The sequence below is a fragment of the Oenanthe melanoleuca genome, chromosome 27 (genome assembly GCF_029582105.1).
Source record: "Oenanthe melanoleuca isolate GR-GAL-2019-014 chromosome 27, OMel1.0, whole genome shotgun sequence".
In the NCBI taxonomy this organism is placed as follows: domain Eukaryota; kingdom Metazoa; phylum Chordata; class Aves; order Passeriformes; family Muscicapidae; genus Oenanthe; species Oenanthe melanoleuca.
Window position 1 is genome coordinate 3,260,798 of NC_079360.1, and position 270,193 is coordinate 3,530,990.

General features: G+C 54.4%; 22 protein-coding genes across 35 annotated transcripts in view; 15 read left to right on the forward strand and 7 right to left on the reverse strand.

Moving 5' to 3' along the window:
* The first annotated feature begins 44,054 nt into the window (after positions 1-44,054).
* On the forward strand, positions 44,055-47,828 carry C27H17orf113 (chromosome 27 C17orf113 homolog). The gene is made up of 2 exons (XM_056511837.1): positions 44,055-44,600; positions 45,539-47,828. Exons 1-2 carry the CDS (start codon positions 44,088-44,090, stop codon positions 47,069-47,071), a joined length of 2,046 nt encoding a protein of 681 aa, XP_056367812.1. The 5' UTR covers positions 44,055-44,087; the 3' UTR covers positions 47,072-47,828.
* Positions 47,829-51,782: 3,954 nt separating this feature from the next.
* On the forward strand, positions 51,783-64,506 carry ZNF385C (zinc finger protein 385C). The gene is made up of 7 exons (XM_056511876.1): positions 51,783-51,919; positions 56,986-57,096; positions 58,630-58,801; positions 59,273-59,602; positions 60,905-61,092; positions 61,222-61,320; positions 61,631-64,506. The coding sequence occupies exons 2-7, from the start codon at positions 56,986-56,988 to the stop codon at positions 61,853-61,855; spliced, it is 1,125 nt and encodes a 374-aa protein (XP_056367851.1). The 5' UTR covers positions 51,783-51,919; the 3' UTR covers positions 61,856-64,506.
* Positions 64,507-64,596: 90 nt separating this feature from the next.
* On the reverse strand, positions 64,597-66,758 carry NKIRAS2 (NFKB inhibitor interacting Ras like 2). The gene is made up of 3 exons (XM_056511896.1): positions 66,568-66,758; positions 66,133-66,374; positions 64,597-65,753 (listed from the first exon to the last, which is right to left on the reverse strand). Exons 1-3 carry the CDS (start codon positions 66,659-66,661, stop codon positions 65,514-65,516), a joined length of 576 nt encoding a protein of 191 aa, XP_056367871.1. The 5' UTR covers positions 66,662-66,758; the 3' UTR covers positions 64,597-65,513.
* An 87-nt stretch (positions 66,759-66,845) lies between these two features.
* Positions 66,846-88,331, forward strand: DNAJC7 (DnaJ heat shock protein family (Hsp40) member C7). Its single transcript, XM_056511847.1, has 14 exons — positions 66,846-67,075; positions 74,582-74,670; positions 74,914-75,038; positions 75,126-75,239; positions 75,523-75,597; positions 77,057-77,175; positions 78,607-78,760; positions 79,509-79,673; positions 80,705-80,796; positions 81,836-81,909; positions 82,227-82,373; positions 82,575-82,727; positions 83,299-83,361; positions 83,662-88,331. The coding sequence occupies exons 1-14, from the start codon at positions 66,846-66,848 to the stop codon at positions 83,697-83,699; spliced, it is 1,638 nt and encodes a 545-aa protein (XP_056367822.1). The 3' UTR covers positions 83,700-88,331.
* Positions 88,268-94,375, reverse strand: CNP (2',3'-cyclic nucleotide 3' phosphodiesterase). Of its 2 annotated transcripts, none has more exons than XM_056511866.1 (4): positions 94,293-94,375; positions 91,653-92,322; positions 90,962-91,104; positions 88,268-90,457 (listed from the first exon to the last, which is right to left on the reverse strand). In XM_056511866.1, exons 1-4 carry the CDS (start codon positions 94,293-94,295, stop codon positions 90,005-90,007), a joined length of 1,269 nt encoding a protein of 422 aa, XP_056367841.1. In that variant the 5' UTR covers positions 94,296-94,375; the 3' UTR covers positions 88,268-90,004. The 2 variants fall into 2 exon arrangements, with proteins under 2 accessions (XP_056367841.1, XP_056367842.1); XM_056511867.1 differs by lacking the exon at positions 94,293-94,375 and adding an exon at positions 92,778-92,892.
* A 236-nt stretch (positions 94,376-94,611) lies between these two features.
* Positions 94,612-104,657, reverse strand: ODAD4 (outer dynein arm docking complex subunit 4). The gene is made up of 12 exons (XM_056511851.1): positions 103,277-104,657; positions 102,791-102,922; positions 102,379-102,532; positions 100,095-100,156; positions 99,256-99,412; positions 98,245-98,469; positions 97,722-97,929; positions 96,206-96,292; positions 95,821-96,017; positions 95,583-95,683; positions 95,312-95,369; positions 94,612-94,865 (listed from the first exon to the last, which is right to left on the reverse strand). The coding sequence occupies exons 1-12, from the start codon at positions 103,382-103,384 to the stop codon at positions 94,789-94,791; spliced, it is 1,566 nt and encodes a 521-aa protein (XP_056367826.1). The 5' UTR covers positions 103,385-104,657; the 3' UTR covers positions 94,612-94,788.
* A 192-nt stretch (positions 104,658-104,849) lies between these two features.
* ACLY (ATP citrate lyase) lies at positions 104,850-129,371 on the forward strand. 4 transcript variants are annotated; one of them, XM_056511802.1, is made up of 29 exons: positions 104,857-104,973; positions 110,289-110,458; positions 111,776-111,898; positions 112,882-112,944; positions 113,217-113,407; positions 114,331-114,410; positions 114,869-114,999; positions 116,363-116,481; positions 117,021-117,157; positions 117,563-117,624; positions 117,781-117,898; positions 118,031-118,185; positions 118,891-118,981; positions 119,367-119,396; positions 121,129-121,270; positions 123,005-123,173; positions 123,621-123,725; positions 123,969-124,165; positions 124,308-124,389; positions 124,731-124,841; positions 125,363-125,490; positions 125,682-125,775; positions 126,017-126,171; positions 126,470-126,620; positions 127,098-127,241; positions 127,424-127,537; positions 128,027-128,109; positions 128,330-128,406; positions 128,574-129,371. In XM_056511802.1, the coding sequence occupies exons 2-29, from the start codon at positions 110,300-110,302 to the stop codon at positions 128,666-128,668; spliced, it is 3,306 nt and encodes a 1,101-aa protein (XP_056367777.1). In that variant the 5' UTR covers positions 104,857-104,973; positions 110,289-110,299; the 3' UTR covers positions 128,669-129,371. The 4 variants fall into 4 exon arrangements, with proteins under 4 accessions (XP_056367774.1, XP_056367777.1, XP_056367776.1 ...); XM_056511799.1 differs by lacking the exon at positions 119,367-119,396 and having other exon boundaries at positions 104,850-104,973; XM_056511801.1 differs by lacking the exon at positions 119,367-119,396 and having other exon boundaries at positions 104,867-104,973; positions 114,869-115,003; positions 116,367-116,481.
* Positions 129,372-130,493: 1,122 nt separating this feature from the next.
* Positions 130,494-136,651, forward strand: KLHL11 (kelch like family member 11). Its single transcript, XM_056511835.1, has 2 exons — positions 130,494-130,990; positions 131,174-136,651. The coding sequence occupies exons 1-2, from the start codon at positions 130,494-130,496 to the stop codon at positions 132,783-132,785; spliced, it is 2,109 nt and encodes a 702-aa protein (XP_056367810.1). The 3' UTR covers positions 132,786-136,651.
* A 65-nt stretch (positions 136,652-136,716) lies between these two features.
* KLHL10 (kelch like family member 10) lies at positions 136,717-140,859 on the reverse strand. 3 transcript variants are annotated; one of them, XM_056511843.1, is made up of 6 exons: positions 140,320-140,859; positions 139,415-139,602; positions 139,116-139,324; positions 138,404-139,021; positions 137,817-137,966; positions 136,717-137,319 (listed from the first exon to the last, which is right to left on the reverse strand). In XM_056511843.1, the coding sequence occupies exons 1-6, from the start codon at positions 140,463-140,465 to the stop codon at positions 136,948-136,950; spliced, it is 1,683 nt and encodes a 560-aa protein (XP_056367818.1). In that variant the 5' UTR covers positions 140,466-140,859; the 3' UTR covers positions 136,717-136,947. The 3 variants fall into 3 exon arrangements, with proteins under 3 accessions (XP_056367818.1, XP_056367819.1, XP_056367817.1); XM_056511844.1 differs by lacking the exon at positions 139,415-139,602 and having other exon boundaries at positions 139,116-139,362; XM_056511842.1 differs by having other exon boundaries at positions 139,116-139,602.
* Positions 140,860-141,246: 387 nt separating this feature from the next.
* NT5C3B (5'-nucleotidase, cytosolic IIIB) lies at positions 141,247-146,723 on the forward strand. Its single transcript, XM_056511881.1, has 9 exons — positions 141,247-141,924; positions 142,016-142,114; positions 142,579-142,648; positions 143,074-143,120; positions 143,568-143,653; positions 143,841-143,930; positions 144,960-145,122; positions 145,249-145,449; positions 145,683-146,723. The coding sequence occupies exons 1-9, from the start codon at positions 141,922-141,924 to the stop codon at positions 145,791-145,793; spliced, it is 870 nt and encodes a 289-aa protein (XP_056367856.1). The 5' UTR covers positions 141,247-141,921; the 3' UTR covers positions 145,794-146,723.
* Positions 146,724-147,029: 306 nt separating this feature from the next.
* On the reverse strand, positions 147,030-152,834 carry FKBP10 (FKBP prolyl isomerase 10). The gene is made up of 10 exons (XM_056511840.1): positions 152,394-152,834; positions 150,995-151,140; positions 150,482-150,671; positions 150,077-150,222; positions 149,779-149,968; positions 149,404-149,549; positions 149,108-149,297; positions 148,645-148,787; positions 148,331-148,494; positions 147,030-148,083 (listed from the first exon to the last, which is right to left on the reverse strand). Exons 1-10 carry the CDS (start codon positions 152,801-152,803, stop codon positions 147,898-147,900), a joined length of 1,911 nt encoding a protein of 636 aa, XP_056367815.1. The 5' UTR covers positions 152,804-152,834; the 3' UTR covers positions 147,030-147,897.
* A 1,157-nt stretch (positions 152,835-153,991) lies between these two features.
* On the forward strand, positions 153,992-158,015 carry P3H4 (prolyl 3-hydroxylase family member 4 (inactive)). Its single transcript, XM_056511860.1, has 8 exons — positions 153,992-154,535; positions 155,795-155,944; positions 156,049-156,220; positions 156,292-156,420; positions 156,518-156,663; positions 156,746-156,829; positions 157,006-157,147; positions 157,236-158,015. The coding sequence occupies exons 1-8, from the start codon at positions 154,029-154,031 to the stop codon at positions 157,244-157,246; spliced, it is 1,341 nt and encodes a 446-aa protein (XP_056367835.1). The 5' UTR covers positions 153,992-154,028; the 3' UTR covers positions 157,247-158,015.
* A 2,277-nt stretch (positions 158,016-160,292) lies between these two features.
* On the forward strand, positions 160,293-177,735 carry JUP (junction plakoglobin). Of its 6 annotated transcripts, none has more exons than XM_056511826.1 (15): positions 160,293-160,375; positions 169,348-169,580; positions 170,535-170,788; positions 170,910-171,148; positions 171,745-171,946; positions 172,355-172,499; positions 172,847-172,950; positions 173,806-174,144; positions 174,951-175,106; positions 175,222-175,341; positions 175,481-175,631; positions 175,738-175,859; positions 176,112-176,151; positions 176,478-176,645; positions 176,874-177,735. In XM_056511826.1, the coding sequence occupies exons 2-14, from the start codon at positions 169,355-169,357 to the stop codon at positions 176,621-176,623; spliced, it is 2,244 nt and encodes a 747-aa protein (XP_056367801.1). In that variant the 5' UTR covers positions 160,293-160,375; positions 169,348-169,354; the 3' UTR covers positions 176,624-176,645; positions 176,874-177,735. The 6 variants fall into 6 exon arrangements, with proteins under 6 accessions (XP_056367801.1, XP_056367802.1, XP_056367803.1 ...); XM_056511827.1 differs by having other exon boundaries at positions 160,323-160,410; XM_056511828.1 differs by lacking the exon at positions 160,293-160,375 and adding an exon at positions 160,510-160,667.
* On the forward strand, positions 177,727-190,414 carry HAP1 (huntingtin associated protein 1). Its single transcript, XM_056511804.1, is given in 18 exon segments — positions 177,727-180,205; positions 180,432-180,663; positions 181,115-181,243; positions 181,246-181,308; positions 185,423-185,499; positions 185,593-185,709; positions 185,810-185,910; positions 186,154-186,262; positions 186,398-186,476; positions 186,572-186,705; positions 186,782-186,856; positions 186,952-187,089; positions 187,165-187,232; positions 187,311-187,478; positions 187,641-187,957; positions 188,043-188,261; positions 188,697-188,799; positions 189,392-190,414. Coding segments are annotated over 18 exon segments (2,838 nt in total). The 5' UTR covers positions 177,727-179,920; the 3' UTR covers positions 189,816-190,414.
* A 147-nt stretch (positions 190,415-190,561) lies between these two features.
* On the reverse strand, positions 190,562-191,613 carry LOC130264015 (gastrin/cholecystokinin-like peptide). The gene is made up of 3 exons (XM_056511902.1): positions 191,563-191,613; positions 190,851-191,051; positions 190,562-190,766 (listed from the first exon to the last, which is right to left on the reverse strand). The coding sequence occupies exons 2-3, from the start codon at positions 191,047-191,049 to the stop codon at positions 190,642-190,644; spliced, it is 324 nt and encodes a 107-aa protein (XP_056367877.1). The 5' UTR covers positions 191,050-191,051; positions 191,563-191,613; the 3' UTR covers positions 190,562-190,641.
* Positions 191,614-195,594: 3,981 nt separating this feature from the next.
* On the reverse strand, positions 195,595-196,952 carry EIF1 (eukaryotic translation initiation factor 1). The gene is made up of 4 exons (XM_056511900.1): positions 196,671-196,952; positions 196,142-196,305; positions 195,950-196,051; positions 195,595-195,815 (listed from the first exon to the last, which is right to left on the reverse strand). Exons 1-4 carry the CDS (start codon positions 196,699-196,701, stop codon positions 195,771-195,773), a joined length of 342 nt encoding a protein of 113 aa, XP_056367875.1. The 5' UTR covers positions 196,702-196,952; the 3' UTR covers positions 195,595-195,770.
* On the forward strand, positions 196,241-199,624 carry LOC130263935 (cleavage and polyadenylation specificity factor subunit 6-like). The gene is made up of 4 exons (XM_056511777.1): positions 196,241-196,319; positions 196,484-196,541; positions 196,599-197,253; positions 199,180-199,624. Exons 1-4 carry the CDS (start codon positions 196,241-196,243, stop codon positions 199,213-199,215), a joined length of 828 nt encoding a protein of 275 aa, XP_056367752.1. The 3' UTR covers positions 199,216-199,624.
* A 14,826-nt stretch (positions 199,625-214,450) lies between these two features.
* LOC130263981 (keratin, type I cytoskeletal 14) lies at positions 214,451-227,834 on the forward strand. Of its 2 annotated transcripts, none has more exons than XM_056511855.1 (8): positions 214,451-215,008; positions 216,197-216,279; positions 216,797-216,953; positions 217,455-217,616; positions 217,703-217,828; positions 217,920-218,140; positions 218,589-218,626; positions 218,979-219,262. In XM_056511855.1, exons 1-8 carry the CDS (start codon positions 214,499-214,501, stop codon positions 219,074-219,076), a joined length of 1,395 nt encoding a protein of 464 aa, XP_056367830.1. In that variant the 5' UTR covers positions 214,451-214,498; the 3' UTR covers positions 219,077-219,262. The 2 variants fall into 2 exon arrangements, with proteins under 2 accessions (XP_056367830.1, XP_056367829.1); XM_056511854.1 differs by lacking the exons at positions 214,451-215,008; positions 216,197-216,279; positions 216,797-216,953; ... (3 more) ...; positions 218,589-218,626; positions 218,979-219,262 and adding exons at positions 223,424-223,998; positions 225,576-225,658; positions 225,924-226,080; ... (3 more) ...; positions 227,365-227,414; positions 227,579-227,834.
* A 6,061-nt stretch (positions 227,835-233,895) lies between these two features.
* Positions 233,896-237,234, forward strand: LOC130263993 (keratin, type I cytoskeletal 19-like). Its single transcript, XM_056511868.1, has 7 exons — positions 233,896-234,426; positions 234,784-234,866; positions 235,108-235,264; positions 235,345-235,506; positions 235,804-235,929; positions 236,025-236,251; positions 237,147-237,234. Exons 1-7 carry the CDS (start codon positions 233,896-233,898, stop codon positions 237,232-237,234), a joined length of 1,374 nt encoding a protein of 457 aa, XP_056367843.1.
* Positions 237,235-244,000: 6,766 nt separating this feature from the next.
* Positions 244,001-248,795, forward strand: LOC130263980 (keratin, type I cytoskeletal 19-like). Its single transcript, XM_056511853.1, has 8 exons — positions 244,001-244,570; positions 245,455-245,537; positions 245,867-246,023; positions 246,213-246,374; positions 246,804-246,929; positions 247,034-247,260; positions 247,576-247,721; positions 248,488-248,795. Exons 1-8 carry the CDS (start codon positions 244,001-244,003, stop codon positions 248,511-248,513), a joined length of 1,497 nt encoding a protein of 498 aa, XP_056367828.1. The 3' UTR covers positions 248,514-248,795.
* Positions 248,796-253,356: 4,561 nt separating this feature from the next.
* Positions 253,357-258,455, forward strand: LOC130263984 (keratin, type I cytoskeletal 13-like). The gene is made up of 8 exons (XM_056511857.1): positions 253,357-253,848; positions 254,765-254,847; positions 255,359-255,515; positions 255,938-256,099; positions 256,544-256,669; positions 256,825-257,051; positions 257,527-257,645; positions 258,175-258,455. Exons 1-8 carry the CDS (start codon positions 253,360-253,362, stop codon positions 258,198-258,200), a joined length of 1,389 nt encoding a protein of 462 aa, XP_056367832.1. The 5' UTR covers positions 253,357-253,359; the 3' UTR covers positions 258,201-258,455.
* A 7,508-nt stretch (positions 258,456-265,963) lies between these two features.
* LOC130263973 (keratin, type I cytoskeletal 10-like) overlaps positions 265,964-270,193 on the forward strand; it is a 5,701-nt gene continuing 1,471 nt past the window's right edge. For both annotated transcript variants that reach the window (XM_056511845.1, XM_056511846.1), the window contains exons 1-7: positions 265,964-266,614; positions 266,704-266,786; positions 267,411-267,567; positions 267,918-268,079; positions 268,353-268,478; positions 268,663-268,889; positions 269,702-269,997. In XM_056511845.1, the coding sequence (XP_056367820.1) occupies positions 266,036-266,614; positions 266,704-266,786; positions 267,411-267,567; positions 267,918-268,079; positions 268,353-268,478; positions 268,663-268,889; positions 269,702-269,997 (1,630 nt within the window). In that variant the 5' untranslated portion in view covers positions 265,964-266,035. The remainder of the gene's footprint in view (positions 266,615-266,703; positions 266,787-267,410; positions 267,568-267,917; positions 268,080-268,352; positions 268,479-268,662; positions 268,890-269,701; positions 269,998-270,193) is intronic.

Consider the following 270,193-nt stretch of genomic DNA (forward strand, 5'->3'; position numbering starts at 1 on the left):
GCAATATCTGAAAATTCCCAAACAAAATTTCATGCACTAAATCTTAGTGCTGCAATTCTGCTGAGACCTGGCTTTATAATTGGATCTGTCAGAAACCCGTCACACTTAATGTGCAGCTGCCAGCATGTGTGTGACTCCTCAGCGACTGGGCTGGCTCTGCTGGGCACTGGGAAATCTGGCCCTGGGATTTTCCAGCTTGAGGAAAGACCTAGTTCATACATAAACCTCTAACCCTGGGAAGAGGGCAGTGCAGGGCAGCCTTAGCTTTAACTCGAGGTGCCCCCTCTGTGCCAGGGATGAGGATGATGCTGGTGAGGCATGAGAGCCCAGCCTGTGTGTGTGTTCTTCACCTGAGTAATCAAACCCCTTATGCAGTGTTTGATTAAAGGCCACAAAACATATTATCTTTGATTCTTCCACTTTATTTTTGTTGCCTTCATTTGTCCCTTGGAGATGAGAGTTGCTCTGGTACTTATTAGTCACAAAGCCCCAACCTCGCGCTGCGTTCCTGCTATCTGAGAAATGAATTATTAATGGTGCATTAAACAGAGACTGGAAAGGGGCCCTGGGACACTGATAATCAGGAGCTAATTGAGGAAGAAATGAGATACTGCTCCCGTTGGAGAATGAGGGCTGTGCAGCTCTGCGATACCAAAGGTGACCCTGCTAAAATTCCTGGGCCAACTGTGCCCAGCTCAGCCCTCGCTGGTGGGTCATGTGTGCACCTGCCAAGGATATTCTCCCTGGCTGGGATGTTCTCCCTGGCTGGGATATTTTCCTTGGCTGGGATGTTCTCCCTGGCTGGGATGCTCTGCCCTGGCCAGGATGTTCTCTCTGACAGGGATGTTCTTCCTGATGGGGATGCTCTGTCTCAGGCATCACAAAGAAATCAGACAAATGCATTCATGGCCCTGGAAAGCTGCTGCATCCTAGATTTTGGAGGCATGAAGCAGATCTCAGGGCTGGCCAGGAGTGTGGGCACAGACAACTCTCTGTGTCCTCAGGGATGATATCCCATCTCAGTGGCTGCTGGGGATGCTGGATCCTGCCTGGACCTCATCTGCACTCCTTCACAAGTGACTGGGGCTGAACAATTCAAAAAATTTTATTTGTCCTCCCTTACTGTTTTTCCTGCCAGATTTCTCCTCTTCCACTCTGGCTGTATAAAAGGCTCACCCCAGCCCTGGCACCACTTGCCTCAGGGGTCCTGTGGGACATTGCCACAAGGTCTTGGGGGCTGGAGAACTGTCTGGGGGATTGTCACTGCCACTGGCCTCCCTGGCCGTGGGCTGCTGCTCTGACAATGTCAGGCTGACACGGGCCCAGAGTGTCCCATCACCTCCCCTCTTCAAGGCCCAGGGGAGGGTTGGGTTTAGGACTATCCTATTCCCCTCCCCACAGCCAGCCAAGGCTCCCTGCTCCAGCTCTGCTCCGACGTCATGCCGAAGCAGCCGCAGTTCACCCAGACTCCTTGCATAAATATTTATGCAGTGATGCAACACTTTTCTAAATATAAAGCTTTATCTGAAATTTCATTTAAACATTAAGTGTAGATAATTTATTTATAATTAATGTAGACATCAAGCCCCATCTCTGGAATGCCTGTGAGCTTTCATTTATAATTGGGAGGTAAGTCAGGAGCTAGAGGCTGGGCTCTTATCAGTTTCATTTTAATTTTCCTCCTACAGCAAATGAAGCTGGTGCAATTCATCTCTCATTAGGAGGAAGCACAAAACTCCACTAAAATAACAGTTTTATGGGGAACAGGTTGTAAACCCATCTCTGTTCCTCTTCTCACCTTTGATAATGTTACTGGGGCTCACAGATCCCTTCAAAGTGTTGCTCTTCCTTAAAAATAAGTCCATTAAAAATTAAAACCACTTTCCTATATAATAAAATGTACTCCCTGCAATTATGCAGAGGGAGCAGTTATCAGCCTTCCATAGATTTTAATTAAAATTTACAATAGGAAGGAAATAACAACGGCCATAAAATAACAGCAGCCTCTCCCCTAACAGTGAGTGATTGATGCCTCTCACTCAGGTGCCTCTCATGCCCAGTGCTGGTGAGAGATGCTGGGGCCACCAGGAACTGTGCTGGGGGTCCCTTTTGTACTCCTGCAGCTGTGGGGGAGTTCCTGCACTTGTGGGTGCACAAATGGGTGCTCAGCTCAGCTCTGACCCATTTGTGCTCTTGTTTCTGTACCCCAGTTAGAGAATGGGGATGTTCTGCAGTGCCCATGGAGTGGGGTCAAGGTTAGGGCTGGGGTTAGGGCTAGGATTAACATCACCCTGCTGATGTGGCTGTGCAGATCCTGGGGTGCAAACCACAGCCCAGCTCTGTCAGGCTGTGGGGCCACGGCTCCTCCCCATTAAATCCCTCGAGGCACGTGGGTCCCAGCTGGGCTCATCCAGCATCCCCGAGTCCTTCCTTGGGAAGCGTGCTCTGGCAGAGTGGAGCTGTGGAAGCTGTGCGTGCCTGGCCCAGATATTTTACAGAGAGCTCGTAGAGAGACCATCAAAGGCAGCTAAAAATAGCAGGTGCCCAGGATGGAATAGCAGGGGCTGCCGGTGGGAACGCGGCGCCTCCGTCACCTGCGAGCACCTGCTCATGTGGAAGGAGCTGCAGCACTGGGAAACCTTATTCCATGTTTACAACAGCTCTTAGAGTGCAAACCTTTGTTTTTTAGGACACCTTAGGCTCAGTCTGAATTCAAACACAGGTGTCTGTGGGGTCAATCCCCCGCGCCCACACTGGCTGTGGGGCTGAACTTCCCAGCTGGCCAGAGCTGGGTCACTGCTGATTGAGCTGATGAGAAACAGGTGAGAGCCAAGACTGAGGCTGGTGCAGCTGCACTCCCCCCATGTCAGCTTTTTTCTGTGGTGTCACATCCCAGCATCCCACAACACATGTCAGCAGTGTGTCATGGGAATCAAGGTGAATTGAACCACCTGGAGCCCAGCTGGGCCCTTACACCCAGGCTGTGGGCTGGGGATCAGTCCTGTCCTGTGCAGGCTGTGGGCAGGGGCACTGCAGCCTCACTCAGCTCCCCAGTGCTGCTGTTCCTTTAACCAGTTACTGCTGTTAAGTGTTCCACTCCTCATCACCTTCTCTGGGTCCTGGCTGTGAAGGCGCTAAACCCCCCCCGATCTGGCTCTGAAACGTTTATGAAATCTTTATGGGCTTTTGAAAAGATTTTAATTCCCTGACAGTGCTGCTTTCACTGGGAAAAAAAAAATAAATTATGACTCAATGAGCAATTACAGCTCAACAGCTGCTGAACGGCCACGGCAGCTGCCGGAGCAGCTTGGCACGGCTCAGTGCCGTGGCTGAGGAGCCAGAGAGCCTTCCTGGAAAGTGGTGCTGGGCCTGAGTCACCCCACAGCGACCTTCCTTGGCTGTGGGACCCTGGCTTGGCCCCTGAGCACAGCCCCTCCATCTCCCATGGCCCACAAGCCTGAGTTCTGCTGGAGCTGGTCCCTGCTGTGCAGTGCCAAGGAAGAGACAGCTCTAACTGCACCTGGAGAGCTGGGCACTGCAGACAGCTGGTGTTTTGGGACCCCAATGGGTGCTGCAGGAGGGATCCTCCTTCCCTGGGGTCCCTCTGGTTCCACATTTAGGATTGGCAATGTCTCAACAGGACAGCTTGTCACCCCTACCCATCACCTGTCTCACAGGAGAGGTGCCACCAGTGTCCCTGGGCAGTGCCAGCACCTCCCTGTGTGGGGGGATGTCACAGCTGCCAAAGGATGTACAACATTGGTGTAATTGTAAAAGTCCCTGTTTACTGAAAGCAGAGGTGCTGAGCTCCAGAAACGTGAAGGAGGAGGAAGCACTGCCCTGACAGTGCCCATTCCTTCCTGGCAGTGCCCATTCCCTCACAGCTCCCTCCCTCCTGGCAGTGCCTGATCCTGTCTCCTAAGAGAATAATTTCTGCTTCTTCAAGTGCACAAAGTTGCTGTACAGAACTGAGAATGGGGTTGAGAGAAACTTTGTGAGCAACTGCAGTGTGATGGAGGGGCTGGATGTACTGTGCCTTCTGCTGCTCTGTCCCATGGCACTTCAGGGTGCTGCAGCTGGAGATGACCTTCTCCTTGTTTAGAGTTTTGTCTTCACCTTTGGAGATATCTGCAGAAAACCAAAATGTTTGAGGGTGACCGTGGTATTGGCACAAACAGGATCTTGGGGAGTAGCAATGTGAAGGGCTGCCCCTGGAAGAGGGAAGCCAGATTTCCCATGGAGGAGAAGAAATGTGTCCGTGCTCCCCAGTGCTGGAATTCTGGGAGCTGTGGGTCAGGTAAGAGACCTCATCTCTGAGAGAGATAAGATCCCCATGCCTGGAAGCTGCTTCCCTGCACTGTGTTGGAGGCAGGATGAGGCTGAAAGGGTTAAAATAAATGGAAAAGGTGTGGAGGAGTCCCAGCTCTGCCTCTGCTCCTTGGAGAGGAAGGCTATACCATCATCACCAGGCTTCTGACAGCCAAGGTACTGTAAAGTTTGAGATCCATTAGAGTGCCTGTAATTATTTATAGGGAGGAACAAAAAAAACCATCCTACATTGTGAAAATCAGATGGCACAGCAAACAAATGCACCAGCTTTGGCAAAAGGGCTCTGAAAACCAAAGTGATTTATGATGAGCCAGGATGAGGCTCAGTGGTGCTGCACTGCTGCTCCTGGTGACCTCTGACAGCAGAGGGGAAAGGGACTCCTGGTGTGGACAGGTGGGATCTGCTGCTGCTGGGCCACCTGCTTGTGTTCCAGGATCTATAGACCTAGAATTAGGTCAGTCTGGGACTCCCTGCTCCTGGCTCCCCTTCCCTGGCTGCTGGTGGCCCTGGAGCCTCCTGCAGGGATGGGCACCTGGAGGGGTTTGGAGCAGCAAGTGCTCTGCCCCCACTTCTGCATCCTCCAACCTCTGCCAGCAGCAGCACCGGGCCAATCACACCTCTGCCCCTTGGCATCAATTCCGTGTTTTAGTGGAGGCAAAGCAGTGAGCAGGCAATTGCTCTGGGAGACAGGAGCCCCTGGATACCTGCTCCAGAGGAGAGGGCTCCTGGCCAGGGCAGTTCCCTCCCAAAGCTCAATTAGCAGTTTTGGGAAGTGCTTTGAGATCCTCTGCAAAGTGTCCTGGCGGAGGGCAAAATGTGATTATATAACGTGTCTAGACAGCGTATTCCTTGGGGCGGGCAGCAGGACGCTTTTATATCTCCTCTCCTGTGTCAGCACTGTGTGGCCCCGCTGAAAGGTTCTGGGAGCTGCTAAAATATTAACAATGATGACAGCGACAGGCCAGCTCAGACTTTTGCACTTAAATTGTTGATCTTAGCACAAGGCGGGAGCACGGCAGCAGAGGCGCCTTTGCCTGGCGGCACCTTGTGCTCCAGCTGCGATGGCTGAGGAGCAAACAGCATCTCCCGGCAAGCCCCCTCCCTCCATCCAGCCCCTGGCTCCGGTTCACCCTCTTGGTGGCACGGCCAAGGTTCTTGTCCCTCTCTGGTGGGCCTGGGGCCAGACCAGAGCTTTGCCATCGGCAGAACTGCAGCCCCCGGCGGTGCCACCTCCCTGGAGAGCCCGGCTGTCTGCTGCCAGCAGGGCGCGGGGCTGGAGACCCTCTGAGACCTGACCCGCCATTCTCCGGGGCGCTGCTCGCACACGGCATCTCAGTACCCAGAAATTCAGGTGCCCTCCCCATGGCCCCGCTGTGTCACCCTCCTTTGCGCTCCTCACACACACCTCACCGACCCCCCAAGTGCCCTGGAGAGCAGCTGTGCTCCCAGCGCCCCAGCCCGGGGCAGGCATAACCGAGGGTTGCGCGGCGGGAGGATGTCCCCAGCCCCTGGCGCCGCTGCGGGATGCAGCTGCGGGATGCAGCACCGGGATGCGCCGCCGCCGTTCCCCCTCCCACTCCGTGCGCCGAGGGGGGGTTGGACCGCGGCGGCGCGCGCGCTGCCTTCATCCTCCTTCCTCCTCCTCCTCCTCTTCCTCCTTCTCCTCCTTCTCCTCCTCCTCCTCCTCCTCCGAGAGCGCGCTCGCACGGCCGGGAGCGAGAAGCCGGCGGGAGGATGCTGCAGACGGCGGCGGAGCCGGGCGGCTGGGCAGGTAGGGCGGGCGGGGGCGGCCGGGCTGCCGGCAGCGGCGGCCGCGGGGCCGGGCTGCGGGCACGGGGAGTTTCAGGCTTAGGAAAGTTGTGGGAGGTGGGGGGGATGCGCTGGAGGGGCCCCGGGAATCGGGGTCTGGGCCGAATGTTCGCCCGGGGCTCGCTCCATCCAGCGGGGCAGGGGCGGCGGGGGCGGTGGAACCCCGGCCCCGCTGAGCACCCCGAGGGGTCAGGCTAGGAGGGAAACTTCTTGAGCGGAACTTTACCGAGGCGCAGCCCCTCTCCGGCGCGGGGCTGAGGTTCCCACGCCGAGCGGGACCCTCTGGGCGCCGGTAACCCCGGGGTGTCGCTCTGTGGGGTGCACGGCGTGGGACCCCCACGGGTGTGTGCTGGACTGCGGTCAGCGGCAGCGCCTGGCCGTGCGCGGCGTTGGCCCAGGTGTTGGCCCAGGTGCCGGGGTGCGCGGCCCGGCCGGGGCAGGGGGCGGTGGAGCGGCCCTTGGGCCCCTCTGGGCCCGGCTGTGCTGGTCGGTGGGCACAGCACACCCTGCGTGTGCCCTGCCTTGCCCGCAGGGTGCCTGGAGCTGCGTGCATCCACGCAGGGGTCGGGACTCGGAGAGCTGTGTTGGGAATGGAGGCTTTGGCTGCCTCCACGGGGACTCGGCTCTTACGGAAAAGGACCTTCAGAGAGCTGTACAAAAGCGCTTTCTGTTGGCTGTGTCTCCGGGTGGGAGCAGCGTTCTCCCCTCGTCCGGGAATGTGGAGGCAGAAGCAGGATCCGCACTCGGCAGATTGACCGCTCTCCCCTGGCCACTATCAGGAGACTTTGCTGTTAACTTGGAGCAGCAGTGAGTTATGGTGGAAGCTTTTAAGGAGTTTGCATGGGGGTGGGCAGGGCTGGGGCTTGCTGTGCCCCAGAGCGAACCCCACGGATCCCGGCACAGGGACGTGCCTGTGCCTGCCCCTGGCAGCGCCATGGCAGGGCGATCCTGCTGGATGGGCGTGTGGGAAAACAACATCTTGGCACAAGAGGCTGCAATTTGTTTTCAGGGCAACATTTGTAAGTGCTGCTTAAGCAGAGGAGACGGGTTTGTGTGAAGGTGAGGGGTCTAGAGCCTGGCATTGCACCCCTGGAGGCTCTAAGGGGCTTCCAGGCTGATTCCAGGCAGTGTGCAGGGATCAGCACCAGATCAGTGACACCTTGCTGCTGGAGTTGCCCCTGCGAGGGCTGGATGTGTCTGCGGGTCCCACAAAGTATGGCAGCTCCTCTGCCCCATGGGAACAATTTTAGGTGGAAATGTGAAGCAGGACCTGCCCCTGCCCTGCTCAGCACTGTGCACACATTGGCTTACCAATTACCTGGGGAGTGGAGATGTTTGTGAGCTGCTGTGTCTGCATGTGGGGCACAGTGCCTGAAAATAGCATCAATGGGCAGTGCCACCGTGTGTGCTGTGACAGCCTGGGGATAAATGAGGCTCTGTCCCGGCTGCCAGCCTGGCTGGGAGTTCCTTCAGCCACTGCCGTCCAAATCCACAACCACTGACTTTCTAAAAGTGACTGCAGGTGTTTTCCAATGGAGCATCCAGCCCAGTGGCTTGGCTGAATGGTGTTTGTCACTTGGGTGGAAGGGCTCTGTGGGGATGGAGGAGCTGTGTTGGTCCCTCAGTAGCTGCCAGTGTGATTCTGCAGAGCAGAAACTCTCCTGCCATATGCAGAGTTCAGGGCAGGGTGATGATACCCTGTGCTGTGGATTTTGTGCTTGTTCTGTGTCTGCCACGTGCAGAAAAAAGGCTGGTGTGACCCTGGCTGTGGCTGTGTCTGTGCATGCACCGAGCTGAGCTCTGCCTTAGCAGGGCTGTGACGTCATGCCAGGCTGAGCCTCCCCGCTGTGAGCCTTGTACACCCTGAGCATCCCTGAGCTGGCATCTCATCGTGCCTGGCTGGGGCTCTAGAGTGGCTGCTATCCCTGCCTGAGTGCTGCTCGACTCTGACAGAGCAGCAGCCTCTGTATGGAGAAATCAGAGGCTGGTTTAATAGTCCCAAGAGTAATAAATATTCTGGGGGGCTGGTGGCTCACTGGCCTCAGGGCTTGGACCCCAGTGCTGGACTGTGGAGGGCTGCATGTCCTGCCCATGGTAGGTGAGGGTTGGGGTCTGGCTGCTCAGCTGAGCAGATACCATCCTGCTGGAGTGTGCTCTGCCAGTGGGCTTGGAACAGCCATCCCATCCCATCCCATCCCATCCCATCCCATCCCATCCCATCCCATCCCATCCCATCCCATCCCATCCCATCCCATCCCATCCCCAGTGCCTGGCTGATGCTCTCTGCACTGTTTATGGGGGCTCATGTTCTGCCTAGCATTCCCAGCTGTCCCAGGACAGGGCTCCTGTCCGTGGGGCAATGGGGACAAGGACAGGGACAGGGCAGAGCTGCCCCAGCTCATTCTGCCTGCACCCTCCTGCTGTTCATCCCCATGGGCAGGAATGTGCAGAGGCTGGAGTGATGCTGTCCCCAGCAGAGTGGCACCAGGAGCTCACCTGGCTGTGGCCATCTACAGCCATTCCAACCCAAAAATACTCCTTGAGCATTGCCCCAGCATCCTCAGACACTGGCTGGTGGCTGGTAGAGGAACCATGGTCTTGGGGCTCTTATTTGTTTTTCTGGGGATCTTCCTCTTGTTTGGCTTTTATCTAATGTTTCTGGGGAGGTCAGTGTATTGCTATGGGTGCACAACACAAGTCTGCTGTTAACTGAGCACAGATGTTCCCAGTCCAGTACTGGATATGTCAGTCACACTGCTTTACACTGGTGAATTTCCAGGGCTAGAAGCAAACCTGCTGTGGAAACATGGGACAGTCCACAAAATGTGTCAGACTTACACATCAGAGGCAAAGATTCCCTTCCTGAGCCCTGCAGCCCTTCCAGCTGCTTCTCCTGTTCTCAGCTCGATCGGGACCAGAGTCTGAGTGTTCCAAAGCCAGAGCCCTCAGTTCTGCTTCTCTTTAATCATTTCTATGGATGATAAGAATGCAAAAATGTGCACCCAGAGCAGAATAATGAAGCCCACGAGGGTCTATTTGTCAATTTAGCAATGATATTGTGATGTACAAAGGCTGTTTCTTAGTGTGATGTTCTGAGATTGCCTCCAAAATAGCGCCATAATTTCTGTGTCAGAAAGCCCCTGTCAGGAATTATGTCTGTGCTCTCAAGGAAACCCAGGCTGCAGCTGCACTGTAACAACTGCTCCATTTCTCTTAGAAATACAACAATTTGCTTGCCAGTCATCAAAGGGAACCTGCAGATTTAGGAGCCATGAGCTGTTCTGTGGGCAGGGGATGCCCCAGGTCCCGTGGGAGGTTCCCTGGTGCTCCCTGAGGCAGGTGTTGGTATTCCAGAGGCACCAGGTGTGCCAGCCACGGCAGCAGGGCTGGCACAGGCACGCCAGGCTGTGGGCACAGCAGGAACTTTGCTACCCCAAGCACTCCTGAATTTACAGGGGCTGAAGGCACTCTCAGTGAGAATCCCTCACTGTCAGAGGGCCCTTTATGGTTGTTTTTTGATAAACCCCACCACTTTTCCCCCTGCAATGTAAGCAGCCTTTTCCCCAGGATGAATTCCTAGGGTGCCAGGGAGAGGGGCTGGAGCTGGTCTGGGGTCTGTGAGCCCTGCAGGGTGGGTCAGGCTGAGCCATGGGGGAGGGTTCTGGGGGAACCTGGCTCTGGCGAGGGCTCCGAGCCCTTGATACCGAACAAATCTGTGCTGCTTTGAAATGGGAACGTTCCTGAGTCGTGATTTTCCCTGGCCTAATTATGGAAATTTTTTAATTAGTTGATAAGAAAGATCACTGGGAAATTGCAAAGGAAACATTTTGAGGTGAAGCCCTGTGTGTGTGCCTGTGTCTGCCTGGAGTCAGGAGCTGCTCCAGCTGCTGGCCCTTGGTCCTGCAGCAGGGGCTGGGCTCAGGGTGCTGCGGGAGCTGGGCATCCCTGCTGGTTCTGGATTCCTCTGGCCAACAGGTTTGATCCTGGCAGCTCTGTGCCAGCTCTGCTCACTCCTCTACCTTGTGCTCAGCAGTCAGGGGATGAGCTGGGGCCTCTCTCTTGGAGTCAGGCTGATGCCACTCTGTTTCCAGTTTGAGTTTTTCTGATTCTGATATCTGCCCACTCTTGCTCTGCATCAGGAGGATGAAGGAACTGTTGAATGTGGGGTGGGTTTTGCCCATGTAAGATCAGAAGTGGTTCTCACCTTCCTATCACCTCCCAGTTCCCTGAGAGATCTGCTGCCTGGGAACTGGGAGAATTCTGCAGCCACTGGGGACATCTTTGTAAAATGACATGGCGAAGGGCTAAGAGCTTTTTGGAGGATATTATTCCCTTTATCTGTTGGAGCAGGAGAGACATGGAGCCAATGACTTGCCTCTTGCCAATTACAGCTTGGCTCTTGCAGATGCCGCTGCGATGCTGCCCTGGATGTCCAGAGGCTCGCTGGGCTCTGCCAGAACCAGAGATGCCAATGGCCACCACTGGTAGTGACTGGAAACCAGCAGAGCAGGACCCTAGCCTCCTGTTTTTTGGGGATGTGGGTAATTTCTGGCACATTTCTGGGGGCTTGGGGGATTTTCCCGAACTTTCTGTGCTACAGTGTGTGACTTGCTGCCCTCAGCCTCCTCAGCCTCGTGCCCTGTTTGTCTTGGTCGGGAGCGCCGCTGCTCTGCATTCGTTTGAAGGGCTGAAGGCACAGAGCCGGTCTGTGCGCCCGGCTAGAGCCTCTTCTGAGCAGCCTGAAATGCTTGTAGGAAAAAAAAAAACATAAAAATCCCAAACAAGGGGAGCTTGTTGTGGAGCCAGCAGGAGACTGGGAGTGGCACGGAGCGGCTGCTGGCCGGGCTGGGGGCGAGGGCTGAGCTCAGGCAGTGCCTCCCCCCGAGCAGGTTCCTCCTCCTCCCGCCCAGCGCTGGGTGAGTTTCGTCTCACGCAAGGCCAGAGCCTATAAATATCCCAACTCCAAATTTTCAAGAAGTATTAGGAACTCTCCAGGCTTATTTTTGAGGGCTGTTATGAAAGGGCTTTAGCAGATTAAAGCTCTCCCGGATTAATCTGTACTCGGGAAGGCAGAGGGTGCAGGAAGGGCAGTGCTGGCACCCCTGGTGTGTGATGCAGGGGGTTCACCAAGACTCTGGGCTCATCACTCCCCATCCTGCTGGGAGATGGGGGGACACTTCCACAGAGCCATGTCTCCAGTCCCCCACTTCTCCCAAGCTCCACTGAGCCCCCCAGACCCAGCCAACATCTGTAGGGCTGCAGGTTTGCACAGGTCAATGTCAAATTTATGTGCCCTCTGGTTTCCAGAGGAGGTAATTAGCCAACAGGTGTAATAACAATTTAATAAGTGTGTCACATAAGTGAGCCAGTTGTGGTGTAGAGCATGCTGTGCCTTTGGAGGAGTTTTCCAAGGACTGGGGATATGCCAGATGGGAAAATAGCAATTCCCTTGGCCGGGCTGAGATCTGTCCATCCTGGGTCTGTGCAGGAGCTCACTCCTGGCCAGGAGCTGCTGCAGAACTCGGGGAGGGACCTGGGACTGGCACTGCAGGGTTCACACCTGTGCCAGAATCTCACCTGCCTGGCCAGATGTGGAGGGAGGTGATGACTTGTGTGCTCCATTAACACTGGAAGACACAAAGCAGTGCACAGGGCAGGATGAGTGCTGACTGATGCTGACTTAGGCAGAGGATGAGTCAAAGGGATTTACAGACACCTGGCAGCCACCTGCACCTCCCAAGCTTGCCTGCTGCCAGCACTGCCACAGTGCCAGTGCTGCTCCCACGGGCATGGGGCTCTGGCCCAGGGAAGTGTCGAGGTGGGCCCTGGTGGCAGAAAATCAGCTCCGGCACCTGCTGGCTCTTGGCATCTGCTTGGTGCTGGGAAAGCTTTTCAGTTTGTCCTTGGGAACATTTCTCCTCCTAAAGACTTGGGCAAACCTCTGGCAAGAACATGGTGGTGTGTGACAATGAGATGCTGGCAGGTGGCAGGATGCCCCTGAGTGTCCTGGCAGCACCTCCCCCTGCCCACCCACTCCTGGCTGGCCAAGCAGCTTTTCCTTCTCCTGCCAGGGGTGGGAATCCCAACCCCTCTGCAGCCCCAGAAATAATGCAGGTAGAGCACGATGCAGGGTCTTGGAGGGTCAGGGTGGTGTGTCCCAGGCAGGGTCCCTATGAGTGTGTGACCCCATGGGGAGAGGCACTGTTTGGTGGTGCAGTACCTGCTGCATCACTAACAAACATCTGCCCCTCCAAATCCTCATTAGCACACGGTGAATGAAGCCTGTTTTGGTTGTGGGTGGAGCAAAGCGTGGCTGGTCCCGGGGAGCTCATGCAGATGGGTCTGTTGGAAGGTGGTGTCAGGTCTGGAGGGGCTGCAGAGGGTTGTGAATGGCCCTGCTGAGACAGCAGCTCTGCCCCCAGCACAGGAATCCTCATGTGGGCAGGGCAGGCAGGGTCACAAAGACGCCTCTGTGGAGGATTTGGCCTCTCCCTGCCTGCCCTGGCTCCAGCAGAGCTTTGATGGGTGTAAATCAGCAACAGAGAGCAGGAAACCCTGCAGAGCCCAGATCCAGCAGTGCAGGGGTCACCCTCTCATCACTGAGCCCCATCCTGCAGTGGGATCAGGCACTGGCTGCCCAGCACTGCTGGCTGTGCCCACTGCCAAGCTGAGTGCCAAAAATCCTGCCTTTCTTCACCTGCTGACAAGGGGCTGGAAAAGGGAGAATTCTTCAAAACATAAAACAAATAAAATTAGGTCTTCTGGTAAGGGATTAAATGGGGGCCCTCAGCTGTATTTATAGAAGGTTCAAAAGTAAATCTGTTCCCAGACTGAATAAATATTTTGCTCAGGCAGGCACGATCTTCAGTTCATCTGTCTTGCAAAGACTTGAGTGAGAGGGGAATTGATTTTCTCCAGCCTGAACAAGGCAAGCGCCTCTCAGACCCAGATAGAGAGTGAAGTCCCATTATCAGCTGAAATGGGGAAGCAGCTGGGAAATCATTAAAGAGAAAGCAAAGACAAAGCTGCTTTAGTGAGGTGACAATTTACTGTCCTCCGCTGTGGCTGAGCTGAAACTGCTTTGGGGTTGTGTCACTGTGACCCCATGAGGGAGTTTGGTGACCCTGGGTGACATTTGCCAGCCTCAGCAGCAGCTCCCCGTGGGAGATGGGAGTGGTGGCGGCTGGCACTGGTTGCGTTGGTCACGGTGGTTGTGTGACCGCACAGATCCATGCACAAGGGTGGCATGGGGGGACCTGTGAGTGGCTCAGCTCATCCCCCTGGATGGAGGGGGATCCGTCCATGTGTGGTGGCAGTGTCGAGGGCATTGACCTCATTCTCTCCTGCACGGATCACCTGGAGGTGCAGACACAGCCGGGTCAGCGCCGCCAGACACGGAGTCACCCAGCGCTGGACCTGCTCTCACATGTGGGGTTTCTGCACTCGTACGGCTGCTGTGGCTGTCTGTAAGGATGAGAGAGAATTGCTGGCACATCCCTGTCACTGTCCCAGCCTGCGGGAAGCAGCCATTCATTCACAAGATCCTGGGGCTGATGCAGGTGGTCAGGGCAGAGGTTCCTCTGGCAGCGCTCACCCCAGCGCTGGGTGTCCAGCACAATTCCAGCTCAAACAGCCTCTTAATTCAAGCCGGCATCTGGCGTTTGCAGACATCAGATACCGCCAAGACAAGAGCTCAGCGCTCAGCTCTGGATAAAGGCGGCTGCCGGGGCAGCGCCAGCGCGGCGTGAGCGGCCCAGCCAGCTCCCCTTGCCTTTTCCCAGGTCAGAAAGGAAACGATAAAAGGGACAATGAAGAACAAGCCCAAGCCCTTGGCAGTGTTTTTCAGCTTCTCCTCCCTGTTTTCCATGGCAGAACCACATCAGACAGATGCTTGCCTGCCAGAAAATTCCCAGCCCCAGGTGGGTGCCCGGAGCTGGGACTCTGAGGGAGCGGTGGCGGTGCCTGGCGAGAGTTTGCTGTGCGAGCTCTGTCCGCCCCGCGCTAAAAACAGGCACAAAATGAGCAAAATTATGCGCTGAGTCACTAATCGTTCACCCGCTGCTTTAGTCACCAGTGCTCCCACACCGGGGGACGTTTGCTGAGGGGGCACAAACCGAGCTGTCACCGCGTTAAATGTATGCGGCCGAAAGCAGGGGAGAGCTGCTGCTGCACGCACGGCTTCTGACACCCGACAGACCACTGGGCTCCGCGGGAGCTGCTCAATTAATGACAACTCCCTGATGAATCCATTGATTAATCGCGGCCGTGTGCTGCGGCGCCGGGGCGCGCTGCGAGCGGAGGTGGTGACAGCGGAGCAGCTGCTGCCCGTGTCCCATGACAGACGGGTCACTGTCCCGCTCTGTCCTCCCACGGGCATCGCTGAGGGGACACAAGCTGCTGTTCGGGGCTGCTGGTGGCACCGGGGGCTCTGTGCCTCAGTGTCCCGGGGCTCCCCAGCCTCCCCCACCCGGCACCGGGCTGTTTTAGCAACGGAACCCGCCGTGCCGGAGCCAAATGTGTGTGAAAGAGCCTGTCTCAGCACAGGGAAGAGCCATAAAGGGCCTATTTATGGAGCTGGCTCCTCACAATGTTTTCAGACACAGCCCTCGCATGTTTTCATAACAGCAACGCCTCCGCCTCTCGCCAGCTGCCAGCGGAGCGGAGCTGCCGCCGCTGTGCCCCGCACGGCCCGGGGAGCGGGGAGCCCTGGCCATGGGCTGGCGGCTGCGGGGCTTCCCGGGGGGATCCCGGCCCGCCGCAGTCCCGGGGCAGCTCGCAGGGCCGTGCCTTGGCTGCCTCTCCCACCCTGGCGCTGCGCCCACGCAGGGACACGCTGGGAGCCTTGGCACGGATGGGCACTTTGTGTGGCAGGACACGGAGTTGTCAGCAGCTCCTCTCTCTGCCCGGGCCGCCTCGCCACCGCCTTTCCCATTGCCTGGAATGCTCCTGGAGGAGCAGCAGCTCCCCGGCTCCATCCTGGGAATACCCTATGGAGGGACCAGGCTCTGCCCCAGCCGTGGCTCCGTGCTGCTCGCTGTGAGTCGATGTGAGCCAGCCCAGCTCTGTCTCCCCCTGTGCCAGGGACCCTCGGTGACAGCGTGGCACTGGTGGCAGTGTCATGCACGTGTGGGAGGCAGGTGAGCACAGAGAGGGAGCAGGAGCTGGGCTGTCTCCATGGCAGGGACACAAGTAACTTTTCATTAGTCCATTTCGGAATTCCTTTAAAACAGGAACGCTGACCCACCCGAGCTCATTAAATAACGTTAACAGTGCTGCCAAATAAATACTCCAGCTGCCACCTGTGCTGCCAGCCAACGCTCGCTGCCCTCTGCCCTTCTGGGGACAGAGGTTTCCCAGTCTAATTGGATACACGTGCTGCTCTCCTGACACCGATGACCTCCAGCACAGCACAGGATTCTCACACTGGGCTCCTGCTTCATCCCAGTGCTGCAGGAGCAAGGCAGTGAGTCCTGGGGCTGGCAGAGCTGGGAGCTGGGAGAGGAGTGGAGACACCAAACCGTGGAGAGAGGAGGGAATGAATCCAGGCCATGCTTGTCACTGAGCTGATTAAAACCAAGCTCTGAGACTTTTCTTCTGTCCTCTAGCCAGTGAGCAGTGTATAACTTCATTACTCCACATCCAGGAGACGCTGAGGGATGTGGGCAATTCATTATCATCTGTCCCATTTCATTTCCCTGCCTGTCAGCTCTGGCATCCTGGTGTTCACAGATGAGTCAGGGCTTCAAGATGTGAACTGAGGCTGAAGGCCAATGCTCCTGCAGCACGGTTCTGGACAGGACCCCTTGCACCTCCATCATTCTTGGGGACCCCTCAGCAGCACCTCTGGGGGCTCAGGGATTTTGTGCCACCCCTGGGTGTGGCACCACCATCACCAAGCTCAAGGCTTTAGGGGTTTGACTTCAGAGCTGCCACTGTCAGCAGAAACCTCAGGTGCTGGGTGTGCAGCATCATTCTGAGGAACCCCAGCCCTCCAGTGAGGGGAATGCAGAAGTGAGGGATGGTTTTGGACCTTGGTTTCTGACACCTCTCCTCTCGATGGCTCTGGTGCCATCAGTCTGTCCCCTATCAGACAGGTCCATCCTGCTGGCACTGCCAGCTGGTTCATGTCCCCCCAGGCTGCTCTGAGCAGCCACACCAGGGTGCTCCTCCCCAGCCCCAGTGGGTCCTGCTGGGTGCTTGCCTCAGATCCTGGTGACTAATTACTCTGCAAAGAGCATTTCTCACAAATTTCTTTCATAAGAAATGGTAACAAGGCTTTGATTTAGCTCTTCTTTTCCTTTCTTCCTGTTTTTTTCCTCACTGTCTCCCTTTCTACCCCAAAAGCAGAAGCCCCTTTGATCGTGTGGGTTCAGGCTCTGTAACAAGCATCTCTGTTTGTGTCGGGGAGTTGTCAGTGTGGTAACATGACAGCACAGTCTCCTTGTCGCTTCACACACAATGAATTATTCCTTCCACTCTTTCTTCACAACATCTCTGGGATAAATTACTGCTCCCAGATGGGCTTGTCACCCAGTGAAGCATCCTTAACCTCTGAGATGATCCCTGCCCAGCATGGAGTGCAGGCCACTGAGGCTCATCCAAGGCTGCAGCTAAACGTTGGAGTGGGGAATTGTCAGCCTAGCTTGAAAGCAAATTGCTTCGCCAATTTATTTTCTTTCTTGTGTATGAACATATTTTTCTTAAAGGGATGCTGTCACATTAAATATGGAGCTGCCAACTGCAGGCATTAAAAAATCATGGGTCGTCCCATTTTCCTTCCTCCCACTCTAAATTCTGAGAAAACAATAAATTCGGGGTTCTTTTTACTTGTCATCTGCCTTTCAGCTCGAGACGCTTCTGCAAACTTTTCCCAGCAGCTGGGAGGTTTTGGGAGCTTCAGCACCATGACAAGTGCCATGGAACTGGGGCAGATGGGGCTGGGGATGGGGTGGCCTCACAGCCACCTTGGGGTGTCCGGCTGCCCCTGGACCCTCTTCCCAGAGCTCTGGGCCAAGGACAGACCCAGAGCAATCCTGGGACAGTGCTCAGGAGCCTCCCCTCCCACCACAGCTGATGGGACTGAGCCATGTGCTTGCTGGTAAGGAAATCTTCCCCAAATCTGTCCGTGAAGGGCGTTCACTGTCAACAAGTTGCCTGGACCCTGTGTCACTTTGTCACTTCTCCTGTGACAGATGCAGAAAGTCCTTTTCAGCCTTTATGTTTCCAAGCCCTTTTTTAGGGGAGGTAATGAAAGTAGTTCTGTTATATTTTGACTAAGTGTGTTTCCATCCAGCCTTGCTGAGCTGGGGAAGGGAATCAGGTATTTGCCACACTGAACAACTTTATGGCAGCTTCTGGAACATGTGTCTGGTGGATCTGGAGTGGGAGCATGCCTGATCTGGTGTCAGATACCAGAAATCTCTCATATATAAGAGATCTGATTGAAAACAGGCTCCATACGGAGCTGGGCCAGTGATTTCTTTTTTTTCCTGCTGCAGTGAATCTCCCTCCCACAGCTGCAGGTAGGGATAAGTCTCATGCTACTCTTAAATTCTAAAGAAAAATCTCTTCTGAAGCTGCACTGTACTGCAGCCTCTCAGCTCAGCAGGGCTCAGCTGCCCCCAGCCCCACCACCAGAGCCTCCCCCAGCAGGGTGTTTGATAACATTGATTTTAATAAAGCTCTGGGCTTGTTTTGATGGACGGATCCGAAGCACTACATGGATTTAAACAGATCCCATTGCAAATATCTCTATCTGATACCCCTGGTGTGACCGGACTGCAAATGTCACTCGCTTAGCACTATCAAATATTTAATTTGTGTTGTAATAGAGGAGCCTTTGAGAGCTCCAGCTTAAACTGGAGCTCTCCTGTTAGCCAGCAGCTCTCCACAAACTCACTTAAAAGCCAATTTCTGCCCTGGAAAGCTCCTGACCCAGATGCAGGAGTGAGGGGAGCTGGGAGGGAAGACCATGCCCTCCTCTGCTGTGGGACCTGCTGGAGCCCTGCTCACCACTGTAAGTGCTCGTGGTGGGTGTCCTCACCTTTGCCACGGGAACACGAGGGTGGGGGAAGGGGATTGGCACTGCCACCACCATGGTGCTTGTGCTGATGCTTGTGGCACTGTGCCTCCAGTGGCACTGCTGCTGCTGCTGTCAGTGCCTGAAGTGGGGGTGGCAGCTCCCCAGGAGCTGGCCTGGATCTCATTCTGGATCCTGCACTTGTGGAAAATCTTCTCTGGGAACTTCCCTGTGGCAGCTTCAGTGAGCAGCGAGGGGAGCATGAGGTGCTGCCAGGGCTCAGACTCACCCTGAGCTCTCTGTCTTTTATTTCCCTGAGCTCTCTATATTCTATTTCCCAAGAGAACATAGTGGCTCTGTGAGATTTGGCTCTGCCCTAATCTTTGTGCTGACCACAAGAATCCTGAAGGATGCTCTGATCTTGTCAGAGGGGCCGGGGGTGCAGGGCCAGTGGGGTGATGAATCATGGAGCCTCAGTCCTTCCTCTTCCACTGCCCCCTGCACTGTGCTCACACCTACAGCTGAGCCCTGGCACAGAATGTCACACTCCCTGCCTCTGTTTGCTTTGCTGTTTTCCCTGCTGCTTTTAGAGCAGGTGGCACTGCCCAGGTTTTGCTTACTAGAGTGGAAGGGCACGTTCCCTGCCCTGCTGCAGAGCAGCAGCATTGTCCCCTCCATAGCTCTCCTTCAGCTGGGTTTCAGCTGTCCTCCCTGCCTGGGAGCAGGGCTGGGATCTGCTGATTCAGGGGACAGGCAGCCCTGCGGTGTTAATGATCTTGATGTGCAAAGGAGAGGACGGCGCAGTGGAACCGCGCTCCGTGAGATGCTCCCTGCCCTCCCGGCAGGCTGCAAGATGTCCCACTGCCCTTCACCTGTGGGAGCAGGGCTGAGGGGAGCCCTGGAGAGCATCTGAGGGTAAGAACCGGGCATTTGGGGGATTCAGAGCTGAGGGCTGTGGGTGGTCTGAGCCCTGTGTGTGCCCTGGTTCCCGTGCCAGGAGCCAGCCTGCAGCCCTTGAGGAGAGACAGCTCACACTAATCCTTGCTCTGACAACGGATGGTTTATGGACTGATCCTAAAATGCCTCGCTCTGGCATTAGCGGAGCATATGTCAGGGCTGGGGGGGCAGCTGGTTTGATGCAGTGTTATGAAATGCTGGAAGTGCTGCAGGCATGGCCAGACCCTTCCAAAACCTGCCTGGATCTGCTCAGCTCTCAGGCCAGGACATTGAAGCATCTCCTGATGCCATAGCAGGTCCCCTCCCTGTCCAGGACAGAGCCCCCTGTGCTCATCGCAGCGAGCCCAGCGTCCCTCCCATCCCTCCAGAAGCAGCCGGTGCCTCCTGATGAAGTTACCCAGGGAGAGCTGCCCCACCGCCCCGTCTCCCCTGTCACTGAGAGCTGCTGCCAGGTGCACCCGCCCGCTCTTGGCTGGAGGTGGCTCCCCCGGTGCCACCCCTGCCAGCTGGCGCCCGCTGCCCCGCGTGACGCTCCGGCCCCTCCGGGAACTTGCTGAGCCACGGGCACCACCTCGGACGTGCCGGCTCTCGGCCGGAGGCTGCTGATGAGCGCTGATTTAGTGGCGATCGAACCGCATCCCAAGTGCTCCTTGAAATGTGAGACGAGTGTCTGCAACTCTCCGGGCGTAGGGGCGGCTGCGGTGCCCCGAGGGCCGTGGCACAAGGGCAGCAGCCAAGGGCAGGGCTCGGCGCTGCCTTCACCAGCACCAGGTAGGAGCCTCCTGTGCCAGGCTGGGGCACCAGGTGCTGCCTCGGAGGGGCATTGCTGTGTCCTGAGCCCAGGTGGGTGGGCGGGCTGGAAATTGCCTGTGCCAGTGGTGAAGGGTCTGTGAGGATGGTGGGGCTGCTGCTACAGGGGGTCTGGGGCTCCCTGGTGGTTCTGGAGCTGGGGGCCCTGGTGCAAACATGCCTGGCAGGATCACAGAGCTGCTTGGTGGTGCAAACCCTCAGGTGATGGGGTGCAGTGATTTGAGTTGTGCTCGGGTGAGGTATTGTGGCAGCTCTGGCTTTCCTGAGGGTCCTTACCAAAGTGAACAGGGACCACAAAACTGGTCCTTACTCAGGGGGTTTGAGGGGATTTTATGACAACTGTTGGTGGCCACTTTCATACTAACACTTTTTTTTATTCCTGCTGCTTTTATTTACTGTTGTGTGTACTCAACTGGAGACAAGGAAGGTGGATTCAGTAGAATGTAATCTAGTAAACTCAAATAAGTTTTTTGGTTTTTTTCTTCAGTTTTCTTGCTCTCTTACCAATTTCACACACTTTCTGTTCAGGCAGTGTTTACTTGATCCCATATTGCTGAATGGAGAGATCCCCAGTTAGCTGTTGTCAGGTTCCCTCTGCTCTTTGGCAAAGGCAGTTTGACTTGGGGGGAGGTTCTGATCTATTGAGTTCAGGCCAAATAAAATTCCCACAGGACACAAACTGGTGCTGATGGCAGGAGGGTCCCTGCTGGTGTAGGGCACTAAGAGAACATCCCTGCACAGATGTTCAGGTTCCATGTGCATGGGAACCTCTGTCCAGGCTGGGATAACAGCACTCCCTGTGCCCGGGGTGGCCTTTATGGATCTGCCCCCAGGTTATTCACAATACAGGAAATGAGGGAAAGGACCTGGCCTGCATCAAACCTGCTCTCTCATCAGGATTTTGTAGCTTGGCCAGCACCTCACTGCCCCACTGATGTATCTCATGCCCAGCCAGCGACTTTTCTGGGATGGTGTGGGATGGTGTGGGATGGTGTGGGATGGTGTGGGATGGTGTGGGATGCTGTGGGATGCTGTGGGATGCTGTGGGGTGCTGTGGGATGCCGCTTCAGCACAATGGGTGGGCACACAGCCACTTCCAGTGACTGCAGCCTGTGCTGGAAGTTGTGGTTTCTGGAGTTTGCTTTGCAGTCAGGAGCTGAGTAAAGGATTGCCCAGCATGAGTCTCCTTCAAAAAACCAGCAGCCAAAGGGACATCCCCTGGGAGGCCAGCAGAGCCCTTGGCTCTGAGGGAAGGGCAGCAAGAAGTACAGGTGGCAGGGTGTCCTCAGGGTCCTGGGAGGTGTCACCGATGCTGATGAGCCAGGTCCAATCTGGGCAGTGGTGGGTGAGTGGCAGCTCATCTCCCCCATCCAGGAGAACTTTTGGGAAGACTACCCAAAAGTTTGCAACTGCTTGTGATCCTCCTGCATGGAGGAGACAAAAGTTTGACCTCATCGGTCCTGGGGTGGGATGGGTGGTGGAGCTGGGATGGGTGACCCTGTGCTCTGAGCTGGGTTTGGCTCAGAGCCCCTGGAGGTGTCACTTCACCTTGCCTTAGTTTTCCTCTGTTAAAGTTAGCAGCCCACCACCCCCCGGCCAACACTTAGCTGAAAAGGTGAAATCTGCCCCAAAGCAGCCATCAGACAGGGTGCCACCATCCTGCACACGTGCCATGACCTGTCCCAGCCACCCGGCTGGTGGCCCTGACACCTGAGAAGCAGAACAGGCGCAGAAGAAATTAAGTGAATGAGACAACAAGTGTGTGTGCAATTAGGACAGACCTTCAAACGCTGCCCCGGGAGCCGGCACAGGAGCTGCTGCCTAATCAGAGCAACAGCAGCGCCCGTTCTAAAGACGAGGGAGACTTTGGGGATACTTTGTCCACATAATGTTCCAATTTTAGCTCTGCGTCCTGGGATGTAATGGCATTAAAAATACCCGGGGAGGGGGAGGATGCCAAGGGCACCCGGCGACCTGCCTGGGCTGGCGTGTCCCCACCAGCGTGCCGCGTGTCCCGCTGCGTCCCTGAGGCCCCGGCTCAAATTCCTGCTGCTGATCGTCTCCCAGATCTGCTTTCCGGTTGCTCTGCTAATGGTTATCCAGGGAAAGGCCTCCAGCTTAGTTAACAGCTGGTGGGAAAATCTCCCGCTCCTTTTGGCTCAACGGGACTGTTGATGGAGACACTCGTGGCCACCTCCGGGGCGCGGGAAGGGGCCGAGACCCGCTGAGGAGAGGGGGGCTCACCCGGTGGGTGGGTGGGTGGGTGGCAGCGCACCCCGACCTGCGAGGGGAACGCTGTGCCTTCAGGCATCACCCGCTGTCCCCTGTCCCCATTGTCCCCCTGGTCCCCGGCCGGTACCCGCAGTTCTCTGCTCCCCCTGTCCCTCTCGTCGCTGCTATCCCCTTTCCCCGTTGTCCCCCTGTTCCCTCTGTCCCCTGTCCCCCTGTGCCCTCCATCCCCGCAGTTCCCTGTTCCCGCTGTCCCTCCCATCCCCGCCGTTCACCGTCCCCGCCCCATCCCTGTTCTCCCCCTGTCCCCGCAGTTCCCTGTTCCCCCGTCCCCTCATCCCCGCTGTCCCTCTGTCCCCCTGTCCCCGCCCCGTCCCCGCCGTTCCCCTGTTCCCTCTATCCCCCCCATCCCTGCCGTTCCCCGTCCCCCTGTCCCCGCCCGGTCCCCGCCGTTCCCCGTCCCCATCCCCGGTTCCGCCGCCGCGGGACCCACGCGCGGGACGGGCGCGGAGCGGCGGCGCCACCGCGGGGCCACGGCCGGGGCTGCAGCGAACCGAGAGCTCCCCGCTGGAACCGCCCGAGCCCTCGCTGGGTGCTGAGTGCTGGGGGGCGGCCACGCCGGCACGGCCCGGGGGGGTTTTGGACAGCCAAAGCCCCGGAGCGGTCCCTGCTGCCCGAGGGCGGCGAGTCCCGCACGGTCCCCGCGCAGCCGAGGATGCGGGGGACATCCCTGCAGGGCACCCTTGGGTCCCGCCTGGCCACCCACAGACACCCCGGCCCCTGCCCCGGCCCCTTGGCGTGCCGGCGGGTATTTGTGAGCCGCAGCTGCCAGCTCCGAGGTGGTAACTGGATCACAGGGCTCGGGTGACCTTTGCGCCTTCGAGGCTGCTCTGGATGTCCCGCCGATTCCCAGCTCGGGGTCGGGCAGCAGGAACGGTGTCCCTGCAAGGCAAAGGCCGCTGGAGGGCTGTCCCCAGATGGCCCCAGGCTCTCCATGGGCAGCTCCTCTCCGGGGTGTTGCTGTGCGGGTCTGGGGCTCCAGCTCCTGATGCGGGTTGGTCCCACAGAGTCCCGTGCTCAGGACAGGCACCTGCTGGTGGCAGACAGTGACAGTGACAGTGACAGTGACAGTCGTTCTCCTGCCGTGCTGGGCACGGGCTCTGGGACACCCTCACCGCACACAAGTCCTGTCAGCTGAATCTCTTGCCTGCAGAGACTTAGTTCCAACCTAACTCTTCCTTGGGCCAACCCACAGTGCTGCCCACGAGTGAACAGAGAGACTCGACCTGACACAAGGAGTGTCATCTAGAGCTGGAAACTTGGAAGAAGTGGGTTATTCTTTACTCCAGCACTAACCTCCTGGGAATGCTGCTGCTCGTGTCATCTTGCCCAAACGCTGTTGCAGTTGCTCAGGGCTCCCCCCAGATTCAGACACCACAGGCGTTGGGACCCGTGCTGGGCTCTCCTGCCTCACCTGGCGCCTGTTCCTGTCCCTCTGTCCTCACAGTGGGTCTGTCCTTCCTCCCGCAGGCATGAAGCGCCCCCTGAGCCCATCCCACAGCCCCGAGAGCGCAGTGCAGCTGGTGGAGGAGGCCAGCAGCCCCCCCAGCCAGCCCGAGCAGCGCATGAAGCGGGAGAAGAAGCACCAGTCGTTCACACTTTGCGAGGTCTGCAACATCCAGCTCAACTCGGCTGCACAGGCGCAGATCCACTACAACGGCAAGTCCCACCAGAAGCGCCTCAAGCAGCTAAACAAGGGGAAGATGCCAGCAGCCCAAGGTAGGAGCCCACCCAGCAGGTCAAGGGTGCCCAAAGGCTGCCCTTGCTCTGGCACAACTGCTCTGTTGGGCTCGTGGAAAGTTTGGAAATGCTGTATTTTGTCCTTGGCATCTGTGACTTGCTGGTCTACCCGGACTGCAGGGCTTCCTCCAGCTGTCACTGCCAGTCCTCAAGTGGTTTTGGGGACCAAGAGGTCACTCTGCAGTGGCAGAGGGGTGGACACGTGGGTTTGTCCATGTGCAAGTGTAGTTGCTGCTGCTCTGTCTTTGTGGGTGTCTTCTTGAGTTCTGCAGATGGTTTGTGCAGCAGGGACATGTGTGTCCAAGGCTGGAGTAGCTGTCAGTTGCTGGGCTGCTGGATGCTGCTTTCCAGGTGCCAACCTGACCATGTCCCTCCAGGCTCCTGCTGTGCACTTCTCCTGTGTTTGTGCTGAGTTTGATTCAAAATGCTGTTTAGATGTTGGTGCTGAGGCTCCTCACCTGTTGGCTGTGGCAGGGATGTTGGCACATGGCAGCAATGCTGTCACGTGCAGGTGCTGTGCTGCTGGGCAGGAGCTTGTGCAAGGGCAAGGACTCACTCGCCCTCTGTGCCATCTGCCAGCACTCACCTGGCCGGGCCCAGCTGGCTGCTGCAGATTTTATGCACAAAAGCAGGGAAGTGTGCCCAGAAATGTCACCCTGTCACCATGGCTGACCTGCTCCGCCTGAGCCTTTGGCTGTGAGGGTTTGTCATTAGCAGCAAACCAAGGGAATTGCACAGAATCACAGAATGCCTTGAGATGGAAGAGACCTTAAAGATTATATGGTTCCCTGCTCCTGCTCTTAGTAGAGACTGGGCAGGATGGAGCCATAAATTCCTAGCACGGCAATAGTCATCTGTGTGCCAAATCCTGCCCTGACTGGTGCTGGTTTTGTTTGGGTAAGGCCTGGGATATGCAAAGGAGCAGGTCTCTTCATCAACATTACTGACAGATGGAAATATTGCAGGCTATTTTAATGGGGATAGGCCTCATAAATTCCAGCCTGCAGCTTCCAGCTTCTCCCCTCAATCTGGTTGTGGCCTGATGGGAGGCTGTCCAGGGATGCATTTCCTACTGAGCCAAAGAATCTTGGAGCATTCCAGTCTGCTCTTTGTGCTTCTGCACCGTCCCTGACCTGTGCCATGTCGCAGCCCCAGGGCCCCACTGTTGTCTCCCCCACTCTCAGCTCTGCCAGGCAAGGCACAGTCACAGTGCTCCTGCGTGCTCAGGGCTCTGATCTGCTTATGTGGGGAAATTGCAGGCAGCAGCTGCTCCCTGTGCCTCCCTGTCCCTCCTGTTCCCGCTGGAGCTGACCTTTCCCTGCACTTTTGGTTAAAAATGTCACTTCCAGCGTTGTCACTGTGAGCCTTTCCCAGCCTCCTGAGGCGGCTGGGAGCTGACTGATGTGACTCCTGTGTCCCCTCTGCACCGGTCCTGCCACTGGCACTGAGGGTATTGGTGCCATATGTGTCCCCCTAAAACACAAAGGGGTCCAGCCCTATCTGCCTTCCCCCAGGGATCTGAGGAGAGTGCAGGAGGAGCTCCTGGCTGGGCTGCAGTGCATGGCCAGGAGGGCACAGGCAGGGCTGGCAGGATGATGGAGTGCTAGGGAAACCCTGCCCTGCCTCATCACACTCCTCTAGGAGCCCTTCACCAGCCAGACCTGCACCTTCAGGTGCTGAGAAAATGCATCTGCCTGCAGTCCTGGGAGCAGTGACCCTTCCTGGGCAGCTGCCTGCTCTGGGGCTGGGCTCAGCCCACAGGCAGGAACGGCTAACACGGGTCTCCAGTGGAGTGTCAGCACTGGGGGAGTCTTGGGAGGTTAAGGACAGTGGATTGAATGAAGTAATTGAGTTAGACAAAGATGGGATGTTCCTCTGGGCTAGAATCTCTCTCTCGTGCTGACATCTACAGCTACATCAAAGGGAGCTTCCCAGCCACCACTCAGTCTCCCCATTCCCCTCTGGCTCCTGGATCTGTTCTTCCTGCACAGGCTGTGATCGCTGGCATCTCGTGGAGCAAAGCTGCAGAGGAGCAAACATGCTAATCAGTGTCATTACAATTCATTAGCTCTGTACCAGAAAAGCCCCCAACTTAAAAACAAATTATTGCTTATTAGACGTTTCATTTTGTGAGATCCCAGGCCCTTGTTGTCCTGTATGGAATCGTGGTGAAGCTGTGATTGGGTACAGGGTGCCCACAGATGAAAGACGTTTTCGTGCCGCAGATGCCAGTGCTAATCCAACTGGGTCACGAGTGATTTAATTACTGCCTGTGATTTCCCAGGGAGCCCAAGCCATCTCAGTTTGCTCTCAGAGTCCTCGGGAAGCAAACCACAGCCTGGTGCTAAATGAGCACGAAGAGCTGAGCCACCCTGAAATGGGGACCAGTGGCTGCAGGGGAATGGACAGGGGGCTGCTGCTTGCCCTCATCCTGGGTCATCTCTGGATCACAGGACAGGCTGAGCTGGAGCATTTCAGGACTCACACCCTGATGCATTGCTCTCCCCAAAAAGTCCTTTCCACCAGGGTCTCAGAGAAGTCATGGGATGCAAAGAGCAGCTCTCACACGCTGCTACCAGAGCTTTGTCTCTGGGCTGTGCCACATCTCCCTGAAAGGCAGAGGGAAGCACTCTCCTCTGGAGCACGAGGCTCTGGTTTCCCAGGCAAATCTGAGCTGACAGCAGCTCACACCCCCTTGGCCAGGGTCTGTGGGAAGGACACACTGTTCAGGCATGTCCTGTGCCAGGAGGGTTCACACAGACCCTGAGCCCAACTCAAACCACTTTTCTTGGCTTTGGAGGCTGCTGAGCTGCTCCCCTAAACTGAATGCAGGGCCCCCAGAGCACCTGGAGGCAGCTGTGCCTGGGGCTGATTCGTGTCATAAGCTCTTCCTGCTCTCCAATACCCCATGGCACTGTGTACCCTGACCCTCCCCTGGCTGCCCAATGCTGACCCCCCCTTGGCAGCACAGCCCTGCAACAACAGTTCCATGCAAAGGGAAAGGTCCTGGTTTTCCCAATTATCCACTGAAATGTCTGCCCATGCGTGTTTGGGAGCAGAAAGGTTTGAGATGAGCAGAGAAATCGCTGTGACAGCTTCAGCATCGCTGGGCTGCAGCAGAGAGCGGGGCCCCCAGCAGGGGATGTAGGGACCCCAGGGGAGCCTGGGCTGCTCTGGGAATTGGGGGGCTGGCAGCTGCTGGTGGGATTATCTTGGGTTTCACAGGGATGCCAGATGAGCTCCTTGATTTTGGCAGCTGGCAGGGAACCCACTCCCCTTGAATGGCTCCTGCAGAGCTGGGGTCATGGTGCCTGAGGCTGGGCAGTGCTTGTTGCACTGACCAAGGAGTCTGGGGAGCCCTGCTGAGAGACAACTGCTGAAAACCATCCAGAGCAGCACCTGGGAAAGCTGTGCCTTGGGGTGGAGAGCAGCAGAGGGAGGGAACTGGTGGGTCTGACCCAGTCAGGGTGTGTGATCCCACTCCATGATGCTGCTCTGTGATCCTGGGCCATGCTCCTTCTCCATGACCTGCCCTGTCTGCTCTGGCAGCTCGTTGCTCTCTGCATTCCCTCCTCCTTCCCCCACTGCTCCCTGCTGTCACAGCCTTTCAGCTGTTCATTACCCAGCAAACTGGTGCCAATCTGTTTCAGCCATGTTCAGCAGGGCTTTGTCTGCAATAATCCCAAGGTATTGATTTAAATAATTTGCAAACATGTGGGATTAGGGTCTAATTGGGACTAATCGGGGTGCAGTGGTCATGTCACCACTAGGACAGAGCTGGGACATTCTCACATCTGCCCTTGATGGAGCTCCCTGCTGTGGTGCCTGCCAGGACCTGCTCCAGCAATGCCAGGGGAAAAGTTGTTCTTTTTTCCTTCCTCCTTACCTCCTGCAGCAGTTTGCTGCTCTTCTGCTTTTGGGACTTTTGGGACTTTTGGGACTTTTGGGACAAATTTGGCAGGTATCTGGCTGGCATGGGAGCCTCTTCACAGCATCCATCTCTAGGTACACTGGCAGCACATCAGGCTCTCCCAAACGTCCCATGCCCAGCCTAAGTGTTAAAGGGGATTTAACATTTGGCTGGGACTGACCCTGCACCTGCCAGGTGCTGATCAATACCTTGTGCCCAAGCAGCACCAAGGTTCAGATTTTAAGCTTCTGTGAATTTATGAAGGACAAACATACGGAGTCCTCCTGCTCCATTGGCCTCGGCTGCTCCCTTCAGCTGTGAGCAAAGATGAGCAAAAATAGCTTTTCAGATCAGATTTGAATAACCTGGAATCTCAGTGGGAGAAATATAATGCTTTTTTTCATGTCTTAAAGATGTTGGCTGGGATCAGGAATAATTTGAAGAATCTCAGTTGGGTAATTGAACATTTTCCTTCCCTCTGCTCACTCCCAGGCTTCTCCCTTCCCGTTGGGGCACAGGGATGGGGAGCAGGGATGTCCCTTGGGGCTCCTGGGGGCAGAGCTGGGAGGGCTGTGAAGGGGAGGGATTTACCCCTGCCACTGGGAGCTGGCAGAAAAGCCCTGTTTCACTAAATGCTTATTTTTAACAAAAAAACCCAAACTGTTTCTGTGGGAGACATTGACTTTGTGTGGGCCCATGAATCCAGAGAAAACTGCTCCCTTACTAAATCCTCAGAAAATACCCCACTAGTTTGCTGTCCCTCTGAAAAGCCCAGCTATTCAGCTTTCTGTGGATTAATAACTGTAGCATAATTAATCTCTGATCTTATTGAGTCAGTAACTTCAAATAGAAAATGAATTGATTAATGGTCAGCTTTGGCTGGGAGGTTTTTGTGGTGTGGAGCTTTCCCCACCAGGACTCTGACCTCTGGCTCTGCACCCCAGTTCTGGTCAAAGCTTCAGGGATATTTTTCCCTGACACATTTATTCTAAAAAGACCCTTAACATTTAAACCTTGGCCATAAAATGACACAGAGAAGCTACAGGGCTTTTCTTGTGCTGCTGGAGAATGAAGGAGGTGGGAGCATGGCAGGGGCTTGGGTGCTCAGATGGATGCTCCAGCTGCATCCATGGAAGGGCTTTGACTCAAGAAATATAGAGACCAAGTCAAAATATATCAAGTTCAGAATATATATATATATCAAATATCATCTTTGTGTGGGCTGGTGGGGCTGCCTGTGCCACGGGAGTGTCAGGGTGCCCCTGATGTGGGTCTGGAAGAGGCTCTGCTGTGCTGCTGGCAGTGGTGATTTTTCCCAAAATCAGTAGGAAACTGCCTGGTGTTGTTTTTAAGCCCTGCAGTTGTGAGCTGCTCCTCTTTAATCGCGGATTTTGCTGTCACTTTCTTCCAGTCGGTTTGCTGTCAAGTTGCCTCAATAGTGTTTCATGGCCACTCAGCTCAGGGCTGCAACACACGTGACATTAATTAGAAGTGGATTAAGAACATGTAGAAATGGAAAATTTCACAATTTCCCATGTAGCATCAGCTCAGCAGATTTGGAAACCTTGGATTTATTTTAAGAGGGGGGAAAATGGCCAAAGCAGCAAATAAAACTGTGAGCATGTCCCAACTTGTCAGCACCCACTGGTGCCTGGTGCTGAGAGAGCTCTGAGCATGAAGGGGCTTTTTCCAGAGCTCCAGCAGCAGCTCTGAGCAGGTGAGGTCCCCAGGATGGGGCTGATGTCCCCAGTGCTGGGGATGCCCCAGGGTCAGGCTCCTGGCTCTTGTGGCCACTGCATTGGATCCAAATGAATCCTGTTTGGAGGGCTTTGGGGGCTCTGTGTCCTTTACCCCCAAGCACTTGGGGCCTGCTTTGTCTCAAACACCCCCAGGGAGGGCTGAGCTCATGGGTGACTCAGCACCCCTGGGGGGCTCTGCTGTTCTCAGCCACTGTGCTGCTCTGACACGGGAGAGAGGCGAGAATCCCTCTGCATCCTGCTTCATCCCACTGCATCCCACTGCATCCCTCTGCATCTCACTGCATCCCACTGCTGCATCCCACTGCATACCACTGCATCCCACTGCATCCCACTGCATCTCACTGCGGCCCACTGCTGCATCCCTCTGCATCCCACTGCATCCCACTGCATCCCACTGCTGCATCCCTCTGCATCCCACTGCTGCATCCCACTGCATCCCTCTGCATCCCACTGCATCCCACTACATCCCGCTGCATCCCACTGCATCCCACTGCTGCATCCCTCTGCATCCCACTGCATCCCACTACATCCCACTGCATCCCACAGCTGCATCCCACTGCATCCCACTACATCCACTGCATCCCACTGCTGCATCCCTCTGCATCCCAGAGCTGCATCCAGAGCTGCATCCCACTGCATCCCTCTGCATCTCACTGCATCCCACTACATCCCACTGCATCCCACTGCTGCATCCCTCTGCATCCCACTGCTGCATCCCACTGCATCTTAATGCATCCCACTGCACCCCACAGCTTCATCCCACTACATCCCACAGCTGGATCCCACAGCTGCATCCCCCTGCATCCCACTGCATCCGGTGTCTCCCCGCTGCCAGCCCGGCTGTCGCTGGCGATTAGAGGCGCTGGCTGGAACCGCGCTGTGCGTGCGAGAGCTGCGCGGCCAAAGAGCGCCGGGACTGGACTGGGGGACTGGGGAGGGGTGGCAGCCACTGGCAAGTGACCTGTCCGCGTCTCAGGGATGGAAACGCTGCTCGTCCCCCCCGGCCTCCGTCCTGGGGCCCCTCTCCGTGCCCGCTGTGTCTGTGTGTGTGTGCTGCTCGCCCGGGGGCACGGGAGGAGCGAGCGTTCGGAGCCAGGAGGATGAGGAGGGAGGGAGGCAGGTCGGGGGGAGCTGGGGGAGGGCAGGGAGGGGGTTGTGGGTAGTGTAGAGCTGTCACTGTGATTTAGGGTCGGCTTCTTACACTGTTTTATGTTCCCAGACAGTAAGTCGTAAGCAATATAACATTTTTTTCTGAAGAGATGATCTCTCCTCGTCGTGCTTCTGCCTCTTTCCCGAAGTGAGCTCTCCTTTCCATAACCCCGCGGTGTCAGTGCGGGTGTGCAGAGGGAGAAAATGGGATTCTGCCTTTTGGAGCCATGTCCACAGTTTGGGATTGGGAGCAGGGATTCGGGGGCCTGCTCTCTGGTCGTGGTGCAGGCACTGCTGCTCACCTCAGATTCAGTTCCCTTCCTTTTTCATCGCTGCTTTTGGACAGCTTGCCCACAACACAGTTCCAGCTCACCTTTGGTATTTTCTGCAGCCACAGATTTATAAGGAATAGTTTCATTTATCTGGTTGTTGCCATGCCAGTTGAATTGTCTTTGTGTGGTGTGTGCTGTGGCACTGGAGAGTTTGCCCAAATGAGCTCCTTGGGCACCAGCAGCTCCTGAGGGGCCAAAGCTAAGCAGGACCCTGATGGGCAAGACCAGAGACAGCATCACCCCTGGCTAATTAAGCATCCAGAAGATTTTGGGTAGCTGTTTTCCATGTCAAACCCCAATTGACTCCATATGGGCCCTGTGGCCCCCCCAGGAATTCTGCACTGGGCTAGGGGGAACCAGAGTGTGGTGGCAAGGTAGAACCCTCTGCCCTGTCCCTTCCAGGAGGGCCCTCCTCAATTAGATGGAAAATCTTACACTCTCTCTGAAACTATTTCCAGGTGTCATTTCCACCCCTTTTCTTGATAATTAAATATTTTTAGGTCATGCAGTTTCTCCACCCTATTCACAGACCTGTCCTGGATGCCTCTGTAATTAGCCATCTCCCTGGGAAAGATGAAGGTGGGAGGCACCGGGCATCGCTCTGCTATTAAAGCCCTGCCCACCTTGGCTCAACCTTGGGGGTCAGAGCTGGGAGTGTGTGTCCCCCAGGGTCACCAACCCCTCCACTGACACATAGCTCCCAGATTTGCTCCTTTTAAATGCATAAAAGCAGAAATCTGCAAGAAAGATTAATTAAAAAATAGGGAATTAATAAAAAAAATTTATCTGGGTGGGTACTGTGAACTCAGCAGTTTGGCAAGTCTCTGTTTATCAGGGCATCACGGGGGGATTGTGAGCCACAAACCCCATTCTCTTTGTGTGGGAAGGCCCCCGGGGGAAGAGGATTCAGCACTTAAAATATGTTACCTTAATCCTGAGCAAACTCAGGAGCAGGAAAGGTCAGCGCCTGCCTTCCTGGCCCGGCAGGGATGAACTGCCGGCGGCTGCTTCAGCCGGAGCCTCCTGCTTCTGATGGGGCTCAAGTTACAGAGCAGAAGAAAGCTGATACACATCCTCCAGGTGTATCAGTCTTGATCCTATCTGGCGTCTTTCACCCCCAAATTATACCCTAAATCCTTGGTGAACAAAGTCAGCCAGAAAGGCTCTGGAAGGCTCAGCAGACTTGGGCAGGGGAGCAATTCTGGCTGGGCTTTTATCCCCGTCTCCCTCCTCCTTTATTGATGTATTCATTGCCCAGGTCTGGTCACTATTTGCCAGGTTGCCTCTGGAGTCTAAGATTGGGAAGAGCCAGTCCTGGACCTTCCTTAGTCAGCAAAGAATTTAGCACTCCTCAGTAGGGTTCAGAGTAATCCCTCCGCTGTGGCTCCTGGAGTCTCTTGTCACAAAGAACCCAGGGAAATGGTGACATTGGTGCCCCAACTCAGCCTGAGCACGCTCCCCTTCTCCCTGCCCTCCCTCATCCTTTAAGCCACAGGCAGGATTCGAGCAGACCTGCCCAAGCAAGCCCAGCTCCAGGCAGCTGCTGGCAAATGCTCCCTCCTCTTAAAGCATGTTTGGGATTTGCCTCTCCCGGGACGTGTGTGATGAGCTGCAGGCTGAGGCCATTTCACAAGAAACCCTCTGGTTCCATCCCCACACTCCTGGGATGCTCAGCCACCAGTGTCCTGCACGTGGATATCAACCTGTGTTGGAAAGTGGTGACCACCAAGGGCTGTGGCATCTGACCCCTGCTAGCTCTGGGTTTTTTTTAGTGCCTCCCACGGGATGGTGGAGCTAGTTGTTGTGGCCCCTGGGCACCCTTCTCAGCCACTCCAGGGTCGATGCTTCAGCAGCTTCATCCTACAGTGGAGGCTGTGGGGAGCTGCAACCATGGGCTTTGCTCCCTGGGATGTAGGGCAGCACCACTGGGAGGGGGATGTGGGTCTGGACCCGGTGGGAGGGTCTGTGCTGCTGCCCCATGCCAGCTCTGGGGTACATGGACAAATATAGCAAGTTATGCACCGGACGGACCCACACTGCAGAGCTGGGAAATTCCAGCGATCCGCTGGGCTGGGCAGGGAGGGCCGGAGGCGTTAATGACAGGGGCTGTAATCAGCACCTGCAATTAGCCTCCGCTCCAGCTGGCCTCAAAGGCTCGGCCACAAAGCGCAGCATCCCACAGCGCCGTTCCTCCCTCCCACCCTCCGTGCCACTCCAGCTCGAGCCCTTTCAGCCATGGCCGTGCCAGCCAGGACCTGCACGCTTGGCTGGGATAAAGGCAGCGTGAGCCGCAGCTGGGAGAGGATTTATTGAGGGAATGGCTGGGTAGAACTGAAGGGGCTGTTCAGGGATGGGGCGAGGGGAAATGGAGGATGGAGAGGGGGTCAGGGCTGTACATTGGTCCAGCCAGTCCTTGCCAGAGGGGCTGGAGGTCAGGAGATGCCAGAATTGCTCGCTGCTTGTGGTGATCCTTGGCCAAAGAAGAACAGCCCCCTCCTCCCAGTCTTTACATTTCCAGCTCCCTCTGCTCGACGCTCCTTGCAGTAACGCCAAACTGCTGATGACATTAAACAAATTAATATCGGGTTTAAATAGCCTGCGGGAGGCCGGGCCAGGCGTGCGGGGCCAGCTGTCAATCCCGGATTAGCGAGTGCCCCGGCTAAACTTACTGCTGCTGTTAACGACCCTGACAGCAACACCCTGCCCGGGGCTCTGCCAGTGCTGCCCCGCTGCCAGCTGAGCCGGGGTGAAGTCTGGGAGAAAGACCCATGGTGTGCCCCGGCCCAGCAGCAGCACCCAGAGGGGCCCTGATGGCTTCAGTGCTTTTCAGTGTACCAAAAATCTATAATTTACCCCAAAAATGCCTACTCTGGCTGTGGCACACAGGAAGGGACTTGGGCATCCCACGGTTTAACATGTTCATTTTGACTCTGCGGTTTCTGCCCAACTCTTTGCATTGTTTGACTTGAGAAAAATATTTAATTCCTTCCTTGTTCTTGTCTACCGTTCAGGGAGGCAGGGGAGGTGATTGTTTCCCCTTTTCACAAGCAGGTTTTTCATCATTTCCCTGTTTAAAGGGCAGCAATGTAAGCAAGCCATGAGCCTCGCCTCCTGAGAAAAAGCCAAAAATCAGCACAGGGAAGGTGCTGCCGTGAGGAGCCCAACTGCACAGTCTTTGCTGAAGGGAAGGGCAGCAGGCCCTGGGCTCATGAAAACCCCAATCATGGGGGGCTGCGATGAGCACCCCACCCGGGCCAGGCTCGTGTCCACTCGTGTCACCCCACAAGCTGATGATGTGTCTGGGTCAGACCCTGCGTGTTTCCAGCACTCGGGGCTGGGGCTGAACGGAGCAGGGACCCACGGCCGCGGTCACCAGGAGGGGACACGCGGTCCTCGCTGCCGCCGAGCCTTTCCCGGGGCGCGGGGTGGGCGCCTGCAGCTGAGCAAACCCGGGGTGGAGACCCTCGGGGGCATTTCACCCCAAAGCAGCCACCTGAGAGGACTCCCCGAGAGAGCAGCGGAGCTGTTGGGGGCTCCCTCCCCTCGCCCCAAGTTTCGGGGCTCGGGCAGCCCCGGCGCGGGGGCGGCTGTGCGGGGAGGGGGGAGCGCCCGGTCCCCCCGCCCATTTCCACGCTGATACCCGGCACCTCCGGCAGCTTCTCCCCCCGCGCTGCTGCGGGGCCGAGGCGGGGCCGGACGCGGGGCGAGGGGCGGTGGGAGCGGGGGTGCCCGGCCCTGCCCTGCCCGCAGCTCTGCCCGGCGAGCGGGAGGCACCAGCAGCGCCGAGCCGACGCAGCCGCATCCAAAATGCTTCTAGGTGGGTGAAACGCAACTTTCCCGCAGCCTCATCTCTCTCCCCGTCGCCCTCCATCGCTCTCCTCTCCATCTCTCCTTCATCCCCCGGCTCGCCGCTGGCGGAGCCGCTGCTCGGGGGTGCAGCGGGACCGGGGCAGCCGCGGGGGTTCGGTGGGGTTCGCGGGGAGGGGATCGGGAATCGCCTCGCTCCTGTCCCGGGGCTACTGCTCCCCGCAGAGCCCCGGCTTGAGCGCTCCCGTCTTCTGCCGGGTTCCTTCAGCTGGAGGAAAGGGCACTTTTCAGCTTCCGAGCTGTTCTTTATGGGCAGAAATACAACGAATTGGTTCTTATTTTGCCGGTAGCTCTGCGCGGACTGTGCGTGTGTGTGGGGGTCTTCTCCACTTTGTGATTTTGGCCACTAACTTAACTCTAGATAGTGAAACACTGAGGTGGGTTATTTACTGCCGGGAAAGAACCCCGGGAATAAGCGGTACTCAAGGAGTCCGGGCTCAGAGTGAGGGGCTGGGAATGGGCTCGGCATCAAACCCAACTATCGGTCGACCTGTGGGGTCCCCATCCTGTTTCCAGCAGCGCTCGGCACCCCAAATTATCCTCGTGAGCTTTTCTTGTTTCTAAGCAAATTATGTCGTTCCCATTTCTTATTGCCGTTCTGCCTGAAAACCCCGTTAAAGAGCTGCTCGTGTTATTTGCATCAGCTGAGGCTGTACCCTACACCCACAAAATGGTCCCTCCCCGCCCAGCACATAGGCAGCCTGTTCCCTCGGCTCCCAGCCTGCTAATCCTAATTACTTACGGGATTCAAGCTGAGTTTGACTCACTGCATCTTATTGATTTTTCCCAGGGTTGCAAAAAGAGGAGGGAAAAGGTTGTGTGCTGACAGGGCTGGATTTTGCCCTTGCTCTTTGTCTGGGTGTCAGCTCCAACTTGTGCTTCTGCTGCACCTGCGACACAAATGTCCGATGCTTTTTGTGTGATATGAGGCTGGGGGAGAGTGACCAGAGTGTCCTTGCCAGGGTGACCAGTGAGGGTGGCCAGTGGCCGGTGGTGGAGCTCTGTGGCTCCATGGCTCGAGAAGCGGAGCAGCAGCAGCAGCAAACAGAACGTGACGCTGTTCTTGGACCCGTTTTGTGTGGATTCAGGGCTGGTAGTTTTCATGGTTTTGTTATGATCAGCGTTAACTTTGTGGCAGGTGCTGGGGAGGGAGCGTGCCCTTGGCTGCTGGCAGCCATGGGTCTGGCACGTCCCTGTGGGCAGCGGTGCCGCTTCTCTCCGTGTGTGTCTGTGTGGATCTGTGCACATCCATGTAGGCATGGGCACGTCTGCAGTGCCATGCACTCGCCTTCCTCTGCTAATGTGTGGCTGGCGTGTTCTTGTGGGTGCCTGAGGGCAGCCAGACCAGGAACACGGATGTTGTTAGCCTGGCACATCAATCAGGTGCCCGTGTTGGGGTATCTGTCTCCCATGGATCAAGCTGGCCCCAGCTGTCCTCATGGATCAATTTAATCTTTCTAATAGTTTGAAACACAATATTTTCTCTGAAATGTCTTTCCCTGTCTCTCTGGAACGTGTAATGCTACTCGGGATATTTATCTGGAATACTCGTTAGGCAAAGCAGGCTTAAAAGACAAACAAAAATCCAACCCCAGAGCTCGCTTTTCACTCTGTGGCCTCAGATATGGAAGAAACGCTGAATAGCCCCTAATCTTCAATTTTTACCCTGCAGTGTCTTGGGCTTACTGATGATCCCCATGCCAGGACCATGTTGCTCCAGGTGGAAGAACGTGGTGATGGGATTGTGCTTTCATGGTGATTCCAGCCCTCTCTGTGCTGTAGGGGTGACAGTGTGGGGAGCCTGGCCCCATTGAGCTGCTGGGTTTGGCTTTAGGGTTCATTTGGCAGATGGAGGGACTGAGCTTTCCTTGTGGTTGCTTTGGGTGGATTTCTCTATAAATGCAGCAGTTGTTTTTATTACTGGGGCTTGCTCCAAGCAATGTCCTGGGGGACACATCTGTCCCCTGGTTTCAACCCTGAGCAATACTGGGGGGGGCATAGAGGGCTCTGACCTCCTCCAACAGCCTCAGCCTCCCCTTCAGAGTATTTTTAGACCAAGCTGTCATCTAATCTTGACCTCCAGGATGATGTGGGCTAGAAAATATCGCTACATTTCCAGCATCAAGCCAAGGATATCATTCACAAATCTCTTTAGTCCATTTTTAATTATGCCTCACCTTGCTGCAGTAATGAACCGCTAACAAGTATTTTGAGCAAATGCGAACTTTTTTTTTGAAGTTTCTCAATGCTGATGCTCCTGGCAGGTGCTGGCGGCACTGAGGCTTTGATGGTTTGTTTCAGCACCCACCTGATGTCCCTGAGCTTGTAATGACTGCAGGGGCTGGGGATTTAGCAGATTGCTTTTTTTTGCCTTTCCTGAGCGGGATGTTGGAAGGAGTGGGCTGGCTGCTCCCACTCTCCTCCAGAGTGATTATATTAGCATGGCCTGGGTAGGAGTGGCGGAAATTACAATGAAATACTAGAGGTAGGAAATAAAAATCTAATTAAAAAATAATGACAGATGTGTGTCATTTTCCAAACCCTAGGCATGACCATCCTGGCCATGGGGCAGCCGTGGTTGCAGGGGGGTTGTGTGCTTCAGCTGTCTGGGAGCTGTGCTCAGGGAATAATGCTGGGAGCAGAGAGCAGGCGAGGGGAGGTGAAGGGCTTTGGTCTCTCTAAACCTTGGGAGGGGAAATATGTGAGTGGATTGGGGTTTGAAAGCCCTCTTGGTCCCCCAGGACTTGACCTCCTGAAGTCTGAATTGGTGGGCGACCTTGGGGCAATTCCCCTTTTCCCCCAAGCAAAACTGGGACTGGCTGAAGCCCATGTGGTTTCACTGCTTAGGTGGGTTTAGGGGACAGCTGTGACACTGTCACATGCAGTGGTTTGGGTGACACCATGGTGGTCTGTGTGCAGTGCTCTGGCACTTCTGAGAGGGAACAGCCCAGCAGAGATGGCCACTGGCCAGAGCCTGGCTCTGCCACTGACCTACCAGGTGGCCTTGGCCACATCACTTATCCTCTCTGATCCTTCTCCTGGGTCTTCCTGGCTCTCTGGGGGCTCAGTGCCAGCCCAGCCCTGGCTGCGTGAGGGAGGCACCTTCCTTCAGGTGTTTCAATAATAGAAATCATTAATTTTCACTGCTAATGGAAGAAACGCTGCACTATGAAAAATGTGCGTTGGCTTGGAGGCAATTCAAAAGGCTGGTGGAGATGGGAGCCCCTAATTTGCTCCAAATTGGTTATTTCTCTGGAATGGTGAGAAAGCATCAATCTGAGGAGCTTTTCTTCCTTTTCACTTCTGTCAGCCGTTCTTTGCCTGTAATGAATTGGACTTGGCTGCAATTTTTACAATTTAAACAGTGTCCAGAATAGAGGCTGAACTGACTGGGGGCTCTGGTGCACTCTCCATCTCTCAGGAGGACTCTGGCCTCTCCCCCACCCCTCAGGGAGGGGTGGGCAGTGGAGCCCAGCTCAGGGTTCAGTGCTTGCCACCTCCCTTCTGCTGCCTCCAGTCGGGATGAGCCCACGTCCCCGTGGGAGCTGTGGCAGAGCCCAGTGGGGTCTTTGCTGGGCTGCAGCAGCCTGGCAGCACTGCTGGCTGTGACACAGGGGACATTGAGCTGATTGGGATCTCTGCTGGGGAAGGCATCCCTAAACACTGGTTTTTCACATCATTACCTGGCACATGGGGAGCGTTGGGAATTAAAATCCAAAGGGATTTGGGCTCAATGCTTATGGGCAAGTGAGGAAAAGATGCTGGGTAGAACAAGACTGATACCCAGATTTGCTCTTCAGCAGCTGTTTTTGATATCAGTGCTGTGGGGTGAAGTTCCCCATAGCTCCTGGGGAGCAAGATGCAGCCAAGCTGCCTCCCAAGGACCAGGTGCATGGACTGGAGAAAGCCCAGGGAGTGAGATCACCCTGTCCCTGCTCCTGCTCCTTGATAAAAGGGCTTTGCCCTTCTCAGCTGCTGCTCAGAGGAGCCTCAGCCCAGAGCTGGGGTCGCCGTCAGGGAGAGATGAGCATGCTCCCCCCCCCAACAGCCCAGCTCAGTAATCCTGTTGTGGCCATGTCCAGAGTTTGCAGGAATGTCATCTGAGTTTATTTCAAGGCTTGTTCCCTGCCAGCTGCAGTCACGCAGCTGAAGGTTGTGACAAAGCTGTGCAGGGGAGCGAGGCACGAGGCTGCATCCTGCAAGCTGGCAGGCGCTGTGGGGTGTGGGGGGGGGCCCATGTCAGCAGGCTGGGGGGCTTCTTCTCCAGCAGCACCCCATGGTTCCCTATCTATGGCCAAGCCCCTTCACAAGGACCTCAGCATGCTTGGGCCAGGGTCTTTGTGCCCACAGTGGCACTGGAAGGGCACTCCCAGCAGAGGAGGAGCAGCCCCCTCAGTACCCTGGGTTGTGCAGGACAGCTGGGACACAGCTGGGAAATACTGGGATCCCCCAGTGTGTGTCCCATCCCCTTCTCTGGGTGGGAGCACCTTCTCCTCCCTGTGTCCCTTCCAGGGTCTGCACATCCCTCAGGCCATGTCCTTGCCACATCCACCCGTCCAGGCACCAGCCCGGGGGCTGCAGGAGTATTTTTAATTTGGCTGAGCTGACACCGTGCCGGGTGCTCTCTCCCACATGAGACAGTGGCTCCTTGCAGCCTTCCCCCTCCGCCACACACGGCAGAGATTGAACTGAGCTGTCACCACCTTCGGGTGCGAGGGATGCAGCCGGGCAGCTCCCATGAGTCCTCCCTCCCCTGCATGCTCCCAGCTCATTTTGGGGGCTGTCACAGCTGGGCTTTTGGGTGCAGAGGGTGAGCAGGGTGCTGGGTCTTTCTTAGCCCATGCCCTGTGCTGGCCAGGGGCTGGTGGCACAGCAAGGTGGGTGGGCAGGAGAGCTGGGGCTGCACAGGGTCAGCAGCTCAGGGAGCACCAGCACCTCCGCTTCCCTGCGGGAAGAGTGTGCGTCATTTCCCAGAGCCTGACTGGCTTAGAGCAGGGATGGAAACAAAATCTCATAAATATCTTTGGACTCGGGGATTTAAATTTTTTTGGGGGTAATATCTTCTGTTCAGCTTATATATGCAGTAAGAAACCCTTGGGGAGCCCATCCATGGATGTGGGGCTGGAGTGCTGCAAGGGGTGCCAGGGATTGGCCGGGAGTATCCCAGAGGGAGCTGTGTACCTGGGGTCTGCTCTGGCTGCCGGAGGCGTGGGATGCCGATGGAAACTGGGACTCAGATGGAAACTGTGGCTCATGGCTGCCGCCGCCCTCGTGCCGCGGGGATGATGGATGTGCTGGTGCGCCGGGGCACCTGCCCACCCAGCTCCTCAGGCACGGCACAGTCGGGAAAAATAGCAACAATTGGCTCGAGCCAAGGCGGCTGCTGCTGCTGCACGGAGGTAAACAGGAGTATCTCCACTCCAGTTCCTTTAGGAAGGACGTCTGACATCCGGCTGCTGTGTGAGGGCACAGTGCTCAGCAGGGTCAGGGACATCCTGCAAATGCTGCCCAAAATTCGTGTTAAAGCTTGAGGCTTTCCAGCAGAAATGGGTTTTCAGGGGAGAAGGGTCAGTGGTTTCAGCCTTGCCCCTTGCATGGAGCAGGCAGAGCAAGCATGTTCACAACTGGAGGCCACTGGTCCTGTGGATCCCAGTGTAGGGGCTCCGTGGAGGGGTCCCCATGGGAAGTGGAGCTGGTTCCAGCTACTTCTGATTTGGGGTCGCTGACCTTTGTTGTCCTGCTCTGGATGCTGGGAACCAGGGAATGGGACCGGGGGATGCAGCAGGCTCCTGCCTAAAAACTAATTTAAAAGGCTCAATCCTCTTTTCTCGCTGCATTAGCACAAGAATAAATCGGGCTTGTTTTCACCCCAGGAACCGGCTCTGGTTTCACCCCCTCCAGCTCTCATTAACCCTGGGCTGAGGTGGCTCGGCAAGAATGTCCCCAGACCAGGAAGAGCCTCTTGCCCCGGGATATGTGGAGGAGCCTAAAGAGAGGAATTAACCGGGGGCCGCCAGACCCCCCTGGTGCGGAGCCAGCCGGAGCCAGGTACAAAGCAGCTCCTAATCCTGGTGAATTCCGGTGAGCCACATCATTCCTCATGGCCCAGCTCCAAGGTGCGAGCATCCTTCAGCCCCCAGGCACGGGATAAGTACTGGAAACAAGGAGCCAGGTTCCCAATAGGGGTCCCACGGGATTTCAGTGTTCTTATGGAGCCTTGTTTGGGGAAAGCAAAGGTGGCACAAAGTCCTCTTTTTGGAAGTAGTCAAGAGGGTCCAAATTTCTGCATTTATTGCTAAAATAAAGTTTTTGAGAGGTGAGGAACCCCTCTGCTTGTTAGGGAGCACTGTGGCAAGGGGCTGGGCTTCAGCCCCAGCCTTTCAGCTATGGACCAGGAGTGCAGGTAGGCAGGAACACCTTGTGGCATTCCCTAAAGGGCTTGGACTTGGGTCCTGCCAAAACTCTGTGTCCATGGCTGGGGGCTGCTCTACCCACGGCTGCTTGCAGAACACCTCCAAAACCCAGAGAAACACGCATCCTGGCTGGCTGCAAACACTCCTGCAGCTCACCCTGCTGGGATCTCTGCTGGGGGAGGCATCCCTAAAGGCTGGTTTTTCACATCATTACCTGGCACATGGGGAGCGTTGGGAATTAAAATCCAAAGGGATTTGGGCTCAATGCTTATGGACAAGGGAGGAAAAGATGCTGGGTAGAGCAAGACTGATACCTGTTTTTGATATCAGTGCTGTGGGGTGAAGTTCCCCATAGCTCCTGGGGAGCAAGATGCAGCCAAGCTGCCTCCCGAGGACCATGCTGCGTGTGCCCGGCTCTCAGCTAAGACACCAGGCTAGGGATCCCCGGGCACCTGAGGGAAGGATCCCGGCAGGTGGGCACAGGGCACGGTCCCCAGGGGCCTGAGCGCACGGCGCAGCCACCGCATCCACAGTCCCCGCAGCCCGGCCACGGCCCCGCGGCCTTCCCCATCCCGGCCGCCGCTAGTGGCCACTGCCGCCGTGAGCTGCCGGGAGCATCCGTGAGCAGACGGTGCTCGCAGCAAGATGGCTGCTCCGGTGCTCCGGTGAGCGCGGGCGGCCGCCGCAGGCTTTGTTCCCGCACCGGGGCCGCGGGGTGCGGGGGGTGCTGCCGCCTCCCGAGCACCCCGCTGCTTTTTGGTTTGTTTTTGGCTTTGCGTTGCTTGGCTGGGTTTTGTTGTTGTTTTTGATTTTTTTTTTTTTTTTTTTTTTTTTTAAATTTTAATTAGGTGATTTTTTTTTTTTTTTCCTATTTAAAATCTGGGAAGTTTGCAAGCCCCCCCACCCCAAAGCCTATGGCAGCTTTTCCATGGTACGTATGTAGGGGCGGGTGAGTGGGGTGGGCACGCTGGGCTGGGCGCTGGGGCTGCCCCGCTCACCCTGCGGGCACGGCAGCCAGGGATGATGCACCAGGGAAAGGCTCAGGGCAGCAGCTTGTCCTCCCACAAGTAAATCCTGATCCTGCCCAAACTTCCCGGCGGGGGGAGAAGCAGGCTGGTTGGGGGGAGCGGAGTGTGACCCCCATCCCGAGCTGCTGCTCTTGCCCGTGGGCAGCAGCAGCGAGGGGTGCTGGGCTGGTGCCACGGCACCACGGGTGCTGCGGGAATGGGTGCTCTGCTCCATGCCAACCTCCGCCCCGGCCTCGTGCATCCCACGCACTAATTGCTGCTCTTTTTTTTTTTTTTTTTTTTTTTTTTTTTTTTTTTTTTTTTGCCTTTCCAAGGCAGCAGCTTCTGCTGGAGCAAGTTAGGGGGCTGTGGGGATGGCTTGGGAGCGAGTGGGGTCAGTGACAGGGAAAGAGCACAGGAGTCCTCCCCTGGGGCCGTTGCAGCCAGAGCTGGGTGCCCACCCGGGGCAGGGGTGGATGGGGTCGCTGTACCAGTCACCCCAGGGTACCCCATGGGCAGTGCTGGCTCCGTGGGATGGGTGTTCACAGCGCTGGGAGTCTTGGCGGTGTTCTAACGCCTGATTTGTCAGGGTTCCATCCCCCTGCTCCCACAGTGCTGTGGCAATGGCTCTGGTTTGGGGCTTGTTCTTCAGAAGAACCCCAGGTTCCTCATGGGTGTCTCAGCAAGTCACGTGGATTGATGGTGTTCCCCAGTTTCCCTGCTGCTGAGTGTCCGTGTTTTCTTTTCCTCTGCATTTTGGTTCTCTCCTTCCCCATGCAGCGCTGGTCTCTTCCCTCTCCTCTTAACCAACACCTTTATCAAGGCTCAGTTTGGATTTTCAGTCCAGCTCATGGAGAAATGTGAGGATCAGACTGAGTGGGCCTGAATTGTAGGGAGAATGTCAAGTGAATGCTTGAAACCCTTCAAGTCCTGATTTGGTTACATGTTTAAGTGCTTTGCAGCCTCTAGCTCAGTAGATATTTGGGAGCCTGGCCTGGAGTGGATCCTGTGTGTCACCTCCTGAGGGGACACTGGGATGTCACTGAATGTGCAGCACATGGCTGTGCTGCCATGGGACCTGCCACTGCTTTGGCAATTCCCTGGAAGAAAGACAAGCAAGGCAGGACTGAGAGCTCACGTGTGCACGTGTGTCTGAGCTAGCTCCCAGAACATCACCCTTGTTCAGCTCCAGGGCCCTGGCACTCACTGCCAGCAGCAGGTGCTGCTCCTCCAGGGCTGAACTCTCTTTTTTGGGTGTTTCAGCCAGCGCTGAGCCTTCCTCACTTTCCCAGTGCCAGCAGAGTGGGGGGAAGCTGCTCCTGGGGAAAGTGTGTGGGTGTTCCTGTGGTGGTGGGACTGTATGTCTGTGTGCCAGGCCCACCAGTGACGCCAAGAGCTTCTGGTGATGCCAGTGAGGTGCTTGATGGGATTCCCCATGTGGTGCTGGGGCTATTGCACAGCCTAACCTGCCCCTAGCGCCATCATCACTGCTGCTGTCACCGTGCCACTGCTGCTGTGCCACCACAGCTGAGCCCTGGCTGAGCTTTGCAGGGCCCTAATCCCTTTCCCTTGTGTCTCTTTCATCTCCAGTCGGACCAGGAGAGTGGTAATTGGCCTTCTCACTAAATTAAATGTGCAGGCCGCTCCTCAAGGCACGGTGCGGTTCAACCGTAGTTGATTTCCCAGCCGCAGCAGTATGGTGCCTCCAGGGAAAAAGCCAGCTGGGGAGACTTCAAATTCCAATAAAAAGTGTAAACGCTATTTCAATGAGCACTGGAAGGAAGAATTTACCTGGCTGGAGTTTGACTATGAGAGGAAACTCATGTTTTGCATAGAGTGTCGGCAGGCACTGGTGAAGAACAAGCACGGTAAGGCGGAAAACGCCTTCACCGTGGGCACGGACAACTTCCAGCGGCACGCGCTGCTGCGGCACGTCACCTCGGGCGCGCACCGCCAGGCGCTGGCCGTGAACCGCGAGCAGCTGGCCTTCGAGAGCCGCGGCCACCCCGAGCTGCGCTCGCTCATCAAGGTGGAGGTGAACCCGGCCAAGGTGGCTGTCCTCACCACCGTCTACTGGATGGCCAAGGAGGACATCCCCGATGAGAAGTGCTCCTCCCTGCTCAGCTTCCAGAAGTTCAACCTGTGCCAGGCGCTGCTGGCGTCGGAGCACAGCGAGTATTACCACCCTGGCAGCGTCAGGGAGATGCAGGTGTGTATGTGGGGCCGGGGTGACACCTGGGTGACCGCTGGGATGGTGCCCGTGGCCACCGGCTGTGCAGGAGCTCCCCGAGCCTGCCAGGCTGCTTGGCAGGAGGAAAGCTCAGGAGTTCAATTAGCACACAATCTCTGTGGGTTTTGCCTTTTTTGCCCTAAACTGAGTGATCAGAAAGATCAAGTAGCCGGAGAGTTTAGAAAGGATTTTCTGAATTTTATGAACACTTCATGCCTGCTAAAATCAAATTAAATTTTTAGTGAGTCTTGGCCGTTTGCCAGGCTTTTCAGCTCTCTGCAGAGCCTTATTTTGCTGCAGATAGACTAAACCCACTAATTAGGTTTCCCAGCCTGTGGTGATCCTTGCAGCACTCACACACACAGAGGAAGTTTTCTCTCCAAACTGGGGAGTTTGCCTGAAATGGGGGGAATGTGAGTAAATGAGTAAAGACCAAAAAAATGTTGCCATTTTGCTGCTGCTCCTGCTGGGCCAGTGAAATGGAACTGCTGGAGCTGAATGAGGCAGGTGGGTTCCTGGTGTCCTGTCTCATTGCCAGCATAGGTGGGGGTTTGGGAATGGGATGTTGGCGTCTGAGGGGTCAGTGCTACTGGTGGTGCTAATGTCCTGCTGCATCTTTGGGGCTCTGGCCACAAGCTCAGGACAGGAACCCCCAAGCTCTCAGCAGCTTCCCATGGTGCTTGAGCTGCCAAACAGGAGCAGGAGGAGGAAGCTTATTAGGGAAAAAGAAAGTGATTTCCATCCTCTGTGTGTAACCAGTGTAAGGGCTTTTCCCTGGCTCGGGGCTCATGCACTGCAGGAGCCTGTGGGTGGGAGCTCACCCGCTCGCTGTGCCAAGTGCTGCTCATCTCCCACTGCCTCTGAATCTTATTTGTGTTTCTTTCTCCCTCCCCGCACCCCTCCTTCAACTGGCCCAGGCAGCCATTGCCAAAGTCCTCCACAATGAGGACAGGCACAGGATCAAAGCCTCGCCGTTCATTGGGCTGGTGGTGGACGAGACTGTGGACGTCCTGGAGCACCGCAGCCTCGCCATGTTCACCACCACTGTCTCCCCCTGCAACGGGCAGACCTCCACCACCTTCCTGGGCAGCTTCGAGCTGCCCGCCGGGGAGGCCTCCACCGTGGCAGGCAAGGTGGGTGAGGTGATGCGCTCCTTCGGCATCCCCACCATGAAGCTCACCTGGCTCAGCGCTGACAGTGCCTCGCCGGTGGCCGAGCGGCTGAGCGGGGTGGGCACGGCGCTGAGCTCGCTCTGCCCGCTCCTCACCGAGGTGCACTGCCTGTCCCACGGCACCTCCCTGCTGCTGGCCGAGAGCATCAGCACCATCGAGTACCTCCAGAAGTACGAGACCACCGTGGATGCCGTGTATAGGCTCTACTCCAGCTTCCAGGGGGAGGGCAATAGCCTGCAGGAGCTGCGGGTAGTGCTGGACCTCTGTGAGATAGACCTTGGGAGCCCCAAAGCCATCCACTGGACTTCTATCTTCCCAGCTGTAGAAGCCATCGACTCCTCATGGCCCACACTGGTGCTGCTGCTGGAGAGCGAGGCCGAGCGCTCACCCGTGGCCCGTGGCCTCTGCGAAGAGCTCAAGAAGTTCCAGTTTGTGGCCTTCACCAAGATCCTCCTGGATGTCCTCCCCATCTTCCAGAAGCTCAGTCGCTTCTTCCAGATCGAGGACTTTGACCTCTCCATCCTGAAGCCCATAGTCTCAGCCACAGCCACCACGCTGCAGGCCCAGCAGAGCACCAGCGGCCAGAACCTCCGGGAGTTCCTCAGCGAGATGGACAAGCACCTGCAGGACGGCCGGGAGGGCGAGAGCCGCCTCTACTACAAGGGTGTGGAGCTGGCCAACTGCTCCCAAGTGCACCTGAAACACTTTGAGCACCTGAAGGACAGCTACCTGGAGAGGGTGCGGGGCAACCTGCTGGACAGGTTCCCCAGCAGCGTCCTGGAGGCCATCAGCTCCTTCTCTGCCATCTTCAACCCCAAGTGCTACCCGCAGTCTCTGGAGGACATTGGCAGCTACGGGGTCAGCGAGCTGAATTTCCTGCTGCAGGTGTACTCACGGGTGGTGGTGAGCGAACGGGCCCTGAGCGACTTCCCGCTCTTCAAGCGCATCGTCTTCAGCCTCAGCCAGCTCTCCTTCAAGGACCTCTGCGTCAAGCTGGTCTACAGCAGCTCTGAGATGCACGAACTCTTCCCAGACTTCGCTGTGCTGGCAGCCATTGCCCTGGCCTTGCCGCTGGGCTCGGTCCTTGCCGAGAAGATGAGCCGGGGCCGGGAGCTGCTGAGGCGCGGCCGGCCGCGCCACGCGAAGGCCGAGGGGCTCTCTGACCTCATGAAGATCGCCATCGACGGGCCGGCCGTCAGCGAGTTTAACTTTGCACTGGCCATCGAGTACTACGAGAGCATGAGGGAGCCTGGGTTCATCGTGGCGCAGGTGAAGTGAGCGTGGTGCTGAGGCCGGGGCCTGCGGGCAGAGCCGGGCCTGCGGGCAGCTCAGCGCTGCCTTTCCACGTCACTGCTCGCTGCTGGGGCCGGGCAGCCACAGGGAGTTGTGGCCTGGGAAGAGAAAACAGGATCCTTTGCAAGCCGTGCAGGGGATGGTGACCTGCTCTGTGCTGGGAAGAGAAAACAGGATCCTTTACAAAGCCATGCTGGTCCCATGACCACCCCTCCCTCATGCCCCAAACCTCTGTTTGAATCTCCCAGAATTCAGAATCCTGAGATCCTAAACTGAGATGAGTTTTTTCCAAGGGTTTGTCATTTTTTTTTTTTTCTTCGGGAGATGAAGGCAAAGCTCTTGAGCTCAAATGTCACGTTGCCTTTGCACAGAGATACCCAGCAGCTTTTGCTTAATGCTCTGCAAAAAGATGGGATTTCTGTTATTCTGGAGCCTGGAGAATGAATGCAGAAAAGGCAGCACATCCTCCGAGCTCTGCGCCGACCCCAACATGCCTGGCGGTGTCGTGTTGGTGTTCCTTGCACACAGCACAGGGTATTTTTAGCTGTGGCATCAAGTCATGATCATTTCAAGAGCAAGAGGTTTAGGGAATGATATTGTAATGGCTGAGGAAATAGTAACTTTAAATGCATCATTGTGTACATATGTGTATGTGTGTATATATATAAATATACATATATAAATATCTATATTAAAAAGGTCTATCTTAATTTTTCTAAAGTTTAAAGTATCTAAAAGGACATTTTTTTTCCTTGCAAGGACAGAATAAATTATGAACAGGGGTCCAAAAATAATCAATAGCTAATTCTTGTTCTTTCCAAAATGTCCTCATGTCCCAGAGTTCCCTTTGCATCTTGAGCTGTTGGCAACCTGCAGTCTGGGAGAAAGTCCTTCAACATCTGCTTTGAGGACCAGCTAGAGGTGCTCAGCTCATATTTCTGCTCTGAGTTGTTGCTCTCTGTCCTGAGGTGAGCAGAGCTGTTGGTATCCACAGCAGCCAGGAGCTCAGCCCCTCTGCCCACAGATCTGGCAGTGCCAGCGGGGTTGGGGTGCTCCTGGTGTGTTCCAGTGTGACAGGGCTTTGCTGGTTTTAATTGAAGGGATGTTTCCTTCAGTCCAGACTGATTCTAATCAGCAATAAACCCAGTGCAGCAGCATGAAGCATTACCTCAGTTGAATCCTGAGGGCCGGGTCCTCTGCTGGAGCTGCCAAAAGCTGGAAATGGGAGGATGTTGCAGATCTGCTGCCCCACAGTCCAGGTCTGGTTGCTCTGGGAGTCCAATGCAGTGCAATCTGTTTGTTACTAGTCCATATCCCAGAGGTGCTGGGGCTGCACTGGTGCTGCCATCATGGTCCAGCGTTGTGACTGGTCCAGCTCTTCTTCTCTGGCCTTCAGCACTGGGGAGCCTCCTGGAAATGTGCTTGGCAGAGACAGAAACTTTAAAGCTCTGGGTAAGGATTTAGAGACACCATCAAAATTTGCTGAGAACATCTTCCAGGCAGGAGGGAGCCTCTGTGTGAATAAACAGCTCTGTCTCCATCTGGCCTGGGCAGACTCCGTGCCAGATGCTCTCTGAGGCAGTGGTGTCTGCGGAGATGAGTGCTTGGCAGACTCCTGTTGGTTTGAGAACCTGCAGCGTTGGCCCTGCCACCTTCAGAGGCAGCTTTGGGAGGTTCACACAGGCAGGTGTCAGAGCACAACAGGTACTCTGCTCTGCCTCACAGGGACCAGGAGAAAAACCTGTGCAGGTGTGTCTTCAGTGGCTGTGTAGAGTGAAGGGGTGGAGGACAGACTGGGGAGGAGAGCCAGACACAGTTTGGGTGAGTTTTGGCTTAATGTTTTGGCAGGGCTGAAAACTTTAAATTCCAAGGGATCCCTACAAAAGTCACTTGTCTGTGGGACAGGAGCTGGGCTGAGCTCCAGAAGGCTGGGAAGGGGCTGAGCCCCAGGTAGAGAATGCAGGCTCTGATGGCTCTGGCTGAGCCCCAAACAGGGGACATGCAGCACCACATCAGGGACATCGTGGCTTTGACATCTCCTGGTCAGGCCTGGACTGGACCTGTGGAACTGGTGGGGGGCACAGAGACAACCCCCCCAAACTGCAGCAGGTGCTCATGCCAGGAACGTGTGGCTCCTGTGCTTCTCTCCTTGCATCAGCCCCTTGGAATGCTCTGCAGAGCCTGGAGCACGTCCTGTCCCAGGAGGACCAGCAGTGCCAGGGCAACAGGATTTGCTGTGGAGGTGGGGGCTCCTCTGCCAAAATGGGGGGAGACAGAGCAGGGGCTGTGACAAAAAGCTGCACCACTGGGGCTCTGCTCACCAGCACAGCCCCACCTGCTGCTGGCTGTGCCCGTCACCTTGCCTAAGGTCATGTCATTCTATACAGACCTGGGACCCTGCCACTCTCCCAAAAGCAAATCCCCTTAACTGAGTGTCTAATTAATACCTAAAAATACTGCCCTCAGCTGCTGCTGGAATCTGCCCTGCAGCAAAGGTAAGACAGCATCCACAATGCCATGCCCCCCTAACCTTGGAAACGTGCCCCAAGAGCATCCTGTGGGTGCCCCAGCAGGGTGTTGTGACATGCTGGGGAGCTTCCCTAGGGTGGTCTCGGCCCTCTTCCTGCTCCTCAGGGTCTTGTTTGCTTCAGGGACAAAGCCAAGTGAGCACAGACCTGCGCATCTGCAAGGTCTCACAGGAGTTTCTGAGCTCTCTTTAACTGCCTGGTTTATCCCAGTCCAAAAGTGTGTTTAACCCACAAATTTGAGCACAAGGATGTGCCAAAGAGATTGACATACCTTCTCATATCTTCTCATTGGTGGCCGGTGCTGGGAGTCTGTGTCCCCCCTAGCACTCGTCCTGTGCCTGCCCAGTGCAGGAGCTGCTCCCCAGGCAGTGAGGCTTTCAGCCCAAAGCATGAGCTGAGCTGCAGCATCCCTTCTTGTAGTTTGATTTTAGGGATGAGGTGATTGCCCACCTCCTGTTCCTCCCATATATAAATAGGTGTGTGTGTATATATATATATATATTATATATGTATATTTTATGTTTTTAAGGCCAGTGCAGTCCGTGCAAATCTCACTGACTGTGGTGAGTGGAACCCTGTGTGATCCAGCCCCAAATGCCTTTGCTGCTCTCGCGTGGGGCCCCGGCTGCGTGTGCTGGGGGGTCCCAGGGCAGCTCCTCTGGCGCCAGCCCGGCCGTCTCAGATGATTTGATGTAGAAGAACTGTTTCACGCCTCAGAAGGTTGATTATGCACCCCTCACCCAATCCTGCTCGCTGCTGCTGTAATGTTATTTATTTATTTTTAAGCGGTTTCACAGATTTCCCTTCTGGGCGACTCTGGAATTAACTCGATCAGTGCATGCCTGATGAAGCAAACTGTAATTCCTCCCTGGAGTCAGGCCTGGCTTGGGGATGGCTCCGGTGCCGTGGCAGAGCCGCCGCGTGCGCTCGCCCAGAAAGAGGTCGTTGGTGCCCGTGGGGCTGGCGATGAGCACTGGCTGCTCAAATCCAGGGAATCTCTTGAACTCTGAATTTCAGATGTCTCAGATCCTGCACCAGCCGGGATCAGCACAGGGCGGGTGTGGAGCAGAGTGAGGAGCAGCACCAGCCTGGGGTCCCCATTCTGCATAGCTGGCATCAGGGTGTGGGGGCTGGAGGGGCATTCAGGCTTGGTGCTGGTGGAGTGTTCCTGCTGTGGAAGTGGGTACTGGCCACTGTCAGCCTCCCACAAGGGTGTTTTCAGGTCCAGAGGATTGTTGGGATGGGGTTATACTGTGCTGGGTCAAGGGATCCATGATGTTTTCGAGGGGAAAAAGAACCCAAACCTCAAAAAAAAATCCAAAGGAATGAGGAATATTGACCTTGTCCCTGCTGCAGGAAAAGGGATGAGGCTGTGGGTGGGTTGGAGGAGGTGTGAAGGCATGTGGGATGTGAATGGGCCCTTCTGGCTCACAGCACTCTGAAACAGTTTCTTGTTTATTGTATTTGGTTAGTTATTATTTTTATTTTAGCTTTTCCCCCTCCTTTCTCCCAGAGCTGGGCAGGGACTCCCTCTGCTAGAGGGAGGATGCTTTCCTGTGCTCATCATCTGTGATGAGTCTGAGTTGGGATGGGGAGCAGGCTGGAGACAGATCCCTCTGCTTGGCCTTCCCTCCCTCCTTCCCTCTATCCCACGGGTGTTTTCTGTTGAAACAGAACATTATTAATAACTCTAGGCTATTTTTAAGTCTCACGCTGGAGCGCGTGGTTGGTTTGCAGGGGACGGGGAGTGGCGGCTGTGCAGCAGGAGTGGGGGCAGCTCAGCCTCTGCCCCCAGTCCTTTGGCTGCTGCTGGCAGCCACAACCTCACCTGCCCTGGTGAGGAGCCCAGGTGGTGCTGGCGTGGGGGCCCCAGGGCTGTGTGGCTCCATGGCAGAGCCCAGGGAAGGGGCTCTCCCCTCTTCCCTGGGGAAGTTTGGACACCTTTTGAGGGTTCAGACTCCTGGGCGTGTCCATGCTCTGATGGTGGCTACATCCAGCTTCCAACTGGGGTGCTGATGTTGAGCCTGGAAGGCAAAGAGGTGCCCAAGGGCTGGGACCTTTCCCTGGGGGGGTTCTGTAGTCCATGGCAGATGTCCCTGTGTGCCATGTCTTGTGTGCCCTGTCACCAGTGCTAACATTGCTCTTTCCCTCTGCCTGCCCAGGTCCCTCCGGACACAGCAGCCCCCTCTTAGCATCATTGCCCATCCCTGGCCGGCCTCTTCATCCTCCCTTGGACATCAAGCACTTTCTGACCTTCAGGCTCAACGGGACTTCACCGCTCAACCTCTTCCCCAACTTCAACACGGTGAGTCCCCAGGGAGAATGGGCATCAGCTGCTGGACCCCTCCTCCCTGACAGCAGTGCCTCCTCATGGCATCACTCCCTGAACTCTACCAGGTAGTTTCTGGTTTAATTCCTGGGGTTTTTGGCTGCTGGACACCAGTTTAACATGCCCACTTTGCCCTTATCTCGGAGAGGTTCCTGCCCAGCCAGCACCTGTCAGTACCAGAATTAAAAACATGGTTCATTTTAACCAAGATCAATTGGATTTTGCCCCTGGAATCAATAGTAATAAAGTAGCTCTGGAGAGCAGTTCATTAGTTGAAAATTAAATAAGGAAAAGAAAAGAAAGAGAGAGAATGTACTACAGATATGAGGAATGTGGCTGCTGCTGTGGATGTTGGGGGAGTCAGAGTGCTGGGATCTTCTCCCACCCCCTGCCTGGGCTTCAGATCTCCGACCTTGGACCACCAGCCCAGGAGCCTGAGGTGAGCAATGACACAAATCTTTAGTGATGTTCCATTAGACAGTGAAACTGCCATGGATATGGCCAAGGACACATCACTGTGTCAGATGTGAAATGGTGTTTTCTCCATGCTGCACTGCTCCCTCAGGCTGGTCCCAGTCCCGTGGGGGTCTCTGTAACCCCGGGGTGATGCCTAGAATTGTTGTGGAGCAGGTTGTGCTCTGGGAAGGGCAGTGGGCCCAGGGGCTGCTCCCCGTCTCTGCCCCAGAGGCACTGCATGCTGGTGTTTGTGGTTAAGTCAATGCCCAATGTTTTCTGTCATGAACCTGGAAATGGGACTTTCCTGAGCCCCCTCCCTGCTTGCTGGCCTTTTGTGAGTGGCTTTGAGCTTAAACGTGCTTGGAAGGTGCAATTTATCGCTCAGATCCTCAAAGACAGTTCAGAAATTAAGCGCAGGATTCCAGCTGCTGTTGAATGGGATTCAGGCGTCTGAGTCCTTTAAGCTCTTTTGAAGCCCCAGCCCAGCCTCTCCCTGGGCTAATGAGCTGGAACACAGGGCAGGAGGGGTTTTGATGGCATTATAGTTCTTGTTTTTTGTCTGGGCTCTTTTTTTAGTCGCTGGAGTCAGGAGTGCACTTGACCCAAGGCCTGTTGTTTGCTCCTCTTGGCTCCCACCTGCCGCTGCCTCAGCGCGTGTTCACCCACGTTTGTTGCTTTTAAAAAAATTAGTGATTTGGAAAATGACTCTGGTACTTGCTGGAGCCATGCAGAGTTGCATGGCTGCTGTGCTCTGTGTGGGCTCCTGCCACAGAGGATGGGTCAGACACGGACAGAGGTGCCAGGGGAGGCTGTCCCAGCCACGTGGGGACCTGGAGTCAACCACTCTGAGCTCAGACCTGAGCCCGGTGTGTGCTGTTGGTCTAGGGGCAGGAGCTGCCCCTTTGGGGTGTGCCTGCATGGGAGATGTGGATGAATGAGGCTGATGAGGTTCAGGGCATGCCAGGCTGGTGGCTCTGGAGGAGCCAGAGCAGAGCTTCCGTCCCACAGGATGCAGGGCTGGAGCATCACTGCAGCCTGAGCCAGTCTGGCAGCTCTGGAGGAGCCTGAGCAGAGAGTCCATCCCACAGGATGTAGGGGTGGAACGTCCCTGCATCCTGAGCCAGGCTGCTCAGACTCCACTTGAGCCTCAGTGTGAGGAGACGGGCAGCAGTCAGGGTCTGCCCCTTGCTGAGGTCACTGCCCCGTTGGAGCTGCTCCACAGCAGGACCTGAGGGTTCCCCATTCATGCCTTGCATGGCTGGTGATGCTGTGAGGGCTCAGTGATGCCCTCAGAGCTGGAACTGTTTGCACTGCCCAGCAGAACACTCTGCACTCAGAGCAGGTCACAGGGCTCCCATGAACCCAGCAGATGTTTTACTCTGGAGCGAACAAAACCCTTCCAAGCTGCCTCCTGTCACTTAGAGCAACAACCGGTGATAAAACCCCTAAGAGCACTGCGGGCACGTTCCTTGCTCCAAAGGCCCTTCCCTCAGCTCGGGATGTTGCAAATCCCCAGGACCCAGCAGCGCCTCGTAAAACCCCGTCAGCAGACACGATCTGAACGGATGCTGCATCCCTGTGAATTCCTGCTCCTGACCTCAGCGGCCGCAGGGAGCTCGGCGCAAGGGTCGCTATTTATATCGGCAGGAACATCCAGGGATAAATAAAGTAATGTGAGTCAATAGGAATTGACTATAAAGCTGGGATCTTTATTCCCCAAGACTGTGGTGCCCAAAGCCACCTCTGTTGCTGGCTCCATTCTTCTGGAAACCGCCAGGAAGAGCCTCAATCCCTGGCTGCAGGCACCGGTATGTACGGCTGCAGCACAGCCAGCCCCGCGGGAGCTGCGGGGGCTTTTCCATATCCCAGAGAGCTGCGAGGGCATGCGCTGGGGAGGAGATAGAGGGATGTTTGTGTTCGCTTTCAGGAGAAGCACAAGGGCTCTCAGGTGACACCAGGCTTCAGACGTGCTCAGTGCAGGATGGAGCTGGGCTGGTGTAGCTGCTGGAGCTAGGATGGGTCTGGCTTCAGGCTGCTATTGAGGGCTGGATAGCTCCAGGAGCCCCCCGAGGCAGAATTCAGCTTCTCAGCTAGCCAGGAATGAGATCCCAGAAGTCGTTGTAGAAGTTCTGAAGGCAGCTTTATTTCTTCGAAGGGCTCTACCAGCAAAATCCGGATACATAGCATAGCATAGCAAGGGGTTTTTACAGGGTTTAGGAGGACTGAAATTCTAACCATTAAAATCATAAGTTGAGAACTATCTAATTACTTTGAGATTCTAGGTGAGAAAAGATCAATCATTTAGTAAAGTTAAAGACCAATAGAAATCCTAAATGATAACAGGGGTTTCAGTAGAGGGGTGACATTTCTCTAACATGAGTCATCCTAAGAAAAAGTTTCGTTGTCTTAGGGTATGAGATCCCAGGGGCCCTTTTCAGGGACAGTTGTATCATCCACAGGCTGGGTTTCTGGCAAAGCACCTGAGATCATGTGTGCTTCCATGGGGGTGGGCAGCTGGAAGCTTGAGACAGTGCTGGTGTTCGCTTTGGGACAGCAGGAGCAGCAATAGCCACCAGTGCCTTGGCTGGGATGGCTGGGGCTGGGGTGAGCAGCCAGGTCTGAGTGTGCTGGCCAGCCCAGCCCCTGGGATCTCATGAGTCCTGTGCCTGCCCAGAGCATTGCAGGTGCACTGTGGATACAACTCATTGCTGTGCCACAGAGTCGAGCAGGGTGGACTTGGAAAAAGCACAGGAGGTAGAAAGACCCAGGTTGGTGCCAGCAGCCTGGTATAACCCTGGGAGGATGAGGAGACCCTGTGCTGGGGCTGTTCAGCACCACCACTGTGTAGCTGAGGCTCAGACATGGCCCTGGTGCCACTGGCTTCACTGGCATGTTCAGAATGAGGCCAAGACAGTCCTTGGCCTCATTTGTGTCCTTGTGCCAGTATCTCCCTCCCCTCTGCATCCTCCTCCGATCCCAACGTTGCTCATGCTGTGGTGCTCAGGGTGTGGATGAGCCCATGGGAGCTGGCAGTGCTCTGTAGGTGCCAGTGTTGTTTGGTGGGAGCTGGTGGTGCTTGGTAGGAGCAACAAGCTGGAACCTGGTGGCTGACACTGCTGGAAAGGTTGGAGCCATTTTTCTTTCCTGAATAGAAAGGTGGGTGTTTCTCTGGAAAACAAGTGCTGGCCCAGCAGCCCAGCAGCGTGGGGGTGCTGCCAGCAGCACATTGCAATGTTTGTTGTCAGGCATGGAGCAGCATCTTGGCCATCTGTAGCTTCCTCCAGGTCTCTGCCGAACCCCAAATGCCTCTTCATTTATATGCCAGATAAGTGAGTAAAATTTCATAGCAAACAGGCACTTCATTAATCACCTGCTTTTACCATTCTGCTCACTCCTGGAAAGGAATTTAGGGTCTTGATAATGGTGCTGTTGTCCAGGCATGTGCCTCGAAGACTGATGCACCTGTCTCGGCAGTGAAATAGCTTTGCAGAGAAATACGATCGCTGAAAACCCCGGGCTCTCCTGACAGCAGGACTCAGATAAGATAATCTCCCTGTGCCACAGGCTAGGGAACAATACTTGCATTATAGATTGGAGCCACGCTCAGACAAAGAGGTTATTCTTATGTTTTCTTCCTTAATAAATGCATTTTGTTAAAAACAATTATGGCTTTTGGAAGCAGTTTGGTGCTTGGGCTGTGGAATGAGGCCGAGCCCTGAGGCAAGACAGAAGGGCCAGGGCCTGGCACCGGCCACATGCTTGGCCCACCACAGCCCTGGGCGGGCTGGTGGACACGCGTGGCTCCTGGCAGGTCATCGAAGAGGTTCTGTGTGTGCCCAGCCCAGTGACCGAGTTGTCATTGCTGGGTTTGAGCAGGTGAAAAGCACATCTGGGCAGCAGTGGGGCAGCCCAGAGGGGCTTTCATGGGCACTGTATCTTGGGTGAGCTGTGTCTGTGGCAGCAAGCACTGGTGTCCCTCCTGCCCTGGCACCCATGTGGGTGTCAGTGTCCTATGGGCTGGCACACATGGCCCTGCTCATGCCTTTGGCATTGAATGGGGACATTCCAACTCTCTGCTGAAGGGCACATGGAGAATGAATGGCCAGATGTTTGTTTTGGCCACCTCTGTCCCCCATTTTGGTGATTTCTGCTCCTGCTGAAGTCAAGGGTAGCCGGTGAGGTTCAAACAGAAACTGGTAGTTTGCCACCTGCGATACAAGTGTCTGCGTGGGAGGAGAGGGGACTTGGGCACACAGTGGGGCAGACAGGGTCTCATCCCTTCTGCCAGACCACAGCCAACATTCAGACCTTGTGGATTTGATGGATTCAGGAATGGTTTGAGCAGGACAGGAGCCAGTGTTGACACAGCACCTTGCCATGTGCAGGGGAGCCTCCATGGCCGCAGGGCTCCTTGGCAGATGCAGCCCCCTGCTCCTTCCAGCCACCCTGTGTGAGCTCTGTGGTGTTGGCAGTGGCTTCTTGGGAGTGTGGCAGGTGTGGGGGTCACCAGGACATGGTGCCATGCCAGGGCAGCCATCAGGACATAGCAGCCAGCCAGCCTGTGCCCTCCCTCCCTCCCCTTGCAGATGGACCCGGTGCAGAAGGCAGTGATCAGCCACACCTTCGGCGTGCCGGCCCCGCTCAAGAAGAAGCAGTTCATCTCCTGCAACATCTGCCACCTGCGCTTCAACTCTGCTGTAAGTGGGGCCTCAGGTGGGGCTGGGAGTGAGCAGGGGCACAGTGCCAGCCCCTCATCACTAATGATGGGCCAGTCCCATCCACCAGAGCTGCTGGTGCTCACTGTCCTGCAGCACAGGGGCTGTGGCTACCAGAGCTGCTCTTGCCTCCCTGGGCTGCCTGCAGAGGAGCCATCCCATCCTGGCCATGCTGGATCTGCAGTGCCTGGGGCTGATGCTGCTCTGTCAGCAAAACTCCCTGGTTCTGGGCTTCATGATTCTGCTCCATGGCCAAGCAGCTCAGAAAAAGCATTGTTTCCCTGTTTCAGGCTGCCTTCTGGCTAGAGGTGCTGTGCCAGGAGAGTCAGTCCCACTATGGGCACCCTGTGCCCATGTGAGCACCCCATGCCACTGTTCCTGCTCTGCCCATGTCCCTCCAGGTCCCCCTGGCTGGCCCAGACCCTCACAGCTCGTGGGTGTTCCAGCATGGAGCCTGTGACCTACTTCAGCTGCACCCAACCCCATTCCAGCCCTGTTACCCAGGGCGAGTTTATTGTTTCTGCTAATGAGGCACCACGCTTGGACTGGCCCTTTGCTTTCCCACGTACCAGCCCCAACCCCAGCCCCGTTCCCAGCCCTTGGAAAGCTGCAGGGGGAGGGAAGGGAAGGGATGGGATAGGATGCTTCTCCCTGCTGAGCCCGGGAATCCTCAGCTGGCCCCCAGGAATGCTGTGCAAATTAATCTGTCCTACTCAGGGGTACAGTGTCTAATTAATACTGGGGTTCCTCTCCATAAATTGCCAAATGGGGGCTGTTTTGGGGGACAATGCAGCATTGTCCCTGTTGGGAGGACACCAGTGTTTGGGGGATTTTTTTTGGTGGCCATTTTTATCAGTTTGGTGCAGACATGAATCCATCAGAGTTGTGCTTCATTATCAAGTGTTCATGGAGAGAAAGGAGCTGGGGACGTGAACCATGTGTTGGACACCCCTTAGGATACAGTGGGTGATGTGTCCTCCCCACCAAAGAACCTCTTTATTTCATTTTTACAGCAACAATTCGTTGTACATTTCTGGAGTCATAAATTTTGCCTGAAAGCTGCTTTTAGAAATGACTTGGTGCATTTAATCAGAACAGGGTCCTTATCTCGCCAAGCAAGCAATGTGGTGATGTCTTAGAGAGTGATACCTTGGCCCCAATATGTTGGTGTCAGAGCAGGCTGGGGAGAGGAGGGAAATGGCTCTGTGCTACAGCTCACTGCAAACAGTCCCTCTGTGCTAGACCTCATTGCAAACACCCATCTGTGCTACATCTCACTGCCAACACCCCTGTGTGCTGCACCTCACTGCAAACACCCCCATGTGCTACATCCCACTCCAAACACCCCTTTGCAGTGGTCCTGCCACTGGGATGGATGCCACCAGGTAAGGTGGCTGCACTAGAAACATGCCTGAGTGGCCACATCCTGGGTGTGACCCCGTCACCTGCCCTCCCCATGTCCGTCTGTCTGTCTGGGCACAGCAGTGACTCGGCCACCCCGGTGTCTCCCCCCAGAACCAGGCAGAAGCCCACTACAAGGGCCACAAGCACGCGAGGAGGCTGAAGGCCATCGAGGCCATGAAGAACAAGCAGAAGGTGGTGGGGGCTGCAGCGGGGACCCCTGGCCAGGACAGCACAGCCGACCTGGCCCCCAGCCCTGTGGGCAGTGGGGAGCTGGGCAGCACAGGTACGAGGAGGGGGTGTGGGCTGAGGAGGCTGTGGTCGGTGTGGCAGATGTGCTACCGGTTTATAAACGAGCTCCTGTGCCTTTGAAGGAGCAGGGGGTGTTTTCCCTGTGATTTAGTGTCTCTGGGAGGTGTTTTGTATGGATGCAGGAGAGAAAGCGATGTCTCACACATCCCCAGGGCTGTGCCACATGCAGGGAGGGGCTGGTGGGAGGCGGGGCAGCACCGAGGCTCGCCCGGGGTTTTGTGCTGAGCCCAGCTTCCATGCACTGCAGATAACAGCTGGAATAGGAGAGACCTGGGGAAGAGCCGCCCTTGGCAGGGATATGCATGCAGACATTTTCTGAGATGGTCTTGGGGAAGACTGGGCTGCTCCCTGAAATCCAGAAAAACCTGTTCAGGCACAGATAACTTTCTTTTTCTGCCCATTTCTTTCTCTTTTCCCCTTCCCCCTTTCCTTCCCCTCCCACCAGCTGATGCCAGTAGCCCACAGGAGTCGGAGGGTGAGGGCAGCAGCCTGGGGCTGGTGCCCAGCACCGAGGAGCCACCTGTGGAGCTGCCAGGCAGTGTGGCCCCGCTGGGCTCCCCACCAGCCTCCGAGCTGTCAGAGGGCACCTCGGATGCCACCAGCGTGGCCTCCTCGTCCGCCCAGGCAGCTGAGGCACAGGCAGCTGAGTCGGGCAGCAGCGTCAGCTCGGCCCCTGAGAGTGAGAAAGAGGGGAAAAAGAGCAAACAGCACCTGTATTGTCCCACCTGCAAAGTGACTGTCAACTCTCTGTCCCAGCTGGAGGCTCACAACACTGGTAAGGACATTATCAGGGGACAGGGGGACAGGTCCCTTGCCACTTCATCAGGGCTCTGAGCAAAGCCCAGCCATGCCCCATAACCAAGCACCCTTGCAATGAAGTAGCAAGCCCTAATGAGTGTTGCTGTAATGTAAAAATATTCATTAAAATGACCTGCACAGATAAGCCATGGGGCTTTACCTGGGCTGCAGCTTCTAGGGTGACCTCTCACAAGGTCAAACACTCTTATTGTTCATGTCTCAATTAAGGACATTTCCGAACACTTTTAATAAAGTGATTGAGGCTGTTTTATTTTCTATTTAGCTTGAAGCTGATAGCCAAGGCTTCTTCCAAACCTGGAATAATATTTCCCAAAGCAGCTTGGTGGTTTGGGCTTGTGGCCCTGTGGAGAACGGGCCCTGCAGCTCCAGCTCCTGGCTCACCCGTTTCTCTAGAGGATGCTTTCGTTGGGCACCCCAACTTTAAATGGAAGGTCCTTTTTTCCCCCAGCTCATCAAGTATTGGGAACCAATTCCTCCCACCCCACTGCCTGCTAGGGCAGCAGCAGCTGCAGTGTGCAAGGTTGGCTCAGGACACTGCTGCGGCTTAGCTGCAGACGTGTCCTTTTGCTTTTGTCAGCTCCAGTTACAAATTCAGGGGCTGATTTGGGGAAAAAGAACAAACAAACAAACAAACGTTTGCAGGCTGGCACTGCTCCGTGGCTGTCACACAGCTCCTTGCTTCACGCCTTAAAAAATAGAATGAATTAGCAGGGGCTTAAGTTACTTGCTCCCCATGCACCCTCGCCATCCCGGCGCTGGCAGGGACAGGACGGAGCGCCCTGTCCCCAGGTGTGTAGGGATCTTGGGTTCCTCCTTCTGCACCTGCTGTGACCCTGCTGAGCTATTCCTGGCTCCACAGCCAGCTCTGCTCTGACCTTGGGCATGGCTCAGATGCTGCAGCACGGCGGGCGACGCGTGCCCAGCTCCGCAGACTGTGCTAACGCCCGGGGACAGGCGACAGGCTCCAGCACACACTCAAAATAGCAGCTCCTCCAAAGCTGGCACATGGAGGGGGGGGTCTCTGGGAAGATAAGCATCTCTGCTCTGCCTGCGACATGCTGTTTGGCAGGGTCTGGGAATGGGCTGCACAGCACTGGCAAAAATCCGGGCTCCCAGGCAGCTCCCGGTCCCCTCTGACTGCAAGTGCTGCTGGGCACAGGTTGGTGGGGCTCCCCTGGTGCTCTGGAGGGCTCTGTTCCGGCTGCTGTGGAACTGGCCCGAGGCTGGGCTGGGTTTGCTGAGTATCCCCTCTTGCCAGGCGCCAAGCACAAGTCAATGCTGGAAGGTCACGGTACCCAACTGCGGCGAGGCCGGGGCAAGCTGCTCTCCCGGGCAGGGCACAAGTCCAAGCGGATTGGGAACAAGGGCAGCATCAACATCCAGAACAAGGCGTTTCACTGCCAAGTGTGTGAGATCTACGTGAACTCCGAGACTCAGCTCAAGCAGGTGACAATGCCCTGGGAGTGCCTGGGCACTGGGTGTGGGACTCGGTGTGTGGGTCCCTGCAGGGTGATGGGTGTCCCCAGAGAGCTGAGCTGGACAGGCTCCCAGTGATCCAGCTGTTTTCCTTCCCAGCACATGAGCAGCCGGAGGCACAAAGACAGGCTGGCAGGGAAGCCACCCAAGCCCAAGTACAGTCCCTACAACAAGCTGCAGAAGAATGCTGCCCTTGCAGTGAGTATTCTCAAGGTACCTGTCTCCCTGCACAGCACTCGCTGGGTTCGCTCGCAAAGCCTCGCTCACCTCAGCCATCCTTTCAGTGAGTTATGGGAGCTGCTTCTCTTAAACCTTGGTTTCCATCACCACAGCTCAGCGTCTCCCCTCAGGGAGGGAGAGCTGTGGTGGTGGATTTTGAGTCTATTCCTGTGAAAGCCAGCATGGGGATAACTTGGAAGTGCTTTGGCAGCAGCCTTCACAATGGTAGCATTTGTGATTCCTCCACCTGTTCTGCAGCCTCACCGTGTCTCCCCCTCTCTCCCTGCAGTCCAAGCTGGCTTTGCAGAAGCACCTCACCAAAACCCTGGCAACTCGTTTCCTGCCGAGCCCACTCACCGCCGCCGCTGTCTGCGCCATGCCTGGACCCCTCGCCCTGCGACCAGCAGCTGCCACCACCCTCTTCCAAGCCCCAATCCTCGGACCAGCCCTTTTCCGAACACCGCCGGCCCATGTCCGCCCCACGCCGGGTCCCATTGTCTTCGCACCCTACTAGAGCTGCTGGCCCACCGAGGGTCTGTCCACTGCGGCTGGGCTGGGCTGCGGGGGCTGCGCGCTGGGGGCAGCGCTCCTGGTACCTGCTCTCCTGGCTGGTGGGAAAATGTAGTCGTAGACATCAATCCCAGCTTCTCCTTTGCTTGGAGAGGGCTCCCACTGGAGAGAGGTGCCCCGACAGAGCCCAGCCAGCCCCGCCGCACATCCCCACTGCTCCCCCAGCCTGTGCTGGCCCCATGCTGAGCAGATGAGCCCAGGCAGTGCACAGAAGAGGACAGTGTCCAAATCAGCAGGACTGTCTCATGGCCAGTCTGCCTGTACTTGGCCTGCTTCTTCATTGCCCTCCCAGTTACCAGACTGGAAGGAGAAGAGCTGTCTGGTCCCTGGAAGAAGCAGCATCCCTCTGGTCCCTGCCAGCCCAGTGGGAAGGGAACTGCGAGGGGAATCTCAGCCCAGCTCTTACTGGGAGAAACAACCCCAGCACAAGTGGGAAGCTGGCAGTTTCTCTCTCAGCCTGGGCTGGCAGTGCCCTTGCCAGCCCTGCACCTGCCTGTGCTGGCAGGGGGTTTCTGTGCCACCCACCAGCTCCCTGCCCCCACAACTCCCTACGTCCCACCAGCCAAAGAGCCCCTGCAGTGGCAGGCACCGGCCACACCGACTGTATCCTCACTCCAAGAGCAATAGCTGACCCCAGGGCCGGTGCCTCCTCCCTCCAAAGCACACAGGCCCTGCCCTGGCCCCAGAAGCACACGATGGGCATGTGGCCAAGCAGGGCCCCACTCATGCTCAGCAAGGCCAGGAGCACCAGGCTGTCTGGTGCTGGCTCCCCGAGGAGGTGATCCTGTGCTTGGCACCTGTCCTTGTCTCTGTCCCACCGCGGGGACAGCCCTGCCCCTACCTCCTGGGAGATGCTGTGAGGCTGAGTGAATGTCCCTAAAGCACTTTCAGTTCTCCAGTGAAAGGCAATGCTGCTGCTCACCTGCTGTGCCCGGCCCTCCAAAACCACCCCAGTTAGGAGCTTCCAGGAAGTTACTGATGATTCAAACAAAGGTGTCCTCAGCAGCCTGGACAATCAGGTGGCAGTTGCACCCACAGACTGCGGAATGCTGGGCTCTGGAGGGACCTGAGGCCGTAGCTCTGCGTTTCACTGTGCTCAGACAGCCCAACCATGACCTGTCTGGGACTGTCACTGTGGCACTCTAGGTGCCCAGCACGCTGGTGTACATAGAGAGAGTTGCATCCCAAATGGACCTTTCGCTGGAGGAACACCCCACCCCGATCTATGCAATCCAGGGGGGCAGCTCACCCGCCGCATTGGCCGCCTGCGATTCCCTTTGGTGCTGACGCATCCATGCAGTCGGAGCAGTGGTGGGAGCAGAAGAACCAACGTGACACTGAGCTCTGTCCCATCCCCAGCTCAGGGTGCTGGTTCAAACCTCTGCTGTGATTCCCATTCCCTCCCTTAGGAAGAGGCAGGTTGGTGTGCACCTGGGAATCCACACGCACAAGCACACATATCTGACGTCTTGGCCATAATCAGCGCCTGGATTTCAGAAGGATTTGCCCAGCGTGCTCTGCCAATGCTCAGGATGGGTCCTGGCATGGGGAGGTGAATGGGAAACAGCCAATGGGTGACCCAGATGGCTGAAACATATCTGCTTCCCAGGGCTGGAGCCTTGGCAAGGGCAGGAAAGCTGCAGGAGGGAGCACACACCTGCAGGGCAGCACCAACCGTGGAGCCACCACTGCACTCCTGCCACAGAGGCAGGAGAGTGAAGGAGCCTCTGGGTATGAATTCATCTGCTCAGGGCATCCCTTCCCTAGAGAAGGAGGAGAGTGGAGAGACGGCACCAGGAGAGGACTGAGCAGCTGTGCATAGAGACAATGGAAAGTCTTGCAGCAGTGCTGGGATACGTGGCTTGAAGCACAGCTGAGGGAAGGAAGGCTCCCTGCAGAAACGGCTTTGCCAGGAATATGGAGATAGTCCCACAGCCCAGGGGACACATAGGGACCCCACATCCCAGGGGACAGAAGCCCGTGCTGGTGAGGCCCCAGGGGACAGGAGGGATACTGTCCCCACTCCCCAGTGCCAAGCAGCCCATGGCCAGTGCATGGCCAGCCACCCCTGCCCGTCTCACTGTGCCCTTCCCAGGCCCTTGGGGTCACCCCCAGTCCAGCCACTGCAGCAGGACAATGGGTCCCCTCCTGTGCCATGAGCCCCTGGTGCCCTGCCCAGCCCCTCAGAAGCATGGGGAGCCAGGAGCTTGCAGAGCCACGTGGCACCAGTGGGCCTGTTCCCCTCCATTGTTCCAAAAAGCCTGTGCTGGAGCCATGGCTGCTCCTTGCCCCTCACCAGTGGAGTCCTGATGCACTCCTGTTCTTGGCACTTTAACCCTGTGAAAGCCATTCCTTCTAGTAACAATAATACTGCAACGAGCTGCGTAAGAACCCCTCGTTATGGCATCCCCCAAATCCCCTCCTGCTCTCCAAAGCATTTACTGCCTTTGACTTAGCACATGCTGTACTAGGAGTAGGGATAGTCCATAGCGCTCGGTAACGTGTGCCCCTCTGTAAATAACCTTGGAGTGATGTGAAGTTTGATTCAAAAAACCAGAAAAAAAAATAACAAACCCAAAATGGAATATCCAGACTCTAGGGACTTGGCCAGTACCCTCCTGTAATGTTCATTGTATATTTTTTTGATGTACTATAACTGTTGGGAAAATAAAAAAAAGGAAAATATTTTGATAACCGAATCTCATCGCTTTATTGTGTTACTCAGTAAATAAAAGGAACAAGTATAAACATATTGGGGCTTTCATCAGTTCTTTTCCTACATCCAGACCACCTAAAGGGAACGAATGCTGCTGGGCAGGACTGGGACACCTGTGCCTTGTCTTATGGTGGTTCTAAAAGGAGGCAGCATTGTGTCAGGTGGCCAGTGAGAGCTGCCACAGCCCAAAGCATCTGGGGTGTGCAGGGTAAGTACAGTCCCAGCTCCTCCAAGGATCTAGGTATGCAGGTGAAGCACAACCCTATCTCCTCGAAGCTCATGGCTGAGTCTGCACTCAGGAAGAGGAGGGCTAGAATGGTGGATTTGGACACCTTGCCCTCAGGAACAGCACCTGCCCTGCTCTAGGCATTCCCTGGGGCAGCATGCCAGGATATTCCAGTGCATAAAGGAGCAGTGGATACTGCCAGGGTAAGGGACAGTTTGCCAGGGAGCAGCACAGAGCCAGCTGGAGCAGGGCAAGGAGAGCTGCTTGGCTGGAGACAAACAGGCTCTGCCCACATGTTATGAGGAAATAGAAAAATAGGGAGTTGTTCCCTCCAGATGTGGATCTGATCCCCACATTCCAGCTGTGCCTCTGTTCCACTCTCCCAGCCTGCACCTGAGAGCAGAGGAGATCACTGAGTGAATCCTGACCTTCCTGTAGCACCTCTGACAACTGCAGGGGCTAGGCAGGGAGAGGAGTGGCTCCTGTCCCACTGCCTCTGTCATCTGCCAGGACCATCCCTAGCCCTGGGATGATTGTTCCTCCTGCCACCTGCTTCCCACAGGCTCCATGACAGCAACCAGGACTCATCAGGAGGTGTGTGAGAGGGAAGCAGGAAGGTGAGGAAGAGGAGGTGGCAATGGAAGGGAAGGGGAAGCAGGCTCAGCCATCCATGGATCCGCTGCCCTTGTTCTTGCGGCTCAGGGGAAAGGCAGACTTGCTCTGTGGCTGTGTCATCTTGCTGGCCAGGTAGATGAAGGGCTCGATCAGCGTGCGCCGGTCAGCCACAGACACCTCCCACAGCTTCACCTTCTCGCCCTTGGCCCAGTGCTGGGCTGCATCGTGGTCCACCCGGCGCTGCTCCTGCAGGTCACACTTGTTGCCCAAAACCACAATGGTGACCTGTTCCAAAAGGGTGAGAAGGGTCCCTGACGACCAGCCACAGAGCTGCAGGGCTGGCTGGCTCTGCCACAGAGACCCTCAGTGGTGGGCCTGGCCCTGCCACTGATTTCCCATCCATGTCAAGGCCTTTTGAAACCAAATTACCTCAGTGCTCCCTTCCCCTCCTACTGGGGTCTGTGTGTCTCAAACCAGCCCAAAGAAAGGAGCTTTTGAGCACTTGTATGCTCAGAGAGAATCCCAGGAGACACCCTGTTGCTGTTGAGAGTCCCACAGATCAGGGACCCATCAGTATCTTGTGACAGGCTGGACAAATCAAAGGTGAGAACCTGCCCCAGGGGAGCAGATCCCACTCTACAATCTCTTCTCACGGGGGACTCACCTCCTTCTTGTCCTTGGACTTGTCGATCTCCTTCTTGAGCAGCTCAACACGCTTGAAGGACTCCTTGCTGTCGGTGCTGTAGACCAGCACGTAGCCGTCGGTGCAGGAGAAGCAGTGCTTGGGCAGCTCCAGCCCGTCCCGCAGCCCCCGCGTGTCGTAGAAGCGCACCTGCTCCCGCACGCCCCGGTCCGTCTCGATGGAGCCCACGTAAATGTCCTCCTGGGTCTCGATCATCTCCGAGCCTGACAGGGAGGGCAGGGCACAATGGGAACCCTGCAGGGGCCCAGCTCTGGCACAGCTCGGGGAGTTGTGCCCTCCCCACCCACCGCTGCTGTGTCTGAGGTGACCAAACAGGGACAGCCCTGCCCAGGGCTATCCCCAGAGCCAGCACTGCCCAGGGCCGGACCGGCCCGCTACACCCGGCGCCGCACTCACCGACCACATGGTTCCCGTATAGCAGCTGCTCCAGGATGGAGGTTTTGCCGACCGAGGCCTGCCCGCACACCACCACCTTGCAGCTCTTGCCCATCCCGCCTCACCGGGGCGGCGGCGACCGAGCCTCACCGGCAGCGGCCAGAGGGGCGCGGCGGCACCACAGCGCCCCCCTGTGTGCGGGCGGACCGTGCGCCCTGCGGCGGATGGGGCGTGGTCCGGATAAGCCCCGCCCACCCGCCGGTCAAGTCCCGTCCGCCTCCCGGTACCGGCCCCGCCCGATGCCGCGGCCGGGCCCCTCCGCGGGCGCCCCCTGCCGGCCGGGCTCCGCCCCGTCCCCCCGGCGGAGGGCCCGCCCGTTCCGGCTCTCGCCCCTCCCCGCCCCGCCTCGGTCCGGCCCAGCCCCGCGCGGTAAGATGGCGGCGGCGGCGGCGGCCGAGGCCGAGTGCGATGTGGTCATGGCGGCGCCTGACGGACCCGGCGAAACCGACAGCGACGATGAGGCGCGCAGGTAGAGCGGCGGCCCGGGCGGGGAGAGGGCGGCCCCCGTCCCTGCCGGTGGGCGGGCCGCGGCCCGGCGAGCCTGCGGGTGCCGCAGGGCCGCGGTGCAGGGCGGCCGCCGGCGCTCGGCAGGGCCGGGAGCGGCCCGGGGGCTCCGGCCGGTCCTTGCCCGGGCTCCGCAGCGGCTCCGGCGGGCGGTGACAGCCGGGCCTGCATCGGCGGCGCCGGGAGCTGCTGGGTTGGCGATGCGGTGCCGGTGTGTGTCCCGGTGAGCTCCCGCGGCCTCCGTGTGCACCGGGATTAGAGCATCCACCCGTCCGCGGGTGTCCCAGAAATACAGTTCGCACCCTGAGACCCGAGGCCGCGCACCCTCACCGGTGTGGGGGGAGCGCGCCCTCCCCCTCGCTGGGCAGGGAAGGATTAAACTCGTGGGAAGAGGAGGCTCCAAACTCCTAAACCCTTTGCTGCTTCATCACCCCGTTCCCCTGGTTCCTGGTCTGTTTGAAGCCTGCCCGCTGTGGGTTGCACTCTGTGCTGCCTTGCTGTGGATAACGGGATAAACGCCTTGCTCCAGGAATGCTCCATCCTCCAGGAGCTCCTGGTTTGTGTGTTCCCTGCTCTGGGGCAGCTGCCAGTGTCACCTGAGGCAGAGCAAGGTGGGATCCCCACCTTTCCCACATGTTTTCCCCCCAGGAGTGAATGAGCTGAAGTGCTGCTGGCAGAGAAGTGGGAAGGTCCCTGTCCAGGGAGCTCCACTGTTTTTCCATAGTGGCAGGTGCTGGGTTCATCTCCCAGGGAGCTGGAAGGGAAGAACTGTTCCTGTAGGAGCTGAGGTATTTATTTGCCCTGGGAGGTGATTCAATGGAATGAAGAAGAGGAAACAAAACTGAAAGCAACCTCTGAGGAATGGTGGTTTCAGACTCCCATTGATGGCTGAAGGGATTCTGTGGAATTGAGGGCTGAGGAGCAGCTCCCTGGGGAGGTCCTGCTGAGCAGGAAGGGAAAAGCTGCTGAAGAGGCACTTGGGGCTCACAGAGCACTGGGATCGCCCAGCCTGTGAGGCTGGGACAGGCCTGTGTGGGCACATCGCTCCTGCCCTCTGGGCAAGCGAAATGTGCTGTTTGAAATGGTAAAAATTCACAGAGGTAAACCCTGGCTGAAGGCACAGGTGTCTGCAGGTAGTGACCTGAAGCTCCTTTCTTCATTCCTGAGGTTCTGCCTTTCGCCACTTTCATTAGGTACCTTCACAATGTTTCCTTTTGGTGTTCTTTTGGGAATGTTGCACTTTTCCCTTGCTAAAATGGACCCATATGGGCAGGAGCTGATTCCTTGGCGTTGCTCTGGAGGAGCCAGCCCTGCACACCCCAATTTCTTTGCAGCTCTCTGCATTTACTTCTTCCCTACCCCAGCCCTGCCTGTTTTGCTGCAGGAGCTCAGTTGCTCTGGTGGAAATCAGAGCAATAACTGCTGTATTGGGGAGTGGAGTTGGAGCTTCAGAAAGTGTCAGGTGTTTGTGAAACATCCCAGGCCTGATAAGAGCTGGGTGAGCTCTGCATGGGACACACTGATTTGGTGCAGCCTTTGGAATGTGTCTGTCCTCCCTTCCATAAAAATCAGCAAAAATAAGGGAAAAACCTTTTCAGAATCTTTATGATAACTCTGCAATGAGGGTTCCATGTTCTGTTGTTTGCATTTAGGGATTACAGTGTGGCAGAATATGGGTACTTTGTTCAAGGACTCACCTTTGTCCAAATGCACAGTTCTGTTCTCTGTGGCTTAATAAAGCTGTAAAGTTAGAAAACAAGCAAAAGGGGAGATCTGCATTTCAGAATGGCTGTAACTAATGCCCTGAAGCAGCTGCAGACATGCCAGAGGGCTCCCAGGATGTCCAGGGCACAGCAGTGGAGTGTGCTCACAGGATAATTATTGTCTGCTGCTGCCTCATGGATTGTTGGGGTCCTGGCAGAAAGTGTTGATGTAATTGTGTTAATTTTATCCCTTGGTGCACCAGTACAGAGCAGCTGATGAGCAGGCTGGGCCACCCCTGAAAACTGGCTTGTTTCTTTATTAGTTTCAAGGGTTTCTCTCCCATGGGAACAGCTTTTCCCTGCTCCCAGCTGCTTTGTGAGCTTGGGCCCCTGGAGCTTTGCCAGGGAGAATTTCCTTGTCATCTTCCTGGCACCTCTGAGTTCTGGCTCCTGTGCATGCTCCAGGCTGGATCTTTCTGCTCCTTCTTCAGCACTGGAGCATGTGGAAACCTCTTAAAAACAAATACCTCCACCTCTTGGGAAGACTGTTAGGAGATTGCAGAGCCCCTGCTGCAGGCCTGGGATGTGTTGGGGCATCCACATTTCCCACAGCAAAGTGACAAGCACAGAGTAGCCTACAAAAAGTCCTGGAGGTTCTGACTCTGGCCAGGCTGTGGGTCACTGGCCAGGTCTGCAGGTGTTACCTGGAGGTTTTCAGGTGTTGGTGAGCTCCAAGAAGCTTTTCCAGTGCATGAAGTGAGGCTCCTGCAGAATAGATATCATTTCTCTCCAGCTTTAGGGGCAGCACTGGCAGGAGGGGGTGAGTCACCTGAGGGGCAGCAAGTCATTCTGGGATAACCTGGAGAAGGCTCTGCTATTCCTGTTCTGCCTGTAAATGGGCACTTGGGTTTCCCAGGTGATAAACCAGCCCATTTTACTCATCAGGAATTATGTTATGATCTTATGGTCATACCAGAAGCAGCAGAAAGTGCTCGTGTAGTTGTTTGCACAGAGTATTTGAATATCTAACTCAGGCAGTTGCTTTTTCCAGTAACAAAAGGTGATCCATACCTACAGTTTCAGCCTGTTTCCTTAACATGAAATGTGCTTTTTTGAGGTGAATCATAATGTAGATGTAGTCATTTTCCCATGGAATTCTTAAGCTGGCTGGCTTCCTTCATTCAAAAGGAATTGCTTCCTTCAAAAAAAGCAGTCTCAGGCTGATTCTAGACCCTTCCATGGGTTTTCACAAAAGTTATGCTGTGGCCCTGCCAGGCGTGATGGGGCCATTGCTGGGAATTAGGTTAATTCTGAGCTCTGGGAATTACATAACAGCACAATTAAAGCTGGGGCTCTGCTGCTGTTCTCACTGCTGCAGGGAAGGTTTGGGTCAGTTCTTGGATTTCTTGTGGCATATTTTGGTTCTCGTGGATCTTTTGGTCTTCTGAGTTTGCCATCAGGTATGAGGAATGTTCTGAGGGTTTGAGCATCTTCTGGGTTCAGGTTCAGCTCTGCTCTTGGAGAGGCTCAGGGCAGCCCTTTGTTACATTTCCATGGGTGAGTTTTTCACCCATCTGTGTAGGTGTTTGTGTGTCCAGACTTGGATTTCCCGACCTGGGGACTGCATTGAGTCCCTGCCATGGTGTGTGTGCTGCCCACGGAGCAAACCCTCTGGGAGTGCGATGGGGGGAGCTGATGTGCCAGGAAACAGCTCTGCTCTGCCCTCAGTGTGCCAGCACTGCCCAGCAGGGCACAGGGAGTGTGTGTGACACTGCTCTGCCCTCAGTGTGCCAGCACTGCCCAGCAGGGCACAGGGAGTGTGTGTGACACTGCTCTGCCCTCAGTGTGCCAGCACTGCCCAGCAGGGCACAGGGAGTGTGTGTGACACTGCTCTGCCCTCAGTGTGCCAGCACTGCCCAGTGTGTGACCACTGTCCTGGGGAGTCTGTCCCACTGCCCAGACACCCTCTGGGGGAACCTAATCCTCCCTCACCCACTCCAGCCATTTCCTGGGGTCATCAGAGACAAGAGCTCAGTGCTTGCCCCTCTGCAGCCCCTCATGAGGAAGTTGTAAATATATATTCCTTTATGCATAAATCCTCACTCAGTGTCAAGCCTCACCTGAGGACAGGTCTCTAGAGTGCACCCTGTGTATCTTTCTGGCACATGGAGTATTTTGTTTCTCTTCCAAGTCCTGAAAGAAGGGAGAGGAGGATATTCTATGTCCAGGGGCGAGCATGATGGCTAATTTTAAGCTCTAGACATCTGCCTGCTGTGAACTGAATTGAGATCACCCAACTTATTTTACCCCAGTGGCTGAGTCACATCTGACAGCTGAGAATCTGGGTGGGATTTCACCCCCAAAAATGCCTGATAAATGCACCATATCCTATTAAAGAAAAAGTCTCTACAAAAGCTGCACAAAATAGTCAGGTGTGTTTCTTTTGTCAGAGCATAACAGGAAAGGTTGCTTGGTCAGGACAGGATTTTGGAGCCTTCTTTAAATCCTGGCTATTTTAGGGTTTTGCCATTTCAAAACGAAGGCAGGCAGTGAAGTGGGAATGAGGGTCAGGAGAGCTGGGAAATAGTGACTCTGCCACCTGCTTAGGTGTTGGATTTCTGTCTCCTCCCTGCCCAGGGGCTGTGCCAGCACATCTGGAGCAGAACTGCTGGGTTACAGATCCCTGAAGGTTCCCATGACAGAAAATCAGGTGTCTGCGGGAGTCTCATTGGGAGCTGGAGTGGGAGGTGGAAGCCACGATCGGCGCTGGAGCGGGGGCAGCGTGTGGAAGCTCTGAGGAGGAGGCAGGAGTTGTTAGGCAAGCGTGGGATTGTGTCACTGTGCACAGGATGGCTTCTCCCAGAGCTGCTGTGCTGGGGACGAGCAGGGGCTGAGCTTTTGCAGGGCAGCAGGAGAAGGAGCCTTGTGCTGGTTCCTCTCTCCCCAGGCAGGCAGCGAGCTGCATCCTCAGAGCTTGAGTGTGCCAGAGAGTGTCCACGCACGCAGCTGCTTGTCTTCCTTGGTCTCAGAACATGTTCAGATTGGATATCAGGTGGAATTTCTTCACAGAAAGTTGTCAGGCATTGCCCAGGGAGCAGTTGGAGTACCCATCCCTGGAGATGTTCAAGGAATGACTGGACATGACACTCAGTGCTCCGCTCTGGTTGATGAGGTGGTGATCAGTCACAATTTAGGCTCAAAGATCTCAGAGGCTTTTTCCAACCCAAATGATTCTGTGGTGGCAGGTTCTCTGGGGTGACTGGGACCAAAGTACTTCAAGTTTTATAGATGCTGAGAAATACCATAAAAGAGAGAAAAATAATTGCATTGCTCACAAGGAGAGTCACTCCCACCAGCCCCTCCTGTGCCATGGTGCATGTGAGTGATGAAAGACAAGCTTCTTACCCAGCTCCTTGGTGCAGCTCTTCTTCGTTTCTGTGTCCAGCATGGAGCAGCCCTGCAAAGACACTAACCCTGTCACAAAGACACCCATTCAACCAGGGGCATATTTTTAGCAAAGCACGATTCTTCTTCAGTGTCAAAAGTAGCAAGTGGGGAGCGCAGGCCCCAGCAGCGCAGGAGGCAGAATGAGCTCATTCAGTCCGCAGCATCTGTTGGGGTGAAACAATCCCCAGTGAGATCAGGGGCTGCAGTTCTCCTTGTTGGAGCCAGAGCCGTGGTAAACAAGGGCTGTGTGCTCTGTATGTCATCAGGGCACAGCAGGGCAGAGCTGCTTCTGTCCTGGTGCTTGAGCTCCAGCCCAGCCTGACAGCTCCAGCAGGTCCTTTGCCATCGTGCTGTGGAGGTGATTTGCTTTCACAATTTTCATCTTAAGCCTTAGGCCATGTGAGCAGTAGAAATACCTGTGCTCTCCTTTCTGCCGGTTTCACCCGAGGCACTCTGACTTGTTGATACATTGATCTGTATTAAAAGGCTTAAAAGGGAAACAGACCAATAAAAAGGAGTAGAAAACAGTAATCATTGTGTGGGGGTGTTTCTCTGGCATCTCAAAGTGTGGGTGCTTTCTGAAAATTGGTTTTGCCAGGGTTATGTTTTCTTTCTCCCATTTTCCCAGCTCTTCCCAGCAGTTTGTGGCAGATGGGATGCTCTGGCATCCAGCCTTTAGCTGTGTCTATTAGATGGTAATTCCTCATGACAGGACAGGTAAAATGACAAAAAGACTTGTGACTCTGCTCACTGTACTGGACAGTTTGTGGTGGTGGCTCAGGCGAGTTCTGCCATTAAAGCTGTTCACCCATTTCTAAAGAAGACCGTACAACAGAGACCTGAGGGAAGGAACTTTCACAGGATCTGTGATTTTCTTTTCTCTTTGTGATTACAGAAACAAGAGAACAGTGAAACTCTACTGCCCGGGTTCCAAAAGTGCAGAAGTGCTGAGTAGTTTTTTCACTATATTTATGTATTTGATCTATAATATTCAAAAAAGTTGGTTGTCTTTGGAAACATTTTAATCATGCAATCTTTGCATCCTGATGCTTGTGATACGGATCCATCCCACAGGCGTGTCTTTGCTGCACATCAGTGTAGGTGGGAGGGTGCAGAGCTCCTGGGACTCTGGTGGGTGCTGGCTCCTGAGGAAAAGCCAGGCTGCAGCACCTGCCTCAGGTGTGATGCTGGGAGGGCTGTGGTGGAGGAGAGATGGCAGTTTCCCATCTCCAGTGCATGAGTTCATAATTTTCTGGAGCAGGGGTGGGAGGAGCTGACCCTGACCCAGGAGCTTGGGGGGCAGTGGGTGTGTGCTACCCCTGCTCTGACACAGTTCTTACCCATCTCATCTCATCCCAGGGTTTAACTCCTGCAGAGCTGTGGCAGTGTAGCCCGCAGCAACACTTAAAACTGAAAGTGAAGAGCACACTTCCCAGCTCCCAGTGTCCATTGTTCTGCCAGCTGGGAAATCTGCAATGGCTCAGTGAAAACAACCCCTGCATGAGGTGGTTGTGTGGGAAGGGCCAATGGCAGCCTGAGTAAGGCTGAAAACATGGGAACTTGTTCCAACACAATTCCCTTTGTTCTCTCCCAGGTCAGGCTGCTGAGCACTGCTTGCATTTGCTGTTCCATCACTGTGATGTGTTCTCTCTCCTGCCCTGTGCAGGTGAAAGGCTGAAGGGAGATGAGGGAAGAGAAGGGGCTTGGTTTCCCTCAGGGGAAGCTTTGCTTTCGAGAGTTTAAGGGAAGCTGCTTTAAACCATATGTTGTGTGTTTTTAAATGTCCCAAACTGTCTCTGCAAATGCTTGCTCTTGAGTGTGAGGACTATTTCTAGACCTGTTGCCAAGGCAGTGCCTTGCAGTTCTGTTGCAGGTTTGTGTCCATATTTCTTTTTGATTTAACTGTCTTTTGAATGTGGAAATTTGTTCTTGGCTCTGGTTTGTAACTATGTGGGACTCCTGAAAGAGCCAGCACTGTCTCTTTTGTTCTGAGGTGCAGCACCTTGCAGGAAGGGGCTGTTGGATGAACTCCATATCAGGGATTTCTGCTGGACTCTCTGAGGGGGCTCAAAGGTAGTTTTAAGCTTCTATTGAATCCCTGTAAAATTTGGCCTGGAAATATCCCTGGGTATCCCATGTACAGCACTGGAGTATCTGGGAGCCAGCAGGAAATGGGATATACTGAGATCTCATGAGAATCAGCTTAAATTTGGAGCATTAAACAGTTATACAGAGGTTGCTTGGGGATCAAATGCTCATCATGGTCACTGTCTATCTGGTGCTCAGTCCTTCTGAAAATGTGGTGTTTTGCTTCCTTTCAGAGAAGCTGAAGCATTCAAGGAGCAGGGAAACGCATACTATGCCAAGAAAGATTACAACGAAGCATTCAACTACTACACAAAAGCCATAGGTGAGAACAGCTGATAATATCAATCTTTGCTGAATACCATGTCTAAAATTGGAGCAGGTTGCTGATTTCAAACTCTCCACTGGGGTTTCTGACAGCACATGCTGAGTTAAAACCTCTTGCCTGCTTTAATTACCTTGGGAAATGTCACCAGATCGATAATGCCAGTCAGGGCCAATGTTCTTAAGTGCCACAAGTTGTGCAGCTGCTGCTTTATGCTGATAGTGAGTCTTTCATTGTCTCCAGATACCTGTCCCAATAATGCCAGTTATTATGGGAACAGAGCTGCCACACTCATGATGTTGGGGAAGTTCCGAGAAGCGCTGGAGGATGCTCAGCAGTCAGTCAGGTTGGACGACAGCTTTGTACGGGTACGTGGAGAACTTCAGGCTCCTCATTCAGTGCCTTATCTGCACCTGTTACAGCTCTTGCAACTCCCTTTTTGCCTGTGTTCCCAGGGCCATCTCCGGGAAGGGAAGTGCCACCTTTCCCTAGGGAATGCCATGGCTGCCAGCCGCTGCTTTCAACGAGTTTTAGAACTGGATCATAAGAATACCCAGGCACAGCAGGAGGTAAGAGGATCTTCAGATGTAACTATCCCCAGATGCTCAGGAGAGGAGAAATGGAGTGTAGTGTCTCTCTTTCACAGGGTACATTTTCCTGGACTCCCAGTTCAGTGATTTTATTTCGAATTTATTTTAATGCTGGCAAAAGTATTTATGTCATCTGCATTATTGGTCCATTGTCTGCAGTAGTTTTGGCTCTGACATTCAGGAATTGGCTGCTCTCAAATGCTGCTTGGTGGCATTTCAGAGCAGAGACTGTCCTGCAGCACTTGTGTGATCTGTCTTTCAGCTGAAGAATGCTGCGACTGTACTTGAGTATGAAAAAATAGCTGAAGTGGATTTTGAGAAACGGGATTTCAGGAAGGTGAGATTAACTTGTTTGGTGTGGTCTTATATAAGAACTGGTGTGTTTGACATGGCCCAGGCAGGTGTGTGGCTGATTTCCTTGCTGGCTGTTTGGGAGGTGCTGTGCCACCACTGTTTTAGCAGGGCTGGCTGGTGAATTGTGTCAGCTCTGAAAGTGGCAGAGCTCCTGCTCCCTGTGCACTGACCCAGTGACAAGTGAGGAGGTGACTGGCTCAGGCCAACCCTCTGTCACTGTTTGCTTTGCAGGGTGAGTGGAGTCATGATTGAGCTGTTTGAGACAGATTTTGTCAGCAACAGCATTTCATCGTGCTTTGCTCCTGAAATACATATCCAGGATTCTTTTTTCTCAGCTCTTTGAAAGAGGAAAAAAAAACCCGCAGGTTATATGTGCCAGCAAGGGTCGTACAAGGAGGAATGCAGATCTGCATGGGGCATTCTCCTTACAGTTTCCAAATCTTTCTTCCCAAGGATTGTAACAGGATGCAGATGGTACTGACATGATAGAACAAGAAATGACAGCATGAAATCTGAAAGGCACCAAGCACTTCTCATGCAATTGTTTCTGTGCATTAGATGCTTGTAAGGCTCAGATTTGTCCCAGAAAAGAGGTTGTCCAGTACATTGAGCTCAGGCTAAGCTCAGGATTTTGCAAGGGTAGATCCCAGCTTTGTATCAGTTGTTTCTGAGGAGCAAATGGGATTTGTGATCAATCTGAATTTCCTGTGTAGGAATTGCCTGTATTGCACATCATGGGCATCTGCATCTGTCCCTCACTTCCCCAGTCCCACTTCGCTGAGGAAGCTGAAAACGTGATCTTTGTTTCTGGAGAGCTGCTCCTGCCTCACCCAGGAGCCCTTGGCTCTGGAGCACAGTGCTTCCCACAGCAGGGCTCCGTGATGTCACGGGCTGAGGAGCAGATGAACCTTGGGGAACAATGCTCCGTTCTTGCACAGATGTCCCCACCAGAGTGCAGGGATGGAAAAGACCCATTAGCTCACCCTGCCCATGGCTTTCAGGCCAGTGGAAGATCAGCCCTTGCACTGTACTTTTTTGTGTTTTGTTCAGTCTGAACTGTCTCAATCTATTGAATTTCTGTCCCTCCCACATGTCTTTATATGAAGGAAACAGGGGCAGGATTGTCCTTCTTGGCCCTTTCTTTAGGACTTACAGTTTAGAAGAGTTAAAGGGATGGACCTCCTACAGGTGTCCCTTGAGTCTTGTGTAGTGCTCTGTTGCAGTAATCCAGCAGATGCCTCAGACTTTGGCACACAAATCCCTTTGAAAGGCACAGCCTGCATATGAGGAAAATTTTCCAATGAAATGTGTCTCCAGCAGCAGTGGAGGTGGGTGTCTCCACACTCGCCTTCCTGGTCAAACACAAATCTCAGGCATGAGGCAGCTGTTCAGACCAGGCCCTTGGCTCTCTGCTGTGCTCACTGTGGTTTCTCCCACCCCAGGTTGTGTTTTGCATGGATCGTGCTTTGGAGTTTGCTCCTGCGTGTCACCGGTTCAAAATCCTCAAGGCTGAGTGTTTGGCGCTGCTGGGCCGGTACCCCGAGGCACAGTCTGTGGCCAGGTGAGTGTCTGAGGGAATGTAAAATACAAACATTCCTCAGTGCATGTTGTGCTGAGGAGGGAGTGTGTGAATTTATCCCCATTAATCTTCCTGGGAAGCTGCATGCAGACCCCATTCACAACCATCCATCCTGCTTGAGGAGGCTTCTGTCCTTTTGGCTTCTCTGAACCACAGACTTGATAAAATAAATGGGTATCTCAGTGGAGGAGGGTGCTTGTGGAGGTCAGAAGGAAATGGGAATAGGGAAAATTTCCTTTCTTGCTGTGTGTTAGCCTGGAGAAAAGGAGACTCAGGGGTGACCTTATCACTCTTACAGCTCCCTGAAAGGTGGTTGTAGCCATCTGGGGGTTGGTCTCTTTCTCCAGGCAGCACTGACAGAACAAGGGGGCACAATCTCAAGCTGTGTCGAGGGAAAATTAGGTTGGATATTGGGAAAAAGTTTTTCATGGAAAGAGTGATAAAGCACTGGAATGATCTGCCTGGGGAGGTGCTGGAGTCACCATCCCTGGATAAAAAAAGCCTGGATGTGGCACTTGGTTGTGAGGTTATGACCTTCCAGTGCTCTAGGTACCAACTTCATCAGGTTATTTTTAAAATAAGTGAAGCAGATAATAGTTACTAAAAGGTTATTTATTGCAGAAGCACATCAGTCTCAAAAGGTGCAGTCACAGACATTAAAGTCTATGCTAGGTTTTAATTTAGAGTCTCAAGGAGAAGCAGAAGCTGCTCCCGGAGGTCCTGGTGGGGCTGATGCTGCTGCAGCAGCTCCTGTCTTCTTCTTGGGTGTTGATGGCAAACAAAAGCAAAAGCAATGGCAGAGAACGCAGAAAAGGTGATGGAAAAAAGCACCAACTCTTCCTAATACATACTCTTATAAAGAATCTTTTCAACAAGCTAAGACACAAACTTGGACCACCACTTCTTAGCTTATTAGAATTCTAGTTTCTTAACATGCTAGGTTACTTATAGACTATGTATATGACTTTATTCTATTTGAAAAAAGTAAGCAATATTCTTACTATAGCTCTATTATGTCTAAGCACCATCTACAACTACAGTCTTGGAGCATCCACTGAAAATATGAGCTTGTTTTTCATCTTTCACTAGAACTTGCACTTCTACTTTAGTATTTAAACCTCTTACTTACTGAAAGCATTAGAGCTCATACTAAAACTTACTAACTGACTTACTTATCTTAAACTTACACCTCTACCTTATGTGTGAGTGGCTTAATATACTTCAATCTATCCAAAGGCTTTAATTCAATCCTTGCACTCTTGATTCCTCCCTGAAGGATTCAGAGAATCCCCCAACTCACTGACTCCAACACTTGCTGCCATGATCTAGTTGAGGTGTTGGGGCATGGTTTGGACTCAGTGATGTTGGAGGTCTCTTCCAGCCTGTGACTGTGGTTGTGGTTCTGTGTTGCAGTGATATCCTGCGGATGGACTCGACCAACGCCGACGCTCTGTACGTGCGTGGGCTGTGCCTGTACTACGAGGACTGCATTGAGAAGGCTGTGCAGTTCTTTGTGCAGGCCCTCAGGATGGCCCCTGACCATGAGAAGGCCTGTCTTGCCTGCCGGGTAAGTGGTGGAGATGGGGCTGTAAAATCAGGATTTGGGTTTTTTAAACCCAACACCTAGTTTGGTTCTGCTGGATCCATCCCTTCTCTCTCCCTCACCATTGCTTTTCTCAGATCTCCAGGAGCAGGCAGTGGGTTCATCCCTTCCCAAAGACAACCAGTTGCTGCCTCAGATAAACCCAAGCTCCTAAAAACTGTTTCTCAGCAGATTGTGATACTTTGAAGCAGCCTCCCCTTCACTCTTCTGTTCTCTGGTCAGATAGAGGAGCAATAATACCAGATGAATTGGTTCTAAAAGAACTCCTGACTTTCAGGTCCAATATCCAGTCCGACACCCTGATTTAACACTGTTCCTTCATGTTTCTCCTTCCTTGGTGTTGGTTCTGAGTTTAAAGTTGGTTCTTTGACCAACTTTAAATCTGTTCATGCACTCTCAAAAAGTGAGCTCCCAGTCCTTTTATTTTAATCCATAAATTTACTGCACTGTCATATTCTCATCTTAAAAGTTAGGCAACCTTTTTCCTATAGAGAAAGCCTGGAGCTGGCACTGGCTGTTCCTTAGTGCTTCTCTTGGAGGAAAGGCAAAGTGCTTCCAGATCATTTCAGCTGCTGGAGCAAGGCTGTGGCTTGTATCCTGCAGCAGTGTCTGAAACCGGATTAGAACTGTTGTGTCTGAGGATTTTTGTTTGGCAAAACAAGGTGCTTGGTCCTGCTGACCTATGTCCTTACCCAGGTGTGTTTCCTTTCAGAATGCCAAAGCACTTAAAGCAAAGAAGGAAGACGGGAATAAAGCATTCAAGAAAGGCAACTACAAACTAGCATATGAACTGTACACAGAGGCACTAGCAATAGACCCAAATAATATCAAAACAAATGCCAAACTCTACTGCAACAGGGGGACGGTTAATTCAAAGGTAAGAGATGATCACCTGGCAGGTGTTTGTCACCATACCCCTCACCATGGCAGGGAGAAACTGCAGCTCAGTTATTCTGGAAAGGACAGGCCCCCCTGGCTGCTGGGCAGCTGCATCTCTGAGGCCATGGGCAGTGTTTCAGGGTTTTGTGTTTGCACAACACTTGGATCAGTTCCCAACAGCCAGCAGTCGACTCCTGCAGAAACAGAACTCAAATACTTGGGCTACACAGAGTGGGAGGGAGAGGAGGGACATGCCTTATCTTAGTCAGCAAAAAGCACCCCTGTCTGTGTTTGTTTCCTTCCCAGGAATAAGCAGATTTCTTATTCTTCTTGTAAATCATGTCTTGCTTTGTGTTTTTATGTGTAAAAAAAAAAAAAAAAAAAAAAAAAAAAAAAAAAAAAAAAAAAGAAAAAACAACCCTAATTTAAAGCCCCATGACACTTCTTCAGCTTTGCTGTTGTATTTTAGTCCTGCACTATACAGAGAAACAGCCAGTCACGTGATAGTGTTCCCAGTTCCCACCCTGTGTCCTCTGGGCATTTTTTTCCTCAGCTGTCCCAATGTTGATGCTGCTTCCCTAGACACCCCCACCTGGTCAAGAGACACAGGCTCTTCCCAAAACCTGGGAAGTGGGATGAGCTGGAGGCCACATAAGAGATGTCTTACATGCTTGTGTCTGAAAACAAACAATGCTTTTTCTAAAAAATATTTTTTTAAAATATTTTTAGGTTTAGCTTCCTGCCCAGGAATTAGCTTGGACAAAGAATTGGGTTTGTTATCAGGAAGACCCTTAGTTTTGAGTGCATTTCTTACACAGAAGCACCACATAGCTCTGTCGTGTCACTGGCCAAGCTTCTGAATTTTTGTCCCAGATGACAAAAGCTCAATGTTTGGGGGAAATTGGAAAAAAATTCCTAGACAGAGACACAGAGATTTTCCCAGATTCTTCACACCTTTCATTTGCCAGAAGTCATGGTGCAGAATTTGTTCTCTGCATGGGGTTCACTCACTTGTGTGTGATGTTGTAGCTTAGGAAACTTGACGAAGCAATCGAGGACTGCACGAAGGCAGTGCAGCTGGATGACACATACATCAAAGCCTACCTGAGGAGGGCACAGTGGTGAGTACACCTTGGCACTGGGCACCTGAGTGTCCTCCTGGCAGCTCTGAGGGACAGGGTCACAAATCTGGAGCTTAACTGAATAGAAGGGGTGGGGCCCTGAATTTATTCCTCTTCCTTGTGCTGCTGAGGAGATGGGGTAGCTCTCCGTGGCCTCTCCTGCCTGCCTGGATCTGGCACTGCCAATTGATGGTGTATTTATAGAATCATTTGGGTTGGAAAAGACCTCTAAAATCATTGGTGCCAGCCTTTGACCAAATAGACCAGAGCACTGAGTACCACATCCAGTTGTTCCTTGAACATCTTCTGGAATGGTGACTCCACCAGCCCCCTAAGCAGCCAGTTTCAATGCCTGGCCACCATTTCAGTGGAGAAATTCTTCCTCACATCTGATCTCAGCAGAATTTAGGGAGGATTTGTTCTAAAACTTGAATCAGCTTACTGTGTTTATAGACACTGACTGTCCTTATAGATGTTCTGTCCCAGAGAGGCCTTCTCCCTCTATATCTGCAATTGCAAATTTACATTACCTTTTTCAGATCTTGAAAAATACCTCCAAGATCAATCTTTTCCAGCCTCCCATCTCTGTAATTGCTAAGCTGCAGTGAGTAGGTAATGTGTGAGGCTGAGGGGCAGCAGACAGAAGTGTCCCTTGGAGGTGCCAGGGTTGTCACTCCTGACCAGCACTGCCAGTGTGAAGCCTGTGCCAGCTCTGACCCTGCACCAACTCCCTGGAGCTCAGGCTGGCTGGGATCAGTTCCTGCAGCTGCATATTGGAATTCTCAGGTCGTTAAAGCAGAACTTGTGCTGCCAAAGGAGTTTGCAGCATCCCCTTGGAGCCCAGAGTGCAGGTTCCTGTGCCAGGGTTTCCCTCAAGTGTCAGGGCTCCCAGCTGTAGCCCTGTGTGGGCTCCTCTGAGTTCTGATCTGCTGCAGTCCAGAGCACTTCTCTTAATCCACATCCACCCAGACAGCCTGTACTGAGCCCCTTTTGATGTTCCTGTGAGGGACCCCTTGGCCACCAGTGTTTCTTTCCACAGTTACATGGACACAGAACAGTATGAAGATGCTGTAAGAGACTATGAGAAGGTTTATCAGACAGAGAAAACAAAAGGTGAGCACAAGGGCACTCTGTGTGCACAGGTTTCCCTGAACTGAATTTTTTTGTTGTCCTTTTTTCCCCCCACAATATGCTGTGATTTGCAGCCTAATACCCCAGCAGGACAATATGGAGAAGCCCTCAGAAGCACTGGAGATCCCTGTCTCGGGTCTGATTTCTCTCCCAACACTGAATAATTCAGTCTGAGGCAGTGCACTGGGTTCAGAATGTCTGGTTTTGGTTCTTCTTTTGACTGTCCCCTTGCTTTTTGAGTGGCCTGAAGTGGAAGGGACAGAGTAACTCCTCTCCTCTGGTGTTGTGCTTCTTTCCAGAACACAAGCAGCTCCTAAAGAATGCACAGGTAGAACTGAAAAAGAGCAAACGGAAAGACTACTACAAAATCCTGGGGGTGAACAAAAACGCCTCTGAAGATGAGATCAAGAAAGCTTACAGGAAACGAGCACTAATGCACCATCCAGGTACCCACAGCACCCTTCTGTGCCCTGTGCAGCCATCACTGGGGCAGAAATGCACGTGGAAGAGGGAATTTCTGGGAATAGCAGCTCTGACCCCACAGATCTGGAGCATGTTCTGGCAGAGGAGCTTGGGCATGTTTAACATTCTCCATTTGCACTAGAACTTAAAAACTTTTTCCTTCCTGCTTGTTTGTGTATCCCCAGACCGACACAGTGGAGCAAGTGCAGAAGTACAGAAGGAGGAAGAGAAGAAATTTAAGGAGGTTGGTGAAGCCTTTACCATCCTGTCAGATCCCAAGAAGAAGGCTCGCTATGACAGTGGGCAGGATTTGGAAGAGGATGGATTAAACATGGGAGGTCAGTGTTCTTTACAGTACAATACTCTGCCATGGCAGCCTTTAACAAGATCAGACCCTTCAGAGTCTGTCTTATCCCCTAGAGCAAGCCTCCTGTTGGGAGTGGTTGCATGGATTGAGTTGGTTTGGTCCCTGCCAGCGTTGGGATGGCAGGGCTGCACTGAGTGTCTCTGGTTGGGAACAGGCTGGGACACTGGTGGGTGTTGTCCTTGGCTCTCTTGTGAGGAGTAGCTGCCATTAGGCAGAAATCTGTCACAGGATGTGTTAAACTATAATTGAGAGTCCCTAAATGCTGCTTATCCAGATCCTCAGGCTGCCCTGTGGCAGGTTCTCTCTGGGAGAGCTGCTTTACCTGTTTGTGATCACTGCATGGTCCCAGATGCTGGAAGCCAGCTCAGGCTGGCCAAAATTTCCTTTATATGTATTGGAAAAAATAGTATTTCTCTATAAGCTGTGCCCCTGCTCAGCCACTCTGAGACACTCTGGACCCTCAGTGAGCTGACAGTTCCTGAACTGTGGGAAATGTGGTGGCTGTTTCTCTGCAGCTCATGAATTCCTTCTCTTCCCTGTAGAATTTGATCCAAATAACATCTTCAAGGCCTTCTTCAGCGGGCCAGGGGGCTTCAGCTTCGAAGGTAGGTGAGGTGCTCTCCTCCAGCCTTGGAACTGTAAGTACACAGATCCCCTGGCAGGACAGCTGGGGCTCCCAGTGGATGTGCTGCTTGAGGAGAGCATTTGTTGTTGCACAGATTCAGTGTTCTGCTTGCACAGTGTCAGTTGGTGGCTGGTTCTGCTTCTTCTGGGTTCCAAAGCCACAAACCTGGGGGGCTGCCCATTCTGGAGCTGTGTGGCTCAGCCATCCCTGTGCTGCTTAGGATTGCACTAAACCCATTGGGATTTGAAAAGTCCTGATTATCTTCCATTTTCTTTTTCAGCTTCTGGGCCTGGAAATTTCTTTTTCCAGTTTGGCTAAGAAGCAAACAAACACAAATCAAACCACACATACCTGATCTGCTTCTTTTAACCTCGAATATGGACAGCCCCAGACTCCTCCTCCATCACGTCTCGTTGTCCTTAGAGCAGTTTCATTTCTGGGTTGGAGCCTCTGTTTGTGTGTTGTGTGTGTGAAGAGGAAACCAGCTCGGGAGGGGAAACCTTGTGAATTTTGTTTTACTGTTAACTTTATTAAAAAAAAAAAAAAAAAAAAATAAAGCTTTGAATCTCTTGGTCCCTCCATGCTGGCCCGTGCTTTCAGCTGCTTCTGCCCCTCAGCACAGAGGATTTCCTGGAGTCTTCCCAGAATCTCCACGTGTGAGAGGGAGAAGGAATTCCTGGTTTGTTCTGGTTGCTTCCAAAGCAGCATGTCCAGGGTTTGGAGTAACTTGTAGGTTATCTTAATCTTTTGGAAATACTGCCAAGGCTCAATCCAGTTTTGTACAATCCATCTCACCTGCAAGCCTGGCTTCTTGGCTCTTTTTATTTCCTTTTTTTTTCCATGATTCTCCCAGCAAGGCCCACTTGGGCATTAAACTTCTGTGATAATGTGTGAGCTTACAATTCTGTAACAGAAATGCTGCTTTAAAGAGCAGCTTATGTGAGAATTCCCTGTGATGCAGCTGGAATTAAGGGCTTTGTGTTCCCAAGATTGTCCTGTTTAAGGGAATATTGAATTTGCTCTGGGCTGAATTCCTTCACTGTACTTTTTTAAATTAATCCACTTGAATATTTTATATTTGTGCTAAACTTGATTTTGTTGAGCTTGATGTGTGATTTCCTGTTACTGATCCATGACAGGGGTGAGTCTTTCAAGGCCAGGTGGATTCCAGGCAGGGATCATGGGTGGTTTGGGATGTGCAGCAGCTGTGTGTTTAGTTAACCTGGTTGAGTGGTTTTCCCCTGGCAGTGATTTACTCCTCCAAAGCAGCAAGAAAATGCAAAGTCCAGCTCTGAACTGACAGTCTGTACTTTCTCTTGCACAGTGTCAGGACAGGAGCTGGAGGGATGGATGAGCTTCCAGCCTGGAGCCGTGTCCTGATGGGTTTGGTGTGGGGCATTGCCTGTTAGCAGTTTGATTTTCACCTCAAATGTGGTGTTACAGCAGGGTCTCAGCTGGGAGAGGGCTCTGCTTCTGGAATTCCCCCTTTTCTCTACAGCATGGACAGCACCTTTCTGTCCAGGTGCCATGTGAGCTCCTGTCTGTGGCAGGTTCTGGAGCTGGTTGTGCTCAGCCTGGGGTGTGAGGGGAGCAAGAGGCAGTGGGGCTGTGGCTGGGGGTCCTGGGCCGGTGCTCAGTGAGGGGCAGAGGGGCTGTGCTGGGCTCCTGGGCTGTCCCTGCCAGTGTGGGGCTGTTGGAAGCTGCAGTTAGCTCACAGAATGGGTGTTTGTGCTGAGAGATCCTCCCAGTGACTCTGTAACACCTGGTTTGCCTTCCCAGAGCAGAGCAAACACTGCAGGGAGCTCATTGCAGAGGTGATCACTCGTCTTTGTCTTCCTCCCTCCCGAGGGCATGGGTGCCCTTCAGCAGGACAGGGGCTGGAGCAGGGCTGGTGCTGTCCTGGTCCTGCTGTGGTGTTTGGTCAGGATTCTTGACAATCTGCTTTTGTAGAGGGAAAATTTAAGGGCTTCAATTTTAGCACTGCAGAATAGAGTATTTTACAGCTTGTTTGAAACTCAGCTTCCTAAGTGAACCAGTGCTGAGTAATACTTTCAAAACCCAACTGTCCCACGTTTATTCCGCCATCCTTCACACAGGTGTGAGGGATGGACCCAGCCAGGTGCACAGAGAGCAGCTGGGTCCTGGCACTTTTCAGGCTCTGAAATGGTGAACACGTGGGAACTGAAATACTGGTCTATGCACACTGATGCTTCCCCAGCTTTCCTGGCACTGTAAATCAGAGTTTACAAGGCCTGTTTAGTGGCAATTTTGGTTCCATGACATCTCGTCCTGTGTGTGTGTGTTGATGTCACTGTACAGTCTGGGCTGTTCTCAGTCTCCCATTGCTGAGCAGAGCCATGTTCTGTGTCTGTCAGTGGGTTTATTCTCATTTTCCCCTGCCCTAGGAAAGTGTGACCAGCTTCCTTCCTCCCTTCCTTCTCTCCAAGCTGAGTGAGCCCATTCCTTGGAGCACAGGAGTGGAATAGCTCTGTTTCTGGGAGAGAAAATGTATACAGCAGCTATTTATAACCTGTACATGAATGCATGATTTAATGTAGTTAAATATTCATATGGTGAGTGCCAAGACTTTCTACAGAGCGTTGTTACGTGAATCAAGGTGAAGGGAAATGATAGAACCATGGAATGGATTGGGCTGGAAGCCTTAAAAGGCTGTCAAGTCCAACCCCCTGCCATGGGCAGGGACACCTTCCACTAGCCCAGAGTGCCCCAGGCCCTGGTCAGTCCCTGATCCCCCCTGCACAGAGCAGGGCTCGGTGGCACCTCAGGGCAGCAGCAGTGTCCAATGGCACTGTGACCTCCACTCCTCCATGTCCCAGCATGGCTTGGGGAGACAAAACTCTGCTTCTTTCCAAAAAAAAAAGACTCAGCTGTGCATTGCTTGGTCCGTTGCCTCCACACATGGTGGTTCCAGGACATTATCCATGGATTGTGATTGGGTGTAGCTGCAGGGAAACTGAGTGCCAGTGCTCCAGGTGCTTGCAGCCTTCCTGCATGTCCTGCAGCTCCAGGGGGCCACCAGCCCCAGGGAGCCACTGCCTGCAGGGATTTGCTGCAGAAACCACAGTTGAGCATCTTCAAGTGATGCTGTGCCTGTGCTGTTTCTGGAAGGACAAAGAGCCCACGGAGCTGCAGGAGGAGGTGGTGTGGGGGCTGCCCAAGGCACGGTGGGATGGACACAGCTTTGGTGTCACTCTTAGCCTGGTAACTCCTGCCCAGGGCTGATGCTGTGAGAGCTGCTGCTACCAAGGACCTGGAAGGAGCAGAGCTGCCATGGCTGAGAGTCAGGCTGGTGTGTCAGGGTGTCTTCCACCAGCCAAGTTGGGAGTAGATGCTCTGAACAGCTTGAGAACTGGTGAGTGGCTGTCAGCCTCTCTGGGAAAGTTGTGAAGGGAAGTGTGGGAGGAGTGTGGCTGTGGGCAGAGCTGGCATGGGAGGGCTCTGCTGTAGGACTGCAGTTTTGGCAGGGAGGTCAGGACCTGTGTGGCTGTTAGGCTTTGCCTTGGATGTGGTTTTGTCTGGCCATGCTCATAGAATCATGGAATAGTTTGGGTTGGAAAGCTGAGATGTCTGTTCAGGAGGTTCTGGCCACCCTCTTACGGCTCCTCATTGCTTTGGCTGCACAGAAACGTACCTGGTTTGTTTTTGATCCTGGGAGTGTTCAGTGAGCAGGATCACCAGTGCTGCTAGCTGTTGTAAATGCAGAAATGCAAGTTGGAAAATGGGGGAGAGACAAATTGTTCAGGTACAAGAGTGTTATCTGTGGAACAGTGGGCCCCTCCACTGTCTGTGTCTGCTGAGATACAGGCTGGATGCTGCTGTGCTGCCGTGGTGTGTCTGACATGGGGGCTGCTGCCAGTCCCTGTCCAGCCACACTGGCCCTGGATCTGCAGCCATCAAACAGCCACAGGGTTGGGCCATGTGCTGCTTTGCCATTTCCAAATGACTTCCTCAGTTTCAGTAATAACTCCAGATATTCTCTTATTTCCAATGGATGGTTTTCATCCTGTTTAAATTTGTGCCTTGTCCTCTCCCCTCCTCTTCCCTAGGGAACAGGACAACTGTGCTGCACCCACCGTGTCCCTGGAGCAGTGCTAGTCCCTGGGTGGCTGTGGCAGGGTTGTGGCAGGAGTAGGTGGCAGTAGCTGGTGGCTGTCCCTGCCCTTGGCTCTGTGGGGCCACTCTGGGTCCCTGCATGACTGAGGGAGCCAATGTGAAATGCCTTGGCCTTCCTGGCCAGGCCCAGCCCTCCCCATTCCCACCATCATGGATGGGGTTATCCCTTCTTGGAGCAGTGCTGGGCATTTTCCCTTACCCAGATCCGAGCTTGGAGGAACAGCTCTGGTCTGTTGCTGGGTGCTGGGACACTGCACCTGAGCTGGAGCTCCAGGGGCCTCCAGCAGGACCAGCAGCCATCCCAGCCCTGTCCCCTCTGTCCCCAGTGGCTCGTGTGAACAGCATGTGGTGTGAGCCAGCATCCGAGGGGCCGTGGGGGGAGCAGCCAGAGCCCCACAGTGCCCGTGTGTCAGAACAGTCAGGACAAACCCAGGCACCGATGCGAAGCCACTGGGAGAGGAGCTTGTCCCTGCGCTGCCGTATTTATCTGAATTGGAATTCGGAATGTTTACCTCAGTGTACATAGCTCAACCTTTCCCTGGGAGGAAAGGGGAATTGCATGGAGCAATCGCTGTCCCATTGCTTTGCCAAACTCCTCATCCTCTCCCAGCCGGGCTCCGCATCGGTACCAACTGTCCCTCTTGGACCTTTCTAGGATGTGAATGGTAAAAATGTGAATATTTGTTGTTTACTTCCTTAGCAGAACTCCTGATGCTGTGTTTGTATGGGAAATCAGCCTGAGCAGACCCATATGCAATCGGTTTTACTTTATTATAAACTGTATATGATGTACAAACTAATAAAAACTCAAACGACGACAGTGTCACTGTTGTTCTTGAACAGGCAGATGGAGGAGATAATCCAGCTGTGTATTCCAGTGCTGGAGTGATCTGGGTGCTGGGGGTGTGGGCTCAGCTGGCCCCTGAGCAGGTGCTGGCAGACACCTTGTAGAGCTTTGGTGGAACAAACCCTTGAGGTTCTGCCAGGAGAGGCCCCAGCTGAGCGCTGGGCACTCGGCTGCTGCCAGTGTGGAAGCTTGGAGGGGTTTCTCCATGAAGGGTCACAGGTGCTCTGGGTGGGTTTATAGCTCACTATTTTATGTTATAATGAGAATTTATTCTTATCTTTTGCTTCTGAACAGCAGGAAGTATTTTGCTTTCGTGGCAGAGTGTTTGGTACCAGAAAAGCACCAAGGCTCTCCCTACTTTTGGCCTCAACAGTCAGAGGAGAAATGCTCCTTGCCCCAGCAACATTGGACTTGGGCTGAGCTGTGCCCAGCCCCAGCCCAGCCCACGCCTCAAACACAGTCAGTATTTACAGTGTTAGTGTGGGTTAATGTCACTCTGCTGCTCCCCTGAGCCAGAGCAGGAGGTCAAGCTGGGACTTGACCTGGGGCTGTTAGTGGAGCTTTGTGTTAAACAATGCCCAGGAGCCACTGCCCTGCTGGGCCAGGGCCTGGCAGAGCACAAACCCAAATTTCAATAAAACATTTAATGACAGAAGTGCTGGGTCAGTAACTTCCAGCCAGGGTTTAGGTTCGAGCAGATGTGAGTTACACAGTTACGGTGCCTCCGCTTCCTACACTACAGGGTTACTCCAGCCTAACTCTTAACATTCAAGTGCATTAGAGGAAGGGAGTAAAATCTTGCATGAAGTCCAGTTGTGTACTTCAGACATGATTTTAGTTTCTATCAAATAAGATGGAAAAGACATTAGTTCATCTCTTCCACTCCCTGCCAAGGCAGGATTGTTCCCTACAGGACAGGGGATGGTGCGTGGTCCAGCCCAGGTGGAGGGATGTGGCTGGAGCCACTTTGCAGGAATTGGCTTCTTGTCCTGGTGTTTCACTTGATTTCCCCTAAGTCCATGGTTGGTATCTTTAAATCACCTGGCACAGTGCCCTCCTGGCTGTCCCCAGAGCATCTCTGCTGTGAGGGACAGGAGCTGTGGGACTGGCCTTTGATTAGGGCTGCCAGGACCTGCTGCCCTCAGCAAGGTCTGTCCTTAGGAGCCAAACCCTTGGTAAGGACAGGACTCCTGACAGGAGTGCCCCACGCCTGGGCCTCGCTAGTTCTGACCCTGTTTGGCTGCCAGAAAGTCCCTGGGAGGGAGGGGAGGGACATCCTGCAGTTCCCCTGGCTTCAGACCAGCGACTGACAGGCTTAGGTCAGTGCCAGCAGGTAAAGATCGAACGATTGTGGTTCAGAGGGAAGCGATAAAAGCCCCAGAGTTGATCTTTCTCCAAGGAAGAAAACAAGCAGGAAAACACCCCAGCTGGTTCCCTCCAAAACTCACACTGAAATCTGTGACAGTTTCAGTTATGAGTTGCTTGTTTTCTTCCTTTTCTGATAACTCCCCAGAGGCTTCACGCTGGGGTGGGCAGGAGGGTTGACTTTAGTAAAGGTAGAATTATTTCTCTTTACACTTTTAGGGTTACAGGAGTTATTTGCCTTTTAAAAACAAACCCAGGATCTGCCCTGCCTGTGCTCCTAGATGATGGTGCAGGAGCTAAAGGCAGAGCCCCTTTTGTTGGTACTCTGCGTTGGCACGAGTTTTCCCTTCCCATAGTATCCCGAGAATATCGCCCTCACATCAATCTTTTTAGACAGAACAAGCATCCACATACCATTATCAAAATACAGCAGTTTCCCTCCTCCAATTTCCCCCACTTGCTCCCCTTTGTTCCCCACTTTTTCCAGCTTCACAAACTCCAGCAGGTCGAGCCCGGTCTGGACGGCCTCGACGCCGTTGGCGCAGCCGAGGGTGATGTGGGCGCGGCTGCCCCGGGGCAGGGTGTCCGTGGGCAGGATCTTGTCGGCGTCCCCGGGCCAGAGCAGCAGCTGCTGCTCGCTCAGCTCGATGCGAGCCCCGACAGTCTTTGTGGTGATGAACAGCGCCGAGATGGAGAGGGTGAAGCCCTTGCCGTAGGAAGCCTTCACAGCCTGGAGAGGGACACACGCACAGGACAGTTAGTGCTCTGCTGGGGTCACTGTCCCCGTGCTTCTTGCTGTGACGTGGTCAAAATACCCAGAGCAAGGAGAAGGTCAGTGCCTGATGTCCCAGCTCTGTGGATTTGGAGCTGGTAACATCTTCGTCCTTCACAAATTTCAATATTTAACCTGATCTTATGCTCTCTGAAACAATCAATCTGGGAATCTAAATATCTCAATTCATCATCATTCAGCTCAAGCTGTCAGAGTTGGTGCTGGAAGTTGTGTGTGATCAGGAAAAATGTTTCCTATTTCCAAAAAAAATACTTCCAGTCACCATCTCCACAATTTGGAGTTTTCTCTGCACAGGCCACATGGATGTAGTTCCTGTCCTGTATTTGGCTTCTTGGGTCAGAGCAAAGCCCATCCCCAACCCTTTCCCAGGTTCATGAACACCCCTCTGGAGAGGGAGGGGACACGGGGGGTGTGGGGAGGAGGTGGGACCCCAGCACTCACTTCCTGCTGCGCATATTCCTCGGCTCCAGCTGCTTTTCCAAACTCAGTGTATTTCGTGGTGCAGTGCAGGACCCCAGGTGGCCTCTTCACAAAGTAGCTGGTGAGATCTATTTTTATTTTGGGATCTTCAGTAGCAGAAAGAACTGCAGGTATAGGTAAACAATGTCACTGTCACAAAGTGATCCCCCCAGTATCAACCCAAGAGCCCTGCTCCCTACCTCCACATCTCGTCTCTGTGACTGCTGGGGAGCACTGGGTGGGAAACCAAACCCCTCCCTCCTCCCAAGCTCACCCCAGATGGAGCCAGAGAACAGAAGCTCCTGTGCATCATCATGGCTCATGTTAAACCTGATGATGTGAGAGTCCCCTAAGGAATGGGATTGCTCAGCCTTTCCCATTTCTCTCTCTTTGCCTTTTCCCCATCCAACCCATTGGAGCCAGGGAACACCCAGGATCCCGTGTCCTGCTGCTGCCACCCAAGCTCAGTGCCCTGTGGGGCCAGAGCTAAACAGACTTGGGAAAAACTCTCTAATTTATTTTTACTTACAAAAGCAACTTTGTCAACTATGAGGATCAGGTTAGCAGCTTTAAAAAGCTTTTCTTGTTGACAGCTTTAGAAATTGACTTTAGAAGCTGATCCAACTTGTTAACATCAACAGGTAAGAACGTGGTAAGACAACATTATACATACAGTATTTGCTCTCCTTTTTGAAGGCTTTGAGACTCCCAAGCTCATCCAAGAATGCCTGGCCAGCCTTCCTCAGGATCTCCGAACTTCTTTTGCTCAAAAACCACCCAAAATACATGGGGAGGAATTCCTTCTCCAAGCTTGGCTTCATCTTCTTCAGCTCTTCCACAGACAGTTTCCATTGATTCTTGTCCTTTAGCTGGGGACAATCCAAGCGCCAGGGGGTTTTGGGCTCGGCGAAGATGACTTTGTAGCGATACTTGTCAGCAATGTCAAAGAGCTGCTCCAGCCGCTCCCGCTCGTGGTGAGTGTCATCCAAAACGATGACGCTGATCTCCCGTTTGCAATAGTCAACTAGATCCTCATCCACCTTGGAGTACTCTTCAGGAATGGAGCTTCTAATTAATGGTGTAATTTTATAGTGATCAACAGAGATGACCTTGCAGGCGTCTTTGTAGCGATCGTGGATGGCCTGGGCCAGGGTGGACTTCCCGCTGCCAGGCAGGCCCCGGAGGATGAAAAGGGTTTTGGATTCTTTGAGTGTGGAGATGGTGTCTTCATCATCCAGGAATGGGAAATGCAAACTCTCAGGTCTCTCTTTTGCTGATTGAGTAGACATTTTTCTAAATATTTTAGGCAGGAAAGTGTGACTCTTCTTGGAGAAGCCTCTGTTCTGAAATGGAAGGAGAAAACATTTTGCAGGGCAGGAACCCCAGAGACAACGTGGCCCTGCTGGGACCTTTAGTGTAAAGGATGGGGCACAGGGAGCATCTCCCCCATATTCCCTCACTTGGGTGCCCTGCTCAGCTGACACCTTCTCCCACAGCTGCCCTGGCTGGATGCACAGCAGGGATCCACTGCATCCCACCCACGGGCTGAAGGTTCAGCCCTGCTCCCCACTCTGGCCTCAGCAGCTGCAGTCCTGCCCCACTAGGAAGAGGTTTCTCGGGCAGCATGAGCTGCCACAAGGCCCCACCCAGGCAGATGTGTGGCACATTTATCTGAACGCTTGAACAAACCCCCGTGGCTGCCGGATGCGAGGGCAGCGACCCATGGAGGAGCCCAACGGGAACTGAAAGTCCCAGCAGGTTGAGAGCTGCCACACTCCTGTCCCTTCACCCGACTCACAAACTCTGTTCCTAGGGAAGAAGCTGTTTCCTAGAGCAGCCTGCAAGGATGATGTTGTCTCTGAGCTGCTCCGAGGATCAGCAGCTGAGCTCCTCGCAGGAGGGAATTTGGGCTCCTCTTGAAAAGAGCAACTGAGACCGCTTCCAGGAAAGCCAAGCCCCTCCCAGCAGGTGCTAGGCAGAACTCGAAAGTGAAACCTCGAGTGCTGCAGGAAACGAAACACTCGTGGTTGGCAGCAGTGAGCGGGAGATTCCGCTGGGAGCTGGCACGGCTCTATCTCCCCTCCTGCCAGCAGCTCCGGTAAGCAGAATCCCAGAATAATTCCCAGTAGGGCCTGGGAAAACACGGGACTGAAAAGAAACGAGGGATTTCTTCAGCTGTGTGAGTCCTCAATAGCATCAACGAGGCAGACACTGTTTGTTGGGTCAACACATGACCTTTCCACCCCCCCGCAGCTGCCTCTGGGCCAGCCCAGCCTGGGATCCACTGGACCTGCTGTAGCCAAAGACCATGGGAGTGATGCCCAAGAAGTGAGTTTTGCCTTTGATGCAAAAATTAAGAAGTTTTACATAAAATATAACTGTTCTGCCAGTGCCAGAAAAATGTTCTACTAGTTTGTAATTAAAAAAAAAAAAAAAACAACCACTTTTCAGATATTGATTTCCCCATCTCTTTATTCCAGAAGGTGTAGATGAGTTTTGGTTCCAAATGCCCTGGGAGCACTGCCAGGCACTGCCTGCCCTGGGCTCAGCTGAGACGGGCACAAACGGGTCCCTGAGAGCAGCAGCGACCTCCGGGCTCCCCAGCGACCCCCGTGCTGCCTTCCCCGCGGGCTGGGGGCTCAGGGTGTTCACACGGGAGGATGCCGGTGAGTTACCTGGAGCGCTGCTCCTTCTCGCAGCACAGGTGCGCTATTGCCAGGGGGTCACAGGGCCGGAGCCGGTGCTGCGGCGGCCCCGGGTCAGGCTGTGCCCGCACCGGGCTGTCCCGCGGGCGGGGACCGGGGCCGCTGTTCTGCCGCGGCAGCTGCCGGAGGGACTGAGGCGCTTTTCAGCCCCGTGAACAAAGGAACAATCGCGGCCCCCCCCCCGGGCCATTGTTCGCCGCCGTCTCGGGGACAAGGGGCGCCTTCACGGGCCGGGCCGGGCGGACAAAGGCTCCGCAGAGCCCGGGGGAGCGGGGTCTGGCCGGACAATCTCCCATTGAGCCGCCCCCACAAAGCTCCCGCTTGTCTCCTGCTCCCCACGGAACAGGGACTCGCGTGGAGGCAGCGATCGCTGCCCGTGCCCCGGCAGCCCCCAGGGTGTCCCGGGACCCCCGAGAGGAGCCAGGGACCCCCGGGCCGCGCTCGGGGTCCCCCAGACCAAGCGCCCACGTGTCGGCCACGCCGCCGGCGCCTCCGCTCTCCTGAGAATCTGAACGTTTGCCGGGCGGAGCGGCAGCGGCGGCCCCGGTCCCGATGCTAATCCCGGTACTAGTCCCGCTCCCAGTCCCCATCCCGCCTGTCCCGCTTACCATGGTGAGGGCAGCGGCTCCGGGGCGGCCGCCGGTGCGGAGCGGCGCGGCGGGGAAGCGGCTCTGGGGCGGGAGCGCCCGCGGCTGCTTTCATAGCCCCGGGACTCTCCCGCCCCCGAGGGCCGGGCCGAACCCTCCCCGGGCCGGCGGGGGGGCCCCGGGCTCAGCCCCGCCCGGCTGAGGAACAGCCGGTCCCGGGGATGCTGCCGGGACAGTCCCGTGGGCTGCCAGAGCGGGTACGGGGCGGGGGGAGGCAGCGCTCCGAGCACGGCGGCGGCTCCGACCAGCTCCTTCCCTGCTAGGGACACACCGCTCCACTGCTGGGTATGACGCTTGCTCAATATTTATTTCATCCTTCCCGCCTAGGCTCTACTTTTCCCCACTCCCCTCCTTTATTTCCTTCTCCATTTCCCCCCTCTTTAACGCTTCTGTCTGCTTATGTATTGTTCCCGTCTGCTTATGTACCGTTTCTGGCTTCCTCTTCTTGCTTTTCATCCTAATTCTCTGCCTGTTGTTCCTCTTTCTCCTTCTCTTCCTGCTTCCCAGGGGTGAATTTTTCACTGAAGGAGAGATCTGGGAAAGGAAAAGGAAACTTAAGCCAAGTCCTAGAACTCAGCAGCTGGGCACAAAAAAGGCCCCCGGGCTCCCTTACCCTCACCAGGAATCTCTCACTCACATCTAAGTCCAGGGACAGCAGGTGCTGGGCTGCACGGCCTGAGGGAGCAGCCCCGGGGGCTGCGGGCACAGCGCCCTGCCAGGACCCTCCCACCGAAGCCCCGGGGTGTGGGTGACACCGGGCCAGCCCGCAGGGGACACGCAGGGAGCGCTGCCACCTCCCATTAGAGCCGGGCACGGCCGGACCTGGGAATGCAGCTGAAGCAAAGCTGGACTTCCACCCCGATTCTAATTCAATACTTGCAAGGAAATGGTGCTGTGGGGGTTCTAAGGTGCTGCTGATGAGCAGAACAAGAAACTGGGTTTTTTTTCCCATTTCTGGGTGCAGAGGTGTGAACAAGTACCTTCTTGTGCGGTTTTTTCCAGCTCTGCAATGAAGCTTTTGCTCACACTGTCCAAGGCCTGAAAGGGATGAAGTTCTTAATAAAAGCACCAGAAATGCAGCTACATACCCAACATTTTCCTGTTTTCTTTTGCTCTCTGCTATCAATACCAAATCCCTTCCTACTGTAAAACTGCATTTCCATGGCATAACTGTCTGGAGTAGTCCAGCTGGGATTTCAGCTGCTCACAAAGGCTGCCCAGAGCTCCTCCTCCCCTCAGCAGCCCCCTTACCGCAATGATGCCATTTTGAGCAGCTTCACTGGGCACAAGCTTCGCCTTATCCAGAGCCCTTTCAAAATTCAGGATTGCAGACCGGTAGTCTTTCAATTTCACTGGAACAGACAAGGATATCAGCAAGAAGTAATCAAACCAGTCTTGATCTGAGCAGTTGCTTTGGCTGTTGAATCATAGAGATGTTTTCAGACCAGCTACTCTACCCTGAGAGCAGAACCTGTGGCCACATCTTTACCTTGTGCCTGTGCCACCAGCACGGTGGCGTGGAGCTGCCACTCCACATCTCCCTCTTCATCTGCTGACTGCAGGGACTGCTGCCCATATTTTTGGGCTTCTTCAGCTTTATCCAGCTCGAGGTAGCACCGCCCAATTTCATGGAACAGCCAGGCCTTCTCCAGGCTGGATTGGGCTAGTGGAATCTTCTCCTCCCAGCTTCAAGCAGAGTAAGACAGACACACTTTTACCAACCTTCACTGGGTACAGTTACAACTCAACCACTGATTTGACAGCGAAGGGTTCAGGTGGGAAAATGTCCCCAGGTCTGGCTGCAGTGAGAACACTGAAGAACCATGACCTGGGTCACTGCACCCCTGATGCCTTGGCTGCTGGGCTGTACATACGTGCTGATGGCCTGCTGGAACTTGCCAATTCGGGCGTACACGTGGCCGATGTTGTCCAGGGCCCGGGACTCGGCATCTGTCAGAGCGCTGGGACAGGGAGACAAACGGATTGTGGCACTGACATCCTCCTGTTCCTCACTCACTCTGGGTTTCTTCAGCCTCATGGTCCCTTTGGTGCTCCCCATGCCCTCAGAGAAGCGTTGGGAAGTAAAGGGCCCAGGTGAGGCTGAAAGTCATGAAATCAAGGTTAATTTTTTATTTTATCTACAGCTCTGGCTGACCTCATGAGACATAGGAGAAATGGTTTAGCTTTGCCTTTGATTACTATTAATTTCTGTGCAAATCCAGCAGCCCTTGGGAAAGTCTATTCACTTTTCTTTGCCTCTGTTTCCCTGTGTCCCTGACACTCATGGATGATTTCTATCTTTCAAAAAGGTGTCTGCAGTTTCCTGGCACCAGCCCTGATCCTGTGCTTGGACCGAGCTTTGCTCTATGCTACAGGCAGCTCCTTTTTAATAACAGACCCTGTGGGCTTTAATTTTTTTCTTAATTATCTTCATTCTCATCTTCAGAAGCTGCTTTGCCTTCCCTTACCTCGGAGATGGAAAAGCCTATGCGAGGAGCAGATAAATGCGATGGGAGTCATGGAAACACACCGGTTTGGGTGGGTCCAGCTCACACGATCTCGGGGTCATTAACACGAGTCGTTAATGAGTCATTAACGAGTCTCCAGCTGCAGCCGGCAGAGGGCGCGGCCCGCCCGTCACCGCCGGGTCCTGACGGCACCTTCGCCTTTAGAGGGGTCCCAAATCCGGCATCTCTTCCCGCCCCTCTCCCGCTAATTCCTGCCTTTACCCTTCTCAGGGGAGTGGGACCACCAGCAGAGAGGCAGCCTTTTCCTAAACCAACATTCGTTTCCAAAATTTGAAAACGAGAAACAACCACTCATTTTAATAGCTCAGTGCACTACTGCAAAACCTAAGTCCCAAATTGCTTCAAGCCACTGTTCCATGATTTCCACTGCACTTTGCAAACTCTTGCTAAATCTAAGACTACATTTTGCTCCACTGTGGTTCAGCTGGAAGAGCTGTGGGATGTGTCTGGTGCAGACAGGTAAGTGCACCTGGAAGGGACCTTTATTTCAAGCTATGCTTAATGGTCTCTATGAAAAGGAGTTTAAGACAAAACGTAGCAGAAAACCGGTGCAATTTCAAGCCCGATCTTCCTGAGAAGAAAGTGCCTACTCAAGATTTGAGTGCTGAGACTGGGACTTGTGTCCTTTTGCTTGGCTGCAGCAGAGGTTTTGATGTGCCCTGTGCTGTGGGTCCTTAAAAATCTGCTTCGGGCTCCTTATTTTGAAATAGTGAAGATAAAAAGTCACCACACACCCTAATACTTGGGCAGAATGTGTAACCCTGTTAAACTCCCCAGGTGAGAATTACATCACCTAATGCTAAAACACCCCCACAGAGGCACTTTCCCCTCTTTCCACCCACCTGAACTTCCCAGAACTTACTTCTGCCTGGCACAATCCAGATCCATCTTATGGCTGCACAAGGCTGCCTCCATCTGTCCCATTGCCAGCTGTGCATTCCCAATGCGGCTGTAGAGGTTTCCTATCAGCTCATTCTTGTTGGGAACTTCCTCCTCTGACCACGCTTGTATCTTTTTCAGCAGACGTTCAGCTTTCCTGCAGCTTTGTTCAGCAGAACCTCTGGCCAGAACTGGGGACAGGGAGCAGAGTTTGACACTGGGGTGTGACACAGAGACATTGACAAGTTGTGAATTCCCCACCCCTGGAAGTGTTCCAGACCAGGCTGGATGGGGCTTGGAGAAACCTGGGATAGTGGAAGGTGTCCCAGCCCATGGTGAGGGGGTGGAATGGGATGAACTTTAAGGTCCCTTCCAACTCAAACCATCTTGGCATTCTGTGATACTCGGGAAATGAGACCTGGTGAAGTGGCAAACCCTCAGACAAAGCCTGGCAATAGAGCTCCCCACAGCAGTGGGAGGCACTCAGCTTCCAGCCAGGAACCTACACATCTCAATATCCTCCATAGTCTTCTCGATGGATCTGCTAATTTCAGCAGGTTTTGGTTTCTTGTCGTGCTTGCGCTCCTGCCGCAGGACCTTGCGCTCGTGCACCCGCGCGTAAATCGGCTTCTGCTGCTGCCAGAAGTCCTGCCGGCGGTTCAGGTACGAGATGCCGTCCAAAACCAGGTCCATGACTTTGATCCCCTGCCTTGTGCTGCTCTGCATCAAGTCTGGAAATAAAATGAGGTAGATCTCAGGTGGGAATCAACAGATCTGAGCTGCAGTTCAGTGGGGAATTGATTTGGAGCGTTTTTTGTTTGGTTTTTTTCTGACACAGGCTGTCCTGGAAATGAAAGTGTCCCGTGCTCCTCAGAGCTGAGGTGATGGGGGAGTTAACAATAAACTCTGTTACCCATCCTGTGTGATTCAGTGAGCTGAGCTGGTGTTCCAGCCTCATATCTGCTGCATTCTCTGCTGATCAGAGCCAAGAAGGGGCCCAGTCAGTGGGGCCAGCTGTGCTCAGCACATGTCCTCTGGGACAGAACATCTGTATGGCACATCTGTATTGGCAGGGCACTTTGAACAGTGCTGTGGATCTGGTTGGCAGATGGAAACTGAGAGGGTTTTTACCTGCCTGCAAACCAGACCGCCCACATGTGTAATTAATGCTGGCAACATTGTAAAACCTGTGAGCAAACCAAATCTTAATCACTTCTCCATTTCTGTGGGAAAAAGAAACACGACTAAAGGAAAATCATCTTTGTGCCTCATTCTAAAATAAGATACTTCTCCAACTCCTGCATCTTGACCTTAACAGCATTTACAACAAACCCACAGAGGAGTCATAGCCCCATGAGCAGACACCTGCCTGTGTCCCCACCACTGTGAGCTCCATGTGCTATGTGAGCTCTGGTACAACTAACAAAGAGTCATAGGGATATAAAAGAGGAAAATAAATACAGAAGAATAAAAAAAGAGATGAAAGAAAAATAGAATCTGCTGAGAAGTAGAAACACCTTCATCCTTGAGCAACTTCTCCAGGTATGCCTTGTCAGCATAAAGCTCTCCCAGAAGCTGTTGCTCTGTTTTTGGACTTTTCTTCTTCATGTCTTTTTTATCCTTTTGATCCTTTGGTTTGTTTTGCTGTTTCTGGTTGTCTTTTTTGCTCTGCAGCTAGAAAAAAGCGAAAGGAGTTGGGGAAAATCAGTGGGGAACCCTGGAATGAGCAGAATTCTGTTTATACTCCATATAAGACAGCTTGTTTTTTAAATAAAAGCAGAAAGTCAGTGTCTCACCAGCTGCTTTGACCATGAGCAACTGAAATTCTGCAGCCAATTGTGCTCTCAGGGGACCACAAGGGTGTTACAAAAAGGGTAAGAACTAATTCTGGCATCTCAGAGGAACAAGACATTACTGCAATGGAGCACACAAAAGTGAAGCAATAAGGAAAGTGTCCATTGTCAAAACTGTGACCCTTAAACATCAGCTAAACCCAAAGTCAATATTGGAGATAACTGTACCCTCTTCAGCTTCTGAGCTGTTACTCATTAGCTTCAGATGAGTGACTGGCAACACCCCCAGATATGGGCTGGAGGAGAAATTCCAGGTTTTGCTCCTTCATGTTGGCTCTTCCTGCCCTTCTGCCTTTCTCCTTAAATTCTGGGTGGCTTGAGCCAGACCTGCATTAGAAGCAGGTGACACTCTCATGGCAGGCCAGTGTGTTTTAATGCTCAAGAGGCCCTTCAGCAGGCCCACTGCCCCCACAGCCATGTCCCTGTGGGGACTGTCACTCCTCTGGTGCCCATGTCAGCATTACAACTCTAGAAGCTTCTTCAGCAAGAGCCCCGTGCTGTACCTCTGCCTGCCTGCTCACAAAGCACAGCTCCTCCTTGCTCTCCAGCTTCAGTGAGGATGGATCTGCAGACACAGAGGAGTCTGTGTTAGTGCTGCACAGCTGCCATGCAGAGTGTTGTCAGTAAAATGCCCATAAAGGTGCCAAACCCAAAACACTCAATTTCAAACAAAGCTTTCCTAATTCTTTCCCATGGAATAGGGAGTGTTGGTGTGTTCTGGGAGCAGGGAATGCAGCTCATGCACCAGCTCCTCTTGGGATTTTAATTCACATGGCACTGGGGACTCCTGTTGCAATATTCCTACAGACAGGGTACATCCTGCATGGAAACTGAAGGACAAGGATGCAGGTTCTTCTGGGGGATCACAGCTGGACATAAAATGAAAGGTATTTTAAATGTTTGTGCACTGATTAGGGCAAAAAGCCCATTGTGTTCTCACTTGACCCCCAGTACCACCATCTGTCTGCGCCCTGGGAGGGAAGAGTGAGGAGCAGCTCATTGTTTGGTCTGAAGGAAGGACAGAGCTTCCAAGGCTGCTGCAGAATTCCCTTCAGCGCAGCCACAGGGCCCAGACCAGGAGCACAAACACAGGCAGGTCACAGGAGCAGGTGCTCCCATCCATGCAGGTGAAGCAGAGTCAGAGAAGCAGTTTGGGATGTACCCTGTTAATGTGTGTGCGTTTCCCAACTGTTCAAACATCCAGGTCCATGCTGACGTGTCTCTATGCTTCCCTGTATCTCAGAGCTATTGACTGATTTAAAATAAGAGTTTTATATCTTTTTAATCCATCCTTGTACCTGCAGCCCAGGGGGTCCAAAGTTGCCTAGAACTCTTGGCTCAGAATATTGAGCTGGGAAGATTTCAGCTGGAGCTGTGATGATATCTGAGCATTGTGCTAAGCTCAGGAAGCAGCAGGAATGGAGGAAAACAAGCTAGATCTGGAAACCTTCCCTGTTTTTTAAATAACTATCCCATATGAAAGTGCTGCAGGCTCTGGTGCCACTGGCACGTGTTCATCCCTGGCACTGGGGGAGGGCTGAAGTTTTGAAATTTTGGGAGAGGGAGGCCCTGGCCTACCTGGGAATCTGTGTAGGGTGTGAGTGGGGTGTGCCTGGTGCTGGGCAGGGACAGGCTCTGGGATCCACCAGAGCAGCTCCAACCCACCACACAGGTTTGGCAGCCCCAGAGGAGCCCTGCATGGGTGCTGCACTCACGTGTCAGAGGTGGCAGCCCAGGTGAGGTGTGTCTGTGCCCACAGTGGGACACGTCCTGTCTGTGCCTGCTGGCAGGGCTGAGAGAAAAACTAAGGGAAAAGGGATGAGTTTTCTGTTTGTTTTGAGGCCCATGAGGTCCTTGGCCTTTCCTGTCTCTACAGGACCTGCTTGGTGATGTGAGCCAGGAATGGTGAAAGCAGAGCTCGTTACAAGAGTCAACAGTTTCACTGCTCTTTTGCAATGAAAATTGGAGGAGAGTCAGGATTTCAGGAGGCCAGTCTGAGGTAGCATGGCACATTTCATTCCAAGCTTTGAATACAGGGAAAAAGGTCTCAAAATAAATTCTGTAAGTAGTGCTGGAGGTAGATCATAGAATCATGGAATCAATGGTTTAGACTGGAAGGGACTTTAGAGCTCATCCAGTTCTATCCCCTGGAATTCCTCCTCCCATGGGCAGGGACACCTTCCACTACCCCAGGCTGCTCCAAGCCCCATCCAACCTGGCCTTGGGCATTTCCAGGGACCCAAGGGCAGCCACAGCTTCTCTAGACAACTTGTGCCACGGCCTCTTCACCCTCACAGGGAAGAATTTCTTCCCCATATTCCATCCAACCCTGCCCTCTGGCAGTGGGAAGCCATTCCCCCTTGTCCTGGCACTCTGGACTCTTGTAAATAGTGTCTCCAACTTTCTTGTCAGCTCCCTCATGTACTGAGAGGCCACAAGCAAGTCACTGATGAGATGAGCTGCTCTGGTCTGTGTTCTCTGGAAAGCTTCCATGATGATTTTGGAAACAGGAGTGTCAGGATTTACCTACACAACTAAAGGGGTCAAACACTGTGTATGAAAAGACATTCAGAGGAGAAAGAAAGAACAAAAGAAAAAAAGAGCAGGGTTGGCTCTTTGTGGTGCTTCCTGGTGCTTCTGGATTTATCTTACACAAACAGCATGGACCCAGAAGGAGAGAGGCTCTGGTGTGGGGCTCTGGGGTCACTTGCAGAGCTGATTTGCCATCAGCTGTGCCCTGAACAGCATTGTCCAGGCTCATGGGGGCCAGAAAGTAGCACTTCTTACTCCCAATGCAGTTGACAATTGCCTCCTCAGCCTTGTTGATGCCCAGCTGGAACTTGTGCAGATCAGGGCGGAGCCTTCGGCCTCGGTGGTAAAACACCAGCGCGAACTCAAAGTCACCCATGGTGTACAGTGCCTCTGCCTTTTGGTAAAGCCCCTAAAACGACATTTGGGGGAAGAAATTAATAAAATGAGGGAAAAATTTGATGGATGTCAAGTAATTCCTGTCAGGCATATGTGAGAACACAGGGCTGTAACAACTTCCAAACCTGGAGGTGTCTGAGCACCTCAACAGCTCTGAGAGCCACAGAAATCTCAGGAGGGTTTGGAGTGAGCTCCTTCCTCACAGCTCTGCTCAGACCCTGCAGGGTCCCACAGATCCAGACCAGCCCCTCCTACCCCTTCAGCTGGTTACCTCATAGAACGTGTTGTCAATTTGGAGTGAGGCTTCAGCATCTTTCAAGGAGTTTTCTGTGTCTCCGAGTTTCAGAAAACACTTGGAGCGGGTGATAAGGCAGTGCTTGTCTCCTGCTCTCAGCTTCAGTGCCTGGAATCACAGACATGGACACGTCACCACACGTGGATATGTCACCTGTGCTGGCTCAACACCTCAAATACACAAGTGCGGGTATTTGATGCCACAGTCCCCACATGGATCCTGATGGTGGATGAGGATAAAACTACATGGACTTTGCTGAAGAGTCTTGTTTTTCACAGGTTCTCTGTGCTGCAGGCGCTGCCCTGTGCCTGAACTGCCCCATCTGGGTCACCCCTCGTGCCAAGACCTCCTGGGGACACCTCTCGTGCCTCTCCCTCTTGCTGCCTCTTTCCTCGCCTGAACCGAACCGCGTCCCGTGGCGGCGCCCCCCCGCGAGGCCCCTCCCGCCGTGGGCGCCCTCACGTCATTGAAGCAGCCCAGAGCCTTGTCGTGCTGGCCGCGCCGGCTCAGGGTTGTCCCCTCGGTCATGAGACTCCCGAAGGAGACGATGGGTAAGTCATCGTCCGCCATGGCTGCGCTGCGCCGCCGTTGCCAAGCAACCGTTACACGGTAACACGGTAACACCAACTTCCGGTAAGGTGTCCCGCCCCGGAAGTGGCGATCCTCTCCGGGCGGTGCGCACGCGCAGTGCGGGTGTTCCGGGTGGGCCCGGTGCTCGGTGCCGGCGGGTGCTCGCCGTGCCTCTGACCCAGCCCCGTGCGGTTCTGTTCTTCCACCCGCGCGGCCGCTCAGTACAGCAGCGGTGCCTCGGCGGCCGCCGAACCCCGGGCAGAACTGTGTTCCACACAGCCACCGCCTGCTGCAGTCGCTTATTCAGTGCTGGTTTGATGATCGCCGCTGGCCCCGGTACCGCTTTCAGCTCTGAGGGGTCTAATCCTGGCCAAATAAATGACGAACGGCAAACGCTGGTTCACTCCCATCAGCGCTCCAGTCCTGACTTTATTTTGGCGCTGGGTCAGAGCGTGCGCCAAGATCTGTGCTTGAAACACTTTGTTCCTGCCAAGTGACTCAGAGTGAGGGCGGGGGGAGCGCATGTGTCCCGCTCGGAGCCGGTGACATTTAATGTCACCACGAGGCAGATGAGCACGGCCAGGCTCCGGCCGCCGGGGCGGGAGGCGGCCTGCGGTCACGCCAGGCTGGGCAGACACGCACTGCCGAGCTCCGGAGTGGGCGGCCGGCCTGACACACCCCGTCTCCGGGGAGCCGGGCCGGGAGTTTCAGGCAGATTAAGCGTTCGGGAACTTTTTGCATGGAGATTTTCCCCTAGCTGGCACAGCAGGGTATAACAAGACGTCCCCAGCGGGGTGGGCAGCAACGCTGTGTTCGTGAGGGCTGTGCCCAGCCCGGTGACATTGTCTTGGGGGCACCACAGCCCCGGCCATCGCCTGCTCACCGCGCCGGGTGCTCCCTCAGCGCCGATGATGAGCGCGTTGCTCACAGGCTGGAAATACCAGGGAAAAAGTGAACGTGGGCTGGGTATCTCTCGGAAGCAGGAGAGCAGTGGCGGCTGCCTTGGGAGGCTGTGAGGAAACGGAGCAGCGGGATTCAGGATGCAGCGGGCTCGCCCCGTTGGCCGCGTCCCGGGGATCGCGCTCCAGCGGTGCCGCTCGCAGTGGCACCGGTGACCCGGCTCTGGCAACCCCGCCACTCCCCCGCGGGTACCACCGGGCACCGCCCGCCCCCGCAGTCACAACGCGCCCGCGGGAGGTTTCTTGGCATGTCCCGGGGAAGGAGCCCCCTTCCCGCCGCCGGTGTCGTTGGGCGGTGGGCCTGATGACGTCATTATGGCGGGTGACGTCAACGGCGGCGAGTCTGGCGTGGGGGTCACGGCCGCGGTCCCGCGGTGGGCGGGGCGACGGTGTAGGAACTACGACTCCCACAAGGCTACGCGGCCGCACCACACCGGCGGCGGCCAATGGGTGCGCGGCGGGCGCTCAGGCAACGCGCACGTGGCAGCCGCCGCAGCCAATGAGCGGCGGCGGCGGCCGTAGCCCGATGGGCCGGGAAGGCCGCGCTCCGTGAACAAAAGGCGGCGGCGGCGGCGTGAGCGGGGCCGGAGCGGCAGCGGAGCGGGGCGGGAGCGGCCGAGCGGGGCCCAGGTGAGTGCTGAGGCGGCTGCAGCGCCGCGCTCTGCCCGGCACGTGGCGGGGCCTCTGCCTACGGCGCCCACGCGTTTGGGGCGGGAGCCGCGCTGGTTGTGGCCGGCCGCGGCCCCGGTAGCTGGCGGTAGGGCGGGCGAGCCCCGGGAGCGGCCTGTGGGCTCGCCGGCAGGAGCAGCCGCCCGGTGTGGTCCGGAGCGGAGCCCCTCGCTCCCACAGGCACGGCCGCCTTGACCTTGCGGGGCGTCCCTGCCGCGGTGCCGGTCCCTGCCCGGCTCCCGGTGCCCGGGGCGGCTCTGGGGCACGGACAGTGTGCGGCCCTCACAGCGCAGGGATCACCAAGGGAAAGGGCTCCGGCTTTATACGTTTTTTACCCCTGGTCCAAGGGGGCCTTCGCCAGAGCACTGCCATAAGGAAAATCCTTTCGTGGCCATCCTGGAGGAGCAGCCCCGCGTCGGGATCACGCTGTTCCCGTACGGGCAGCAGCGTGCGCTGCCCGTGTGTCGATCCCTTCCCGGGACACTTGGCTGTGTTCCAGCTCTCCTGTTTGCTGCTTGCAAACATCTCCTGTTTGTCTTGCTGCTTTCGAAATTCTCATCCTGTTATACCGACTCTCCCTTCCCTCTGTTAAACAGTTTGTTCTCTGCAGGCTGAAAACTGGGGTGCACCTTGACTATCCTGTTTGTAGGTGTCTGTGCTCTTTCTGGTCCCTAACTGGGTTTGGAGCTGAGTGTCAGCTCTTCTCCAGTGATGTTACCTGAACCCTGTTGGGTGTCCTGCATGTGAGACTCTGCAGGTATCAGGGCTCTTCCCACGGCTCCAGTGCTGCCTGGAGTGGTTCCCAAACAAGAACAGCTACAGTTGGAAGTCCTGCCCAGCCGTGGTGGCCAGGGAGCCCTTTACTGCTGTACACTGTGCAAGTGATTTAAGGAATAAGCTTATTAAGGAGCCCCAAGGCTGTAGAAGAAGATGATCTTTAATGACAGGATTGCCAAATTTCCCCCTTGTGGCACTGGGTGCCCACCAGGCATGGGGAGCCTGTCTGCTGCTCTCAGTTAGCCACAGGTCCATGGTCCATGCTCTTCCCTGGCTGTCATGTTTTTCTCAGAGGTTCCATGTGTGCAGGGAGCCTCCCCCAGAGCTGGGCATGCAGCACCTGTTTGCATCACCCCACACAGCATTTCCCAACTGCAGCTGCAGGACCATGACCTCGCCTTGGCTGCGGCACTGAGCCCTCGCCATCCTCTGATGAAACACACGGGTTTGCCAGGTGGGAGCTGATGTAACTTTTCACGCTGCCATGGGCTGAAAATACTGGCTTAGCTTGAACTGTGTTAATAAATGACCTGGAATGGAGGGGAGAGGCTGCTTCATGGTGTGGGTTTGTTGACACAATTCTTGGGAGAGTGGGCGTCAAGTCCTCACTGGAGAGGGAGTCCTTTCCTCCCTCTCTGAAGGTGTGATTGGAGGATGGTACCAATCCAGATCTCAGAGAATTCCATGTGTGAGCACAAATTGGTGAAGCTGAGTTACATCTTTTCTTCGGTTAGAAGAGAAACAAACTAAATCAATGTCTGTAATACTTTTTCTCCCCTTGCAGAGCAGACTGTGTCACACTGAGCAGTGCCACATCATTGGTCTTCTGGGAGCCAGGGAGATTTTGTCTGAGTTCTTTGTCAGGAATGCCTCCCTGTTTCTCCCTCTGTGTTTCCTTTGGATCTGTTGCATGCACCCTTCAGCTGATTGCAGATATATTGGGGCAGGTGTATCACTTGTGTCACAGCAAACACAAAATCCAGCTTGAGGACTCTTGCCTGCCTTGCCACCATCCCACTGATTTTCTCGGTCAATACATTCAGGAATTTTTCCCCAAGCATCAACTTCTTTGCATATGTTTGACAGGTGATGTTTTGAGGGAATAAGTGCTGCTGAGCTCCTGAAAATATTATGTTATCCATGTCTCTTACTTGTTCTGGATTTGCTAGCAAGCCTGGAATCCAGCTGGTTTTAAGTTGGTGGGTATGGATGATGAAAGAACAGTCTCAGAGGTGTTGCAGGGAACCTGTTTGTTTTGCAGCCTCACTAAATGAACACAGATCATTCATGGAAATTTGTGGCACTTGTGCTGCTGACATTAATCTGCCCTTGTGTGTGGTGGGTGCAAGGTCTGGGGCCTGAAGTGCTGAGAAAATTGCAGATCAGTCTTGGCTAATGAATGCTGATCAGAGCAGCAGAAGAGAATGTTATCCTACAGCTTGTGTTTTGGGCAGAGAAAGGGATATTTTTCCTGTGTTTATTTTCAGAGGTGCAGCCACTGCTTTCCCCAGCACTGCAGGTGCTAAGCATGACTTAAAATAAAATTATTCTGGGGAGTTTGAACCTGTCTCATTCCTGGGAAGCTGGGGACATTCAGCCCCTCTGCCTCTGTAGTGACATGAGGCTGTGCCCCTGCTTGGTGTCAGCAGAACAGATGCAGTGAGTTAATGGACCTGCTCTGGTCGGGTCTCCCTGGTTGTCAAGGGACCTGCACGAGCACACACAGCCAGGAATTGCTGATGCCCTATGGATTATTTTCCTGCTGATCTCTTAGTTTAACAGTTCAGCAGACTGAAGCAATTGCTTTGTGCTCCCTGTCCCACGAGAAAGGCAGTGGAAAAACTGAGTGAGGGGTGTGATTAAAGACTTGATAATGTTTAGGAAACGTGAAACTTGGGCAGATAAGGTCAGAACAGCCTCATTCCTGCTGTTCTGTTGCCATGACACAAGGATCTTATTTTTCATCTACTGCTATTGTAAGAATTCTGTAGTTTTCTTTCTTTACCCCAGTAGTGTTACTGCAAAGATGAGGTGATGAAGTTGTGAGGGAAATCAGGGAGCAGCAGAATGGAGCAGCATAAAAAAGACCAGAAATGGTTCTGAGAGAGGAACAGCTCTGCTTTGTGTCCCTCAGGTTTAAGGAATCCCTTATATGTCACTTGTTCCCACTGAGGCTTTTTTATGGGACTGTTCTTAATAAGACCTGGGTCCAGTGTCCTGCAATTGCAGAGGATTCATTGGCATAACCAGCATCAGCCTGAATGGTTTAATTTGTGATTGTGCACTGAAGTTCTGCAGTGCTGTTCAGAGGCTCTGTGACACCTTGGAGAATTGACAAATATTTAGGTTTCTTAAAGAAATATGTTTGCCATTTTCTTTTACCCATCTGCTTCTGCTGCAGTGAGATGTGACACAGTTTCTCTGGGACAGGCCCTGAGCAGATTGTGGAGTTGATGGATTTCGAAGGGGTTTGAAGCATGAATATTACAGCTCCCTCCCAGGCAGAACAAATGGTGGCTGCAGGTATTGTGGGAGCTGAGCTTGCTCTCAGAAATAGCTCTGCTTTCCAGTGGAAAGTTTTGGGCTCTGCAGTACAGATGAGTTGTGTGTGTGGGGCTGGGCAGTGGTGTGGTGGCTGCAGAATCATTCTGGGCTGTGGGTTTGGGGTTTGGTGTCCTCTGGCTGCTCACAAGAGCTCCTCTCTTGTAGGGCACCTTGGCTTTGGCACTGGGCTATAAACTAACAGGGGCTGTTTCAGCAGACACTTAGGGTCAAGTGTTCCTAGTGACAGGAGTGGGGGTTGAGTCTGATGAAAGATGGGATGCTGCAGAAACATTGCCTGGCCCTCTTTTGAAATGAGATTAAATTAGAAGCTGTGTTTAGGTTTTACATCAGAACTCTTTGAAAGTGGCCCTGCTGTTCTTTGTCTTTTGCCTTTGCTGTAGCTTTGCCTTTGTGATTTTTATCCCTGGAATTGCATTTGAAAAGATGGCAGTAGCATTTTTTGACTGCTGGTCCTTAAGTGTAGTTTTCAGCTTTCTGTAACAGCACTTAGTCTGACCTGTTTTGGTTTTGGAAGCTCAGGGAATGCAACCTGCCTCTTATTATGGAGTGGGAGCTGGGATGGACCTGCCTCCATCCTTCTGCTATAGGGAGAAAAGTACTTTATTTCTAATTATGGCTAGTTAATTGCTGCCTAGTCTGTGTTTGCTTATAGGGTGAATAGCCCAGCTGATTACTAATGGTTATCATCCAGAGGGCAGCACAAGAAATAACTGGAATTTGTTAGCTGCTTCCCTCTGTGGGTCTGAAGTGGGGTATGTGTGTTGTGAGCACAGGTATCTTACTGAGCCATTCCAGTACTTGGCTGTCCCAGTGCTTAGATGGAATCTGAACTCCTTTTTTTTGTGTTGGTTTTGCACCTCTGCTTTGCAACTCTTCCAGAATACATCCCAAGGGTGCTTTTGCTTCCTGCCACACTGGCTGTGCTTGGAGAACAGTGACATGACCCCAGTCACTCAAAATGCAAGAGGAGCTGCTGTTTGAGCCTCCCTGTCAGCAGTCTGACCCTCCAGACACACCAAACCTGCTGGCTGATCACTCAGTTCTGATGTGTGACACATGCAGACAGGGTCACTGGGATGAAATATTCTTTTAAATAAGCATTTATGGCAGTTAAAAATAAATGTACTTTTGGCACCTATGACTTTTTTGCTGCATATCAAAAAGAATAGTTACACTCTTGAGGTCAGAAGTCATTTGCCTACATCACTTTGGAATATACTTGAAAAAAGAAGACAACCATTTGTAGGGAAGGGACTGAATTAGGAAGTTTTCTTAAAAAAAAGCCAACCCAAAACAAAAATTGTCTAACTTTAGTCTTTGTTGTCTTGAGCATCTTATTCTGTGAGATGTAAAGCACTTTCCAAGAAACCTGGTTTTGAAACAATAAAAAACAATAATGTAAGCCTATTCTAGTTTTGGTAATCCTGGCAGTGTTTTCTTTTCCCCTTAGAAAAGGGGTGGGGATTGCTGATGTGCCCAGAGTCAGGCTTGACTGGGAATATGGGATGCCATAGAGAAGTGGGTGGGAGGGAGGGGATCCCTCCCTGGAAATGCAGCAGAAGAAGGGGTAGGTAGGTTACACCAGGAGCAGTCCTGGGGTGCTGTGACATTGGAGAGAGCTGAGCACTGCCCTGGATGTGAGGGATCCTCCAAGCTGTGGCTTTGGGAGAGGCTTGGTGGAGGCTGGGACAAGCTGCAGGGGTTCTGCCTTTCCCTGCAGCCAAGGCTGGATGAAAACAGTGTGCATGGCAGGGGAGCAGCGTGGAGGTTTTAAGCATCATGAGTAGTTCTTGCTCATCAGGAGTTTTATGATTTTATGTAACGAGGAGACTTTGGTTTGCTTTGGGTTTGTGTTGAGCTGAGTGATGTGGAGTTCTTGGCCAGAGCAGGGCTCTGTTCCTGATGGACTTTTTTGGTTTTTTTTCCCCATCCAGACTAGGCAGCCATGTCAGCCAAAGCCATCTCTGAGCAGACTGGGAAGGAGTTCTTGTACAAGTACATCTGCACCTCCTCTGCCATCCAGAACCGCTTCAAGTATGCGCGGGTCACCCCGGCCACGGACTGGGCACGGCTCACCCAGGACCACCCGTGGCTCCTGAGCGAGGTAAGGGCAGGATCTGCCTTCCTGGGGCACTTCAGCACTGCTCCAGGTCCTCCTGAAGGACCAGTTGCTGCTGCTGCTGTGCCACAGTCACTCCCAGCCCTGATGAAGGAGCTAGCCTTGCTTCAAGGCTCAGTATTGCCTCATGGGGGGCTGATTATTCCTTTAGAACTGTGAAACACAGGAGCAGAGATAGCTGTGAACCAGTTGCTCATAACTGCAAAGAGGATAAAGGAGGTTGATTCAGGCAGAGATGTCAGTCCCTGTTCTCAAGGCCTTGCTCTCTGAAATCAGGGAGTGCTCTCTCTGTGTCTGGGCTTAATGTCATGTTGGGACACTGCTTAGTTTTCTTGAATCTAAGCAAAATGTCAGGGAAAACTTTCTTTTTTAAATTTTCCAGTGCAAAATCATTTATCTCTGTATCTCATATCCTCACACTTTCTGTAGAGAAAACATAGCCAGAGCTCTTTTTATTAGCTGTCCAAGCTGGCTGCTTTCCAGTGGTTAATTATATTAAGTCATTGGCTGGAGAACATGAATGTCTCATAGTCCTTGACTTGACTGACTGATAGAAGCCCTGCACTAATTAGATGTTCCATGCTCAAGTGCCTGAATGAGCTGCAGGAAGAGACCAGCAGTGCTTCTAAAAGCCTTGCAAGAAGGCAGAAGGGAGCAAGGACACTCTTGGGCCTTTAAGGCAGGTTCTGTAAGGCTGGAAAGGGCTTCAGGGTCCATGCTCAGTGTCCTGTACTGCAGCACAGTGTGTTCTGGCTCTTAAGTAACTGAAATTCCAGGATGTATCAGTGGTACAGAAGAATGACACCCAGTTCTAGTTTGGTATTTTAAAAGATATTTGCAAGCTAGAGGTGTGTGTAACCCAGGTGCAGCTACCCATGGGTATCTTATAAAGAGCCACAGTCAGTTGGCTGAAATGTGCATGACCTGGCCCTAGCCAGTCTCATACACAAAGTGTAGTGCTTTTTTTTAATGTATTTTTGTGAGCAACTGTCTGTATGTGTCATGGCTTTTATTGGTTTTTTTTTCATCAAAAAAAGTTAGAACAAGCTGCCACCTCAGCCTCTGATGTCTGCTCACAGCTGAGTAGAAACGAGGTGGCTTTTCTCAAAGTACAGTGTAAAAAAGCCCAAACTTGCAGGCATGTTGTACCAGAGCTGGATTTGCCAAGATTAAAGGAATTTTGCAAGGACCTGTGCTGTGCAAAACTGATTTAAGTTTTCACTTCCCTATCTGCAGAGAACCACTCTACCAGAGTCACTTTCTAATGCTTATTCCTTTAAATCTCTTGTCCAACCTTTGTAGCGTTTGGTGGTGAAGCCAGATCAGCTCATTAAGAGACGTGGGAAGCTGGGGCTGGTTGGGATTAACCTGACTCTGGATCAGGTGAAGGCTTGGCTCAAGCAGCGCCTGGGCCAGGAAACCACGGTGAGTGCTTTGCTTTTGTTCCCAGGACACTACAGGAGCTGTAGAATCACTGCTCCTCTGCAGCCAGCCCCTGTGTTTTGGCTGATGATTGAGTGTTACTTCAGGCTCTTATTTTAACTCAGTGCTGCTGTGTAATATTTATTTTCCTGGGAGTGACAGTGCAGTGCTAATGATAATGAAGTGCCTGCCATCCCTGCTGCTGTGTGTTGGGAGCTGATGGAGTTGTGCTGCCTCAAGGAATTTATGCCTTTGGCTCTGCTGGGATTGATTTGCTGCTGGCTGTGGCTCTGAGCTGGTGCAGCAAGAATTGGGAAGCAGCAGGAGCAGCATTGTGAGTGCTGCCCATTGGGAAAACAATGGGTGTGGAAATTACTCTTTTAGCACTACCCACCAACCATATCTAAAGCAAGGACTGAGCCACAGACTGGGGACCACTGGTGTCCTCAGGAGCAGGGAGTATCCCCCAGTGTCTCTTGAGCCTGGAAACATGGGCTTGGATAACAGGAAAGTGCCTACACAGAACAGTTCTTGCACCCATAAGAAGAGGCTGAAGGATTCTCTTGCTTTTCTCTGCTCCCTGATACCATTTCAGGGTGAACACTACTCTGCTCCTGCCACAAGCTCAAGAGTTCCTCACTTCTGCATTTTCCACTACTCCAAGAGCAGCTCAAGCCCTTGTGTCTCAGTGTGCTGAGCAGGGCCCAGTGACAGTGCTGTCTCTGAGAGGAGAGGAGCTGACCTGGTGTAATTCTGATACCCCTCAGTCCTGCTAGGAGTGGGAAAGGTGACCGACTCTTGTAACCAGATATCCTGGGGTGACAGTGCTGAATGCTGTGCTGGAGAGGGAGAAGTGGTTCCCCAGGAGGCACAGTGGAGAGGGAGCAATTTTAGAGCAGTGCTGATTAATTCTCAAAGCTTTCCTTATTCTGCCACAAATGTGCTGGACAATTGGTTATGGGTGTTTATCTTGTTTTCTTCCCCAGATTGCTAATGCTAAGGGAATCCTGAAGAACTTTCTGATTGAGCCCTTCGTCCCTCACAAACAGGTTAGTACACCATCAAAGCAGGCTTTTAAATCTCTCTGGACTTGCATGCTTAGCTGGATTGGTACAGTGGAGAAGGCAGAAGTTTGGGGGTGTGCTGGTGAGCTGACAGTGCTGCACAGCCCTGGACAGTGTCAGGGCCACTCTAGCACTGCTGCTCCTTGGGAAGCTCAACATTGGGCTCAGCTGCCCCAGTCCCAGCACTGGCACAAAAGCCTCTCCAGGGTCTTCTCTGGGTGTCACTGATAAATGCTTGTCTTTGCTCTGTGGTGCAGGAGGAAGAGTTCTATGTGTGCATCTATGCTGCCCGTGAGGGAGACTATGTGCTCTTCCACCACGAAGGGGGTGTGGATGTGGGAGATGTGGATGCCAAAGCTCAGAAGCTGCTCGTGGCAGTGGATGAGAAGATCAGTGAATCTGATGTGAAGAAGCATCTCCTGCAGCATGCTCCAGCTAACAAGAAGGAGTAAGTAGGGTTGCAGTTCTGGGTAGGACCAGCCATGCAGCTGCTGCTCTCTTTTCTCTCAGTGCCACATCTCTCTATTTTCTTCACCCTGAAAGTCACTCCCCTGCCTTTCTTGCTTCTCTCCAGAATATGCCATGCATCCTGAATCCAAGCTCTCTGACCTTATCTCAGCTGCCTGTAAAACCCAAAAATAAGGATTCCTAGTGCTGAGCCTTTACTTGACAGCAGCACTTGTCAGCCTGCTTAAGTTCAACCTGAGACTGGAGACATGTACTGAATTCTGATCCTTTGTGCCAGCATAGAAGTTCCTTTTGTTTAGTGAAATGAGGATAAGAAGTGGCTGTGACTGAGAGCTTCCCTCTCCCTTTCTCTGGCCTGATCTCCAAAGTTATTCTCCTGTTCTTCCTTCTGCAGGCTTATCTGTAGATCTCAAGGCTTCTGCATCTCCCTCAATTAGATGCCCATAGCTAGTTAGCCTGATATGAGTCATGATTTTTCCAAACATAGCATAATCCTTGCTGACATTGTGCAGTACTGAAGGATGAAGGAGCCTGTCACTCCACCAGTCCACTGCAGCCTCCTCCCCATCACTGCTAACAAAGCTCAGATCTGACAAAGATGGGTATCAGCAGGGAGGCAGCTATGTGCTTCTGTCTTGTGGGGGGAGATAAATCAGACTGCACAGCTCTGACAGTTGTGAGCAAGTGTGTCCTCAGCAGAGTTTGGTGGAGGGTAATTAAGATGAGTCATCAAGGTCTTCCTTCCCTTGAGTCATCCATCACCCAGAGAAGATGAATAAGAAAGAAAGAAATTGATGCCAAGTAGATTTACAGATTGCCACTAATACCAATGAACAGAGCAGACTGTACTTAGATTTGGCTGCTTTTGTTAACTTGTGTTACTTTTTTTTTTTTTTTTTACAGTATCTTGGCCAGCTTCATCTGTGGCCTGTTCAACCTTTATGAAGATCTGTATTTTACGTACCTTGAGATCAATCCATTAGGTAATGGATATTTTGGATATTTCTGGAAGCAGAACTTTCTGTTCTGAAATACTGAAATGTGTTCTTGATCCTTCCTTTGGTTCTGTAATTCATAACAGCACCAGGTGCCATGTGCAGAAGTACAAAGTGGCAGTGATATGTCTTTGAGTTGTTCATTCAGTGAATTAAAAATGAGGAAATGAAAAATTTCCTTGAAGGGGATGTTAAGGCAGAATTGAAGAATGTAAAAATTGCAGTGTTAGAGCAAAAACAGCCCCTGAGACAGAGCCTGGACCATGGCCACAGTTACTGGTTAATTCCTCAGGGAACTTGCTGGGGCTGGTCAATACTGCCCAGTGCCAGGGGAAACAGCAGTCAGCCAGCTTTTGCAATGATGTCTGTGTGGTAGCAGATGTTGGAGTAAGTCTGTGATGTGTCTCTGTACAACCCAGAGCTAACTGTGATGTTTTTCACTGCAGTGGTGACTAAGGATGGTGTTTACATCCTTGATTTGGCTGCGAAGATTGACGCCACAGCTGACTACATCTGCAAAGTGAAGTGGGGGGATGTGGAGTTCCCCCCTCCTTTTGGCAGGGAGGCTTACCCTGAGGCAAGTGACAGCTGGAGTTCCTTCTTTGTGTCCTGAATTCATCATTGCCTGTATGCCCATGGCATTGCTGTTTCCAGTGGTTTTGCTGCTGTGTCTCAAGCCTTGGCAGTGCTGTCCATGATACCCTGTGCACAGGTAGCTGTAGTCCTAGGGCTGCTCAGATCCACACTCTGACTGCAGTTGCTTCCCAGCTCTGTTTGGTCAGTTCTTTTAATTCAGAATTTATTTGTTTTAATAGAGGCTGATATTTAACTTTCCTCAGCTCTGTGCCAGAACTCTGTGCCTGTGCAGAGCTTCCTTTTGTGGTTCCTGCCCACATTGTTCCCCTCAGCATCACTGTTTTTCTCTTGAGGCAGTGGTTACTGAGAGCCCTATGGGAGCTGATGTTCCCTCAGTGTTCAGTGACAGTTCTGAGAGCAGAGCAGCAGCTGTGTGCAAATGCTGCATCCAGGTGTGAATCCAGAGAAAATAATCACCATTTCTGAAACTTTGAAGTAAGAAGATGTTAATGCACCTGTTTTTCCAAAAAGTTAGGACAAGTTGAGGGCTGCAGGCAGCACTTTGTTGTGAAGCTAGTAGTGCCTGTTTCCTCCCCAAATTCCCTGGGTCTGTACTGCTGGATGCACAAGCACAGCTCCAGACACAGGTCCCAGCAGCTTCAGACGCTGTTGGAAGTAGAGCTCTCTCCTTAATTATTCTTTGACTTATTTCAGGAGTCTGTTCTTCTCTCTCCAAAAAGATTTCTGTCCTGACTTTTTCATTTTAGTGATTATAATTATGCTTCAGTTGGAAGATTTTTGTACTGTGGCCAGGAAATCCATTTAGCTGTTCCTTTCCATGTAGCTTGCTGGATGCCAACACTCAACTCAATTTGCTCTTAAAAGGATTAGTTCAGGTTTTGTCTCTGAATCATCCCTCTGAGTCCCTGGGAAGGTTGTTATGGCAGAGTCTTTGCTGGGAATGTTAATGAGCTCTGATGAAGTGCTGCTCAGCAGCCTGGCACACTGGGCTGCCAGGAGCACCACGTTGAGCCAAATTAGAGCTCTCAGTGATTATGTTCCTGGCTCCAGCACAGCCAGAGTGGTCACCATGGGTGAGATGATTTTTAGATTTCCTCAGGTCTCAGTCTCAGACAAAGCCAGAACAGATTTTACAGGTCTGTTCAGATTTTGTGACTGTGTGATGGAGGGATGGAGCTGGGTCTCTGTTCCTGACAAACCTGTGTCTGTGGCTCTGCTCTCGCTTAGCTGTAGGTGGTGAGGTGTGCTTGCTCTGTGTGTCCAAATGCACCCAGCACTATGAACCCTTGGCATGGAAAAGGCAGGTGCAGGAGGAGGCTGAGGTGGTGCTGCTCTCTCTGCAGGAAGCCTACATTGCTGACCTGGATGCCAAGAGTGGGGCCAGCCTGAAGCTTACCATCCTGAACCCCAAAGGCAGGATCTGGACCATGGTGGCTGGTGGTGGTGCTTCAGTGGTGTACAGGTAATTAAAGCAAGGATTTCAAGTGCTAGGGGAACATAATTGCTGAAGCCTCTGGGAAGCAGACTCTGCTAAAACCATTTTTCCTGTACTGTGACTGTTTAGGATCTCTTCGGAACGAACATGCTGTAAGATTTTTTTTCACAGGACTGTGGAACGTTGTTTAATTTTGGAAGGGTTAGGGTTAGATACAGTTTCTTGCAGAGATACAGTTCCTTTCATATTTACAAAGAAACAAGCTGGCTGTGGGCTGTTGAGGGTAATATGATTGTTGTAGTGGTCCCTGAGTTTGTACCTGGGGAGCATGACAAGATTAATTGTGGCTCACAAGAGTAGAGCAGCTTTTTCAGCAGACAGTGCTGTCTCTGTTAAGAGTCCCACTTCCCCAGGGATTTGGAACTTTAGGAACTTTATAGCAACTCAAATCTCTTAACTGTTTTTTTTTTTTGTTTTTTTTTGTTTTTTTTTGTTTTTTTTTGTTTTTTTTTTTTGTTTTTTTTGTTTTTTTTTTTGTTTTTTTTTGTTTTTTTTTTTATTGTTAGTGACACCATTTGTGACCTGGGGGGTGTGAATGAACTGGCAAACTATGGGGAGTACTCAGGAGCCCCGAGTGAGCAGCAGACCTATGACTATGCTAAAACCATCCTGTCCCTCATGACCCGAGAGAAGCACCCAGAAGGTAAGGGAGGTGTGCAATTCCAAAGCTGTGAAGCTGTGTCTGGCAGAAGAACCTGGACAAATCTGGGCTGTTACTATGCTTAGCCTTCCCTGGCAGAGCTTTCAATATACTGCTGCCTTCTGAAAGAATCAGAATTTCTGATTCCTGAATTTCTGTCAGCTCTTGCTTCAAAGAGAGGACTTGTCGTTTTCTATGGGGCCTGAGAGATCCTTATCAGGCATTCTTGCTTGGTACAAAGCTCTTATCTTCCAGGTTCTACTAAACTCAACTGCTTTAGGGGCTTTTTTTTCTACTAAACACAGCTGGTTACTCTGCAGCTTTGTTTCACTTTGTCCTTTATGGCTTCCTGATCTTGGCTTACTCAGCTCTTGAAATGGTTTTACTTACCTGTGTTTCTTCCCTCAGGGAAGATCCTGATTATTGGAGGCAGCATTGCAAATTTCACCAATGTAGCAGCCACCTTTAAAGTAAGTGACCAGTCTCAAACACCAGCAAACACAGTGGTCAGCCCCCAATTCCATGTTTGGCTGAGGCCCACAGTCTGTCTCTTCCAGGAGTTTGAGATGATGGGACAGAGTAAATCTCTGGCTACCTGCATCACCTGTCCTGTGTGTGTCTTTCAGGGCATTGTGAGAGCAATTAAGGATTACCAGGGCCCTCTGAAGGAGCATGAGGTGAGGATCTTTGTACGAAGGGGAGGCCCAAACTACCAGGAAGGGTTGCGTGTCATGGGAGAAGTCGGTAAGGACCGAGTTGTGTTCTTGCATCTTGTTTCTTCCACCTGCTTTCTGCCGAGCTTTCTCAAGGTTTAACACCTCACTTTGGTAGAGCTTTCCCCTGAGGGGGGCTGACTGCTCTTGTGTACTCCCCCAGGGAAGACCACGGGGATCCCCATCCACGTGTTCGGCACGGAGACGCACATGACGGCGATCGTGGGCATGGCCCTGGGCCACCGGCCCATCCCCAACCAGCCGCCCGCCGCAGCCCACACCGCCAACTTCCTGCTCAACGCCAGCGGCAGCCCCTCGGTGAGCCCCCTCCCCCGAGCAAGGGACAGCTGAGGAGCTCCTGAGGGCAGCTCCCCCTGCCCCAACAGCTGGAAATGCATTTGGGCCACTAGTGTGTTGTAATGTTGGGTCTGAGACAGACACCACCCTCTTGAGATTGGCATAAACCTCTTTAGTGATCTGAACCCTTCCTAAACAGAGGGTTTGAATTTCCTGGGGATACACATGTGGTTGATTGCTGTCTTAAGGCACTAATTTCCCTGGCCAATGATACATCTGCACTTAGGGTCCAATAGATGGGCTGGGATTCTCTGTATTTGTTCAAATCCATCTGACTGTCACTCACCCAGATGCCTGCCTGCTTACAGGCTGCTTGGGTTTCAGCCTGCAGCTTGCAACCAGCTGCAATATGCAATGTGACCACTATTTGTAGGAAGCTTTAGGAAAACATATGATTCTACTGGTGCAGTTTATCAGGAAAGGCCACCCCAGTGCCCATCTCACTTGTGCAGAAAATGTGGCCTCTCAAAGCTGACAATGTGGCTTTTGAACCTCCTGGGTCATTCAGTTTTCAGTCACTTGACTGAAATGGTCCTACCTGAAAACTCATTTTCTTTGGTTTTCTTTGTAGTAGTCCAGTGTAGCCAAAGTGAGGCCACCTCCCTCTCTGCTCCAGGCCATACCTGCAGCACTGTCCCTCACTGACTTGGCTTCTGAATCTTTCAGACTCCAGCACCAAGCAGAACTGCCTCCTTCTCTGAGTCCAAACCAGATGGTATTGCTCCAGCTAAGAAGGCAAAACCAACAGCACCTCTCGGTAAGTCCTGGGAGTGCTGCTGGCAATGCTCTGCTGTTCCCAAAGGCAGGATGAGCATGAGGCAATGCTTTTTTTGTGTGGATATAAAGGGAAGCAGTTTTGTGGTACCTGCCTATCTTTGTCTTGGGTGTAGTTAAGTGGTTTAGCAGCTCACTTGTGCCATGAGCTCATACGCAGCAGAGTCAGAGTTGCCCTGATTTGGGATGTTCAGGAACAGCACAGCAAGAGGAATTAGAGGGCTCCAGTCTGCTTGTTTTTTAACAAGAGCAAAGCCAAAAGCCCTATGCTGAGGAGAGAAGGATTGCACCTGCCTGTGTGCCTGGCCAGTGGGCTGGCAGCAGTCAGCTCTGTCATTCCATTGCATGAGTGAATCTCTCTTTAACAGATTCAGTCCCAGCCTCGAGACCTGGTTCAGGTAGGACCTGTGTGACCAGCTGAATGTGCCTGGCCTTGCTGGCAGCTGACTTTTTTTGGTTCTTTGTTTTGTTGCTGTTTTTTCTCTCCAAAAGTTTGCTGTGTTGTCTGGTCCTTTCCTCCTGCCCAGCATATTTAGCTGTCACCATGTGAACTTCTCATCTGGTTTTTCAAGTGCAGATCACATATGCCTCTGCTCAAATGCTTCCTATTTCTGGGGGAGAGAGGGACAGGTCTCAAACTTTTTTTTTTCTTCCCTTCCCCCCGCACAGCCATAACAGAGACCAGCCTGAGGCAAACTGTTCTGTTTGCTTCCCAAAAGGAGTCACTAATTGTGACCAGTAACTGGTATCTTGTTTCAAAGGGAAACAATGTAGTGCAGGGGCCTTGGTTATCAGATTTGGAAAGTACAGAAAAGTCACAGATTAACTAAATGTTGCTTTAACAGTCCAGCAAACTGTTAAAACTTGTGCTCAGTGAAGTTGTTTTGTAGGGACTTTTAAGACTCTAGTGGGCTCTGTGCTGTGTGAGAATAAACTGCTGAACTGGGGGCAAAGTAGAGCTTCAAGTTACCTCCCTTATCACGAGGAGGCACAGTAGAAGGGGAATTCCTGCATTGTTGCTGGTGTGCTCTCAGACAAATGCCATCACCTCTTTGAGACTGCATTTTGGTGTTCATGGGAGCACTCATGGTACCCCCTTGTAGGCACCTGCAAGATAAACGGATAAAACAGAATTTTTAGTTCCCTGATGACAAGTCATGTTGCAGTGAATCCAAACTGTCCGTCTGTAGGGCTGGAGAGCAAGGACTGATTTTTTTTTTTCTTTTTTTTTTTTTTTTTTTTTTTTTCCTTTTTTTTTTTTTTTTTTTTAATTGTTGAAGCCAGAGGAGCAGTGTCCTGTTTAATCCCTAATGCTGTTTACCTTTGATCCAGCTCCAGAAAGAACTCAAAGAACTCAGCAGTAGCCCCAGCTGGCATCAGCAGGTGGATCAGCTCTGAGTTTTCACAAGTTTTAAAATTAATTCTGCCTGGAGTCAGAAGGAGGGACTCAATGTTGTGCTGTGACAAGTGGTGTAAATAGACTTTAGACCAACAGTCCATCCTCACTGGCTGAACTGTTGCTTTTCCTGTGACTCTGTCCCCTGAAGCCAAGTTTTGGGAGCCATCAAGTTTGTGATGGATTCTGATCCTTAGAAAAAGAAAGAAAACTCGAGTATGTTGAGCCCCTTTATTTTCTTTGTCCCCCCCATTTCCTGCCTTTTTTAAATTTTATTTTTAATTTCCTGTCATTCTTCTATAGTGCCCTGACCAGCCTCCCAAAGTTCACCCAGACTGTGGGCTACATGCAAACAAATACATGAAATTCAAGATTCTCTTCAGTTGTGCATAAGAAAACTGGGAGAAATATGAAAGACCTGTGAGAAGAGAGGCAGAGGCAGTTTTTACTTTTCTCTTCTCCTATACTATCTGCCTCCTGTGATTCACTTGCCCATTTAGTGAACCCCAAAACCTGGCTGTTGTGTTCAGAATCCAGGGAAGGGGTTGCTGCTTCATCTACAGTTTCCTCCCTAATTTGAACAGTGTGGCTACTCCATCCTGCAAACTGCAGTTCAGCTGGGTTCAGTTTGAAGTGGGGGGAATACCCTCGTGCAGGAGCCTTTCAGCAGGCATTTGGCAGAGTTGCAGTGTGTGCAGTTTGAAGAGGGTTTGGTTTCCCCTCTCTCTGAGCAGGTAAAGCCACAGCGCTGTTCAGCCGCCACACCAAGGCCATCGTGTGGGGGATGCAGACCCGGGCAGTGCAGGGGATGCTGGACTTTGATTATATCTGCTCCCGGGATGAGCCCTCCGTGGCTGCCATGGTTTATCCCTTCACGTGAGTAGCCTGTGACTGCATGGCTTTTCCATTTCCCTCCAGCTCTTCTGTGACCTTCCTCCTCTCTCTGTGGTTCTTTATGGAGTTCTGCCCTCTCCATCCCTGCTGGAACACCTCCTCTGCTCCCTTCCACCCCTGGGTTGGCTTTGTAGGCTGCTTTCTTCAACCATTGATTTCAGGCTGAGCTGTTTTAACAGCCTAATATTCACCACAGAACTGAAGTTCCACTTCATGTGCTTTTTAAAAGATGCCCAAATTCTGTTCTTTACTCAGTGAGTAAGGCAGGTGTGACTACCTGGGCTTGCTTTCCAGCTTCCTGGCTCAGCAAAGGCAGGCAGGTATGTAAGGCTTCTTCCACTTGCCTGCTGTTGGCTGTGTGCTTGTCTGAGACACCTTGATTTGTGCCTGCAGCAGCAGGAATTACCCCTCCCAATATTATCCAGAATCATAGCAGCTCTGCTGACAAACCAAAGCAGGTATGTAGCCAAACAAAATTTAAAAAAAATCTCATTCATATTCCTTCCAATAGCAGCAGTGATTACTTAGCAGACAGGAAGCCTGTGGATCCTTCAGTGGGATAGAAAGTCCCCTTGTGGTGTTTACCCCCTTTTACTCATCCCAACAGGGATGAGAGGGTCTATTGGGTGTGCATGAGCTGTTTTGTTGTACCTCCTCGGTGTGGGGGTCTCCCTGTGGGACAGGGCAAGCAGGGAGAAGGGAAACAGCAGCTGTTGCTTCCAGTGCAGTGAGGTGGGAGCCCAGAGCCAGGCAGGAGCCTTGGTTCATTCCTGTGGTATTTACAGACATCCTGGAGAGCTTATGTCTAATCAACCTCTGTCCTGCAGAGAATTTCTCCTCTTGACAATTAAGACCTTGTACTGTTATTCCGCAGCTCTGATGGTAATTGCAGCTCTGTAATAACTTCTCAGCAAGTGCAAACCTTGGGTACTGAGTGCAGGCACACCAATGTCTGTAGATGAGTGGCAGCCTCTGGCAGTGCTGCACTTGATTAAGGAAGAAAAAGCAATAGGGATTGAAGTTTAAGGCTGCCTGTAATTACTGGATTCTGCTTGACCTTTTAGAGGGAGCCAGGCTGGCAAGACCTGGAATGTTCTGTCACGAACATTGGGAGCACAGCCAGTATTCACACACTTAAATGATTGCCCAGTCAGACTTCACTGCAGTTCCAGTCAGAACATCTACTGTGTATGAAACACCAACAATGAAACCTTGCCAGGTGCTTCCCCTCCCATGCCTGTGGATGGGCAGAGTCCCACTGCAGAGGGATTGGGAAGCTGACTGGCCCTTCCAGTGCCCTCCTGGCTGTTCATCACAGATCCTGGTTTCCTGTCCCCCAGTCCAGTGTTAGCACCAGCCCAGTGACACAGCTTTGCATGCCTCTCATTCATTACTCTTTCTGTGCCTCATTCTGTCTTCCAGCTTGGAGTAGAGTTAAGGCTCTGGTAACTTCACTGTGGGAGAGCTTATTCATCTTGCTGGATGCCTCTGTCCCCATTAGCCCGTCTCCTTCCATATGCTGCTCTGTCCTAATTCTCTGAAGAACCTTCTGCTGTCATATGGCCCCTCCCCAGACATGCTCACGTGCTCGTGAGTGTCTCAGTCAGTCCCAGGGGCTGAGAATGGGGTTTGTAAACTCCTCTGTCTGCATGCACTGTGTTCCTTGGCCTTTCCAGCAGCCTTAAAGTCAGGGCTTTTCCATCTTCTCTTCCACAGTGGTGACCACAGGCAGAAGTTCTACTGGGGCCACAAAGAAATCCTGATCCCAGTCTACAAGAACATGTCAGATGCCATGAGGAAGCACCCAGAGGTGGATGTTCTCATCAACTTTGCATCCCTGCGCTCTGCCTATGACAGCACTGTTGAAACCATGAATTATCCCCAGGTGAGTGCAGGATCCAGAAGAAGCCCAAATGAAGAAGGAAGACCCTGTCAGCAGGGTACTGGTATTTCTTAAACCATGATGGCATTAGCAAGTTGTCTTGGTCTTCTGACTTAGGGTTAGAATTGGGAGTTGTCTGCTTACAGAATGTAAGGAGGATGCTGGGGGTCCCTGGCAAATCCTAATGCTGGGTTTGCAATTTGTTTAAGAGGAACTTAGTACTTCTTGGTTAGCAGGAACTACTTCAGGCTGACTATAATACAGTGCTGCTCTGATGTGCAGGGGGTAGAAAATTCCCTGACCAGAACCTTGAGCCTGTTGTGAAGATCATGGCAGCCTGCAGATTCATGCATTGGGCCTTCCTGCATGAGAGTGCACAGAGTGACCTCCCAGGGGCCTGACAAGGGGCTGCTCTGTGGGGTACCAATGGTTTTGCTTCTCTTGCTGCAGATCCGCACCATTGCCATTATTGCCGAGGGCATTCCGGAGGCCCTGACACGGAAACTGATCAAGACAGCTGATAAAAAGGGAGTCACCATCATTGGGCCTGCAACTGTAAGTACTGATAGAGCTGTAAGCCTTCTTCTGTCTTTCTTAACCTTCAGATCTGCTTTCTCCAATTGATGAAGTGTATGCTGCAATCCACTTGCTTTAGACACAGGAGGTGCATACTGGTCTCTCATCTTAAAGTCTTTGCCATCCTCCCTTCTCTATACAAATGCTGGCAAGGCTGCCTTACATGTTCCTCAGTTTCATGATTTTTAAAGGGCTTTACACCTTTCCCTTATTCTCTCGTAGGTTGGTGGCATCAAGCCAGGTTGCTTTAAAATAGGCAACACAGGAGGCATGCTGGATAACATCCTGGCATCGAAGCTGTACCGCCCTGGCAGCGTGGCCTACGTGTCCCGCTCTGGAGGGATGTCCAACGAGCTCAACAACATCATCTCCCGCACCACTGACGGGGTCTACGAGGGGGTGGCCATTGGAGGAGACAGGTACGAGTTGGTATCTTCAGCAGGCACTGGTTTTCAAGAATTGTTGGTAATTTGGAGAAGGAAGAGCAGGTTGGGTGTTAATTTTTCGTTCAGAAAAGTATAGGAAATAAATTTCTACCACTTCTCCTGTATCTGCACACAGATATCCTGGTTCAACTTTTATGGATCATGTCCTGCGTTATCAGGATACTCCAGGAGTGAAGATGATTGTAGTACTGGGGGAGGTGAGTGACACCACTTCACTGTCTGAGTGAACACCTGTGTGTGGCTTTGGGAGCATCTGACCTGGTGGAAGAATGCTAAATAGCAGCTACTTCTACTTTTCTTGAATATTCCAAATTTTATTTCTTGCTGCTTTTGTTAAAAAAAAAAGACAAAATCTATTCCACAAGCAAGCATAGTCTTCCCTATTTTAAAAAAAGAAAAGAAAAATCAGGAGGTTTTGTTCTGATACTTCAGCCATTATTCTGTGAAAAAGGAGAAAAAACTCCCAGCAATGTTTCTGTGTGTCATGGTGCTGGTTTTATCAAACATGGAGCTGAGAACCATCTGTCTCTCCCTGCAGATTGGAGGCACAGAAGAGTACAAGATCTGCAGGGGCATTAAAGAAGGCCGGATCACCAAGCCAGTGGTGTGCTGGTGCATTGGTACCTGTGCCACCATGTTCTCCTCAGAGGTATGTGCAAAAATGGGGGAAACTGCCTAAATAAGGATATATCCACAACAGGAAGAAAAACACAACTTCATTCATTGTACCTAAACCTTCCAGAACTGGCAGTAGTAACTAAAATGTGCAAAAGTTCATAAATATAAATGATAGCTTCTGCTTCTATAGTTCTGTCACAGGAAATTTGCAGGGGATTCTGCTTACTTGTGAAGGGAGCCCAAAGATTCCAGGGAAAACAACGAATTCCAATAGCTGCTGTTTCTGGGGTGGGGATGGCAAAGATCTATGTTGAGCACCTCTGAAATGGGACAGTTTAGGGAGGCAGAACATGAATGAATGAGCCTGGAGGGATTCAAGATCAGAACATCCCTGTGATTGCCCTGCTGGCTCTGACTGCAACCAGGAGTTTTTGGTAGCCCAGAGGAGACAGATGTACAGCCACTGGTGTTCCCAGTCAGGGCTCTATTCTATTGCACTCTCTGCAGGTAACAGTCTGTATTCCTTAGTGCTCTCCCTTTTCCTGCTTGTAGGTGCAGTTTGGCCATGCAGGAGCTTGTGCCAACCAGGCCTCTGAAACTGCTGTAGCAAAGAACCAAGCCTTAAAGGAAGCTGGAGTGTTTGTTCCCCGGAGTTTCGATGAGTTGGGAGAAGTCATTCAGTAAGTCACACTCTCAGGGCACCTTCAGCAGTGGACAAAAGCTGTCAGGACACTGATTCTGGCCTGATAGGGAATATATTTCTGCTTAAGGAAAGCAGTTTGACTGGTTGTGAGGTTTTAAAGTCTAGGTTAGATCACCTTGCTTGGATCCTCTAGAAGGACCAAAGTTACAGAATGGATTTTCTCCCTAGGTCTGTGTACCAGGATCTTGTGGCCAAAAGAGTGATTGAACCAGCTGAGGAAGTGCCTCCTCCAACTGTGCCAATGGATTACTCCTGGGCAAGGGTGAGCTGTGCTGATTTACCAACTTTTGGGTTTCTTGGAATCACACGGGGCATTGGCTGTGATTCTGGGGTTATACCTTGTGCTTTGTAGTGTTACTTGAGCTGCTGCTGTGGTGGTTCTGGGCTGTGGAAGCTGCTCTGAGAGCAAGCCTAAGGCATTGCTGTTTGCCTGCTCTGCCCTGTGCTGCCCCTCCCTGCTGGTGTGGGTTGTTTAACATCCTGTCTTTACACTGCCATTCCAGGAGCTGGGACTGATTCGCAAACCTGCTTCCTTCATGACCAGCATCTGTGACGAGCGGGGACAGGAGCTGATCTATGCTGGGATGCCCATCACAGAGGTCTTCAAAGAGGAGATGGGAATTGGAGGGGTTCTAGGCCTGCTCTGGTTTCAGAGGAGGTGAGGCAGCTCTTGTGGAAATTTGCAGATCCTTATTAATAGATTTTTAAGAAAAAAGGTAACTCCAGGATTCACTGGAATGCCATCTCTGTTCCCTCCATGATACCATGTCAGCATTTTGGGTTGCATACAGTGTGAGAAAGTTTTCCATGAGTCTTGTGGTGCATTGAGGAAATTTCTGTATTCTAGTCGTGATTCACACTCTGACTACTTGTCACCTCAGCTGTGGGAAGACTGGGGGCTTTACAAACAGTTACATTTGTGTTCTGTCCCTGACTGATGTGGTGTCTGTGCCCAGGTTGCCCAGGTATGCCTGCCAGTTCATTGAGATGTGCCTGATGGTGACAGCAGACCACGGGCCAGCCGTGTCTGGAGCCCACAACACCATTGTCTGTGCAAGGGCTGGCAAAGATCTGGTTTCAAGCCTCACTTCAGGCCTTCTTACTATTGTGAGTACTTGATAGTCCGGAGGTTTAGCTTTGTTACTTATTACTCTTCTAGGTTTTATTACTACTGATTCTTTGGCTGCAGTCACAGACTGGTGGTGTCTGTCCACTAACACTTTGAATTTCAGCTCTGATAGTTTGGTGCTCCCTGTTTCAACTCTGGTCCATTTTTCCAGTAAGCCAGATTAGCCAGACTCATTTGAGTCTAAAAATATTTTGTAGCAGCCAAATTGCTGTCAGTGTTGACTCTTTGGTTGCCTGAACTCTTATCAGAGTTACTAAAACAGACACTGGATTGCATTTTCCACCACTTGTCTCTAGCAGAGATGCACTGGCTCCAAATTAGCATTTGTATGAGAGATAAGCAGCCCAACTCTGACATGAATGCCAGAAACCAGGAGGGTGGATGGGGAAGATAATCTTGGGTTTGTATCTTAATTGTGGAGTCCTTTGATGTAATTGCCTTTGTCCTGCACCCAGGGTGACCGGTTTGGGGGAGCACTTGATGCTGCAGCCAAAATGTTCAGCAAAGCTTTTGACAGTGGGATTATCCCCATGGAATTTGTGAATAAGATGAAGAAAGAAGGGAAGCTGATCATGGGCATTGGACACCGAGTGAAATCAGTAAGAAACTGCATTAGGACAAACTGGAGGGATTTTTAGGAATGGGTGGGGGTGAGCAAAAACAAGGGAAAGAACACTTTCAAGGCAAGTTTCAGAGGCAGCTATTGACTAAATTCTCCCAAATCTCAAAGAGTATCAGTAAGAGGCAATATTATTGACTGTGACATGCTCTGAACTTGCAGATAAACAACCCTGACATGAGAGTTCAGATTCTCAAGGACTACGTGAAGCAGCACTTCCCAGCCACTCCGCTGCTGGACTACGCGCTTGAAGTAGAAAAAATCACAACTTCCAAGGTGAAAGGCGCCAGCACTCAACTGCTCTGGGCTCTGCTTCTGGGGAGGGAAAGTGACTGGGGCTTAGCTGTATTTCCAGTGCACTGCTTCATAAATTGCTGCTGGGGATTGTGTCTGGGGTAGAGTTGAGGCTAAGTACAGCTGCAGCTTGGAAAGGCTGAAGGCATTTGGCTACCAGGAAAATGCTGAACGAGCCAAACCATCTGTGTGGCCACTGTCCACACTGGCACTGCTGGGGGTAAATCTGAGGCTGTTGGCACATGTGCTGGCCCATGACAGGCAACTCTGGGGGTTGACCCAAGGGACCCCTTGTTTGGGGCTGCTTTTCCAGCATTCCCATTAAGTGTAGCTCTTGCTCAGGCTGCTGAGCAGCTTCTGGGCTGGTGTGTCCCCAGCTGCAGGCAGCCCTCAAATCACCAGTGGAAGGTGCTAGATAAACACAATTTGCACCATTGACATCTCTCTTGGGATGTGTTTTATTTCCTACAGAAACCAAACCTTATCCTGAATGTAGATGGTTTTATTGGAGTGGCCTTTGTTGACGTGCTCAGGAATTGTGGCTCTTTCACACGGTGAGTCAGAGGGGCTGTTCTTGGATCATGATCCTATAAAGCTGCACTGCCAGCTCCTGAGGGGCAGAATCCCATGACACTGGGAAGGAAACATAGCCTGGCCTGGCTTTTGGGGGCAGAAAGCTGTCAGGGGAATATGTAGCTTCTGGCCTATCTTGAGATTGATTTCTTAAATAGATGATTACCAGGAGAGTAAAATTCATTTTCCTTTGTTTTGCAGGGAAGAAGCAGATGAATATATTGATATAGGAGCTCTCAATGGCATCTTTGTACTGGGCAGGAGTATGGGATTCATTGGTGAGTTTGCCACATCCTCCCTGGCCCCTTCCCTCCTCCTGGGGCTGTCCTGCCCCAGGAACAAACCTGAAACCCAGGAGGGATTCAATGCACTCCAGAAATCCAACTTGAGACCAAGACTAAGAGGAGGGACAGGGATTTTGTAACATAAGCCACTCCCCTTTCAGGACACTACCTGGACCAGAAGAGGTTGAAGCAGGGTCTGTACCGTCACCCCTGGGATGACATATCCTATGTCCTGCCAGAGCACATGACCATGTGAGGAGCTGGTGTTGCCTTGGAATGCACCAGGACAGAAACCTGTCCAGGAGACAGCCACAGTGGGACTGTGATGTGTAAAGATGATTATTGGGACAGAGATGTTGAGCTGCCTGGTCAGACTGTGCAAAGTGACTGTTTTATAAGGATAGAAACTTACTCTAATAAAACCAAAACTTGTGCTATTCCTTCTGTTACCTGCTGTATTTAATACTGTCTCACACTTATTTTTTCTATTCTTATTTGATTTTGTTTCCAGAAGTGATTTAGGGTTTGGGGGGTAGAGTTTGGCTCATAGGTATGCCTTACTGAACCTAGCTCTGGTAACAAGCTGTACCTTTCCCATGAGGGGAATGTGCCTGTCATTCCCATAAGCCATGATTTGGATTTTTTTGTTGTTTGTTGTTTTTCAATTTGTTTACCATATTCTTATCCTTGGTCTGACTGTACCTGAATCCTGGGACCACTGCTGATGTATAACCAATGTTACTCAAGCTGGTGTAGTAATTTGAAGTGTAAAGTTGTAACATACTGTGAAATCCCTGTACTCCAGTGTCTGTATTTATGCAAACAACCTCTCCTTTCCTCTGCTCTGTGCCCTGTCACTCATGTAATCTGCAGCTGCAAAAATATCTCAGTAATAATTTCAGTGTCCTCCTTGTCTGTGTATTGTAACCAAATGCAAATAAATACACATTACTAATTTATTCTTCTTCCTTGTGTGACTTCTGTAAGTTGTTCCCAAACAGTGTCTAAAGTGGATGTGTGACAAGTTGTCATTTACCAAAATAACAGCCATCAAAGCAATTACTCCTCAGGGTCTGTTTCAGGTGATTTAAAAGGGAAGAAGTAAAACTACATCGAGCCTTCACCTTGCCAGTTTCAGTGTAGGTCAAAAAAGCTAATATTTAGTCAAGTAGAGAATAAACCGAAGGATGCAAATGCTATGATTGATACAGCATTATACAAGAGTTAGGGAGCTGCACTGTGTCTATAGCAAGCATGAAATAACTATCTATAACTGTTATTTTAATTAAAGACACTGTGTATCAGGGAGAGAATTCCTAACTGCTCAGGTGCAGCCTGGGAGGGCACGGGGCAGTAGAAAATAATTAGGATTGCCTGAGGCTCTGGGTGAAGCGGGCCTGGGTCTGGTCCTTGACACCTGAGCACCGGGAGGACCGGGCACCCCACGGGAAGCAGAGGGGTCCCTGGGCCGAGGGGATGAGATCCGGGGGTGTCCCGGCCTGAGGGGAACAGGATATCTGGGGCTATCCCGGGCCGAGGGGATGGAGATCCGGCAGTGTCCTGCCCTGGCCGGAGGAGACGGGGGATCCGAGGGAGTCCCGGCCTGAGGGGAACGGGAGATCTGGGGGTGTCCCAGCTGAGGGGACGGGGGATAGGCAAGAGTCCCGGCCTGAGGGGACGCGGAGTCCCGGGAGGTCGCGGGGGCTCTAGGCCGAGGGGACGAGTGATCCAGAGGTGTCTGGGCCTGAGGGGATGGAGATGCAAGGATGTCCCGGCCTGAGGGGACCGGGGATCCGGGGGAGTCCCGGGGTGAGGGGATGCGGTGTCCCGGGAGGTCCCGGGAGTGTCCCGGCCTGAGAGAATGGAGATGCGGCTGTCCCGGCCTGAGGGGACGTGGTGTCCCGGGAGCTCCCCGGGGCTCCCTCCCTGAGGGGATGTGGATCCATGCGGGTCCCGAGTTAAGGGAGGCGAGCTCTCGGCGGGTCCCGCGCCGCACCGGCCGCCGCTCCCCTCACGGCGCCGCCATTGCCCCGCACCGCCGCTCTCGCTCCGCCAGGGGGCAGCGCCGCGCCCCGCGCGCCATGTCGGACAAGATGGCGGCGGCCGCGGCCTGTCCGCAGCCACAGCCGGGTCCCAGCCCCGGCCCCGGCCCCGGCCCCGGTCCCGGCCCGCCCGCGGCCGAGGCGGAGCGCGGGGGCCCGCGCGGCGGCGCGGCGGACGGGGAGGCTGAGGCGGAGGAGTTCGGGTGCCCGGCGCACTGCTCCGACCTGGCCTGGCGGCAGAACGAGCAGCGCCGCCATGGCCTGTACTGCGACATCACGCTGGCTTTCGGCGGCGCGGGCATGGCCCGCGAGTACCGGGCGCACCGGTCCGTCCTGGCCGCTGCCACCGAGTACTTCACGCCGCTGCTCTCGGGCGGGTTCGCGGAGTCGCGCTCGGGCCGCGTGGAGCTGCAGAAGTGGAGCTCGGAGGGCGGCCCCGACCCCGACACGGTGGAGGCCGTTATCGGTTTCATGTACACCGGCACCATCCGCGTGAGCCCCGGCAACGTCCATGAGGTGCTGGAGATGGCGGACAGGTAAGTGCGGCCGGGGCGGGGGCCGCGGCGTCAGAGCTGGTTTGGGTTGGCAATAGAAGTTCATATCGGTGCACACCCTGCCATGGACCGGGACACCTTCCACTATCGCATGTTGCTCCAAGCCCCATCCAGCCTGGCCCTGAACACCTCCAGGGATGTATAACTCCCTTGTTTGTCCTGCAGGTTTCTGCTGACACGGTTGAAAGACTTCTGTGGAGAGTTTCTGAAGAAGAAACTGAACCTCTCCAACTGTGTGGCGGTTCACAGCTTGGCCCACATGTATTCCCTGAATCAGCTGGCCCTCAAAGCGCAGGATATGATCAGGAGAAACTTCCACAAAGTCATCCAAGATGAGGAGTTCTACACTTTGCCATTTCACCTTGTCCGGGACTGGTTGTCAGACTCAGAGATCACGGTGGATTCTGAAGAAATCCTCTTTGAGACTGTTTTGAAGTGGGTTCAGAAAAATCCTGAAGAAAGAGAGAGGTACTTTGAAGATCTCTTTAAGCTGCTAAGATTGTCTCAGATGAAACCCACGTACCTGACTCGCCACGTCAAATCTGAGCGGCTGGTGCTGTGCAACGAGGCCTGTGTGAAGCTGGTGTCGGAGGCCGTGGAGAGCCATGCCCTGCGCTCTGAGAACCTGCAGTCTGGCAACCTGCAGCATTCCGCCTGTCCCGCCGCGCTGCTGCCGCGCTTTGGCCAGAACATGGACGTCATCATGGTCATCGGCGGCGTGTCCGAGGGCGGCGACTACCTGAGCGAGTGCGTGGGCTACTTCATCGATGAGGACAGGTGGGTCAACCTGCCTCACATCCACAACCACCTGGATGGACATGCTGTGGCCGTGACAGAGTCCTACGTGTATGTGGCTGGCTCCATGGAACCGGGGTTTGCCAAGACTGTGGAAAGGTACAATCCAAACAGAAATATCTGGGAGCAAGTTTCAAACCTAATCACCAGGAAGCATTCCTTTGGCCTTACTGAAGTGAAAGGCAACTTGTACAGTATTGGTGGACACGGCAATTTCAGTCCAGGCTTTAAAGATGTGGCCATTTATAATCCTGAGCAGGACAAATGGCTGAACCTGGAGTCGGCGCCAAAGATCCTGCGGGATGTCAAAGCTGTGTCCGTGGAGGACCGGTTTGTGTACGTGGCCGCCCGCACCCCGGTTGACAGCGACAGCGAGGACGGGCTGAGGGCTGTTATTATCAGATACGATGCTGAAACCAGGCAGTGGCAGGACGTGGAGTCCCTGCCCCTCATCGACAACTACTGCTCTTTCCAGATGTCTGTTGCCAACACCAACTTCTACCACACCGCATCGTGCTGCCCCAAGAGTTACCCCATAGACAATGAGGAGGCCAAGGGAAAGATCTCCAGCAGGGCCTCGGATGAAATCCTGGAATCCTTGCCCCCCGAGGTCCTGAGCATTGAAGGAGCAGCTATTTGTTACTACAAAGATGATGTGTTTATCATCGGGGGGTGGAAGAACAGCGATGACATTGACAAGCAGTACAGGAAGGAGGCCTATCGCTACTGCGCCGAGCGGAAGCGATGGATGCTCCTGCCCCCAATGCCACAGCCCCGCTGCAGGGCCACTGCCTGCCACGTGAGAATCCCCTTCAGGTGCCTGCAGGGAACACAGAGGTACCCCATGCCACAAAATCTCATGTGGCAAAAAGATAGAATAAGGCAAATGCAGGAAAGGCAGATGCAGGAAAGGCAGATGCAGGAGATGCACCGATACTCCCTGAGCTTACGGAGGATCCCACGCTCCCAGATCGAGTGCTAGTGTCTGCAGTATCACACCTGATGAGCCTAGGAAATAAACCTGTTTGTTAGGCTTGATGTGTCTTTGTAAGACATGAGGGTGTGGATTGGATTTGATGCGTAAAACCGGCATCTGTTGTATACTGGAAATTCAGAAGCTCAGAAGTTGAGGGTGGGTAGGGATTGAGACACTCCATGAATTTAACAGTATTCCTTAATGATGCCCAGGGAAAAGCTGTAGCCTGTATCGGGCTGTGAAATGTCTCCGGGAGCATTAAGCCTGTTACTTCACTCCTCAGATCTTTGGTTCCAAGGGTTTCTGTAGATTTAGTCTCTAACAGTTCTGCTTGGAAAATCAAAGATCTCTGTCTTAATAATTTAGTGGTTACATTTGTGTGTGCTTGAAAGCACCTGTTTCATTTGCACTTATCTCTTGACATTCCTTTGATTCTCTCCTCAGTGACTAAACTTCACAGGATTGGTGTTGGTGTACTTGGCTTTCCCAAGCTGGAGGCAAGTGCAATAGTTCTGTATGAAACAAAAGCACAATCTTTCTTTATGAATTTACTTCAGGATGTTTCTACGTGTATTAAATATTTTGTATTTGTGTATTATAGAGAGGCTGCAGAGTTTGTTTATAAATGGATGATTGGTTGGACACAAGACACTTGCTAAAAGAGAGCTTGGAGTAGTGGATTTTTTTTTTCAGGTGTATTTGCAGATTTGAGTCTGTCTCAAACTTAAGAACTTGGGTCAATAGCCTGAGTGAAGGAGTGACAACCAGCAATGAGGCACCCACCCACACTGGTTGTTGAGTTCTGTCAGAGTGGATCAGTGAGAGTGGGATTATTTCACGGGAATGTAGTGACACCTGAGCTACCTGTAGGTCTCTTCTCAGATGTTGCACATGTTTTAATTCTAGTAAAAAGTGATGGAAGAGTCCCTGCTGTTCCCAGCCTGTCTCTGACAATCAGAAGCCTTTGCCCTCCTGCTGTCCCAGGGGACTCCCAGCAGCTGTGCTGCAGCTCTGTGCCAAGCTGGCACGGGTGCTCCTGCAGGGGGGAGAGCTGGGCTTTCAGTCTCCAAGTATCTGAATTTCCCCACTTGTTGTGGGGGTGAGATTTAAGCTCATTTAAACACCTTGTGGTATTTTGAGGTCACTGTAGATGCAAGTGCCCAGATTGGCTCTGGACTGCTTCCTGCAGCACTCCCAGGGAACAGAAGGTGGGATAGTCCCTTTGGAGTATCCCTGCCTCTCAGTTACCTGTCCCACTGAGCACTCCTTCCCAGTCCAAGAAGGACCCTTTCATTTGACAACAGTTTCAGTGCATACTTCCTACCTCGTTTTCTCCCCATCCTTCCCTTTTGAATGTTCCAGGTTTTTCCATGCAGTGTAACTCAGGATCTTAGGGAAGGGAATGGGAGGAGTAACCTGGGTATTACAAAATTTATGTAGACAAACCTTTCTGGAAAATCTGTTACTGCTCTTGGTTCATTGATGATTTGCTGGTGGTTTTGATGTGGGTGACTTCTTTGCAAAGAGCTTTTAACCAGTTTGGGGTTTGTTTTGGGGTTCATTGTTTTGCTTCCTGAGCTGCTCATTCTCCTTTTCCAGTTCAACAGGCAGCCCAGATCATATCTGAAACTCGGGGTAAGTCTTTCCACCACTCAGTGTGTAAAGGTTTCTCTCATGTGTACGTCCTGTAATGCTCCACTTTATGGTTCATGGGCCACTTTGATATCAACAACTTGTCTGTGAGAGAGTCTCCAGCCTTAGTTAAAAAAACTACCACACTTGAAATTCTGAACAGTTTGTCTCTGTTTATTCCTCTGTTGTAACCATTTTGTATTTTCTTTGCCTGTTTGGTTCTTGGGGCAGGTGAAGTCTATGCTACTGGCTTCATGCAAGAGGAAATAGGTGAGTTTAAGGTGATGTTTGCAGGTGACTGTTCCCAAGCAGCTGCTGCAGGCTTGTAAGATGAGGATTGATCCGTGGAGTCTGACTCATGGACTCTTGCAGGTCTGGCTGGAGTAGGTGCAGAATTGCTGCTCCTGCAGCAGTTTGTGATAAAGTGTGCAAACTGAATCCATCAATGTAACAGCAATTTGTGGGAGCTGATTTTAAGATTCTTTCCCAGACTTTGCACCAAAGCAATGGAGAGGAGTTCATGTCCTCCACTCTGCTGAAGCAGCTGGAGGGATTTAACAAGTAGTTGGGGAGTGGTAGGTCACCACCACAGCTCTTTCCAAGCTCTTCTGTAATCTGTCATAAAATACAGAGAATTTGTAGGGAGAAACACCAAGATGGTTCTTTGAGTTGGAATAGGAGCTGAATATTTAATGCGTGGCACTGTGCAACAAAGAGGTGAGAACAAACATGGCAGTCTTGCTTTTTGTAAGCAGAATTGCTATTGCACTTCCCAGGAGGACTTTGGGCTGACGGACAAGCTGTGGCGTTACTAAAAGCACTCCAGTGAGAGGCAGTGTGAGCCCAGCCCCATCCCTGGCCAGGTAACCCGTGTGTGCCAGCTGCATGCCGTGTGTGCTGTGCTGTCCCTCCATGGGCTCTGGGGGGGCCTGGCAGCAGCACAGAGCCCCAGAGCTCTTCATGTTTGCTCTGCCAGTTCTGCAGTAGTTGTAAGCAGTTGGAGTTTTTTAGCCTTGAATCCCAGAGGACCAGTGGCATTTATATGGTCTGTGACTGATGGGTTGAATGATCCGTTGCATCACATGAGGTGGTGGGAGAATTGCATTCATGGCTCTGGCTGCAGTTCAGCCCACAATCCTGTGTATCCATAACAATTCCTTGTGCCCTTGACCACCATAGATTTGTTTATCAAATGATCCCATAAACAAAAGCCTGGGAATTCTTCCCGTGTGTTTCTAGAGGCTGGTCAGCTGCCAACAGGATCCCAGTGTGTGCTCAGTAAGGGTGAGAAGGCTGACTGCTGGCTCACTGAGGGAAAAGGACACTGGGGGCAGTTTTCCTCCTCCTTAGGACAATCAGCTCTACACCTGTCCTGATACCTGCCACCAAACATACATGGCTTTCTGCTCAAAGTACCAGTGGCACCTGCTGGTGGTCACTGTAGTAACTTCTAGGGGCCATACGTGTACAAAATAATTTAGAACTTCTTGGATACTCCATTAGTAGCCAGGGGCTGTGTATGTTTTTAATGACTCCCTTGCACACAGTGGGAGACCACTCCAGAGATGATGCAAACAGCCCAGTGTTACATGTGCTGTGAACAACTACCCAGCATTCTGCTTGACTATTGCAATGGTATTTCTATCCGTTACAGTAAATATTAAAATCCAAACTCTTGGCTCATCTTGTGTGTTGTGGAATGCCCTGGTGGCTAACAACAAACCCAGTACCAAGGAATTAGAACTTTTTATGTTGTTCTTAATACAGCCCCGTAACAGGATGTTATAACATCCAATGGGCTTTGAAAAGCAAGCATAAAGAAAGTTGTTTGTGGCTTGTATTTACAGTTCTGTCCAGCTTAGGCTGGGGAACAAGCCATCTCCCATTTGACAGTCCGGGTGGAATTTGATAAAACAGGTGCTCTTGAGGATCTAACCCTGTTACTAATATGAATGTAGAGTGTGGAACTAACGAGCTGTTTGATGATCATTAATAGTCAGATTCTCCTCGTGGGTCCATGTCACTGTGGGTTGCAGCAGCTCTGCTCTCTTGGCATATTAACAGAGGGACAGCAGTTTCCAGGGGAGCAGCACTCCTGTCCTTACCTGTGAGGTAAAGTAGTGTGTGTCATAGGCCCTTTGAAACAGATCCTGCTGTCCTGTTCTTGACCTTAAACACACTGTACTAAAGTTTATTGTAAGAGGTGAATTAATGAAAATAAACCTTTTATTTCTTTAGCATTTTGTTGTGCTTTTGATTTTTTAAGTTGATGTATAGGGTGTGGCTAATACATTGGGTAGTGCTGTTAAGTGAAAATTTGAAATCCTTATGATCCTTTTGGCCTGTTAAAATTGTTTGTATTTCAGAACAAGAGAACATACTCCCTTGCTGCCATGGCGACTTTATTACCTAAAGAGAACTATTTACACAGGCATCCAGTGATGGGATGCTCAGAAGACTTTATTAGATACGCAGAACTATTTACACAAGCATCCAGTGATGGCTGATCACAACACTCCTAGCTAAGGGGAACTATTTACAACGGCGAGCTCCGAGTTGAACTGGTGAACAAGATGTCCATGGAGGAGCTGTGCTGGTAGTAGTGTTGCCTGGCGATGTATTCCATGACGTTGGAGAGCCCTGGCACCACGCAGCAGCTGACGGCACTGCGGGTGATGCCCATGCTGTGGGCGTCGTACCACTCGTTGGTGTCCTCCTCGTAGCACTCGGTGGCAACGGTGGTGCTGAACCCATTAAAGCCCCCGACCACGAACAACAGGCCGTCCATCACCTCAATGCCAAAGTTGCTGCGTGGGTTTAGCATGGAGGGCACGGCGTGCCAGGCGTTGGTGATGGGGTTGTACGCTTCCACGCTCTGGAGCCGGCTGTTCCCATCAAACCCTCCAACCTGTGAATGCCAAAGGGACAGAGCTTGAAAGGGGCCTTTCCTCAGCCAGGTCCTGGCACTCACAGTGAGATGGGAACTGCTCCAGCCTCCATGGCTGCAGTCAGAGCGTGGAGAGCATCAGATCTCTGAACATGGCTCCCTGCTCTCTGAGGAGCTTTCCTAAGCACTTCATACAACTGTTAATTTTGACAGTTCTCCAGAGGTTGGATGCAGTCCATGGAGAGGATAAACAATGGATGAACAGGCCCAAGCCCCTGCTGTGTGCTGCTGATGCTCTTGGCATGGCAGAAATTATGTTCTTTGCTGCAGCTGCTTAAACATTGCCAAACACCATTTTCCTACTCAAAAGCGTGTGATGGGTGATAACATTCTTGGGAAGTGCATCAACCGTTCTGGCTCTGACTTCCCTAAACCTCATGTAAACACTTGGCCACCCTGGAGGTCTGGGAACTGCAGGCACCCAAAGGGCTGCAGTGCTGGGTGGTGTTGGCCCTTACCGCGTACACGTGGTTCCCGTACGCCATCACCCCAACTCCGCTCCTCCTGCTGCTCATTGGGGCGATCAGGGACCACTGGTTTGTGGTGGGGTCAAACGTTTCAGCTGAGCTGAGGCACTGATCGCCATCAAACCCACCACAGATGTACACCTGGGGACAGGAGAGGTGGGAAACTGTGAATGGGGTGGTTAGACCCTTGGTAAGGAAACATGTTGAAGAGAAAATGGATGGTGTAGCAGGATTTTGGGGGTGTTTTGTTTTAGAATGGGAATGGTCTTGTAGCAGCAGTGCAAAGAGTTGATGCCAACAAGATTTCAGCTCTTGATTTTCCAAGCTGCATGAAGCAGACAGGCCTGGTATTGCACCTATGGCTAGGAAGAGGGCTGTCAGACACCAGGTGGGCAGCACTTCTGGAAGAATTTTTGTACTCCTGGTCACATCTGTGCCACACCAGGCAGGCTGCTTTATATCTGTAGCTCCAGCATGTAATGAATTGTTATGAATTTAAGTGTTACTAATTTAGCAAGGATTTATGTGAACTTTCTTCATGCTGCAGCCCCAGCTGCTCTTAGTTGGGGTTAATTTACCTTTCCATTCAGCGTGGTTGCACTGGCGTCGCTCCTCTGCTCGTGCATGGGGGTGATCAGGGTCCACTGGTTGGTGTCTGGGTCATACCGCTCTGCTGTGTTGAGCCGCATGTACCCATCAAATCCTCCCATGGCATAGATGAAGTTGTCCACAACGGTGACGCTGACGTAGCAGCGCCGTGAGTGCATGGGTGCTACCTGCTGCCACGTCTTCTGGAGCGGATCGAACCGTTTGACGATGTTGAAATAATCTGTGCCATCGAATCCACCGATAACATAGACGTGGCCTTTCAAATAAGCCGAGCCATGATAGGCAACGGGGCTCTCTTGCTCCCAGGGGATGTTCAGCCACTTGTCAGTGCGGCCGTCGTAGGTCTCGATGGCGCTGGTGGCGCCGCCCCCGCTCCAGCCCCCGATGGCAAAGAGGATGGCGTAGGGCAGGCGCGGCCGGGTGAGGGGGTTGGCATTGACTGAGGAACTCTGGCCGTAGGAGTTCAGGTCGTAGATTTCTGACAGGGCACTGATGATGAGATCTTTGCAGTTGGCATTGTCTTTCACGTACTCGTGAGCTTTGACGTTGTTCATGAAGTAGTCGGATTGTAGGAGTGCCAGTCGAACCTGAAACATGCAAGGAGGAGGTTGGAGTACTACCACTGATGGTTTCCCCCTCGGTAGCCTTTGGGGACAGCTCCACAAGCTGCGCTGCACCCACCTTGCTGAGCAAGCAGGCGATGTGCTGCCTCCTGTTCTGCGGGTCATGAGTGATCCACCTCAGCACAGCCTCAAACACGGCTTCTTCTCGCCGCACGTTAAGCTCATCCTTCTCAATAATGTGCGCCAGCTCCTCGGCAGAGAGGTCTAGGAACTCCTCGGACACCTGGGACACCTCCTCGAAGTGATGCAGGATGTACACGCAGGCAGCTGCGCGCAGGTCGGGGCAGTGGTAATAGTCAGTGAGTCTGCAAATGCCAATGCAATTCTCAAAGCACAGCCTGGAACTGAGGAACTCACAGCACAGGCTGACGATGCCCATGACATTGAACTGATCTGCTGCAGCCAGCAAACTCTCAACGTTTTCCTCTGTGATCGGTACTGTCCCGGTGTAGGCGTAATTGATGATGAGACCCATCATTTCAGCTGAAATGCCAGGGATTTGATAGACCATCTTGTCTGCGCTGTCCCAGTTGGTAAACAGAGTCCTGAAAACATGGTGTTGCTGTGTTAAACCCTGCCCCTGGATCCCCTGTGCTCCCCTGCCTCCAGGGCACCAGCTTTGGCACTGGTAGGAGCCATTCTGGGAGGCCCCATGGTTTATTGATTAATGTTTTACTTGCTGGTTGTTTGAAAAAGGAGACACAGCCTCTGGAACATACCAGAGCTGGAGGCAGCAGGGCAGGCGGTTTCACCTGAGAGGAGCAGAGGGGCAGATCCCCCCATTGCCTGCTGCCCATGCTGTGGGGATGAGCCCAGGACAATGGGGGGTTTCTGGGAGCCAGTGCACACAGCCAGGGCATGTTCAGCCTCTCACCCACCAGCACCCCAAGTCCCTCTCCCCAGGGCTGCTCTCATTCATCCCCCAGCACAGATTGATACTGGGGTGGGGTTGCCTCAACCCAGGTGCAGGACCAACACTTGGTATTGAACCCCAGAGAGTCACAGGGTGTGGGGAAGGCAAAGCTGCCCTGTGGCAACTGGGCCAGGCTCCAGGCCTGTGCTGTGTCTGGGGCTCCTCCGACCCCACTGCCAAGAGCCACTGATATGTGGATTAACCCTGGTGTTCAGGGAGGTGTGAGGACTATGGGAAATCACTTGATGAGAGGCTCAGTGCAGGTGGAATTCCTGGAGAAGTGCTGAGGCAGGGTGACCTCAATCAGGGAATACTGTTGCCCCCATCCCCTTGTGTTTCGACTACTGACCTGAAGTAGATACTGCAGCAAGAGAGGATGAGCTTGTGTGCCTTGAATTCCACCCCATCTACACTGATGATCACATCACAGAATCTCCCTTCCAGGCGGAGTTCATTGGAGATGCTGCAACTCCTATCACTCATCTTCCTCTCCATGTTGGAGGATGAAGGTTTGGTAGGTGCCAAGCTATCCCCCACGTTGGAGCCAGAGGCAGTGGACCTTGCTGAGGTGTGTGGAGCACTCTGGTGTTGTCCCCAAACATCCAGCACTGAGCCCCCTTGCTGGTTCTTGGATTGTGCCCCATAATGACATCACAGTTGCAGGGGTGACCCAGGCCCAGCATTCTGTGGTTGCCCCCAGCCTTTGCTTCCCTACAGCCTGGGTTATGCTGTGTCCCAGACCAGCACTGTGCTGCTTGGAGCAAAACCAGCCATGTGATTGATCCCCTGGCAACTCTCCAGCAATATTTCACTGGGGTGTAACAGCCCCCAAACGTGAGCATGAACCACTGCTGAAGTGTCTTGTGCTGCCTGGCCCAGGAGGAAGCTGAGGTACAGTCCAGCTCATGTCAGTGCTGTCACACACGCTGTCCCTGCTGCTTCGTCACTAACCTTGTGCCAAAGGAGGTTTGGGCTGTATACTGGAAATGCTGGCAATTTTTTTTCCCAAATGGGCTGCCGAGGGGAGTAGTGGCGGATCCTCATCCCTGGAGGGGTTTAAAAGTCTTGTGGATGTGGCACTTAGGGACATTGGTTAGTGGTGGCCTTGGCAATGCTGGGGGATGGCTCTTTGAGGGCTTCTCCCCCCGCCAGTGTTCCGTGGCTCGGTACTCTCAGTGTGCCCGGGGCTGCGGAGTGGGCTAGCGACTTTTTTTTTCTTTTTTTTCTTTGGTTTTTTTTTTTTAAATATATCTTTCGGCTCGTCGCGAGGGAAACGCCATCGCCGGTCGGAGCTGCTGCGGACGCGGGGCGGAGCGCGGGAGGATTCACCGGCCGCAGCAACCACGGAACGCTCCCAGAGCCCGGCTCGGCCTCCTCAGCACGGCCCGGACCTTCCCGACCCCGGCCCGCCCCAGGAGCCCGACCCGGCCCGGGTCCCAGAGCACGGCCCAGCCCCTGGAGCCCGGCCCTGCCTCCCCTCAGCACGGCCTGGCCTCCCCAGAGCTCGGCCCTCCCCTCAGCTTGGCCCGGCCCGGCCCTGCCCTCAGCCCGGCCCGGCCCTGCCCTCAGCCCGGCCCTGTTTCTATTCCACTCAGCCCGGCCCTGCCCTCAGCCCGGCCCTGTTTCTATTCCACTCAGCCCGGCCCTCCCCTCAGCCCGGCCCTGTTTCCCCTCCCCTCAGCCCGGCCCTCCCCTCAGCCCGGCCCTGTTTCTATTCCCCTCAGCCCGGCCCTGCCCTCAGCCCGGCCCTGTTTCTATTCCCCTCAGCCCGGCCCTCCCCTCAGCCCGGCCATGCCTCCCCTCAGCCCGGCCCTGTTTCCCCTCCCCTCAGCCCGGCCCTGTTTCCCCTCCCCTCAGCCCGGCCCTGTTTCCCCTCCCCTCCCCTCAGCCCGGCCCGGCCCCGTTCCGGTCCCGCCCCGCGGCTGCGCGGCCGGGCCGGCGGAGCGGCGAGATGGTGAGCGGGGCTGCACGGACGGGCAGAGGGGCTGGAGGGTCTCGGTGCCCCCGGAGCTGGGGGCGGCACCGAGCGGGATCTCTGCCTGCAGGTGCCCGAGCTGGAGAAAGCTACGGTCCGGATCCGGCAGCCCGAGCGTGTGCGGGGCATCATCCGGTCTCTGCGGGAGCAGGGGGTGGCCAGACTGCAGGTACCGGTCCCGCTTTGGGGGGAACCGCCCGGTGCATCGGCCGTGCTCTGTCCTTCGCCCCTTCCTCATCCCCCGGCCCCGGCCCGGCTTCTCCCGGCCCTGCGGGCAGCGAGGGTGCAGCTGGAGGGGGAGAAGCCCCAGAGGAGAGGGAGCACGGGGCTGGTGGCTGCCTCTGGACGGACCTTTTGGCTCCCAGTTGTGAAGCATTAACTGTGCTCCAGTCCCCAAGCCCCGCTCCGCCCAGCAGGATGAAGCCATTCGGTGCTGATAAGAGCTCTGGGGTGGGAGGGTGAGGACATCGTCTGCCTCGCTGCTGCTAGGAGCGGCCACGTCGCTGCCGGTCTGTGCTCAGGGAAGGCTAGTGGTGCTGGGTGCCCGTTCTCACAGGCAGCACCTTGGGCTCACTCTGGCCAGTGCAGAATGCACTGGGTCACACGCAGATTTGGTTTTCTCCCCTCTTCCAGGTCATTTCTGACTTTGACATGACCCTGAGCAGGTTTGGTTGCAATGGCAGGCGCTGCCCCACGTCTCACAGTGAGTGCAAGGCGTTGTTTTTACTGTTGCTGGTTCTGTTTGGTTTCTGTTTGTGTTTGATGTGTTTCCTGTCATCCCCTGCCCTCCTCTGCCAAGCCTGGCTGCTCTGTCCTGCCCTCCCCCATGCAGGTCTGAGCCTCACTGCCTGGTGCCAGCTGCCCACTGCCCACTGCAGGAGCCAGGAGCCAGCTCCTGGGCTGGCTGCCTTCATCCCACTGCCCAGGGGCACCGAGGCTGCTGTCTGCCCAAGCCAGGCCCTGTCATCGGGGCTTGCTGCATTGGGACCCCACAGCGAGCGTGTGCTCAGATCACAGTGTCACCATGGCTTATATTGGGAAGAGCCAGCACTGAGATGCAGGGGAGTTGCTGTAGAAAGTCTGTTTATGATTCTGTGCTGCATCATTGGTGTTTTATTCTCTTTGCAGATATCCTTGATACCAGCCGTGTTATCAGCGAGGATGGCAAGAAGAAGGTGGGTGCTGTGTGTGAGGCACTGCCTTGGCTCGGTGGCTGTTGTACCTGTCACCTGCCAGGAGGTCACACTGGCTGGTGTGGCAGCTCTCCCAGCTGTGGTGGCTGCCAGGATGGAGTGAGAAAGTGTCCAGGCTGTGTTTCAGCCAGCAGTGACAGAGGAGACGTTAAAAAGGGAACTCGAATTTGCATGTGCAGCTGTGGGTGTTTCAGTTTGATAAGAGGAGGAAGCGAAGGGCTGTCTGTACCTGCAGCACTTGGAGTGAGGTGAGGGCCAGCCAGGCTGCTGAGAGTTCCGGGTATGCTCAGAGGGAAGCTGCTCAGTGACAAGGTTTTGGTTGTGTTTCAGAAGAGTAATCATTTGGAGAACTTCAGAAATGCCGGTTTTGTTTAGTCTGTTTAGACCTGATGTTTACTTTGTTCTTTTTCCCTCGGTGTGATACTCCAGCTGAAGGATCTGCTCCACTATTACTATCCCATTGAAATAGATCCCAACCGAACCCTGGAAGAGAAACGTCCCCTCATGGTGGAGTGGTGAGTGCTGTTTGTGGTGATCTTGACCTTGTCCTCACAACCTCTTGTCCCCGAGGACTACAGGACACAAGGCTTGAATCATCCCTGGGCTTGGCAGTGATCCCACAAGGTTTTGTTGTTGTTTCTGACTGGTGAGGGCCTCTGTCTGGGAGCTCTGTCACTGCTGCCTTTCCCACATCAAATACAGGTGGACCAAGGCTCATGAGCTGCTGGTGCAGCAGAAGATCCACAAGGATGACATAGCCCAGATCGTCAGAGAGTCAGAAGCCATGCTCAGGTACGGGCACAGGATGTGGTGTTGAGGATTGGGCACAGGGATGTGATGCTGAGGCACAGGCCTGGGGATGTGATACTGAGGTTTGGGCATGGAGATGTGATGCTGAGCTGCAGCTTGGCAGCCCACAGCCCTTCTCTCCTGCCCATGTAGCCAGGACTCTGTGCTGTCACCACCCTGCAGCGTGACCAGTGCCAGCCTTCCTTGCTGGCTTCCTGGGGCAGAGTTCTAAAGAAGTCAGAACATGAGCCACAGCCTGAGCTTGCTCCTTGGCTGCTCCCTTCCTGCTCTGAAACCACTACCCCTCTCTTAGGGCTTGCAAGGAGCAGCTGAGGGGCTGGTGCTGGGCACAGCTCCCCATTTGCAGGGCAGGATGCAGAGGCTACATGCAGCTCTCTACTTCCAGCAGAGCTGTGTTCCTTGCACTGGTACTGCCAAGCCTTATGCAGGCCCTTGGCTCAGCAGCAGATTTCACCCACAGCACAAAAATGTTGTGCTAGAACTTGCTGCTAAAGCTGGCTCTAAGGCTGGCTTGGGGAGCTGGGCTCTGCCAGATTGCTGCCAAGCACAGGGAGGAGATGGCTTTTCATGAGCCCAGGTTCCACTTGTGCATGGAATTGTGTCCTGGCAGACTGGGGCTGTCACAGGTTGTTCTGATCACCCTCCCAGCCAGTCTGACCAGATCTTGCACGTGGTTCCTGGCAGTGCCCTGTGTGTGGGCAGGCTGTTCCCTGTGCCCCTGCTGAGCAGCTGATGTGCTCAGGAGATGCCAAGCAAAAGACTGGAGTGCTCTGTGTTCCCACAAGCACCTGCCCAGCTGCTGCACCCAGAACTCGGGCTCTGCACAGGGAAGGCCATGGCAATGCTGTGCCACAGAGAGCTCGTGCTGTTGGCAGGGCTCACGTGTGTGTTTCTGTTTGGGAAGTGCTGGGCAGGAACAGGAGCTGGGCTGAGCGTGCTGCCAGCACAGGGCTCCAGGCTGCTACTGGGAGCTGATAACACAGCCCTGTGCAATGGACACTCCTGCTCTAGGGATGGCTTCAAGGAGTTCTTTGATCAGCTGCACAAGAACAATGTCCCCTTGTTCATCTTCTCTGCTGGTGTTGGTGATATCCTGGAAGAGATTATCCGTCAGGCCAACGTCTTCTACTCCAATGTCAACGTGGTGTCCAACTACATGGACTTCAATGATGATGTGAGTTCTTGCACTGCATCTGTGTGGTGAGGGGAGTGGTGTGGGGCTGGGACTGAGGACTGGGATGTGATTGACAGTGACACCATCAGGTTAAGAGCTGTCTGCCTGTCTGTCCTGTGTGCTCAGGGAGTCCTCACACACTTCAAGGGACCCCTCATCCACACCTACAACAAGAACAACAGCGTGCTGCAGGGCACAGGGTACTTCCAGCAGCTGAGCACAAGGACAAGCATCATCCTGCTGGGGGACTCCATGGGTGACCTGACGATGGCAGACGGTGTTCCCAGCGTGGAGAACATCCTCAAGATTGGCTTTCTCAATGACAAGGTGGGTGAGATGAGCAGTTTAGTGCTTTTCCTACCAGCCTTCACAGCGGGCTGCCCCAGTGATTTGGGCATGTAAGAGATTTGTATGAGCTCCTGTGGGGTGTGTGGAGGGACCTGGGAGTGTCTGCTGTGTCTGGGAAATGGTCAGGGTAGTTACTGACCCCCTTTTGGGTGGTGAGGGCTGTGGGTGGAGCATCCTCACCCTCAGCTGTTGGTTGTTCACGGTCCTGGCAGGTGGAGGAGCGGAGGGGGAAGTACCTGGATTCCTATGACATCGTGCTGGAGAGTGACGAGACGCTGGACGTGGTGAACGGGATCCTGCGCTACATCCTGGCTGAGACATGAGCTGGGGACAAGGTGTCCCAGCTGCAGCACACAGCAGGCACTGGGCAGGGAATGCCCCACCTGGGACAGAGCTGGAGGGGACTGCTGGTACTGGCTGGGCTCCATCCCAACCTCACTAATGCCCTCAGCCAGCCCTGGAGCAGGAGAGGTGAGATGGAGGAAGTTTCTCCTTTCCCTTTTCCCCAACTCTGCCTGGCTCTGCAGTTTCCCACCAGGAGTGACTCTATCCTGCTCAGACTTCATCCCACTGGTAATTCACTCTTGCCACCTCCTGAGGCCACAACAAACCATTCCATGTTTCAGACAGAGATGTTCTGCACTTGCTTCAGCAGCTGAGGGTGGAATGGAGATAGTTTACTGTGGGCTGAGGACAGACCTGGTTTAAATGTGTCACTGTGTTCCTGGCTAAGAAAACAAGTCTCTCTCTCGTCCTGTGTCCTGTGAGCTTCAAAGCTCCTGGGTTGACTCTGGTGCCAGTGCAGCTGCTGGGCTGGTGTGGCCCTGCTGGCCATCACATCACCCAGCCCCATATTCCCCATGTAAACCAGCAGCTCTCTGGCCTCATGTCTCAGCTCATCTGTCGTCCTTGCACCAGCACAGCTCTTATTGTGGAAAAAAAACTTTTTCCAGCCGTCCCTGAATGCCTCAGAGCTCAGCTGCTGCTGCTGCCCAAAGTCAGAAGTAAGTTTATCTGCCAGGGATCAGAGGAGGAGGGGTGGGGGTGGGGGAGAAGAGGCCAATGGCAGAATTTTGAGTTTTAAGCAATGTTTTACCTGACCATGTTTGTGTACTAAATTTCTGGGCTGATCCTGGTCTCTCAGAGCAGGAATAGGAAAAGACCATTTTATTGCTGTATATCCTGTGGTTATGAGGGACTTTGGGAAGAGCAGATTTGTTCTCTGCTTTGGAATAAAAACATAATTGGCTAAAGCTGGATCACAAGTGGTTTGTACCCAGCACCAAGGAGCTGGAGCTGCTGTGTTCCCTGGGCTGGCACTGGCAGCTGCCTCTGCTCCCCAGCTCCCCATCCCACCAGAGCCCCCCTGCCCTCACTGGGTGCTGGAGAGGAAGCCCTGGTGGCTTTGGTGGAGGGTCCCAGGTGGGAATTTTGGTTCCTCCTGCCAGACCCAGTGGATGCTGGAGCCTGGAATCCCCCTGGGCACTGTGGGTCCCTGTGCTGCTACCCCAACACACGGGAATGTTTCATGGCAAAATAACCAAATACAGTCAAACTCCTTGGAAACCTGAAGGAATTATTTATTTGGTGTGAGGCAGAGTTCCCGTTTGAGGGGTTTGCTCTGCTCTGCTGTGCTCCTGTGTTTCTTCTATCCCTGCTGAGGACAGACTGCAGAGGTTTTGGGAGCTGGCAGGTGCCAGAGCTGTGCTGGTCCCAGCAGGATGACCTGAGCACTCTAAGGCTGTGACCTGCATTTAGGCATTGAAACTAAATGGGTCTGATTTGTCTCAATCACTGGGGGCTGGGAGGTGAGGGGGGGGGACAATGCTGCTCCCTGAGGGCTGGAGGATGAGGGTTTGTTTCCCATCTCCCAGCTGATGAGGGGTTTGCCAGGTCCCACAGTTCCAGGGGGCCCAGACTTTTGGAACAGCAAAAGTATTGGGGTTTCACCCTGGTAACCTGAGCCCCCTTTTAGCCTCTTGTTCTAGGGAGGATGTCAGCAGGGGTAGAGCAGGGACCAGGACAAAAGCCTTCTCTTTCTTCTTGCTAAAGAATTTTAAGTGTACATATAAAAAACCCAATCCCCAACCCTAAACTACAAAATGCTGTGGTGGAGGTGAGAGGAAACCCCCTACATCCTGCCTGTCCCCCGAAGCAGCACAGACAGGTCAGGGGGCTGGAGCTGGCCCTGCAGTCACTGGTGGAGGATGAAGGGCTTTAGGGAGGGGACATCTTCTTGTCTGGGTTTATTAGCTGGGGGCTGAGTTTTCCTGCTCAGGAGAACACATCAAAATACCCTCAGTTAATAAAAATCAAAACCTGGCTCCCTGGAGGACTGGGGAGGAGCAGGGGCAGATTCCCATGGTGGGAGACCAGCCATGACATGGCAAGGACGAGTCCTGTCTCCAGAACAGCAGGGTCTGCTCCTCAGAGCTCCTCATGAATCTTCTCCTGGTCCTCATCTGACTTGAGCTTCAGCTCATCAGGAGTGATCTTCCCATCCTGGTTGCGGTCCTGGTTCCGGAACATGTCAGCAATGACTTTCTCCGGGTCAGAGCTGGGCATGAGGCGGCCTTTCCCCTCTGCCACCTGGGTCTTGATGAAGGTGGAGAACTGGAGAGGGAAGAGATGCTGTTGGCTCTGTGCAGCCAGCACTGGGCAGGGCAGGGAGACCACAGCAGGGACTGGAGCAGAGGCTGCTCTTGGTGACAGTGCCCACACCCAGCAGCAATGGTTTGGCTGGGCTGCTCTTCAGCTCTGCAGGCTCCCGTGTGCCCAGGGGCAGCAGTGGCCTTCAAGTGCTGCTGCCCAGGGTGTGCCCCCATTTTCTCCTGCACCCCACCATTTGGGACCCACTCACCTCTTCAGCAGGGATCCCCCCATCCTTGTCGAGGTCCATCTGCTCATAAAGGTTGGCTGGTGGCTCCCCGTGCCAGATGAAGAGATAGCCCTCAGGAACCCCCTCCTCCATGGAGATCAGCTCCACCTCGAAGCGGAGCACGGCGCTGCCAGGCACCCCCCGGGCTGGAAACACAGCAAAGGCTCCAGCACCACGGGGAGCAAGGCAAAGCCCCAGCCCTGAGCCCCACAGCCCTGGCAGGGAGAGGGGTGATGGAGCCCAGCAAGGCTGAACCACCCACTTTGCATTGCCCACATCAGCCACCAGTCCCCTACCTCCACTCTCCCCGTGGCCCAGGTGTGGGGGCACGATGAGCACCCGTCTCTCCCCTGCACACATGTCCAGGAGGCCACTGTTCAGCCCCTCGATCACCTTGTTGGCCCCCAGAGTTACCTCCTGGGGCTTCTCGTAGTCGTGGCTGCAGGAGACACAGAGGAAACAGTGCAGATGAGAAAACTCCCTCAGACCTAGTGGGCAGCCCTGAAATCCCAACCCTTCCATCCCACCATGAATCCCACATCCTCCATCCTGGTGTGCCATGAAGTTCCACACCCTCCATGCCACAGCCACATCCATCCCACTGTGTCCCTTGAACCCTCCTGCCTGCTGCCCCGTCCTGCTGCCCTGTGGCCGCTGCTCCAGCACTGCAGAGGGGATGGTCCCAGTGCCTGCCCACCCCCAGCTCAGTGCCAGCCAGGGTTTGGCCCCAGGAAGGACGGGAATGCTCGGGGCACGCACGAGGAGAAGAGCCGGGTGCCGTCCAGCAAGGAGCAGTTGTAGTGGTAGCGGACAAAGTCGCGGTCGCGGGTGGTGACGTTGCAGCCCTCGGGCCGGAACACGGTCTCAATCTCCACCGGGTCCGCAGGGTTGTGGAAGTCGATGACGTGGACGTCAAAGATAAGCACGGCTGAACCGGGAATTTTATCTCCTGGAAGAGGGGGATGAGGAGAGCTGCTGGAGCACTGCAGGGCCAGTGAAGCGTTTCCTTGCTTCTTCCCACACCCCCCGATGTGCCCGTCCCTCTGCACATTTACCTGCGCCGTTCTCCCCGTAAGCCAGGTGTGGGGGGATGACCACTCGCCGCTGCTCTCCCATGCAGACCCCCTGCAGCCCCTGATCCATGCCAGGGATGATGTAGCCCTTCCCAATGTAGGTGTTGTAGGTTTGATTGCGGGAGTAACTGCAGCAAGAGAACCCTCAGCACCATCAGTGTCCCTACACCCCAACCCACACCCCTTCTCCCAGCCTCTCCTGCACCCCCAGGAACCAAACCTTGCTCCAAGAGATGCAACAAACAGATATTGTCCTTTTTAGCCTATTTCATGCCCATTGTCCCTCTCCAGCCTTTCCTTCCAGCCGTGGGGCAGGAGAGGGCAGCAGGGGCTCTCCCCATGGCACCACTTCCACACCTGGAATCAAAGAGTGTCCCATCCATGAGTGTCCCGTTGTAGTGGTAGCGCACGAAGTCCCCGGTCACAGCCCGGCGTTTGCAGGTCTCTGGTACCTCCAGGTGCTCCAGAAAGACACCATCCTTGGGATTGTGGAAATCCACCAGCAGCACGCTGAACACCAGCGATGCCTGCGGTGGGATCACGGTCCCTGGGAGAGAGGACATGGGTCAGCCTGAAGGAGGGTCCTTCCACACCAGGGGCTCTGCTCAGAGCTGGGAGGGAAGGGGCTGGCACGACGGGGTGGTGCCTGGCTCACCATAGCCCTTCTCCCCATAGGCCAGGAACGGGGGGATGATGATGCTCCTCTTCTCCCCAGCACACATGCCCAGCAGCCCCTGGTCCATGCCCTTGATCAGCCACCCAGTGCCCACGTAGGTGTCATAGGTGCTGCCCTTGCTGTAGCTGGTGGTGGAGAATGAGGGTGGGGATGGCTCTGGGGCCACACCATCATCCCCAGCCAGAGCAGGGCTGTGCCAGAGGCTGGTTTGGGGGGGGTCATGGAGCTGCACCAGCCCTGCTGGTGAGCAGGGAGCGAGTACAGGGTGAGGCTGCTCCAACTCTGTGCCCAGCCTGGTGTCCTTGGGCCCCAGCCACCTCAGTGGCCCAGTATCAAGGCAGAGGGTGTATCCCAGCCACACAGGGTGCATCCCAGTGCCCATACCTGGAGTCAAAGGGGGTCCCATCCAGCAGTGTGCCGTTGTAGTGGTACCGCACAAAGTCTGAGTTCTCCACCGTGCGGTTGCAGCGCTCGGGTTTGGACAGGGTGGTGATCTGCAGCTTGTCGTTCTTGTTCCAGATGTCCAGCATGACAACATCGAAGTACAGAGTGGCATCTGGGGGGATCAGCCCCGCTAAAGGGGCAGCAGCAAGGACAGAGCACCTTAAGTGGGATCAACACTGAGCCCAGACCAGCCATGGGTTCTGTTCCCTGAAGCCTCCCCTGAACCCACCACCACTCAGGGCTGCTGGAGACCCATGCCAGGCCCTGGGCAAGCAGCACAGTCCAGCTGTGGGTCGTTCCCCTCATTCCCAGGGAAGCCTCACTTCAGCACCACTCACCCTGGCCATAGATTCACCCTTAGGCTGCATCTGCCAGGGGTCACTGGAGCCCTGTCCCTGCTAACCCCAGCCCTGGGGGTTTTCTCCCTCAGCCCCCCGTGCCAGGGCCCCTTACCCACGCCGATGCTGCCGTAGCCCAGGTGGGGCGGCACGATGAGGTGGCGCCGCTCGTTCACGCACATGCCCTGCAGCCCCCGGTCCATGCCCGTGATCAGCCGCCCAACGCCCACCACGCCGGCCACCGTGGCCCCTCGGTCATAGCTGGGGCAAAGGGACACACCCATCAGAGGTGAGAAAAAGGATGAAGCTCCCAAAGCTGCCAGTGCTGGTGGGGCAGAGCTGAAGGACAGGGCTGTCCCCTTCCATAGCTCTAAAACAGGATCTCAGTGGGCTCAATCCCATGCTGCTGGATGACAGCTGGCTCCTGGGGCACTGGTCAGGATTTCAGCCTGACCCTGCACCCCCAGAAGCCATCCACACCCTCTCAGATCTCACTCACTGAGCTGGGCTGGAGGCCGGCAGCTCTGGGGCTTCCTGCTGCTTCCAAATCATTTTGTATATGGCACACTGGAGTTTTACACAGTGATGAGGAAAGACAACGTCCCAGCCTCATTTTTAAACTGCAAATTTGGTTTTATTTTTAAACCTTAAAATACTCCAAGAAACTACCAGGGCAGCAGATGACCTCCTGGCAGAGAATTCTTTTAGCAGTGAGTGTCCCCAGGCTCCCACTACAGTTACTTGCTCCCCCATTGATCCTTACAAGAAAGATAAAACACATCCAACTCTGAAACCTTTGCTATCCAGAGCTCCAAAGAAAACCACCTGCCTGGAAAATTTTTACTGCTACATGGTGCTGGGGCTGAGACCCAGCAGAACTCCAGTTGTTTCTGTGTCCCCAGTTCTCCTCCCTGCTCATGGAGCTGCAAACCAGGGGCTGCTCCAACTCTGATTCCCAGCCAGCATGAGCAGAGCAGGGGATGCAGAGGCCAAGGAACACTGAGCCCAGCAGAGCAAAGCCTCTGGGATAATGAAGGGTTTCACCACTGCCACGTCTCAAAGTGCTTTAAGCATTTTCCTGCCTGTGCAGCACATGCAGATACGTGTTCCTGAGTGCAGAGCATGCTAATCAGGGCCAAACCCTGCCTGTGCCCTGGACGGGCTGTCCCACTGCTCTGTGGAGCTGAAGGGGGGTGCAGGCCCCCTGAAGGGCTGGCAGCTTCTGTGGGACCTGGTGGGGCAGAAAGGGGCTGGGTTGGGGGGCTCCATCTCAGGCTGACACGGGTCCAGGGCTCCCTGTGCTACCCCAAAACCCCTCCCTGGTTCAAACCCGGAGGGGTTGGGCGCTGTCCGCCACAGGCAGCTGCCTGCTCTGCCCCGGGGCTGGGGGACACATGCGGGGTCCCCAGAGCCCCCTCCCTGCCCCGGCATGCGGGCTGGGGGCTGGGGGCGGCATGCAGGGTCCCGCCGCAGCTGCCCCCCGCATGCAGCCGGCACAGAGCCGCGGGCGATACCTGGAGTCAAACTTTTTGCCATCTTTAAAGGTCCCATTGTAGTGGTAGCGAATGAAATCCCCCATCTGCGCCTCCCTCAGGCAGATTTTGGGAATATAGTATCTGTCTATCACCACGTCTTCTAAGGGGCCGGGGTCGCCCAGCGCCGGGGCCCCCAGGACGCCCAGGAGGAGGAGGAGGAGGAGGAGGAGGAGGCAGCGGCTGCCCGGGGCCACGGCCATGGCGCTGGGGCTGCGGCGGCGGAAGGGCCCGGCGGGGAAAGAGGAGGGCGGGGGGTTCAGGACGCCCCTTTCCTGCCTTCGCTTTCCCTTCCCTTCCCCTCCGCCCGCCCAGCCCGGCCCGCCTGGAATTTCTGTAGACGTGTCCGGGCCCCGCCGCGCTCCCCCCGCCGAGCGCTGACACCGCGGCATAGAGCGATCCCCGGCGGGAGGGAGGGGTTCTTCTTTTCCCCTCTTTTGTTTTTCCTCTTACTTTTTTCCCCTACTTTTTAAATTTCTCTTCTTCTCCTTTTCTTCTTTTTTTACTCTCCTCTTTTTTTTTTTTTTTTTCCCTCTCTTATTATTTACTCTCTCTTTTTTTATTTTTTTTTATTTTTTTATTTTTATTTTTTTTTCCTTCTTTTTCTTGGCCAATTCCTCTTCCGAAGGAAAAGCTGACGGAGGCATTGGGGAGCGGCTGTGTGGTTGCAGGCCCGGCCCGGCCCCAGGTCCTAGCGCTGCTGTGCCTCTTCCTCCTCCTCTTCTTCCCTCAGCCGCTGCCAGTTCATTGCACCCGGCCCACGATGCTGCTGCTCAGTCCCAGCAGTTTGGAATAAAAGGAATTAAGTGTTTTAATAAGCCGTCTGCTGCTGGCAGAACCTTTACTGAATGGCAATGATTAAAAATGTGAGATTCTCCCAGCAGTCCTTCCCAAACACAGCCTTAAACTCTCACGGAGGTGTTGCAAGAAACAGGTCCCGAGTGCCAGGTGGGAAACGCAACAGGCTGTGAACACAAACCCAAATCCCAGCCCAGCTCCTCTGAGGAGAACAGCTGCAGCAAAGCACCGTCAGCTCCCCCAGCTCAGCCCCGGGTGCTCTGCAGCCCCCAACAGACCACAGCGGGGCCGAGCACCTTCAGCACAGCTGGGAGCAGCCTGGGGAGGACGTGTGGCTCTCCCGAGGGAGCCAGGGCTGGTGACAGCACGGCCAGCAGCCTCTGCTCCGCAGGGAGAAACCTCAGCAGTGTCCTGGCTCCTGTAACATCCCTCAGTGCCACTGTCCAGCCAGCGACAAAGCGCTGGGTTTGGGCCGGGGCCAGTGCGGCCATGGCGAGGCCTGGCATGGGACAGCTCTGGGTCTGGGATCTGGCACAGCACAGGGCGTGTGGCCTCGGGCTTGGCACCGGCCGGCGGCGGGGACACCTCCGGGCGCCGCCGGCCCGCAGGCTGCGCCCGCGCACGGTGATGCTGGGGCGCCCCGCTCCGTGCGCGCCCCCGAGCGCCCCGCGCAGCCCTGCGCGCACCCCGCGGCGCCGGCGGAGCCGCACTAAGACCCTGCGCGCCCGCCGCGCACCGCCCACCCCGCGCCCGCCCCCTGCGCGGGGCCCGGCCAGCAGCGCTGCGCGGGGGCTGCGCGGGCGGACAGCGGCAGCGGCGATGGGCGGCGCGGTGCCGGTGCCGGTGCCGGTGCCGGTGGCGGCGGTGCTGCTGGCCGCGCTGGCGGCGGGGCTGTGCGCGGCGCAGTACGAGCAGTACAGCGTGCGCGGCTTCCCCGCGGCCGCGCTGGAGCCGCTGCAGCGCGCCTACGCGCGGGCGCTGGAGCAGTACGCGGACGCGCAATGGGCGGAGAGCGCTCAGGGGCTGGAGGCCAGCCTGCGGCTGCACAGGCTGCTGCGGGACAGCGAGGCGCATTGCCACCGCCGCTGCGCCGGGGAGCCGCCCGCGGGGGAGGATCCCGCCGAGGAGCCCCGCGCGGAGCGGGACCCCGCGTGGGAGTGGGAGCAGGAGCTGCGGCTCTTCGGGCGGCTGCTGCTCCGCGCCGGCTGCCTGCGCGCCTGCAAGCGGGAGCTGCCCGTGTTCCAGCTGCGCTACCCGCCGGCGCAGACCCTGCGCGATTTCCAGCGCCGCCAGCCCTACCAGTACCTGCACTACGCGCTCTTCAAGGTGAGGCGGTGCAAACGGCAGGGGAAGGGGTGGGTGGGGGGTCCTGCTCCTCTACTTCGCACCTCATCTTTCCCCTCCATCCTGCACGCCTCCACTCTGGGCACACCTCTTCCCGTGTCTCATCCTGTGCCACTCATCCTCCTCGACACCTCCATCCTGTGCCCCTATCCTGCACTGTCAGCCTGCACCCTCTGATCTGCCCACCCCGAACCACACTCCTGTCTGTCTCTGTGCCCCCTGAACTGCTCCACTCCATCCTGCACCCTGCTGTCAGGTGCTTTCCCTTTCCTTCACTCCCCATCTGGCAACCCCCACCAGCTCCTCCATCTTTCCCCTGAGCAGTGGCACGTCAGCATCATCTGGAACACATCAGGCAGGACAACTGGGGGGCCCCTGTGCTTGTGTCCCTCTACCCCACCTTGTGTTGCCCTGGTGCCCCAAGGTCTCCCTGGACAGGCAGAGCATTGCCTGGGGAGAGCTCACAGGGGCTGCCCCAGATGAGGGGCCTGAGCTGGAGGTCTAGTGCCTCTGCTTGTGATGGGACACGTGTCTGGATGCTCCATAAGAAAGAAGGAGTTGCTCAGCTTCACAGTGTAGACGTGGAGGGAGGTTTTGTGGAGGGAGGTTTCATAAGGCATCCCCCAGGAGTGCCCATGTGTTGGCCAGAGTGTCTCTGGCAGGGGAAGTCCTCTGGTCAGGGTCCTGGTCCCTGGCTGCCTGCCACTGCGGTGCTGTTTTAGCACTCAGCCCCACTCACCTGGCAGGGGCAAGGGACTGCCTGGCTTCATCCTTAATGCCTTTTCCTCTTGCTGCTCTGGCCCAAACCCATTTCATGGATGGGTCGTACACACCAACCTCCCTCCCTGCATCTCACTGCCCTGAAGCTGCAACCTGAGAGCCCATAAAGCAGCAGGGGCGGCAGCCAGGTCTGATGGCAGTGCTGGATCCACCTCACACCACGTGGATCACTCCTGGCTGGATGTGGGGGCCCATGAGGGGCTGAGTTGTCCCTGCACCCACCATGGGCACAGCCAGGAGGCTGGTGTGGCTGCAGTTACCTGCAATGTCCATGTTTCCAGATCCTGTCTGTTCACCACTGCCAGGAAGATTGTGCAGTGTGGGTTCAGGGTTCCCCACAAGGATCACCCCTCTGTCCTGCAGCCCAGGGGTCTGGCTGGGTACTGAGGCCCCCTTGGCCGCAGTGTTGGCTCAGGCTGCCTTGCAGCAGGTCTCTGCACTGGCTCCTTCTTCCTCCACAGTCAAATAAGATTGAGAAAGCAGTGTCTGCTGCCCACACCTTCCTGCAGAAAAACCCCAAGCATGAGATGACCTTGAGGTACCTGAACTACTACAGAACGATGCTGGATGTGGATGAATACCTGGTTGACCTGGAAGCTCAGCCCTATGAGGTACGGAGAGGATGGGGCTGGGGCAGGACAGGGCTCAAAGCATGCCTGGTCCTGCCAAGCCCCGAGGGAAGCAGCTCTCCCTCACTAAGCAGTGTCCTCGGCAGCCGATCTTCGTGCGGTCAGTGAAGCTGTACAACAGCGGGGATTTCCGGAGCAGCGCGGCCGACATGGAGCAGGCGCTGGCCGAGTACTACAAGGCGTACGAGGACTGTCTGGCCGGCTGCGAGGGCGCCTATGAGCTCCAGGAGTTCAAGGACTTCTACCCTGCCATTGCAGGTAGTGGAGGGCAGGGGGACAGCAGAGCTGGGGAGGTGATCAGGGGTGCAACACCCACCATCTCCCCCCAGACCACTTTGTGAGCGTGCTGCAATGCAAGGTGGACTGCGAGACCGAGCTCACCCCCAACGTGGGCGGCTACTTCGTGGAGAAGTTTGTGGCCACCATGTATCACTACCTGCAGTTTGCTTACTACAAATGTGAGTGCCGGTGGGAGCAGGGGAAGAGTGAGGCACCCTGGGGTGCTGTGGGGCCCGGGAGGGGTGTCACCCCCGCGTCACTGGCTGCTGCCCGCAGTGAACGATGTGCAGGACGCGGTGCGCAGCGTCTCCAGCTACATGCTCTTCGACCCGGGGGACACGGTGATGCAGCAGAACCTGGTGTACTACCGCTTCCACCGCCAGCGCTGGCGCCTGCGGGACCAGGACTTCGAGCCACGGCCGGTGAGGATCCCCAGCCCCTGGCCTGTGGCCCTGCACTGGCCAGAGAGGGGCTGACCCAGCCCCTCTCCCCTGCTGTGCCCAGGAAGCCGTGAGGTACCACAACCAGACGGTCACTCAGAAGAAGATGCTGGAATTCGCCCGGCAGTACCTGCAGGATGATGATGAGGTACCTGATGGGCCCGGTGCGGGATGCAGATGGTGCTTTTGGGGGTGCTGGGTGGTATGTGGGTGCTGCAGGGACCATCCTCAGGTGGGGGGTCTGACCCACCCCAACCAGCCCTGGAGCAGAGGCTGCAGATGAGGCTGCCCAGCCCCCCTGCCTCCTCCTGCCCTCCTGTGCAGATGGAGCTGGATGGTGGTGAGGGGTCAGAGGTGCTGGACCTGCCCTCTGATGGCGAGTTCGAGGGTGAAGGTGACTATGAGGAAGGCTTCTTCGCAGAGTGGTGGCAGGAACCCAAGACCAAAGGAGACAAAGACGACCAAGGTTCCTGATACCAGGGGTGGGGGCCATGCTGTAGCATAGGGGGGTCTGCTCCACACCCCTGGTACCACCAAACTCTTCTTGTTTGCAGAGATCCTATGATGAGCCAGGTGAAGGGGCACCCAGCACCAACTGAGCTGGATGGTGGTGGCTCTGTGATGCCATCTCAAGGACATCAGGCTTTGGGCTCCTCCCAGCCACCAGGAGAAACTCAGACTCATGGGGGTGGGCCAATCCTGCCTGGCATCCTGCAGCAGGGCTGCCTTTGAATGTCTGCTGCCCTGGCACAGCCCAATTCCCACCAGTGGAACACCAGCAGCCCTGAACCTCCCTGCCTGCCCAGGAGCCTGGGCCACCCCTGCCCCCAGTGCCCCAGGAGCCCTGACCAGCAGTGATGCCCCTCAGCACTGGGGTTTTCTGTGTCCCTCAGCTGCTCCCCAGGATCTGTGGATGATGCACCAGGATTGACCCGTATTGTCTTCAGGAGCTTGGGGGAGCTACCTCTACTTTGGGAGCAATGCATGATGCTGCTGGAGCTAGTCCTGCCCCTTCCTGAGGCTCCCTGAGGCTCCTGCTCCTGTTCCTGCAGCCTCCCAGGCAATCTGCCAGCTCCCAAAGCCTGGCTCCCCTCGGACTCCCTGACCTGGTGGTACAGGGGGCTCCTGGTGTGCCATGTCCCTGTGTCACCACAGGGCTGCAGGAGCCTGGTGAGGCTGTGGCACCCGTGCCCTGCCCGTGCCTTGAATTTTTGCCACACCAGCCCTCTCTAGCCTTAAGCTCCATTAATTTAAGATTTCCCCTCTTGCACAGTTGCTCTTTTTATATATTTACTGGTGCTGAACTTTTAATAAAATCCAGACTGGTCTTTTCATGGCTGCCTCCACCTTCCATGTGCTGCCACCATGGGATCCAGGAGCTCAGGTTGGGAGAGGCCCTGCTGTGGGAGAAGAAGGGATGACTTCAGGCCTGGATGTCCCCACAGGTAACCTTGAGGAGCTTTTGGACCCATAGAGGCCATGAGAGCAGCCTGGCTCCTGCGAGGCTCTGGATTTCCTGAGAGGGACTGCCATTGGCATCCATGACCCCCTCATTCTGCAGGGGAGGCTGTCAGGTGGGGTAGGGGGGACCTGCAGGTGGCCGGAGGGCAGCATGTCCTACCCCATATGGGTTTTTGGGGTGTGATATGCATGACCTGTGGTTGTTTTGGAGTGCAACACCGTGACACTGCTCCTTGGGGATGCATCGTCCTGCTCCTGGATGTGCACCCCCGGTGAAGGTCGGGGTTGCAGGGCGGGATGACCCTCCTGCCTGCATCAGGGCGTTTTGGGGCCCACTGGGGGTCGCCGTTGGTGCTGCCAAGCCCGTGCCAGTCCACACGGGCAGCGTGCGGCTCGCTCCTCCCTGCCCTGCTCCCGCTCCGCATGGAAATTGGCTACGAGGACTGAAACTGAGAGGCTGAATCACAGCGTTGGCCCCGGGGGAGGGAAGGGATGGGAATGGAAGGAAGGGGGTGGCAAGAGGCTGCCAGCACCCCACCCTGCCCTGCCTGGAACCCCTATTCACCGGGGCTTTTCCAGCTCTGCGGGGCACTGGGCGGGGGGCAGGAGCTGAACCCCCAGACCTGTGGGCACAGCTCGGGGCTCGGGGAGGCAGCGCTGGGAGGGAGCACCCACTGCACCCCTGCGCCGGGACAGGGCTGTCCGATCCCTTGGGAGGAGCGGGGTTTGTCACAGCCACCTCGGCAGGGGAGCGCCAGCCCGGTGGGGTGTGGCCCGCGGCACTCGAGAACTGATGAGCGGAAAGCACCGAGCCCAGCGCTGGCACCGCAGCCCAGGGGACAAAGGCCTGCGGATCTTCCCAACAGCTGGGCGAGGGTGGCACTGCGCCTCCGCCCTGCTCTGACACACACCTGGGCACCGTGTCCCCTCCCCAGCCCCACACGCAGGTGGAGAAGACAGCTCCTTGCTCCCACTGATCTACTGGCACCAGGCAAAGCCCCTTGCAGCGGTGCCCAGGGTCTCTTCCTGCTCCCACCTGCAGCCATGGATGTGCAGGTGCTGGCTGCATCCATCACCCCTGAGAGTGCCAGGCAGGAGCAGCAGCTCTGGGAGCGGTGGTGTGACCCCAGCAGTGGCTGTGGCCGTGAGCATGGCCACCATCCTATCCCCCAGGACACGGAGAGTCGAGCTGCAGGGAAGTGCCAGGGGTGCAGAGATACAGAGTGGTTGATTTGGGACATGAAGGTGGGATGCTGGGGGATGCAGGGGCAAGGCTGCGGGAAGCGATGGGCTACATGATGAATGCATTGTCGTGCTTCCCTTGACACCATCGACCTCGACTGAGAAAGGAGCGTGAACGAGATTTCTGGCTGACACCTCAGCTGTGCTGGGCCCTGCCATGTCGTGCCATACTCGCCAAGTGCCCATTTCCTTGTGCCAAGAGCTCTCTCGCTGTGCTCCGGATCTCCCGCTCAGCGCACAGCCATGAATTCCCTTTTTCTTGCAGGGGCGGTGAAACTCTGTCTCTCACCTCCTTTCGGAGCTGAGAATCCTCGCCTGGCAGCGCTCACAGCCAGACGTGCCAGGGAACCGTACAGGCAGCGGGGGTGCAGAATGCTCCCTCCTCATTCTCACCGGGGCAGAATCCCCCTTCTCCCCACACCTGGGGGTCCTGAGTGGGCCGGGACCAAATGGATGACTCGGGCACTGGGTGACGGCGGCTTCGCCCGGGACTCGGCGGCAGCGCCCGGCTGGACCGGTCTGGCGAGGACCGGCTTGACGCAGCTCCAGCAGCCCCGAGTCCTTCCCGATCGCCGCTTCCTGCCGCCCCCGCGGTCCTGCCCCGGGGGGTCCCCGCACGGCCCGGGGGTCCCCGCGCCCCCGGCCCTGCCCAGGGGCGGCTCCCGGCCCCACCTGGCCGCGCCCACTGACGTCACCCAGGTGGTCCCCTCGTGGTCGCGCCCTGGCAGTGCCGCCGCCGCGCCCCGCGCGCCCCGCCCCGCTGGCCAATCAGCTGCGGGCAGGGGGCGGGGCGGCCGCGCCCCCGCCAATGGGGAGCGGATAAACACGGCCGGCGGGGGCGGGGCCCGGCGGGAACAGGGATTGATTGGCGTGAGGAGTATCCAATAGCGATGGAGCGGCGCGGGGGCGGGGCCTGGGGCGGGCGGGGCGGCGCGCGGGGCGCTGCTCGCCTTTTGTTCGGGCAGGAGCGGGCGGGCGGCGGAGAGCGACGGTGAGCGGGGCCGGGGCACCGGGCGGGGAGGGACGGTGAGTGGGGCCGGGGAACCGGGCACGGGGAGCGGCGGTGAGCGGGACTGGCGCACTGGGCACGGGGAGCGCCGGTGAGCTGGGCGGGGCACTGGGCACGGGGAGCGGCGGTGAGTGGAGCCGAGTCAGCGAACATCGGGCATGGGGGAGCGGCGGTGAGCGGCAGTAGGCCGGCGGAACCGGGCAGGGATCGCTGCGGTGAGCGGGAACGGGTCCGGAGGACAGGGCTGGCGGAGATCGCGGCCGGGAGCCGTCCGGTGAGCAGAGTTGGGGCGGCCGGACCCGGGGCCAGGGCCGTGGCCGTCGGTCGTTCCGGGCTGGGCTGCACCGGACTCCGCCGTGCGGGGCTGGGGAGCGGCCGTGCTCGGGGCGGGGAGGATCTGGGTGTCCGGGCCGGGCAGCACCGGGCGTCCCGGCTCGGCCCCGCTGCCGCCGTCTGGGGCTCCGCGTGTGCTGCCCGTGAGCTCGGCCGGTCCTGCGCGGAACCAGTTGGGCGGGTCCCCGGGGCTTCCCCCATGGGCAGCCGGGCTGCCCCGGCCCCTTCCCAGTGCTGCGGGAGCCGGTTTGGGAGTCGCGGCTCCGCGCTCCTGTGCGGGGCGGCGGCTCTGTCCCCGGCCCCGCCCGGAGCTGCTGCTGGGCGGGCGAGGCCCTGGCACGGCGCTCGCCCGGTGCTGTGGGGATCTTGCGCAAACTGGGCTGCTCCGTGCCCAGAGTCACACCTGGGGACACCGCGTTCTGCTCTCGAGGCCACCTCGGATCGCTTCGACATCGCCGTCCCTGCCCGCGGGGCCGGGGCTGCACTTCGCCCACCGCCGGGTCTGTGAGGTCTGGGGGCTGAGGGGGATGCGGGTGACCTGACATCACCCAGACAGCGCCCCGCGGGTTAGGGGTGCTGGGCACCGTGCGGACAGCTGAGCCCCTGACAGCGGACATCCGCACCGGGAAACGGCGGGGGAGCGAAACTTGGCTGTTTGTCTGATGTTTGGAGGGGAGAGAGCGCTCTAATTGCGTTAGCTGAGTGATTAGCTTAATTAATCAGGTTTACAGCACAGATGAAAGGATAATGCTGAAATGTTGCTGGGAGTTGCCCTGAGAAGGCAAACGTTGGCTGTCATACGAGCAACGCGGGGAGACGTGTGCTGGGAGAGGAGCGTGAACGCTCAGGAGCTGCTGGGTACGGGACAGGGTGACCTGCGCCACCATTGTGCCTGAACGGGTGTGAGGGCATCAGCCTGCACCCTCTCCGGCCAGACTGGAACTCCTTGCACCCTCGGCTTCCCCGTAACGCTGTTGAGGTGCCTGGGTGAGTCCCATGTCTGGTTTGATGTTCCCTTGTCAGCTTTCCCATACCAGAAGGGTGGTGGGGGCTGGGGGCACCCCGTGACACAGTCGCTTCACCTCCTGCTCCAGCCCACGTCGTGCTGGTTTTGGCAGCTCTCGGCTCTGGTGTCCGTCTGCCATCGGCTGGTGGGGAGCCGGGGGCGCAGCGTCGCGCTGCCAGCTGCCGCGGGGCTGGGGCTGGGGCTGGAGCGGTGCCGGGGGCGTTTGCTCCGGGCTGGCAGCCGCATCCAGGGCAGGTGCAGTGTCCGCGGGGGCTGCTCCAGGCTCCGCTCCCGGAGTGTCCGGCCCAGCCGGAAGCAGCGATGAGAAAATTACAGGGGTCCATTTCTGTGTCCTTGTCGGTGTCGGAGCTGGCTGGAAGGGTGTAGGGAACCCACTGGAACTGTATTTGCACATCTGAAGCCTGATCGCTCATTGTTTTGGAGGATTTCCATGAAGTGTCATGAAAAACCCATTTTACTGCTAATTTGGCTTAAACAAGTTGTCCATCAGGACGGGGAGGCACAGAGCTCCTGGCAGCGTGGCTGAGGATCGTGCTCCCTCCTTGCACTGTGGCTGCTGTGACAGGAGCAGGGACAGACGCGGGTCCCCAGGGCTCAGGGCGCTGGGGGAAGGTGGGGCGGCCGTGCGGGGCCCTCCGTCAGACAATGGCGTTACAGTCTATTGTCTGGGCGATGTGCCGTGTCCTTGCCGGCTCCAGGAAGCGCGTTCATCCCCGGGGGGGGCTGGGGGGGACAAGCCGGGCTGCTGGGAGGGCTCTCCTGGGGCTGGGTGTGCGAGTAGTTTGTGCACCGTGCCCGGAGCCTCCGCGGGGGAATCGTGGCCGGGCTGCAGCCGGGGGCCTTGGGGAATGTCCCCTCTGCTCCTGCTGCCGTATTTCAGTGTATCATTCGGCGCTGCCCTAATCCCATTAACTCCCCGCTTTGTTTCCCCCACCTGAAATCCTTGCTCAGCCCTCGCAGCCGGGCAGGCACTGCGGTACAGCTGCACGGCTCAGCCCGTTCCTGGGAGGACGGCTTTTCTTCAAGACTGTGGTTTGGTGTGGGAGCGCTTGATGGGATTTGGCTTTTTATCACACTTCCAGATCTCCGGGATTTAAGACGGCGCTTTTGCCGGGCGCGCTGCCGCTCGCAGATGGCAGAGCCTGGGAGCGAAGCTGCCCTTGGCCCGGCTCCGCAGGGTGGGGGAGCACAGCCTCTGCACAGAGAACTTGCAGAACTCTAATTGCAGCATCTGTACCGACGCTTGTGCTAGTTTTGAAGGTTTAAATTAGAGTGGCTTCTAATTAAGAGAAGTTAAAAAGCAATGTAGTGTCTATTACAGCAGTACAAGCCTGCCTCCGAGTTCAGCTGGTGCTTCCCCACCTGGACAGGGTGTGTGGGCAGCCAGGGGTGGGGGTAGGTGGTCTCAGCCCCGTGGGGTGTCCCAGGAGGGTCTGTGTGAATGGAAACCGCTGGGGATGGCAGCTCGGGAGGACACCAGGGCTGCACTGGTGCCTTGAATCGCATTCTCTGCTCTGGGAGGGTTGGTTTTGCCCCTCTTTGCTCATGGACATACTTGACAAAGCAGTGGGATGTGAAGGTGCAGCTACTCCCACTCCAAAAAGGCTTAAAACTTGACCCCAGCACCACGTCTGTGCTTAAACAGGGCCGGCTTTGCAGCCACACCCGGTTTGTCGATGGCTGCGCGGGCTGGGGGGAGGTGAAGATGTTTCTATTTAAGCAGAGGTTTGAAATACCCTTCTAAATACACCATCCCCGATGGGTTCTGCCGCTGGGCCTGGAGGCATCCTGGCACGCCTGGGACTCTGGAATCGCTTTGGGAACCGGGCAGGAGCCTCGTGCCGCGGCTGCCGGGGCTTGTCGGGCAGCCCGCGACATCTGCGCTGCCTGTTCCCAGCGACTCCTCGGCCTCCTTCCCAGAGCCGGGCGGAGGCGGAATGCTCGGTGTTTTCCCAATATCCCACGCTTGGGTGATCATACCTGGGAGGTGTCCCCGCGGGAGGGGTGCCGGTGCCCTCGGGGGATGCCCCGGTGCTGGCGGGGGGCACACACCCCGTGGGTGGCTGCGCTGGGGTTCCGTGGGGCTTTTGGGGGTCGGTGGCTGGATGAAAAGCGTGATTCTGTGTGGGGGGAGAGACCTTTGGCTGCTGGCAGCGCCTGCCGTAATCGCGGTGACGCGCGGGCAGAGCCCTGGTGACAAATCATTAACTTGCTCCGACAGGCCGGGTGCTGACGGCTGTTGGTGATAATTTCTTGTGAAGCGTCTGAACTTTGCAGCTGTAATGCAACTGGATGGAGAAATTAAGCCGGGGCTCAGCACCTCTGTGCTGTCCTCACTGCCCCAGCTCCTCTGGGCAAACCCTGTGTCCTGGGCACCGTGGCTGGAGCTGGGAACAGCCAGCCAGGTCCAGAGCCTGCAATTACAGTGTTCTTAAAGAACAGCTTGTTCTTTATGCTCATTGAAACAAAATAATGATTTTTGATTTTTTTTTTTTTTTTTTTTTTTTAAATCCAGATGGAGTAATTGTGATTAATCTCACCATGCCAGTTCTCCTTTCCATGGACAAGTGGCAAATTCCCATCTTTCCTAGACATGATTCTAATGAGATCAGCAAACTGTGAGGAGGAGATGAGCCCATGTGGGTCCTCCTGATCCTGGTGCTGCTGCAGGTGGAGGTGTCTGTGCCAGCAACTAGGGGTGTGGGGAGGGGGATGCACTGCCAGAGACCCCACAGTGGGTCTTGGGCAGGTGAATGTCCCTGGGAAAGCCTTCCCTGGGCTGGGGGTCCTGCTGTGGGCCCTGCCCTTGCACAGGAGGAGGGGGTGGGTGTCATGCTCATTGCTGTGCATGCTCTTGCAGCGGGAGAGCACTTGATGGATAATACTGTGTCGGTTTGTGATGTGAAGTGCCAAAACATCGCAGCCTGGGCCTGGCATGTGCTGGAGCTGTCAGGAGCTGTTAATTCAGGTGCAGGCAAGGCATTTCAGGGACATGGTCTGGATTGACAGAGAGCATCAGCTGAGTGCAGCAGGTCGTGGCAGAGTTGCTGCATTCTGGGGCTGCTCTGATGCCAAGGTCTGGTGCTCAGGGGGATGCAGCACCCCCAGCAAAAGGAGCCAGGGCTTTGCATGATTCATTCAGCAGCTCAAATGTAACAGCATCATAGCAGCTAAAATATTGAAAAGGTTTAGAGCCCCCTCCAGTGAAAGAGCCCAGATCTGAAGCTCCTGCACCCCACTGCCTTTCTTGAGTGCCCCAAAGTTGTCAGAGCTGGCACAGCCGGGGCCATTCTGGACCTGGGTACATCCATACACAAAGGGCATGGGCTCCTTTGTGTGCAAGGCCAGGCCAGTGGTTTTGCCTGCTCTAACGAGAAGCTGATCCCCCGCCGCTGTCTCCTCCTCATTAAACTTCAAGCTGCTCTCGTTCCCCTTTGAATTCTTCCACTCATCTTCCCTGTAAAGCCCCATTGAAAGGGCTCCTGGTGCTGGGATCTGACTCAAACGCTTCCCATTGATGCTGGTGAGGTCTTGACAAGCTCCTTTCTCTGCCTACTCCTGCTGTGTGTTCCTGAGGATCCTCTTCAAAACCGCTGAAGCTTTTGTACAGCGGCTGCAGGGCTTCGTTAGCGGCTGCCCCAGCTCGTGAGCCTTTGGTGTCACTTCAGAGCACCTTGGGCAGGGCTTGTGGGTGTTGGGGGACTTCGAGGTGCAGCTCTCCAAGGTGTCACTGGGTGCCCTTGTCTGTGGGAAGGCTGTGCTGTGTCTGCTGGGGCCAGGGCAGTTGCTAATCCCTGGCTGCTCCAGGAAGGGGGGGGACCGGAGACGGCTTGTGTGTAGTGTAAGTGCTTCTAAAATAGAGTCTTTTCTTGTGCTGCATTTATTGAATTGCCTTAACTGCCTCTTCCCTTTCCTTAAAAGCCTCGGCGACTGTAATTGCATGCTCCAACCCCTGAGCTCAGCCCCTCACATGCTGCTGCTGCATGAGGAGCCCCCCCAGCACTGTTACCCTTCATCCTGGAGGATGTGAGTGAGGATGGGGCTCTGGCACCCACACTGCTCCATGGTGGGGTGAGGGCAGGCTGGACCTGCATGTGATGAGCTCAGGCTGCCCCTCACACCCACTGACCCTGAGACCCAGTGCCTGGTCTGGTGCAGCCCCTGCCTGGGGCTTCTGAGGGTGCCCTGTGCCCCACACCTGCACTCACTGGGGTAACCCCACGCTGGGGATCATGGCTGCTGCTCCCCAAAAAGCCCCTGAGCAGTAGATATTTCTGCATGAAGCAGCACTCACTGCTTTCCTGCTGCTGTTGTGGGCAGCTCAGCCCTGTCTGCCGGCTGTGTCCTGCCTGGCGAGGCTGAAGGCTTCACAGCAGCTGGTGAGAAGGGCTGGTCAGGCTTGGGGCTGTGTGTTTGCCAGAGACTTCCTGCACAGACGGTGTCCCGGGGGGCCGGTGCTGCCTGGACGCCGATCAAATGGCTCCTGGGGGCGGATGAGCTGCTGGCCAGTGCCCGACAGCCTGCGGGAGCTTCCTCTGCCTCCCTGGCCGAGGGAAGTGCTGGGAGAGGGATTAACCTTTTCCTGGCAGTGCCCTGCTTACTGACTGAACACCCTGCCTGTCCTGTACCCCGTGGTTGAAGCCCCTCGGGTGTCTTGGCCCCTTCCCCATTGAGGTGCAGGAGCAGGCTGGAGGTTATCCCCAAACCTGCAGTCCCCAACATCTGCCTCACTGTTTCCTGGGGGATTTCTCACTGCTCCCAGGAGCCAGTCCTGTTTCCCTGGGCTTATGTGGAGTGGGGCTCAGGAGTGGCCTGGTGGCAGCGTTCTGCCCTCACTGTTCTCCCCTTCCTGCTCTGCCAGCCTGGTGTGGGGGGGAGGTAGAGGCTGGGCTCTGCAGCAACCATCCTGCCCACAGGCCTGATGTGGGAGGGCTGGAGCTCACCCAGACATGCCCCCTGCTCATGGCTGACCCTTCAGTATGGATATTTTCACATGTGCCCCAAATAACACCCTGCATGAGGGTCCTTCCCTGCTACAGCACTTCCCTAGAAACATTGCCAGGAAATGGCTCCTGATGAGGTGAACCCAGGTGTCACCAGCATCCTGGTGTCCCTCTCCTGCTGATCTGCTGAGGAGGAGAGAGGACACCCGAGGACAGAGCCAAGCTGTGGAGGATGGGGGAGAAGCTTTTGTCAGTGTCTGCCCCTCACTGAGTGATGAGCAGGGCACGCTTGACACAGGGTTCAGAAAATGTCACTGCTCACCGTAGGAGCGTCTGGCATTTGCTCCGCTGGCTCTGTCACCTCGGGGGCTGTTGGCCTCGCTGGTCCCTGTGGTGATGAGCAAATGCTGTTGGGGGATGCTCAGGGGAAGGACAGGTGCCTGTGTCTTCTGTGGAGCTCCTGGCCCAATCACCAGAGCTGGTGTCTGAGCTTTTGATGTGCCTGGGTGCCGCGGTGCAGACGGAAGGGGTGGCTCATGCATAATGCAGGGCTCTGTACGGTGTCTGAGCCCAGCTCCTGGAGGTTTGGAAAATTAAGTGCCTGTCTGATGTCTGTAAATTGTGAAGCGGATGTCACTGCTCAACCATGGTGCAGCAGCATCAGCCCCTGCCAGATCTGTCTTGCTGCTGCCTGGGGTCCCTGATATTTTCTGCCTTTAGCTCTGCCCATCTTGTCCAGGGCAGTTTCCCAGTGTTTGCCTGGGGTGTTGGGGCTCTGCAGGTGAGCTGGGTGCCGGCTCACCCTGCTCCTGCACCATGGTGGTGTGCCCTGCCAGTGCCACAGAGGGCTCTCCCATTTCCACGCTTTGTAAGGCATGAACATTGTTTCTCTTGAGTTTCCCAACACAATTTGGAGTACTTGCACTCCCAAATACCAATGCAGCACCGCGGCACTCCCAGCTCCACGCTTGGGCTCTCACAGCCCGTCCCTGCAGCGGCGCGGGCCGGGGAGCAGAGCTGTCCCTGCTGTCGCCCCTGGCACCGTGTGTCACACACTGTCCTGCCCCACTGATCAGACGCCCCAGCTCCTGCCGCGTGGGAAGGCTCTGACTCCATTAGGGTCCCTCCGTTGCCTGACCACCGTGCATTATGCACAGCCCATTATAGCTGCTCTGAGTCTGCCAGTGCTGCTTGTCAGCTCAAAGAAATATTGGATTGGCATGAGCAGCGCCCTGCCGCGGCTCCGGGAAGGCGCCTGGGGCTGGGGCTGGGCGCGGGGGGATTGCGGGATGCTCCCAGCCGGGGGGACAAGCGTGGTGACTCCTGTTTCCTATCTGGATGAGGGCTTGGGATTCCTCCCTGTGCAGCTGGCGAGGCTCGGCGCTGCCTGGGAACAGCCGGCAGCGGTGGGGCGAGCCGCACCAAGCCCGTGCGCGCCGTGCCCCACGGAGCCGCGTCCCCGGCCACCTCCCGACGCCCTGACTCAGCTGGCGGGGGGCTCAGCTCCGGCTCCTCGCTGCCCCAGCACGGTGCTGGGGCCCGAAGCTGCCGCCCCAGCCCGGCTGGTCCCTGCGGGTCCCCGCGCTGTGCTGGCGGCTGGAGCGGAGCCAGCGGAGCGCGGCCGCCCCGCTCCAGCCCGGCGCAGGAATCGGGGCCGGTGCAGGCTGTAATTAGCAGTTTGCAAGTGGGTGCTGCTGCGCCCAGGTATGCCGGGCGGCAGCTGCTCCCTTCGCTGCTTATCGCCTCTGAAACTCTGACTCATTCCACTCCTGCGCCGGGAAGGGATAGAAATCCTGGGTGATGGGTCAGCGGAGGGCTGGGCGGGTGCTGTCTCCATCCCTCCCTCCTTGCCTCTAACCCTCCCTCCTCGCCTGCCTCCATCCCTCCCGGCAGTGCCGGGGGCCTGGATGCAGGGCTGGTGACTCACAGCCCTGAGTGAGCTCAGGCGTTAATCCATGAGCCATCCTCCCTCCCATTGTATCCCCAAATTAAAGACAAGGAAATCCCAGCCCTGCTCCCAGCAGCCTTGGCTGGTTTGTCCTGAGTGTTGGGATGTGCTGGGCTGCCCTGTCCCGGCACTGAGTGGGGAGGGCCCAGCCCCGGATCACACCGTGGGCGCCTGTGGTGCTGAGCACCGTGGGAGAGCTGAGCCAGTGGCTTTGCCTGCTTATTTTTAGGTGCTTTAGGTGTCCCAGAAAGTTTCTAAAAAGGTTCATTTTATGCTTGGAGCTCCAGCCATATGGAGCTCCTGGCGTGTCCCCAACTCTTTGCAGGTCCTGTCTCTGCAAAGGGTCTTTAAAAAGCTCATGGGCAGCTGGGGGACCCTGCAGCTTGTGGTGTCCCAGCGCGCCGGGCGGAGCCTGCCCACACCCTGGCCGTGGCAGTGGTGAGACACGGTGTTGTGAGCGCTGTGAGACGCAGCTTCATGTCTGAACACGAGCAGCAAAGTGCTGAGCTTTGGGTTCGTCATCCCGGTGCCGCCTTTCATCTCCGGTGGGGGAGGAGGGCAGATAGGGATCGGCTCCATCTGCTCTGGGCTGCGCAGGGGCCGGGTGCTGCACGGGGGGCTGCCGTGCCATTCAGGGACAGGAGGGTCCTGCAGCAACCTGGGCTCTCCTGGAGGTGTAACCTCTCCCCTCCCCGCCCCGCAGAGCAGCCATGGAGGTGATGAACATGATGGAGCAGCCGATCAAGGTGACGGAGTGGCAGCAGACCTACACCTACGACTCCGGAATCCACTCCGGCGTCAACACGCAGGTGCCCTCTGTCAGCAGCAAGTGCCTGGGGGATGATGACGAGGTGTATGGCAAGCAGTACACCATCAAGAAGACAACCACCACGAGTTACTGCCAGGGAGGGAACCAGGGCCAGAGCCAAGCGCAAGGTAAGGGGCTGTGGGGCCCGGCACATCCGCAGGCTCAGCTGCTCAGCTCCTGCCTTCCTCTTCCTCCCCCGCAGCCAGGCTGCTTCTGGGTACTCCTCCATGCTCGCTTCCACACCCTGGGAGTTGTTGCTGCTTAAAATATGCTCCCTCCTGTCCTCTTCCCAGTGCTGAGAGACTCTTGTGCGGGGGTGGCTCGTGGTCAGCCCGCGCTGGTGCTGAGCTGTGCACACATCCGAGCATGCCAGCGGGTTGGCTTGAGATGGGAACAGCTGATCCCAGCCCACGGATCTGCCACCTGCTCTACTGCCTGTCTGCCAGCTGGGAAACCTGTCCCAGTGTGGCTGCCAGAGCTGCCAGTGTGTGCCATAGCACCGTGCCACTGCCACAGCTTCTCCTGCTGAGGCGAGGATGACACGGAGCTGCAGCCTGGAGTGAAGGAGATGCTTCCTCCAGCTTTGTTCCCTCAAAAGGGGCTGGTTAGCTCTGCTTGCTTCTGCAGTTTCCTGTCAGCAATAGGCACTGGAAGGTTTATTTGCCAGCTCCTGCAGGGATCAGAGCCCCCCATGGAATGCTGTGTGGTCTGTGTGCTGCAGAGGTGGGGATCATGAGTGGCTACCACAGTATCAACCTCAGCATCCTCGATGGGGAAGGCCTCAGTGTTCTCCTTTTTTCCAGTGCCAGCTGGTCCCAAGTTGCAAATATCCTTAATTTTTTAATTAATGGGCCTTGTGTGACAACTGCCCCATCATGCTGCCTAATTGAGTGTTGTCTTATCTCTGTGCTGCCGGATCTGTTTACGCTTTGAAGCTCCAGCTCTGTGCGGAGTGTGCCGGGACTGCTGACGTGGCCAGTGTCGCTGTGCTAGGCTCTTGCTCATCTCGTTGGGATTGGGAAGCAGGGCTGGGAGCGCTCCTTGGAGAGAGCCTTACCCTGCCTCCCTGTCCACCCCTGCAGCGGACATGGAGGCTCAGCTGGCCATGACCCGTGCCCAGCGTGTCCGGGCCGCCATGTACCCCGAGACGGTGGAGGACCGCTCGCTTCTCATCACCACCCAGCTGGAGGGGCAGCAGACCAACGTGCAGCGCCTGGCAGAGCCCTCCCAGATGCTGAAGTCAGCCATTGTGCACCTTATCAACTACCAGGATGACGCCGAGCTGGCCACACGAGCCATCCCTGAGCTCACCAAGCTGCTCAACGATGAGGACCCGGTAAGGAGCAATGTTTGTATATGTCTCTGGGCTTTCAGCTGCTGCACAGATGGGGTCTCTCCCTGTGGGGCTCTGTGGCCATGTCTGTCTCCTTCCCCTTACACTGACTCCTGCCCTGCAGGTGGTTGTCAGCAAGGCAGCCATGATCGTCAACCAGCTCTCCAAGAAGGAGGCGTCGCGCCGCGCGCTGATGCAGTCGCCGCAGGTGGTGGCGGCCGTGGTGCGCACCATGCAGAGCACCAGCGACCTGGACACCGCCCGCTGCACCACCAGCATCCTGCACAACCTCTCGCACCACCGCGAGGGCCTGCTCTCCATCTTCAAGTCGGGCGGCATCCCGGCCCTCGTCAGGATGCTGAGGTGCACGGTGGTGGTGGGGGCTCCAGGGGGGATGGCAGGGGCTGGCAGCCCCTCCTGGGCTGGGGACAGAGGAAGGGAGGGCTTGTGCTGCCTCAGTGTGGGTCCTCCAGCTCACCAAAACAAGGAAGTGGGAGACTGTGAAGTTGTGGGGTTTGCTGTGTGTGGAGCCTGCATGGGGGCAGGAGGAGGGGAGCAGCTACCTCACCCACACTGCCCTGGCCTCAGAGATGGGGCTCAGGCTTTGAGGTGTCCCTTCCCTGGGACTCAGGTTTGAGGTGTCCCTTCCTGGGACTCAGGCTTCCAGGTGTCCCTTCCTGGGACTCAGGTTTGAGGTGCCCCTTCCCTGGGATTCAGGCTTTGAGGTGTCCCTTCCCCGGGACTCAGGTTTGAAGTGTCCCTTCCCTGGGATTCAGGCTTTGAGGTGCCCCTTCCCTGGGTCTCAGGCTTTAAGGTGCCCCTTCCATGGGATTCAGGCTTTGAGGTGTCCCTTCCCTGGGGCTGTGCTGGGTGCTGGGCTGGGGGCAGCCCTGGGTGCTGTCCTGCAGCCCAGTGAGTGCAGTGTGGTTCCTGCTCTGACATGGTGCCAATCCCCACAGCTCACCTGTCGAGTCGGTTCTGTTCTATGCCATCACCACCCTGCACAACCTGCTGCTGTACCAGGAGGGGGCCAAGATGGCCGTGCGCTTGGCTGATGGGCTGCAGAAGATGGTTCCTCTGCTCAACAAGAACAACCCCAAGTTCCTGGCCATCACTACTGACTGCCTCCAGCTTCTGGCTTATGGGAACCAGGAGAGCAAGGTGGGATGGGGATCCCAGACTGACAGAGTCCTGGGGAAGGCAGGAGGGGAGTGGGTGTTCAGCTTTGCACCTCACAGATGTGCAGGAGGCAGTGGAGACTCCAGCATCTCGTGCATCCCTAGTGATGTGACCAGAGCATTCCTGCATGCCAAGGGGTTAGAGCTCCTGCCTAGCTTGTGTCCTGGCATGAGCTGGGGAATCTGGAGAGGGGTTCCCAGCAGCCCAGGACTGCCGCACCCCAACCCTCCATTCTTCATGCCCCGTCCCTGGAAGTGTTCAAGATCAGGTTGGACAGGGCTTGGAGCCACTTTGTCTGGTGAAATGTGCTGCTGCCTGTGGTGGAGGGTGGAACTGGATTGTCCTTAAGGTCCCTTCCAACCCAAACCATTCTGGGACTCTGTCTTGCAGCTGATTATTTTGGCCAACGGAGGACCCCAGGCCCTGGTGCAGATCATGCGCAGCTACAACTATGAGAAGCTGCTCTGGACCACGAGCCGTGTGCTCAAGGTGCTGTCGGTGTGTCCCAGCAACAAACCTGCCATCGTTGAGGCTGGTAAGAGAGGCTGGGGCACAGCCACAGGAGGAGGGTGAATGCTGCTGTCAGGGTGATGTGGCTGAGGATGTCTGTGGGATGGGCAGAGGTCTGCACAGCCAGGTGAAGCCACCTGGATTCTGTTCTGAAGGCTACCTGGGGTTGTTCCTGGCACTGTGTGTGGGCAGGATCCATCCTGGCTGTCCGAGAGCTCTTTACACATCACATTTGGTCTCTGCTGAGCTATGAGGCTGCTCTGTGTGCAGGAGCATCAGACAATGCCCAGCCCATGCAGCCTGGCTCCTCCTCGAGCTGGGATGGCCAGGTATGCTCACAGGGTGCTCACAGAGTGTCACCCTTCCCTGCAGGTGGCATGCAGGCACTGGGCAAGCACCTGACCAGCTCCAGCCCCAGGCTGGTCCAGAACTGCCTGTGGACCCTGCGGAACCTTTCTGATGTGGCAACCAAACAGGTGAGCCTGCAGGACCCCTGTTGTGCTCCAGTGCCACGTTTGGGAGCTGTGCCCATGCTGGGTGGCTCATGCCAGGCTGAGTTCCCTGTTCCATGAGCTGCAGCAGCCTGTGTGCCTGGTGGGGTGAGGGGGTGCCCTGCTGTGCCCACCTTGCCCTGCATCCTGGGGCCTGTTGCCCTGCCCATGCCAGCTGGCTGCCAGCATTCCTGCGTGTCCCCAGTGCGGGGCTGAGGCCACCACGATCACTCAGCGGGTGCCAGTGGAGTTTGCTGTGGCTCAGGAGCCCTGTCAGCCTGTTCTGGGCTGGCTGCCTGCCCAGCTCCTGGGGGAGCTGCTGCCAAGGCTGCTGTGCCCCACAGCCGGTGCAGAGGTGACCCCAGCCCTGCTCTGGGTCTGCTCTCCCAGCCCTTTGCTGCCTCCTGATGAGCTTTCCCATCTGCTGGGGCCGCTCCATGCAGATTTGCTCTGATGCAGCCTGGAAACTATTTTGGCTGTCATGGAACCATCCCTGGCTCTGATGAGTGAAGGGTTGAAGGAGGATGTGGTCACAGTGCTTTAACTCCTTCCTGTCCTGCTGCTGGCTGCTGGCCAGGACTGGGGTCACTCCATCAGTGTGTGGCAGGGGCATCAGGAGTGTGATTGCAGCAGGAGACATTAAACTCTGAGTGAAACTGCACATGTTAGAGTGGCTGGGGCTCACTGTGAAGGAGAGCTCCAGCTGTGGGGAACAGAAAAAGAGCTGTGGGGGAGTCAGGAACACCCTGACCCTCCCATCACTGCCTGCTGGGCAGTGGGGCCAGATGTGGGGCTGGAATTTGGGTCTGACTATGTGTACTCCCGTCCCCGCTCCTGCAGGAGGGCCTGGATGGCGTCCTCAAGATCCTGGTGAACCAGCTGAGCTCCGACGACGTGAACGTGCTGACCTGCGCCACCGGCACCCTCTCCAACCTGACCTGCAACAACAGCAAGAACAAGACGCTGGTGACGCAGTCCAACGGGGTGGAGGCGCTGATCCACACCATCCTGCGGGCGGGGGACAAGGAGGACATCACGGAGCCGGCCGTGTGCGCCCTGCGGCACCTCACCAGCCGGCACCCCGAGGCCGAGATGGCGCAGAACTCGGTGCGCCTCAACTACGGCATCCCCGCCATCGTCAAGCTCCTCAACCAGCCCAACCAGTGGCCACTGGTGAAGGTAAGGGGCCAGAGGGGTGTTGGGGGGCAGGAGGAGGCCGGTGGGGCTGGAGTGAGCCTTCCCCTGCTGTTGTGTGGTGGGATGAGCTGCTGAGGGCTCAGCAGCCTGTGCTGTGCACAGAGGGATGGTGGCTGCTGCTGCCACAGCCCTGCTCCTGTTGGGTCACGTCCTGTAGCTAGGATGGGTCTGGCTTCAGGCTGCTATGGAGGTCTGGATACCTCCAGGAGTCCCCGAGGCAGAATTCAGCTTCTCAGCTAGCCAGGAATGAGATCCCGGGAGTTCCGAAAGCAGCTTTATTTCTTTGAAGAGTTCTACCAGCAAAATCCAGATGCATAACATAGCAAGGGGTTTTTATAGGGTTTAGGGGGATTGAGATTCTAACCAGTAAAATTATAAGTTGAGAACTATCCAATTACTTTGAGATTTTAGGTGAGAAAAGACCAGTCATCTAGTAAAGTTAAAGACCACTAGAAATCCTAAATGATTACAGGGATTTCTGTAGTGGGGGGAGCATTTCTCATGAGAAGTTTCATTGTCTCAGGGATGAGATCCGAGGGGTCCTTCTCAGGAACAGTTGTATCATCCACAATGTCCTTGACAGCAGCTGATAAAGGAGGTGGCTCGTGCCTGGTGCTCATTGGAATTGAAGCTCAGCTTGGGGAGAGGATGGATCCAGGGCAGGGGAAAGCTGAGTGGGATGGGGTGGGGCGGGTGGGGAGGGGTGCAGCCAGTGGGTCTCTAGGGGATCACAAGCTGTTCTCATCCACAGTTGAGACAAATCACTCCTCCCTCCTCCTCTCCTGCAGGCTACCATAGGCCTGATCCGCAACCTGGCCCTGTGTCCTGCCAACCACGCCCCGCTGCAGGAGGCTGCTGTCATCCCCCGCCTGGTGCAGCTGCTGGTCAAGGCTCACCAGGACGCCCAGCGACACGCGGCCGCCGGCACACAACAGCCCTACACAGTGAGCCTGCCCCTGTGCCCTGCTCCCAGCACAGCCTGGCACCCCAAACCCAGCCTGTCCCTGGGGCCGTGCCCCAGCGTGTCAGAGCCTTGGCTGAGCTCTTGTTCCCTGCCAGGATGGAGTGAAGATGGAAGAGATTGTGGAGGGTTGCACAGGGGCACTGCACATCCTGGCCCGGGACCCCATGAACCGCATGGAGATCTTCCGCCTCAACACCATCCCTCTCTTCGTGCAGGTCAGGGCTCTGGGGACACTGGGCCACCTCCTGCCCAGCCTGCATGGCCATGGGCTGGTGGCCCCATGCAGCAGGACGTGCCCAGAGCACAGGGGCTGCTTTCTGGCTGTTTCACATGGCTGCTGATGTCCCCTGACAGCTCCTGTACTCGCCGGTGGAGAACATCCAGCGCGTGGCAGCCGGCGTGCTGTGCGAGCTGGCCCAGGACAAGGAGGCAGCAGATGCCATCGATGCCGAGGGAGCCTCAGCTCCCCTGATGGAGCTGCTGCACTCCCGGAATGAGGGGACAGGTGAGTGCTGCTGTGCTGGGGACTCTCCTGGCACTGTCCCAGCAGGGCTTTTGGGGCTCTGATGCTGCGTGGCAGCAGGAGCTGAGGCTGCTGGCCGTCCCCACAGCCACCTACGCGGCCGCTGTGCTCTTCCGCATCTCGGAGGACAAGAATCCTGACTACAGGAAACGCGTCTCCGTGGAGCTCACCAACTCCCTCTTCAAGCATGACCCGGCAGCCTGGGAAGCGGTGAGCATCCCAACCACATCTGGGGGAAACCAGGCTGTCAGGGGAATGGCCCCATCCTGCTCCCAAAAGTGCTGCCAGCACCTCCAGCCAGAGCTCAGACAGGAGTGACTGTCAGACAGTGGGAAGTGGGAGGCAGATGGTCTGTGGTCTCAGCTCCTGGGCCATGGCACCACCTGGGACAGGGTTTGCCACCACATGGCCCCTGAGCATGGTGAACATGAATCCCTTCACGTGTTCCATCTTCTTCCCTAGGCTCAGAGCATGATCCCCATCAACGAGCCCTACTCAGATGGTGAGTATGGCACCAGCCCTCCTTGCAGGGTCCGTGTGGGCTGGGTTCTGAGGGAGCAGTTGCCTCATGTCACCGAGCCAGGCTGGTTTTAAAACTTTTTTCAGGTGTCTGTCAGTCAAGTGCCAGCCCAGTCTGCTGGGGATTGGGGGTGCACAGTGGGATGCTCAGCTCCCAGGGAGCACACACAGCTGGTGCTGTTGGGCTAGGGGATGGTGGGGCCTTTTTGCAGCACCACATGTCACCTGCTGCCCTGGGTGGGGGCACAAGGAGGTGGCTGAAATCTGGAGAAGTCACTGGCTGATGGTTGCCACATCCCTTCCCTGCAGAGCTGGACCCTGGTTACCGCCCCATGTACTCGGGTGACATCCCCCTGGACCCCATGGACATGCACATGGACATGGACGGGGACTACCCCATGGACGCCTACAGCGACGGCGTCCGAGCGCCCTTCGCTGACCACATGCTCGCCTAACCCACCCACAGCCCCACACCAGGTACCTGCCAGCACACCTGGGGAGGGGCCCAGCCCCGTGCCAGCACGGGTGGCCAGGGGAGACAGGGCTGGCTGATGGCAGCTGCTGTGCTGGGGGTCCCTGGTGCCACCACGGGGTCCCTGGTGCTGCCATGGATCAATATCCCCATCACCTGTTGGCTCAGGGGACCACTTTGGTCTCCTCCCAAATCCCCCCTCGGTGGATGATGGAAGTTCTCTGCCACTGCAGGTGTTCTCTCCATGCAGAAGAGGGTGGCCCCAGAGCTGAGCATTCGCGAGAAGGACTTGGGAGACAGAAGTGCCTGAGAAGACAAAACTTTTCCATTCCCACGAGAGGTTTTATTTTTCGATTTGTTTTCTTCGCTGTGGGTCTGTGGAGAAGGTCCTTCCTCCTGGGACTGCTTCGAGCACCTACTGCCACATCCAGCATCCAAGATACTGTTTCTGAAGCTTTAAAACACAAACCTTGCACCGTTAGTGATCTATCATTGGCAAAATAGTCTTTTCTATGAATATATATTTCTTTTTTATTTTTAATATGGTGCCAACGGCTTTTGCCGTCTTTAAGTTTGTGCTTTCTAACTTCCCCACGATTTGTTCTGCGTGTTAGTGTTCTAGGAGAGGAATCTGACATGGAAAAACCCTTTGCTTCCTGCGAACTCCAACAGAATCAGGCCAATCCAGAGTTTGCTGAAAGCAAAGGGTCCGTGTCCCAGGACCTTCGGGGTGTCTGAGGTTTAATTCTTTCCCATCAGCCGCTGGGAGCTGACTTCGTGTCCCTGTCCTGCCAGTCCCCATAGAGGAGTGACTCCAGCATTAGGAACTGTGTCCTTGTACCGATCTCTGTTGCACATTTTAACCCGTTTCCCTTCTCTTTGGTGAGTGGTGTGTTTCCGTCCCCTCCTCCCTTATCTAACACATTTTTTAAAAGAGGCTTTAGATCTGATGGTGGTTTAACACTCCGACTGGAAAGGGATGGACAGTTACTGGAGTGTGGGTCAGGAATGGAAGATTTTATTATTTCTGTAAGTTGTTTTTGTATAGACCAAAGCAAAGAATAAAATAACCCCTGCAACCCCGTGCTGCCCTGAGCCTGTTCTTCTGTCGGCTGGGGACGGTCCCTCGGGGCAGCCAGGGGAAGGCACAGCCATCGCCCTCTGTGAGCCCCTGGCAAGTCCCTCCATGGGGCAGAGGGATCCTGGGGGACTCATTCCCATACTTGGCACCTGCTTTGCCTGGATGTGGGCCCAGGCTGCCACAGAGCGTGGCTGGATACCAAGGTTCATGTGCCGTGCTCGGGACAGGAGCAAACGGGGACAAAGCAGCAGGAGCTGGTCTGGGAAGCAGGACTGGGGGGAACATCCTGCCTGAGCTCAGCGCCGTGGCTGCAGCCAACCCCAGTTCTCAGGGAAATGGATCTGCTTCCTGCCACAGCCCCTGCCAGCACAGCAACGAGCAAAACAGCAGCTGCTTTCCGGGCAGCCCCAGCAGAACCCGGTGCACTTCCCGAGGGCAGCGGGGCTGGGCTGCCTCATGGGGTGAGGCTGGGGGCCAGATAGCCCTCAGCCTGCTGCAGCTGCTGCCAGAGCAGGAGACAGCCGGTGACAGGCCTTGGCTCCAGCCCTGTGTGCCTGGGATGGGGTTTGGCTGTGCCGAGCCTGGACCTCACCTTGTGGCTCCCAGTCAGCCCTGCTGCGGGTTGCAGTGATGTTCCTGCTGTCAAATCTGTCCCCAAAGTGCGAGCACGGGCAGAGATATCCTAGAACATCTGTCCTAGGAAGTGTCAGGTCCTGGAGCCGTGGGCAGGAATGCGCCCCCCGCACATGTTGGGGCAGGAATGCACGTCCTGAGAACCCGAGTCCCACTGCAGCAGAGCTGCCAGGGGGCATGGCCAGGATTTTGGGGGGAAAGTGGAGCCAGAGGACTTGGACCAGAGCAACCGGAGGTGTTTGTGGGGTCCCCAGGGAGCGGCATCCCCGGGTGGGCTCCAGGAGCGGCGGGACGGACTGCGGGTCCCGGAGTCCTGGGCTGCGCTCCGCACCTGCCGGGCAGCGGCTCTCGCTGTCGGCGGGGCCGGGAGCGATGTCCGGGAGCAGCGCCCAGCGTGTGCGGATGTCCCGCCCCAGCACCGCCTGCTGCACCCGAACCCGGCACCTCCGCACTCCCGGGTGCTCCGAGCCTTGGCTCCCACCCCAGCTCCGGGCCGCTGTCCCCTGTGCGCTCTGCCTCCGGCTCTCACCGTCCCGCGTCCCCCAGGCTGCTTTCGGGCACCGCAAATCCCGGGCAGCTCCCGCGGGCGAGCCCCGGGCCGTGCCCAGCCTGTCCCCTCCGTTCCTCTGGGGTTGTCACAGCCCCGGGAGAATTTTCCTCATCTCTCTCCTTCTCACGGCGCTCGGCCGCTCCTCGGGAGGTGCCCGGGCAGGAGGTTCGGGCAGGGCAGGGAGCAGCAGGCGCGAGTCTGCACAGGTACTTGGGGCTGCCAGACCTTGCTCCTCCTGGCCCGTGTCCCACCGGTGCCCGGGACCACCGTGCTGCTCCCGCCCAGCTCCGTGGGGCAGGTCCCGGGGCTGGAGGGGGGCACTGGGGTCCGGGGTCAATGGAGGCAGCGGGCGATGGGAGCTGCTCGGCACGTGTCTGAACAAGGCTCCCCCGGGGAAAATGAATGTACGTGCAGGAGCTGGGCCAAAAGCAGGCGCAGGGCCCTGGCAAGCCCCGGCTGAGCTGACTCACCGGCAGGGCTCCCTCCCGGAGCAGCGGCAGCGCGGCACCTCCGCACGGTGGGTCCCGGTCCTTCCCTGGTCAGCAGAGGCTCTGAGGCCTTAGGGTGCTGTTTTCTGGGCGGTACGGTGCAGGATTGGACCCCGAGGTCTGGTGGTCCCAGTGGCACAGGGCTGGGGAAGGCTGAGGGTCTGCTTTGGGGTCTGCATGTTGCTTCGTGCCATCCCTGTAAGGCGGGGGGAGCAGGGTGGGCTGGTCTGGGTGCTGTGCATGTGGCAGCGACCCTGAGCACATGCCAGGAGAGAGGGAAGCAATGCCCTGGCATGAATCTGCAGCAGGGAACGAGGTGCCACAGCCCCACAGCCCCACAACTGTGGAGGTGGCACCAGGGGTGGACATGAGCAGAGGGGCAGCAATGCCAGCGGTGGCTGCAGCCCGAGCCAGAACCTTTGGAGGTGGCCAGAGAGAAGGGATATGCTGGGTTTATGGCCTGTCTCATGATGTGTTTATGGTTGGGATGGGGCAGATGCTGCCCAGCTTTGCCCTGCCCTGCTCGGCATGGCCGGTCCCTGCTCTGCATCCTGGTGCCGGCAGGGTGGAGGATCGCAGACGGACTTTGCTCTTCGAGGTGGAGCTCCCCGGGGCTCTCCCTGGCACCGCTGCCGTGTCTGCCCGCTGCCGGGGATTGACAGCTCCTTCCCTGTTCGCTCCAGAGGCAGCGACCCAGCAGGGACCCCGTGGGGGGCAGGATCCTGTCCGGTCCGGTTCGGCCCAGTCCTGTCCGGCCCTGGCGCTGCTTTGGTGCTGAGCCCCCCGCGTCACATAGCAGCCACCGCAGAGCAGGTACGCTGACCCCTCGCCTCTGCCTCTGCCCCATATTCAAGGGTGGAGCTGCGCTGGAATCTGTTCCCACAGCTCTCCTGTGCAGGGAGCAGGGACACCCGAGCCCTGGCTGTGCCGTCCGGCCCCAGGACTGGCAGAGGTTGCCCCCAGGATGCTGGGGGATATGGGGGTTCAGGATGTGTCCCTGATCCCTAGAGCATCACCTGAGCTCCTTCCCCCCAGGCAGGGGCCGGAGAAGGGACTGGTGCCCGCCAGCGCCGCTCCAGAGAGCCAGGGCAGACGGTGCCTCTTCCCATGGCAGCCAGTGCCCCACGTAACGCCAGCCAAACTGGACACCCCTGTCCCACGAGAGACCCCTGAGCCCAGCCCGGGCTCGCCTGTCACTGCCTGGCCCCACACCAGCCCAGAATCCCACCGGTCACACAGGGACACACACCGCGATGCCGCCACCATCACGGGTGGGTAGAGCTGAGGGTGCCAGCGGGTGCCCTGGGGGAGCTGGGGTGAGGGCCTGGGTCTACTTTGGGCTGTTCCCTCGTCCTGTCCCCATTCTGTGGCCGGAGATGAGCCGTTGTCCCGGCATCCTCCACCCCCCTCGGCATCCCACGCCCGCTGTCCCCAGCGCCGCTCGGCCGGGCAGAGCGTGGCCAGGAGATGGCAGCAGGACCCTGCTCGCAGACAGCGGGACCGTGAGGGGACAGGACAGAGCTGGGGAAGGGTCCCTGGGTGCCACCCTGCAGGGGACCGCCCATCCCTGCACTAGTGGCTCTGGGGACAGATCCAGCTGGTGGCACCAGCCCCAAACCCCTAGGGGACAGAATGGGCTGAGGGGTGCAGGACGTACTCCTGGAGCCCACTCCCCTCATATACCCCCCACCCCGCGCTGACAGCGTGTCCGTCTGCCCCCAGAGCTGTGCACCGAGAACGTGCCCGAGGTGGAGCTCATCAGCCTGCTGGGCGAGCAGCTGCCCCGCTACACGCTGCGGGCTGACACCGTGTTCGGCTATGACCACGGCGACTGGCTGCGAGCCCCCCCCCCGGCCCCCTGCAGCCCGTAGCCCCCCTGACCCCCCAGCAGATAGAGGAGACCCTGCAGTATTTCCGTGAGTTGTGAGCGTGGTGGGTGCACGCCCAGTGTCTGCGCGGGGTGGCGGCGGTGAGGACAGCCTGGGAGTTAATCACTGCTAATGGGATTGACGGGCAGGATTTCCTCACCCAGAACATCCCAGGCTAATTCTGGGAGCAGCTTCTTCTGAGCCAAGCCGATACTGGGAGAGAGCCCCCATCATTTCCTGGGACCCCCTGCATGTCTCTGCTCCCCTGGGCTGTGCTGTGGCTCACGGGTGGGACACTGGTGGGGCTGGCAGAAGGTGTGCCAGTGAATCCCAGGGCTGCTGCTCCCCCAAACGTGACAGCCCAGAGCAAGGCTCAGGGCCCCTGCTGCCAGTGAAGCCCCCGGAGCTGTGGGGATCCCAGGGGAAGGTCCCTGCAGCCCCATGGCCAGGCAGGGGCAATGCCCATGGCATTGTGGCGTGGTCTGTTCCTGGCACGAGGTCGGGGTTCAGCGGGGGGCACAGACGGATTAACTCTGCTTTGTTTCTGCCTCTGGCCTGCGTGTGCCTGGGACAGGATTAGAGCAAGGGGCTGGGGGATGGATGTGGGGCAGTGGGAGACAGATGGGGCTGAGGCCTCCTCCCACCTGCTCACTGCAGGCTGGGCTGGGGGTAAATCCTCACCATGCCTTGCCTGTGCTTGTAGCCTTCCCCTTCTGTGTTCATCAGCACTGCTCCCTGCAGTGACAGTACAAGGGATTGAGCCTCAAACCCTGTCTGTGCCATGGGGCAGGGAGCATGCAGCACCACAGGATCCCAGCACCCCAGCCCTGCTCCATGGGGCCAGTGGTTCCCAGTCCCTGGCTCCTGCAGGTCACAGATTCCCAGGCCTCCAGTGCCTCTGGCATGTGCTGGTGGTGCAGAGGGGGCCCATGGCGTCATTCCTTCACTCAAACCTTTAAGCTGCCGTCAGAAATAGCCCCCTGTAATCTGCTTGAGCAGGCACAGGGAACCTGCCCAGAGGAGCAAATCCTGGGGCAGGGGATTAGGAAGAAGAAGCTCCTGCCTGTCCATGCTGAGATGTGTGTTGGAGTCCTCAGGGTCCCTGGAGGGTGGGTGCCCAGCTGGTGGTGCTGGCCGTGTCCCAGACCTTACCAAGGGAAACACCAGGATTAGGGAAAGGCTGGGACTGAGGGCACCTGCTCCAGTCCTCACTCCAGAGGGGACTGGTGGTTAGGGCAGGATGTAGTTGGGATGCCAGTGGGTAGGAGTCAAGCAGGCAAAGGTGTGTGATGCTGAGGGGCAGCTTCATCTGCATCCATCCATTGATTATTTGGGTGCCAACAAGGAAGGGCATTGGGGCAGGTGAAGAGGACAGAGCACGCTGGCATTACCAGCATCACACCCATGCGGCCTGTGCTACGTGCCTGCCAGCTCCTCCATAATTCAGCATGCCATGATTTATTCAGTTTTCCTGCTTCTGCGCTGCTTCTGCACCAGTGTGGTTGTGGGGGTGAGAGGGTCAGCCAGGGAGTGTGGGGCATCCTGGGTGGGGCATGAAGGAGCCCATGCTTGCAGCCAGGGGTGGTGAATGGGGAGGTTGGAATGGGATGGAAAAGCCCTTTTCCTGATCAGGGACCTGGCAGGTCCCAGCACTGCAGTGGGCACTGAAGGTGCAAGGTGATGTGGGTGATGATGGAGGGTCCAGCCCTGGGGTGTCAGAAAAATATACCCTGACCCTCAAGGTGACTCCAGCCCTGCACGGTCATGGCTTTGTGTGAAGGGCCCAAAATCTCTTCCTGTCTTTTCCAAGGGGCAGAAGCTGCTTTCTGTGCATGACCCACAGCATCAACACTGCTGAGTTGCTGCTCAGGGACCCCAGTGTCCCCTCAGCAGTCATCACTACCCGTGGGGGCCTGTGTGCCAGGCTATGAGTTGGGACAAGAGGTGGGACACTGCCCCCAGGGCTGAGCAGGATTGTCCTGCTGCATTCCCCAACAAGGAGCCCGCTCCTAGAATGCCTGACGGCTATCGTGTCCCCGAGGACGTCCGGGAAAACGGGGGGAATGGGCACCCCCGGGCAGCCTCTGGCACCCCCCGACCCCGCATCGCCCCCGTTCTGCTCCGTCCGGCCCCGCCCCGGCCCCATCCCGGCCCCGCCGCCGGGGGATGCGCCGGGCAGGTGCGCGGGGATGGGGCGATCCTATAAATAGGGGCGGGAGCGGCCGCAGCGGCTCCGCTCAGCGCGGCGGGGCTGGGCTGGGCTGGGCACGGCTGGGTGGGCGCAGCGGCTGCGGTGGGCTCGGCACGATGGAGATCTGGAGCAGCCCCGCAGCCTACGATGAGTTGAACGGGAACGCGGAGCGCGGCGGCGGCGCGGACCCCATCGCCCGGGAGCTGGAGGAAGGTGAGGGGGGCCCGGGTGGTCCCTCCCCGGGGGTGGGGATGGGGAAGGGAATGTGGATGTGGATGTGGCTGCAGCAGCGCTGGGCTTCCCCCAAGGTTGTTCTGGAGCGGCGGGGGCCGGGGTCGGTCCGGAGCGGTCAGGGCCGGGGTCTTCCCTCGGGAGGTGCCGTCTGCTCCCCACCCGTGCGTTCCCTCAATCCCCGTCTCTCTCGCCGCTCTCTGGCTCGGGTTTTCCTCCCCCCGGTCCCTTGGGGACTCCCAGGGTCACCCCGACCCTAAGGAGAACTTTCCCCAGCCGGCAGTGGGGGGAGAGGGGCCCTGCCAGGTCTGCGTGTGCCCGTGGGGAAGGAAGGGCGTCCGTCCTGCCCTGGGAATGGGGTCCTCCCCTCCCGCACCCCCGCACCGGGCCCGCAGATGGATGTTTACGTGTTTGCCAGAGCTGCAGCCCCCGTCTCTCAGGGCCAGCCGCTCGCTCCAACCGTAGCGATGCTCATGCTCTAATTATTTCCAATTAATGACTCAAGGGCCTGACGAGGTGCAGTTGGGGACCCCCGCGGGGAGCGGGTCCTGTCGGGGTGCGGAGAGCGGGGTGAGGCTGGGGCTGGGGCTGGCCCTTCTTCCCGTGGACGTGTTTGGGGTACGTGCCCTCCGGGGCGTGCGGCAGCACCGGGGGCACTGAGGACTGGACGGGACCCGGGTGGCGAGTGGGGGCATTGCCATGACAACACACTCGCCATTACACAACCCCAGCTGGGGAGGCCTAATGGGATTTGTGTGGCTGAGCTTCCCCGTTAACCCACTTCGTCTGCACCACTGGGGGGTGGCTGTGACTGGGGACGCGGGTGGGGGCCCTGAGCGCAGCCAGCGCTGCTCTGCCAGGGGAAACTGAGGCACAAACCCTCGGGGCAGCAGAGCATCAGCAAGGGCACCGGGAGCGCTGCGTGCTGCGGGCAGGGAGCGGGGTACGGGCGGGTCCCGGGCTGGAAGCAGGGTCTGGGTGCGGGCAGGGCTCGGGGTTTGCGCCTGCTCGCGGCTCCCTCCGAGCGCACGGCTCCAGCGCCGCCCGCTGGGTGCGCGCCCGGCAGCGGCCGCACCGGGGGCACCGAGCTGCACCTCCTCTCCCTGCCGGAGAGCAGAGAGCAGCGCGGGGAGGCAGAGCTGCGGCTGGGGCCTGGCGCGGCGGTGGTGGGCAGCTGCCCGTTCCCGCAGCTCCTGCCCGCAGCTGCCGCTGCTGTTGTTGTGCTGTGCAGCTGCAGGGGCACCGGGTGGGTGCGGGCTGCGGCGTCCCCTCCCCCAGAGAGAAACTAGGGCAGGGGGGGATCTGGAGGAGGGGGCTGGGGACAGATTGAAGGGGACGCCGCCTGTGAGCCCGGCTCGGCATGGTGCCACCCACAGCTATTTATACTGGAGCTCCAGCCTGTTTTCTGCTGGAGATGTCACCTTCGATCCTGTCTCTGCTGCCCTTCCCCGTCCCCCCTTTCTGTCTGTGAGTCCTGCAGTGGGGCTGGCACTGAGGTCGTGGAGTCAGTGAAGGGGCCCAGCATTTTTCTTGCCACCCCAAGGTGCAGGCAGGGTTGGGAGTGAGGTGTGAGTCCCCTGTTTCCCATGATGCTGCCACAGCTGTGGGGATCCCTGCCTGGCACTGCATGAGGTGCCCCCCAGCAGACAAAGGACCCTTTTTGGCGACCAGCCTGGGCAGCCTTGGGGGGGTCAGTGCTCTCACAGTGTGGGGGGCTCACCTTCTGGCCCTCTCCCCCAGTCCTGTGTGCTGAGCGGGTGGTCAGGATCACGAAGACCTACCACGATATTGACGCTGTCACCAACCTGCTGGATGAGGTATGTTGGAGATCCCACCTGTATGAGGGCTGGTGGGACCCTGGGGACACGGGAGGGGATGAGTCCCAGCTGAGGCAGGGCTGCCCCTTGCAGAAAGAGCGGGACCTGGAGCTAGCAGCACGCATTGGGCAGTCCCTGTTGAAGCAGAACCGGAGCCTGACTGAGCGCAATGAGCTCCTGGAGGAGCAGCTGGAATTGGCCAAAGAGGAGGTAACAGCTCCTGGGCACAGGTCTGGGCCTTGGCCCTGTGTGTCCCTCTGAGGGCAGCTGTGGTCACCTGGGCCTGTCCTGAAGCGCTTTGTGTCTCCAGATCGCGCAGCTGCGCCATGAGGTCTCCATGCGGGATGAGCTTCTCCACTTCTTCACCAGCACCACGGAGGAGAGCGAGCCCACCACCACCCCCTCCACACCGTGAGTGGAGTCCCTGTCCTGCCTCTCTCCTGGGGCAGAACTGCTCTGGGAGCAGTTCCAGGAGCTATCACCATCCCTAGGGTAGCACTGGCCACACTCCCTTCCCTTCCTTGGTGGCGTGGGTCCAACCCCACAGAGCTGGGTCGCTGCAGATGCCTGGGAGCTGTGGGAGTGGGCAGGGGTCTGTGGGCAGCCCCATGCTGCCTGCACTGCAGGTGCTCAGGCCATCCCTGCTGTCCCCAGGCTGTGCAGGCACGAGTCCTCGCTGTCCTTGCAGCAGTACTTCCAGTACGACACCTTGCAGCAGAAACTCAAGTGCCTGGAGGAGGAGAACCAGAAGCTCCGTTCGGAGGTGAGCAGAGCCAGCTGGTGGATGCCCCTCAGTGCCCTCCTCTGCCTTGCTCTCTATGGGGGGACCCGAGCTGCCCCCTCAGGGAGACAGGAGGTCATACCTGTCATGCTCAGCCCCTCCAACCCTCTCCCCCAGGCCGACAACATCAACGCTGAGACCCATCAGAACGAGGACCATGAGGAGCAGCTGATGTTCGACTGTGTGGATCCGTTCTGTATGTAGGGCCCGGGGGTCTGCAGGTGCTGCCTGGCTGGGTGGGCTGAGGCTGGGGCCATTCCCCAGTGGTGACCAACCCCGGCCCTCCCGCAGCCGAAGCGAGCCAGCAAGTCGTTCACCTCCTGGAGGAGGAGCTGGATCACAGGGCAGAGGACATGGCACAGAAGCAGGAGGAGATCACCCAGCTGCTGGCGCAGGTCGCGGACCTGCAGCAGAAGTGTCGCACGGTGAGGGTCCCTGCCCGTGCCGGGGGGAGGGGGAGGCGGGCACAGCGCCCTGACCTGGCCGCTCCTGCCCCCGCAGTACTGCTCCGAGGTGGAGGAGCTGCAGCAGCACCTGGCCGCCGAGAAGGAGGCGAAGCAGCAGCTCCGGATGGAAGTGAGCCCGGGGGAAGCCGTGGGTGCCCGGGCTGGTGGGGGATCCCGCCCCGCTGCCCCCGGGGCCGTGCTCGAGCTGTGCCCGTGTTCTCGCAGCTGCGGGACCTGCAGGAGAAGTACGCGGAGTGCGGCGGGATGCTGCAGGAGGCGCAGGAGGAGGTGAAGAGCCTGCGGAGCCGCAGCCTGCCCAACAGCACCGTGAGCCGCTACAGCGCGGCCAGCCTGCTGCCCGTGGTGAGCGCGGGGCCCGGGCGCCAGCGTGGGGGTCCCGGCTCTCCCCTCTACTCACACTGCGGACCTGCTCCCCAGGACTCGCTGGCGGCTGAGATCAAGGGGATGATGAGGAAGAGGACGGACAGCTCCTCCTCGGACTACAAGTGAGTGCGGTTATCGGTGGTTCGTGCTGTGCCGTGGGACGGGGGTCCGGCTCAGCCGCACCTGCTTCCTGCCCGCAGGAGCTACCAGCGCGTCTTCGAGACGGTGAAGGCCGTGAAGCAGGCAGCCAAAGCCAAGTCTTGTTCCGAGTCTCCCCACCACGTTCCAGGCTCCAAGCAATTGTCTGCTGCCCACTCTGGGGGGGCCAGCACCCCGCACACCAGCTGCTCCGGCTCGGGGGATGCCCAGTGAGTGCTGGGGTGGCGGGGAACGGGGCCGGGCGGGAGGCGGCTGCTCCTGCCCAGGAGCTGGGGTGTGCTGGTGAGCTGCTAGGCACAGGGACAGGGAGGGCAGGGTCCGGCTGAGGTGCAGCGCAGGACTGCAGCCCCGGGCACCCTGACGCTGTGCAGGAGAGCCGAGGGGGCCAGCGAGGAGTCGCGGGCAGCCCCGGGCCGGCGGGACCTGGAGGCGGCGGTGCAGCGGCTGTCGGTGCGGCAGCAGAGCCACGTCTCGGAGGAGCGCTCCTTCTTCGAGGCCGAGCGGGAACGCAAGCTCTGGCGGCTGAGAGACGGGGCGGGCTCCAGCGGCTTCCTCACCCCCGAGGGCAGCACCGTCTCCACTGGGACCAGCTACTCGGCGGGCTCGGAGATCACTGCTGCCTCCAGCTTCTCCCTCGGCTCCCTCACCTACTTACCCGACAAACTGCAGATCGTGAAGCCGCTGGAAGGTGAGGGGGCAGACGGGGTGCAGAGCTGCAGGGGCTCTGAGGGTCCAACACCCCCACCTGAGCTCCCCTCGCTGTGTCCCCCCAGGCTCTGTGACACTCCACCACTGGCAGCAGCTGGCACAGCCCAACCTGGGCGGGATCCTGGTGCCCCGTCCCGGGGTGCTCACCAAAGACTTCAAGCAGCTGGACGTAGACCTGGAGGAGGTGTACAGCCTCAATGACCTGGAGGAGGATGATGTGGACGCCAGCTCCTTCCAGCTGCTCCCTACCTCTACACCCGCCAAAGCCAAGGAGCGCCCCAGGGGTGAGCGCGGGGTTTGGGCACGGAGGGGATGCAGCTCCCGGGATGCCCCTGTCCTATCTAGGCTGTCCCTCGCCTCCCCCAGTGCTCTCCCCTCTCGCAGCAGCCTGTCCTCGCTACCCGCCTGTCCCCACGGGGATGCTCCGCCTGCAGCTGCTCCAGGGCCATTCCCGGGCAGCGGCCCCGGCGGGACGAGCCCTCGCCATCACCCTGGCGAGCCCCGGCTGCGCCCCGGCTGCCTGGCGGGGGCCGGTCTGGGACAGGCGGCATCTCCTTGTCCCACCTGCGCTGGCTGCCCCCTCTGACAGGCACCAGACACAGACACTGCTGGAGCTGCGCTCCGTGCTTGGAGCTCCCAGCCCAGATTTGGCCGTCCCGCCCGCCCTCCGCCTGTCCTGCCCCCCTCCCCATTGACCCCTTGTCTCCTGTCCCTTCCAGTGTTCCTCTCTGTTAACAACCTTCCCCAGACCCCGTCTACCTTCACCATCACCACCTGCCACATCCTCCACCCCACCACTGCGATCACCACGGTGACATCCAGGTAAGGCGCGTGGCCCCCGCCACCCGCGCTGCCTGCACCGGCCCCGGCCCCGCTGTGCCCCCCCCCCGAGCTCTCTCCTCCTCCCCCCATGCCTGATGCTCTGATGCCAGCATAGAAATATCCCCAAATCTGGCTGTTGGGGTGTCTGTGTGCCCTGCTCCCCCTCCTCTGCACTGCGGCACCCTGATGGATGGAGAGCTTTCCTCGGGTGGGCTCGCCCAGGGCAGCAGCACCCCGGGCACGGAGCAGCGAGTGCTCCTGGCACTCTGGGGAACCGACACAGCTTTCCTCCCTCCACACTCGGGCAGCAGCCAGGAACTTTTCCCAGCCGGGTGCTGGGCTGTCCCTTCACTAATGAGCACCGGTGATTAGCCCTAATGAGCCCTCCCAAGGCTCGTTGGGGGTTGGTGTGAGCTGGAGTTCACGGTTAGAAAAAACCCTGGTGTCTGGAAATTGCTTGTGGAACACTGACTGTGTCCCAATCTCTCCTGACTGCTGAGCAGCCCACAGCACTCCTCTGTGAACTTCGGGGTACTTGAGCAGTTTGCAGCCCCCCAGCTGACCCCCACTTCTGCTCTCTCTTCCCCTCCAGTCTCTATCATGCCGTCGTGCCTTCTTGTGGGCCCTTTGAGGGGCTGAGCCTCAGCAGCCCCTCACCAGAACAGACTCCCCCCACACTGGCACTTGGCCCTGGACCCCCGGACACACCCACGGGACTCTCTGGGCTCTTCCTGGGGCGAAATTCCCACTTGGCACCAGGGACTGGAGCACGGTGGGCCCCCTCCCTCCTCTCGCAGACCCTCAGCACTCTGAGCCACAGCCCCACCCTGTGCCCAGTCAGGGTGGGCCCCCAGCCAGGAGCAGCATCTTCAGCTGGAACCTGGTGGAGAAGCTGCAGCGCCTGGGGCTGGACCAGGTGGTGGCCAGAGGGGAGAAGTCCTGTGCCCAGCCACGGCCTAGAGGGGCCTGGGGCACCCAGAAGTGACACTGCTGCAGAGCCCCCAGGCTCAGGGTGAGACACATCCTCTTCCTCACCCACCCATGGGGAAACAGAGACAGGACAAGCTTCAGCCTCAGCTCCTGGTGCTGCCCCAGGTCCTTCAGCGCTCCTGGCACCAGCATGGGGGCTTTGCCCTGGCTGCAAGGACAGAAGCCAGCACTGCTCCCCATGTATGGGGGGTACAGGGGGTGCTGGCTGACCCTGTCCCTGCTGGGGAGTATGGACCCTTCACAAGAGCCAGTTTCTGGCAATAAAAACTGTTCCTGCTTCTGCTGAGCCTGTCTGCGGAGCGAGGGGCAGCTTGGCCCGTTTGGGGCTGTCCAGATGCTGCAGCAAAGGGTGATGTTCAGTCTGGGCTCAGGTGTGTCCTGGGGCAACCTGCTGGGGCCAGGGGGAGACCCCTGCACCCTGGGCTGGGCCCCTGGCCAGCACCTGCACTGGACTGGCTTTTAAAGGGAATGGTGGTTTAACTCTTTCCTGCCCACTGAATAGCAATAGTAGCAGCACCCACAGTTTGGCATGTTTTGGGGGGTGCATCTGTTGCTCCCTCCAGCTGTGTTCCTCCCTCCAAGCTGTGCCCCAACCCCTGGCAAATAAATGTGAATTCACAGAGCAGTTTGTGTGTGCTGTGTCTGCTGCTGTGCTCTGTTTTTGCTGCCGGGCACAGTTTGCTCTCTGCCCTGCTTGTCCCTCTGGGGCTGGGGGCAAATCCCCTCTGCCCACCCTCCCAGGCTCTCCCCAGCACAGCCAGGAGTGCAGAGGTCATAGTGCCAGAGTTTTATTGTGGGAAAGGACATGCACTGAGTGTGTCAGTGCTCTGTGTGGCCAGTCCAGCCCAGCAGCTACACAGCACCAGCCTCGTCCTCAGCACTGCGGCGGCCAAAGTCCATCCAGTCGGGGTAGTAGTGGTCGTGCAGAGCCTCCATCCCCTCGTCCTCGTGCACAAAGGCCTTGTGCTTGTTCAGCTCTGCCAGGGCAAAGGCAGCACTCAGAGCTGGCACAGGGGCCAGGCTCTGCCCCCTGAGGGCTGCCCACCCTGAGCTCCCAGTACCTGTGAGGACGTGGGGCAGGAACTGGGACAGGAGGTGCTGCTGCTCCTGGGACAGGTACTGGGGCCAGTCCCTCCGGACCAGGCTGGGGGGGTGCTGGTGCTGCTGGGGGTCCCCCGTGGCCCCTGGGGCTGCTGGTCGGGACAGGCAGGTGGCCACTGCCAGGGCGAGGATGAGGCTGAGGCACAGAGTCACCTTCATGGCTGTGGAGAGATTGAGCAGGGGTGGGCAAGGGGGGGAGCTGTGCCCCCCAAACTGGGACATGCTCAGCCTGCAAGGGTAGCCTGGGCACCCAGGCCACGGCCAGTGCACAGTCTCTTCTGTCCCTCCCTTTGGGTCCCAAGTCCTTCCCCTCCATCCCTTCCACCTTCTCCCCAAATCTCCATCCCTCTCTCCTGGCTGGTCCCCAATTCCCCCAGAATCAAGAGTCAAGGCAGAGGGATCCATAAGGATCAAGTCCCACTCCTTGCTCTTTGCAAGGATGCAGAACACTAAAGCACATGGCTATGAGCATCATCAGCTCCTCCTTGAGCTCAAACTGCTGGGGAGCTGAGTTCTCATCCCCAGGCCATGGCCAGGCCCCAGATCTCCTCTGCTCCTCTTAGTGGTCTCTGAGTTGCTTTGTCCCTCCCATCTGCTCCTCAGGTTTATCTCCATCTCTCTCTCCCAGTTGGTCTCCAAGTGTGGACAGTGCCAGAGCCCTGTGAGACTCACCTGTGGGTTCTGAGGCTCAGCAGGGTGTCCAGGAGGGTCTCAGTGGGTGTCTCTCTCTCTCCAAGATCGCCCTAGCCCGGTCCTGCTTTTAAAGGCACTGCCGGGGCTGCCACACCCCGGGGCGGCTCCACACACATCCACCCACCCCGGGGGGGCCCTCGGGCATCTGTGCGCTCAGAGACACACAGACACACCCAGACACACAGAGAGAGCCACAGCCCCACAGCCATACCCATATCCATACACACACATACATGTGCACACGTGTCCATACACATTCCATACAAACTCACACAGGTGTGCTCATGGCTGGCTCCATGTGGACACACCTGAACACAAATCCAGCTGCAGCTCCAGGGCACTGTGCCTTGGCTGCACATTTGTACTGGACAGTGGAGCTCTGTGTGCAGCTGAACACGCTCATGTATTATTATATAACAGCAACTACTCAGTATCATACAGTATAATACACTGCAATGGTGTGTGTATATATATAAATACATCTATATATATAATACAGTATGAAATATAAGATTTTATACAGTATAAATATATATATATATATATAATGTGTACTTTTCTAATAGATAACATAGCTTATGCATCTATGTAAATACATCCAGGTATCCATATGTACACACGGGCACAGACTCACAGCTACAGGCATGGACACACGTGTGCATGTGTGTGTTTATATGGATGACTAGATGAGGTAATTGTACATCATGCAATGATGGAGGTGTGTGCAGTGGGATGGATGCATAAGGAATGCCATGACATCTCTCTCTCTATATGTATCCACCCATATATGCACATATATGGGTGGATACATATATGTATATATGTATATATGTATATATGTATATATGTATATATGTATATGTGTACATATGTACATATGTATATATGTATATATATATATAAAAGCACAGATATATGTATACAAACATATGAATGCTTACATAAATACACAAATATCTATTTATATGTACATGTCTACATATACATATACATATACATATACATATACATATACATATACATCTTGGACTCCATGATTTTTGGCAGTCTTCCCTAACCTAAATGATTCTGGGATTTTATATACATATATATGTGTATATTTGTACACATACATCTGTGTACACATTTGTACATATATATATGTATACATACATATCTACATTTATAAATAGCAATATATAAGCATATATCTGTATAAACACACACACACACATGTATTTATCTGTATACAGAAGTATGTGTGTGTACATATGTGTATTCTTACATGTGCACCTGTGTGTCTGCACACACACAGGGATGTACCCAGCCCTGACACCCAGGTGTGTGCACTCCTTTATAAGGTGAGTTATGCCAGGGCTCCCAAGGGCTCTGTGCCCCGGGGTTGGGGGCAGTGTCTGTGAGTGTGTGTGGGGTCCCTCCAGGACACAGGCCCTGGAGCAACCCATTCTGCAGCTCTGGGTCTGTCCCTGCACCCCGAGGAGCTTTGGGGTGCTGTGGAAGGAGTGGGCCCAGCTGCCAGAGCCCCCTGAAGATCCTTGTTTGCCACCACCCACCCCCGCTGGGTATTGACGGTTCCTGCTGCCTGTATTGACCCCCCATCAGTGCATTTGTCAGACCATTTGTCTCCCTCCTTCAGCAAACCCTGTGAACGACATCCTGGGCTGACGTGTCCCTGTCCCCTGTGCTCCCAAGGAGCCGTGTCTGCCTCCTCAAACACCCCAGAACAAATGGGCTTTGGATGGGGGCGGGCAGCGGCACACCCTGGCATCGACTGCTCACCGAGCTCACTGCACGAGGAACAAACAAATTGTTTTCCAATTTCTGCCTTTTAATGACTCAATCTGGACCAAATGAGCCGTCAGGGTGATGGGGACACGGCAGCTGCTCCCTCCAGGGCATCACCCTGACGCAGGTGTGTTACCAGGCTGGGGGCACGTGGGCTGGGCCCTTCTCCAGGTGGGCAAAGGCTGAGCTGGAGGATGGACCAAGCACCCCTCGCCCCTACCTAGCTGGGGCCAAATCTGTGGGCAGCCTGGCAAGTCCAGAGGGAAGAAATCTGGGCTGGACATGCTCTGATGCACGAGGGGCAGGGGAATTCTTGGTGCAGCAGAGCAGAGATTGGGCTTTGCCAGGTTGTGGGCACAAATGCACACCCTGTTGTGAATGCTGGTCTTGGCACTATCAGCACCTGCTCTTGATGTGCAGGGCTGGTCACCTGTCTGCCAGCACCTGCTCCCTGAGGTATGGGCAGGGCTGGAGGTCACTGAGGGACAGGCAGGGCTGGAGGTCACTCTGAGGTACAGGCAGGCCTGGAGGTCACTGAGGGACAGGCAGGGCTGGAGGTCACTCTGAGGCACAGGCAGGGCTGGAGGTCACTGAGGTACAGGCAGGCCTGGAGGTCACTGAGGCACAGGCAGGGCTGGAGGTCACTCTGAGGTACAGGCAGGGCTGGAGGTCACTGAGGCACAGGCAGAGATGGAGGTCACTGAGGGACAGGCAGGGCTGGAGGTCACTCTGAGGCACAGGCAGAGATGGAGGTCACTGAGGGACAGGCAGGGCTGGAGGTCACTGAGATACAGGCAGGCCTGGAGGTCATTCTGAGGTACACGAAGGGCTGGAGGTCACTGAGGGACAGGCAGGCCTGGAGGTCACTGAGGTACAGGCAGGGCTGGAAGTCACTGAGATACAGGCAGGGCTGGAGGTCACTGAGGTACAGGCAGGCCTGGAGGTCACTGCCTCCTTGGTGCACTCACTGCTGCTTTGTGTAATTGCAGCAATTTGGTTTCCAAGAGCAAAGTCTCCCAGAAAAGTGGCAGTGACCTCATTGCTCCTGAGCAGCACATCAGAGATGGGGGGCAGTGTGGCAGTGGATGAAGAGCTGGCACCTGCTCTGGGGACCTGCCAGCAGCACGAGCAGGTGACCAGGGTGGGAGCAGCCCCCCAGCACACCCAGGCCTTCCCTGCAGGATGAGCTGGGGGCAATGGGAGGGAAACCCAGGGATTCCCTGTGCACTCTTAGGCATTTCAGTGCACTTCACGCTGCTCTTGTGCCAGAAGCACCTGCCAGCCCCCAGAACAACTGCTGCCCTCAACCAGCACGTTTTACTGAGATTTCATTCTTGCTTGTTGAGCTCCAGCTCAGAGAATAAAGAGAGCACTCAGCCCTGACCCAGTGGCAGCGCCTCCCCCTCCTCCCCAGAGCAGCTTTCGGGAAGCAGAAGGGCTGACCCTGCCCACAGCACTTACAGGAATACAGTGAGCACAGGAGTTCGAGGGTCATGGAGCCCGGGCAGGGAATGACTCAGCACCCACCCACTCCTCGGCTTTCCCTCAGCTGCCGGCAGGAGCAGCAGAGACAGCAAAGAGAACTTCCTCTTCCTGCAGTGGGCCAGAGAGGGGGCAGCCCCCAGACCCCAAGGAGTCCCCAGGGCAGGGAATCCCTCAGGCCCTGAGCACCGAGGCTGCACCACTGCTGCCAAGAGAAGATGCTCTGGCCCCTGGGAGCGATGGAACCCACCACACACGGGCTTTTGGAAACCGGCTTTATTTCAATAACTTTAAATACATTACAATAAAACATCAGAAATTAAACCAAAGCCATGTTACTGCACAGCCACAAGGCTCTGCAGCTCCAGCTACAGGGATGCTCCTTGTTAGTCCAACATCGAGCCCTTGTCACAAGTTTAACCCATGGGGCAGCTCTGGCACCTCAGGGCTCGCAGGCACTGGCACCTGAACTGCAGCCATCGGCCTCCAGGTCACTCTTCTGTCACTCCTTCAAGCCAGGCTTCCCCAAATCCCTGTGCCTCCAGGAGCCAGCACTGCCAGGGGGACGGCGCCGTGTCCCAGGCAGGACACGACTCCCCTCTGCCAGGATGGAAGCACAGCTGGACCGGGGAGCCATCAGGACAGGCTGAGTCCCTGGGCTTAGCTGGGAACAGCTGCAACTTCTGGCTTCAGGCTGGATGGTGCCTGCGTTACCTCTGGGAAATGAGGGACAGCCAGACGAGATAGCATGGGCTCGTGTCAGTTTATTACATCACCAATTACAACAGTCCAGACTCAACAGTGGACCCAAGATCGTTACATTACACAAACCGGCTGGTTTTAAACTTATGACAAGGGACAGGTGGGAATTTCATGGTAAGGATATCTTCTTGCATAAAGCTCCAGTGGCCCACAGGCACTTAAAACCCGTGGACTTTCAGCTGGTCGTCTTTAGCCAGTCCAATCTGCAAGACAGAAAATGCATTCACAGCATGGAGTGATGCCTCTGTGCATCCAAACGCTGCCCACACCCAGGGACCCGTGTGCATGTAACAAACTCGAGTTTATTTCAGCGAGCAGCAGGCTGAAGGGGTCCTACCTCCACGAGGAACTGGCAGATGTTCTTGCGCTGGTCACCCTGCAACTGAATCACTTCTCCATACTCGGGGTGCTCAATTACAGTACCATTGCAGGCAAATTTCTGCAACAAACACAAAAACTCCCTTAGCACCACACAAACATCCCTGCTGGGCGTGGCTGCTGCCCCCACCCCCGAGCTCCGAAGCCCCACCTTCTTGAAGGCCTTCACCAGTTTCTTTTTATCGTAGTCATCCGCGATGCCCTGGACTGTAGTGAGGGTCTTCCTGCCGTTGCGCTGCTGGATCCTTATATGGATGTAGTCCTCAGTGCCGGCCGGGAGCAGGTCATCACCCTTACTTGCATCCGCAAAGGGGTCTGCGGGGAGCGCGGTCAGGCCCCGCCCCGCCAGTGTCCCATTGGCCGCAGCACCCGCCCATCACATACAGGACACTGCCCATTGGCCAATGCACCCGCCCGTCATATACAGAACACGCCCCACTGGCCACCGCCCTCCGTCCGTCACACTCTGGTCCCGCCCCCGCACGCCCACCAGTCGCGCGCAGGTCCCGCCCCTGCCCCCGCGCCATTGGCGGCCGCGCCTGCCCGTCACGGTTGGGCCCCGCCCCCGCCCCCCCCCCCCGCGGCTGACGCAACCGGGCCCGGAATAGCAACTGCGCCACGGGGCGGGGCCGGGGCGGGGCCCGCGCGCTCCCCCGGCCCCAGCGCACAAAGGGCCTCACCGAAGGGCTGGAGGTTCTGGATAGCGGACATACGATACGCTTCCCTTCCCTCGGCGGAGGCGGCGGCGGCGGCGACGGGGGCGGCTGTGGCGGCGGGAGCGGCTCTGGGCGGAGGATGCTCTCGCGGCGGCGGCTCGAGGCGCTGTCAGGGGGGCGGGACTGCCGCCGACGGCTTATATACCAGCCCTACGTGACGTCATCACGCAGTGCGAACGAGGGCGTTGATTGGCCGGCGCGCGGGGGCGTCAGGACGCATCGGGCGAACGCGGCCGCGCCCCGGCTGGCGCGGGGGGAGTGGTGCGCGTGCGCGGAAGGGGGGCCCGGCAGCGCGCGGGGCGGCGCGTGCGCAGTGCGGGGCTCGGCCGGGCCGGGACCCCCGGGACCCTCGGGACCCCCCGTTCCCCCTCTGGGTCTCCTCTGGCGCACCCGAGATCCCCAAAATCCTCCCGGGAAACCCAAAATCCCCCTGGGACACCCACCCTCCTCCCCGAGACCCACAAAATACCCCCATGAACCGCAGAATACTCCTCGGGACCCCTCAAACACCTCCGTGTGCCCTTGGGACTCCTCTCCAAACAACACGGTACGCCCCGAAACCCTGAGGGGGCTCAAATCCCTTCCAGCCCTCGCAGATTTTCTGGGACCCTCTAACCCTCTGTGAAACACCCTTGTTATGTTCCCCCCAAACCTCTACGGGACCCCCAGACTTCCCCGGGAGCCCCAAAACCCCCAAAACGCCTCCTCCACTTTCCCAAAATCTGCTTGGGGCCTTCTAACCCCCTGCAGCATCCCTTGGGACCCTCCAAGCGCTGATCCCGCTCCTGCCGGCCCCTCGCTGTCCGCCGTGGTGACCATCGCTCTGCAGGGCTGCAGAGCCCGGAGCAGTTTGCCCATTCCCAGCTCTGCATCCATCACATCCATCCAGCGCTGCCAGGGCTGAGCAGGGCGGCCTGGGGCTCCCCTGGGCACTCCAGGTGTTCTGCCTGGCCAGTGCTTCAGCTCCCGGTGTCAGGAACACGCAGCGACCCCGCGCCCAGCCTGGGGTGACACGGCTGTGCCCGGCCCAGGGTGGCCTTGCTGAGCCTGGCACAGCCTGGTCACCACCCTGGTCACCACCCTGGTCACCACCCTGGTCACCACCCTGTGACTGCAGCTCTCTGGACACTGACTGATCTTGGGTCCAGTCCTGCTGGAGCTGCAGCCTGTGAGCACTCAGAGCTCACTGTGGATGTGGGTTTGTTACTGGGGTTTGTCACTGGCTGTCCCCACGGGGTGCAGTGCTGAGAGAGGAGGGTGCTGCTCCCAGGCTGCTGGCAGGGAGATGCTCAGAGGACACAGTTCTGTGTGGGCCTGGGGCTCTGCTGCCAAAGGGAAGCGCTGAAGGCGTCACCAGAATCTGACAGGAAAGGAAGGTTTTTCTCTTTAAACGAGTGAAATGGATCCCCTGGCACTTACTGCACCTCAGCTCAGTTTGACAGGCCTTGGCAGACCTCAGCCTGTGCAGGGTGAGCTCAGTTCCTTTTGCTGTCTGTCCTGAGCACTGGCCCATCTCACCCTGGCTCCTGGAGGGTCCCAAAGGCCTGGCTGGGTCAGCACATCCCAGTAACCCCAGTCATGGTGCTTGGGAAGGAGCAGTCCCTGTCCTTTTGTAATGAGACACAAAGGAGTTCTTGGGAGTCAGCTCAGGAGGGCAGTGAGCCCAAAGGCTCCTGAACCAGGGTCAGTGGGAACTGGTGATCTCAGGTTTAATCCTGTTCCTGAGTCCCAATTTTAGGGTCTGGAGCCTGGCTTGCAGTGCTAGACTGCTAAACACAGACATCCCATGGTTTTCCCAGTGCTGCTGTGGATAAATCCCCCAAACTGGTGGGTTTATCTCCCTGCCATGGCTCAGCCAGCACGGGGCTGCTGGCACAGGAACATCACATCTGCTCAGAGACGTGCTAGGGGTGCTAAAAATACCCTGAGACACGAAGAACAGTAAATCTCTGACAATTAATGGGGTCAAAAGCCACACAGATCTCCACAGAGCATGGGCTCTCCTCTGGGAGCAGGTCAGAGCTGCACAGGGAGCAGGAGCAGCGCCCTGGGGAGGCCTGGGCCTGCTGGGTGAGGATCCTGGAAAATCTGGAGCTCCTCAGCTCCCTTTGGATCCCCTGCAGCCCCAGTTCCCTGGGCAGGTGCTCCTGCCCTGCTTTGGAGCCATCTCTGAGGGTTTGATGGGTTATTGGCAGCTGGGTGTGCTGCCATCTGCGGCTCTGGCAGATGGGTCTGATGTTGCATCATTCTTGGGGGTTTTATTTAAGATAAAGGCAAATGATTTCTCTTGTGCCGGGCAGAGGGAATTGTTTGCGTTGCTGTGTTTGTGTCTCTCTGGTGTTTCTGAAGCATCTGTCTCTTCTGTTTGTGACAGATCAGCTGGAGAACTGGCTGAAATTTTCATTAGAATTTGAATTTGCTCCATGGCCACCATGAACAAGCAGATGGTTCTTCTCTCTCTTTCTGTGTTCAGATTTTCCTGCTCTCCCAGAGAAGGAGCCGTCTCTAGCAGCCGCACGGTGGAGTAGCCAGACAGGAGAAGCAATTAGAGGTTTGCATTCCATATTTCTGCTGGAGGCATTTCCAAGTCCTCACTGCAGCCAAAGGGCTGCTCTTCATATTCAACACCAAACACTTGAGCAGAGCCATCAGTACCTTCAGTGTGGTGTCAGCTGTGGGCAGACAGGCCCTGCTGCTGAGCCAGGATACCCCAGAGTGTTAGTGTCACTTCTGATTTGCACAGTCCACACGACACATCCTGGTTGTTTCCTCACCACTGGGCCCCCAGAGCCTTTGGTCCAGCACCAGAAGAGTCGAGTGTGTGTCAGACACCAGAGTTTAACCCATCACTGGTGAGGACTGAGAGCTATCAGCTGTTAACATCTGATTTTTGCTGTGAGCAGGATTCAGAGCTGGCACCTGCAGTCGTGAGTGGTTTCACAGCTGAGCCCTCCTCCCCTCTGCCTGTGTCTGGGTGCTGGTCCCGACCTGTCCTGCCGGGGCAGGTGCCGCTCCCGGCTCCCCACGAGGTGGCAATGCCGGTCTCCTGCAGGAGCAGCTCCGAGCTCTCTCAGACAGCCCAGTCTGTCCCCGGGCTGTGCGGGGGCTCCGTGCAGCCCAGCCCCGGTGCAGGGCAGCTGCAGAGCCTGTTCAGGAGCAGCAGGAGGAGCAGGGGGAGCCCAGAGCCGCCTGTGCTGTCACTGCTCACTGGAGGGCACCGCAGTCACATCCTGGGGACCATTGTGCTCCTGAGCAGCGAGTGGCACTGGCGGCCCTGCGACAAGGAAACGGGCTGGTGGTGAGGACAGGGTCTGCCCAGCAGCGGTGCCCCGCCAGTCCCGGGGATCTCCTTTGTACCCCTGCGTGTGTGCAGAGAACAGACCCGGAGACCCAGCGTGGTGCAGCTCCCAGTGTGGGGGTCCTGCAGCAGCGGCCCTGGGGCTCCTGGGGTCTCTCGGTGGGTGACCAGCCAGTTCTCACTCCAGGTCTCTGTCCTTCCTGGGTCCTGCAAGGCCATTTCACCCCGTGCTCTGAGGTGGGGGCGGGTCTTGGTGCCATCCCCAGCCCACCTGAATGGAAGGAATCATCCTGGCATTCGGCTTTACTGCTGCTCCCGCAGCCCGGCAATGCCCTGCGGGCTGGGACATTCCTAGAAACCAGCTTTTCTCCTCCAACATCCTCCTGCAGCCTCTGTGTGACTGCACGGACAGGGATTCAGGATGAGCTGGATGTTTGATGGATATTTGATCCCATTAATCAGTGCGGGCAGCACTGACAGGCGTCAGCCCTGGTGATTAACCTGCTCCTGGAAAGAGCAGCAGGGTGAGCCCGGCTGTCACGGGGCCAGAGGCACTGCCGGGATTCCCAAATCCTACGTTCCCTTTCCTTAAACAACTATTCCTGGCATTCACATCCCAAATTTGCAGACCCCGGGGTGTTGCATGAACTGCCCGCTGCCCACCCACAGTCGGATGGGGTCTGGGATCCTGCGGATCAGCGGGATCCTGGGGGATGCTCGCTGTGGTCCCAGCTGTCGGATGGGGTCGGGATGCAGGGATGGGGTCGGGATGAGCTGTCAGATGCTCGGGCTGCAGGCACTGTTCATGGTGTGACATGCGTCCAGAGGGTCCCACACCTGCGGGACAGCAAGGGAAGCCGTGGGCACATCCTGATTCCTGCCAACCCTGCGACCTCCAGGCACAGACGTGGCCCCGGGTGTGTTACAGTCATTGAGTTTAAGGGTATTTATTCACCCTCCCTCGCACTGCTCAGCTCCCGCTTCCCCCGGCAGGGCCCCCACCCTCCGTCCCTCCCTCCTGTGACACCGCTGCTCTCCGCGAGGTGCCAGGAGAGCTCCAAGCAGCGGCTGAGCCCGCCCGTGCTGCTGGGCAGGGGAGCAGGAACAGACCTGGGGCAGGGGAGCGGGCAGGGACCCGGCTCAGCTCCCTGCCAGCCCCTGTGCAGGAGCGATGGAGCGACTCAGCTCTGTCCCTGGGGATTTCTCTCAGGGAGGGTTCTCCAGGATTTTGGAGATGCCATGGGTTTCCTGCAGAGAAGGGGTGTTGTGCCCCCCCACTGCAGCCCCGGCCAGTTCTTGTGTCATTCCCATGGGGATTCCCGTGGCCAAGTGTGGACATCACTCCGTGCTCACATTGCAGGGAATGTATCGAATAAACCTCCACCTTGCGGGGGTCACTGGGGTCCGAAAGCCCCAGCCCCCAGCTGGGACCTTGGCATCAGCCTGGAGCGAACCTGACCCGGCAGCAGGGATCACAAAGACAGGAAGGGTGGGAGCAGCCCAGGGCAGCAGCTCTGCTCTCCACCAGACACCTCAGAACCGCTGGGAGCCCCGGGAAACGCTGGCCCCTGCCTAGTGGCAGGTCCAGAGGGTTTTCTGCAGTGGAAGACCAGGCATCAAGGGCAGCTTGAGCAGCTGGCAGGATTTTCATTCCGTGTCCCGATGGATCAGGAGCTGCCGGCAGCAGGCGCAGCCAGGGCGGGGCTGACTCAGGCGCGGATCATCCCGCACGGCAGCGCTGCCCCACGCAGCCTGTCTGCACACGCCAGTGACGCTGCTCCTGCCAGGCACGTCCTGCTGTGCTGTAGTTTGTCACACCTGGGCCGTGGGACGCAGAAAGGGGCAAAGGTACCAGGCTCAGCTCCCACAGCTCCCTCCCTGCAGCACGGCTGGGCTGGCACACACAGCCAAGGAGCAGACTGGGACACGGGGTCCAGATGGAGACATAACTCACCTCCCACTGCTGCCCTGCACGGCTCCAGCCCCCCTCACACAGTCTCAGTGCCCCATACCTGGAAGTGTTCAAGGCCAGGTTGAATGGGGCTTAGAGCACCCTCATCTAGTGGAAGGTGGAACTGGATGAGTGAGGACACTGCTGAAGGCCTAGGCACATTTCAGCCAGGCTTTTTCTCAGGTTTCGAGTCCTTTTCTCAGGCCGTGAAACTTTCTTAGCTCCAGCCAGGATTTTTCTCAGGCTAGAGGCTTTTCTCTACTGTAAACACAAGAGAAAGAATAACAACAAAAGATAAACACCTGCTGGACCCGTGGGAAAGCCAGGGACAAGAGGTGTCTCTTTCTCTGACCAATGAACTGCCTGTATTGTGTTTTTCACAAACTGTCTTATTTAAAGCCATGGCTTCCTTCAATAAACTGCTCTTTCTTGCACCAAGTAAGAGAGTGCCTTGTTGCTGTGTCCTTACGCTGCTCTGTAACCCTTTTACAGCAAGAGATGAGCTTCAAGGGCTCTTCCAACCAAAACCCTTCTGGGATTCCATGCTTCTCTGATCCATCTGGGCAGGGCAATGTAGCTGTCCTGCCCCCTGCTTTCATCTTGCCCTTCCACTCTGCCTGAGCCAGGCAGTTCTCTCTGTTCTAGAGAGAATTCCCTGTTCCATGACAGAGAGAGAATTTGGGCCATGGAGAGACCCTGGGATGAACCTTTAATGGAATCTTGTGTGCCAGGCAGGACCTTCTGAGCTCAGCTCCTGGCATGTGCCAGCCCATCACCATTGGCAATGTCTTTGGACGCAGGATGGCTGCATCTGGGCCCTTTCCTGCCAGGGTGGTGCCCAGCAATGGGAATAACCTGCATGAAATGGGAAGCACAGTGAGACCCTCATCTCAGGTGCCCTGACACCCACCCTGTGCTGCTGATGCTGCCTGGCACAATGGGGATCCCAGCAGAGTCCCCTGTCCTGGCACAGCAAGGGCAGAGGGGACAAGGTCTTTCTGAGCAGCTCTCCATGTCCAGGTGCTCCGAGGCCCACGAGAGGAGCAGCCCCAGCCCATGGGAAGAGCAGCTCCTGCCCTCCCTGGAGGATCAGTGCCCACTGTGCTCTGCCCCTGTGCCCCTCTGCTGCAGCCAAGGGAGCTGCCAAACAGCTCAGGCATTTGATCCTGCCCTGGTGTGACAGAGGGTGGGCACCAGGCTGAATCCACCTCTTGCTGATTTGTGGGTAAGGGCCAGGCGATTTTTGGGTAACAGCAGCAGAAAAGATGAGCACAGGGCAGAGCTGTCCCCATTCTGCTGACTCGAGCAGAGAGAAGGGCAGGTCAGACCAAACACCTTGGTCAGCACCTGCCTCACTCCAGCTCGTATTTCACCAACGAGGCAAAACCTGTGCGGGGTGTGAGCACATCCCCACGCAGCTCCAGCCGCAGCCCGGCCCCTTCCCTGCCCCGCGGCCAGGCACACTCATCCCTGCCTACACCAACGCCCCGAGGGCCAAACACTGGCCGCGGGCCAGCGCTCCCTCCCTGCCAGCCCAGCCCCAGCTGCCCGTCCCGGCACGATGCTGGCACTGCAGGGATTTGCCTCTTACAAAACACTTGGCCCTGGCACTCCCTTGCCATGTCGGGAGTTGTAACTGGGGAATGGCCACACTCTGGGGTCCCAGTGCCCCCATTCCCAAAGCCCAGACAGGCACTGGGACAGGCTGGCCCGGGAAGGGCACAGGTTGCAGTGGCAGAGGACACTCGAGGGGACATCAGCTCGGGTTGGGGTTCATCATTGCGGTTCTCAAGGTCCTTCAGAGCCACAGCCCGTGTTTGCTGCCTTGTTGTGCAGCTGCCCGGTCCCCTGTGCCTGTTTGCACTCCTGGGGCTCCCCTGGCACCCCGAAGTTTCAATCCCAGAGCTGCCTGGTCACCTTATCTTGATAACCAACAAGTAGCAGGGGGACAGGGAAACCTCAGCAGGCACTGCCTTGGTGCTGCAGCTGTAAAACCACTCGGTGAGAGCCCCTTTTTCTGGTTATGGGATGTCAGGGACCCCTAAGCAGAGGCGTTTCCATGTAATAGCACTGCTCAGCTGCCCTGTTTGTGGCTTTCCTGCAACTCCCTGTCATGGAGCTTCTTGTGAAAACCAGGTCAAGATGGAGCCTTTCAGCCTGCTGCAGATTTTGCTGTGCTTGTGCCACAGGCTCAGTCCTGCACTTGCCAGGGGTAGAGCCACAGTGGCTGAACGAGCGTGGGGCAGGGAGGGCTGGCAGATCAAATGGATTTTGGGGCCACAGGGAAGCCCAGGGTTGGGGTGCCAGGGCAAATATTGCCCCTGAACCTCCCAACCCTATAGCAGGTTATTGCCAGGCTGGGCCAGGTGTTCAAACCCCGTAGGGTTGAGATCAGTGGTCACTGCCTGCCTCCCCAACTGTTCCCCTGCTCCAGGGCAGACTCTGGTTGCATTTCTCTTTTTTCCTTCACTCCTGCACCAGGAGCAGGAATTAAACTCCCCACCACAGCCTCCCCTTACTCAGGGGCTCTTTCTGAGCCTGTCAGCCTCGCTGGAAACAAACATGACAGAGGGACCAGGGGCTGCCCAGCGGCCCCGGGGCAGGAGACCCCAGGGCCGGGGGTGCCGGGCTGAGCTGCGGGCGCGTCCCCGGCGCTGTTTTGGCCGCCAGGGCCGCGTCCCTGCCGCGGCTTGTCCCCACGCCCAGCGCTGGGCTGTGATTAGCGAGGCGGGTCCTGCCCGCGCTCCCATCTCGCGTCAGCGCCGCCGCCCTCGCGGCCCTGCCAGGCGGTGCCCGCAGCCAGGTGTGCCCCAGCCAGGTGTGCCCCAGCCAGGTGTGCCCCAGCCAGGTGTGCCCCCCGCCGCCGCGCTGCCGAATAAGGAAACCGCCCGCGCCCTTCTGCTTGCAAAACACTTTGGACTTGGTGCTCTGCTGACGCTGTCTGTTCCCAGCAGCTCCCGGGATGTGCTGGAGGTGAAATGGCCCCTCCTCAGCTTGCTGAGAGCTCTGGGACCCTGCAAAGACGATGCTCTGAACCCCCACAGGGCTGGTGTCCTGTGCCCCAGTGTTAGCAGTGCAAGGGACACGGAGAGGGGACACAGCACAGACCCACAGTGTGAGCGTGGGGCAGCCCCGGCCACAGGGCTCACACCATGCATGGAGCTCGACTCTCAGGCCAGGACATGAAGGAGCTGCTGCTGCACCATTGCCACACCAGCCTGGCTGGGGTCACCCGTGTCCCTGGTGCTGCCAAAGAGCCAGAGAGCAGCACCAGGCCAGACCTGCACTGTGGTCAGGGCTCACATCCCTGCTGGAGCCGCTGCCCTGCAGCTGCAGCACAGCTGGGCCAGGGGCAGGAGAGCAGTTCAGCCTCGCAGAGATCCCACATGGGGTCACCAGCACAGGGTGGGAAACACAGCAGCAGCTGGAGGAGGAGCAGGAGGCTCTGGCAAAGCTGGGCCAGGAACTGGCTGCCTGTGTCTGTCCATGTTCATGGGTGAACAGAGAGATCTCGGGTCTTTCCCAACTGCTCAAGCATCTGGGATGGACAGAATGGGGATCAGCAGGTAATGTGATCCCTGTCTGTAATTCAGAATAGCTGTTTGCTGGCTGGGGGTGGCAGAAATGCCCTGAGCAGATATGGCCCCTCACCCAGTGAGTCTCATGTGTCCCCCGAGCCCCCCAGTTCCTCCCAATGCTCTGGATCAAAGCCCTGGCTCCCAGGCAGTCACTGGGGAGCTGTCCTCAGCCACAGCAAAGGCAAAGGGTCTGACAAGGCTCCAATTGAAGGCCTGACTGGCCACTCACATGGTTGCAGTCTCTTGGGGACACTGGTGCAACCTCCCCCCCAGCTTCCAGTCACCACAACCACATACTCTGACCCCCCCAGGGAAGGGTGGTCAGACCCCAGCCATGCTGGGCACTGAGCTGCACCAACCCCACAAGGAAAGAAGGCACCTGCACCCTGACCTGACAGAGCTCTGGGGACATCAGGAGAGGTTTTGGGGTCTCTGCAGAAAGGCAAAGCCAAAATGGGCCTGGCAGGAGCCCCCCCAGTCCCACTGGGCTCCCTGGGCAGGGCTGTGGCTGGGCCACGCAGATGGAAAGTTATTTCTCAGGAACTGGTTGATGGTGAAAGTTCTTTCCCAGGTGTGGCCCAAAAGGAATGTGAATCCTCTGAAGTCCTCATCTCCCCTGTAATTACTGTCAGACAAGTTTCAGCTTGGAGCTGGGCCGCCCCAGCCCCGGGCGTGGGAGCGAGGGGATGACGCACCGGCCTGTCCCTGCAGCGCTCGTGTCCCCTCCTGCCCCAGGAACGCAACCCGTGACTCACGGGGACCGCGGGGCAGCGGGGGGCGGCGGGGAGGGGAGCAGAGCTGGGTGGGTGCACAGCACCGGGATCATGCAGGTGTGGGGGCCTGTGCTCTCCAGCCTGGACATCCCGTGGGATGACTGAACAGCCAGACACTGCTCTCCTCCAGGGACACAGCCTTGTCTGTACGGGCATCCCAGCAGTGTCCCAGTCCCAGGGCCCCTCCCTGGCTCCGTGAGGGGTCTGACCACTGCTGGTCTGGTCTGTGGCCCCGGTGTCCCTCACCCTGGCCAACTCTACTGGCATCATCCCTTGGACATCATCCCTGGGCCAGTGGACATATTCCTGGCAGCTGTGGGCCAGCAGGTTCCAAAGGGTCTTGGCTCAGGGGGCTCTCAAAACTGAGGGCCATTGCACAGGACTGACAGGGTCCGACCCATCTCGGGAGAGCCTGTGGAGCTGGAGCTGGAGCAGGAGCAGGAGCTGGAGCAGTGCTCAGTGGCATCTCAGGGCCAGGGGCTCGGGGTGAGCCTGCTGGGGGCATCCCCAGGGAGAATCACTCGGGAAGGAGCCCTGCACAGTTCCCGCATGCCACGGATGCCACGGCCGGGCCCTCACCCTTGGGCTGTGCACCGGGGGGTCGGTCACAGGCACGGGGCGGGAGCAGGGCAGAGCCCGCACTGCCAAGGCCAGTGTTGCCCGGCAGTGCCCGGTGCCAGAGGGGCTCTGCCCGCAGCTGTGTGTGCGGAGCAGCCTCGGGTGCGCGTCAGAACCGCGCATGCCGTGCGAGCACAGAGTGCACACCTTCCACACCTGCTCACGCTCCTCTCCTCCCCTCTCCGCCCGGCTCTGCTGGCTCAGCACCCGCCCCGGCCGTGCGGCGGCTCCGAGCCCGGGCCCGCACCTGGAGCTGCCCGCCCGGCTGGGGCGCGGGGAGCAGGGATGCAGGCAGGGATCGGCTGCGCACAGGGCACCTGGGCACACCCCTGCACACCCATGTACCCTCGGCACATCCCTGCACACCCATGTACCCCCAGCACACCCCTGCACACCCATGTACCCCCAGCACACCCCTGCACGCCCCAGTACCCCCAGCGCACTCCAGCAGCCCTGCGCACCCCACAACTGCCCCACACTGCCGCCTCGTCCCCGTCCCCGTCCCCGTCCCCGTCCCCGTCCCCGTCCCCGTCCCCGTCCCCGTCCCCGTCCCTGCCCCGTCCCCGTCCCCGTCCCCGTCCCCGTCCCCGTCCCCGTCCCCGTCCCCGTCCCCGTCCCCGTCCCCGTCCCCGTCCCGCTCCGCCCGTCCTGCCGCGCCCGCCGCTGCCAGCAGGGGGCGCCCGTGCGCAGCGATCGCGCCCCCGGGCACCTCCCGGCGCTGCCGGCGCGTCCGGCCAGCTCCCCCCGGGACCCCCGGGCACCCCCCAATCCCACCGGGACCCCCGGGCACCCCCCAATCCCACCGGGACTCCCGAGACCCCCGGGTACCCCCCAGTCCCCCCGGGACCCTCTGGTACCACCCAATCCCACCGGGACCCTCGGGTACCCCCCCCAATTCCCCCGCTCCCACCGGGTATCCCCGATCCCAATGGGTCCCACCACGTACCTCCAGGACCCTCGAATTCTCCCCGTCTCCCAGACTCACTGAGTCCCCTCAAATCCCTTTGCTCTCCAGGGATCCCACCGAGCCCCTCTGCACCAGCCCACAGCTCAGAGCGGGATCCCAGCACCGTTCCCCAGGGCAGGTCCCAGCCCAGATGCCCAAGTGCAGTCTGATCACACCCGGGGCTCCCGCGGGGTGAGGGGCACCGGCATCACTGGGCATTGGGACCCCAAACACCACCAGGACACCGGGACTACTGAGCCACCAGGACATGGGAACCACTGGGACCATAGGTGCCACCAGGACACTGGGACATGGGAATTTCTGGGACCATTGGCACCACTGGGACCAGCGGGACACTGGGGCACGAGGACCACAGGGGCCATTGGCACCACCAGGGCTCCCCCCATGCGGTTCTGCCAGAGTCTCAGCCCAGCCCTGGTGGTGCAGAACTGCATCCAGGCACTGAGCAGGGTATGGAGCTGGTCCTGCAGCACTGGGCTGAGCCAGGGTTTGGATGAACAGAATAACAACAGAGGCGAAGCTGCTCCCGGAGCTCGGTGTGTAATTACTGTTACGTATTGGAGATTCCAGCGTGCTCCGGGCGAGAGCGGGGCCAGCGTGTGCCAAGCCCAGGCAAGCATCATCTCCTGCCAGGAGGAGATGATGGGCCTTGGCTCTGCACTCCCAACTCGTGTTCAGAAAATCATTAGTGTCATTAGAGCTCCGGGGTGGAGCAGTAGCCCGTGGCCAGGAGTGCCGTGGGTTTGGAGAGGGAATGGGGTCCCAGGAGGGGTTTTAGCAGCGCTGCAGGTGGGGCTCAGGTCCTTTGGGGGAGCCAGGGAGGGATGGGGCAGGTTTATTGCCAGGGGCCTCTGGTAGGCACTGACTGTTTCAGTCTTGTTAATGACTTCATAAAATTCCCTGCCAAGTACAGATTAATGAGCAGACAAGTCATTACCATCATGTGGGAAGTGACAGCACAGCTCGGTTACAGGGACTGCTCTGGGGTACATCTCCTGAGCACGAGGGCTGGGCAGTCCTTCTCCTCCCAACAGGTGGTCTCCTCCCTGTGGTGGTCTCTTGGGAGCACGGCCTCATTGTCCCCTCAAGTGCACAAGGTGACAAGGCCATGGTGCAGCCTCACAGGCAACACCTGCCACAACCATCAGCCCTGGAGGAGCAAGAGAGAGGGAGGCAGGAGGGATCCAGAACACTCAGCACATTCCACCTGAGAGGCCAGGCCACAGCCCTCTTCCAGAGGGGCTGAGACCAGAGCTGGGGTCCCACTGAGGAGAGGGGCTTCCCTGGGGACAGCTGGAAATCCCAGTCTGTGATCTTCCACTGCTCCTGCCCACCCTCCTGGTGATCAGGGCTGTGCATGGGGCATGGACAGGGCCTGGATGCAGGAGGCACTAATGCCAGCAGATGCTCCTGTGGAGGAGTCACAGGGCTGATGGAGTCACTGTCACCAGCAGCAGGTTTGTCACATCCCCCTGGGGACCTTTGGTGTGAGTGGCCTCACCCCAGAGTGAGGATTAAATCCTGATTCCCTTCTGTGAGCACAAGCACCCCCAGGCCAATGCTGGTACCTGCCTCACCCCACCCCAACGTCACAGGTGTCCCAGGCTGGGATTCCCATCCAAAGACCTTGCCTGGGGGTGCAGCGTGTGGGTGCAGGATCAATGTGGAGCCGCTGCTGTTGCCCACAGTCAGCAGAATGCTCGTGTGACTCCAGCTCTGCCATGCTCAGTGAGGGAGAGGAATGAGCAGACAGGGTGTGATCCCTATTGCCACACCGAAGAATGAGACATGAGAAAATGCAAGAGCTGCTACCTGGAAGACAGATGCTGAAAAACTAACGTGGGAAACTCCAAAGGTTGGAATTTGTCATGGAGATAGAGCTGAAGCAATTGCTGGTGGCTTGGGACTGTGGCTCTGCTCAAACATAAAAATATTCTTCTGTCTGGGTAAAACAAGCCCTGAGGTGTGTCCATCTGGTCACACCTCTGACTGCAGCTCAAGGTGGTTCACATGGTCCCAAGGAGCTTGGGAGCAGTTTGTCCCTTGGGCTTTGGACAAGGGAATCCCCAGATCTGGTCTGTGGTTCTGCACACTGCCACTTGCCTGAGCCCAGGCTGGACTGCATGAGTTAGGATGTCACTGGAGACAGCCCACAGGGAGCCAAGCTGCTCAGCACTGAGCTTGCTGCAATGAGTCCCTCCTCCCCAGGCAGAGGCAGGAGGGCTGAGCCAGCCCTTGGAGACAGCACTGGTGTGGTCACAGTTGGTTCAGTGTCCTCCTTGCTCAGATGTGCCAGCAGAGAGGCCGTGCCCAGCCTGGGGTGGGCTGGCAGTGCTCAGAGCTGTCACAGTGCCTGGTTCATGAGGATGAACTGCTGCAGTGGGACTGGGGGGAACAGCTTCAACAACTGTGGAGACCATCTCTGCCAGATGGGCCCATGATCCCTGAGTGCAGCACAGAGAGCCCCATTGCCCCACACTGCCTGGCCAGGTGGATGAGAGTGGGGTGATGGACTGGCTGTGTCAGCAGTGCTGATTCTGTGGGAATCACTCTGAGGGGATCTCCTTGGCACTTGTGCCAGAGTGGGTCTCTGCTGGGGAATAGCTTTGTGCCCCAGCATGGCCCTCACTGGTGAAGGTGGCTCATGAAATATCAGTGACACAGGGCTGGGACCTCACCTGATGTTCTTCAAACAACTCAGGACCTGGGACAAATGGAGGAACATCACCCTGTTCCACATTGACAGGACGAGAGGAGAGGAGAGGAGAGGAGAGGAGAGGAGAGGAGAGGAGAGGAGAGGAGAGGAGAGGAGAGGAGAGGAGAGGAGAGGAGAGGAGAGGAGAGGAGAGGAGAGGAGAGGAGAGGAGAGGAGAGGAGAGGAGAGGAGAGGAGAGGAGAGGAGAGGAGAGGAGAGGAGAGGAGAGGAGAGGAGAGGAGAGGAGAGGAGAGGGAGCTTGAAGTGGCCTTGATACGGGGCTGTCAATGGAAGGCCCCACTGGCACAGCAGTGTCTGGCATCACTGCTCCTGTTTGGAGCCTGGAGAGGGACAACATAGGACAATACAATCACTCCCCTTGTCCTTCCCATCTCCTGGCTGCTTGCACTGCTGCCTCCTCCCCTCTGCAGGAGCTGGCCCGGCTTGTGCTGTACATTTCTTAGTCTCTTGTGTGGCCAGGAGGGGATTAAATGGGGTGGTATCTCCCCTCCTTGCAGCTCGGGCAGCTGAGGTTTGGCTGGCTGGCTGATGGCAATGGGCCCTGGGCTGCCCAGAGGGAGTTTCCACTGCACACATAACCACTGTTTCCTTTCATGGTAATAGGATCTGGGATGGCTTTTTCCAGATAATATGGGGGGGCCGTCAGGACACGTCCTGGCACATGGTAAAGAAATCGACAGCTGAGATAGAAACAAAGACATCATATGTCACTCCACACCTTGATATATTTGTTACCTGTTCTGTGTTGTTCTTACAGAGCAAACCCTGCCATTCCTCACCACAGGAGACACCTTTCCCAGCCCTGCAACCCTCAGTGAGTTCCCACTGAGCTGGGAATTGCTGTGGAAGGCACTCAGGAGAAGCTGGCCCACAGGGGAAACGCAATGACTCCTAATTAGCTCTTATTCATGACATTAAAAGCACAATTAGGTGTAATTGTTTGAGGCAAAGGCAACACACTGACCGTGGCTGTTTCAGCCAGCCCTCCCCACTCTGGGCACTGTGTGTGCAGCGTGGTCACCCCAACAAGCATCATCCCCTCCCCTCCTGGGCAAACCAAGGAGCTCAGCTCTCTGCTCCCTGCTGCAGCACACGAGACAGAGATAGCATCTCTGGCGTGCTTCTTGCTGGAACAGACTCTGATAGCATCTCCCGAGCATTACCTGTGCTCTTTTTTCCTTTTATCTCAAGGGAATTTGTTGTGGGTGAGTGCTCCAGGAAAGCCTGGGAGATTGAATTCTTCTGGTACCATGAGATAGCTGAAGCAGTACTGCTCCTCTGTAGCCTGATGTCCCATCAGCAGCCAGAGCAGGGGAACTCTGTGCTGAGGGCTCCTGATGTCAGAGTGGGGCTGGTGTGGGATTGTTTTCAGGAGCTCAGTCAGGGGCCAAGGCAGCAGCTGACCAGCAAGAGCATGGTCAGAAAAGACCAGGGAAAAGCTGATATTGCAGGACAAACTCCAGATTGTCTGTGTGACATCTGTCACACATAGTAAAAGAACTGAGGTTGTGATAAAAGAGAAAGAAAAGCTGGAAGGTCAGCTGTCCCCTACCTGTGGGCTGTGGAAGGGCTTTGCCTGGTCTTAGGGCAGTTGTCACATTCAGGTTGACTTATAACTCAGCCTAAAATGTGAGGGTGGCCTGAGGGGGTCAGACCTCACAGCACAGGTGAGAGGCTCAGGGCCAACATGGGAATTGCCTGGAGCAGGAGGGTGTTTGCTGGAGCACACACAAGCAAAGTGAGATGTTTGCAAGAACCGGGAGCAGGGGTGGCCCGGGATGGCTCTGGAGCTCTCACACGATGGCTCTTGGGTAATCCTGTACCCCCCACTGCACAGGGAAACGGGCCAGGAACATCTGAGCTTTGTCCTGCCAGGTGTCCCAGGATGGTGCTGGAAGCTGAGCTCGCTCCTCTGCTCACTCTGCCCTTTGCCAGTGCTGGGTTGTGCCCAGATCCCCTCCTTCCTCAGCTCTCTGATGGATGGGGAACCTGTGCATTCCAAATTCCCAGTTTTTGCAGCTTGGGGAGTCCAAATTCCAAATCTGAAGCCCATGGGTGTGAGGCAGTGCTGCCCAGAGAGCAAAGCCCTCGAATGAGAGGATCCAGTCTCTCTTTTTAAGGTGTTTCCTTGGTCCTGCCCAGAAAGTCACCCCACGCTCCTGGAGCTGCTAAAGGGAGCGTGACTGCTGGGAAGTCCAGAGATCTAACAGGAGGAAGATAAAGCCTTGTTGTTATTGTGTCCTTCGGGGAACATGAAAGAAAGGAGGCACCATGAATTACTGAGGGTGAGGCTCTGGGAACATCTGAGCACCTCCAAACTCAGTTAGTGCATTATAATGTGAAAACAGCCGGAGGGGGCTGGGAAGGAAGGAGATCACAACGGGAGGGAAAACACAAAAGGGTTCCTAATCCCTATAACTCCTTCACTACCTCACAGGCACCTCTGCAAAAAGCAAAAATAACTTCTTTTATTGAGAATGCCGTGGCTGGAGCCTGGGCTGGGTGTGCGATTTTTCCACTGTGCAAAACAAGAGCTGGCATCACATCAGTGAAGGGCTTTTTTCCCAAGAAAGAAAACAGTGCAATGCCACATTTCCTGCTTCTTTGCTGCTTTTTTTCATGCCAATACCTGTCCAGTTAATGTTACTGTAATCGTTCTCCTCAGTCCTTGAGCAGCCCGGGGCAGGTGTGGCCAGCACTGTCCCTCCCCTCTGTGCTGGTGTGGTCAAACCCTCAGTGCTTGCAGGGTCCTCACCCCAGTGCTTGGCCCATCAGCACTTTTGACAGAGATGATGCTGGTCCTGCTGAGTTACCATTGGCATTGCTGTCTTCAGCTGCAAATCTGTAGGGAAAAGCCTATAGCACAAGCACTGATAAGGATTGATCACACTCTTCCTACTGATAAGGACTTATCCTGCTCTTCCCATTGATAAGGATTGATCCTTCTCTTCCGATCAGCAATTGCAGGTATCGTGACAGTGCCCTGGCTGTGGGTGTCTGATAGAGTTTCAGTCCCTCTCCTCTGATTTAGAATGTTTAAGCATTAAAGCCTGCCTCAGTGCTGAGAGAGCAGAGATTCTGGCACAGGATTTTTTAGCTTTATACATTTTTTAGAAATAACAGGCAGTTTCTGTGGGATTTGGGAAAGGTGATGGTGCAAAGCAGGTACTGCTGGGAAACATTACTCATCTACCCTTCAAACTAACTGAAACCCCACCACTGCAGGGACTTTCCAGTCTCTGTAGGAAGATTGAGCCCAGGCTGGTACATAAGCAGAAATTGCTGGAGTTTATCCTCTTTTGAGCTGTAAGATTTCTGCCAAATCCTGTATCAGTACACAAATCCTGCCAGGTCTGTGCTTGTCCTGTGATAAAGGTCCAGACGGGAAAGTTTCCATCTGGCTTTGGCTTGGCCCATGTGAAGATTATGGATGTGCAGAGCTCTCAAGTCAGCAGCTTTCCTTGGCTTTAGACTCTTTAAAAAGCAAATAAATAGATTTGTAGATTTTTGCAGTGATACTCGTGGGTGACTTGGCGGATGACAGAGGATTCACTTGTGTTATTTCATGAGGGAGCAGCGGGTGGAGCTGGAATGGACACTGGGGATGCCAAAACACAGCCCTGAGCAGGGAGCTGGAGCACGCCAGGTGCTGGGAATGGAAGAAGAGGAAGGTCCCATGTGAGCCATAGTGCTGCTGGTGGGATGTGACAAAAGATGTGAAATCAAGGAGAGGAAAATGATGATTCTGGAATTTGGCTCTGGCTGTCAGGGGTGTCGAAAGGCGCCGGCAACGCCTCCTGGCCGGGCTATAAAGGGCCCCGAGGCAGGGGAGCGAGCACTCGCTGCTGCTGCTGCTGCTGCGCTGCCTCTCTGTGCACCTCCAGCCTCAGCATGAGCACCACTGTCAGGCAATTCTCCTCCTCCACCTCGCTCAAGGGCTTCGGCAGCCTGGGGGGCGGCTCCAGCCGGCTCTCCTCCGCGCGGCTCGGGGCAGGAGGCTACAGGGCCCCCAGCGTGCACGGGGGCTCCGGCAGCTACTCCGTCTCCTCCCGCGTGGTCTCGGGGCTCGGCAGCGCCTTCGGGGGCAGCTACTGCAGCAGCGCAGGAGGGGCCCTGGGCGGGGGCTTTGGGGGCAGCTATGGGGCCGGCTTTGGGGCCGGCTTCGGGGCCGGCTTTGGAGGAGGCTTTGGGGGCGGCGATGGCATCCTGCCGGCCGGCGAGAAGGAGACCATGCAGAACCTCAACGACCGCCTGGCCACCTACCTGGACAAGGTGCGAGCCCTGGAGGAGGCCAACACCGAGCTGGAGGTGAAGATCAGGGAGTGGTACAAGAAGCAGGCGCCGGGTCCTGACCGTGACTACAGCCCCTACTACAGGACTATCGAGGAGCTCAGGAACAAGGTAGGATGCAGGGATTAACGCAGTGGGATGTTGTGTGTCAGAGTGGAAGCAGGAAACGGTGACTGTTACCTCTGTAATTAGTCAGCACTAATTATGTTGTAAAAAGTGTCCCAGTGGTTTGTGTGGAGTGCCCAGCTGGAAATTAGAGATGTCTCAATGTCAGCTTTTGGTTACATCCTCCTGAGTGGGACAAGTGGCAGCTTCCACTGGCAGGAACAGATCTAAGAGGATGTAAGAGAAACATGAAGAAAACAGACAAGTCTGCACTGATCATGTGCGTTCTTGGGAGTTAAAAATTAAGGTGCAGGGAAATTTGCAGCTGTGGGCGAACTGTGAAACACTGATGTCATGTTTGGAAACATTCAGGCAAAGAATTTGCAAACTTGTTTCAGCTCTTCCTGTTGAGGAGATTTAGATGATAAAGAGAAAAAGATGGAGCTGACCAGTAATTACTTTTATGCCTCTTTTGACAATTGCTGCCCCAGGGCTGGAATTGGCACAAAGCCCCCTGCCCAGGCAGCTGTGGGGGATTCCTCTCCATTTAATTTCAGTCCCAGCATACCATCTTGGAGGAAATGCTTGAGCTGACATTGTTCTATGTTACTTCCCATGTATGACTTGCCCCCAGCAATCCCAGAAGCTGTGGACAGCTGGAGCTGCAGGAGTGCTGGCAAAGGATACAAGGAGCTCATTTCTTCCCCCTCTTCTCCACAGAGTTCTCCTGAACTCTGACTTGAATCTCCTCCCAGCGTGGGTTATTTGCTCCTGCTTTGGTAATATGAAAATCAGAATCTGCAGGCACCTGCTCACTGCCTTTTGCTCCATTTCTGCTGCCAACAAATTAAATACATCCCAGAACAAGGTGTGCCAAGCACAGACACCCCACTGGTCCCTCTGACCTTTCCACAAACAGCATCTGCCCTGAGGATAGGAACAAAGGCCACCATCAGATCTCACCCATCTTATGTGGCCTCCCTCTGCCTTTTGAAACACTTTACTGATGGATTTTTTGATAGGGAGGTCATGGGGTAACCAGCCCTTTCCACAGTCAGTCTTAGCTGCATCTCACTTGTTCTGATTCCAGACACACTTGTGCTAAGGAAATGCCAAAATTCCCCAAAAGTGCTGTTCCTGTCTCAACACTCAGCCAGGAGGAATTCCTGATGCTCTTTATCTTTCTCTCCCCAGGTGTTGGTGGCCACAGTCGACAATTCCAACCTCCTGCTGCAGATTGACAATGCCAGGCTGACAGCAGATGACTTCAGGACCAAGTAAGACACATTTCCTGGAAAAAATGGAGCAAAGTGTGCAGGAAAGTTTGATGAAATGAGGAGAAAATCCCATCCAAACCCCAGAAAGGCAATGTGGAAGCAAAGCCTTCAAAACAAGGGTGTAATTTACAAAGCAGATGGTTATCTCAGTTTTACAGGCACCCAGGGATTGTGTTGTTTCCATCCAAACCCACTATTTTATTCCTGTTGCTTGTTTACCTCTGGCACAGCCTCTCCTGTGCAGACACCTTGCCCTGTGCCTCACTGTGCCCTTAACTCTGTTCAGCTCCAAAGAGCCCAGGGCCAGCACCAAGGCCTGGTGGTGTCAGGAGCAGGGTGATGCTATAGACTCAGGTGGACAATTTTATCAGTTTTTCCCCACGTTCCTCAGCATTTCCCCCTAGGAAAGTTGTCAGTGGGGCCATGGAGTATTGCCACAACGCCAACAGCAGTGTGGAGGCAGCAAACAGCAAAGGTGCTGAGTGGCAGGAGCTGTGCTGAGTGTGTGTGTCCCCAGGTTTGAGTCGGAGCAGGCTCTGCGCATGAGCGTGGAGTCCGACATCAACGGCCTGCGCCGCGTCCTGGACGAGCTGACCCTGTCCAGAGCCGACCTGGAGATGCAGATCGAGAACCTGAAGGAGGAGCTGGCTTATCTGAAGAAGAACCACGAGGAGGTGAGCACAGAGTTGGGCTCTCAGAAGGCCACCCTGGGGCCTGAAATTTCAGTTCTGGTCCAGCCTTTAAGGCTATGCTGAGTTCTGAACTGCTGGGCAGGAGTGAGAAGTGCTGGTGAGGCAGCAAGGGGAAACACTCTGGACAGCAGCACATCCTCCCTGGAGCCTGTGGAACTCCCATTTGCCACTTGCCACACCAGTAATATCCACTGTGGCTGTTAGAGGTTTATTAACAACCCTCACAGCTTCTGGCTGGGCAGGTTTGCTCCCTGAGAAATGAACCAGCTATAGGCTCTGCTTTATTCTCCGGGGCATTAAGTCCAGTGAGGATTTCTCAAGAATTTGAATTATTTTATTTGTGGTCATGGAGCAAATACCCCAATTTGCTCCCTTTAGATCAACCCCCAAATGCTCGCTTTCCTGAAGAACTCTGTCTCAAGAGTAACATTTGATATGCTGGTTCTTGGATCGCCTGAAGATGTGTTTCTGTTTTTGTGTCAGGAAATGACGGCCCTGCGCGGGCAGGTGGGTGGGGAGATCAGCGTGGAGATGGACGCTGCTCCCGGCATCGACCTCACCAAGATCCTGGCGGAGATGCGGGAGCAGTACGAGAGCCTGGCCGAGAAGAACCGCAGGGACGCCGAGCAGTGGTTCTTCAGCAAGGTGAGGAGCTGGCGGCGAGCGGCGGGGCCGGGCCCGGGGCTGAGCCGCTGCCGGGGCTCTGAGCGCACGGCTCTGCCTGCCTGCAGACGGAGGAGCTGAACCGGGAGGTGGCCATCAACACGGAGCAGCTGCAGAGCGGCAAGACGGAGATCACGGAGCTGCGGCGCACGATCCAGAGCCTGGAGATCGACCTGCAGTCGCAGCTCAGCACGGTACGAGGGCCGGGCTGCTGGCAGGGAGGGGCTGCGGGGCCGAGCCCACCCCGGGCGCCCCCCTGAGCCCAGCCCCGTGCCCGTCCCGCAGAAAGCGGCTCTGGAGGGCACCCTGGCCGACACCGAGGCGCGCTACGGCACGCAGCTGGCGCAGCTGCAGCTGCTGATCAGCGGCGTGGAGGAGCAGCTGGCCGAGCTGCGCTGTGACATGGAGCGCCAGAACCACGAGTACAGGGCGCTGCTGGACGTCAAGAGCCGCCTGGAGCAGGAGATCGCCACGTACCGCCGGCTGCTGGAGGGCGAGGACGCGCAGTGCGTGAGGGGCTCCGCTGGGAGCAGATGGGTCATAGCAAAGGATACAAAATGAACCACCTGCATGCCCTGGAGGGTTCTCTCTGCCCATGCCCTGACCCATTCCATGCAATAGGGTCTTCATTTTCAGTCCCACCTGTCCACAGGGTTGTAACAGCCCTGCAGCATCCTTGGGTTCCATCTCCCGTTCTTCCATGTCTGTGATCCTGGGCAGGGAGCAGGTGCTGCTTGTTGCAGCTGCAGTGGGTGCTGCACTGCTGTCTGAATCCCTGTGTCACACACCCGTCCTCACCAGTTCCTTCCTTCAGTTGGGACACTGCAGTTCTCAGAAGCATTTTAATCATGTGTCAGTACAAAAAGTAAAGCCAGGGTTTAAATAATGATTTTCTTCTGGGAGATTACTTACTTTTTCATTTCTCACCACCTTTTCCTTGTTCTCCTCCCATAGCATGTCTTCCCACTACATCTCGCAGCCTGTGAAAGAAGGTAAGAACAGATCTTGGCTGAAGTTCTGATCATATACAGCTCTCATACCCTCACCCACCTTCTTAGCACAGACTCCTTTTACTTTTCTAATAAAGTTAGTCTTTTATTATATCTCCAAAATTTGAACTGATAAATCAAATTTTACGATATAACAAATTAATATAACAAACATTATGATATACCAAAACACGTCAGAAATTATCCAAACAGACTGAATGTGTACAATTTAGCAGTGGGAATGTGGTGCTATATTGGGTTTCTGATTGTAGTAACAAATTTCTAAGACAAAGATCTTTAAGACACTTCCTCCTTGCTGCCCTGGAAATAACAATTCCTTCTTTCCCCATGGCAGGACCGGTCACCACCCGCCAGATCCGCACCATCTTTGAGGAGGTGCAGGATGGGAAGGTGATCTCCTCCCGGGAGCAGATCACCCAGGCTGCCCACTGAGGCACTGCCTGTTTTGCTGCCAACCTCGCCCAGCACAGCGAAGCAGATCCCAGCTGATGTGTTCTTGCCATATGGATCATCAAAAGCACCTTCTCCCACTATCACCCCCCTCCTTACCCTCTCTCACCCTTCTCTCAGCTCTGTGCCACACAAGCAAATCAAATAAAGCTTCTCTTGCAGTCCTGCAAACCAAGGTCTGGTCTCGATGCTCTTGGGCTGTCCCACCCCTGCAGCTGTGGGACAAAGCTCCTCCCTGGAAGGAGCAACATTCTCCATCCTTGGTACCCCGATGGTGGGGCCTGCACACTCACAGCTCTGTAACTGCTGAGACCTGGGGCCTTCAGGGGAGAGGGTGTGGGGGGGAGTCTAGAAAGGAGCTGATCCCACAGGTGGTGGGAGGTGACATCTGTGAGAATCTCTGCATTTCACAGGTTGGACAAAGTGCTGCTCCCCCACTGCAATGCCCAGCAGCAGCAGGGCTGAAGCTTTAACCCAGCGAGGCCAAGAAAATTAACAAAGCCCAAGTGATGCAGACAGGACCCTGCAAATGCCACGCCCCAGCTCTGCTCCAGCAGCTGCTCCCCATTCTGGATCCCAAACTTTGGGGTGAAACGGTCTGAGGCTGCAGGCAGGACAGGGATCCACAGGCTGCTGTCCCTCCAGACAGGCAAACTCAGCTCAGTTGGATTCCAGCTTCCAAAGGCGCCACTGAAGGGTGAAGAAAACAGTGCTGGGAAGAGGAGGGTATGGCCTGTGCAAGCAAAAGGATTAAAATTCTTCTGGGAGCTCTTGTAGCACTCCCCGGCTGCCGGTGGCTGCTCCTGACACAGCAGTTCCCACTGCGTTCCTGGAAAGCCAGTTCAGACACATTCTTGGCTACATTCTGACACTTTTATTACTTTGTAAATTCAACTTCTAACTCAATGAAATGAATCAGAGCAACGCGACTTAGTGAGAGTGAGAGCAGAGCCGCACAGCTTTATGACCCTTCTCCAGAAACCTGTCTGGAATTTAGGAGGAGATAAGAGAAAATTCTTTATTTTCCCCCAAACATTGGAATGATGCCTGCAGTGCATCATCTGCCCTGCAGCCAGGTTGGCAGGACTCCTCAGTTTTGAGGCCCCCATGGGCTGTGTCCCCCCTGCCCTTTCAGAGCAGACCCCCCTGACCCTCGTGGGGCTGCCCCGAGCACCCCCAGCATCCACCGAGCTGAGGAGACACGGTTCTGGTTTGAAGTTTAATGCTAATGATCAGTGAGCTCATCTGTAGGGTCGGGAGATGGATGATCCACGGGTCAGCAGCAGCACAATTCCCAGCCCAAGGCACTTCCAGCCCCAGCACCTCCAGGGTCCTGCAGACTGCATTCCTCCACTCCCACAGCCTTGAGGAGGGAGCCCGAGCAACCCAGGGACTCTCCCTGGGGGAATTCATGTCCCAGAGCTGGATAAAGACAGGGTTGAATCACTCAAGATCAGATGCCTGAGAAGGGTCGGGACAGACCCAGCTTGCACGGCCACACCCCATTCCAGGTCACCTCTTAGGGACCCTGCTGTCCCCAAGGGCGGTGCAGGGACCACCAACACCTCTCGCAGCTCCCCTGAGCCCCTGCCATGCCTTGCCCTTGCAACACCCAGCGCTGGGATGCTGAGGTGCCTTGCTGGAATTCACCCTTGCTTTATATTTTCCTCCTGTAAAAGGCTGGGCACACCTGTGTTCCTATAGAAACAACAAATAACACTTTGCTAATGAAATCCCTGGCTTTAATTACTCCTGCAACTGCACAGTGTGAGGGAGGTGTGGAAAACAGATGTGAATTTTCTCCTCCCTGGAGCATTAATAATTAGCCCTGACCTTAGGAAACCCCACTGAGGAGGGAGATGCAGGGGTGGCTCACACTGAGAGGCAGCAGCAGCTCGAGGCAGGTTTCAGAAAGTGGGAATTTAGTCCAGAAAGATGGTTTGACTTCTCAGGCAACACTGAATTCCTCTGACAGAAAAGACCACTTTAGAAACAGACATTAATGTGTGGTTTTCAGCTCCTTTTAGGGAATTTTCTATGACAATTTGATTACAGGGCAAACTTTATAAACATATAAAAAGAGGGAAGTGTTTTTATCCAGGTAGTATATATGTATGCTGATATACAATTTTGGAGCCAGAACTTCACCTCCATTTTCCCCCAGAGTAAGACTGAATCGTATGTTCAAACACCATTTTGCTACCATGAAGCTGCTGTTATGCTGTAGAACTGGAATTCTGATTTTGAAATATATTAAAAATGCACAGTGTGCACGTGCTCAGAAACAGAGGCAGGATCTGGTTTAATACTTCAAAGGGTGTGATAGAAACAACATGCAGTCCCTGTGGTTGTGTTCAATGGGAGGTCATGGAAATAACATCCTTGAGTGGTTAATTTAGTTTTCAGTCTTAATTAATGTTCATGATTTGAATTGCTGCCCTGTGGCATTACCAAAGTATCACAGATATTCTGGGCAACTGTGTTTTTACTACATAGCAGTTCAATGGCAAACAAAAGATGAAAGAAAAGGCAATTCCCGATACAGGAAGAGCCGTGAATCACCTGTGTGACACCTACGGCGATGCTGCGACAGTGACAGTGTGACACCTGGGCCACTCTGAGGGGCTTTGCCCAGGGCAAGGCTGAGTTTGGACTCTCCCAGGGGCTCGGTACCGGTTTTGTCTCTGACATTCCCCTTTCCCCACATCACCGCTGCAATCAGAGAGGACAAACCGCGGCATTGCCCGGGCGAAGGCGAGGAAGCGAAGATGGGGACGAAGCACATTCCTGCGAGTGACACGTCCCGGCCGCCCCCGCGCTGCTGCAGCTTTTCCATCCGCACCTGGGCAGCAGCAGCGGCGAGTGGGCGGCCCTGGCCCCGGGCCCGGCGCTCACACGACGTGAACACGCTGACTGCAAGAGACAGAGACAGCAGAGACCCTGATCCTCCAGCTCGGACTTGTCTGCATTCAGCGGCAAATGGGAAGACAGGGAACCACTTCTCCATAGCAGCCAACCCCTGATATTCCAAGGAACATCCCACTCCTGTACTGTCTCCAGCTTTCTGCAGATGGAGGGGAGGGAGCTGTGCCTTTTGAGCTCCTCAGCAATGTACCTTTGTTCTTCTTTCCATACCCTTTCTCCCCTCCTTTGGCAACTGATCTAAGGAAGAACTTGGCTGTTGGGAAGGGGCTGTTGGGGCCTGTCTGTGGAGACAGCCCAATAATCCACCGTGTGCACACATGAGCAATCCCTTCCCCTCCACACCCTCACCATGAGCCAGGCACTCTGGAATTGGTGGTTCTGCTGTGCTGAGGGTCAGCAGGAGAGGTGACAGCAGGGCCTTACCACAGCACTGCACTCAGTTCTGGACCCTTTTTGCTTGCCAGAGACAATCAGTCTCTCCTGAAGCTCCCTTTTTGTGGGGGCCATAAACTCCAAGCTCCCAGTGAAGCTGTCCTGCCTGGTCACAACTGACAGAATTGTCCATCACAGAAAACATCGCTGGCATCAGCTGCTGAGCTGTGCTCCTGCCAGCTTTGTGCTCCTGTTCACAGGGTTACACAGCAGGAGCTTTTTCCTTATGTCCTTCATTTCACTTTATGCTATCCACATTTACCCTGGAGATCTCATCATTTCTATGGTCCTTTTGGGATGGTTTGCTAGTGCTCATTCACAAAAACACAAACCATCCTATTACCTTTCCATGGTCCCCCACTCTTGGGTGGTCTCTGAAATGAAGCCTGCAGTTAGCCCTGGAGCACAAATTCCATTTTCATTGCTTTTTCACTACTGATCATCCCTCTCCCTGTGGAAAAAAGAGCAGACTTGTATTTCCAGGATTGGGAGCCAAGTTCCTTCCAGCACCATTGTACTCACGGGGCTTTGGAGGTGCATTCAGGGCTCACAACACAGCTGCTGTCCCTGCAGGTGTGTGTGTGCCCAAGCATGGACAGGAAACTGCATTTGGGACAAAAAGTCACAGTAAAAGAGATGCTGAGCTACTCCCTCAAATGCTGCCTGCACCGCTGTGTTTCAAAGCACACAGTGCAGAGGGAATTAAATCATAGCCCTGAGCAAGGAGCCTCCTCCTTTTTAATCACACCTGACAATTTGCTTGGAAACGGAAGAAGCTTAAAGACGCCCTTTGTAAGAGAAAAAGTTCTACTGGAATATGACAAAAAGCATGAATAGAACAAAGGCAAAAATGACGATTCTGGAAGTTGGCTCAGGTTTTATGAGTGATGAAAATCGTCGGGAATGCAAAGAAAAAAAAAAAAAAAAAAAGTGGCAACGCCTCCTGGCCGGGCTATAAAGGGCCCCGAGGCAGGGGAGCGAGCACTCGCTGCTGCTGCTGCTGCTGCGCTGCCTCTCTGTGCACCTCCAGCCTCAGCATGAGCACCACTGTCAGGCAATTCTCCTCCTCCACCTCGCTCAAGGGCTTCGGCAGCCTGGGGGGCGGCTCCAGCCGGCTCTCCTCCGCGCGGCTCGGGGCAGGAGGCTACAGGGCCCCCAGCGTGCACGGGGGCTCCGGCAGCTACTCCGTCTCCTCCCGCGTGGTCTCGGGGCTCGGCAGCGCCTTCGGGGGCAGCTACTGCAGCAGCGCAGGAGGGGCCCTGGGCGGGGGCTTTGGGGGCAGCTATGGGGCCGGCTTTGGGGCCGGCTTCGGGGCCGGCTTTGGAGGAGGCTTTGGGGGCGGCGATGGCATCCTGCCGGCCGGCGAGAAGGAGACCATGCAGAACCTCAACGACCGCCTGGCCACCTACCTGGACAAGGTGCGAGCCCTGGAGGAGGCCAACACCGAGCTGGAGGTGAAGATCAGGGAGTGGTACAAGAAGCAGGCGCCGGGTCCTGACCGTGACTACAGCCCCTACTACAGGACTATCGAGGAGCTCAGGAACAAGGTAGGATGCTGGGATTAACGTGACATCTTCATCAGAGTCACTTGTAAAGAGATGCCCTTGGTCATAACAGCTGGAGGGAAGAGGCTTATCAAATAGCAGGTAATTAGTCTGAAATGAAAACCAGAGCTTTGGAATAACAGTTACTATGAACAGCAGGTCACCAGGCACCAGAATGGGGTCTCTATTGACTGTTCCAGTGTTGGGAGAAAGATGGGGCAGGAAAGGAGTCAGTGATTCAGGTTACTTGATGCTACTTGCTGCCACACTGTCACCTCCTGCCTTTACTGCTTGTGCCCCATAGCTGCTCCCTGTTAGGCCACTGATGGAGCTCTCAGCAGGCAGGGACTTGTTATCTCCTGGCCCTGTTCACTGCTGAGTGATATGCAGATGGAGATGAGTGGTTCTCACAAATATCCTACATATCAGATTTTTTCCCCTACCCTTTAAGGAGGCTAAAGGTAGAGGTTAAAATACAAAGAAACTGTCCTATGGGATGGTTGTTCTTTGGGAGTTGCAGACACAGACACGAGTTCTGGTTGGAACACACTGGGCTGTGGTAGGTGCTGAAATCACTTGTGTGACCTTCTCTAAAACACAGCAGGTGAAATACTGGCCAAGGCAATTTCTTTGTTGTAAGCACCTCCCTGGATGAGTTAAAACAGAAGTCCTTTGGCCAAAACACCAGAATCTGCCCATCCCTCCCTGCCCTGCCATTGCTTGCCCCCCCAGCCCTTATCACTCATCCCAAGTGAGCTCAGGTTCACTGAGGGAATGAGGTGTGGGCTGGGGTGTTGAGCAATGACATACCTGGTCTGTGAGAGTGAATTCCCGGGAAATGGGGCAGGGTCAGCCCCTCGGGGGGAATTCACATTCCTAAAATTTCTTGGGCTTCACCCTAGGGGAAAGGGCTTGCCTTGATGCAGGAACGTCCTCTGCAGATTCCAGCATGTTGGAGTGCTCTGATAGAGCTGTCTCTGGATTTGAGTGATGAAGTGCTGAGTCTCACAGAAACCTTCTGCTCCTGATCCAGGGGAAGGCAGATCCTTCTCTCCCTCCTCAGCTGGGAAATGACCACATCAATATTCCTGGATTATTCCTTGGATATTTCCTGAAGCAGGAGAACTCAGAGCTCTTCATTAGCTTGTGGCTACAGAAATTCCTGCTCACTAAATGGCCAATCATTTTCATAATCTCAGAGCAAATACTTGCACCTCAGGTGTAATTATGAAAGCCAAATGAGGCAGGCACAAGGCACTCCTTCCTTCCTCAACCCTTTTTTCCTTCTTAGCTGGGCTGCTCCCATTCCCAAAGCCTGGAGTGCTGCCAGGTCTCAGTGTGGTGTGAGCACCTGGAGGTGTCACCTGGGCAGTGCCACGTGCCCATGGCACTGTTCCCAGGGGACTGAGTCTGTGCTGGTGGGAGATGGAAACAAGCACTATATTTCCCTCTTTGCAGAGCCCACAGGGAAGTCCAGCCCCAAAGGCAGGAGGCCCAGTGCTACTCCAGTCCTTCCATGGACGAGATCACTCAGAGTGTTTGAAATTACTTTTTAACTCCTTTACTTATTCCCCCATCAGATTCTTTCTGCGACTGTTGAAAATGCCAACATCGTCCTGCAGATCGACAATGCCAGGCTGGCAGCAGATGACTTCCGAACCAAGTGAGTCCAAGAGCTTTTGTGAAAAAAGGGGAAAAGCCTGGCTGTTCAAGTGCTTTTTTTCTGCACCTGGGGTTGCTCCACTGGAGTGGGACATTTTGGAATAGTTCATCTCTTCCTGGGCACAGCACTGCTATTTCTGCACTGTGAGAGCAGTGCACACACATGGAATTAAAGATTCTTGGCAAAAATACGCTGAGCTGGGGAAGGAAAAGACAAGAAAGATGTTGTATCAGGAGGGTGTATGGATCTGTGTGTGTGTCCCCAGGTTTGAGTCGGAGCAGGCTCTGCGCATGAGCGTGGAGTCCGACATCAACGGCCTGCGCCGCGTCCTGGACGAGCTGACCCTGTCCAGAGCCGACCTGGAGATGCAGATCGAGAACCTGAAGGAGGAGCTGGCTTATCTGAAGAAGAACCACGAGGAGGTGAGCACAGAGTTTGGCTCAAATTGGGACCTACAAACTTTCCTTGTGCACCAGAGAAGCAGTCAGGCCAACACACAGGAGTCTCTGCAATGAGGGCTGTCAGGAGACACTCGAGCAGGAAGGGGGAGAGAAATAATCCCTGTGGCAGGACCTCCTGGAGACCTGTGGGGCTCCTGTGCTGGTGCAAATAAGAAATTCCTCACCATGGGAAGATGCCATGTCACTCTAATGTGTTGTGTGTCTGTTTTTGTGTCAGGAAATGACGGCCCTGCGCGGGCAGGTGGGTGGGGAGATCAGCGTGGAGATGGACGCTGCTCCCGGCATCGACCTCACCAAGATCCTGGCGGAGATGCGGGAGCAGTACGAGAGCCTGGCCGAGAAGAACCGCAGGGACGCCGAGCAGTGGTTCTTCAGCAAGGTGAGGAGCTGGCGGCGAGCGGCGGGGCCGGGCCCGGGGCTGAGCCGCTGCCGGGGCTCTGAGCGCACGGCTCTGCCTGCCTGCAGACGGAGGAGCTGAACCGGGAGGTGGCCATCAACACGGAGCAGCTGCAGAGCGGCAAGACGGAGATCACGGAGCTGCGGCGCACGATCCAGAGCCTGGAGATCGACCTGCAGTCGCAGCTCAGCACGGTACGAGGGCCGGGCTGCTGGCAGGGAGGGGCTGCGGGGCCGAGCCCACCCCGGGCGCCCCCCTGAGCCCAGCCCCGTGCCCGTCCCGCAGAAAGCGGCTCTGGAGGGCACCCTGGCCGACACCGAGGCGCGCTACGGCACGCAGCTGGCGCAGCTGCAGCTGCTGATCAGCGGCGTGGAGGAGCAGCTGGCCGAGCTGCGCTGTGACATGGAGCGCCAGAACCACGAGTACAGGGCGCTGCTGGACGTCAAGAGCCGCCTGGAGCAGGAGATCGCCACGTACCGCCGGCTGCTGGAGGGCGAGGACGCGCAGTGCGTGAGGGGCTCCGCTGGGAGGGAGGCTGGGAGTAGATGGGTCATAGACATGAATGCCTCAGCCCAGTCACAGCTTTCAGGGCTGGTTTCTCTGTTCACACCAGCTGTGGATGCCCAGTGTTCTGTCCCTGGTGTCTGGCTCTAGTGGGCGCTGCGCTGGCTCCCTTTCCTTGCTGGAAAGGGCTGCGGTTCCTCTTCCCTCAGGAGAGGCCAAGTGGAGAAACACTTTTATGTCCATGAGCCTTCTCTGTTTTTCTCCTGCCTGAACACAGAGCCTGTGTAGCAGCAGAAACCAATGTTTGTCCCTAACATCTCTTTGGTTCTGTGCTTCTCTTGTAGCATCTCCTCCCAGTACTCCTCGGCCATGTCATCACACTCTGGCAGAGATGGTAAGAACCCACCTTTCCCCTCTGCCAGCAGAGCTGTTTAAAGCAGCATTTTCCACTCCCTTGTGGAATTTCCACCAGCTCTTGAAGAATGTGCAATATCAGATAATGGTTTAAGAAATGTCTCTCCTTCCTGCTGTGACTAATTGTCCCCCTTTCCTCTGCAGTCATGACATCGTCCCGCCAGGTGCGCACGATCGTGGAGGAGGTGCAGGACGGGAAGGTGGTCTCCTCCCGGGAGCAGGTGGCACTCACCACTCGCTAGGACAGCCCCTGGCTCAGGAGAGCAGAGAATTGAGCCAAGAAGTGCCTGAGGGCTGTGTCCCAGAATGCTCCTTCACCTGCTCCTCCTGCCTGTGTTGCCCTCATCCCATGCAGGTGTCTCTGGACACTTTTAATAAAGCTTTTTCTCCTTGCTCGTGCAACTGCAGACTTGTCTGTCACTGACACGTGATCCCTCAAAGCCTCCAGGTTCTATGTTCATGCCAGGGAAAGTCCTAAGAAACCACAAGAAGCCAGTGAGAGGAGGGGAATGGAGGGACAGGGGTTCCACCTGGAGGGACAAGGACAAACATAATTTGAGACAGCTTTTTCTAATGAACTCAGGGCTTGTAAATACATGGGACTGGCTAAGACATAAACTGAGGTTTGAGGTCATTGTGCCATGTGACTGACAATTAGAGCCAACAAGCTAAAGCTCAGTTCTCTAACTCTTGGGATCATAAGAAGTCACTTTCTCCTGTAAGCTGAACTTGGATGGCTTCAGCAGGACTGCTGCTGTCAGGTGTTCTCTCTGAGATATGAGCCCAGGGTCCTCCTGGCTGGCAAACCTCATCCCTACAGACCTGCTGTCTCTCTTGACTGTCTTTAAACCACACTGTCTGGCACAAAAACTTTTTTCAGGGCGATTCATGCTGCCCCAGGGCTGCCTTTAAAGGAACTAAAGTAACCATTGCTTAATCTGCACAGGGATGAGTAGCAATAATTTTTATCACAGCCGTGTGTAGCAGATCACTGCTAAAACCCTTCCTGAAACGCGCAGGCAGAAACGACGCCCGAGGCTGAGCTGCTGCTCAGGATTAGTGACACACTTGGGCAGCAGCAGTTCCTGCTCTGCCTGTGCCCACTCGCCTGCTGCAGTGACTGAGGCAGGGCCACAGAGGAGAGGAAATGGTTTTAGAGCCAAAAGCATGGTGGGATCACTTTGATCCAGTTTTATGCCTTCTAGTCCGTGGTAGCTGGGAGCCCTGTGCATTGGCTTGTGTTCACCCCACACCTCAAGGGTGCAGATGTGGGGCTCAGACCAAAGGGAGAGGGAGCAGTTTGTGTTAGATCAGCCTCCCTTATAACAATGGACACGAGGCTCCTGCAGCTGGGGCTCAGCTCGCCCATCCTTTGGGTGATCAGGGGTTCATTCATTCTCCCTCGCTCTCCCCATGGCATTAAGGTCCCACTGAGCTCTCCCCAGGGCTCTCCCTGGCCCCAGCAGGTTTGGAAAGAGCTGATGGTGTCACACTGGGCATGACAGGACAGGCAGAGGAGATCGAAGAAGTGGGGAACCTGCCAGGTGTTTCCAGAGAAGGGAGTGTGAGATGATATCACTCTGTATCATCATTCAGCAATTACAGAATAGGGCAGGAAACCAGACACAGCAGAGTGCAGAGTTCACCGACTCTATTGTGCTTCTCCCTTTGCTGGAATGACAGATATTCCTTGGAGAAAGTCTTCCAGGCCAACCAAACCAGAGCTATCTCAAAAATGAAAACCAGATCAAGGAAAAATGTACCTGAGCCTCAAGCTGTCTCAGACTCTCTGGCAGCAGGCAAAGCTGCAGGCTGGAAATCCTGAGCAAACTGCTCATGCACTTTTTAATTTTTTTTTTTTTTTTTTTTTTTTTTTTTTTTGCCATCAGAAGAGAGTTGTTTTAGTTTACTTGTAAATGGCTTTTTAAGTCTTGAACCATCTGCAGAATGCCCCAAGTGTATAAATACAGAAAAGCTTTCTGCAAACCACAAATATAACTGATTAAATATAAGTAGGAGGTTAAAAGAAGACATCACTCCAAGTTCTGCTGGCAGCACAGAGAGACATGGCCTCTTCTGCAGCCAAAAGGGCACAGGGGAGAGATTGACCCAGCAGAACACTCAGTCATCTCTGGTATCTGTCACTCCATGCTGAGATATTTACATCCCTCAGCAGGAACAGCCTGAGATGAAATCCTGAGGAGAACTGGGAGAACAGCTGGGAGAGCTGATGGAAGAGCCTGGTTTGTAATCAGTGGATTCAGTTCCCCTGGGAGGATCTTATCAGGGGATATTCATCAGCATATATTTGCATCAATGAAAAAGGCTTTAATTCTGCATAAGCTCAGTGTAACCCTGTTATCACAGGCAAGAGCAAAGTCCAAGCTCAGCACAAGTGATCTCTGTGACATTACAGTGCTCAGAACTATAAGGTAATATATTGCTTGTTATTTACTCTTTGCTGCACACATTTGTGTCTGTGAAACATGGAGAAATTGTCTCTCCAAGAGGAGGACAAACATTGGTTTTGAAGAGCATTTTTCAGACTTGCTGCAAGCTGCAAGCACAAGAAGAAAAACCTTGTTAGGATTCAGCTGGGAATTACAGAGGCAAGTCCTCAGTGAATGATGGTGAAACTTTATGGACAACAAAAAGAAAAATGAATGTCCTTGAAAGGTATTTCATGATGGAGACACAGAGAGAAATCTATGGGATATGCCTGTGTCAAGAGTAATATAAAATAACAAGAACGCTGACAATGAATAATGCTGAATTAAATGTCTTCTTTCCAATCTCTAAAGCCCCATGTGCTCCTCAGACAGTTGTTTTTACAATGCCCTCGAGAAGAAGGATAGTTGTTATTGTTGTTTCCATCCCACAAAGCATAAAATTGAGACTTGGAGCAGCTGAAGGATTTGCCTGGAGTGACTTGCAAAGCTGGGATCAGACCCTGGAGCAGCTGGTGTCACCAGCAAGATGGAGATCAGCATCAGTACAGCCAATAACAGGCTGACAGAAAGTGGCATGACAGGTACATCACCAGCCAGATAAGCAAATATTTTGTAAATATTTTGTAAATACTTTGTAAATTGAGAACACCAGGGTTTTCCATAGGTGTAACATGGAAATTCAGCTGACAGTGAGCAGAGAGGAGCTGGGGCTGCCTCTAGAGGAGCCTCTCCCTGGCCAGGCTGGAGGCTGCTGCCAGTGCCTGCTCCAGCTCCTCTCCTGGCCCTCCTGTGCCTGGGACTTTGGGGTTTGAGACTTTGTGTCTGAGTCATCGAGTCCCCAAGGAAGTCTCTTGGACGTGAAAACAGCTGGTGGTTCAGGGAGTATTTGTAGTAACGTGAAATGCTGGATCTCCTTCTTGGGGGCACATTAAACTTCATCTGCATTAGCCTAAGGAATAGTCTTAAGCCTTAAAAATACCCTGATAAGCCCAAAGGATTTCCCTCTAGGGAAATCTATTCTCATTTCCATTGCCCTGTTGAGTCTGATAATTCTGCTCTAGAGCACTCTTGTGAATAACTCAGCGTGTCCATGCTCTGGCCCCACCCCACAGCCCAGGATGCCGACAGAAACCTGATATATAATCCTTTCCTTTCTATTTTTTACAAAGCTCATTACGTGGGAGCAACACCTTTGCCTGGGGGAGGCTCTTCTGCTCATTTACTTGACACAGTAATTTTTCCTGGTCAGACCTGCGCTGCTGTTCCTGAAATGCCCGCAGGAGATCCTCGTGTGCCGTCGTTCCTCTGCTCCCCTGGCATTGCTCTGCTCCCCTGGCATTGCTCTGCTCTCTGTCATTCCTCTGCTCCCCTGGCATTGCTCTGCTCCCCTGGCATTGCTCTGCTCCCCTGGCATTGCTCTGCTCTCTGTCATTCCTCTGCTCCCCTGGCATTGCTCTGCTCCCCTGGCATTGCTCTGCTCCCCGGGCATTTCTCTGCTCTCTGTCATTCCTCTGCTCCCCTGGCATTTCTCTGCTCTCTGTCATTCCTCTGCTCCTCTTCCTCCCTCGGGGCTCAGCGTTGCCTGCGAGGAGCTCCCAGGTCAGCCCAGGACAGCTCATCAGAGATCGCCCCTGGCTGCCTGCAAGGATGTGGGGAGCAAATTTCCAGTCTGTAGACTCCAGCCAGGAAGTCAATCAAAGCTAATTCAGGAAAGAGCCTTCCATTAGGCATGGAGATTCTATCGTTAGCAGATCTCCTCATCACAAAGTGAAAATGGCTTTAATAAAATGAGGGTTGTGATTGCTGGCACAGCTTGAGGTTTGTTCTCATTTAAAGCAAGAGCTGGTTTTAAAAAAAAATCTTTGAATTTTGGAAAGGAAAAAAGCTGCCATAAAGAACACACAATTCCAGGAAAATAATGACTGAAATTACTGCTTTCCTTTACAAAAGCTGTAGAAATTCTAATCACCTTTGGTAAGGTCTGAAGTTCAGACAGAAAGAAGAAAAGAAGGAAACGAAGGAAAGGGAGGAAAAGAAGGAAAAGAAGGGAAAGAAGGAAAGGAAGGGAAAGAAGGGAAGGAAGGAAGGAAGGAAGGAAGGAAGGAAGGAAGGAAGGAAGGAAGGAAGGAAGGAAGGAAGGAAGGAAGGAAGGAAGGAAGGAAGAGAGAAAGAGAAAGAAAGAAAGAAAGAAAGAAAGAAAGAAAGAAAGAAAGAAAGAAAGAAAGAAAGAAGAAAGAAAGAAAGAAAGAAAGGAAAGAAAGAAAGATGGACATCCCTGCTTAGTTTGCAGTAATTGAAAAAAAGAAATCCTCTACTCATTGTGGGTGTTTTCCTCATTGAAAAAAATCACACAGTCCCAGGATGGGTTGGGTTGGGAGGGACCTTACAGACCATCTCATTCTACCCCCCTGCCATGGGCAGGGACACCTCCCTCTAGACCAGGTTGCTCCAAGCCCTATCCAACCTAGCATTGAAAAATTAAGGATCATATAAATCTTGATTAAATGAAATTAAATGTTTGTTCAGCAGTAATTTTTATAATTCTTTGGTAGCAAAAAGACCAGTTGTGACCAGGCTGCAGGTGGGCTCCAGGCAGCCCTGCCTGACCCTGGTCCCTGGCTCCAGGCAGGGCCTGGCCCCACTGTGGCACCAGAGCTTGGTGCCCTGGCTTGGCTTCCTGATGACAGCTCTAACAAAGGATGGGCACCCACAGAACCACCCCATGGTTCAGGAGTGCTGGATTTGCAGTGTCAAGATAAAATTGAGCTTAATGAACTTGCCCACATGGCAGAAGCAATATTTGTGAGCCAGGCTGCACCTGACACATTCTTTATGCCACGTGTCCAGGTGACCTGGATGCCAAACCCAAAGCTGAACCACACATGGGTGAGAGCCAGCCAATATTAGCATTGCTATATTAATGTTATTAATAAAATGAAAGATTCAGATGACAAAACATTTTAATTATTTCCCTTCTTCCTCAATTCAGCATTCCAGAATTAAAAAATTAGTTTAATAAACTTCTTAAAAGATCTTTTCTACTGTTCTTTGTAAAGAATACCTGACACCTAGATTGTATTGGAGAGTATTAATGATGCTGGTTGGAACTGGATCAGACCTCTGTAGGGTCATGCATCTCCTGAAATTCTCCACATTACTGTTTCAGAAATCTTATGAAACATCCTGTGTGGCAGTGAATATTCAATGAACTGCATGCTTGGTGTCCAGGAAATATCCTTTCATATTTTGGATAAGTATTTGACTGTTTTGTCTACCCTTGAAAGCAGCAAAACAACCCAGACCTCTGCAAGGGGATGTTTTGACAGATGCAGAATAAAGAGAAGGGATAAACCAGCCCTGGTACATTCCAGTGCAATATTCCTCTGTGCTCTCCTGGAGCATTTGAGGTCTAAAGAGCCAGACCAGGGGCTCACTCCACCCATGGCCACGTGGAATGGAACAGACCCTGGCTGCATGGCCCAGGGTGGTCTCCTGGCCCTGATCCCAGCTGAGTGAGGGGACAGCTGTGCTGCTGGTCACAAAGGGCTCCAACAGGCTCTGTCAGATAGGATGCCTTTCCCACAGCTTTCACTTTCCGGGTAGACTCGCCCACGCCAGGGATGGATAATTGCTGCGGTGTTTCATTCCCGGGGCACTCTTGGGTATCGTCGGGTTTTTGTGTCACTGCTGTTGAGCTGTCATCACAAGTCAGACCTGATGATTCAGGAAGTAACATTTTTGATGTAGTTTTGAAACACGCTTCTGTTAACCAAAGCATCTTTCTGTTGTGGGATTTCTGGAGACAAACGCCTTTGGGGAATTATTTCCGGCTGAAAAAAAAGAAAACACCTCCTAGCCAGGTCACAAGGAGGAAGAATAAACAGCCCTTCTCCAGTGGCACGATCCACAGGGACTGGTATAAATAGAGGACCAGGGGACAGAGGGCTGACAGTTGGATCCTGCAGAGACCTGAGCACTTGCCTTGGGCTCTGTTGGCTCCGCAGCCACACCATGAGCTGTGCTGTCAGACAGGTTGTCACCACCTGCACGCAGGGCAGGGGCAGCACGGGCAGCAATGCAGCTGGCACTGGCAGGAGGGTCTCCTCTGCCTCCTCAGGGAGACACGCTGCCTACGAGCTGGGTGCTGTGGTTGGCAGCTTCTCCGGGGGCAGCGTCAGCGAGGGGCTGCTGGGGAAGCAGCTGAGCGCCGGCAGCGCGGCTGGCGGCAGCTTCGGAGCCGCACAGAGAGCTTGTTCTGCCCTGGGATTCAGCGCTGGAGGCATCTGCACTCGAGGGCTTGCTGGCTTCCCCAGGGCTGGCGCTGGCTGTGGGGATGGGATCCTGTTTGCTAACAACGAGAAGGCGACCATGCAGAACCTCAACGACCGCCTGGCCTCGTACCTGGACAAGGTGCGGCTGCTGGAGGGGGACAATGCCGACCTGGAGTGCAAGATCAGGGAGTGGTACGCCAAGGTGGGGCCCATCTGTGAGCCACGGGACTACAGCTGCTACCACAAGGAAATCGAAGACCTTCAGAACCAGGTAAACCCTTGCTTGTCAAGAAGATTTTAATATTTCTTTGGGCTTTGCTTTCACATGTGCACAGAGCCCTGTCAAAGGGCAGAGGCAATGGCTCAGGAGGGGCAGCTGAAGCAGTGGTTTATATGAAATGATGGTCTGTGGGAGGGGGATTCTCCATTTACTGAGCACTGACACTTCAGCAAGGCTGGGTCCACCCAGCTGGCACGTGGGTTTCCCTGTTGTTATGCCATATAACTGATTAATAACACAAATATATGGAATAATTATAAAATACCCCAGGTAGGTGTTTCCACCAGGGTCTTCTGGAGGCAGAGGAAGCTGCCAGCCCACATATTCTTCTTACAATTTATTTTCCAGATCCTGTGTGCAGCCATGGAGACTAACAAAATCCTTCTGAACATTGATAACAACAGGATGACTGCTGATGACTTCAGAGTGAAGTGAGTACAATCCCCTGCTGGCCCATGGGAGAGCAGGTGAAGGGTGATGATGGGGAGATCCCAACCCTCTGCCTGAAACACTGCATAGTAAAACAGATCTCTGATACCACCGGCAATGTTCATAGCACTGCATGTCTGAAGCAGAAGAACTTGATCTTAAATTTTTTTCTCCCAACCTCAGCTGAAGGCCTTGCCCTGCTTTGCTGACATGCTGACCTTTGTTTTCTGCCTGTGGTTTAAGGTACGAGACCGAGTGTGGTCTCCGGCAGAACGTGGACGCCGACATCTGCAACCTGCGGCCCGTCCTGGACCAGCTGGCCAGCTGCAAGACCGACCTGCAGCTGCAGTGTGAGGCTCTGACAGAGGAGATGTGCTGCCTAAAGACCAACCACGAGGAGGTCAGCTCTCAGGGAATCAAGAAGGAAAGTCCCCCCGAATATGGATGGATATTACTGATACAGACACGTATTTCCTGCAGGAAATGAGCTGTCTGAGGAAGCAGGCGACAGGAGATGTGAGCGTGGAGGTCAATGCCTGCCCTGGCCCGGACCTGAGGAAGATCCTGGAGGATCTGCGGTGCCAGTACGAGACGCTGATGGAGCGCAACCGCAAAGAGACGGAGCAGTGGTACGCCTGCAAGGTACCACGGCCCACAGAGCTGCACCCAGCTCTGCCCCAGGGGGAGGGAAAATCAGGGATTAGGAAGGGAAAAATCAGGGATTAGGAAGTGTCCTCATAACAGCGTGTCACAGATGTGCTCAGCTCTCTCTAACTGTACTGCCCAATTTCTGTGTTCCACCCACGGCAGAGGGGCCACCTCATGGTGTCAGAATAAACTGGGTGCCAGCCTTGGACATGCTCAGGGCACTGCGGGGTGTGGGGAGGTCCTGGACACCCTGAGATGTGAGGAAAGGGCTGCTCTTTTCTGACCTTGCAGGTGGAGGAGGTGAATCTGGAGGTGGTCACAAGCAGCCAGGAGATCGAGTCGAGCAACAAGCAGGTCACGGAGCTGAGACGTCAGCTGCAGGCCCTGGAAATCAACGTGCAGGCCCAGCTCACCATGGTGGGTGATGCCACACGGGCTCCCAGATCCAGCTCTCGCAGCCAGGGCTGTGCCTGTGTCAAACCCAGGCACATGTGTGTTTGCTCTATTCCCAGAAAGAAAACCTGGAATCGTCTCTGACGGAGACCGAATGTCGCTACAACAAATACCTGGCAGAGCTGCAGAACCAGATCTCGTGCGTGGAGCAGCGGCTGGCGGAGATCCGGGCGGAGATGGAGTGCCAGAACCAGGAGTACAAGACCCTCCTGGACGTCAAGTGTCGCTTGGAGCAGGAGATCCAGACCTACCACTGCCTGCTGGAGGGCGGCCAGCACGACATCATGTATGCAAACAGAGCTGGGCACCCGAAAATCTCAGGGCTTTGCCTTACAGGGATATGAAAATTTCTGATCCTGGTAGGAAAAGCAACACTGTGGTGAGGAACCAGTGCTGACCTGTTATGAGACAGGGCTGATTAGAAAACCATGAGGCATCTGAGGATTTGTCTTTGATAAATGTCCAGGGACATTTGTCACCAAAGACCATTTTTGGGATAGGGAATGGGCTGGGAGAGCCCCCAGAGCTCTGTGTGCCCCTGCCACAGTTCAGCAGCTCTTTCAGGGCAATTTCTCCAGGAGCTGGGCAAAGTCATGTAACTGAGTTTTATTGGTTTTTCAGAATGAGACAGTATTAGGGACTAGCAGCTAAATTAACTGAAACAATGAATTATCTAAACATTTTCAGTTTCACACAACAATTTTAATTAAAGTTTTGGAAAATTTAATTTGTATGCAAAGCAGTTGGCTCTGCCCTGCCTTCCACTGAGTGAGGTTTTGAAACAGCCAGGCTGTTAATTCCAGACACGGCTGCACACAAACAAAACTGCCCTGAGCACCCACCTACTCCCTTTGTTGTGTTGGAAGAGGAGGCTTTGGAATGGTGGTGTCCTGACTCGAGCTCCCCTGGACTCTTCAGTCCTAAATTATTAATATGAAAAATCAGTTTTTGTTCCAAGGGCACTGTTAGTGCTTGCCCGGGGTAATCCTGAGTGTCAGATGGAAAAGCATCATCTGCCAAAAGAAGGAGGTGGACGGTGGCTGCAGCTGGACCCTCGGGGCTGGCAGGGGGAGCGGCGGCTGCGAGTGAAGAGAGGAGCTAAAGCCAGAGAGGAGGGCAGGGGGACATCTCCAGGGTGGCAATGCCGGGGGCTGGGTGTCCAGAGCTGCCTTTTTCCACAGAGGGTCGGCGGGAAGAGGAGTCGGTGCCACATCAGCCGGGAGGAGCGCGGGGCTGAAAGGCAGCCTGTGCCAGCCCTGCCTGCCCTGAGCCCCGGGGCTCCAGGTGAGGGGCTCCGGGGCTGGGACCATCAGCTGCTGCTGGAGTGCTGGGTGCCTGCTCAGCAGCAGGATGAGAGGTCTCCAGGCTTCTCCGGGTGATGAAGAGGGGCTGGAGGGGCTTTTCCCAGGAAAGAGGCTGGGCTGGAGTCAGGCACTCAGGATCACAGCTGGGACTGTTGGTGGTGGGGCACTGGGATGAACTGGGCTGTGGTGGGAAGCACTGAAAAGGGATGCAGCTATGGAATATTTATGTATAAACCTCTGTGCAGAAATTGTGTTTGACACTGGGGGGTGCCCAGCAGTAAATGTGTGCTTAAGCAAGACTTGCAGCATAACATGGGAATGAAGAACTGGCAGGGGAGTCAGTGACAAGTCTTTCAATAAGAATAAAATTTAGCAAAGGTGGGGAGAAGAGGGAAAGAAAAAGGTCAGTACAAAAGCAAAGGGGTGTAAGAGAAAGGCACAGGATGCAGCCACCCCTGAAAAAATTATTCTTCCCACTCTCCTTCAGGTCACTGCAGACCAGAGAGTCCCTGCCAGCCCCACTGCATATCTCCTGAGGAGCTCTCTGAAGAGAAAGTCTTTTGGAAAAACAAGGCAAAAATAACCTGGGACCTCTCAGTTGTGCTCCAGCAGCAGTCAGAGGGACTCTGCACGATGGCCCCTCCTGGCCACCCTGCTCTGATCCCACCACTGCCCCTCACTCAGGCTCCCCTGGGTTGTGGCCGTACTCTAACAGCGACCAAGGCTTGTCTCCAATAAAACTTTGTTCCTGCTGACACAGCCTTGGACCTGAGATATAATTTCTACAAGTAAATAAATATAAAAGTATTTAAAAAAATGTTTTATGACTCCACCTTCAGTCTCCATCCACACAGCAATCACTACAGGGACAAAGGAAAACAAGCCATGTTTCCATCAGTGCACCAGCTGAACTCAGAGGCTGAGGATGGGGATGGAGGGTGGAGGAGAAGGACCAGATATTTGAAGGAAGGGATATTTGCTACTAGAGGAGGAAGAATGAGCCAAGACATGAAACAGACGGTGGTGAGGAAAGAAACACCCAGAGAGGCTGTGCAGAGGGCAGGGAGGGAATCTCAAGGCTGTCTGACTGACAGTCTGCTACTGAGAGAGACCTTGGAAAGAAAAGGTAGTCTTCACTAAAGTAGGCATATGCTAATATAATATAATATAATATAATATAATATCACACAGGATTATGTAGTTCATGACACCTTTGAGTTATTATAGATACACACTAACAGGATAAAATCAAGACCAACAAGTTTTCTCAAATAATACCAAAGCAGGAATTTTGAAAGCCAGGCTCTGCTGGACTTTCCACACCCTTCTGGTGGAGGAAAACAATTCCCAGAGAAAACACTAAATAAAGAACCTCTAAATGAATTTGTAAAAAGGGCAAACAGGAAGAACCAGCTGGCAACATGTGGGAAGATAAAAGGCTGAGACAAATTAATATGTGGGAGAGAATTTTTTTAAAAGTGAGACACAATAAACAGACAAAAAAAAAAAGCTGCTGGTGTTTTATTAGCCCAGAGTAAGGAATGACAAACACATTTAGGAACAGGACTGCATTTTGCTGTGTGTGCAAGCCAGGGCTCAGGATCCAGCCTGTCCCTCCTCGCTGGCAGCAGCGTCCGAGCGATGGTTGGATGGGCTGGGAGTGGTGGCACAGCCCTTGCTGCTCGTTGTGGGGCTCTGACAGCCTTTCTCTGGTGAAATGTTGGATGGGGTTTCATGACTGACCTTAGACAGAGGCCTGACATGAAGGATTCCAACAATAAGGCTTTGGGGATACAGTGAGTCTGAATTAGTGCCTGTTTCTAAAGGGAGAAGCAGCTCAGACAATTCTGGAATGGTCTTTTGCTGGGCTCTGTCCAGGACACTTGTTAGCCCTGTGGAGTAATTGCTCTAATGAGGTCTTGGACAAGCTTTGTGTTACTTTCCCTGCTCAGTTCTGAATCTCCCATTCCTGCAGCACTAATTACACTCAGCATTTCATGGTGGTTAACCCACCCTGGTGCTGACACGGCATCTCTGAGGTCACTGCATGGCATCTGTGCAGAAAAACAATGTTGTATTTCTGTGTTTGCAACCTGCACAGTGATGGGAAATGGTGACAGCTGTAGAGACAGCACAGGAAAGGGAAGATAAATGAAATGGGGAGGACATGGTGCATGGAACAACAGAACAGGAGTGACCTGGTGCCTGAACAGCAGCTGAGGGGTTGTGCAGCTCATGGGAGCTCATTCTGTCCTCTTGTAACATGCAAATCTTGTAAAGCAAGAACAAATGAGTATCTCAAAGCAAGAGAGGCTTGGGCTGAAGGTACAGGATGGAGAGAGGAACCCAAGGATACAAAGAGCAAGGGTGGGTGTCCCAGAGAGAGGCAGGGGTGATATCAGCACTCAGGCTGTAAGCAGACAGTCAAATGCACTGTGACAGCTCCAGCAGATGTGTCTGTGTTGTAAGAGAACAGGAACAGGGGAATTACACCATCAGGAAAAATCCCTGAGGAATTAACACACCAGAGGTTTAAGGGATCAGTGAAGAAATGTGAAGAAAACAACTAGTTTTGTAAATTACTAATGCTGGAAATCAGCCACGAGTTCCAGACTGCACAGCACAGATAATTATCTCTGATTACAGGCACAGTGCATTAGGAAAAGCAGGCCATATTTCTGGTGTGATGCATAAACTGTAATTCCTCTGCAAAAGTCTCTTTTATAGGGTATGCAGGCAGGTACAGTCTAACACCCACAGTAACTATTTGTGGGGTTAAGATTTTTGTTCATTGGCTTGTGTAACATTTGTAAAGAGTTACAAGAGATGAGCAAACTGCTGCTGTAACCCAACAGGAGATTCCTCAGCTCAGTACATAGAATAATATAATTTAAACTGCCAGTATGAGCTACATATTGAAAGTGTAATGAAATTAAGAGACTTTTTAGAAAGCATGATATGAAGATCAAAGAAGACAGTCTGGGGAGTTCTGGCTGCCCTGCACCTTTGCCTGCCTGGCTCTGTTGCACCCCTGGACAGAGTCTGAGTGCAGGAAGCATCTGAACACTCCAGGCTGTCAGGCTGTGAGCTGATCCTGTGGCTCTGCAGCAGACACCACAGGCTGAAGCCTTGGTTTCCCTCCCATCCTGCACTGTGCTCAGCTCTCTGTGCAGAGTGGAATTGCTGCAGTTTCATCACCCTTCACTGTTCCCATCTGTCCTAAGAAATTCTCCAGGACTCTGCTCTGCTGTGATAACTTGCAGTGCCACCAGAGATGCATGTGCTGGAGGCCTGACTGCACTGTCAGCACCTGGCAGGTCCTGGAAGGATCTAACACTCTTCATCAACTGAACCAGGGGAGACTGAACCTCGGTGGGAAGAAACCTGGTTGTGTCCACCCCCATGTCCTGCTGAGCTTCTCCTTCAGCACTGCAAATGCTCAGAGTCTGCAGATGTGAACACTCAGCAAGAAAGAAGCTCAAGCGGAGTCCTCTCGGTCTCTGAGGCGTATTTAAGCCTGTGCTGTTACCAAACCCACTGTGGTAATTATTTCAGTTGCCCTACAGGATTTGGCTAAACATGGTGGTATAAACCAATGAGTCACAGCCAGGAAAAAGTCGTGGTCTGCATTTGAAGGATGGGAGTATGGCGCCTGGAGCCGGCTCAGTATCACATCAAAGCAGTGTTTAATAAGTGATGCCTAATGGCCATTATGCAAATTATTAATGGTAATTACAAGTGACAAGATAAAATCATATTCCAGTGTGGTTGCACAAACATCACTGAGGCAATGCTTATGAAAGCAAAGTTCTGTCGAACCAGACACACCTTTCTTGTAGTTGACACAAGAAAACATTATCAGCTTTGATAAGCAAAGTGAGGTGAGCATGTGGAGCCAGGCTGGGCACAGACAGCCACAGCTCTCACCAGACCAGACTGTCCTGCCCACAGCACCCCTTGGGAATGTGGCATCCTCCTGCCTCCTCCATCCCTGTGCACCAGTATTCACCCTAATCCCCTCTTCCTCCCCTTTCACTCTTTCTTCTCCTCCATCAAGCCCACAAGACTCAGCAGCACTGGCACTGCTGATTGTCCTGGCCAAGGGCCTGTGGTGGCTTCCTGCACCTGAAACCAACTGTTTCCTCCAGTCCTACACTGAGGTTGTAAATCCTTTTGGGACACGTTTATGTTTTAGACTTGCACAGTCCTTTCCCTGTGTTCTGCCCCAAGGCTGTGTCCCAAGGCTACAGGAACACAGTAATAACAAGAGTGGAGGTAAAGAAATCAGTTTAGTGGGGAAAAAGCCAGTACTGAAGGGAGCACAGCCTGTGTCTGTCTGTGTGCTGAGTCCTGGAGCCCTGACATGGCCATGAGGGGAGAGACAACACCACAGTTTGTTTTTAAGATACAACCAGGTTAGCCAGGGACTGGCTTCTGGGTGCATTTGCTGTATCAAACACATGTTCCATGTCCCATGTCCCAGTGAAATTGGCAGGAGCCCGGAAAAACTCCAAAGAATGCAACTGCATCCCAAATATGAGTTTTTTGGAAGAATTGTATGGTCATGTCTAATCTTCACTGGTAAATTGGGATTTGGGAGTCTATGGTGCATTTCACCAGGACGTGAGTGAAAGGTTGTACAGTGCTCCTGCTGTTTGTTTAGTGGAGCAAGACCTGTTCCTTCTTCCCATCACAGAACTGCTGAAGGAAGCTGGGGTGAGTGCACCATGCCCACCTGTAGAGAAATACCCAGAATCTGCAGTGTTTCCTCCTAAACCCAACAAACACTCTGCAAAAGAAAGAAAGGCACCCCCAACCCCATCTCTGCAGGCTGCTCTTGGGTAACTCCTGAAAACCTCCCCAGCAGAACCCAAGCTCCAAGCAAGCATTATATTAATTTTTGTTGGCTCCAACAGCCACACCCTGTCTTCAATTATATTCCTCAAAATGACGGATGAAAGCCAGATTTTCTCCCTCTCCTCCTTTTTGCTCATGATTTTCCCGACTGTGAGTCTAGTCTAGGCTGTGTGGGGAGCACAGGGGCTGTGTCTTGGGGGAGGATGGACTTGTATTTCAGGCACTGCAGTCTCAGTGAGGAATCTGAGCTCTGACAGACTTCAGCTCTGTCCTTAAGCAAGTTATTTCCCTGCACTACATGAATAATGAATATTCCTGGATGCCGCCAGCCTTGGGTAGGCGGCTTTTTATCATTTTTGATCTAAGTAAAGAAATAAATTATCCCACTGGAGAGTGGAAGGCTTTAACTCCTGCTGGTGTGAAGATGATCCTATCTAAATATGCTTGGGGACACTGTCCTACCATGGTGACAGCAGTCACCAACTTCCTACCAGTAAAGGTGGCTGAGAGCACGAGCGTTGGTTTTCTCTGCTCATCCTCCCAGAGGTGACGCTGCTCTCAGAGCTCCTTCAGTGTCACCCTCACTGTCAACAGGGATCTGTCACAACTGCTCCTGTACATATGGACATCCTCAAGTCAAAGGCTGCTTTGTGAGTAAGAGCTGCATGGAAATTCCACGCTGTAGGGAACAGAAGCTGTCGTCCCCCGGAGAGCAGAATATCCTCTCATTACAGAGTCGGCTGGAGAAGGACACTGGCACTGGTGGAGCCAGTTCTCTGAATTCTCCCTTAGCTGTTGCCTGCCTGGCTGGGAGGTTGTACTGCTCTGGCCAGCCAGGCTGATCTGACACCTGCTACTGCTGCGACAAACTCCATAAGAAATGCAGAAAGCTTTTGCCCTCCTTGTTCAGTGCACAGCACAATCTTCGTAATGCCAAAGACCTGTGGGGTCGCATCTGAGTCCAGGGATCTGGAGGTATCTCCTGTGGATACTCCCTTTCCTGTCATCTCTGTCTTTATCCGTCATCACCACAATCTGAGAAAGCATGGACAGCAATCAAAGCAACTGAAAAACAACTCCAGCAAGGTCCTTCATACACTGCAGTTGACACCAACCCGTGTGTCACTCATGCACAGGGGACACTGAACAGGCCTGAGCTTCACAGTGTGAGCAGCTTGACTTCTTGTGTTTGCATGACTAAAGAAATTTAAGCCATAAATAGGGAACTAAATCGATGGGGGATTTACCTCAGTGATTTTGGAAATCTCACAGTAAAGCAGGTATTAGAGTTGACCAACAGGTGACCAACATCCATATCACAGTGTCCCATGTCTGTTCTCTACTACAGTCACAACTGTTCACACTTTTCAGAAGTGAGAAATTCTATTAGTTTTCCATTTTTTGTTTCACTAGCTGTACCATAGCATGTGATATAAAAATGGTTATTGGACTAAGAATAAAATAAATACAAATTAATAAAAGATAAAAGGCACTTTGATGTTATAAATACCAATGTTTCTTCTTTGTACATAATCTAGGGCAACTTTTTTTCTTGACTTGTTGCAAAGTTTGCATCATACAAAAAGCTGATGACTCATAAAACACTATTTTACTTTTTGGAATAAGCTGCTGACATGTAAAGTATCTTCCTTGTGAACTGGGATTTCTAGAGGGAAACTGCCTATGGGCTATTTAATCTTGGCATAAACAGCCAGACTAGCCAGCCCCGTGGGAAGAAGAAACACCCCACAGGTGACACCCCCTCTGGAAGGTATAAATGGAGACCTGCAGCAGCCGGAGCCTGCAGTCGGACTCAGTATCACGCTCTGCATCTTGCTTTGGGCTGTGGGTTGGCGCTGCAGCTGGGCCTGGCCATGAGCTGTAGTATTAAGCAGACAACTGGCTCTCTCAGGGGCAGGACCAGCGGGGGCAGCTGTGTGGTTGGTGGTGGTGGTGGTGGCGGAGCGCGGATCTCCTCGGTCTCCTCTGGAAGATACACGAGCTGCGGGATAGGCGGGAGCCGAGGCTTTTCTGGGAGGAGCTACTGCGGTGGTGTGAATTACGGAGGAGGACTGAGCACCGGCAGCTTGGTCGGTGGCAACTACGGAGGCGGCTTAGGAGCCGCTGTCCTCGGAGGATGTCCAGGCATGGGGTTCAGTGGTGGCAGCGCTCGCTTTGGCGGTGGCATGGGAGGTGGCATGGGGATGGGTCTTGGTGGAGGTGGTTTTGCTGGTGATGGCATTCTTCTTTCTGGTGACGAGAAGGTCACCATGCAAAACCTGAACGACCGCCTGGCTTCTTACCTGGACAAGGTGAGGTGCCTGGAACAAGAGAATGCTGACCTGGAGTGCAGGATCAGGGAGTGGTACGCCAAGCAGGGCCCTTTTTGTGAGCCACGGGACTACAGCTGCTATTACAAAGAAATAGAAGATCTTCAGAACCAGGTAACATCCCCTCTCAGCTGCTTGCTCCCGTGCAAGGCTCTGTCTGGTGCTGGTTCATAACTCAGTCCATTATTAGGAGTAACAAATTGTTGTTGTAAAATACTTTTTGCAAACAGCTATTACAACATCTGCCTGTGGAAAGCCCAGAGCTCAGAGGTAAACTGGAGGGTTTGGGCTGTTTCTGTTGCTGTTATTCATCAGACATATTGAAAGGGGAAATGTTACCTCATGGAATGCATCTGGATGGGCTCAGTAGCCTTTTTGAATTTAGTTTGTGCCAAGATGGTCAAATAGATATATGGCAAGAAAAGAACTAAAAAATAAATAAATAATGGATCACATTAACTTGCCTGAATTTATATTATTGTCATCAGTCTTGCAGAATTCCAGTTAAACTTTATTTCCTTTTTCTTATTAGTTTACTCTTTCGTGTAGAATTCTTGTAATTAAAACTAAGAGAAAAGAGAACATTGCCATAACACATTTAGAATGGGCAACTTAAAATTCAAAAATCTAGGATGTCAATGCACCAAGAATAAAGGGAAAAGAATCCAGGAAAGGGACTGAATAAGATAGGCTTATCATTAGTTCTTGACATAAAACTTTAAATCTTATAATATTTGGATTTAAGAGGCTGAGGTGGATTGTAGTAGGTGCTGGACAGTAATTACACCTCCTAGACCTGAACCAGGAATTTTATCATTTTAATGTCTTCACTGCCCTTCCCTGAACATCCCTGTGCGTGCTGCGCCCCTCAGGCTCCCATCCCTAATACTAAAGATTTTAAAACAGAGAGGAAGAAAGAGGGTCTGGTTGCTCCAGGCAATGGGTGCCTTGAGCCCGAGGACATGGAGCAGACACCAGGAACAAATGTTCTTTTCCAGATTGTCTGTGCAACCATAGACAACAACAAGATCATTCTGAACATCGATAACAGCAGGATGACAGCCGACGACTTCCGAGTGAAGTGAGTACCCGGGGCTGTCCCCTCTCTGTCACTGCCTCAGGGCTCTCAGCCTCTCTCCTGTGACCAGGACAGGCTGGAGGTGTGCAGAAGAATTCTCTCATCCATTGCCTCTAGAGCTGCACTAATTAGGGGCAGTTCCAGGAGGGGAACTTTGGGATGCCAAGCTGGTTTCGAGTAGAGATGAAAGGGAGCAGAAGGGATCCTCAGACTGGGAGCAGTGAGGGCTCAGCCGAGCTGCTGTTCCAGCATGTGCTGTGTTTCAGAGGGGAAGGTTTGGATTTTCCTGTCAGACACTGACTGCTCTTTGTTTCTCACCTCTCCCCTCGCAGGTACGAGACGGAGCTGGCGCTGCGCCAGAGCGTGGAGGCCGACATCAACGGGCTGCGCCAGGTGCTGGACCAGCTGACGCTCTGCAGGTCTGACCTGGAGGCACAGCTGGAGTCGCTGCGGGAGGAGCTCTGCTGCCTGAAGAAGAACCATGAGGAGGTAGGTCCTGTACAAAGCATTCACTCCTGTGGGATCCAGCACCCTGGGGCAGTGGCTGATGGAGACCATCGTGTGACCCAGGAGATGTGAAGGTCCCTCAGAGAGGGACTCTGCTCCCTGTAAGGGAACTTGGCTCCCTCGGTTCTTTCCTTTGTTTTAAACCTGACCTGATCTGGCTGGTGTTTCTAGGAAATGTGCTGTCTGAGGAAGCAGTCGACAGGAGATGTGAGCGTGGAGGTCAATGCCTGCCCTGGCCCAGACCTCAGGAAGATCCTGGAGGAGATGAGGTGCCAGTATGAGACGCTGATTGAACGCAACCGCAAAGAAGTCGAGGATTGGTACGAGTGCAAGGTGAGGAAATTCCCACAGTTCTGACTTTCCCTGGCCAGCACCCAATAGTCCCACAGGGATTTGTTGCATGTAAAAACCTCACAAAAGGTTGTAAGAACATTTAGCATTGGTTCACACTGACCAAGTGACACCAGGTAGGGACACTGCCACCCTGTGTCCTTGTCATGGGCTGAAGGAAACGCTGCATGCTGGTGGGACATGAGGTACAAATTCTGTACAAAGCAGTAAGTGGTGAGAAGAACTGGAAGCAGCAGTATTAGAAGAGCAAGAGGAATTACCAGCCAGGTTTACACTACTGTTAAGATGAGAGTTTTCACCCAAACCTTTCTGATTTCATGTTTTTGCTAACTTCTTTAATCTTCCTTAATACTTGATCCAACTCATACTGCACATTCCCTGAAGCTCTTTATCCTGGATTGGTGATTTCAGATTGAGGAGGTGAATCGGGAGGTTATTACGAGTGGTCAGGAGGTGGAGACGTGCAACAACCAGGTGACTGAACTGAGACGCCAATTGCAAGCGCTGGAAATCGATCTCCAAGCTCAGCTCAGCCAGGTGGGTGATGAGCTGGTACAAACCTCATCCATCTCCCAGAAGTCAGAGCTAAATGCAGTGTTTCTGCTGCCTGTATTTGTCTTATGTCCCATGTCACTCCTCAGAGGGACAACCTGGAGTCCTCGCTGGCCGAGACAGAGTGTCGCTACAACAACCACCTTGCTGAGCTGCAGAGCCAGATCACCTGCGTGGAGCAGCAGCTGGCTGACCTGCGGGCAGAGATGGAGTGCCAGAACCAAGAGTACAAGATCCTGCTGGACGTCAAGTGCCGCCTGGAGCAGGAGATCCACACGTACCGCTGCCTGCTGGAGGGCGGCCAGCAGGACCTTATGTAAGTAGGCTTGAGATATACCAAAAATATAAAATAAAATACCCCTGGTCCTGGTGATTTCAATATAAGAGCAAAGTGAAGGACCTGCCAAGCTCCTTCTCCCTTACTGACCTGTTTAGGCTGCCTGGTGTTATGGTGGTGACCTGCTTCCTCCCCTGTGCCAATTGCTGTCACAAGGAGAACGGTCACTGCAACATTTTGCCAGTTTTCTGCTGAAAAGAGAAGCAGACTGAGAGCAGCAGGGATGTTGAAAATCTGTAACTCTAGTTTATCTGTCATTTCCCTCACTAAAATGTTCTTTTCTTGTCTCCTCAGTCAGCAAGGAGGAATTGGTCAGTCTTCGGGTCTAGGAGGAGGAGTTGCAAGAAGCAGTGGGATAGGAGGAGGAGGCATCATTAGGACAAGCCACACTTACACTTCATCTGCCCAGATCCCATCCTGTGCAGCTGCGGAGATCCAAGGTAAGAACTGTTCCACTCTCTGCATTTCCACAGTCTTCTCTGCTCTAATGCAACTCTGATGGGCTGGAAGAAAGATCTTCCCCACGTAGCTTACAGGTGCTACTTGAAAGTTTTATTGTGGGGCCCCTGGGAAATACAGGACAGGAGCCACAGAGGAGTGGCTGAGAGCTTTTGGGAGCTGGGACTCTGCTGGGATGCATGAGAATTGCCAAAGGGAAGAGGGACAGAAGGGAGAGGGGCAGACCCAGCAGGCAGGCAAGCCATGGAGAACGTGGAGAAAGGACTGACGTGAAATGTGGGACAAAGGAAAGAGCAGGAGAAAGAAAAGTACTCAGAAATCAGGTGGGCAAAATAAAAAGCAGGAATCATGGGAATACTGGCAGATAACTACTAGTCCTAATTCGTGGGAAAACTTCCAGCCAAACTGAAAAGGAAAGAAGGAAATATAATGGCAGTTGGTCCAGGAGAATGACACGAGCAGGGGCATTGATCTGGCACAGACCCCAGTGCCATTCCCTCAGCCTGATCACTGCTGGAGCAGTCTGCAGCTTCCACCTTTTGGCATTTTGATGCAGCCTGTGCTGCAGCCAGTGACAGATCCATCTGCCAGGCTGGCAGGAGCCATCAGATCTTCCCAGGAAGGGGCAGTATTTATCTGAAATTCTAATTGAATTGGCTTGTGAAACCATCACGTGTAGGGAATGACAGTGTGGGAAAGAATCTATTTTTGCTATAAACACAGTAATGTTTCCTTTGATCTCTCCAGTGCCTTGCCGAAGGATTTGTGATTAAGCAGAGAAACAAGAATATCCAAGAAGAGAAGCCTGAAGCAGAGCTATGGATGAGGAGAGAGAATATTTACTGCATGTGTCTGCAGAGAGCACGGAGCGTGCTCGTCTGCGTTGCTCAGCCGTGCCAAGCAATGTGTCAGAGGGATGAGCAGAGCATTGGGCCACATTCTGCTTTGTTTTGCTATTTGCTTTTCAGTCTGTGTTGCTGTGTGTGGCCCAGCACCACGACTTGCTGTAGTCAGCCAGGGCTATGATCACTTATGTACCTGCTGGTGAAAAATGTCTCTAATAAAACTTTGCTTCTGCCTGATGCAATCAAGAACCTGTGTCTGAAACTGAGTTCCTTTCCAACACCAGGTGCTGATCCATGAACAAGGGGCACCTAAACCAGTCAGGATCATCCTGCTCTGGGAACAAAGCTGCTTTGCCAGCAGGACAGAGTGGCCTTGCTGAGCTGGCAGGTCTTGTCCAGCTCCTCCCTGTTGTCACAGCCTGAGGGAGATGTTGCTCATTCCTGTGTGACACCTGCCCTGACCCCCATGGACAGGCAGGACAGGCAGAGGCCTGTGTCCTTCCCACACAGCATTGGGCTGAAAGACAGTTTTAGAAGATTTTTGAAAGTCAGTGGTGGAACATCTCTGCTCTCATGCTCCATCCCCCAGCATGGGGACTGTTGAGGATGAAATCTTGGTCTCCACAACTGATTCAATTTCTGCTGACATGGCTTATATTCAAACCTATCCCTTTTATGGGAATCTTCACACTTGGAAAAGGACTAGAGGCAAAGGGGTTATCTCCTCTCTTTTCACATAGTGACTGAGTCATTTACTGGTCATTCTCTGATTGCCAAGAGTTTCAACCTGAATGTCAAGAGTGGTTGAAAGATCATCTTTGTATTAAACAGACCTTGTCTGGGGAGCTGCAGAGGGTGGGAACTGAAAAAGTGCAGCTCAACAGAGAACAGAATGGAGAAAAAAGCCAGGTAGGGCCTTTGAACACCCAGAGCCACCCAGTTGCCACAGACAAAGCAGGTCAGTCCCTCCTTGGCCCTGATCAGAAGCTGTGTGCTGAGCTGGTTTTGTCCTGGTGCTGACCTGCCAGAGCAGCCGTGGGCCATGGTGAGCTGGCAGAGTCACTCTGGGTTTGCAGAACTGGCAGTTCAAAGTATTATGAGGGTGTTTTGAGTATTAAATTGTTTGTCCAGAAGGCCAAGCAGTGGTGGTTTTGACAGTGGTGTGGCTGTTACAGGGTCACATTCACCTTTGAGATGACCCAGTAAAGCAAAATTCCTGGTTATTCCTTTTCCATCAAAGGCTGGAGGCTATGGAACAGCCAGACTCAGGGCAGGAGGAGAACAGGTACAAAGACAAAACCATTTCAGGACTGGACATACAGTACAGAGTGGCACACTTTTCTATTGCCAGCTCTTTCATAGACACACTAGTTTCTCTGATGATACAGAAATAAACTTAACATGGTAGCAAGTGCCTGAAGAAGTTCGACCACTAAAGTCTCAGGGAGCAGGTGAAAGGTGCCCTTCTCCTGTTGTGAGAGGCCATAGAGAGAAGACATCTCAGAGATATTTCTTTATTTCATCTACCAGACTACTACTACAGACTACTAAGCTTAATAGTATCCATTCCTAGGACAAGACAAGATAATGCAGCACTTCAATACCTGCAATGACTCAGAGGAGTGGCCAAAGGTAGAAGTTTTTAAACCAAGACTAAACTTAGCCTTATTTAAAGTTCAGTTCTAGCCCTACAGGAAGTCCCAGACTTGATGCAGAATTATTTCAGTAGACATGTATGGCCAGTGCTTTACAAGAGATCAAAAGAGATGTAAATTGTGGCTATAGTGGCAAATTTCCTTGTGTTTGATTCCAGTGGATATCCCAGTTGTTCTCAGAGCTCTGGCTGAGAAGTTGAAAAGCAAATCTTTCCCTTTTCATTCCCATTGTCTCCTCCTGCCTTGTTCAGTGCAAAGACAGACAGTGAGACAACCACTGCTGCCCTTCTTGGCCTCAATCCTTCCCAATCTATGAGTCCTCACACTCTTGTTTCTAAAAATATAAAGACACTGCACTGAGACTCTTCCAGTTTCCAGTCTTCTGGAAACTCTTGGCTACCTTTGGTACATAAAAGCTTCCCAGTCTCTCCTGGCAGCCCCAGCTGATTCCCACCACTGTGGGCTGGTTCCTCCTCTTGCGAACTGCTACTGACATCTAGCTGCTCCTCCAGATTCTCTGGGCTCATATCAAAGACCTTCCCACCCTTCCCACCACGTCCAGCAGGTCCTAAGTGTGCACTTTCACAAAGGAGCTGTCCTGAATTCCTGAGAGGTGAAAGAGACCTAATGACATGGTCAGAAAGACTCTAATGGTCCAGAAATTATGAATGTGCCTCTGGAAAGCCCCTGAGGGGTACAGCCTCAGCTCCTGGGACACTGTGATGTTGTTTGTGGACCTACAAGCTGGGCTGAGTCTGGAAGGCAGCTTAGGAGAGGCAGGTTGTGATTAACAGTTCCCCAGCAGAAAACACCCTGGAAACACTTCATTTATTAAAGAGCTGCAAATTATGGAGCTGCAAATGTTGGAAGCTACATTTCCATAAGATTTCCCTACTTCTTTGTGCTGATGAGACAGACCCAGGAAGCTTATGAGTTCAAGTAACTGAATGAAAACATGAGGGAAAGCTTAATTTAATTTTTCAAGTTCTTGGAACAATTACTTAGTTTTGTCTTAATTTATCCAGGAAATCCTGGAGACAAAAAGGAAAAATAACAAGACAGAGGGAAGCTGTGGGCACAGGTGGTTGCTGCAGGCACACAGAGGTGAGAGGGGCAGAGGGGACCGAGGTGTCTCAGAGGAGCAGGAGCGTCCCCAGCTGCAGGCACCCTCCCCTCCCACGGAGTACAACTCATCCCGTGTTTCTGCCTGTGCTACACTGATGTGCCTGGGTGATAACTGTGGGGCTGGGGAAGGAATGTGTGCTCACTCAGGAGAGATGCTTGCTGAACACAGCTGTTGGGAAACTTCTGAGGAATCATCCACAGACCAGGCGAAGCTTCCAGCGACGCAGCTTGCAGCAGTTTCGGTTCGCTCCTGCCACCACACCCTGACTCCCAATTATGTTCTCCAGTCCTAGGAATGAAATCTGGTGATTCCTTCCTATACACAATAACTTTATTAGAGCTTTTACCTATTCTGAGCTTTGTTTCTGTGTGATTTGGGTCAGGGAGAAGCCCAGTGTGTCAGGCAGGTCTGGGTCCAGCTGCAGATTGGCCAGTGTTAAATCTTGGAGTAAATCACTTAGGGAAGCCTCTCCACACCACAATGATTCTGCCTTTCATGGCATGGATAAAGAACATCCAAGGAGGCAAAGAAAAGGGGAGACAACAGAATAAGAGCAATAAAATGATGAGTAATTCCATAAATACTGGGATAAGTCAGTCCTTAAGTAAATGGGATCATTTATCTGCCATAACAATAGCTGTTCCAGTCCACAATCCTGACACAGAGTGAGGATTTCAGCAAGAGTTTGAACTCACTTTTCCCTGGTGCAGGAGATTTAGAGAATTTCTTACAAGGAACTGTTGGGTTCAGAAAGCCATGGAATGCCTGTCCCTTGCTCCGTGGCCTCTGGAAAGGGGCTCCCTAGGGAGAAGGTCAGTGCTCTGCAGCCTCAGCAAACATAGCCTGAATTTTGATTACAAAAGTGTGAAAGGATTCTTACTTTGCATTTTCCTTGCTTAGTTAAATTTGGAAACATTACTGATAGAAAGCCTCTAGTTTGTATGAAATCCAGCTTCTCCAGCCCAGGTAGAACTGCACAGGGCAGACATTGCTTTGCAACTCTTTATCTCAGCAAGTCTTTATCTTTGCAGCTCTTTGTCTCAGCAACTCTGTCTTTATATGTCCCAGGACAGCAATCCCGAAGCCCTGATTAAAATGCAGCATGTATTGACAGAGAAATTGGCCATAAGATGTTTCCACTCCCAACCACTGTTTCAAAACTACCCTTTCCCAGCAACAATTACAATCCATAATGAGAAGTGCAGAAATTATCTTTCACTAAACAAGACGAAATATTTAAAGTGCTTTTACCTTCCTTTACACTCTCCACATAATAAAAGAAATCCTTTGTGAATTGCTGGAGAGCCACAATCATGTATGAAGAACCTTTCATCCATGTCCATTAAGAGATCCCTCCTTGGTCTCACTTGTCTCACAGCAGAGTGTTTCAGATTTATCATTTTGCCAGTGGAGAGATTTAAAGGTTAATCTCTGTGTCTCTGATCTTTCCAGAGTTCTTACATCATTCTTCATACATCATGCGGTGAGCAAACTTAGTAATTCTTCTTCCTTTTTCATCTTACATATTCCAGCCTCAGCACCTTGCATGAAAACTGCTTATTCAACTCAAAATAAAATGAAAATAAATTAATGAGAGATAAAGAGCTCTTTGATGCAATAACCTTTAATGATTTCTTCCTGGTATGTAATTTAGGACAGTGTTTTTCCTGGCTTAATGCTGTAAGTTTGCATCATAAACAAAAAGCTGATGATTCATAAAACATTATTGCTAATGTATTTTTGAAATTAGCAAGAGACATGTAAAGTATCTTCCTTGTCTACCAGGCTTCTTGAAAGGAAACTTCCCTTTGAGAAATTATTCTTGGCACCAATGGCTGGAGTAGCCAGCCTTATGGGAAGAAGCAGCAGAGGTGACACCCACTGTGGAAGGTATAAATAGGGATGGGTGGCCACGGCCAGCCTGCAGTCTGATTTCGTATCAAGCTGTGCATCTTGCTTTGGGCTCCTGCTTGCATTTCCAACCGCTGTCGCCATGAGTTGCAACATTAAGGAGACGATTACTGTGTCTAGCAAAGGCAGGAGCAGCGGTGGCAGCTGTATCATTGGTGGTGGTGGTGGAGCACGGATTTCTTCCTTTGGCATGGGCAGTGGCAGAGGTTTTTCTGGAAGGAGTTACTGCGGTGGAGTGAATTATGGAGGGGGACTGAGTGTTGGTAGCTTGGCTGGTGGGAGCTATGGAGGTGGCAACTGCTATGGCAATGGCCTGGGGTTCGGCCTCGGAGGCGGTGTGGTTGTTGGGGGTCTCGGTGGCGACTGCTTGCTTTCCTCCTGCGATGAGAAGGTCACCATGCAAAACCTCAATGACCGCCTGGCCTCCTACCTGGACAAGGTGAAGTGCCTGGAGAAGGAGAATGCTGAGCTGGAGTGCAGGATCAGAGAGTGGTACGCGACACAGGGCCTGTCCTGTGAGCCCCGCGACTACAGCTGCTACTACAAAGAGATTGAAGATCTCCAGAACCAGGTAACCCCCCTCGGGCTCCTCTGCCCCTTTAGGAAGATTACTGCTGAATTTCCGGGTTGTTCCTCCCCTTTTGAAAACTTACTGCTGAATTTATGTTTAGAACCTACTGCAGTTGTTGGAGGGAACTTTGGTGCCTGTGAATATCTATGCAAACAGAAATTTTGGCAAATTCCCCTATGACATTTCTGAGTGTGGGGACATATCAAGGATGGGTGCTGCAAGGTGGTATGGCTGGGAGAACACTGAAATAGGAAAAGGGTGCTTTGGTACATTGCATTTGACTATACTACTGTAAATGTAATATTACCAGTGTACTCTGAGGAAATGTAGTGGTGTCAGCCCCACAGGAAGAGCAAAGCAAACTATGGGACAACCAATAATATACATTTTGGATGCTTTATCAAATGAAACGTTATAAATCTCTTGGTGAGAAAAGCTGAGAATTGAAACTGATTGTCACAGTGACACAAACAGCCTGATATTAATAAGTTTACAATGAAAGTTATGGCTAATCCTAAGGCTTAAAGACACCTTCCTCCATGTTTCCTGAAGGTCCTTAAGTCTGAAGCCCAGAACATGTCAGCTTCAATGTTAGTTGAGATTTAGTATCATAAGGAAGGTTCTTTTGGTTTATTTTTTGAAGCATCTTTGGAACTTGTCTTCAGATCTTGAAACTGGAAAATCCCATCCCACAACTCTTTAATTCCCAGCTCTATGTGGTTGATCTCCTTTCTTCTGTAAATAAAGGAGGCAAAGCCACCTCCTTCAACTTCTCTGCTAAAGGGACAAGGTTACTTATGTAAGAAGGTAACAGAAAAAGGGAAATGTGAAGAGTTACTACCTAATTGTAAGGCAGAAAGACCTAAAGAGTAGAACAGGAGAGAGGAGACATCTCTCATGGTTTGCTGTTTTCCAGATTGTCTGCGCAACCATTGACAACAACAAGATCATCCTGGACATTGATAACAGCAGGATGGCTGCTGACGACTTCCGAGTGAAGTGAGTGTCCCTCTGTGAACCTGCTGCCTCCCCCTGCTCCTTCCCACCTCCCTGGCAGGCCCAGAGCATTAATTACAGAGGCTCCAGACACGTCTCCTCACACCACTGCGGTAGGGCAGGATGATGAAAGGCATTTTGCTCCTGGTCACCAGCCCTCCCTTAATTAATGTTCTTGGGTAAAGTGTTTAGCCATGGCGTTTGTGGTGAGGCTGGGGACGGGCACCTCAGGGAGTGGCCCATTTTCACCCCAGACCAGTGCAGCTGGGATCAACAAAGCAGAAATACAGCTGTATAAGTGATACCAAATGCACAGTGAGCAGGGAAAAAACCACAAGGAAGAAAAGCTTGCACACAACAGACATGAAGTAATGCAAAAATCCAAGGCACAGTGCATCCACCTTGGACAGCATAATGCAGGTGAAAGCATGGAGCTGGGGAAGGAGATCCTGGCACAAAGAGAACCCACGTGGGATGTGCCCATCCTGAATCTGTGCTTTCTGACACAACCCAGGTACGAGACGGAGCTGGCGCTGCGCCAGAGCGTGGAGGCCGACATCAACGGGCTGCGCCAGGTGCTGGACCAGCTGACGCTCTGCAGGTCTGACCTGGAGGCACAGCTGGAGTCGCTGCGGGAGGAGCTCTGCTGCCTGAAGAAGAACCATGAGGAGGTAGGTCCTGCCCAGGCCCTGTGAGCATCATGGCCCTGACAGAAAACTTTGTGACTGTGCTCGGAATTTAAAAGATTTCAGGCTAAGATTTCACTTTCAGGCCACAGCTTTCCCACCGAACTTTCAAGGCTCAGAGCACTCTGCCTCAGAAGGGAAGGGAGCTCTGGCAGGGGCAGTGCTGCTCCTGGGGCAGTGCTCATACTGGGAGTGCCAGAGCGGGGAAAGCTGCTGCTGGCTCTAGTGGATGAAGAAAGAAATTAGCCAACAGATTTGTTGGGAAAACACTTGCATCATCCCCCAGTGCCCTTCACAGCCACAGCAGGGAGGAAAGTCTCACAGGGAGGGCAGTTCTTAGCCAGAGCTCTGCTCTTCTGTGCTGCCTTCCAAAAGTCAGTATGATCTGATCTGGGATTTATTTCCAGGAGATGAGTTGCCTGAGGAAACAATCAACTGGAGATGTGAGTGTGGAGGTCAATGCCTGCCCGGGACCAGATCTCAGGCAGATCCTGGAGGATTTGAGGTGCCAGTATGAAACACTGATAGCGCGCAACCGCAAGGAAGTCGAGGATTGGTACGAGTGCAAGGTAAGCGACACACCTGCAAACCAAGACTGACACACACAGCCCCGGGCCCAGGAGCCTCTCAGAGACCAGACATGATCTCTGAAATAAGCAGTTCTCCTTTCCCAGTGAAGCCTGAGAGCAGCACTCATTATACCCAGTGTTCCACAGCAGCCACAGGCCTGTCTGACCAGTTTGTTACCATCTGGAACAGCAGCATTTGCCACAAGGCCTTGTGGTGTGTTGCTGGAACAGATATTCCACATTTGGATTAAAGGGATTTAATGGCCACGAGGTTAATGGAATTTGTAAAATGAACAAGTAGGGGAGCTGGTAGGGAACACCCTGTGCACAGAGAACCTGCCCTGCTCCCTGTGCTGAACACTCACCGTGTTCTGCTCCTGTAAAAGCAAGTCCAGCACACCCAGATATCCCCTGAAGCTCTTTATCCTGGATTGGTGGTTTCAGATTGAGGAGGTGAATCGGGAGGTTATTACAAGCGGTCAGGAGGTGGAAACGTGCAACAACCAGGTGACTGAACTGAGACGCCAATTGCAAACCCTGGAAATCGATCTCCAAGCTCAGCTCAGCCAGGTGGGTGAGGAGCTGACTCACAGCTCCAGCTGGTCACTGCTGGGATTCTTAGCATGAACAGCCAGAACCAACCAGCAGGATGGTGGTGAATGGCTCGTTCACTTTTGGATTAGAGTGTGTTAAATGGTTGTTGGTTTTTTTGCTTATCTTATCAGAGAAATAACTTGGAATCATCGCTGGCTGAAACTGAGTGCCAGTACAACACCCTTCTCGGCGAGCTACAGAACCAGATCACATGTGTGGAGCAGCAGTTGGCTGAAATAAGAGCAGAAATAGAGTGCCAGAACCAAGAGTACAAGACCCTACTGGACGTCAAGTGCCGCCTGGAGCAGGAGATCCAGACCTACCGGTGCTTGTTGGAAGGAGGACAGCAGGACCTCATGTAAGTACCTCTCTAGATCCACTAGAGAATAAGTGAAAATATCAAGGATCTGGATCACAGATTTGTATCCAACCTGATCTTCAGTCTTATCTCTGAGATTAAAAAGTTGTCTCATGAACAACTTCCTTGTGATGAACATTCCAATCAGAACTAAATGTCAGTCCTCAGGATCTGCAAAGCAGAGCACCAAATCTGTTAACTCCTGGTGACAACACTGTCACTCCTGGTGACAACACTGTCACTCCTGGCATTATGCCAGCATTGGTGACAGTCCCTTTTTTACAGTGAGATGGGTGAGAACTGCCCATGCCAATGGGGAGCACAAATGCAAAGCAATTCTGAAAGGGAAAGAAAATGTAATGTAAAATACTGTAACTCCTATAAAGGCCATAGTTTGAGACTGTCATGCAGTCAGTCAGCAGTGACATGTAAGTTCTAAAATACCCCATTTCTCACCCCAAATTTATCCCACTAGTCACGGAGGAGGAATTGGAACTGGTGGAGGGGTCATTAGGACGAGCCACACCTACACAACAACTACAGCTGCCCACTGCCAGCCCCAGGTGCCACCCTGCAAGACTGGAGACATACAAGGTAAGGGCAGTGCTTTCACAAAACCAAAACTGGCTTTGTTCATTTCCTTGTGCAGTAAGGCCAGGAGACAGCACATTCCTAGGACATGTCACAGGCATCCTCTCAGAGCCACTGTGCTACAGGGGGGATCTGTTACAGTGGTGGTGTCACTGAGAAATGGATTTAAAAAGAGCTTGTACTGAACATGGGGTAGAGGAAGCAAATGGGAGACAAAAAGGAGCAGTAGAATGCAGAGGAGAAGGCCAGAGAAATAAAGCACAATGGGAAGATCTGGAAGAAGAAGAAGTGAAGAAGACAACAGCCAAAGCTTAGTAAAGAGTCTGGAAAGAGCAAACCTATAACTTTACAAGTGAAAATTCCCATTAAAGCCAACTATTTAGGGAATTTCTGGAGCTACGTGGGTTGCTGCCAGCTGCACCAGCTTAGCAGTGCATTCCAGAAACAAGAGCACCACCAAGATCTGATTTCTGTTTTGTGAAGGATTTTACTTGTGTTCCCATCAAATAATGCTGCTGTGTTTTCTCTCCAGTGACCTGCAGGAGAATTTGTGATTAAGGAGAAACGGACTGGAAGGTGACAGGGAAACCCAAGAGAATCCGTGTTCACTGCACCCTCTGTGCAGAGGAAGTAGAAGTAACTCAGCGATGCTTGGCCACGTAGCTCAAGGGGGTGTCAGAGCCACCTCCTCTGTCCTGCTCTTCTGTTCTGCAATGCTGTAACCTCTAGAAGTTACCTGAGTTAGTCAGGTCACTTATGTACCTGCTGGTGAAAAATGTCTTTAATAAAACTTTGCTTCTGCCTGATGCAATCAAGAACCTGTCTGAAACTGAGTTCCTTTCCAACACCAGGTGCTGATCCATGAACAAGGGGCACCTAAACCAGTCAGGATCATCCTGTGTTACTGTGAAGGGTTAGGAGTGGCCAGAGGACACAGGAACATGGCACTCTCTTGCATGGTGCAAGAAAGAGAGAGTATTTACTGAAGAAAGTTACGGCTTTAAATAAAAGAGTTTGTGTAAAACAGAATATAAAAGATTTATTGGTAAGAGAAGGAAACACTTTTTGTTTTAGGCTTTTTCACGGATTTCACAGGTGTTTATTTTTTGTTATAATTCTTTCTCTTATGTTTACATTAGAGAAAGGGCTCTAGCTTGGGAAAACACCCTAGCTGATCCTGAGAAAGTTAGACTGGAAAAATCCTCAAGATTTTCCCTGGGCCTGTAACAGCCACAATCCTGCACTGGGAACAAAGCTGCTTTGCCAGCAGGAGAGAGTGGCCTCGCTGACCTGGCAGGTCTTGTCCAGCTCCTCCCTGTTGTCACAGCCTCAGGCAGTTGTTGCCCATTCCTGTGTGGATGGGAGGAGTCAGACAGGCCAGCAGAGCTGGAGCTCATCAGTGACAGAACAGACACAGAAATTTCCAAGGCTCAGGCAGGTGTGTATCCACACACAGGTACCCCTGAGCAGCCATCTCTGGTGCACATCTCCAGCTGCTCTCCAGATGTGTCAGGTGTTAAACTGGGAGATGTGCTGGTGTTTGGAGCATGATGTCTGTCACACATCTCAGCAGGTGTCTCCTGGCCCTGCCTGTCTCCCGGACTGTGCAGTGGGAGCACGTCTGAGTGCGTGGCAGAGCGGATCCATCTCCTCTGTGTCAAACCCCTGCCTGGGAGGGGGACCCTGCAGGGACAGTGCCCCTTCTCATGGGTGCTGCTGAAATGGCAAATGTTCTCAGCAGCCTCCTCTGCTCTCCAGACACCCACAGCTGTGCAGAGACACCCTCAGGACAGAAAGAGCTGATGTCCTGGAAGCAGATTTTGTACCTTATGTGACACAGTACAAAGATTTCTCACACACAAACAGGTGTCAAATATTTTGGACTCCTTTGTTGAGAAATTAAAAACTATTTGAAACATAAGGGCAAGCTTATTATCCTCAGTTCCGCTCCTGATTGTGCCACACGTGTGCAAAGAGCATTTCTGCGTCTGTTCTGGCTGCAATAAGCCGGGAGCCGGGAAGGAGCAAAGGGAGGGCGGAATTCTGGCTGTGAGGAAGCGGAGAAGGGACGAGAGTGATCCCTGGCGGCCGGGAGCAGGGATGCTCATCCCGCCAGCGGGGAGGAGCCGAGGGCTCCTGCCGGCAGCACTGCACCTTGTGCGGCCGGGCCGGGGTCTCCTCCTGCTCTTCCTGAACTCCAATTCCTCCCTGCAGCTGCCCAAATCCTTGAACAAAGCCCCGGAGCTGCTGCTCGCCCCTCCCGGCAGAACAGCGGGAATCAGATCCTCCGAGAGTGAGAGGCAGATGCTCATTGAAACTAAAACCCTGGGAATTTGGCATCTGACTTTTCACCTCTGCTCCATTGGCACTGCCCCTCTTGTGCCACAGAATGAAATAGAACCTGAAGCACTTGTGAAGATATTTACACTGGTTTGATTGTTTTTCCCAGAGGAAATAAAAATTTAAAATACCTATACTGGGTTGGTTTTATTTTATTTTGTTTTCCCCAGAGGACAGAGACATTGAACATGCCTGAGGACACAGGGCAAAACTGGCCAGTCTAAAAACTGAAGTTTGCCATTAGCACTGTATTTCTGTATTTAAAATCACATAAAAATTTAAGAGCAGCTGGAATAACTAGCAACCCTGACTGGCATGCAAATGCTGCTTGTGCTGAAGAACAAGGACATGGAGAAAGTGCCTGGGAAATGCTGGCACTTCCCAGCTCTCCCCATCAGGTGTCAGCTGTTCCCAGCTGGCACATCCAAAGGGAGCACTGACCTGGCAGTGTCCTGGCCCCCAGCCCTCTCCTGGCCCAGCCTGTCTGGTCCCTGCTCTGCCCCAGGTGTGCAAACACTGAGGCCAAGCTCTGAGACTCTGCTCAAAGTGGAGTTTACATTTTCCTAAGAGGCCCAGAGACACTGAGTTAATGGAGAGCCAATCCTGACTGTGGAAGTAGTTGCTGTTAGCCTATCCAACAGAAGTACAATAATATGTGATTAAAATTATATAAAAATGCAATTCAGTCCTGTCCGAGTTTCCTTTCTGCCACCAAGCCCCGCGACCCCGACACATTCTACGTTTCACCACACGGGATATTTGGAGATGCTTTGGATGAATGATCGCCGGCCCTGGGCTGCAGGCGCTCTCTAGAGGGCACTCGGCTCCCACCGAGCAGCAAAGGCAGCGCTGGGGGCTCGGCTCATCCCTCCCGGCAGAGGCAGCCGGGTGAGGCGGTGTCTGCGGGATGTGCTGGGGACATCCCAGTGCCACGGAGCACGGAACGCGCTACCAGCGCTGGTGTATAAATATACACACACACACACACACACACATATATATATATATATATACACAGACACACACACACATAGATATATGTATATATATATACACACATATATATACATATACATGTATATATACACATATATATACACACACACACACACACATATATATATATACATATATATATATACCTACACACCAGTCCTGCTCCAGCTCCGCCAGTATTTGATGGTCACACTCCTAGTGAGGTTGATGTGACCCGGCTCTGCATTCATTCCTCATTTTTCATTCCTCTGGGATGGTGCAGGTGTCCCCCTGCCCCCCAGCTCCCAGGTGTTCTCCGGTGTGGGGGTGCGTGGGATGGGCGCCAGGCTGAAACTCACTCACCAGTTTGCCAATACCTGTTTGTTTTCCAAACGGCACTGGGTATTTTGCATTGTGTTGTTAGGTGGGAGCACAGAGAAAGTCAGGGTCTCGTCAGGGGTTGTAAATGTGCTCTAATGACCTTTGCTAATGAGGGTCTTGTGATGGAGCAGCAGCTGAGACCCCAGAGACTCAGCTGGGCCAGGGGCTGTTTAGACCCCCAATGAAGCAGCTCCAAACCAAAGGGTTTGTGCTCTGAAAGTCTCCTACGGCTCTGACTCACCTAATTACTGCTCCTATCACAACCACCATCGCTCTGTTGGGTGGTGGAGCTTTTGAAGGTGCTCTTTAATGTTTCATCACTACTCGGCTCTGCAATAGGGAATGAGTAACAGATCAGGTAGCATGTAGGCAGGATTTCTGCTTTTCCTAAAGGAGGGATGTTTGCTGGACTGGACACTCCTGGCTGCTCTTCCCTGGAGGACAGCAGGTCCCTGTCCATGCCAAGTCCAGCTTGAACTGACCCGTGGGTGAACATGCTGCATTAGGACCACTGGACACAACAGGGACAGATTCCAGGGATATTCCCTGTGACCACACACCTTGGGGTGTGGGTGGACGCCAAGATTACAGCCTGTCTTGCAGAATAGTTCAGGAGAGGTGGGGACTTTCTCACTTCAAAACAGATATTTTAAAACCCTTCACTTTAAAAAAGCCTAAATAGTTTTTGGCATAAGGGAATCACAGAATCATTTAGGTTGAAAAATCCCCCTAAGATGCTCGAGTCCAGTCCTTCACCCAGCACTGCCAAGGCCACTGCTTGCAGATGATTTTCACAGAATATCACTGAGATTTAAAATAATACTGTGTGTTTTGGGTTGTGGGAACAAACCCAAGCACACTGGTTAGGAGCCCCATGCCTGGAGAAGAATGAGACACCATCTTTTGACAGAATTATTTCTAATTACAAAAATGCATTTATAGAAATTCACACTTTTCACTGGAAATTGTTGGAACTGACAGCATTTTCAACCTTGAATATTTCTGGATGGAACCGCTGCCAGGCACTCACAGCTGTGTTAGTGTGGGGGACAAAAGATTTCAAACGTTGTGTGCTCACTACAGAGTGAACAATTATGAATTGTTGGGTAGGAATTACTTTTTGCTTAGAACTCTCAGTTAATCCACTATTAAAACAATAAACACGATAGGTTTCAACTGATCTAAACCAGATTTTTCCATTTTAAAATATCTAGTTTTTTACTGGATAAGGAAAAGATCCTTATCATTTAAATTTTAATGGAGAAGAGAACAGCTTCATGCTAAGTGTCAGGCAGCTGAAGCTCCTTGGAATGAAGGACAGAGTACAAACAAGAATGATGTTCACCCTCCAACACAGTCACACTGCATGGCCTGGCTTTCTTTTCTACTGTGGAGAAATCCTATGGGATTATCTGGTGTTAATAAAACTGCCTGATGAGCATATAATGGGAGTTATTTTATAACATATAATTATGAGAATGAGTCATATTCCCCAGGTAAATATTTCATAGTTTTTCTCTGTGTAGCAACACACAAGAACTGAGTTTTCCAACCAGAAGCAGGAAGGATGGAAAAGGACCCCAGTGAAGCACCACAAAGGGTCCAGTTGTGACCCCACAGACGTGCTCAGCAGCCTCGGTGGTTTCTCCCAAACACAACAGAGTGGAGGGTGTGGATGTGGAGCTGGGAAAGGTGCCCTGGGGGGCTGAGAGGAGCAGGTGTGTGCTCACCCACACCCCCAGCCCGAGCTCTGCCCCAGCCCCTTCCTGCGCCATGCTCCCGAAGGAAAAGGGCTCGTTCACACCTGGGCTGTGCAGAGCACACGGAGCCCTGCCATGGAAACGCCGAGTGAGCTCCTGCCCATCCCGGGAGAATTCCTGCCCATCCCGAGAGAATTCCTGCCCATCCCGGGAGAATTCCTGCCCACCCTGGGACAGTTCCTACCCATCCCGAGAGAATTCCTGCCCACCCTGGCAGAATTCCTGCCCATCCCGGGAGAATTCCTGCCCATCCCGAGAGAATTCCTGCCCATCCCGAGAGAATTCCTGCCCACCCTGGGACAATTTCTGCCCATCCCGAGAGAATTCCTGTCCATCCCGAGAGAATTCCTGCCCATCCCGAGAGAATTCCTGCCCACCCTGGGACAATTCCTGCCCATCCCGAGAGAATTCCTGCCAGCACTGCGTGAGCCGCTCAAGCTTAAATAGTCCAAGCTCCTCTTGGGGCAGGAGCTCGTCACCGTTTCATCACAGGAAAAGGGAGAGGCCTCACTGCACACAACTGCACAGCTGCCTCCTCCTCCTCCTCCTCCATCCCTGTTTGGCTCTGCCCAGTTTTTGGCTCTGCTGCAGTGAGCAGCACCAGCCCCAGATTCTGTAGCATTTCACTGCCCCATTTCAATGGATCTTTCCAGTTCCTGGAGTTTATTGCAATCACTTTTAAGTGAAGGTTTCCCAGCCCTCCAGCTGCACATCAGCAGCATCTCTGGGTTTTGCTAGAGACATTATCTAAGATCAGCCAGGAAGCTCAGTGTGTTGCAAGGGCCTGGACAATCTATGAGACAGAACAGCAGAGAAAATCACCACCTCATAAAGCAGCTTCCACCTTACAGCAGCTCTGAAATAAAACATTCCTTTCAAGAACCATTTATTCCATAACTTCTATCTCAGATCCTAGCCAGGATTTCCAAACATGATGAATCTGTCCGGCTTCTTCAGTTTTAAGGAGCTAAGTTTCCCTCTTGAAGTACATTGCCTGCACGAATTCTAGGGGGAAAATGGCATTAAACCTTCCTTTCATGTATTAAAAATGAAGCTATGAAATTGTATGCAAGCATCCTCACTCATATTCAATGTTCTTTTGTTGAGGGAAGACAGGAAGGTTGTTTTCCTAAAATGAATGACTGAAACAGAAGATGTAATAAGCATCTCTCCAGGAAAAAAACAAAAACACCAACAAACAAATAAAATACAAAACAAAAAACCTTTCTGCAGAATTATACAGAACAACATTGGTTTATGCCCCGTCTCTGTATCAGGGGTGTCAAAGCAACAGTTAAATGGGACATAACCCAGCTGCTTCTTGAGCTGAAAGTTTAGAAGAGAATTTCATTCACTGTGGGAGAAAAGGATTTCTCACTGGAGAAAATGATCCCCCAGACTCCACTGAGTGTTGTGGTGAACCATTTAAACTCCTACAAGAGGGGAGGCCCTGCTCCCTGGATGTTTCTGAGATGAAGTGGAGCAGCAGGTGGAATGTGAGGCATGTCCTCTGCGTGGGCCAGGGTGTGCTGGGAGAGGCCTCCTCCAAAAGCTGTTTCCATAAACAGTTGCTGTAACAAACAAAACTTAATTAGCAACAACCACCACCACAAAGGCTGAGTGAGAAAACAGTAATATCCCAAATCAATACAGGAAATTGGCTGGCACACGAGTTCCACCTACAAGGTAACAGACTGGGATTTGCTAAGGATCTAATCTGGGCAGGAGAGAAGGGATGAGAGGTACCCAGGGGAGAAATGTCACAGTCTGAGGCCTCACAGGGCACATGTGCAGCTGAACTATCCACTGCATTGAGCAAAGATACAATCTTAAAAGAAGAAAACGGAAGATAGCAAATATTTCCTACTTTTGGTCATGCTGTGTCTGGGAATAGAAAACAAATCTGAAGGAAAAATGCTGTTTTGAGGTAGTTTACTGACTTAATCCCCAAACCAGGAACTTAATCTTTCTCCTCCAAGTATTGTAATTGTGCTGCATAGGGAAAACATCCTGATAAAATCCTGAATCCCCTTCAGGAGCATGAACAATGACACTCCCAGCCATGCCAGGAGAGACCAGCCCCAAGCCTGAAATCTTTCTCAAGTCTCTCAACCATCCTGTACCTGCATTTGGTCCAAGCATGTGAAGGGTTTTTCCCTGCAACAACCTGCCACACTTCCTTCCCTCAGCCTGACACAGAGCACTTCTGCAGTTGTTGTGATACCATTTTTCATAATTAATTTGTTATTTATAAAACCCAATTATAGAGGTGTGATTGAAATAATTGCTGCCACGTGGTATTTGCCATTGTTCTCTGAGTTTTTATGAGATATTACAAAGAAGTCAGAGTGGTTCTGTGTACCTACAACATGCATCCTGCAGTAGGCTTTCCAAAGGCATAAAGCAATAAAGGATTACAAATAAGGAGCATTATATCATGGATAGCAATAAACCTATGAAAATATAAAAATAGAAGAAATCAGCCAGAATTCCCTGACAAATATCTGGGCATTAGAAGAGAGCTAGGAACATCCACTGCTGTCCTGCACTGTGGCAGTGTGTTGTGCTGAGAGGGCTGTGACCAGGATGAGGTGAGTGGGATGAGTTTGTTTCGGGCGACTGTAAACCAGTGCACTAGATCTCAACAGAGATCTCCCTAATTCAGAGCCACCCAACAGAAATTACATGTTTTGTGTTAATAAACAAACGGTCACAAACACTTAGAGGAAGGGTTAAGCTTCCTGCCACTGCCAAGCATGTCCCTTTGGCAAATTAGGGCTTGCAACCACACATGGAAAGCGGGTACTCCCTTCCACGGTGACACCCACCATCTCAGCTATAAATGCAGAGGAGGCTGGCTGGAACTTGGAGCTATGATTCCAGAACAACTGTAAGACGAGCTTTGACTTTTCACCCGAGTTCTTTGCTGCTGCCACCATGAGCTGTGGCTCCAAGCAGCCCCTGAAGAGCTGCCTGCGGGGGAGCAGCGGTGCCGGGGCCGGAGGGGGCAGCTCGCTCTCCTCGCTCTCCTCCAGGACAGTCACTTCCAGGACAAGCGGTGGGGGCAGGTTTTCCGGCAGCAGTTGTGGAGGAGGAAGCTCCCGGAGCAGCTATGCTGGCTACGGAGGAGGGATGAGCAGCAGCAGCTGTGGAGGAAGGCTGGGTGGTTATGGAATGGGCCACTGCAGCATGGGAACGGGCTTCAGGGCAGGAGGGAGCGGCTTTGGGGGAGGCTATGGAGGAGGCTTTGGTGGAGGTGCTGCTGGTTTCAGTGCTGGCAGCTTTGGCAGTGGTGGCTTTCATGGAGGGAATGTGGGAATTCTCTCCTACGATGAGAAGCTGACCATGCAGAGCCTTAATGAACGCCTGGCTTCCTACATGGAGACAGTCAGGAATTTGGAAAAGGAAAATGCTCAGCTTGAGCAGTTAATCAGGGAGTGGTACCAGAAGCAAGGTCCTATTGGCCCAAAGGACTACAGCCACTATTATGGACAAATTGAAGAACTTCAAAAACAGGTAAGATGTTCTTTGCCAGGGAAGTTTAAGCACTGACAGGCTGAGAGATTCACAGGGAATGTTTTCCTAACTTGTTGTTTCTCTTCTAGATTGTGGCTGCAGCTGTGGAAACCCACAAGGTACTTTTGGACCTGGATAATACAAAGATGACCGCAGAAGACTTTAGAATAAAGTAAATATATATTTCTCTTTTACAGGCACTGGCTTCCTTCCTCCTGCTTTCCTGAACTTATTTCATAGATTAATTCCATAAACAAATATCAATCCACAGGGACTTGGCTTCCTCCTGCTTCCATGGCAGCACAACTGAAATAATTTGTAAAACTTCAAATTTTTCAGTTTTCTTAGAGTGATCTTTGACAGGAATGCTGCCTGTGGCTGCAGAGCCAGAGCTCACAAAAAGTTTTATTTTTAAGAAAACAAAAATTGGGATTTTCTGTCACAGAAATCAGGTTAACCAGATAGATGGAATCTGCACAAAGTTGCAGTAAGAAGAGACGATGAGAAAGACCACAGAACTTATTTTAATATTAAAGTTTGATATTAATATTAAACTTTATATTTATTTAGTATAAAGAATAATAACATTGTTATTAATTAATATTATTAATTAAATGTTAAGTACTGGCTGATGATTCCCTAATTCTGATGGCTGAGTGATGCTGCGTGCTCCAAAGTACAGACACAAAAGCAGACACTGATACAGGAATAGGTGAATTTTCCATAAATAATGTCAGTTAGGATGAGGATGAGGTGCCAGGAGCAGGGCTGACCTGTCTGCACTGTCCTGGTGCAGGTATGAGATGGAGGCTGGGCTCCGGCAGAACGTGGAGGGCGACCTCAACAGCCTGAGGCCCCTGCTGGATAACCTGACCCTGACCAAGTCCGACCTGGAGATGCAGTTTGAGTCTCTGAAGGAGGAGATCATCGACCTCAAGAAGAACCACGAGGAGGTAAGAGCCAGCTCCTTGAAGTGCACACTGGAGATGTGGGGAGCTGACATCCTGTGCTGGAAACACTGACCAAGGGGCAGGGCCAGGCTGCTCCAGCGTGGCCCTGAGCTCAGCCCCCTCAACAAGCACTGACTGCAAAGTCAAGGCTAGATAAGTGCAACACAAACCCCTAAATATATATATATATATATATATATATAATATATATAAATATATAAAAATAGAAATAGAAATATATAAATATAAATAGAAATAAATATATATATATATATAAAAAAAATATATAAATATAAATGTTGTTGAAAGGCTCCATTTGTGTTCATTGCCCTTGGCCTGGGTTTTCTCTGCAGGAAATGAAACTGCTGCAATCCCAGTCCAATGGGGATGTGAATGTGAAGATCAACGCTGCTCCAGGAGAGGATCTGCTGAAAAAACTGAATGAGATGAGGCAAGAATATGAAGCTATCATTCAGAAAAACCGTGCAGAGGTTGAAAAGTGGTACGAGAGCAAGGTAAATGCTGACAACTCTTGGTAAGAACTTCCTGTAGAGAATGACACAGCATCCTTTGCTTTTATAAAGTAACACTTGAGTCCCCTTGGTCAAAATGAAGTAAATCACAAATGGGCTTGAATTGCTCTGGCACAGCCACACAAGCAAGTTCAACAGCCCCATTCTACCAGAGTCCCTTCTGCAAATTGTGTTCTAGATGGTCCCATGATAAACTGCCATGTTGGTACTGTTAGTAAAACTCAGAAACTCCAATTCCCTACGTTAATTTTTCAGATGGAGGAAGTGAGTCAACAAGTCCACTCGAGTAGCCAGGAAATAGAATCGAGCAACCAACAGATCTCTGTGCTGAGACGTGAATATCAGAGCCTGGAAATTGAACTGCAGTCACAGATCAGTCTGGTAGGTAACAACTGCTCCTCATCCCCTGCTGTGCACAGAACTGAGGAGCTGCTGGAATGCCAGGGACAGTCAGTGAGGATCCTTGGTGTATCTGACACCACGTGGGACTTTCCTCATGTTGGGCACAAGAATGATCTAATCCTGCCACATCCCATCACCACTGCATTTTGCTTTCCCTCTGCAGATCGACTCTCTGCAGTCCAACCTGGAGGACACGGAGCGGCGCTATAACATGCAGCTGCAGCAGATCCAGGGCATGATCGGGCCCTTGGAGGAGGAGCTGGCCAGCATCCGCTGCGAGATGGAGAGCCAGAACGAGGAGTACAAGATGCTGCTGGGCATCAAGACCCGCCTGGAGCAGGAGATCCAGCAGTACAGGGCCCTGCTGCAGGAGGGGCAGCAGGGTGTTAGGTACAGACATCAGTTAATTAACTTCCCAATTAATTCCTGTAGTCAGCACTGGTGAGGCCACACCATGAGTCCTGTGTCCAGTTCTGGCCCCTCAGTTTAGGAAGGACCTTGAGACACTTGAGTGTGCCCAGAGGAGGCAACGAGGCTGGTGAGGGGTTTGGAACACAAACCCTGTGAGGAACTGTGAGGGTGTTGAGCCTGGAGAAAAGGAGACTCAGAGGGTGACCTTATCACTCTTACAGCTCCCTGAAAGGTGGTTGTAACCAGCTGGGGTTGGTCTCTTTCTCCAGGCAGCACTGACAGAACCAGAGGACACAGTCTCAAGCTGCATCAAAGGAAAATTAGGTTGGATATTTGGAAAAAGTTTTTCATTGCAAGAGTGATAAAGCACTGGAATGATCTGCCCAGGGAGGTGGTAGAGTCACCATCCCTGGATGAGTTTAAAAAAAGACTGGATGTGGCACTTGGTGCCATGGTCTAGTTGAGGTGTTAGGGCATGGGTTGGACTCGATGATCTTGAAGGTCTCTTCCAACCCAGTGATTGTGTGAATTCTGTGAACTTTCTGTTGATGCAATCAGGGAGAGAGGACAGCAGCAGTGTTTGTATTAGGAACTGGTGCAAGGCATTAATCCTCAACATATTTACTACAAGCACAAGAATTCACATGGAATCTAAATCTTAGATGGCAGCATGCAAAGCTGTACTTTTACAAAAGTCTTTAGAATTGTAATTTGTAAGTACCATCAAGAAGTGCCATTATTTGGGAAAATGAAAGGTAAGAAAGAAATAACACACCCCTTCCTCCTTACAGCACTTCACAGGGAGGAGCTGGTGGTGGATCTTCAGGAGGAGGAGGTCATGGAGGAAGTGGTGGAGGAGGAAGCTGTTGGTCCCCAAGAAGCAGTGGAGGAAAAACTGGAGGATCCTATGGAAGATCTTCCTCTTCTGAAAGTGGAGGAGGAGGGAGTGGAGGAAGAACAGGAGGTGGAACCTGTGGTAAAACTTCATCTGGAGGAGGTGGCAGTGGTGGAGGAGGAGGAGGTAAATTCTGCCTCTCCCGCTCTTCATCTTCCCAGTCCCAGCCTGGAGACTCTTGTGAAAGCCCAGGTAAAAATGGAATTTAAAAATGCATCCTGCAATTCACAATTCTCTCTGAGTAGCAGGAAAGGACATAACAACTTCCTTCCTGGAAATATTTTTGCTGTTTTTTTCCCTATCTTGTTTTAAGGCCACTCTGACACTTGTTCTTAGATAGTGACAAACGAACATGAGCAGCACAAATGATGGCATGAAGAGTTGTGTC

Bases quoted from the DNA above. Each gene is read 5' to 3' on its own strand.
- JUP (XM_056511826.1), top strand. From the start codon at position 169,355: ATGGAGGTGATGAACATGATGGAGCAGCCGATCAAGGTGACGGAGTGG. The intron at 171,149-171,744 runs GTGCACGGTGGT...CAATCCCCACAG, and splicing joins GCCCTCGTCAGGATGCTGAG to CTCACCTGTCGAGTCGGTTC. The intron at 174,145-174,950 runs GTAAGGGGCCAG...CCTCTCCTGCAG, and splicing joins ACCAGTGGCCACTGGTGAAG to GCTACCATAGGCCTGATCCG.
- LOC130263981 (XM_056511854.1), top strand. From the start codon at position 223,489: ATGAGCACCACTGTCAGGCAATTCTCCTCCTCCACCTCGCTCAAGGGC. The intron at 226,081-226,336 runs GTGAGCACAGAG...TTTTTGTGTCAG, and splicing joins TGAAGAAGAACCACGAGGAG to GAAATGACGGCCCTGCGCGG. The intron at 226,499-226,584 runs GTGAGGAGCTGG...GCCTGCCTGCAG, and splicing joins AGCAGTGGTTCTTCAGCAAG to ACGGAGGAGCTGAACCGGGA.
- P3H4 (XM_056511860.1), top strand. From the start codon at position 154,029: ATGGGCGGCGCGGTGCCGGTGCCGGTGCCGGTGCCGGTGGCGGCGGTG. The intron at 155,945-156,048 runs GTACGGAGAGGA...TGTCCTCGGCAG, and splicing joins TGGAAGCTCAGCCCTATGAG to CCGATCTTCGTGCGGTCAGT. The intron at 156,830-157,005 runs GTACCTGATGGG...CCTCCTGTGCAG, and splicing joins ACCTGCAGGATGATGATGAG to ATGGAGCTGGATGGTGGTGA.
- NKIRAS2 (XM_056511896.1), bottom strand. From the start codon at position 66,661: ATGGGCAAGAGCTGCAAGGTGGTGGTGTGCGGGCAGGCCTCGGTCGGC. The intron at 66,375-66,567 runs GTGAGTGCGGCG...CCTCCCTGTCAG, and splicing joins ATACGGGAACCATGTGGTCG to GCTCGGAGATGATCGAGACC. The intron at 65,754-66,132 runs GTGAGTCCCCCG...CTTTTGGAACAG, and splicing joins AGTCCAAGGACAAGAAGGAG to GTCACCATTGTGGTTTTGGG.
- EIF1 (XM_056511900.1), bottom strand. From the start codon at position 196,701: ATGTCCGCTATCCAGAACCTCCAGCCCTTCG. The intron at 196,306-196,670 runs GTGAGGCCCTTT...CGCTCCCCGCAG, and splicing joins CCAGAACCTCCAGCCCTTCG to ACCCCTTTGCGGATGCAAGT. The intron at 195,816-195,949 runs GTAGGACCCCTT...TCTGTCTTGCAG, and splicing joins TCTGCCAGTTCCTCGTGGAG to ATTGGACTGGCTAAAGACGA.
- ZNF385C (XM_056511876.1), top strand. From the start codon at position 56,986: ATGGACCCGGTGCAGAAGGCAGTGATCAGCCACACCTTCGGCGTGCCG. The intron at 57,097-58,629 runs GTAAGTGGGGCC...GTCTCCCCCCAG, and splicing joins ACCTGCGCTTCAACTCTGCT to AACCAGGCAGAAGCCCACTA. The intron at 59,603-60,904 runs GTAAGGACATTA...CCCTCTTGCCAG, and splicing joins GCTGGAGGCTCACAACACTG to GCGCCAAGCACAAGTCAATG.
- LOC130264015 (XM_056511902.1), bottom strand. From the start codon at position 191,049: ATGAAGGTGACTCTGTGCCTCAGCCTCATCCTCGCCCTGGCAGTGGCC. The intron at 190,767-190,850 runs GTACTGGGAGCT...TTGCCCTGGCAG, and splicing joins CCTGCCCCACGTCCTCACAG to AGCTGAACAAGCACAAGGCC.
- NT5C3B (XM_056511881.1), top strand. The intron at 143,654-143,840 runs GTGAGTGCTGTT...CATCAAATACAG, and splicing joins CGTCCCCTCATGGTGGAGTG to GTGGACCAAGGCTCATGAGC. The intron at 145,450-145,682 runs GTGGGTGAGATG...CGGTCCTGGCAG, and splicing joins TTGGCTTTCTCAATGACAAG to GTGGAGGAGCGGAGGGGGAA.
- CNP (XM_056511866.1), bottom strand. The intron at 91,105-91,652 runs GTATGTATAATG...CTATACCTGCAG, and splicing joins CAAAAAGGAGAGCAAATACT to TTCTTTCTGCTACTGAAGAT. The intron at 90,458-90,961 runs GTGAGTGCTGGG...GTCCCTCTCCAG, and splicing joins AGGAATATGCGCAGCAGGAA to GCTGTGAAGGCTTCCTACGG.
- DNAJC7 (XM_056511847.1), top strand. From the start codon at position 66,846: ATGCCGCGGCCGGGCCCCTCCGCGGGCGCCCCCTGCCGGCCGGGCTCC. The intron at 67,076-74,581 runs GTAGAGCGGCGG...GCTTCCTTTCAG, and splicing joins AGCGACGATGAGGCGCGCAG to AGAAGCTGAAGCATTCAAGG. The intron at 79,674-80,704 runs GTAAGAGATGAT...GTGATGTTGTAG, and splicing joins GGGGGACGGTTAATTCAAAG to CTTAGGAAACTTGACGAAGC.
- FKBP10 (XM_056511840.1), bottom strand. From the start codon at position 152,803: ATGCCGCGGTGTCAGCGCTCGGCGGGGGGAGCGCGGCGGGGCCCGGAC. The intron at 149,969-150,076 runs GTGAGCCAGGCA...CCTCTCTCCCAG, and splicing joins CTATGGGGAGAAGGGCTATG to GGACCGTGATCCCACCGCAG. The intron at 148,788-149,107 runs GTGCGTGCCCCG...TGTCTCCTGCAG, and splicing joins GGCACCCGGCTCTTCTCCTC to CCACGACTACGAGAAGCCCC.
- KLHL10 (XM_056511842.1), bottom strand. From the start codon at position 140,465: ATGGAGAGGAAGATGAGTGATAGGAGTTGCAGCATCTCCAATGAACTC. The intron at 139,022-139,115 runs GTGGGTGCAGCG...TGCATGTTTCAG, and splicing joins TCGCCTGCTTGCTCAGCAAG to GTTCGACTGGCACTCCTACA. The intron at 137,967-138,403 runs GTAAATTAACCC...TCCTGTCCCCAG, and splicing joins CAACCACGCTGAATGGAAAG to GTGTACATCTGTGGTGGGTT.
- ODAD4 (XM_056511851.1), bottom strand. From the start codon at position 103,384: ATGGCGGACGATGACTTACCCATCGTCTCCTTCGGGAGTCTCATGACC. The intron at 96,018-96,205 runs GTATGTACAGCC...CTCTGCTTGAAG, and splicing joins TTCCAGCAGGCCATCAGCAC to CTGGGAGGAGAAGATTCCAC. The intron at 95,684-95,820 runs GTAAAGATGTGG...TGTCTGTTCCAG, and splicing joins GCTGGTGGCACAGGCACAAG to TGAAATTGAAAGACTACCGG.
- LOC130263993 (XM_056511868.1), top strand. From the start codon at position 233,896: ATGAGCTGTGCTGTCAGACAGGTTGTCACCACCTGCACGCAGGGCAGG. The intron at 235,507-235,803 runs GTACCACGGCCC...CTGACCTTGCAG, and splicing joins AGCAGTGGTACGCCTGCAAG to GTGGAGGAGGTGAATCTGGA. The intron at 236,252-237,146 runs GTATGCAAACAG...CTTTTTCCACAG, and splicing joins GGCGGCCAGCACGACATCAT to AGGGTCGGCGGGAAGAGGAG.
- LOC130263984 (XM_056511857.1), top strand. From the start codon at position 253,360: ATGAGTTGCAACATTAAGGAGACGATTACTGTGTCTAGCAAAGGCAGG. The intron at 253,849-254,764 runs GTAACCCCCCTC...GCTGTTTTCCAG, and splicing joins TTGAAGATCTCCAGAACCAG to ATTGTCTGCGCAACCATTGA. The intron at 257,052-257,526 runs GTAAGTACCTCT...TTATCCCACTAG, and splicing joins GGAGGACAGCAGGACCTCAT to TCACGGAGGAGGAATTGGAA.
- LOC130263935 (XM_056511777.1), top strand. From the start codon at position 196,241: ATGGATGTAGTCCTCAGTGCCGGCCGGGAGCAGGTCATCACCCTTACT. The intron at 196,320-196,483 runs GTCAGGCCCCGC...CACGCCCACCAG, and splicing joins AGGGGTCTGCGGGGAGCGCG to TCGCGCGCAGGTCCCGCCCC. The intron at 196,542-196,598 runs GTTGGGCCCCGC...GGCCCGGAATAG, and splicing joins GGCCGCGCCTGCCCGTCACG to CAACTGCGCCACGGGGCGGG.
- KLHL11 (XM_056511835.1), top strand. From the start codon at position 130,494: ATGTCGGACAAGATGGCGGCGGCCGCGGCCTGTCCGCAGCCACAGCCG. The intron at 130,991-131,173 runs GTAAGTGCGGCC...TTTGTCCTGCAG, and splicing joins GTGCTGGAGATGGCGGACAG to GTTTCTGCTGACACGGTTGA.
- C27H17orf113 (XM_056511837.1), top strand. From the start codon at position 44,088: ATGGTGCCTCCAGGGAAAAAGCCAGCTGGGGAGACTTCAAATTCCAAT. The intron at 44,601-45,538 runs GTGTGTATGTGG...CAACTGGCCCAG, and splicing joins GCAGCGTCAGGGAGATGCAG to GCAGCCATTGCCAAAGTCCT.
- ACLY (XM_056511802.1), top strand. From the start codon at position 110,300: ATGTCAGCCAAAGCCATCTCTGAGCAGACTGGGAAGGAGTTCTTGTAC. The intron at 111,899-112,881 runs GTGAGTGCTTTG...TTTCTTCCCCAG, and splicing joins GCCTGGGCCAGGAAACCACG to ATTGCTAATGCTAAGGGAAT. The intron at 114,411-114,868 runs GTAATGGATATT...TTTTCACTGCAG, and splicing joins CCTTGAGATCAATCCATTAG to TGGTGACTAAGGATGGTGTT.
- LOC130263980 (XM_056511853.1), top strand. From the start codon at position 244,001: ATGAGCTGTAGTATTAAGCAGACAACTGGCTCTCTCAGGGGCAGGACC. The intron at 244,571-245,454 runs GTAACATCCCCT...GTTCTTTTCCAG, and splicing joins TAGAAGATCTTCAGAACCAG to ATTGTCTGTGCAACCATAGA. The intron at 247,722-248,487 runs GTAAGAACTGTT...TGATCTCTCCAG, and splicing joins TGCAGCTGCGGAGATCCAAG to TGCCTTGCCGAAGGATTTGT.